Consider the following 288,358-nt stretch of genomic DNA (forward strand, 5'->3'; position numbering starts at 1 on the left):
CACTAGCTATCAGAGAGATGCAAATTAAAACCACAATGAGATACCATTTCACACCAGACAGAATGGCCTGGGTTTCAAAAGCAAGGGAAACAGTGCATGTCTATCACACCTGCAAATACGCCTCTGAAAATCTCCACTAGTAGTAAAAACAACTTGAACTTGAGAGGTTAACAAGTGGCGTTGGGGTGGCTGCATTACAAGTTTTTCATTTGGGGTAGAAAGTTTATTTTGCCAGAAAAAAATTGTCACCCATTGCAAAGAAGTCCGCAATCAGTAAACAGTGACATGGAGCACCCACAGAGAGAGCCTCCTCTTGGAAGAAGCACCTGATAAGGAGTTGGGAGAGAGTGCTTTTCGTGGCTCCTTCATCAATCACTTGTGTGATCTTGGCCTTGAGGGTGCCTTCCAGAGCTAATGTTCTCTGATATGAACACCTTCATTATTCATGATTTGGAACCAATGTGTACATGAAACTTTGTATAAGCAGTAAAGTGAGCAATAAAGACAGTTCTGGCTCTGGGCCTTGAGTTCATTATTATTAAAAGACAAGCTAGAACAAGGATATGCACAGGATGCTGGGAAATCAAGGTGGCTGTGCTCCAGTGACTGACTCCTTGTCCACTTCCCTGCATCCACACCCCTTGCATCTTAGTGCCTGGGGCCCTGAGCCTGCTTGCAAACCTCTCTGGACTAGCATAGTCAAGTCCAACCAGCTATGTTGGAACAATGACTCCTGAGCCATGTGCCCAAGTTTCCACCCCAGATCTCTGCTACCTCCCTCAGAAAGTTGACTATACTTTCATTCTGGGTCTACTTTACTCTTGGCCATCCAATGTCACCTGAGATGATGAATTTCAATACATGAAACCCATTGTTTGTCCCTGGTTTTGTTTAGGGGTTCCCACCCAGACCTGGGACATCAGGATGGAGGAAAGCACAGAGCTGTGCACTGTCCAGTGAATGGACATCGTGCAGGCCAGGATGTCCAGTCAGACATAATCTGACTCCAGATTAAGGCCACAGGGAATAGAGAGAAGAAAGGTTATTTTCTCCTGTTTTTCCTGGACTGAGTCTACTTCATTGATTTCACTGATCCTCAAGTTGTTAAATTAAATTAACAATCATAATAACAACAAAAATCTATTGTGTGGGGTTTTTGTGTGTGTGTGTGTGTGTGTGTGTGTGTGTGTGTAGCCTAAACTTTGTGGAGTATTGGTTTATGCAGTTAAGTGGATTAGCCACAAAATTCTTCCTCTCTCCTCATCAGGGGATTTGATACTCATCACGCTTAGCTATCTCTGCTTGATTATTTATGGGCCTGACCTCTGAATTGCAGTCTTTGAAGAAAGTTCACCCTTGCAAAAAACAGCTAGCAGAGGCCCTGGCCTGCAGGAGTGTTTTCTACTGTGGCCACAGTGACTGCTGAAAACCAAGGGATGATTTTTTTCTTGTTGTAAATGTGACTAATCAAGTTAGGGCTAGAAACACTGGCCTCTTTCATCACTTCAGATTCCCAGGATGCTAATCAACCAGAGTCATTCTATTTCCATGGCAAACCTGCCATGTAGTTAAGACTTAAAAGGGAAAATTCTAAATATAACCTATTGGTACTGAAGAAATTTCCCTTTTTATAGACCTATTCATTAATGAAGTTTTCATGCCTTGGAATATGTGTTAATTAGTCATAAACCAAAGAGATCATGCCTGTTAAATTAATGCTAGCTGCTGTAACACATAAACTCCAAAATATTAACAGCTTAACAAAATAGAAAGGTGCTTCTTGTACACTTGAAGTTCAAATAGGTGTTCCTACTTAGTGGTTGATTCTGTTCCAAGTAATAATTAAGCAACTCAAGTTCCTTCCATCTTAGAGCTTCTCTACCTTCCACATTGTAAGTTCCAAGATCACTGACTTGGGAGAAAGAGCACAGAGGATGGCAATGAGGTGTTTTTATGGGCCAGGCCTGCAAGCAGCTCAGGTAATTTCTGTTCACATTCCATTTGCAGCAACCCGGTCTTATAGCCACACTAACTTCAAGGGTGTCTGGGACATGTAATAAAACTGTGTCCAAGAAGAAGAAGAAGAAACAGGGTTGTTAAACACCGTGAAATGTCTACCATAGTCCCTAAAGTCACTGCATGTTAGTGATCTAAAACCAGGCAATTTGCAACATATTTGGAGATCTTCCAGGTTATATGGTCCTGTATAGCCTAGCTTGCCAAACATAATGATAACGGTGATGATTATGATAATGAGAGTAGAGTTGTTGATGCATCAAAATTCCTGATAAGTCAGTGAGCTCACAGCCAAAAACTTGTTCAGTTGTCTTGCCTTTTAAAATCTGTGCATGAGTGGGTATATAAATTGGCAAAATCCTCCTTTACCATTGAAATGCATTAATGGTAGCTGGTCATTAGCATGATCCTCATATTTTCACCCAGAATTACTACACTGAGAGTTAATCCATGAATTAAGCAATTCTTGGTCTAGAGAGGCAATATAGTGTAGTGGTTATAAACATGGCCTGGAATTATGCCTGGGTTCAATTTTTATCATGTACTAGCTGTATTAAGACTCTTTATTTGCAAGTAACAGAGATAAACTTCAGCTAGTTTTGCTAAAAAGGGGAATTTATTTGAAGGATATAGGGGTAACTCACAGAAATTAGCGGTAAGAATATAGCCAGAGTTCAAGAAAGGATGGAAATTAGGAGCTTGAAGGCTATCATGACTCTTTCTCATCTCTGCTTCTCTCTTCCCAAGAGCACTGTCCTCATTTCTCTGCTCTTACCCTTCTCCAACCATATTATTGGAATCTGCCCCTCAGCCTGTCAAGTCTATGTGTTCCAGTCAGAAATGTAGGCTTGTTGTTTCTGAATTGCAATTTCAAATTTCTAGGAAAGAGGATCTGATTGGCTCAGCTTAGATCATATGTTCATTGCTGTCCCAGGCAATAATGACAAGGGAAGCAAGAGTCTGTTCCAAAAATAACTTCCAGAGGCCAGCTCCTGTAGATGGAGGTTCAGTCCCTGGGGGTAGGTGGTGGGTGGAGAGGAGGAGACAGAGAGAAAGAATGAGAGAGAGAGAGAGAGAGAGAGAGAGAGAGAGAGAGAGAGAGAGAGACTTAGCTAAATGCCTTATGTTGCTGAACCTCAGATTCCTCATCTGTAAAATGCAGATAACACCACTACCCCCAAAGAGTTACTTTGAGGAGTAAATGAGACATGGTATGTAAAGTCTAGCTCATACTTTGAATGAAGAAGGTATTCAATAAATAATTAATGAGTGATGTCTATAAACAAACAACTATTTATCAGTGGCTGCATGCATCAAGAGATAAAATAGGTAGAAGTTCTAATACAAAGGTTATGGGTTTTGATTTTATATAACTACATTTTTCACACTTCAATTCTGAAAGCCTGAGATTGTTATGAATAAATAATTAAGATATTAAGATCTTGAACTCTATAGAGATTTACAGTCTCACCAAATTTTGCATCTGAGTTTTTAAACATGAATTTATGAAAGTGCAAATAAGCCTATTACAGTAGGAAACTGTTGCTAACTCACATGATTTAATGTGGCTCATGTGATTTACCAGGTCAAGCAGATGGAGGTTTTATAAAAACAATTTATTCCCAGGCTTCCCGCCTGTCACTAAGTTGCAAGTTCCTGCCCAGAGGCAGTTTTTATGGCAGTCTTTATTACTCTGATCTTCCATGCCAGCAAAAGAGAATTAGAGTTAAAAACTCCTCCAAACCTTATTTCGAACCCTATTTGGCTGACACTGTAAATGGCCGTGTTTCAATGCTGTCACCCCATATCCTCTTCCCACTCCACTGCCACAGACCAAGCTGCCCTCTGGAGAAAGAATAAACTTCGAACTCTTCAGCTTGACAGTTTTGGCCCTTTATAATCTGATTCCATAATATTTTCAAGTCTATTTCTCATTATTCCTCATTAAGTTCCAGTAGCCTCTTTTGCATTTTCTAAACATCCTTCAATGTTTGGACTTGATTTTCCTGCTCATGCTTAACTTTCTGACTGGAATAACCTACCTACTCCTCTCTGTTTATTGAAGTCCCATCCACCTCGTCCCGATTCCTCTCCTCATCTGTCCGGTACTTATTATCTGCTGTGGCATATCTTGTTTATGCCAGTGGTTTGTATTAGTTGTTAAACAATATATGACACTAAAAAGTCATTAAGGAAATGATAATTTCATCAAACATTCATTAGTTGGTTAATATTTAAACAAAATTCTGTATGCCAACAACAAAATCCTGGTATATTTTGTGAGGGGTACAAATCAGTAAGACTTGGGAACACTACTTCTAAAAGGGAATTGCAAAGCAAAGTTAGATAGGTGTTGGATTTTTCATTTGCAACACGTGGTAGTTAGTAGAACAATGTTCACTAAAAATTTAGATGAAATGATTATAATCTAAGAATCCTTCACTTATGAATGATGAGTACAAAAATTTTTTAGCCATGCATTGATTAAAAAGGTATACCACCTGTATCAACTCAACTTTTGGTTGGAGCTCATAGAAACTCAGCTCATCTATTTCCATATCCATCAATAAAGACCTTAGACATGGATCAATGATGTCATCAGACCCTGTTTCCCCATCTCTTGGCTTAGAAGCAGGAGGCCACCAGCTGCTTGAGACTCACATCCTATAAGTTTAAAAATCTTTGAATAGAAAGTGAGTCTCTCTGATGGATTGGAAGAAAGAGTCCAGGATTATTAGCGTTGTATGCCTTTTCATTGGAAGAAGAATTAGGTGAAGTCAGCCTTGCCCAAAACAATGAATGGATTTGCCACAGGAAAGTGGGGATCTGGAACTAGAGAAAGGGAAAAGTGATACTGAATAATATCACTTTATTATATACAATAATATAATTATACAGTGGTCCACTGTACAATTCAGGTACGATTACTAAGAAAATTACTGTAAAATATTCAAAACAAATGAATACCAAATAACACTAAGATAAAAATATCATGAAAAAAGAAATGGCAATAAACAATTGTTGTATTAAAATTTATAATTAATTTTTAGTAGGTCATGGTGAAATGTGATTGAGAACTAAGAGAAGGATCCTTGATAGAGAACAGATATCTATAAGAAAAAAACCTATTTGTGTCTTTAAAATAAATTATAATTTCTCTCAAGAAAATCTAACTTTTGAAGAGATAAGAGCTCATAAAGTGGCAAAATAGAAGTATATTCCCGGTTCATTTTCATTAGAATGAGGGGATGGGAGGAGGAAAACTAACGCACACAAACAACCTACTTTCATCTGGGACTATAAAATATATTTCATATCAATAAGGAAATGTGTGCTTAATGTGACTAAAACTACAAAGGTAACTTATCAGAAAAATATGTAGTGTAACTCCCATATTAAATAATAGAGAAAAAAAGAATTAAAAACTTCACCAAACTAGTAAGGAGAAGAAAACAGAGAAAGAGGAAGTGAAAACAAAATGTAATAAAAGGTATCTGTAACATATTATGGAAGAAACATAACTAAACATACCAATTAAACAATAAATGTAATAAATTTAGTGACAAAGAGTTATAAATTGGAGAAAAAAATCTGACTATTAAACTGTGTATAGGAAACCAAAGGAAACAAAAATGTTGAAGAAATGATTTGTAAAATACTTAAATAACATGAATGGGAGATAGCCAATTAGAATAGATGTTTTTATTATAAGTAACTGATATTGGTGCATCAGTGGGTATCAGCTTCCTGTTAGCCCTGTCAAAGAAACACTGAAAACTGTATAAGACATATGAAAACCAAGCAACAACAGGAGACAAAACTATTATCAAATAAAGTATATTTCACAGCAAAACACTCAGTAAGACAGAACAGGATATTTTGAATGATAGAAGGAACATGTAACTGCCACAAACCCTTATATGCCAAATAGAACAGCAGTGAACTGTGTAAGATAAAAATTCTTCAAAATAGAAGAAGAGTTTGGTAAAACCACAATCAACATCATTTTTGGGATCTTTCCAGTTTGGGGCTATTTGGTTATTATGAATAAACCCTCCATGAACATGAAAGTAAATATATTTGTAAACATATGCTTTTATTTATCATGGGTAAACACAGAGGAGAGGAACTGCTGGATCATGGGATAAGTGTACATTTAACTTTATCAGAAACTATCCAATGGTTTCCAAAGTGGTTGTACCATTTTGTATTTCCACTAAAAATATTGGAGTTCCGATACTTCATCAACACTTGGTATTGTCCATGGTTTTTTATTTTAGCCATATTCTAGTGGCTAATAATATGTAGTAATAACATTGGGTTTTCACAAAAATTGAGTGAGAGAATATTTAAATGTTTTTAGTTCAGTCTCTGGCAATGTAAGTATACAACAAATATTAGTTATCAGACCTATTATGTAACAGAAAAAGGGTTATTATAGGAGTACAATAAAAGGAATGGCTGTAAGTTTGAAGAAAAAGATAATTCAGAAAAAACATGAATTAATGAAACAAATAGTTTATAGAAAAAAATTATAAAAAGACAATAAGATATAAAAATATTCTCACCCTCACTAGTGGTGAGAAAAGTAAAGACAATAATTAAGTATTATTGTCTCCCATTTAATTTACAAAAATAGTGAGACTGCTAGAATCAGTGTTTTGTGAGTGTGGAAAGAGGGACATTTTTTAATATTATTGATGAGAATGTAAATTGCTATAACTTTGAGGAAAGTAACTGGGCAGTATCTGACAAAATTTTAAATGAATATATTTTAAATTGGCACTTCCACTTCTAGGATTTTTATCATTCATCAGTAAAAACACAAGAACACGATAATGTAGTTTACAACAAAAACAATGACAAATTTCCTAGACAGCCATTAATGGTAGAATGAAGGAATAAATTGCATCCAACCTTACTAAGGAATATTATGCAACTATGAAAGGAAAAAGGTAGGTCTTTATGTGTTGTCTGGAGAAATTTTACATATTTATGTATTGTTAAGCAAGTCACTGAACAATATTTATGGTATGATTTCATTAGCAGCGTGACTTTCATGGGCCACAAAATCAGATGTGCACAATATATATATAACTGCCTCTATTATTTTTATGGCTGAACTTAAGTTCTGTCTTAAATTCCCATTCAGTCTGATGACAAAAACCGAATCCTCTTCAATGCAACTTTTCTACCCCCTCTGCTCTTTTTCCTCTGGGGTGGATTTAGGGAGACACAAGACCTTGAAGTATGTGAGTGGGGCAAACATGGGACAATTGTCCTTGGTCTTCATCTGCTAGTGTCCCTAGTCTCTGAGATCTGCCAGCAGCTGGTGCCACATTGATTGTAGCACAAGGGTACACATTCTGTGCTCACCAAGGAACCCTAGGGGCATAACAACTATGCGTGTGCTGCAGTCCTGCTGCACGCTGCTTTTTCTTCTAGTTACTCATTCGCAAGCAGCGAGTGTGACCAAGGCAAGCACAAGGCAGCAGCTGAGCAGAGCTTTGACAGTCTTGTGGAAATAACCTTCAAAAATTAGAGTTTAGTGTTACCAAGTGCTATGACTGAACATCTGTGTCCTCCCCCAACCTCCGCCCAATTCCTATGTTGAACCCTAGTCCCCAGGGTGATGGTATTTGGTGCTGGGGCTTGTGGGAGTTCATGAGAATGGAGCCCTTTTGATGGAGTTAGTGCCTGCATAAGAAGAGATATGAGAGTTTGTGCCTTTCCTTCTTTCCATGAGACGACACAATGAGAAGACGACATTTGTTAGGCAGAAGAGGGCCCTCACCAAGAACTCAACCATGCTGGCACTTGAGCTTGGACTTCCAGCCTCCAGAAGCATGAGAAATAAATGTTTGTTGTTGCAGCCCCCTAGTCTGTAGTATACTTGCAGTAGAATCCCAAAGGGACTGAGAGACCAATCCACACAGAACTTGAGGGGCCAAGAACCTTAAGGGGAGAAAAGCGAAGAGAAGTGGGTCTGTGAGGCCTTTGCCAAGTCTTGAGTGGCCTGAAACAGAAGGCAGCTGGTAGGAGGTGAGAAGCCTAGAGTTCAGGGTCTGCTAAGGAGGACAGACGCTGGTAGATGGTCCAGCTCCTCAGCTGGTGCCCAAAGAGCTGTACTCCGGAAATGAGGGTAAGCTAGAAACAGCTCAGCTCTTTTTTAAAAGGATGACGTTAGAAACTCCTTGTCTTTTTGGCTTTCTTCTAGCCCAATAATTTGTATCTTTTCTGTTGTGGTCAAAATTCACTTTGAAAGTGTTCTTCCAAGGTTATTGTTCAGATGTTACAGACAAGAACCATATTCTTTTGGTTCTCTTTTCATTTCTGTTTAATAACCTTATACTTTGAATAACCAGTGTCAAAGGCAGGTTTGAAATTAAGAAAGACACCAGATTCAAAGAGGAAAAAATTAAATGCACAAAATATAAATCTATATACATTAACTGGAGAAGATAAAACTTCCTAGGCAGAACTGTTAGTGAAACAGAGATAACAAATGTGAGGTGTCTTAATGAGTGCCTAGTCCATAGTAGGACTTCAATAAATTATAACCCTTATAATTCTCTCTTTAAGGATTGTTTCTATGAGATTAAACTTAAGAGTATTCCTTCCAACCTCAACCAAGTATATGTTTGGAAAAGCAGGACACTATAGTAAACTCTAAAGTTTTCCCTTTAATAGCTACTATTTTTTACATTGTGGACAATCATCTATGATCACTGTTTTTCTGAAACCAGAACCTTTGAGGTTACAGTAGGGTTGAATACAGCTGAAGTTTAGTAAAAGAATCAGAAAGGCTTAGAATAGAGGTTCCTCATCCTCGCTTTAGCCTCCCCAGAACCTTAGGGGTTTTAGAAAGTAAAGCGGAGGGTTTAAAAGCTATTTTGGGCATTAAAGCTTTGCAGAAATTAAAAGTTTGTCACACCAGCAAAAATAAAGATAAGGCTTCCTCAGGCTGAAATAATACCAACAGTGTGTTAACATTGCTTAACTCATGCTCATCAGTGGCTTTCATCACTTGTTGATGACACCATTGGAATTTCTAGGATGGAATGAATGGGTGACATGTTTTTACAGAGACACATTTGGTGGCTTCAGTTCCAACAGAACATGTATAGAACAGGCATGACCCTGGACACAAGTATTTCCCGACAGCTAGTTTAGGGTACTAGCTGCTGAGTTCACTTTCCCCTCATTATTATAATTAGTGCCACAACCATAAGAATGACTCATGTAATTATGAAATTTATAATACTAAATAAAATTGACATTATTGATAGTTACACAAACTGTCCAAGCAAAGGGCACTGAATGAATACATAACTTTTTCTTAACAAATGCTGTTTTCTTGGGAGACACACTTTTCAAAACATGGAATTCATAGGTGGGAGATGTCTTGGGGGATCAAGATTTGGGAAATTGTCCACTTAACACACAGACCAAGACCTTAGCGATGGGCATCCTGGAAGGAAAGATGTGCTAGGCGACACTTGGAGGGTGAGGTGGCATATGAAGAAGTAGGCCCCGGACAATATATATGATTCAGATTTTGGTGAGTAGAAGTGCTCCTGGAGGAGGGAACTGTGTGAACAAAAGCAGGGAGGAGCGAGGGGGAGAACCCACGGGGAGAGCTAGAGCAGCAGTCCTCGGGCACCAAGTAGGAGAGGCTGCCTCCATGCATTCCTGGTGCTTCTGCCTCAGAGAAAAAAGCTCTATGAAGTTCATTTCTTAACATACCCTTTCTTGATGAATCTAAATTGCAGACGTCTTGAAAGGTAGTTAGGAGATTGTTAATGCCAAAGCCAATAAAGTAGTATATTTCTTATTCTGAATCTGACGTCTCTTTCTTAGGCATCTACTACTTTGGGCTGTTAGTAATAGTTATACCAACAAAAAATGAAATGAAAATATGTATACCCTTTTTGTATACTATTTTTCTTTCTCTCTCTTTCACACACACACACACACACACACACACACACAATTTGTTAGCTTTTAAACTCCCTGCCACAAGCACTGATATTTATATTTGTTCCAAAAAATAAACAAGCTCTAATTCCATCGCGATCAGTAGGCTTGGGTTAAACATACCCAGTGTTAAGATTTGGTTTTAGTCATTCTTCCTAAGCTTTGATACTACCCCAAAATCTGAGTAACTGTTTTAATCTCATAAAGAGGATCTTTTTTTGTCCACAATTTTTAAGCATAGAAAACCTGCACTTCATTTCCTAATGGCAACAAAATGGCTTAGAGTTAAGAGTTATTTTATGCTCATCTTTCTTGCTTTCCCAATCTTGGCATTTGGATGGTTTGTCCTGTTGGAACTCATCATGTACTGGTCCTGTGAGTCAGACGGGGTTCATGAGCACATCTACTTTAGGCTCCCTGAGAAACCAAGACTGTCTGGAAAGGGCTACGTGGTGCAGGATCCCAGACACTGGCAGGGCAGAGGCCCCAGGGTTTGCATACGTCTACAGAGTGTTGCACTAACAACAATAGTGAGTCAAGAGGATCCATGCGTGGCATGGATTACTGAAGGAGATTCACATGTGAGGCATACACACAGAAAAGCTTAACCCAAATCTATATTTCCTACACTAAATAATCTTTCTTATTGCCCTGCTAGCATGCTGTAGTATTAATATAATTAAGCCCAAATGACTTCCAAATTATATAATAGCATTCACTTTCTTCGTGAAGATTAAGAAATCACCCTAAGCCTTCCAGGGGCCACCTCTACACAATAGGAGACCCAAACAGGAAATTACAGAACTCTGGCTTTCTGGTTCAAATCTGTGATCTAATTAGGTAGCGTTCTTTGTTTTGGCTAAAATTTCCCATCAGAGAGATGATAATTGGCATGAGCTACACACTAGATAGATGACTGTGATCCAGAATTGCTTCATGCCTGAAATTTGTGTGGTATCCACTTCCTTCCGTTCTCCTTCTTCCAAAATTCTCTGTGTCCTCCCACCCCTTTCCCATTATGTCTGCAACCCTCATTTAGAGGGAGAGAGAAAGAATAAGTTTATTATACCAAAAATCAGAGAACAGTGGTAACTGGACAACTGACTTTTCCAGTTAATTTAGGATTAAATGGGCCTTTTTATGTTTTTACATCTTAATTAAAATGAATTAATCCACACATTTTTGTTTTTACCTTGAAATTTTTGAAAGTCATTAAACTGACGAGGGGCCCTCACCTTGCAGAGCTGTAACTGTTGGGTAGAAGGGAAAGGATAGTGGGCAGAATATTATTGAGTCCAGGCTTACCATGTAATTTTTTTCTTACGAGCTTTGATGTTTTCTGATTTTGTTGGTGTTTTCTTTTTCTAACAAGTCCAATACTGCAAAGTAGCTAAATGAGAGCTTCCGAGTGTTGCTCCTTCAGCTGACTGAATATTAATTAGGTCAGTGTCCCCCCTGGCTCACCAAAGAGCTCTGGCCTGTCCCAAAGTTCCTGTTAATGCAGCCCCAGAATGCCGGTTTATCGAATGTGTACATGATGCAGCACTGTAAGAGCTAACATTAGGATAATAGTCAACATTATAAAGACTGCAACAAGCTGATAACATCAGCTGAAATTAACAAAATTACTATTAAAAGGCATGAGAGAATGGAAAGGTATTCGGGTTAAAAATGGTCTGTAGTCTCAAAAAAGATCCATTGTTCAAGTCGATGGCCACCTCTGCAGCAAGAGCAGGTTTTCCTGGCTGCTTGTATGGGGACCAGACTTGGGTGAAGAGCTCCCAGACGGACCTCCTGTGGGCTTCTGCTCAGTTCCTGGCTGGAGTGGTAAACCCCATAGCTTCTTTTTGGTACAGCCCCTCCCCTTCAAGAATGTCCACTCATCCTGGCTGGTGTGAAAAGTAGGAGGTCACCCCCCCACCCCCGAATATGATCGCTCTCCAGTCAGCCTTTGGATGCAGATTTTCCCGCCTCTCAGAGTCATGGCTCAGGTCCCTCTGGCTGCCAAGGGGTGCTCTTCCTTAGTGGTCCCACTGAGATGGGCAGCTCGTTAACCACCTAACCAGAGACTGAGACACTCTCCTGCCCTCATCTGTGCTATTCATCTCCAGGTGTGGTCCCCTTGGAGGCTTCTTTCTACGTCTGCCAGCAATAACCAAGAAAAGAGTCCTGTGTTCTAGTCTTCTGCCAAGGGAGCAGTGAGCATCAGTGGATTTGTTTGTCTACTTCTGACAGCACCAGAGGCCACATTGATGGCTTCTTGGTTTCTTCATAGAATGCAGGGTACCACTTATTGTCCTTAGCTTGGGGCTTTAGCTAAAATCTTAAGAAAATAAGAAAAATCCCATTCAATATGTTGCCATACAACATATAGAACAGTAAGCAACACTTATGAAATACAAATATAGTATTCCAATTTGATAGCTTCTCTACTATTCTCATCTATTATCAATGATTTCTTATTCTGTCCAAGAGTTCCACAGAGCTAGTTAGGACTTGCAATTAGATCAAAAATCCCTGTCTTAGAGCCTTTTAATTGCCATGTACTTTCTCTCTATGCTAGCTGGCTCCAGTGCTAAGCATGTGAGTTATCTATCAGTGCAGTCTCTCACTTTCTTCTTATAAAGGAGAAAATGTCTTTCTGCAACATGAAACTTTATAAAAGCTGGAGAGTAAGAAAGGAAAAATATAAGGCTGCTGATTGTGATCATTATTATTTGATTATAAGGAATGGCTTTCTTCCTCAAAGGAGAGACTTGCCTTCATTTCATTAGAAATCCCACTACTAGCCCTGGCTGGTGTGGCCCAGTAGATTGAGCGCCGGTCTGAGAACCAAAGGGTCGCCAGTTCAATTCCCACTCAGGGCACATGCCTGGGTTGCAGGCCAGGTCCCCAGTAGGGGGCACATGAGAGGCAACCACACATTGATGTTTCTCTCCCTCTCTTCCTCCCTTCCTTCCCCTCTCTAAAAATAAATAGATAAAATCTTAAAAAAGAAAAGAAAGAAAGAAATCCCACCACTGCAGGGATGAGTGTCTTCAGGGAGCACAGTTTCAATTCTTGGCATTATCACTAATTTATTATAAAACTAGTTAATCTCTAAGGTCCCTTCCAGCAATAGAATTATGTAATTTCATGTACTATGTATTTACCAGGAGGTTCAGAAAACTCCCAAATCAACTTCAATACTGTTCCAGATTTGTGAGAAACTCCCATCCTCCCTTCACTTCTGTCATACACATCTTGTTCAAGGAAAGGTTTTTGAAGATCTGTGTCAGGGCATCTCGACCGAGTAAGAGCTCAGATTCGGACATGTCGGTTGAACTTCACGGCTTCTACTGGAGGTCCTATGTGTGCTCTAAACAGACAAATGGTTTAAATATCATAAGATGCTCAGGACATTTAAATCACTGTCTGGGCACATCGCTGATCTGCATGTGGCCTTGGAACCTCATAAAGAGGCACTGGAGCTTAACTACCACCAACTAATATATATATACCTGTTAAGCCTGGGAGCCTACTGAAGGTCAAGGGAAAATGCTTCTCCTCCAGAAAAGCAATATTAGACAAGGAATGTCTGTAGGATAGGCTAGAATTAGAGGATGGGACAGGAGAAAGCAGAGCTTCAGAGAACAGTACGAGGTTGTCCTGGAATCCACCTCGGCCCCACTCGCCCCTAGGAACATGTTTGCTCTGAGAAGGGGAGATGCATAGTAACTGAATCTGTATAGGCCCATGCCATTCTGCTGGGGACCTGCCCTCTTCCACCGGGGTGGTAAATCTGAAAGAACCGTGCTGAGAGGAATCCTAGACCCTCATCTCTACCCTCCTCTGCCACCACCAAGAGAGCTTGATTTCAGAGTCTCCAGTAGGAGAGAGAAAGTGGGAACCACAGCAATGCAGAGATAGGCACTGGGTTGTCTAAAAGGTCCATGTGTTTTTTTTCTGTAAAATAAAAGACATATCCTTCATTTCACCAATAATTTTATTGATTTGGATATTTTTGAGTATGTCAGGCTATCTCCTCTGTGGTATATATAGTGTTGCTTGTTCTCAATTAATGTCTTGATTTGATCTCTATGAACTTTAACTGGTCTACCCAACCATGGAGCAGCATCCAATGAGAAATCTCCAGCATGAAACTTCACAAACCACTTCTGACACATTTGATCAGTCACAGCACCTTCTCCATACACTGCACACATTTTTTTTGTGTTTCAGTTGCATTTTTACCATTCTTAAAATAATAAAGCATAATATGCCAAAAATGTTGCATATTTTCTTCCATCTTCAATATTAAAATGGCTACACAAAAATTCACCAATTTTGATGTTATTTTAATACACATTGATATGACAGCTCTCACAACACAATCTAACAAAATTTTTTCAAATGAACTTAAAGACAACTAAGTGCTACTAGAGCTATCTTACAGCAAAAACAACTAATGAACTTTTTGCCAACCCCACAGAAATAGCAAAGGGTTTCAAGCAGCACTGGCTGAGAAAGCAGCTACCCTGTGGGCTTCAGAAGTGACAGTGATTAGTGCCACTAAGTGGGGATGATAGCAGAGTTTCAGCCGAGCTGGGGACTGGAACAGGTGGCCACAGCCCCAATGAGCAGAAGGGAGTAGAGGAACCGAGGGTGAAGCTCAGATTATAAAACCTGCCTCTCTGCTAGGCAGACTCCTACATATGCACAAAGGTAGGGTGAGCTGAGGTCCCAGCATTTGCTAGGTGGAGGGAGATAGATCTAGCAAACCAAAAGCCAGTGGTGTACTTACTGGCAACATGAGATGGGGGTGGGGGCACACTCTGGGGACATTCACACAGCTCCTGTTTTAATACAGCCTGACACACTATCTAAAACATTCATACTGTGCAGGTGCAGGTGCACATATGTGTGTTCTACGGTAATTAATATATAGTTAAAGTTCTCCAAACATTCAGCCTCTACCATGGGCCGCCTTGGGGTTATACTAGCATTTCCCACTGACCCTCTGAAAGCCAGACCTTTGAAAATTCAGTTAAGTGCAATTTAACCATTGTTTAGTCAGCAATTATTTTGTACCCAGAATTGTTCGGTAGGAATATAGAGGAAGTATTGAAATGGTAATCATTACTATTTATTGAAGATTTGCTATGTACCTGGTATTTAATCCTCACAACCACTTTGTGAACTAAGTAGTACTGTTATCATCCTCATTTTATAGATAAGAAGACTGAGGTTCAGAAAGATCAAGTAGATCACCCAGGATCAAACAGCTAGTGAGTGACAAAGATGGGATTGAAACACAGATGTAGCTGACTGCAAAGAAAAAGCTCTTAGTTGCTCTGCAAAGAACTTGAAATTTATACAGGCAAAAATCTGAGACTACAACCAGAAATGGCGACGTTGATGTCTAGCCCTCATTTTACTGTGCCAATTAAAGTGTTAAATAACATGCTGATTCATGTCTGTAAAGAAAAAAAAAGATATATGCCTGAAGAGCAAAAAGTGTCTCTCTACTCTGTATCACTTAGATGCTGCTTATTTGGTCTCCACTTCTACCCTTTGTGAGCTGGTGGTTGGGATTTGAAACGAAGCTAAACTACCAACTAAATGCACCTGCCCTGAGGACCTAGCATATTCCGGATAACAAGGGGCCTGCAGGGAGGGTCGGTAGGACCTGGAGGGAGAAACACCTGCGTTTCCCAGCCCCCTGAATGCTTACTCTGTGGGCTGCCTGATGACAGATAACATCCAGTGCAATAAAACTACAAGCTGAAGCTCCAACCTGTGAATCCACAAAGGGTACAAATTACATCTCTTTGGGGGAAGGCTCAATGAATGGGGCAGCAGGATTTGAGGCTGAATATGAGCTGAGGGGAGGACCTGAGTTGTTAAATCTTGTGAGGAGGGGGAAAAACGAATTCAAGTGATAAAGAGCTGCAGAGAACCCAGGTTCACTAGGAATAGCCTGTCAATCTCACCAGTTATGCATATGGAAAAATACTTTTAAAACACCAGGAAGAAAGATAACCCAAGCTCTCCTGAGAGCTTCAGGATTTCTCCAGAAAGCTGAGGATTTTTGTTCCACTGAGAAATAAGAGTGTCAACAGGGAAAACCTTTTTTTTCTCCACCGTGGAGATGCATCAGGACTGCTGCAAAATCAATGAGGAAGTGAGAGGATATGCTCATTACAGTTGAACAACCTTGGAGCCCAAGGAGGGAAGGAGCTAGAGAGGCAAGGGTCAGGACCTGAGGGGAGGTTGGGGAGGGGTGGGGTGGGGCGATGCTGAATGGGCCAGATGGGCAAGTCACACTGTGGACAAAGAACCCTCCCCTTCCCCACAGAGCCACCCACCCTGACCTCCAAACAATGCCCAGGGCACAAATTTGTTCCCCCTTATCAGCTGCTTAGCTCAGCAGCTGCTGCCATGGATTTCTGTTTCCACGTCTTGCCTTTTTTCTAACAGTTGCCTTTTTGTCTAACTTTTGTGTGAGGAGGGAGGAGGTAGGAGGGAGGGCCACAAGCAGAATGGAGGATGGATTGATGGCTGTCAGAGAACTGAGTGCTTCAAGAGGGGCAGAAAATAGATTTTTAAAAAATAATAACCTCTGGGAAATCCGGAGGCCTAGAAAATACACGAGAAGAGCTGGTTATTCATTTTCTTCCTGGTCACTCTGATCAAGGACATTGTCTTCTTGGAATTCCTGTTGCAGGGTGGAAGTGGGGGCATGTATGAAACGGATTATAAATTATTGGTGCCTAAGCCAGCTATGAAAATAAGGGCCGGCTCGTAGGCCATGCCAGGAAGCCGGCCTGTTGAGGGTTAGTGCAAATCTAAATGAGAATCAGGCAGGGAGTCTGATGAGAGAGTAATGCAATACCTTGTATTCTTCTTTCTGGAAGCAATTATGTTTGGTACAACAACTACTTGAGCAGAGGACTGAATGAGTTTATAAACAAAGATTTCAAAGCGTTTTTGTGACAAGACTATGCAGGGATAACTGAGTCTATTAGAAATGTGGTTACTTCAAAGGTATGCTTTTCTTGTTTAAATTGAGTATAAAACTATGGCAACGCAACAGAAGAATAGAGAAGTAGAATGCTGTGCAATAGTAAAATAAGAAACATGATTTTTTTCTGCTGCCCAACAAAATGACTGCTTCATTTTTCCTTGTGGCATTTTCAGAATGCCAGAGAACTGTCTATTCCCGCTTAACTGGGTGAGGAGGGTGGCAGGGAAGTGGGACAAGGGGTATGAAGAGGTGGAAAACCTGTTGTCTCGGAAAGAGCTCTGAAGGAAGGGGGTCAAAGGGATCCAGTGCAGCGGCTCCGTGGCTCCAGTGACTCCTCCACATCCTTTTCTTACTCAGGTCCCTCAGGGCCACTTTGTCCTTCCCTATTCAGGTGAATCCAACTCAGTTCAGAGGCATTTATTGCGCATACCCCTATGCTAGGTGCCATGTAGGATGCAAGGCTGAGGAGTTGCAATGAGGATGGTGATTGAAGATCAGATAACCACTGTATATTTGTGGCTCACCTTGCACCAGGCCTGGCTAAGCACTTCCCAGATGCAAGCCCTCAGTGTCCTGATGACTACATGGCCACCAGAGCCTGGGTTTAAATCCCAGCCCACTTCAGATGAGTTTTTTGACTTCTCCAGGTTTTGTTTCTTATTTCTATAATAGGGATAATAATAGTACCAACCTATATCAGGTAGGGTCCAGTTAAGAAAACCAGACTGCATTAGGTATATTTCAACAAAAATAATTTAATAACAAGAACTGGTTTCGTGAGGGGCTGAATGGGAAGAGAGGGCTGAGGCAACCACAGATAGTAACCGTAGGAAGCAGTGCCCACCTCTAAGGCTAGAAGAACAAAGGGAAGAGGCTGGGACCATCAGATGCAGGACACGTGGAGGAAGAGACCCACTGCTAAGTTTGTGGAGCCTGGTGAGGCTGGTTCTAGAATGTGGAGAAAGCTGGAACCAATGGCTGATGGTGGGTGAAGGGCTGTGGCTGGGTTCAGGGGAATACAGAAAGCAAATAGTATCAAGCAAATAAAAAGGAATCTCCCCTTTCCAGGCCTCAATCTCCCTCTGGCACCCCCTTTTAGCAGAAATTAACTGGAAACCAGCTGCCAAAGAGCTGGTGTGCAGAGTCCAAGCTCCAGCCATACACCAGAGTCTAGCAAAGTGTATCTGGAGCTGAGAGAAATAGCCTAACAACCAGCTCAGTATTTCATAAAAGTGTTATGAGATTAAATGAGCAAATATTTATAACACTCTAGAATAATGCCTGGCATGTGGTAAGTGCATTATAATGAACTTTTTAAAAACAAATAAACACATTAATCCACCAAGAACCCATGTGGGAAGTAAATGGGAATCCCAGTTCTACCAATGAAGATAATGGGACTTCAAGAGGTCACATAAAATGTCCAAGGTCACACAAGCTCATCACTGGTGAAGTCGTGACTATCTGAGTCCAGAGCTGTTGTTTTAACCCCTGAGAACCCCTTTGAGGCTCCGGGGAAACAGGCATGTAAATAAATCACTGCACAGAGAGACAGACTGTGAAAATGCAATAGGGGAGGAACAAATCACAGAGTTTGGGAACATGTGGGAGGGAGGGCAGGCGAGGGAATCTGGAAAGACTTGCTGGAAGATGTGGTGTTTGAGTGGAGCTGTGAAGGGAGCACAGAGCTTCAACAGGCAGGAGCTGGGAGCAGAGGAAACATTGTGAGCAAAGGCCAGAGTGCAGGGTTCCGAGTGTGAGCACATGGATACGGAGGAAATAAATGTTCCTTACCACTCGCCTTTGGTGTAGACAAATAACAGATGTAAGTGTCTCCAAATATTACTAGCAGCAATGTGAATTAAAGAGTTATTTTAGGGCAGTCATGCATATAAACATTGTGTATAATATTATACATTTATGAAGCAATAGGATTAGCCAAAAATAATAAATTTTTAATACATCTCCATTTTCTTAACCTGTATGTATGGACATTAAAATATGCTTTCAGAAAACAAATAGTCCTGTTTGAAGATGGCTGACAACTAAAACTCTAACTTGAAGCTCCTTTGATACCCTTTTAACAAAGGACTGAATTTGGTTTCAATTAAGTCCACCCTTGGAAGGTTATCCTCAAATTTGATTCCTATCCATTTTATTTAATTCAACAAAATGAGTGCATTCCTGGTCCCAGGCACTGTCCCAGGTACTGGAGATGCATTGACTTGTATATGCTAGTTTTAGTCCCCAAGGGGCTCCATCTAGCAGGGCAACAGATAGATATGCAAATCTCTGTAATCGAAAAGCAAAGGTACCCATTGGACCAGAAATCTGGAAGCTCCCACCAAAGGAGAAGGCAATGGGATTCCTTTCCTGCCACCCCAAGAAGCAGTATTTTTTACTATGGTGGGAGAGTCAGTAAGTGGGACGTGAAGGAAGAGGGGCCAAGAGAATTACGGAGACTCATTAGCTGTACCTAGTGCTGGACCAGACCACAGGGCTGACTAGCTAAGCAAATTAAAGTTGTCTGGAGTTGGAAAAAGTTCTGGAACACTTTCATGGCTCTGAACCTCTCTGTAATCCTAAATTCTGCTCTAAAAGTAAGGAAGTTGCACTGAAACCAGAGAAAAACCACACGTGCCAATAATAATAGTTAAGAGTTTCTGAGTCTTCACTTCATGCCAAGCACTTTAATATAAAATGAACATTCTATCTAGACTTGTAGTTACTAGTCCCCAGGAACCATTCTCTTCTTCTTTTTAGTAGCAGGCTCCTCCTCTGAGCTTTAGTAAAGGACATGCATGCCTTTTCTTCTAGAGACAATATTGCTCAGGCTCCCTTGTAGCTTGATGTGACCCCGTGAATTAGTTTTCACCAACAGAATGTGAGTAGAAGTAAGAATGTGTGCTACTTCCACATCACTCCCCTAAAGGAGAGTTGCTTGCTCTCCCCTTCCACTTTTCCTTTTCCCAGTGGCTGGGATGCTGATGTGCTTGCTATTAGTGCTTCTGTGAAGTGGAGGACAACAGCCTGGAGAAAGAACCTGGGCCACTGGACAGCTCTGTAGAGCAGAGCAGTCACCGCCTCTTGCTCCTGCCTTCTGCAGCTGCACCTGAACTGCCTTTAGCACCTTTCCTTTACTGTGGCCAAAGGTGAGGATGCAGGCAACAGGTGGGGACATGCAAGAGACTTATATGTAAACTGTATGTGCTTTAGTGAATAGATGGTATAAAAATTATATTGGTTTGTTTGGGAAATTTTGTTGTTTGCATCCTGGTTTCTAGCTGAATTTTAAATGACTTAGGTTACCTATTAAATGTCCTCCAGGTGAGAGAGAGGTCATTGTATTGAGCCAAGGCAGACTCACTCAACAAAGAGTTCTTGACGATTTGCTCTGTGCCAGGTACCAAAGCTCTCACACACACACACACACACACACAGAATCTCTGTAGTCAGGATGTTTGTCAACTGGTAGGAAATGTGCAAATGTAAAAATAGTGTTGAGAGCAAAGTATTAGTTAATATCCTTGATTACAAGCAACCAAAAATCTGACTCAAACTGGCTTAAGAAAAAAAGATCATTTAAGGGCTTATGTAACCATACAGTCCAAGAGTAAACCTCACTTAGGCATTTAAACCCTACTAAGTTAGAATCTCCATGGAAAGACCTAGAAATCCGTATTTAGCCTCATCCCATCCCCGCACTAGGTAATTTTGATTCTGTTTTGGAAAGCACTATTTTATATAGATAATTAGAGCTGCAACTTGAAAACTGGACTGGAAAGGGGAGAGACTGTAGGAGGAGGCCACCCGTCCTGAGGGAGAGGAGGGGCTCTGGGCCCCAGGCAGGGGCAGCCCCGAGCACTGTGGCATCTGCTTTGTACTTAGACCAGGGCCAGAGAGCACACCCTGAAGGCTGCTTGCACCAGGCGGTTCGAAGGGAAGTCAGTAGGGAATGATGCCATCTGTCTGACACTGTTTGAGAATTTACATGCCCTGTGAAAGTGGCTGTCACTTCCTTTAATTCACCCAACAACTATTATTGTGTGACTATATACCAGACACTGAGCTGGGCAATGAGGGTACAGGGGTTTACAAGCAAAGAGCCTTTTCTCGTGAAGCTCACATTCTGGGGAGAAACAGACAAGAAACCATTAGAAAAATGAGTTAATACTGGATGTGCTAAGTTCTTTGAAGGGAAAAAAAACCCTTCACTATATAGTCCCTAATGGAGGCCAACACTGGATGAAGTGGAAGAAAGGCCTTCGAGTTGACAACTTAGTAGAGACCTGAGACAATGAGCATTCCACATAGAGGCAATAGCAACGGCAAAGGCCCTGAGTGGGGAGGGGGCTCAGTGGGTGGAAACGCAGGAAGGAGCAAGTGTGGCTAAAACTCAGTGAGAAGAGTGGAGTGAAATGAACCTCAAAAGCTGTCAGGAGCCATGGTATGGGATAACCTGTTGGCACCAAAAACTAGTGAGTTTTATTCCATACACAATGAAATGTTTGCTTTAAAATGAATCGTCTGGCCATGGTGTGTACAAAGTGTAAAATTAGATTCAGGAGCCCTGGCTGGCATAGCTCAGTGGATTGAGCGCCGGCTGTGAACCAGTGTCGCAGGTTCAATTCCCAGTCAGGGTACATGCCTGGGTTGCAGGCCACGGCCCCCAACAACCGCACATTGATGTTTCTCTCTCTCCCTCTTTCTCCTTCCCTTCCCTCTCTAAAAATAAATAAATAAAATCTTTAAAAAAATTAGATTCAGGACTAGATGGACACAAGGTCCCTGTCTGGCCTCAACGACCCATGGCAAGCTCCACGGGGTCCCTAGGAGCCTCTTAGCAGCTGTAGGCCCTGTATCAGTCAGCGAGGTCCTGTAGCACTTTCAGCAAAGATAGGCTGTTCCATACCTGTGCTCTCCAATCCCATAGCCACTATGTGCAAGTGGTTCTTGGGCATGTGAAACGTGGCTAGTGCGACTGAGGAACTGGATTTTTAATTTTATTCCACATAAATTTTTAGAGCCATGTGTGGCTAATGGCTGTTGTACTGGATGGCACAATGCAACGCTGAGCGCTGGGGGTCTGAGGATTTCTATTCCGAATCCCCGGGCCAGTGCCTTCCCCAAATAGTGGAAGCGTCAGAAGGTATGCTGGTCCCCCAGGCGTTCAGCTTAAGACTGAGTGGCTGAGGGGGGCGGCGTTCTGAGCTTCATTTCTTTTCTGGGGATGTATGCGCACACGGGTACGAGGAGCCCACGTGCATTCCCAGGGGAAGCTCCACACTGAGAACAAAAATTTCGGGGACCTCACTTTCTAGATTGCACCAGCCTCACCCTGTCGCAGCCGCGGGCGCGGTCCAGCCATTAGCAGGAGGGAAGCAAGGGCCCGCAGCGTCTCGCCCTGCCTGCCCCGCAGCGGGGCAGCGAATTCATCAGCTTGGGGGGCCGTGCAGGTGCGCTGGAGAAGGAGGGGATCGAGGCAAGCCATCGAGCTGGATTGCATGTTCAGGGATCCCTTGCTGCGCAGTCGCTTCTTCCCGGGGATGAGGGCGGGGGTGACGCGGCTGTCACCTGCACTGAATCTGCTTCCTGGGCTGGCTTTCGCTTTGCCCGGAGCTCTGCGAGGCCTGCGCACCGCAAGCCCGGAGAGCCGCGCAGGTGGACGCCGAGGAGGGGCGGGGCTGGCGCCTTGAACCCTTCCCGCACCCCTGGCCCTGTTCCGGAGGACTGGTCCCAGTTTCAGGCACGGAACCCTGCAGCGCGCATAGGGCCTGCCTGGCCGGAAAGCGCCCCTGACCTTGGTTTCTCCCCGGTGCCAGGTCTGCTCAAGGACCATGGGCGCCGCACTGGGCACGGGCCCGAGGCTGGCTCTCCTGCCCGGCCGGGCCTGCGGCACCATCGCACGTTTGGCGCCCTCCGCACCTGCCCGATGCAGCCACTCCAAGCCCGGCCCGGTGCGCCCCGTGCCCCTGAAGAAGAGAGGATACGATGTCACCAGGAACCCGCATCTCAACAAGGTAACGGTCCTCGAAGGTAGGATGGCACAAGCCGGGATCCCCTGGCGGCAGAGGGCGACGCCCCGCCTCCTGGGATCTTCCCAGGCGCCCTTCCAGCGATTTTCCATTTTTGCTTTGCAGGGGCTTGAGTTAACTCGGTTTGGCTCCCACCCCTACCCTCCAACCCCCTTCTGCTTAGAAAGGAACACGATATATACTGGGTTAAAGTGCTCGTGACCAGTCTGACCTGATGTCAGTCAGATCACCCCTTGATACGTACTAATTTGTTGATCTTGGGTAGTTCCTCTACCCTGTAACTGCAAGTTTCCTTATCTACATAAGCGAGACAATTGTTTCAGGATTGTCGTGGGATTTAAAGAGGAAATGGAGGTAGAGTTCTTTGCACAGTGTACCTAGCACCTAGTGAAAACAAATGTCAGTTGAAGTTATTATTCTGAGAAAAAGATTAATATGAAAGCAGGAACAGGAAAGTCTAGAACTATAGAATCTTTAGACTTTAAAGGGGCATCAGAGATTCTAATTCAAACCTCTCCTTTTGCAGATGAGAAAATAAGACAAACAGAACTTGCCCAAGGTCACCAACTAGTTAGTTCTGGCAGCCCTGCAAGTGGAATCCAGATTTGGATCTCTAGTGCTTTGGTCAAGTTCAGCCGACTGCTAATGTGGTGCTTAAAGGCACACACATTTGTTTCTGGGAATAGAGTTTAGTATCACTTGTTCAAAGGATTGAGCTGAGGAAAACAGAACCGTATTAAAACCCAGGAAGCACGAGGCCTGGATTCTGATGCCTGTCACCCTACACCTTCTCAAATTAAATTTGTCTGAGGTTCAGTTTTCTCCTTCCTGAATGGGATATTATGACAGACCCACCATTTCTAGCTCCTTCAGTTATTGTGACAATCAAATGAATTGCTGAATTTGATATAATATTTTAAATTAGATAAAGCCCTTGATAAGTAATTACTGCAAAATAAAATTTTTAATAACTTCTTTGCCTCAGGATTGTGAAATTCAAGTGAGGAAATGTGTGTGGAAAAGGTGTTTTTCAGAAATAGGAGCAGTTATGTAGATGCTAAGTATTGTGATTGTTTCCTGCAGATTTAATAGAAGATAAGAAAAAGTCTTTCTTCTAAACTCTACCTATCATACTATCCCCCTGCCTTCTCCCCAAAAAACCCTGCATCCTTTGCATATTCCTAGTTGGGAATATTTAAAGTGTTTTATGAATTTTAATTACTTTGGTAGCAAGCGTTAGTAAATAAATTAGCTTAAGCAAACAAAATGTGCCTTTTAACTAAAAATATTTAGAATGGGGTTGCAGGCAAGGCTTGATCCAGCAGTACAGATGGCATACCCAAGGATAAAGGTTTTCTTTGGCACTCTGCTCTGCTTCTACAGCTTCATCCTCAGGCCCTATCCAGTGGCGTCTTTCACCTCAGTGCTGCCATAGTCCCACATCTCCTATTCCATACCACCCAGGGACAGACAGACACTTTCTCCCAGTAGCTCTTATGGAAAAAACATTTTCTCTGAAGCTTCAGAAAAATAATCCTTCTGATTCATGGACTCTGATTATATTCCCTTCCCATTCCCAAACTAAGCACCCTATCTTAAGCCAGTCTGGGCCCACCACAGAGTTAAAAATAGAATTTAAAGTCCGGCCACCCACACCAACTGATTTAGAATAAAGGGGATGTGGTTCCCCTACAGTAAGACTGTGCTGTCATCAGAGGAAGGAAGAATGGACGCTGCAAGGCAAAACAATAAATTCCCACTATAGACTGCAATTGTTCTGACAGTAATTGCCTTAGAAGTACTGGCATATTACCAATCAGCACTTACTGTTTTGTGAAGAGTTAAACAAAATAAAGAAAGGTCTGAAGTGCCTGTTTTTTGTTTTGTTTTGTTTTTTAGCCTTAGGCTTATGGCTCTCTAAAAGCACTCTTGCCCTCATCCCTTTTTCCTTCTAAATAATATAAATGGGACATTGTCTATAAATCTAGGGGGCCTTACCTTTTCATGATGTTAATAAATTTCTGTATATCCCTGAAGTCAGTTGATGACAGTCTGGAGTGAGGAGGGTACCTAGGGTGATGCCAGCAGAGCCCAGTGGTGTCTCCATTCATCCTCAGGAGTGAGGGAAAACAATGGAGCAGCAGCCCTGCCTGGGAGCAGCTGCGAGTGCCCTGCACTCCCGCCAGAGTGCCGCCCTCTTGCTGTACTGCTGACCTCCAGCGCTGAGTCTCCAAGGAAGGCTTGAACCTTGGTGCTGACCACCAGCCATATGGAGAGACTTGTTGAATTAAACAGAACAACTGAGTTTATCATTGAGAAAGCAAGAGAAGGGCAGCTTTGAAAGGGTGCTGTGTTTAATGGGTGGATCTGTGGGTGGATTTTTTTCTGCAAGACTATGAACTCCTCCAGGGCAGGGGCTGGTTTCATGCATCTGTGTTCAGCAGGGGTAGTTCCTGAAGGATCTAGCAAGGGTATGGACATGAAAATTAACACTACATTCTTAGAATGTGTTCACTAGATTTGCATCCCACTTCTTTTTAAATCCTCACTGAAGGCATGTTCATTGACTTTAGAGAGAAGGGAAGGGAGAGAGAGAAAGAGGAAAAAAACATTGATGTGTCCTCATACACACACACAGCCATTGAGAACAAAAAATGCAACAATGACTTAAAACCCCATGTTATCTAAGAAGTTTTGTGGTCTTTAAATATATATGTATTTTTGACTAGATTGAGCATGGAGTAAAGTGAACTGACAGTTTATCTCTTTCTCTTTTGTACCTTTTGCTGGAGTGAAAAAATCTATAACAAAAGAAGGAGGGAAATCAAACTTAAGAATCTAGACATATTTTACACTAGACAATATGTCTTATAATTCTTTCTTCTGTTCAGTGCAAGTGCTACAAGATGACAAATGTGCATTTTAGGTAGATATATTTCATCATAAGGATGAAAAAGGCTATTTTTTCTATTTTCAATTTTTTTACTGCTACTGCATAATTGTGTAAGCTATTCAGGTACAGATTTACAAGATATATAAGTCTTAATGTAATCCAGGGGGACCAAGACTGATTCAAGTGCTCTAGTCAATTCTGGAATTTTCCCACTTGCCTTGTGTTTTAGCCATTTTAAGGAGCTTATCTCTTTCTAAGATGCCAGGGTCATTCCAATTTATTGTGCATAAATACCACATCCATTAACTAGATCCATTCCAAAATTCCTGACAAAAATTTTGAAAGATGAATAAAATATATACTTTAAAAATTAAAATAAAAAGAAACATTGATATGAAAGAGATGCATCGATCAGTTGCGCCTCATATGCATCCCAGACGGGTTCGAACCTGCAACCTAGGCATGTGCTCTGACCAGGAATCCAACTACAACCTTTTGGTTTATGGGATGATGCCCAGCCCACTGAGCCACACTGGTCAGGGCTGTATACTATCATTGACAGACCAGGAGAGACATTTGATTTGAAGCTTGAGGGCAGAGTGTCACCAGGAGGTGGGCTTCTCTGAAAGAGGAAGAGCCACTGAACAGGCCACACCTGGCTGATGTTGTACAATGACAGAGTCAGGTCCCAGTTTTGTCATACTCTCATCGTGTGATCTGTGACACATCTCCTGAGCTCCTCAGCCTGTGTCATCCTGCCGCTGGAAGGATCATGGGCGATAGCCCCTGTGGAATCATCATGAAAACTGTGAAATGCTAAATATTAGATGAGCATATGGACAACTCCCAGAACTGGAGTTGAAGGGGCCCTTAGACATGGCTCTCACCTGGAACTGTTCAGACTACAGGCCACAGACTGTGGGATGTAAACTTCATTTAGTGGATCTAACCAGCATTTTTATTTTAAAGAAATGGATTGGATAGAATAAAAACTAGTAAGTGTATTAAAGCTAATAAAAACAAGTATTGTTCCTGATCAGCAGGTGAAGTGATGATTTTCACCGTGGATTATAATAAAAATGTTTTTGAAAAATATTATTTCCATCCAACATCTTGTTTTCAAGTGAAGAGGCAGGCTGAGGAGGGCATGTGGCCCCACAGAGATTGTTGCGGCTGCAGGAGCGGGCAGAAGCAGCCTCCTCCGGACTCCAAGGCCGCCGGGGAGCAGTGGGGATCCTCGTTCACATCTGCCTGGGCTCACCGGGCGTGTTCCTGATGACGGAACTGAAACTAGGTGATTCCAAGTTCCCTTCAGGAGTCTCGATTCTCTGAATGATGCACATTTACCAATATATCAACTGCTGTTTCATTTTTTTACTAATGTTCTGCCTTTCTTCTAAAATGTATGTAATGACCTATTGCTCATATGGATTGTAGCAACAGAGTAAATCTTTGATTACATATTATAGGATATTAGCCATATCTTACCTATGTTAAACAGGCAATTATCAACCCCACTTTACAGGGGTATTTCTATAGGTTGGTATCATCCCCACTGTATTACTGCAGGAAGTGAGCCCTCGAAATGCCTCTGGCCCCAGTTTACCCATAGCCTCTTTTGGGAAGGGCTGTCCTGTTCCCCACTCCCCACGTTAGATGTGAGTCCCCTACTGTTTGTCTTTCCGCTTTGTGTTTGTTTCCTTCTGGCCCTGAACACCCTGCTGTAATGGCTGTTTAGTTCATCTTCCATACCAGACCCTGAGCATCTGCAGGACAGAGAAAATGTCTTGTCTGACTTGAGATGCTCAACAAATATTTGCTCTTTAATGATCTCAGTTTGTGACCCCTTTCCTCTGAACTTTATTAACCGTAATGCCACTCCTTGACAGTTAACCTAATGCTCTCATTGCCTAGAGAAATGATTACAAACGGCCCATTTGAAGGAAATGCAATTACTTGAATCACATCTTTCCAGACTTCAGGGCATTTCACTGAAGGGATGTGTGACTTCCCAGAGTGCATCAGCCTTCCCCTTTGACCCACACACAATAACAATTCTTGCCATGACATTCCACTGACTCTTCACTTGTAGTTTTTAAATCTCTTGGTCTTCATAAGTCATGGAAAACATGAATGAAGAGGGTGCTTAGTCAAGTCACTGTGATTAAGGACCCGCACATTTCATGCAGTGGAGACCCAGAAACTGCAAAGCACCATGGGTGACCACCTCCCCATGTGGACTTGATGTGTTTAGATCACTGACCCTGTAAGGCTTGGCAGCCAGCACTGCAGGGTTGGCTGCATCTCTGAGGCTACATAGGTTTCAGCTCAATCCCTGGTATATTTGGTGGTAATTTATTAGACTCCCACACAGCTAGGATTTGCCTTTTATTCAAGTATATGTTTTTGTTCGGTGCCAGCTTAGAACTTAATCTTGCCTCCTTTTGATGGGAGGACTCTGTCTTCACACACTTGACTCATTGATCAATCAGGACATGATGGCTGGGTTGTGCAGAGAATCAGAAACGTGTGGGTGATGCTGTTTTTTGCCCCAAAGGCAGATAACATAATATGTCCTCTTAAGATTTCTTTCTGATGTGGTGTTGAATTGAGCATCTGCTCGAAAGAGAAGCAGTGGATTATTAAGTAAACATTAGTTCCATAACCAGCAGTTCACTCCAGAGTTCAGCCTCTTACGCAGTGGCTCAGGGCATTGAAGCTCAAATACTGTTCAGATATTTTAAGAACAAACAAGCAGAGGCAGATGGACTTAAATCTTTTCCTGTCAAATATTGTCCTGGCTTCACAGAATTGGTAACATTTGGTGTTAGGCCTTTGTGCTTGGAACAGCTAAAATAATTTGTGTTAGTTAGGCTTAAAGTTCGGCAACTGTCACAACGTGAACATCAAACACAGAGGCTCAAAAAGACAGAAGCCTATTTCTGTCTTATAAACAAGTGTGAGTAGACAGTTACAGGTCGGTATGCGGCTGGGTTTTTTGCTTTGCCCTCCCTGCTGTGCATTTACATCTCATGGTTCAAGGTGGCTGCTCAAGCCCCTGCTGTTAATTCCCTACAAAAGCAAGTGGAAGGGAGAAATACCTGTGAAGGTCACAAAGTAGACATTGCAAATATCACTTCCACTCACATCCGATTGGCCAGAACTTGGTCATGTACTACACCTCACTGCAAGAAAACCTGGGAAACGTAACCTTTAGCAGGGTACCCATGTATTTAGCTAAAAATTCTACACATTAAAGAGAGAATGGATATTGAACTGCCTCAAAATATTTATGTGAAACTTTAATTTTTTACTGTCAATTTTACTCAACCTTTCAAACCCTCCAGTACTCCACATCCCTACCACTACCAGCTGTACTCGCTCCTTTATCATCTCACAGCTAGATTATGCAGGAACCTCTTCATTGGTTTCCTGTCTTCCAGTCCTGTTCTTTCAACCGCTGCTCTGGGTCTGTGAGCCACCTTGAGAGGCTAAAACCTTGCACACATACTTAACCAATCTCTTTCTTTCAGACCCCAAGTCTAATCCACCAGGTACTCCTGTTGCTCTATTTTCAGACTAGATCTGGAGTCCAAGCCCCGCTCACCATGGGTCTCACTCAGACCCGACTACAAACATTTCCCTGTGGGGTGACTGCAGCAGCCTCCAAGCTGGTGTCCTGGCTTCCACCAGTGCTCCTCTTGTGTATTCTCCACACAACAGGCAGCATGACTTTTTAAAAACTAAGTTCGATCACATCACTCTTCTGACCACAACACTGCGAAGTCAGAGTCCTAACAATACCTTGCATAATCTGACCCTCTCTGACCTCATCGTTGCGACTTGTGTTGGCTTCACTCGCTGTCCAAACCACTCTGGCCTGCTGGCTGTTCCTCGCACACTCTAAGCATACTCCTACCTATAGTCTTTGCACCGGCTGTTTCCTCATCCTACAACACATGTCCCCTAAACAGCCACGTGGTTAACTCCCTCACCTTCTTCCAGGCATCTCACTTTCTCAGTGAGACTTATTCTGCCCACCGCACATGAAGTTGTAAATAGACCTTTCAACCTTCTTGGTCATCCTTAATTCGGTGTGCTCTCCCCCCATAGTATTTGACACTTCCTAACATACTATTTAATTTCCTTACTTATTATGTCTCGTATTTATTGTTCGTATTGACCACTATACTGTAAGCTCCTTTTAGGCAGGGATTTTTGTCTTTTTGTTCACTGATGTAGCTGACATACTAAGAACAGTGGCTGACTCACAGTTGGTGCCGGGGTCCAGCCTCAGCAGGGTCTCAAGGTCCCTGAAGGATGCACAGCTAAGGCAAAGAGACTGAAGCGAGACACCGGGTGGGGTGCTGGAGGACAGCCAGGCTTTTTGGGCCCGACTGACTCACCGAGAAAAATCAATCTTTATTTTTATAGGGGAGGTTATACAACATTCAATGCATAGTATGATTATTAAAACAAAAACGGTTACCACAGAAACAATTTCTAAAAACACCGAAGATTTTACAAATCAGTCATGTTAAACAAAGAAATAACCGAAAAGTACAGGAAGTCCCACAGATCAACCATATTAAACAAAGGTTATTTTGACCAAAAGGGTCATTAATCAGATAGTCAATGAAGCTATATGAGCACAAACTTTCAAATGCTGATTATAATTAAATATCTACTAAGTTTCTATAGACTGGTCTAAATCAGAGGGGTATAAGGAGTGATTTAAAAATTAGTTATTATTTATAGAAATTAAATTATCTGAATTAGATAAATGATTTTTTGCCTAGATCTATTAACTATATATCTAGGGGGGCTATATTATATTTCCATGTACTGAGATTATTATATTCAAATTAAAACTCCTTCCTCCTCCGTTTACCTGGTCCCATTAATAACCGCTCCTGCGCAGAGCATGGGAAAGGCAATGAGTCTAATAAATCTTGAGCTTTTGAATGGTGACTCCCTAGACATTCCTAGCAACAGCCTCCTCCAGCATTCTGGCAGCTAGCCTGCCCATAGTTTAAATCTATCCTTAACTTTCCAGGTGGGGGGAGTGGGCAGCATTAGGATTATTAGGGGCTTCTAGTTAGTGGTCAGCAAATCATTTCACGCAGAATCAGAGGCATCGTGCAAGGTTTTTTGTTATAAAGCACAGGTGTCCAAAAATCTCACCACCTAATAGGGACAGGCATATGGGAAGAGATAGATAGGAGATCCGACCACAGTCGCCTCTGCCGTGCAGATGCGTCTCACCCAACCTGACTATGTCCAAGGTCAGCTGTTTGTTGGCTCCTGACAAGTTGGTGCTCTGTAAGTAGCTGTTGGATGAGTGAAGCGTTCAGAGAGACACCTGCTGGGGCTCCTTCCTCTCATCCCCCCACTTTGCCCCGGAACCTCTCCTTGCCCAGTTTCCCCCTCTGTGGTGCTGCATGCCCAGGATCACCTCTACCAGAGTGTGGATGAGCCTCATATCAGCCCTTTGTGTGCCCAGACACCCCCTGTGAGTGAATATTAGAGGAGCACAGCTCAGAGATGTTCACACTTCGTTATTTCCAGTTTTACCGGCATTAAGCCAAACCCAGGGAGAAAGAGGCCCTATTCAGAAGACACATGCAGTGACTTGGAACCAGAGATGGAAGAGGACATTCTTGAGGCACAAGAAAAAACAAAAGGGGGATATGTGGGGAGTGGACCAGAAGTAGGAGACCCCAACATCTCCAACTTCCTAGAACCCTTACCCTCTACTTTGAGTCCTTGGAAGCCCCATCCTTGCTCTGAGCACTCTGATTCCCCTGTCCTGAAACACCCCTACTAAAGACAAGGAAACCATTTTGTGGACTAAGTGTGCACCCCCCGCCACCCCCGGCCCCTGCATCTTTATGTTGAAGCCCCAACCCCAATGTGGTGGTATTTGGAGGTGGGCCTTTTGGAGGTAATTCAGTCATGAGGGTGGAGCCTCCATGGTGGGATTAGTGCCTTACTGGGGACAGGAGATAACTCCCATTCCCTGTTCCCTGTGGGCCACGGGAGAATATAGTGAGGAAATGGCCATCTGCAAGCCAGGAAGGTAGCCCTCACCAGGAACTGACTCCGCCAGCACCTTGATCTTGGACTTCCAGCCTCAACAATTTCCTGCACTTTAAGCTGCTCGGTTTGTGGTATTTTCTTACATCAGCCCAAATGGAAGACGACACCATGCCAGGAAGCGCTTTATCTCCCCAGGGTCAGAAAATTGAGGAGCGTAGGATGGGATGCCAGAAGCACTGAGGGAGATTTGCTTCTCCTGGAACCTGAGGTTGATACTCAGAGAGTATTTTCTCATAAACACGTTGTTTTGAATTGTTGAACTGATCTCCAAAGAAAGTATACTATGTGCGAGATTAGCATTTGTATGGTGATTATGAAGATTTCGGAAACACTGACTGATGTTTATGAATGTGTAATTCAAAATGCTAAATACTGAGTGAAATCTGTAACCATGAGTGTCACTGTAAACAGACGTAACTGTAAAAAGACTTGGAAGTAAGAGTGTGAATACGATTATGTTAGGGTAGTGGAATTATGGGAGATCTTTTCTCTTTATAGAATTTTCTTTAATGTCCCTTTATCTTCAATTTTAGGTTACAGTTTGTGTTGGAAATTAATTTTCTAGAGCCAAATAAATAAAATTCAGACCAACTTCTGGGATCTGATCCTTCTGTAACACAGGGGTGGCCTTCTCATCATGTGGAAATACCTCTAAAATAATCTTATTTCAAGGTGTGTCTGCACATAATTGATCTTGTAGAGGTGCTATGTTTAGACTCATGTAATGGAGCATTAACATAGGAATCAGCTGCCTGTTCCAAAAAGAATTGTCAACAACAACACCCAGGTGTATAAGCAGCAGCATGAAGGGCAGACCCCACAGAAATACGCGTTGTCCGACTCAGACTCGGGCCACTGGCACCTATGCCAGTCTGAGTGTGGGCTCTCTATGGAGTCTCTGTGGGTACTTTATCAGGTTCTTCTTCAGTCTCCCTGTTTCCAGTTTCTCTTGGTCTCCTTGGGCTTTTATAAGCTCTGGGGGTTATTGCTTCCTTTTACTTTGTATTTTTGTCATTTCTACCAAAGGTTTCTTTTATCATCTACCCTCTTCTTTGCAAGCATCAGTCTCATGGTGAGAGGGAGAGAAAGGCCTTCCGATTCATACAGACATTGCAAAGCGGTCACCAATGTGCAGCACTTTTGTTGGCAAACGCATGGATTGTAGTCAGCTTCCAAACCTTCACTTTGATGTGGAGAAAGCACATTGGGAAATCCTTTGGGGTGGTGTCTGACTGCCTCTCTGATGCAGAACACAAAAGATGTTCTATGATGCTGTGATGAAAATCTGAGGGCACAAGTGGAGATGCTGAGGTCAGTGGTTAAAAGCATGCATTCATTCTGTACCCAAATGGTTGCCTAGCAGCCTGGTTAAAACACAGCTCTGACCAAAAGGACACAATAAAGAGTAAAATGTACTTAGTCATTTGAGGAGAGGGATTTTTGATGGAAAGATCATCAGCTTTTGAGGAACTTGAATAAGAGAAAATCAAAGCTGCATTTGCTTTTAAAAGTGTTACTGAAAACTAGAGGGACCATAGGGGATAGAGTTGAATGATGAGCAACTTGAGAATATTATATTTTGGAAGGATTTTGTCTGAGTTCTGGATTGTTATTTGATAGTAGGACTACATGAAGCTCATTGCATATTTGAAACATACTCCCCCACAGTGCGGAACTCTGAAGAAGGCAGTCTCTGTTCCTTCATTTTGTTTTACTTGGTTCTTTCACAAAAGAGAGAGAGGGAGCCAACACCTGCACAAGGCGGCACCTCTTCTGAGTTCCTGAGCTGTCTGGTGACTTCCCCAACAGGACAAAGGCTGCCAGGTGCCCTCATGGCGAAGGTGGAGCTGGGTCTTCTCTCCTGGTACACATTCCCCTTCCTCTGCTATCTGAGTGAGGTGTTGAGGGTTCCAACCCAGATTCCTGTTATACTGGATTTCCTTCAGTGGCAGAATGCCTTATGGAGGCAATTCAAGTAATAATTATAAGAGCTAGCACTTTTTAGGACATACAGCATGCTAAGAATTGTTCTAAACAGTTTCTGTAATTTAACTAATTTCATACAATACCACAACTTCTTGAACTATATAATGTTAGGTTACAGATGAGAAAATCTGGGGCACAAGATTAGCTACTTGTCCGAAGTCATGCAGCTCATAGTGGCAGAGCTGGGCCTTGAACCTGGGCCATCTGGTCTTAGGGCCCACATCCTAAGCCCCTATGCACTGTTGTCACTCTCTGCATGCAAGTGCCCTCTGACTTGGTACTAGTGCATGGAGTCTGATGTTCTGGGGCCGTGCTAGGTACTAAGAGGGGCATTCCCTGCTGTGGCCCTCTGAGGGGCTATTATCCAGTCTGCTGACTCTGTTAGAATCAGAATCTGGGAGCTGGAGGAACCTTCAAAGATCACAGGATGCCTTCTTTTCACCCTTTAAATATATGTAATTTTTCCAAGACTCATTTGTTTATCAAATTTATTCAAAAGACATTTGCTGAGTACCTATCACACTTTAGGTATTGGAAACCAGAGGGTGAAAACAACACACCTTTTGCCTTCAAGGAGCTTACATTGTAAGAGGAGTGGAGGTGGGGGCTGGTTAGTAAGCAGGCGTTTCAGTTCAGTGGGTCGGCCTACGGAGAGGAGCACACACACAAGCGCTACGGGAGCGTGGGAGTGGGGTGCAGAAACACTCCCTATGCAGGGCTGTGGGCACCGACACAGGTGGGAGAGGAGGACTTGGCAGAGGAGGGCAGTGGAGAAGAAGCTGTCTAGATCAAACCATGAAGGACAATGGCTTTTTCTCTGAGAACAGCCACCTTTTGTGCTGGAATGTACAGGAATTGAGCAGTAGACCTGCACCTTATCAGGAGCCACATTTTCAGAGAACTAAATAATAGTATAAAACCTCTCATTCTATAGGCAGAGTTAATGATATAGTTCCAGTATTGTGACATGCTCTTTGATTTTCTTATTTTCTTTGCTTTTGTGTTGCACAACTCTAGGGGGCACTATTCACATTAGGCGCACGATAATTTTCAGCATGCTTGAGGGCTCAGCTCTCCAAGGACACCACCACACTGCCTTCCTTGATAATGCCACATGGAAGTGACTCATTCAGCCTCAACACTCCTTCGGCGTTTAGCTTGTGCAGATGCTCTCTTTTCCACATTTGGTCTCAGTGTACATTTACAGTGTGGACATGTGTCTCCATCTCAATGCTTTCCACGAGCCAGGACCCCCCATCTTAGGCACTACAGGGCCAGCACAATGCCTTCTTCAGAGCAAACCCTCAATAAAAATTAGTTACACAAATCCCTTTCACATTCCCTCCTGGACAGACCAGAAACCTCTGGTGAAGAGTGCTAGTACACCACCCCATCTGCTATCCCTTCTATTTTACATAAATCTCGGTTCTAGTTAGATCTCTCCATGGAGCTTGGAGAGTTTGAAAGCCAAGATACAGCTTTTATTTTGGTCATATACATTTCAGGAATTCATTTCTTTAAGAGAGTTTTCTGTTCTGATGCTGTACCACCCAGGTGCACTTAACCTAAAGAAAAGCACCTTTATGATGAGATCATTTATTCTCATCTTTGAGGCTACTTTAAAAACATTAGATTTAGACCTACTACAACTAGCAACAGGTTAAAGGATTTTGTAGATGACAGAAAGTATTCAGCTGGAATCAAATGTGTGACCCCCTCCACCCCCCAGGGGCACAGTCCATGCCCAGGTGTTGGGCAGCAGAGCACACTGGCTATGAGCTAGGGATTTGGAGTCAGAAAACCCCAAGTTCCAATTCCAGCTCTTCATTCACTAGACTGGGGATCTTTGGAAGGCCACTTCATTTCTCTAAGCCTCAGTTTCCTCATCTTTCCTCAATGATAATAAAATATACCTACTTCACAGAGTGCTACAACAATTGATGTATGTAAAGCACAGTGTAAGTGCTCGATTAATTCTCAGCTAGTACAGGTCTCTAAAGATTTTACCCCTTTCCTAACACCGTGGGAAGCCCTGTGTGGGTTGTAGAAGTCACAGACATGGAAGGTTGAGACCTGGTCCTTGCTCTCTTACAACATTCAGTCTGGAAGGAGTTGGGGAGGACCGAGGGATCCAAAGTCATCCCCCATGGGGTGAACACATCTGGTTTAGGCAGAGACTTGATAAAAGAGGACTGATTCGGGGAAGAAGCAGGTTAGCTGGAGCTTCAGTGATAATTTCTCCATAAGACAGAGTTTAAGGTTAATTTAGACTTCATCAGAAAGACACTTAAATAAAAATGTCACTAGCAGCAGAAAATTCAAGTGTCATTTGAAGAGCTGGTATTTTTGGAAATTGAAGCTGGTGTTGAAGGGAGTGGCTACCGATCATACCCTGCAGGAATCTCAGGGTTTTGGCACATTCTAAGCAAGGTTTTTTAAAGTAATGCTGAAAAACATATCCAAATTTAGCTGAATCTGTTTCTCTGTTTGTCTCTCTCTCTCTATCTCACCTCTCTCTCTGTGCCCCCCCACCCCCGTCATCTGTCTATCTATCTGTCATCACAATGACACTCCTAATTTCATGGTAGCAGAACAGCAAGACAAGAGAATGTCTACTATGGTAGTTTAGGATAAAAGTTAAAATGTTGCTATAAATTCAGGTAAATAGGGCATGGTGGGGCCTAGTTCATCCAGCAAGGAGCTTAAGATAGTCCTATAATCTTCATATATTCTGCCTTGGGTAATTAATAAATACTTGCATATACACATTTTAAATGAGCATGTCTGCTCTGTTAGAACTCAGAATAAGCATGCCCCAAGAGACCCTTATGGAATCATCTTGTCCAGCCTTTTGCCTTTGGGCAGATAATATCCTACATGTCACCCCTTTTTACAGATAAGGTTTCAGCAGCCCAGAGTGATTGAATGCTCTGCCCAGGAAGTAAGTTGTGGAGGCTGACGCTGGCCCATTTGGGGTGGTGTTCGTCTCTTAGACCCACTGCCTTTGGAAGGTAGCGCTTTGCTTGTCATCCTGAACGAATACCTGAGTCAGCCTCAGTCAACAAATGGAGGGCTTTTGAATGTCTCGTAGAAAGGATGTGCTTTAATACTGAACACTGCTGCATGTTGCAGACCCACACATCTGCTAGCTCAGCTCCTGCTGTCACTCCTGTGCGTCCATTTCTGATGAATGGCCATGCTCCTGACTCCCAGCTTTGGTTCAGCTTTTCTATTTTTTCTCTGCAGTAACATGATCTCGAAGATAGTCCACAAACCATTTGACAGCGAGCTTAGTCCTCACATCATACCCTCCCTTCTTATCTCTTTTATTTTTGGTTTCTTCTAGCCCATAATTACTTGTTTTGACTGGTGAAATCACTTCAGGTCCCAGGACACTGAATAGCAATGCAGTTGCCACCTGATAAAGCTGAAGTAAAGATAGGTGGTGTGGAGAAAAACCTATTAACAGCCATTTTTAGAAAGAGGCTTTGCAATCTGCCCGTCAGAGCTGAAAGATTTCCCCTGTTCTCACACTCCATGAGCTGGCAGCAGCTTCTCCTCCTGTCTGAGACGCCTCTGCCTCACCACGCCTGTGGGAGACGGTGGCATGGGAGCCGGTGGGGCAGCCTGCCAGGGGCTGTGGGGAGGGAGGACCTGCTGAGTAGAGGGAGAACCCTGCCTGCAGTGAGCAGCCTCGGCTGCAGGCTGCAGGCTCTCGGGTAGTCTCAGCTTTAGTTAACTGAGCTGTTCAATCTTCTGTGACCTTCCACCAGTCCACTGGACACAGAGTCAGCTGCCTCTGCTGGGGCACATAATTGCTAGAATAATATCATTAGAAATAACCATAAATACTTATATAATGCCTAACATGCCAGGTTCTCTTACATGAATTATTCCCAAGCAGAGAAACACTTGTGGAGAACGTAAACTCTGTCCACAGTTCTCTCACCTCTTGTTTCCATGGCCTCCTCTTCCTTATAGATATCTTCACAAGGTATCCTGAGGGTCTTTGTAGTAACCATAGGCTTCCTAGGGCTGCTAACCTCAGTGGGCCTTTTCACCTTACAGAGTTCTGCTTTCTGTCCTGGATCTCAGTTCTTCTTTACTTACTTCCTCACTGACTTCCTATCCATCCATCCATCCATCCATCCGTCAGTCTGTTCATTTACCCTCCATCCATCTAGCCATCAAATATTTACTGAGCATATGCATTTACCCGGCACTGTTAGGTGTTGGAAATAACATAGTATGCATGACAGCTACTATCCTTCTCCTTACTGAGTATATAATCTAGTGAGAAAGACAGTAAGTAAACAAAATTATACAGATGGCTATTAGTGGTGGAGAAGAAATACACAGTACAGTGTGAGAGAATAACAAAGGTTCTACTTCAGTGGTAAGGAAAGACCTCTTAAGAGGTGATACTTGAGAAGAGACCTAAAGAGAGAGGAGCCAGCCAGAAGAAAAGCCCTGTGAGAGTGGTTCTGGTAGAGAGAACAGCACATGTGGAACCTGGTTCTAAGCAAGGATGTGATCTGATATATGTTAATGGAAGATCTCTCTGGTTTCCATGTGAAGAACAGAGTGGAGGGGCGAGAGTGGAAGCAGGGAGACTAGTTAGAGGCTCCTGCAGCAATGGGCGTATGAGAAGGTGGTGGCTGGGGTGCAGAAAGTGTCAGGGCAGAGGAGAGAAGGGTTGGTTTGGACACAGAGTTTGAAGGCAGAATGTGTCTTTCTTCAGATTCACCAGGATTTCATCTGTGTTTCCCCCCGCCATGCCTTGTACCCTTCAAACAGGGACTGCCAGTATTTATTTTAATTAATCTCTTTCTTCAGCATACCTCATAGTAATAAGAAAACAGAATGTTTTGTTTTACCTGTGGCTCTCATGATGTGCATCCCAATTGGTCATCTGATTTGATCCCCACAAAAGCCTTGTGAAGCAGGCATCATTACCTTTGTTTTTGTGGGGGGATTCTAGGGCTTCCCTAGCAGTGAGGGGCAGCAGCAATACTCAATCCAGATTCCCTGGGACCATTCACTGGTTTATGCAACAAACATCTATTGAGCACCTACTGAATTCCAACTACTCTTCTAGGTTTGAAAAACAGAGTTGAATCAGTCATGGTCTCTGCTTACAAGGAAATTAAGAGTTCAGAGAAAGAGACAGACTTGCAAGATTATAAATGTAATACAGTAGAATAAGTTTTAATTATATTAAAACTTCATTATTAATAATGTCAAGTAAGTTTTTTCTTGGTGGAAAGGAAAAAAGGGTGAGATTTCTTAAAGCAGGTAACTATGATTCTTATATTAAATTGCATAATGTGTTGCACAAAGAAATAGGAAAATCTGCCCTGACTGGTGTGGCTCAGTGGACTGAGTGCTGGCCTGCTAACCAAAGGGTCACTGGTTTGATTCCCAGTCAGGGCACATGCCTGAGTTGTGGGCCAGGTCCCTAGTAGGGGGTGCATGAGAGGCAACCACACATTGCTGTTTCTCTCCCTCTCTTTCTCCCTCCCCTCCCTCTCTAAAAATAAATAAATAAAATTAAAAAAAAAAAGAAACAGGAAAATCTACTCTGACCTCTCTCCTGAGATGACCACTTATTTTCCTTGGTGTGTCAGTGCTAAGACCTAAAAGACATAGAAGGATTCCCTTAGCAGACACGTTGGGGAAAGCTGTCCCAAGCAAATGTAGCAAAATTGTATGGTATGTGAGAAACCCTGGGTGATTCTGAAGAAGGACAGAGTGTGTGGGGTGATGGGCTGAGGAGCGGGGCAGGGGTCAGATGTGGGTGGGAGTCTGGGGCTGCTCTTTGCCTGGGTGAAGAGTGTGACCTTAGTCCTAAAGGTGAAGGAGAACACTGGAAAGTGACACTGTGGGATTTGAGCTGTAGACAGACCACTCTGGCTCTGGGGAGAACAAGATCAGCTTCAGGGAAACTAGTTAAGAAGGAATTCAATTACTATAGGAGAGATTAGGAGAACTTGATAAGGCTGATGGTGCAGTGGGCACAGATGTGCTAAGTAAGCCAAAGATTGTGTCCTAGAATTCCTTGGGCCCTATAATAACAGCAATAGGAGTTCAGATTTATTGTCAATATTAAAAAAAACTTATACAGCCCTGGCTGGTGTAGCTCAGTGGATTGAGCACGCATTGCGAACCAAAGTGCCACAGGTTCGATTTCCAGTCAGGGTACATGCCTGGGTTGCAGGCCACGGCCCCCAGCAACCACTCATTGATGTTTCTCTCTCTCCCTCTCTCTCTCTCTCTCTCTCTTTCTCTCTCTCTCTCTCTCCCTCTCTTTCCCTCTCTTTCCCTCTCTCTCTCTCTCTCCCTTCCCTCTCTAAAAAATAAATAAATCTTAAAAAAAAGAGTAAAGCTTCAGTGCAAATGGTAGGAATATCTTTAAAAAAACTTATAGAAACCTTATATTTATCCATCATAAATTTACACAGCTTAACGAGGATGGTGAGTTCCTTTATCTTTGCCTAGAATTAAACAAAGTAAAACTATTAACACTATTTCTCTCATGCAGGTATCAGAAGTTCTTCTTGGAAGTTAGATGTGTCTTAAACATTGGGAAATAAATTAACAATTGCAAATGTAAGATTTTTAAAGACATGAAATTCCTTAAGGGGCACTTTGGGACTGGGGAAAATGTGAGGATTGGAGCTGTCTTTATTTTAAGTGTTCTATTGTGAATATTGGTGTCATTGGGCTTTATCTAACTAGCCATCCTTGTTGTGGTTCTGTTTGCACACTGGTACTAATCTTATCTCCCAGACTGGAGAAAAGGCACTGGTTCACTGAGAATGTGGTCATATTAGCTGGTGTTTTTGTCATAATGGGGGCATCCGTTGTGCAGCCTCCCATGCCATAACTGGCATCATTGCCCTCATGACAAAGCTGTAATGAGACTATTTTAACCTCTAGGAGCTCAAGGGACTTCCTTCTTCTATGTTCTTCCTCAGTTTCCTAGAAAAACAATAATTCTTTCCATTGGAAATAGGAAGAATGTTCATAATTTGGAAAGTATATTTTCTAGACGAGAATTTTCTCCCTTTGGTTCTTTTTTCTCCCTTTCCTTCCTCTCTTTTTATGAGAGGACTTAGTTGGAATAGTAACAAGGACTAGAAGTTCATGCAATGTGAATCTCTCATGAATTTGGCCTACCACATGCAAGTGCTGTCACTTTCTCCATTGGACTCAATTTTAGCTCGCCTTTCTCTTTGCTGAGTCCTGGCTTGTCCTGTGAAGCATGACTCCTGGAGAAGAAAAACAGAAACTCAGAGCTTGCAGGAATGATTTTCTTGGCCAATTCAATCCAGTATCAGTCACTTGTCTGGGTAGAAAGCTATTTAAATTTTTTTAAGGTGAAGTTTTAATAGAACCAGCAGCAAGAATGCCATAATAAGCATGTTCTTGTTTTTCATATATTTTTTGGTGTCATCTGGATAAGATCATCTGTCACATGATATATTCTAGTCATAAAGCTACTGACATCATAAAAAGTCTGATAATAAAAACAAATTTTCCAGAGTGCGAATTCTCAGGAAGCTAGGTCTTAGAGTTCTTACAGAATTGTGAAAAAATCTGGTTTTACACTGTGGGTTTCCCCAGTCTTTGATCTTACGTGATTTACTCTGTGTAGGAAAAGTGCAGTGGCCATCTTTGGTTACACCCTCTTCAAAAGAGTAAATTTTCATAATTCATTGTAACATTGTAAACATTTTACAATATTGAAGCTTCCAAGGATAGCTGTAAACACATTTGCAACCATTTAGCTGATGGTATATAGATCTAAGTGACCCTTAGGTATCTATAGTCCATGGGTGGGGGGAGCATTTATTTTATTGGCTTTGCCTCTGAAGTGCAGTTTCCATTAGCCCACTTAGAAAGTGCTACATTAGCATCTCTGGCCAAATAACCTTTTCTGAGGTGCTCTCCTTTGGCTCTTGTTTTTTAATTCTATCTGTCATAAATTGTTGTTACTTTTACTCTTGCTTTCTCATTTTTCTTACCAAGTGAGTGAGAAGACTTTTCTCCAACTCTCTTCTTTTCTACTTAGTGTCAGGACATGATATTTAGCCCATTAAAGTTGTATAAGGGTTACTAACACTTCTAATTCATTGGAATATATGTTATGCATTCATTCTTATGAGATGTACTAATATGTCCCTTTCATTGACCCCATTGAGACAGAGACAAGATTATGTGTGCTTAATTGGCTCCTCAATTGTTGAACGTGATGATGTTAGCCTCTTGGGGGTCACAAACACTTTCTTCCCCATTTCTTTCTATCAGGACTCACTGCCCAAGTCTGGGGGAGATGGGCAAAGGGCGATCTCCTAGAGATGAGATCCTGGGGCCTGAAAGGAAGGGATGATCCTTGGAATGTCAATGGTGGAACACCAAACCCAGGAGAGGAGAACAACTGAATGGGGAAATGGGCAGTGACGGGGATCAAGAAGAATTGGATTGTGTATCATGTTGGAGAATATAATTAAAGGTAAAACATGGCAGATAGGAAGGGAAGTGAAGAGAGAGAATTAAGATTCAGGTCTGCAAGAGATGAGGTGAGATCAATCAAGATCAGAATGAATGACAGAATTCTCCGTACCTATCGAGAATTACTGTTTTGGTAGGTCTTGGCACCTCTTAGAGAGGTAACTCAGCCCCTTAAGAAAACCCAACTGGGCTAGATGGCTGCAGCCTGCCCCGTCAGTGCCAGAGGCCTGTGTCCTTTGAGCACTTGGTAGTTACATGTTAAAGCTGTTGTCCCAAACATGGGGATCACAGACATTCACCTCTGCAGACCATGGCAATTACCCTATTTTGCTATAGCTTGAAGGATATCAGAGTCCCTGAGGTTCAATGAAATAGGACCCAGAGGCCCTCTAGCTTGGGAAACTCCTTACTGTATTTCCACATTGTGGTGGCCTTGAGTGCCAGAAGTTATTATACTCTGTGGATCTCTACCAAGCCTGAACTCCCTGCTGCAGGACCCAATGTACCAGAAGATGTCATGGTAGGAGTCTGGCCTGGGCATCCAAAGGATCACCATGCAGCCTTGATTTTGTTGTCTCTTCTTTCTATATCAGGGACTTCTAGAATGGCCACCACTTGGCCATACCCCTTTCTTACTAGCAGGGGAATGGTGTTAGCTGGTGGCTGAAGTTTGGCCTTGATGCCAAACGTCAGTTCTGACCTCATGTCCGCTCTCTCTTCCTCATAGTAAATGTTCAGGTCATATGCCCAGAGGTGGGTTCTGATTCCCATCAGCTCCACTAATTCAGTTCCCTCTCACCTCCCACTAAGCACACCTGCCCTCAGGCACTGCCCAGCATAGTTAGAGGACCATGTCCCAACTGTCTGCCCGTCTTAGAGGTCATATGACGTTTGGAGCAAAACTACATTTATAACTTAATTTGAAAGTATGTTCAGGTTTCTTTCACTTTGAAATTTTCTGCTTTAATATGGAGCTTCATTTTTATTCCACTGAGCATCTCAGTTTATAGAAAATAGAGGGTATTTCTGTTCAAGACATCATTGAGATCAGCAAAAATTAATTTATGGAGTCTTTTTTCCTTTAAGAGAATACTAGCTTTGAATGCAAACCCAAGAGGAAACTCAGGTCCAGGATTCTAGGACAGAAATCACCAGACAGGGGTGTCCTGCAAGCCCTTTTCATAGGAGTCATCCTTTACATACTGATATGGAAGCTAGGATAGATGCTTTGTGCCAGGAGGAATCAGTCATGGCAGTGCGTGGGGGAGATGTTTATCCTTGGGGTAAATATTTGGGTGGGAAATTTGTGTTTCAAGACACTGAGCATGAATTGTAAATAAAGCCATTCTGCTGTTATTTAATCACTTCTTATTTTCTTACGGGATCTCGTGGGAACAGATTGTGTACATTAGGGGGACTCAGCCCGTTCATTCTCATTGAGTAAATCTGCTAGAGGAAAAGATACTACTTCAGGTTTTCTTTAGACTCTGGTGAGAATAGAACCTTACTATTGGGACAAACAAACAAAAAAACAAGAACGATAAATTTTTACAGGAAACCACTAATGCCTGAGACAGGAAATCTTAGCCTGATATAGTGAAAAGAACATAGGACAGGGAGAGAGGAGATATCTCCTTAGAGATAGACTGAGTGGTCCTCATTCTCAGCTGTGGGACCTGGGGAAGTGATCCACACCCATCTCTGAGCTTCTGTATCTGGGGCATTGGAGTTGATGTCTTCCAAGGCTCCTTCCATCCTAACAGTCTCTGGATGTAAGAAATGTGTCCCTGGCTGGGTGGCTCAGTTGGTTGGAGGGTTGTCCCATACACCAAAAGGTTGTAGGTTCTATTACCAGTTAGGGCACATACCTAGGTTGCAGGTTTGATCTCTGGTCAGGGTGCACACAGGTGGCAACCCATCAATGTTTGTCTCTCATGTGGATGTTTTCATGTTTCTCTCCCCCCGCCTTCCTTTCTGTCTAAAATCAATGAACATGTCCTCAGGTGAGGATTTTTTTCTTTAAAAATGAAAGAAAGAAATGGGCACTGTGAGGGTGACTTCCTCAGGGGTTCTCAGCCAGCTCTGGAGGTGCAGCTGTTCACGTTCTGTTAGGAGACAAGCAAGGGAGTACAGGGGAAGGAGCTCAGGCTTTGGAAGTCAAGGGGTGTGTGTGGGTCTGCACCCTGTCCCTGCCACTTACTGGCTGTGTGATGTTGAGAAGGCTACTTGATCTTTCTTTTCTGCAGGCTCCTGTCTATGTACTGAGGATAACAATTCCAATCTCCAAGGTCATTTTGAGGAATAAACAGATAATATTTGTATGTCTAAAGTGCTTGCTTAACTAGGTGTTTGACATGGTAGGCAAGCAGTAAATGCCAGTTAGCTCCCTACCTTTATACCAGTGTTGACATTATGTCAGTAAGAGTTCCAGAAATTTGAAAAATAGTGTCATCCATCCTAGCCCTACCCTCCACAAGAACTTCTGTCTTTTTTCCAGTAAGAGCTTTTATTTTAACAAAGGCAGATTAAATATTACTTACATTTCCCTCAGTGAGTGCTGTGGGTTGTGATTTTTTTCATCTGTTTATAAAAATCAATCATGGACGCTGCTTTCCGTTTCCCTTGGTAGCTGTAAATGCCATGTTAATGTGATTGCAGAAACCCATGCAGCTGCCGGGCTGTCCATCTGCACGGCCCTGGGTGAGCTGTGTGTGTCCAAGCACGCAGCGCTCCCTGTGCGTACAGCGTTGGGGAGGAAGTTTCCAGTACCACAGCCTCACAGGCAGTATTTAATCACCTCAAACTCTGGTGTTTGAGGTTAGTCTGGAAATGAAAGGCCATTTGGGTTTACCACAGCGGAGAAGGAAGAGGATAGGGTATATTTGAGGTAACCCCAGGGGAGGCAGCCAGGCCTGGGGTTTCCTGTGAGAGCTGGAAGCCAGGTGAGATTCATGCTGAGGTGTGTCAGTAAAGGCAGAACCAGCTAGTTTAGTGTCTGTGCCTGTGCGTGTGCCTGTGTGTGCACCCATAGTTCAATATCGCATCTTTTCTCACCTGGTATTTCTGTAGCCTCTTTATTTCCTTATCTCCAATTTCTTCTACCTCCAGTCCAACTTCTACTCCAGCCTCCACCAGATGACATTTAAAAAATATGGACACTCCCCTTCTTAAAAAGCTTTGTGGCTTCCTTGCACCAATACCAAAAAATTCAGACTCCTTAGCACCAGGTCTAAGGCCCTTCTTGAGGGGATTCTCAGTGCATACCAGTGTCTCTCATTACAGGTCCAGTGCCTGCTACTCCTTCTTAGCTCTGACAGTTCCAATGTCACTTCCTCTGGAGATCCTCCCTGACAGCTCCAGACCAAATATAGGCTTTTTCCATTGTGTCTCCATGTGTATGCCACTGCCATGGTTCTTATCACACTGCTGTGATGGGTTTGTTTTTTTTACCTTACCTGCTGTAATAAGATCCTCCACAGACATCGTCTACTCTATCAGGTTTTGTAGCCTAAAGAGTCTGGCTTGGTGATGCTTGACAATATTTGTTGATTGAATGAGCTCATGCAGATACACTAAATGTGCATGAATAAACCTTAGTTATGGATAAGATGCAGGCACTGCTAGTCTTGAAATCCAAGACTGGATAAAGACACCATTTGTAATTTGCTCATTTGGATTTCATTTTATACACCTTTTATTCCTTATGTGGATACAAGAGCAAACATCAAATCCTTTGACACACAGAACCTTAGCTTCTCATTTCCTCCATCAATCCACTCCTGTGGTCTCATGGTGTCCGAAAGCCTTGATTTCGGACCCCACTCTGCTGCTTCCCAGCTGCTGTGTAACTATGAGCAAAGCACTTAAGGAAAATTGGAAACTAGCATTTTAGGAGGCACCTTCACATACTGTTCTCATTTAATCTCTACAACACCCTTTGAGGCAATCATTTACCAATTCTTTTATGTTTTAGGATGAAGAAACTGAGAATCTGAGAAGCTAAGTAACTTGCCCAAGATCACAGACACAACAAACAGAAAAGCCAGAGTCCAGCTCTGGTTCTCAGACTTGTGCATGTATGTTCTTTTTGACTGCTTTATTCTCCTGAATCTCAGTTCCCCCCTCTGCACTTGCACAGGATTGTTGGGGGTCACAGAACCAACGATGGCTGTGCAAGTGCTCAGCAGGTTGCCATGTGTCCCTGGGTGTGGGAGTGTTGTCGCTCCGGCCTGTCATCGGGATGATGTGCCCCTCCCCACCCCAAAACCAGTGCTGGCTCTGTGGTCAGGCGTCGCCCAGCAACTGCTCTCTGGCCCAGGCCCTGACCTTGGTCCCTGCCTTTGTGACTGTTAACTTTGTGCCAGGCAGCGTCCTAAAAGCACTTCACAGTCATTATCTCATTTAATGCTTCATAAAAACCCTAAGAAGCAAATACCATAAAACCATAATTAGTTCCATTTTATAGGTAAGAAAAACTAAGGTGCTGAGAATTTAATAGACATTCTTAAAGATTTATAGGGAATTAAACCCTGGAAGTCTCTGGGCAGACCTCCCTCAGTCTGCCTCCTCCACCAACACTCGTAACCAGTGCATGGAACTGCCTCCTCTTCCTTCTGCCCCCTCAGAAGCTCCAGGCTTCTGCAAGGGCCCAGGTTTCCTCTTTATGATCTTGGTGGGCTGAGAAGTGGTCTCTGCCATCACTTCCTGACACTGGGAACTTTTGCGCTCAGCCTTTCTGGGGCATGGGGACCAGGTTAAATAAAGCAGCCCCAGAAGATCCAGGGAGAGAAACAATCAAGTCAGAAGGCCAGGGTTCCAACCGGGCTCTGCCATTTAACTAGCTAATGTTGGTCCCTGGACCTCTGTGAGTGTTTCCTTTTCTGTAAAGTGGGGATAATGACTTCACTGAGTTGTTCTGGGAGTTGGCACAAGTTCTGTCCCAGCTGTGAAGTTCTTGTCTTAGTTAGCTCAAGCTGCCACAACGTAGAACAGGGGCTTAACCAATGGGCATTTATTTTTCACAGTTCTAGAGCTCGGAAGTTCAAGATCAGGGTGCCAGCATGACCAGGTTCTGGTGAGAGCCCTCTCCCTGGCTTGCAGGTGGCCTCCTTCTCACTGTGTGCTCATGGCCTTTCCTGGTACATGTACCTGTGGGGTGCGGGAGGTCTGCTGTCTCTTCCTCATCTTATAAGGGCACTAATTCCAGCATGAGGATCCCTTCCTCTTGACCTCATCTGCTTAATTATGTCCCAAAGACCCACCTCCAAATACCATCACACTGAGGCTTAGGGCTTCAACGTATGATTGTGGGGTGGTGGTGGTGGCGGGTTGGGGGAGGGGGACGGGCCACAAACATAACAGCCCTCAACCTGCACTATTCATCATCATGATGTTAATGAGGAGGAGGAAGGGAACTTTAGGACCAGTCTCCTGCCAGTTTGGGGGTCACCTGCAAAGCTCTCATGCCTCAAGTTCATGAGCAGTTCCCAGTTTTTAACAGTGCCTGGTGACATCCAGAATGGGACAAAGATACAATCTCACCCCTCAAGGATTGCCTTGGAGAATTCTGTGTAAATTAACTTTTATTGTTCCTTATCATCAATCGCAGGTTCAGTTTGTCCTAAGAGAGCAAGCCACGGATAGTGTTCAAAGGAACCTGCCAAAAGGTTTCCCAGAGAGACGACAATGGACAAACCAGCTGCTATCTATGCCTCTCATTTTTTTTTTCAGAATAAAAAACAAAGCAGACAAACACAAAACCTAGAGCCATTTTCTAGTTCATGAATGAGGTCCTCTCCAACCTGAGCCTTCATGTACAGTACTAGACAGTGTCCCATCTCAGGTATGAGACTAAAATGTTACCAGTCACCCTTTCTTGTTTGGATAACTTACTTTCAGAGGCACAATCCTTTATTTCACACCAAAAGCCATAGCTTTGGCTGAGAGACGTGTCAGCACTGGATCTGATTGTGAGCTAAGAAAACTGGGAAATCTAACGTTCAAGGGCCGAGCTGCTGATGAGCTGACAGGATGCAGGTGTGGAGCCTTGTAGCCACTCAGGCTGCTGGGGATTAAGATTCAGGAGGAGCCAGCCTGGCAGGTGAAGGTGACTCACATGTGATTCACATGTAGAGGCATGTGCCCCAGGCGCTGGCTCCTATGCTCCCTGGTTCATTTGCGGAGATTTAAATTAGGGCCTCCACTTATCACTGACCAGATAGAGACTTCCTGAACACTTCAGGTCTCCCACTTCCTTCCTCCCTCTTCTCTTGTTCCTCCTCCCTTTCATTCCTTCCAAAATATACCCCAAAGTATATAGGGGTATATTTTGGGTGGGATTTAGGGATTAAATTAATGGTGTGTGTCTGGGTCAATGGAGAATAAATGCGAGCAGGGAATTCTGGTTCCTTTTTGTTCCTCCACTTTGGACTCCAAAGACAGTGTGGTGGCAGTCTGCACAATGCTGGGTGCCCACAGCCCTGCTGTCATCTCAGCTCTGCCGCTGAAGGTGCGCCCATCGTTTGACTGTTAATTCCCAGGTGCCCATCTAAATGGTGGGATGCAACCGCACAGCATTGCCCTGATAACCCAGGGAGATGGCAAGTGAGCATGACTTGAAAGGCATAAAGTGTGGTTTATGTGAGCACTTACATTAGTTACAACCTCAACCACCAGTCACAGCACTTTCTGTGTGCCAAATACTGATCGCAGCATTTTGTATATATTAAGTCTTTTATGTCTCATAATAACTTTTGGAGGTAGGTACTGTTATTATTCCCATTTTACAGAATTTGAAACTGAGACACAGAGTTAAGCAACTTGCTAATGATCATGCAGCTTGTGACTGATGAGGCTGGGATTCAGATCAGAGCACTCTAGTTCCAGAGTTTCTGCTCTTAACCACTCTTTAGTCAACACTGGCCACAGTCGTACAAGAAGAGCCACGGGCCCTGGTACAGCAAACAGTGCCTCACTCCTGTCTGCACTATTCCTTGGCTTCCCTTTGTCCAGTGGCCCCAGTCTGTCTGCTGGGAGCCACCCAGCCTCCATGCAGCCCGTTTTATCTGCCACATCACTGAGATCTGCTCCATCTCCAAGATTCTAAATTGTCTCAGATGAAATTCACCTCCTGCCGGCTTCTTCCACCAGAAACACTGCATTAATGACTTCTGTCCCTTGCCCTCCCCATCACATGTCTCCTGTCCCAAAGTCCCATTGACTCTTCCTTCCCAGTGTAGCTCTCACTTTTGGGTTCCTGGCACCACTGCCCCAGTCCAGCTCTCCTTGCATGTTGCCAGTCTGCCGTAGAGCTCTCCCGTTGCTTGCTGCTTTTCCCCACTTTAGTTGGCCACATCCCCCGCCCCAGATAGCCTTTGAGGGCTTTGCTCCGTTGTGCACTGTCCTGTTTGGAAATATTCAGCAGCCCATTCCTTGCCTGACAAGTAAAACCCAACCTCCTTAGCCTGTCCTCTAAGGCCTCCTGTGATCAGACTTTTCCAGCCTGGCTCTTCTGTTACTTCCCCTCACACATGCTGTTGTAACCAAACATAGGGCTGGCTGCCTGCTGCTATTGAAAGCCAATACCAAGAGGCAGTAGCTGATGTAAAGGAAAGTGGTTTATTTTCAGGTGCTGGCCACCTGAAAGATGGGGGCTCATGTCTAAAAGCCCATCTCCTCATCTCATTGGAGGCAGAGGTTTTTACAAGGAGAGAGAGGGGAATAGAACAGAGATTAGGGGAGGGCGTTGGAAAGTTCCCTACATGCAGACAAGCACAGTCCATTCTGATAAGGCCAGTGATGGTTCGGTGTGCATCATCCTGGTTTACTCATCTTGACTTAGTTATCCTGGCTTTGTCAGCCAGCTTCATGTCATTCTGACTCCATAGTGAAAAATCAGCAAATCTGGAGCTGGAATGCCTGAAGGTCAGAATCCGTATGTTTTGAAGTTAGTTCCTAGGATTCATAAACAAACATGCTATTTATCTACAAGGCACATATTAAAGTCGCATCTACAAAAATGATGTCAAAAGAATGGTGGATGGGTTACAATTTCCCACTGTTACACTGTGACTCAAGAAAACACAACTCCTCACTCTTCCTGAAAGTGCCTTGGCTTTCCTGCTTTTTTGCCTTTGCGCAAGCCTCTCTGCCTCCAGAAGGGACCTCCTCTGACCACCTCCCATCTTCATTTGTGCCTAGGAACCCCTAAGGCCCATGGCAGACACTTCTTATGAAGCCATCCGTAATGCATCTGGCGGACATACTCTCTTCGCCCTCTGGGACCCCAGCACTGTTTTCTGTTGCCCTCTGGCAGGGGGCAGAGCATGTTTGGGTTTCGGATCAACCTGGACTTGTATCCCAGATACCTATACAAGTACCTTTCTTTTCCTCACTTCTGCCCTTCCCATAGCAGTGAAGTCTCAACACCCTTTCTGGTTCCCTTTTATTTGTCCTGCTACATTTCTCCTCCATGCCCTTACTTTCTAGCTATTTAATGTAAACTGTGGAACATGGCAGTTAACAGCAGGGCTCTAGAGCCAGCATTCTGTGGGTTCAAATTCCGGCTTTGCCCCCTGCTAACTGTGTGACTGGGCAAATTGTCTAAGCACGCTGTGTTTAGTAGCCTGACCTATCAAACAGAGTTAACAACAGTGCCCCTCCTGTGGCTGTTGTGAGAATGAAGTGATTTCACAGGAAACTCTCAGAAGCGTACCTGACACAGTATGGGTAACTGAATTTCAGTCTGTTCTTGGTCATATCTTTCCTGTGTGTCAAGAGCCAACTGGAGACCAGAAAACCACCTTATACTTTGTAGAGAGGAGTTTCTGTAGCCAAAAAGAAAAAAGAAACCAAACCCTCATCCAGGCCACACAATGCTCAGTGGTGACTCCGTGGTCATCACTGGAATGCATATCAGAGACCCACAGCACTCTTCTCTGGCAACCCGCAACATTCTGACTCTGCGTCCCTGGGCACTGGGGCTTGTGTGGTGCCCGGAAAGAGAGTGACTAAGTGTTGCCATTCGGTTGTGGTGACTGACTCATGAATGAGAGGGTTGAGGGATGGGGCCCTGCAAGCCCACAGCTCCTGGTTTGTTTGCCATCAGCGCATCTCATTCCCTGACCTGGGGCTTTCATGGAGGAGTGATGCCCAGAAGGGGTTTGTATGAGTGTACAACACCCTGGGTGCTGTACAGCCTGCCTTTGCAATCACTCATGCCCCCTGTGCCACCCATTTCTGCCCTTGATCTCCTCAGTTCCCCCTTTGCAGCATGTCTGCCAGTTGTCACAGAGAATCGATGCACGTGGTGCTGGAGGGAGCACAGGGAATGGGGCACAGGGCAGCTCCTCATTCTGCAAACACAGGGCCACATCCCAGGGGAAGCAGGATACTTAGCAGCAGTCAGAGCGGAACCCTGAGGACTGATTTCCAAGTCTGTGTTCTTTTCAGAAAACCTCAGCAAAGTGAATGGATGGATCTGCGTGACTGTGGTGTGAGGAATAGGCAGAGGCAGGTACAGGTGGGCACGTCTCAGGTACACAGCTTGGCAGAACCCACTCCACTCGGCTCTGCCAGGCTCTCTTCTTAGCTCCTTTATTTACTGTGCCCCCAGACAGCTGTGAGGCCCGGTGAAACAGCCCCCCAGAGTCTGCTCAGACTCTGCACCTCTGCCCCTTGTGTCTCTCAAACACATCTCCATTTGAAGTGTCCAGGTCACACCACCATGACCTTGGCATCAGACAGGCAGGAGCCAGAATTACAGCCACTGTGGGGCCCTGGCCAAGGTGCTTATCCTCCTGGAGCCTCTGCTTCTTCTTCTGCACTCTTCTACATTAAAGATCAAGTGAAACCATTTATAGGCAGCCCCGAGAACAGTGTGTAGTGTACAGCAGGCTTCTCACATGCAGTGCCTATTATTTTGCATCACCAGCTATTTCCAAGTCTTTCACTCAGATTGTCTTTATTGTGCCAGCCGTTCCGGTGAATCAGAATCACCTAAAAGGCTCTATAAATGACACAGCCTGGTTTGGTAGATCTGGGATGGGGCTGGGGACTTTTTAAAAAATACATTTTATTGATTATACTATTTTATTGATTATTTTATTTCTTTATTACAATTGTCTCCATTTTTCCTCCATTCCCCCCCTCCAGCCAGTACTGCCCATTCCCTCCAGCAACTCCTCACCCCCTTAGTTCATGTCCATGGATCATACATAAAAGTTCTTGCCCTGGCTGGCGTAGCTCAGTGGATTGAGTGTGGGCTGTGAACCAAAGCATCGCAGGTTTAATTCCCAGTCAGAGCACACACCTGGGTTGCAGGCCATGGCCCCCAGCAACCACACATGGCCGTTTCTTTCTCTCTCTCTTTCCCCTTCCCTTCCCTCTCTAAAAATAAATAAATAAAATCTTTAAAAAAAGTTCTTCATCTTCTCCACTTCCTATACTGTTCTTAACATCCCACTGTCTATTCTGAACCTACCAATTTGTACTTCTTAATCCCTGCACCTTTTCCCCCATTGTTCCCCCTCCTCCTCCCAACTGATTACCCTCTAAATGATCTTCATATCTGTGATTCTGTTTCTATTCTGCTTGTTTGCTTAGTTTGTTTTTTATTTTTTTAAGATTTTATTTATTTATTTTTATTTTTAGACAAGAATGGAGGGAGAAAAAGAGGGAGAGAAACACTGATGTGCAAGAGAAACACCAATGGGTTGCCTCTCACATGTCCCTAACTGGGGACCTAGCCCATAACCCAGGCATGTGCCCTGACTGGGAATTGAACTGGTGACCTTGTAGTTCACAGGTCAGCACTTAATACACTGAGCCACACCATCCAGGGCTGTTTTTTAGATTCAGTTGTCAATAGTTATGAATTTTCATGGTTTTAATGTTCATAGTTTTGATCTTCTTTTTCTTAAGTAAGTCCTTTTAACATTTCATATAATAATGGCTTAGTGATGATGAATGCCTTTAGCTTTACCTTATCTGGGAAGCACTTCATCTGCCCTTCCATTCTAAATGATAGTTTTGTTGGATAGAGTAATCTAAGTTGTATGTCCTTGCTTTTCATCCACTTTGAATACTTCTTGCCAGTCCCTTCTAGCCTGCAAAATTTCTTATGAAAAATCAGCTGACAGTCCTGTGAGAACTGGAGTTACCTACTCCTTTTTAGGTAACTCACTGCCTTTCTCTTGCTGCTTTTAAGATTCTCTCTTTATCTTTAACCTTCGGCATTTTAATTATAATGTGTCTTATTGCGGTCTTCTTTGTGTCCATCTTGTTTGGGGCTCTCTGTGCTTCCTGGACTTGCATGTCTATTTCCTTCACCAAATTAGAGGAGTTTTCTTTCATTATATTTTCAAATAAGTTTTCAATTTCTTGCTCTTTCTCTTCTCCTTCCAGCACCCCTATGATTTGAATGTTGGTATGTTTGAAGTTGTCCCAGACCCTCCTTACCCTATCCTCATTTTTTTGGATTCTTTTTTCTTCTTGCTGTTCTGATTGAATGTTTTTTCTTCCTTATGTTCCAAATTATTGATTTGATTCTCAGCTTCATCCACTCCATTGTTGTTTCTCTGTAGATTTTTCTTTATTTTACTTAGTGTAAGCTTCATTTCTGACTAGATCTTTTTTATGCTGTTGAAGTACCCAATGAGTTTCTTGAGCATCCTAATAACAAATGTTTTAAACTCTGCATCTGATAGATTGCTTATCTCCATTTTGTTTAGTTCTTTTTCTGGAGTTTTGTTCTGTCCTTTCATTTGGGCCATGTTTCTTTGTCTCCTCATTCTGGCAGCCTCCTGAGTTTGTTTCTCTGTATTAGGTAGAAGTGCTTTGACTTCCTGTCTTAGTACCATTGCCTTTTGTAGAAAAAGCACACTGATAAGTTTCATGGGGCAGAGCCTTCAGTAATCCCCAGGAGAGGGAAACCCGTGTGATCCTGGTTGATGGAGTCTCCAATATGGTGTTGCTGCCCTGCAGCTGTGTGTAGGGGAGGGCTCAGAAAAGGGACAATGATTGCTACCTGGCCTCTGGAGTTTTGTCCAGGAGGACACTGTCCCCCGGTACTTGCCCTAATTCCAGACACTTTAGTTTCTCCCTGTATGCCACTGGTGCCCTTCCAGCTACTGCCCTGGTGTTAAAGGGGGCTGGGGACTTTTCTCAAAATTCACCAAGGAGGTGCTGGTGTATATTTGATTTTAGGAGCACAGAGCCACCTCACTGCCCACAGTTTTCCTGTCATGAGTGTTGCTCTGGTTCTTTCACATTTTTTTCATCCCCTGAAAATCAAAGGCAGTTTTGTAGGTGGGCTGGCATTAGGTTTGGAAAACTAACTGAGATCTCTAATCTTTCTGTCTCTCTTAATGAGCTACTTCCCACCACCGATGAGCAGAGAAGGGGGTTCTGTTCTCTGAGGAGGCAGGTGAGCACAGCAATGGAAAACACTGGGTTTCCAAATGGGAAATCCTTGTGTTCAAATCCAAATTCTGGCTGGGTGACCTTGAGCAAGTTGCTTAATCTCCTCAAGCCAAGCCACCGTGTTGATCTGCTTGTTAAACATTTTGTTCTACCAGGCACTTGCAGTTCAGTACAGAGCATCCTTCCCTGCAACTCTTCCCCACCCCCAAATCAGCTGTCTCTGGCTTTCTATTTCCCAGGGCCTCAGTGACCTGGGCTGATTTGTGACTTAGTCTGTCCTCCTAACATCTTCCCCACGAATGCCCTTCCTGCCACCTCTGCCACCTCTGTTGGAAAGGAGGCATCCACGCGCATGTTCTAACCACTTGCAGCCTCTTGCTCTGCCTTCCCAGGTTCCTAGTAGCCAGAGAACAGTCCCCATCAGGGCTCCTGGTTAATGGTCACTTCTTGTCAAATGTCCCCTGCCTCCCCAGTGCCTCAAGACTTGTGCAGAACTGCAGAGGCACCTACCTTGGCCTGAAAAATACCAACTCGGGTTTCTAACGGATTACTCACACTTATTAGCATGATTATTCAAGAAATAACAACAGTTTCTGAGGAGGAATGCTAGACGTTAGTATTCTGAGAGGATGCCAAGAAGTGTGTTTTCTCCAAACCATAGGTCTGATTTGATCCAATCTTCTTCTTCATGTTGGTTTTTCTTGGCATTTGGACTTGTTTGAGGTAACCACTGCCAGAGATTTGGTTTGCACCTAAAACTGTAATGTTGCTTTTGGGCTTGAAAGCTTGTGTACAAAGCGGGGAGTTGCTGTTACAAGTCTTGTCTGTTTCACGGAAACTCAGAGAAGTACATCCATAGCATTATGAGGGTCACAGAAGAGTCACTGGGGACAAATCCATTCAGGTATCCAGCTCAGACATCCGGGGTGGAAGGCCGGGGCCTACAAATTCTGGTGCATTTGCAGGTCACTTCAAGTAAGTGTTCTCAGTCAGGGCTCAGGATCAGAAATCCATACCTGTGCTGCTTGCTCCTTTCCTCTATTAACAACAGGGGTGAGTCAAGGTGGTTCAAGCCCTCTGTTCATGTGCTATTAGCATGGCCTTGAACTATCTTTGTCAAAAGAACTCTTTTGGGAAAACCTGTTCAGAAACAGATAAAAGCAATGGAAGGTTCATCAGGGGATTTAGATCTTTATGCAGGTAAGTCATTGTTTGCAGAACCTTTGAAGTTCCCCAGGTTCTGGAGCTTTGGGACAAATGCCTGTGTGGGTGTTATTCAGTTTCCTCTTCTGTGTGTTTCATACAGCCTCATTGTCATGGTGCAGGTTTAGCAGAATTAAACCTTCATAGTTCAAATTTAGATTGTTATTCACATCCAACTTCAAACACAATTCCTCTCCCATCAAAGCTGGTTAGGGAGGCACCTGGCAGCAGCCAGTGACAACGGTAAGCCCAGCCAGCAGGGTAATTTCTGTCAGATGCCTTATTAGGTAAGAATGATTGCTTCACTCAAAACTACAGACACCCATGGCCTGTTCAGGTGGGCCACGTTTGACTTCTGGAGGCAACGCTGGAAATGCAGAGCTCAGCAGACACCAGGACACCATAAAGTGACATGAGGGCTGGAAGACAATGTAAATTAGTTGACAGTTTTTCTTGACATTTTTTTCTATCAGAGAGGAATACTAAGGCTTTAAGTGGTTTATTTTTATACAGTGTGTAAGGATCCAAGAGAGACGAAGGAAACTGTACTCAATATACTAGTTCCAGTAGGTAACAAGAAATCTGGTGATCTTTATCCTTTGGGAGGGAGGGATCTTGTCTAAAGCTTTACATTTGGTCGACCTCTTTCTTTAGCCTAAGAGAGTATCCCTCAGTTTTTAAAAACCATGGTAAAGTTAAGGTCTTCTTTAAGAAAACAAATAGATAAGTGCCAGCCCTGCATCTTTCTCCTGAAGAGCGCTTTGAAGCCCCATAGACAAAGCCATACCTCTGGGAAAAGTCCAGCTGCTCTCAATGTGATGACAAAGGAATACAAGTCCAGGGACATGAACCTGTGATGCTAGACGTTCTCATGACCCCTGTGAGGAAGATACTGGGTTTCCAGTTTCCAGGCCTGGGTCTTCTTTCTCTCAAAGACAAATCACCAGTCAGTTCCCATTGACTTCTCTGTGTCGCCAGTTAGCTTTCGCAGGAGCCAGAGGCCTGCATGTGGCTCACAGAGCTCCCTCTATGGAGACTGTTGAATTGGGTGTGTTAATGTAGGACCCTGGGGAAAAAAGTGCTTGGGGCTAATCAGATGACAACCATAGTCACTTTTGTTTGAGTTTTCTATTCCATATTTTCCAGTGGAAAATACCAGAGCTGGAGGCCTCTCTTCATGTGAAGTTTCCTCTATATTATTATGGATTTTTCTGTAAAAATATGAAACTGGGACTCAGAGGCCCCATCAGTTAATCAAGGCCCACACAGTGGAGGGTTTATATGGACTCCATCTGCGTTTCCACCTTCTGCTCTGATGACCTACCCCATTACCTAAAAAGGACATGCAACCCCGAGCAGGCAACCAGAATAGAATTATTATTAAAAGCTTCCAGGTAGGACTAATCTCTGGATCAAGGACTAGGTCCTATTGCCAAGTAGTCTACAAGGTCAAGGGCAGACCCATTGTAGGACACTGGTTCTCAATTTTGACTGCACTTTATAATTATTTGATGAATTCTTTTTTTAAGATTTTTTTATTTATTTTTAGAGAGGAAAGGGAGGGAGAAGGAGAGAGAGAGAGAAACATCAATGTGCGGTTGCTGGGGGTCATGGCCTGCAACCCAGGCATGTACCCTGACTGGGAATCGAACCTGCAACACTTTGGTTCGCAGCCCACGCTCAATCCACTGAGCTACACCAGCCAGGGCTTGATGAATTCTTAAAAATACTAATGACCGGTCTTACCTCCAGGTAGTCTGATAAAATATGTCTGGGGTATGACCTGGGCATGGGAATTTTTAAAAGCTTTCCAGGTGATTCAGATGTGCTGCCAAAATTGACCCACAGACAGAAATGGTATTTGGAAATGTGAGGCTAGAATTGCTTAAGTAGCCCTTGTGCCAAGGGCAGGACCCAGAAGGGCTTCTAGTGTTGGGAAAGGGCTGGACACATGGGTGGGCAGCAGAGCTCAGCCAAGGTGGGGAACCGAAGTGCCACACTAACTGCCCATGGCAATCATTGCAGGAGCCAAAGGGTTGACTCGATGTGCTGGCTCGTAATCATTTTGTGTACTTAATCTGAACTCGCCAAATGGACTATAAGCTCCCTTGGAGTTTGAGATGCCAGTACCCAAAGGACATCTACCTTCGTCCCCATTAAATGGTATGCTCTGGAGGTTCGGACCTATAGTTATTCTTTTTGATGATTCCAGGCTACAGAGCACAGGGCCCAGCATGTGGCGACTGGACACAGAGAGGATGGCGGGGGAACTCTAGCCAGAGGCGTGGCCATCCCTGGAAATGGTAACATTTCCACATCAATTCATCCTAGAGGTCATCTGCTTTCTTGTCTGATTGGGAATGTGCTTAGGCACCATGTAACAGAAGCCACCCTTTCCTTTTGAGTCCAGAGGCCTCCTGCCACAGGGACAGCCTCCTGCCCTTTATCTTTGATGCAGGTAACAAGGCTTCTGCTGCACAGTAAATGCAACACTGGTGAGAATGGCATTGGCAGAAAGCCTTGAGGAGATTCACTGGGTCTTGAGGGCTATGATTTTGAGGTTGATACTGAATCCTTCAGCTTGAGGAGAGGGGGAAAGACTTCACAAGTCAGCAGAAAAGCTTCCAAAGATGTGCTTGCCAAATGGCTGATTTGCCAAATATACATGATTCTCAGAACCTTGGTAATTTCACTCCATGTCTGATTGAAAAATCACACTTGTGGTCTTGGACAAGCAAGAATAAAAAATAATACACTTAATATTCATATGCATATGAGCAAAGAAATGTTCAGTTTGAAAAAGTCATCCTTCCAAAGTTGAAAACCACACAAGGCAAGCTGAATTGGTCACAGTTTTGTCCGAAATCTAGCAACAGTCCTTGTAGCTGTGACACAGACAGGGAACAGAAGTTGGAAATCGACATTTATTGTGCATCCACTTATACACGTTGTTCTGTAAAGGACGGATCGTTTCATACCTGCCGCACTGTATATTACCCTTGAAGATAGTTTCCTAATACAAACATGTGCCTATAACCCATCTGCTTCAGCCCCTCAGTGGCTTACTCTCAGAGCTCTTAGAATAGAAACCAGTCCTTGATGAGGTCTGCCAGGTCTTGCCTGTGTTGGCCCCTGGTTGCCCATGGCCTTTCTGCTCCGACCACAGCAGTTCTCCAGTGAGCCTGCTCCCTCCCCCTCACAGGGCACTCACACGTGTACGTACTTCCCTCTGCAGAGCACCCTCTCCCACCCCCACCCACTGCCTCTGGTTGCTCTGCCCAGCTGGTTCCAACTCTTCCCTTCAGATCCCAAAGGAAGTGTATCTGTCAGGGTCCAGGCAGGAAACTGAAACCACATCAGTTGTTTGAACCGAGGGGAAATAATATAACAAATTATTAAATAAGTGCAGTTATTAAGTAGATAGTGAAAGGAGTGGACAGAAAACTCTAAGCTGGGGTCTGAAACTGCAGTCCATGGACCAAATCCGGCTCATGGCCTGTTTTTGTATGACTGATGAGCTAAGAATGATTTTTATGTAAAAAGGGTTGTTGGGGGAAAGAAACCCAACAAAGATCGCCTGTGGTGCACAAAGTTTGAAATGTTTGCTCTCTGGCCGTTCACAGAAAAGCCTGCCATCTGCTCTGAGGCGTTGCAGCGGCAGCAAATGTAGGGCACAGCCACCATCTCTGTGGGAAAAGAAGTTGGAATTATTAAAACTTGGAAACTTAACAAAGAGTCCCAAGGGCCTGAGACCCAGACCCTGAGGTGGGGGGTGATGAAGCTGTCTCCGAAAATGGTAGAAAATCAGCACCCTCGACGGAGCTGCTGCTGCATGGGTGATGAAGCATTGCGTGTGCCACTCACGGGTAGGGGAGCCTACTGCCGTCTCCCAGGAAGTAGACAGGAAGGAGCGGGATCCTTCCCTCTCCCCAAGGCTTTCACTCTCCCTCCTTCGTACCCTCTTTAGAGCCCAACATGAAGGCAGTTTACAAAGCAAACATCTGTGTTGCCCCCACATCACAATGCAGACCGAAGCAGAGTGGGTTTGCAGCAAAGAGATAATGACACGGGAAGCTTTCCCTGAACTTGAACATGTGCTCAGTGCCCTCTGTCACATCTTTACTGTGCTTTGTTTCTTTTCTCCATAGCACTTCCTACAGTTAGTGATAATGATGGCAAGCATTAATACAGCACCTACTATGTGCCAACCCAGTGCTAAGTACTTTTCAAGATTTAATCTTCACAACAGCCCCTGTGCAGATAGACACTCATTTATCTCCATTTTACAGATCGTGAAACTGAGGCATAGAGAAGCAAAATAACTTACTCAAGGTTGTACTCAACATATAAGTAGAAAAACCAGACTTTGAATTTTAGTTTTGATCCAAGGACTGAGTTCTTTACCCTATGCTGCCCCTCAGTTTTAATTTTATGCTTGTGGATCTTGACTCAGTATGTGTCTCCCTCATCAGACAGGTTTCAGGAGGGCCAGCCCCAGGACTCTTTCTGCTGGCCACTGGACCCCCTGCGCCTGCTGCCAGGTCTGGCACACAGAATGGATGAATAAATGGACGAGGAGTCAGAGTTGCAAAAAGTCGAGCCAACAGTTAACTGTCAGAGCTGGAATTCAAACCCAGGTCTGTTGGAAGCCAGGCTCATATCCTTCCCATCAGGGACTGGCAGGAGAGGGCTTGCCAGCCAGTGATCCATGAGGTTCCTATGATGGCCTTGCAACACTGGAGATTCATCACTGTTATCTGTGTTTTGATCAAATGATAGTGTTCCTGTGGAGTTATCCAGAATGTGTGACCAGCTGTAATTCCCCATTCCCTGGTCATGCAGCCTGAGGGAAATCACTGTCCTCTGTAAGCCCAGTCAGCAAACCCAGGGAGCTGGGTCTTCTAGCAAAGCTTTCTCACACTCACGCCATGCTAACTAACTATAGTTATGTCTGGCGTGGAGTCTGGCAACGGGGTAGGGATTCCTGTACTTTTTATTCCATATACTATTCAAGTATTTGGATTTCTTTTACAATGAGCATACTAAAGAAAAATATTTTTTAAAAAATACTGAAAAAATAGTGTTTCTTATGGCAAATTTGAACAAACTGAATGGTGCCCATGACTTCAGGACAACATTTTTGCCCCTTAGCAGGTCATCTTCTAACTTCTGTCTGCCTCTCCGGCCTTGCCTTCTATCTACCCCACGTAGATACCCAGCCCCTGGCTCAAATACTTGCCAGGCTCTGCGTGCTGCATTTTCTGTTCTCTCTGCCTATTGTGTTCACTTGTGGTAAAGCCAACATCCCCATAATGGCACGTGAGACACTGCATGCTCTGGCCCTCAGTGCAGCCCGTTTGCCCCTCCTCTGTTCCTCTGTCTCATGCTGGAGTAGAAGCTCAGAGGAATCCGAGGGAACTAACAGAGAAAGGCAGAAGAACAGTAGGTTTTACAAACATTTATTTATTCAATTAACCATATGGGCTGTTTTAAAAGCAATGAAATCCAACTTAGTCAGTTTTCTGTGCTAGTTATCTTAGATATTCCTGTGACAGTAGCAGCTCCAGAAACTCAAATGTTAGGTGTGGCTTGGGGCAATAACCTGGTGGACAGGGAATCGGGAGGAGGGAAATAGAGAAATGGCCCCCAAGCTGTATTTGTATGGTAAGCATATGGCTTTTCAGTGATTTTGTGTTTATTTGGTTGAAAGGATCTGTCAGAGAATTCATAAATTTCATAGCTACTGCTAATGATAGTAGATGCCAGATCTCTGCTGGTTAAAACAGAAACCAGCTTGATCTAAATTAAGAAAAATAGAGAATAGAAGGTTAAAGGGGGGTCAGACAGACTCAGTCAGTGGAATTCAGGCAGGCCCTGGGGAGTACTGGAGCCAGGGGCTGGGAAGCCCTCAGAATACTCTAACTTCTCTGTTCTCTTATTGCCAATAAACCAACTTCCTCTGCTTTTCCATTTCTCATTGTGGGAAACATAGCTGCCCCAGAGCTCCCAAGTTCACATTAAACTTCCAACTTCAAAGAGAAACAAGCTCAGCCATCTCTTGGTCTCAATACTAGATTATGAGAGAAAGAATGGATTGGTCCAGCTTGACTCAGGTGACCACTCCTGGTCCAGTCAGTGGCAAGAAAGAAGGAGTCACGTTGTCACACGGTACATCATGGCTGCTGGAGGCTGCTGGCAGATGAGCAGGCACGTGCTTAGGGAGGAGGGTCATTCTGAGCTGGGCAGACATTCCAAAGGTGTCTACTGTATTAAGAAAAAAGACATTTGTAACCTGCAGAAGGGAAACATTTGGACACAGAGGGAATGCTTGATAAGTGCTTGCTGTTGAAGGGCCCATAGAGGGACCTGCGAAATGATCTATTGATTGGGTTGTGGATTAAGCTAGTACTTCTATTACAGTGTCTTAGTTATTTGACTCTTGACTCTCTGGAAGCCCCAAAACTATGAAACCAAAATTAATAATAGCAAAGACTTCCACAGCACCTTAATATGCCAGACCCTGTACTAAGAACTTGACTTTCTGTTAATTTATTTAAATTAATCTTCACAACAATGCCATGAGGTAAATACCATTATTGTTTCCATTTTACAGATGTGGCACAGAGGGGTGACATCATTCACCCCAGGTCACATTGTCGATAAGAGGTGGAGCCAGATTTTGAATTCAAAGAGTCTAGCTTCATGGTCTCTGCTTTCGGGGGAGTAGCTAGAAATAGCTGAAAGGCTCTGAAAACAAGGCTGGGATGTTCTGTGATGGATCATCTTGCCAAATGAAAAAGAGGGACTCTCTTCTGGTTGATGATGGCAGCCGGAACCAGGAGCAAGAGAAGCTGCACCAAAAAATAAGATGAGAGGCAAGAAAACATAAAAAATATGGATGGATGGAGTAAGAGACTACACAGAAAAGGTAGTATGAGGACAGTGTGAAATAGGAAAACCATAGAGCAGAACTTGCAGAAAGAAATACCACCTCAGTGTCTGTCATATTGTGGTCTGTAGACCACCTTTACTCATACTTAAAACGCAATTGCCTGGGCTCCTCGGAAATCTATTAGAGTTATCGGAAATCCACCTGTGTTAACAAACACTGTTAAGCATTGTCATTTTGTGAGAGCACTTAGCAGCAAACAGCCTTATGCAGCCCCACAACCCTGGAGGCATCACTGGGTACGGCAGTATCTTCCTTTAATCTCTATACTATTAGTTTGAGAAGTATGGGTACATTTTGTATTAACTTCCATTGATAGGAGGGTCTGAAATGAGAATCAAAAATGCTGTGCTTTAATTCTGGCTCTGTCACAAAATAGCAGTGTGACCATTAGCAGACAATTTCTGTGCAGTCTAAGATTCTCCTCTATTAAGGGGTTAGGGTAAATGGGATCAGGGAAAGGTAGCTGAAACATGTTCTTCCACCCACATCCTCCACGTGTCCTGCAGCCTTGCACATCCTCCCCTGTCCGTGGCAGACATTATTGATCAGTCATGACACTCCTCGAGGAGCTCTGATGTGGCTTTCCTGTATTTTCACCCAGCACTCCAAACATTCATTGTCAGTTGCTTAAAGTTGGCTTCCCATTGAAACTTACTTGCCATCTCTAACTGGATGACCCACAAAGCTCCTGTAAGCTCTGAAAATTCATAGCGCTCTACAGGATAAAAGCAATTTTATTATTTGCTTTAAAGAGTACATTTTCATTTATATAAAAATTAATTTAACTAATATTTTAATATTTAGTAGTTCAATAGTCTGATCTTTTAAGTCTCATATGGACCTTCTTTCTTCCAGTTATTCCAACTAGATTGTAATTATGATTTGAATGTTGCTTGTCCTGAAAACTCTCTAAGTCTTCATTATTAAATTATGCTAAGTGGTTAGACTAACTTGACCTTAAACTCATGTTTTAGGTCAGCTTGAACTTTCACAAATACAAGTTTAAAGTTCAGGAATTTTCTATTTTAAAATAAAAAGGAGGTGGGGGAGAGGAATGAGTTGTGAAGAAAGCCCTGAATGTAGAAGTACTTTAGGAAAAAATATAAATAAAAACTTTTTGATATGATGAAATCAGCCCTGGACTGTTGATTACTCAAAAGAAATTCTCATGCCAATTGTAAATAATTCTAAGTTCTGCATTTTTGTTTAAGAATTTTGAGAATCATGCTTACGAATTAGCTGAAAGTAAAGGGGAAAAAGATTTTAAAAATATGATGCAGTTGACCTTTATTGTTCTTAAGTCCCATGGGTTCTGTGCCAATGAAAACATAATTTTTCTTTCTGTTGTCACTGGGTTGAAATTGTTGAAAATGATGATTTCGCTTCATTTATTAACCTCAAAGAACATTGTGTCAGGATGGGAAATGAATATTTCAAGCAGGCAAACAATCTTCCCAAAGCAATTATGGAGAAATTTGAAATTGGCCCAGATAAGTGGATTCTGTTATTCTGATCTGGACTCAAAACAGAAATGTTTTGGTTCTGGACACTCTGTTGTGAGGCCTGGAAGGGCTCCCTCAACATTAACTGTACCCTGGATCCAAACCTTACTTCCGAGAAGGCCTAGCAGGAGCTTGGGCTGGGTTGCATTACTTAGCCAATCACAAGGCCTGAGAAATCTCGTGCTTTGATGGGAAAATGTACCAGACAAGCGGCCCTAGGTCAGACGGAGCGCATTAATGTAAAACCTCAGGAAATGGGACTGAGGCTCTAGAGGGCAGAGAGATCGGCTGAGCTGGCAAATTGTCTGAATTATAAAATATATGACCAGAAAAAGATGCATTATATTAAAATACACAAGTAGCTGGAACGAACTTCTCCAAATGTATTACCCGATGGAGGTGCGGGTAAGGTGACTCCTTTGTAAGGAGCAGAAGCAGTATGCAAATGAACGGTGTGATCTGCAGCAGCCAGAAAGAAGCTGCCCTTAGTCAGTACCATGGTTTTAACACCCAGTTTAACACTCCATTGTGCAGTTGCCATTGTGCAGTTTCCATTGTATTTAATAATTTTCATATGAGTAGTTTTCTCACCAACAAGATTGCAAATTCCTTAACATTGAAACAAGGTCACCAACGTGACCAGGTTGGTGCCGAGTGTGTTCACACTTAGCCTGAGTGAATATTTACTCATTGTCTCCTGTGTGCAATCTCCGTGCGAGGCATTTTCCACGTTATATCATTTATTTTTACATTGTCTCTCAAAGAATCTTGTGATGGAGATATGATTATCACAATTTTTGGAGTGAAGAAACAGAATCTGAGTCATCTATGTTAAATAATTTATGGTTCTACATTTCGTGGTGGATTGAAATTCAGGTCCTGGGTTTCAGAAGCGGGTGTGGAATAATGGGTCTTAGCGGTCCCATCCTTAGTCTTCTGCTGAAGTTAGTCTCATGTCATCTCAGAATAAGTTTTAGATTTGGGATTATTTATTTTCCTTTTGTAATTTGGACCCTAACTTGTAGATCAAGTTTCACATCTGTTCTACAGCTTAGCACCCAAAATAGAAATTTTATATGTGATAGAGCCAGAGTATATTTTTCTTTATCCTTTGGTTATTTTTTCTTTCCTACTCACATAGCTTGTGGTGAAATTATTTTCCTTAGACTTTCATACTAAAATAATTTGCCTTTGGGTGGAGGCCAAGCACAGACCATTTTCAATTCTGTAACAAGATTGTTTTTCTAAGCAATGCTAGTGAAAGAATTCCTGTATCTTACAATGGACATTTGTAAATTGATTATTTTAGGCAATTGATGCTAGAATGTAGTCTTTTTCAAAACCTGTATCTTCTATACCTACCCTTAGGAAAGAACCCAAAAACTACACAGAAAACAAGAGCTGTGACCCAAAAGCCCACATCAATTACTATTTCCAGATTCATATAACCGTTTGCTTCCTTTGCGTTGAGTATGAAATTTTAATGAGGCTATTTAATTTCCCATTTTTCACATAGCTGTGGATAAAAATTCCTTCTTACTTCACAGGAAAATAAGAATTGGAAAGAAGAACCCTCAAACTTCATAAAATAATCATATGGTTTACATCTGTCCATCACTCACCTTGCACAAGAAGTAACGTAAAGTGCTTTATCTGCATTATTATGGTTAAGACTTACAATCCTATGTGATAGATAATTGTCTTCATAAAAAGTAGAGGAACCAACACTCAAAGAAATAATTTGTCTAAGATCACTCAGCTACAATAAATTCCAGATCCAGGACTCAAAACCAAATCAGACTGGCTCCGGAACACTTGTTCTTCATCTTTTTAAAAATAACATTTTATTTTGGAATATTTTAACTTTTCAGAAAAGTTACAGAAATAGTACAGAGAGTTCATACATACACACCCTCACCCAGTTTCTCCCCATGTCACCACCTTACATCGCCACAGCACATTTGTCAGAACTAAGAAGCTGGTGTTGGTACGTTACTAAATATTAACTAAACTCCAGACTTTATGCAGATTTCACCAGTTTTTTCCTCTAAGGTCCCCTTTCTGTTCCAGGATCCAGTCCAGGGCACTGCACCAGATTTGTTACAATGTCTCCCCCACCCCCAATCTATCTAGTCTGTGGCAGTTTCTCAGTCTTTCCTTATTTTTTATGATGACTTAGACAGTCTTACGAAGCACCAGCCAGGCATCTTACCGAATGTCCTCCAGGTGGCTTTGTCAGGTGTTTTCTCATGGTGAGGCTGGGGCTCTGAGTTTTTTGAAAGAGTATCTATCACAAAGGTGGAACCCTCGTTGGTGACCACTGTGACAGTGTCACCTATATTATTGGTGGGCAGGGCATTTGTTTCTATTTACCGTTCTACCAAAGGATGGACTATAGCTCTAGTGTGAATTTGGGAGGAAAGTCATTTAAGAAAATAATATAATTTAAAATTTCATGATGACTTGCTTATTTTCATAGGGACAGTTGACAGTTTGATAGTTAATGTCAGCACTGAGAAGTTCCTAATGAAGTGATGTTTCAGGTGAAAAGAAATTCCAATATTTTCATGTTGAAAATATTTCCAAAAGAAGTGAGCCTAAATCTGGTGAACATTTTATTCAGAAAAATTTATTTGAGTGGTATTGATGATAATGAAATATTTTGAAATTAGCATAACTGCCTAACTACAGAGGAATGTTCACATAAATTACAGCACCTCTCCGTAATGGTATATTATACAACCTTTTAAAATTATGTTTGTGAAAGGAGGATAATAGTAGAGACAATATTTAGTGGAAAACGCAAACTACAACACTGCATGTTTTTTATAGTCACAGCTAACAATATACATATGCATTGTCCTAAACAACTAGAAGAAAATATACCCAAATGTCAACAGTGGTTATCTTTGGGTGGTGGGATTATGAGTAATTTTTACTTCTACTTTTTCATACACTCCGTGCAACTAAAGTGTTTGTTTTCTTGTGTTTAAAAAATGTTTTCAAAGGAGTATACTCTTAAACCACTACAAGAACATTTTGTGATTTTTAAGAGGTGATTACAGAAGAGCCTTTGAGAGCAAGACACATGAATCAGGCTTCCTTCTGTCACTAACGCCTAAGCCGTAGGTCAGGATGCTAACCTTCTCTGAGTGTGGGGAGCTCAGAAGAGGGAGGTACTCCACCACTTCCCACCACTCACCACCAGCAACACCTGCATATAAACACTCCCCGGCCTCAATGACCCTTCAAAGGCAAGGAGCACACCTGTAGCAACTTGCCTCTAGACTGAGACGGAAGAGGATACTTACCAGCTCTGTGATCTTAAGTCAAGAAATATTATAAAGAAGTGGTTAAGTGAAATACCACTGCCTGGATTTGAACCTGGGCAGGTTATTTAAATCTCTATGCTTCCGTTTCATCATCTGTTAAATGGGAACACTAGCAATATGTACTCTACGAGCTTTGGGGAGGACAAAATACGTTAATATATGCCTGGCATTTAGTAGGTACGCAGTGCATGCTATTGAATATGGTGGCTTATAACCAAATATTAATTTCTCTTCAGCAGGAATTTGAGAATCCTCTACTAAACAGTTTCTCAGGTAACCTCTAGCTCTAAAGTGTTTTGACTCCAGTTATCCGGGGGCTACATTTTTTCAGACAATGACTCTGAAAAATACATGTAGGGTTCGAATGCAGCCAGAATCTAACATCTATTCATGTGGAAAAATTGTGTATAATTTCCAGCTTTGGTTTCTGAAAGTCAGGAAAGCATGTCCCAAAAGGACTTCCATCTGAAGGCCATAACTCTTGATTTTTCAAGCTGGAGATATAAAAAAAGAATTTGGTTTTGCCACAGTGGCAGTATTCTTATAGCCAAAAACCCTAAACACTCTCTTTAGGCCACATGTGACATGATCGAACATTTTAGACATTTTATAAAGAAGTAACTCATTAATTCATTTGAAGAGGTAAGTGCTGTGGAACTGGGAGTGCCAAACCCTTAATATTTAATATAATATTAAGAAGAATAAGAGAAGTGTCTTGGCCTATTCATAGGTTAGTGGATACAGAGAAGCTATTGAAAAGCTTAATTTCCAGAACACTTAACTCAAGGAAGTACTTGGCAAGTGAAGTGAATATTTGGGTTTAAGGACTTAGCGTGGGGAGATTACAAAAAGCATCATTAGGCACGTGGTTGGTGACCATGCCAAGAAGCTGGAAGCCATGGAACCGAGGTCTAAGGTGAGAGCACCAACCTGGGATCTGGGAGACCAGGGTCTCCTAGGGAAGGTTGTTCTTGCCTTGATGAGCACCCAGGCCACTGAGGACCCAGACAGAGAGGAAAACAGGTCCCCAGTCTGCTCACATGGAGCAAAGGGGGTCTTGGATTCACAGCAAGGACACAATCCAGCCCCTGTGTTTTGGATTTAAATAATCTCAAATCAGATCAATTTAAGAGAGGATGTTTTAACCTAGTTGAGATTAGTTTATAACTTCTACATAAGTAGCAGAAATAAACTCTGGTGGTATAATTGTCAGTGGTGCTAGACACACCTGGGTTTCAATGCCGGATCCGAAATTTATTAGCTGTAAGACTAGAGAAAATTACTAAACTGTCTGTTCCCCAGTTGCTTTTTAGAGGTGCTGGGAAGCTTATGTGAGATTCTGTTTCAAAGTGCTGAGCACAGAGCTAGGCACATGGTGAACATCCAACCCATAGTAGCCATTGGTGTATTTATTGTCCTTGATCCTGATAGTGACCCTTTCAGGTGGTTCTGTTATGGCCCCTGTTTTAAAGATGAGGAAACTGAGGTTTAGAAAAGCTGAGTAGTTTGTCCAAGATCAGACATATAGGAACAGAAGAAGAACGAACATCCAACATTCAAAGCCTCATCTCCAAACTTAACTTCAAGGTTTTCTGATTGCATAAGACAATGCCTTCCTCTGAGTACAGCACCAGCTGGATATTTCTACCAGTCAAACAACAAGTGTATTTTGAGCAGCTACTTCTCTTCGAGTGTGCACTTGGGAAACCAAGGAGTAACAACTCTTGCCCCTGAGGCTCTGGCAAAGTGGTCCAGGCTCTGCATCTTGTCATCCCAGATCTGATCCAGACCACAAGCAGTTAAACCGCCAGTGAGAACAGGTTAGCTGTGTCAGGGCATGTGAGTCCCCAGAGGGTAGGGGAAGAGGCTGAGGCCCAAGTTCAGGACTATATCTGGGAAGTCTGCTTCTCTTGGTACAGTACCTGGAGTTTGGGGCAGTCCAGAACCAATGGCACAGCTGCCTGAAACTGGACAGTCTGAGGTCTTCCACTGTGCCCTGGATTTTCTGACCAACGGCTGGTTCCTGGTTCGGTTTTGTTCAGCAAAACACTTATCCCTCATTGTTGGCCAGTCGCAGTCTGGGTTTTGAGTTGCAGCAAGTCCCCTTCATTCCTCCCAAAACTCAAAAGCAGACAGACTATCAGTCATTATTCCTGCTTGTGACCACAGATTTCCACATCCCTGCCAATCTGCCTTAGAGTAGCAGACAAGCACCCATCTCCCATGCAGTCTGAAAGAACCACATGATACCTGCAGATGCAAGCACTCCCAGCAGCCCTGGCTACCCCGGGCAGAGAGACTCCAGTTCCCCAGCTCTACAGCCAGGAACAAAAAGCCAAGCAGATATGGGAGCTACCGAGTCTGGCGTGTGAATCCCTCAGGCTGGGCCTGCCAGGGGGTCCTTGGAAAGGAAAGGGCAATGGTTTTCTGACAGTGAGTTCCACTGCACCTCCCACGTTTGTGCACATACCATGATTCAGTATGCCCTCTGGTCTCCACACTTGCTAGTCCTACCCATAGTGTTTAGGTTCAATTTAAATGCCTCTTCTCTGCGCTATCAGGAGCAGTGTTTCTTTTTTGAGCCTTTTAGGTATTTGGTTTCTGCTTATTGATCACTTTCTTTTGTGAAGTATTTCAAACACAGAAAAAAATAAGTATAAAGAATATCTATGTACCAATCATCCAGCTTGAGAAATGAAATATTCTAAATACATTTATGTTCACTCTATTCTCCTTCTTGATCATGTTCCCTTCCCTTTTGCCGCCCTGATGTAATCATAATAAATTTGATATTTAATGATTCCTGTGCATAGTTTAATACCTTTAATACTAGAGATATATTCTTCAATGATATAAGCTTTTGTATATGTTTAAACATTAAAAATTTAGCAATTATATCAAGTGGAGGTATCCTTCTTCAGTTTCCTCATTTCTACGATGGGTTTGGTGACAGTACCTATGCCCAAGAGGTGGTTATGAGGACCGAGTTAATACATGCAAAACATGTAAAGTAGTGCCTGGTACTTAATGTGTTAAATAAATGTCAGCTATTACTTTTTCCACTTAATCATGTTATACATTTAGTTTCAGACCACTTATATTTTTAATTTTTACTTATTGATTCTAGAGACAGGGAGAGAGAAATATTAATTTGTTGTTCCACTTATTTATGCATTCATTAATTGACTCTTTTATGCGCCCTGACCAGGTATTAAGCCTGCAACTTTTGGCATATCAGGATGATGTTCTAACCAAATAGGGTACCCGTCCAGGGCGCTAGACAGCTTATTGTAATCACTATATATTTAGCATTCCATTGTATCAATAAACTTAACTGTACTTCTCCATGATTCTGTTGATGAACATTTTGTTGTTCCCAGGTTTGCTGTTAGAAACAATTTGGCAATCAACATTCTTGCACATGTCTTCTTGTACCTGGACAAGTTATTCTGAATCATATGAAGGGTGCGGAATTGCTAGTATGTATCTTCGATATATTTTAGGTCACTTCTGACTAGTATTATAATGGTCTGTGTGTGTGTGTGTGTGCACATTCATGAGCACAAATCTTTTATTGCTAGGAGATTGTAAAGTCTTAGAAGACAGGTCTAATGGCATTCAATCATTCATTGATTCGTGTAGCAAATATGTATTTAGCATGCAGAATAGGCAGCAGACTGATCTAGGTGACAGGATGCCACCTAGACATGGGTTGTCTCCCGTGGTCTCTACTTTGGAAGACATACTCAGGGCACCTGTAGTCAGATTAGTCCTCATTTCTGAGGGCAAGGTTTTCACAGAATATTCTAGATGAACCAGGCACTATATGTATACTTTCAGTCAAACCCTTCATTAACAGCACTGCTTGCTAACTGGGCGCTTGGGACTAGTGATTAATCTGGACTCTAGTTTCCTCTGATGGGAAAGCACTGTTTTGTTGTATTCAAGAGCATGGACCAGAGTACCAGGCCCAGTGTCACCACGTGTGAACTGCGTGAACTTGTACAAAGGATTTAACGTCTCTAAGTTCCTGCTTCCTCGTCTGGAAATGGTGCTAATAATAGTATCTACCTAAAATGGGCTATGAAGATTACATGAGAAAATGAATTAAAGTATTTAGCACAGTGCTTGGCCTGATATAAGTGCTCAACAATTGGTAGCTGTAATGATCATGTTCAATATGTCATCTCTTAACCAAAAGATACGTGCTGTTTAGAAATCAGCAAATGGGAAGTCTTTGAGGTATTTTTGCTTTCTTCATTGCACTGTGAACTGTCAGTCTGTTACCTAATTTTACATTTTGGAATATTACCAGTTACTACTTCTATATGAGCTTATATGTGTGATATGTTTAATCTCAGCCTTTCTTTAGAGAATGTAGGAACTTTCTTTTGTTTTCTATTTTTTTCCATCTGATAGATTGGGCTCTAATTAATGGAAAGAACTGATAATTCTATGTGTTCTTCACTCATCTCTGCACCCTGGGGTTGGCTTCCAACCACCAGCTCTGTTGACAGCTGCATACTTGAACTTCTAGGGGGAGCTCATTGGGTATTTGAGCCCGTTACTCTGCCTCTGGGCAAAACTGCCTTTGAAACATAACTCAAAGCATCACTGTTGTGAATGGATCCTCAGAGAAGAATTCCAGGATGATTTCCCAAAACAGATCCAGACACTGCCCAGACTGCTTGCTTCACATGCTTACTTTATTTTATTAGAGTTGGGTTTCATTTCAGAGTGGTCTCCAGCTCCCCACAGTGGCCCCTCCTAGGAATTTTTCCTAAATTAAGCAAGTGTGTGTGGACTCTGAGAGACACATAGGGCTTATCTATCGGCTGCCTCTTTGTCCCTCTGTGAGAAACAGGTATAATGTTTAACAAATAATGAGCTGTGGCTGAACTCTAACCTGCTCCATCCATTGCAGAATGTTTAGAACATTTCCTGTCTCTTTAAGAAATACCTTCTGTTATTTTTACTTTTCAGCATTTGTAACCTTATATTTAAGGGATGTACTGCTTCTGCTTGAATCTATCAATTCTGTATAAATGTATTTATATTTCTCCAAACAACAGCCTAGTGCGAAACACTTGGGAAATAACCTGATAGGTGTATTTGGCTTACAGGTTTGGTCATGGTACAGTCCTCTGCCTAGTATGTCAGAAAGAATGATTCTTGGACCCCCATTTCCTGGGGGACAGAGGGGAGATGAGAGCCCTCCTCAAGTATTGGAAGGGCCATTGGTAGAATGGGGAGTAGAGTTATTCTGCATCTCCAGAAGGCAGACTAAAGTCATTATAAATGGAGTTTATTGCAATAACAACTTTTGCTCAATGTAAAGAAAAACTTTTTGTAAAATATATTTTATTGATTATGCAATTACAGTTGTCCCATTTCCCTCCCTTTATTCCCCCAACACCCTGCGCACCCTCTCCCACCCGCATTCTTCCCCCCTTTAGTTCATGTCCATGGGTCATATATGTAAGTTCTTCAGCTTCTACATTTCCTATACTATTCTTAACCTCCCCTGTCTATCTTCTACCTACCATTTATGCTACTTATTCCCTGTAACTTTCCCCCTCTCTCCCCACCCACTCCCCCACTGATTACCCTCCATATGATCTCCATTTCTGTGATTCTGTTCCTGTTCTAGTTGTTTGTTACTTTGTTTTTGTTTTTGTTTTAAGTGTGCTTGTTAATAACTGTGAGTTTCTTGTCATTTTACTGTTCATATTTTTTATCTCCTTTTTCTTAGATAAATGCCTTTAACATTTCATTTAATAAGGGCTTGGTGATGATGAACTCCTTTAACTTGTCCTTATTTGGGAAGCACTTTAATCTGCCCTTCCATTCTAAATGACAGCTTTGCTGGATAGAGTAATCTTAGATGTAAGTCCTTGCCTTTCATGACTTTGAATACTTGTTTTCAGCCCCTTCTGGCCTGCAAGGTTTCTTTGGAGAAATCACCTGACAGTCTTATGGGAACTCCTTTGTAAGTAACTATCTACCTTTCCCTTGCTACTTTTAAGATTTTCTCCTTATCTTTAATGGTGGGTAATTTAATTATGATGTATCTTGGTGTGTTCCTCCTTGGGTCCTACTTGTTTGGGACTCTCTGAGCTTCCTGAACTTCCTAGAGGTCTATTTCCTTTGCCAGATTGGGGAAGTTCTTTTTCATTATTTGTCCAAATAAGTTTTCAATGTCTTGCTTTTTCTCTTCTCCTTCTGGTACCCCTATGATTCGGATGTTTGAATGTTTAAAGATGTCCTGGAGGTTCCTAAGCCTGTCCACATTTTTTTTAATTCTTGTTTCTTCATTCTTTTCTGGTTAAACATTTCTTTCTTCTTTCTGATCCACACCATTGATATGAGTCCTAGTTTCCTTCCCATCACTATTGGTTCTCTGTACATTTTCCTTTATTTCACTTAGCATAGCCTTCATTTTTTCGTCTATTTTTTTACCATATTCAACCAGTTCTGTGAGCATCCTGATTACTAGTGTTTTGAACCGTGCATCTGATAGGTTAGCTATCTCTTTGTCGATTAGCTGTATTTTTTCTGGAGCTTTGATTTGTTCTTTCATTTGGGCCATTTTTTTTTGTCTCAGTGTGCATGTTACATAGAGAAGGGCGGAGCCTTAGGTGTTCACAAGGGTGGGGCAACCCACGTTGCTGCCTTGTGACGCTACGTGTGGGGGAGGAGTTCAAGAGGGGACAGTGCCATTTCCTCTGCTTTCTGATGGTTTCAGTCATTTCCCCCGCTACTCACAATCAAATTGGGCCCTTCTGGTGCTTATTTCTGGGTGGGTGGGCTTGTGTACATTCTAGGACCCTGTGGGTCTCTCCAACGAACTCTCCTGTGAGGCTGGGAGTTTCTCCCACTACCGCCTCCACCCCCACAGGTGTTTTTAATCAGAGGTTTGAGGTTTATTTCCCCAAGCTGGAACCTTGGGTTATAGGTCTGTCTCGCTCCCCAGTTGTTCCTCCCAGTTTATCTGCACAAGAATGTGGGACCACCCAGTCTGCAATTCACTACCTTGCTGGGTCCACCAGCTGCTGCCTTGCCACGAGTCCTCTCTGCCCGGCTGCCCAACTCTGTCCCTCCTACCAGTCTGGATAACTGCTTCTTCTTTAACCCCCAGTTGTCAGACATCCACACAGTTCTATTTTCTGTCAGTTCTGGTTAGTTTTTGTTTTTAAATTTGGTGTTGTCCTTCTTTTGGTTGTGTGAGGAGGCACAGTGTGTCTACCTATGCCTCCATGTTGGCTGGAAGTCCAGAAAAACTTTTCAAAAAACAATGACCTCTCCTTGTCCAGAAGTATTTGATTGGAAATTAAAAAACATCTGTCAAGGATACTACAGAAGAGGGTGAGTCTCTTATGAAAGGACTTACTCTCCTTGTTGGCCTTTTTCTAATGATGGTGACTTGACTCTTTTGGGATATTTTTCTCCTGTAGTGAAAAACTGTATCTCCTAACTCCCTGGTGTTGTATACAGTGGAATCAGACATAAAAGGATGCCTAACAACGTGTATGGTGGGAAACAAAAGAGAAGGGATTAAGGAAGTTTTCACAGACCTTAGATCATTGAAGGATGAGAAGAGTTAGAGCAAGTTGGGGGATTCCAAGGCAAACATATGAGAAGATAAAAGGTCTTGGTTTATTCAAGACATGTTTTCTGGAATGGCTTGACTTAGTACCATAAGGGTAAGGGTTAATACTATAAGAAGTAGAGGTGATGGTCATAGGGGTGATGGTCAAAATATTTATTAATCTGTATGCCATGGATCTACAGCAATCAAAATGCAGGCCAGTCACTACACAGAGCTGCTATAATACCAAATAAATATCAGCCCATCCAATACATCTGGAATTTTGACCAGAATATTGCTTCAAAGAAGTAGCAAATCACATTTGCAGTTTAGAAAGATCACTTTGAGAGGAGGATGGATTGCTGAAAGTCTTAATGACTGTGAATAGGATGAGTTGAATAAGATGTATTCAGCAAGTTTCCAGAGGCAATGCTATATTAAACCATAAGCTCAGCTATGGAAAAATAAGCCTGCTTTTCAGTCCAGAACAGCAACAACAACAAAACCCACAATGTGCCAAAACGAAAATCAAACTGTTGGCTTACAAGAAATGTAACCCCATCTCTTCTTGTTGTTGGTGCCAGACTGGTTTTCAGGCAAAGCCTGGTTTGGCATTGGTTCCTGAGTGAATTTGCTGAAAACAGCAACCTCGTAAAGATGTTTACACATCTTTCTCCTGGTGACACATAGAGTAGAAAAAGAAGTAGAAAAAGAGTAGGGATGACTAAGACAGGGAAGGTAAGTGTCAGATAATTCAAAGCTAAACCAATGACTTCAAAATCAAAAGCTGTCAACCAACCAAAGACACCATGTCGCTCCACCAACACCCCACCACTTCCAAACAGGGAGAGGCATCAGCCCCGTGGAATACCAGTCAGTTCCCTGTGGGCAATGGCGGATGTTTCCATCATCCCCGTGTGACAACATGAGGCCTGAGTGCATCTGGTGAACATCGGTAACTGGGGTTGTCAGAGATATTTTGGGGCACTGTCAAGCTCACAGGGCACAGAGGGACGCCTCTGTAGTGGAATATGAGAGTGCTAAAAGGGCCCTGAAACGGCGTCACTAGAGGCCCTCCATGATTGATTCTTTAGGGTCAAGACCAGGGATTCATCTGAGTGGCACTTGTATGTGTGGCTAAAAGTGGCCAGAGGCATGTCCTTCCCTTTGCTATCTATAAAGAGAATCTTAATGAGGCATATCCCTGAGATATCTTCTGAACTTCAGCTCAACCAGTATGTCAAAGGCCTGAAGGGAATTGAGCCTCAGCCTCCTCACCTATAAATAAAGTCAACCCTCACTTAACTTACAGAATTGCTGTTACATTCTTATAAGATAAAAGACAAAAATGAATAAATTAATATTTGCTATGTAAGAGTCACATGACAGTGTTGTTATTGTTACTCTCAAATGAGCTCAGATAGCGTTGGGGAGGCAGGCGAGGTGCAGTCTTCTCCCTGCAGCACACAGTGGACTCCCAGATCCTTCTCTAGGAGGGGCACACGTGGGTGTCCAAAGCTCTTAGAAAATCAGTACAGTTGAGAAATTGTCAAATTCTTCTGGGCAGTTATGGGAGGCCCGTGGGTCAGGGATGGGAGGCAAACTCAGGGGAGAGAAAATCACTGAAAGAGTCTTGGAGGAAAAGATTTGAAATGAAAAAAACCCTGGGTTTGGAGCCATGCTGTCTGGGTTTGAACCCAGCCAGCTCCCTCCTGTCCGGCTGTATGACTCCAGAAAGTCACTCCTCTGTTCCCTCTGTAAAACAGGCATGATTTTTAGAAACGTATTTTAAAATGGTTAACACAAACATTTTAAATAATCTAGCTAAATAAAGCCTAAAATAATAAACATCAATGAATAATGACTATTAATTACTAAGGACCACTGACTTCAATGTAATTCAACAAAAAATGACATGCAAGTACATGCAAATACTACATGTATCACTTAAATGTAGAATCAAAAAATACAAATTGAACTCATAGAAATGGTAAATAAGTGGTTGCCAGAGGCCAGTGGTGGATGGGGGGCGCAGAATATAAGGGTACAAATCTTCAGTTATAAAATGAATTAAGGTCTCAGGATCTGCACTGCATAATTGAAATTTGCTGAGAGTATGAACTTGTGTTCTCATACACACAGACAAAAAATAAATAAATATGTGAGGGGAATCCTTTCACAGTGTTTACATATATCAAATCACCATCTTGAACATTTCAAACATGTTACAGTTTCATTTGTCCACTGCACCTCAATAAAGCTGAAAAAAGAACATGTTCACAGTGGAAATGCCAGCTCATAGACTGTCAGGGCTTGAAGGAACCTAATTAACAGATGAGGAAGCTGAGGCCCAGAGAGGCTGGCTTAGGGTCACACAGCTATTGGTGACAAAGTTGAGCCTTCAACAAATGTCTTCAAAAGTCAGAGTAATTTCCTCCCCATCATGCCCCTAAGATGCTTTCCAGAACCAATACTTGGTTATGCATCTCAGATCCTGTCACTCAGAAGCACAGGAGTTCATCACTACCAACCCCTGTGACTCAGAAGCACATCCAACTTCTGAGTGCTTGAGGAGCAGCATGTGCAGATGCTCCAAGGTGCGACAGAGGCTGGTGCAGAATAGAAACCAGGCTGGCATGGCCGGCCCTTGGGGTCTCATTCATCAGAGCTGAAACGCAGGCAGAAAAGTCAGATCATCGAGTCTCTTTTTGAAGATGGGGAGCCACTGGAGGATTGTAGAGGACAGAGTAACACAGTTGGACATGTGTTTAAGAAAACTCACTCTAGCAGTGCTATGAGGACACTATTTGGCTTTGCCCAGGAAAACACCACCAGTGCAGTGGATAAGTTTACAAAGTGCTTGTGGGGGCATGGGTAGACGTTGGAAGGGATGTGTGTATGTGAGAGACAGCCTTTGGAGTGAGGGAAAGCAAATATTTTCACCCCCATCCTGGAGATGAGGAAAACCGACAGGAAGAAGTTGTCTGAGCTTCACTGGCCATGATGAAGCTGGGCTCTGATTTCAGCACTATCCCCACTACACCACACTGGATTATGCATTGTCTACCCATGTCAGTAATAAAGGTTTTGTGTCTCGAATTAAATTAAAATACATTGAGAATGCAGAACAGAACATGCTTAATAAATGTTATTAACTTCTTTCTGCTACAAACCACAAAGTTTAATAACAAATTGCTATAACAAATTTTAATAAATGTAGTTTTTCCACAGCAAAAAAAGTTTCAAGGTTGCAAGACAATAGTTCTTAGAAATATTAAAACAAAATTTTTAAATATATTTTATTGATTATGCTATTATAGTTGTCCCATCTTTTTCTTCCCTTTATTCCTCTCCACCCTGCACCCCCTTCCCACCAGCATTCTCCACCTTAATTCATGTCCATGGCTCACACATACAAGTTCTTTGGCTCCTCCATTTCCCATACTATTCTTAACCTCCCCCTGTCTATTTTGTATCTACCAATCATGCTCCTTATTCCCTGTACCTTTTCTCTCATTGTCTCCCCACCCTCTTCCTGCTGATAACCCTCCATATGATCTCCATTTCTGTGATTCTGTTCCTGTTCTAGTTGTTTGCTTAGTGTGTTTTTGTTTTTGTTTTTTAGGTTCAGTTGTTGATAATTGTGAGTTTGGTGTCATTTTACTATTCATAGTTTTTGACCTTCTATTTCTTAGATAAGCCCCTTTAACATTTCATATAATAAGGGGTTGGTAGTGATGAACTCCTTTAACTTGACCTTATCTGGGAAGCACTTTATCTCCCCTTCCATTCTAAATAATAACTTTGCTGGATAGGGTAATCTAGGTTGTAGGTCCTTGGTTTTTATGACTTTGAATACTTCTTTCCAGCCCTTCCTTGCCTGCAAGGTTTCTTTGGAGAAATCACCTGACAGTCTTATGGGAACTCCTTTGTAGGTAACTGTCTCCTTTTCTCTTGCTGCTTTTAAGATTTTCTCCTTATCTTTAATGTTGGGTAATTTAATTATGATGTATCTTGGTGTGTTCCTCCTTGGGTTCAATTTCTTTGGGACTCTCTGAGCTTCCTGGACTTTCTGGAAGTCTGTTTCCTTCACCAGATTGGAGAAGTGTACCTTCATTATTTTTTCGAGTAAGTTTTCAATTTCTTGCTCTTTCTCTTCTCCTTCTGGCACCCCTATGATTTGGATGTTGAATGTTTAAAGAAGTCCTGGAGGTTCCTAAGTCTCTCTTCAATTTTTTTCGAATTCTTGTTTCTTCATTCTTTTCTGGTTGAGTGTTTATTTCTTCCTTATGCTCCAAATCGCTGATTTGGTCCTGGCTTCCTTCCCTTTACTGTTGGTTCCCTGTATATTTTTCTTCATTGCACTCTGCATAGCCTTCACTTTTTCCTCTATTTTGCTACCATACTCAGTCATTTTTGTGAACATCCTGATTACCAGTGTTTTGAACTCTGCATCTGATAGGCTGGCTCTCTCCTCATGACTTAGTTATTTTTCTGGAGTTTTGATCTGTTCTTCATTTGAGCCATAATTCTTTGTCTCAGCATACATGTTACATTGTAAGGAGTGGGGCCTTGGGTATTCACCAAGGCTGGGCAACCCAAGTAACTGTTCTGTGGCACCATATATGGCGGAGGGGTCAGAGAGTGAACAATGCTACTTACTTTGTTCTGTCCTCACTTTCAGTCACTTCCCCCGCTCCCCAGAAGAAAATTGGGCCCTTCTGGTGCTGGTTCCTGGGTGGGTGGGTCTGTGTACATTCTAGGATACCATGGATCTTTCCAGCAAACTCTCCTATGAGGCTGGCAGTTCTTCCTGCCGCCACAATCCCCACAAGTATTTACAGCCAGAGATTTTGAGGCTTTCTTTTCCCATGCTGGAAGATTGGGTTACGCGGTCTTTCCGCTCCCCATTTGTTCTTCCCAGCTTACCTGCATGTGAGTGTGGGATCACCTGGTCTGCAAGCTACTACCTCGCCTGCTGATCCACCACCTTGCCACTCATCCTTCTTGGCTGCAGCAGCCTGTCTCTGCCCTCCTACCAGTCTGGATAAATGTTTCCTCTTTAACTCCTTGGTAGTCAGATTTCCACACAGTTTGATTTTCTGGTGGTTCTGGTTATCTTTTGTTTTTAAATTTGTTATTGTCCTTCTTTTGGTTGTGTGAGGAAGCAAAGTATATCTACCTATGCTTCCATCTTGGTCCAAAACAAGCTTTTTAATAAGAAATGTCTATTCGTGTCAACTGTCTCTCAAATTACCCACACTTTGTGTGCCACAGTTTTTCATCTACAAAATGAGAGTAATAATATTTGCCTCATCCAATTCTTGAGAGTACTAAATGAGTTGAGATGCAAATCTACTTATATCTATGTAAATATATTTATGTCTATGTAAATCTGTTTACATTTACAGATTTTTACATTCATAGCATGTATAAATTCCATACTTTTATCCACTTTTCAATCATTTGTCAACAAAACAAGAATTTATAATATGCATAGAGCATTAGGGGTATTTTTATTTTTTAATTATATTTTATTACTTATGGTATTACAATCGTCCTGATTTTTCTGCCATTGCTTCCCTCCACCCAGCACCCCCCACTCCCTCAGCAATGTCCACACCATTGTTCATGTCCATGGATCATATGTATAAGTTCTTTGGCTACTCCATTTCCTATACTGTACTTTACATCCCCAGGGCTATTCTGTAACTACCTATTTGTACTTCTTAATCCCCTCACCTCTTCACCCATTCACCCACACACCCTCCCATCTGTCAACTATCAAAATGCTCTCTGCATCCATGATTCTGTCTCTGTCCTTCTTGTTGGCTTAGTTTGTTTTTTAGATTCAATGGTTGATATGTATGTATTTTTGCCATTTTATTGTTCATAGTTTTCATCTTCTTTTTCTTAAATAAATCCCTTTAACGATTCATATAATAATGGGTTGGTAGTGATGAACTCCTTTAGTTTTTTCTTGTCTGGGAAGCTCTTTATCTGCCCTTTGATTCTAAATGACATCTTGGCTTAGGACCCTGCTTTTCATGACTCTGAATATTTCTTGCCAATCCCTTCTAGCCTGCAAAGTTTCTTTTAAGAAATCAGCTGACAGTCTTATGGGACTCCCCTGTAGGTAACTAATGTCTTTTCTCCTAGAGATTTTAAGGTTCTTTCTTTATCTCTAACCTTTGGCATTTTAATTATGATGTGTCTTGGAGTGGACTTCTTTTCATCCATCTTGTTTGGGACTCTCTTGCTTCCCGGACTTGCATGTCTCTTTCATTCAGAAATAGGGAAGTTTTCTTTCATTATTTTTTTAAATAGATTTCCAATTTCTTGCTCTTTCTCTTCTCCATCTGACACCCCTATGATGCAAATGTTGGACCTCTTGAAGCTGTCCCAGAGGCTGCTTACACTATCTTCATTTTTTGTATTCTTTTTTCTTCTTGTTATTGTGATTGGTTGTTTTTTGTTTTGTATTCTTTTTTGTTTGTTTGTTTTTTGCTTTCTTATGTTCCAAGTCATTGATTTGATTCTCAGCTTCATTCACTCTATTGTTGTTTCCTTATAAATTGTTTATTTTAATTAGTGTGCCCTTCATTTCTGACTGGATCTTTTTTATGCTGCTGAGGTCCTCATCAAGTTCCTAGAGCATCCTTATAAGCAGTGTTTTGAGCTCTGAGTCTGACAGATTGCTTATCTCCATTTTGTTTAGCTCTGTTTCTGGAGTTTTGATCTGTTCTTTCATTTGAGCCATGTTTCTTTGTCTCCTCATTTTGGCAGCCTCCCTGTTTATTTCTATGTATTAGGTAGAGCTGCTTTGACTCCAAGTGTTGGAAGTGTGGCCTAATATAGTAGGTGTTCTGTAGGGTCCAGTGGCACATCCTCCCCTATCACCCATTGTGGGTACTCTAGGTGCACCCTTCATGTGGGCTGAATACACATTCCTCTTATAGTTGAACCTTGGTTGTTGTTGGCAGATGAATGGGAGGGTACCCAGGCTAGTCAGCTGCAAGGATTGGCTGTGACCACTGACCACCAACAGTGGAAGATCAGCTGTGCAGGGGTAGGGTGGTGGTGTTCCAAAGTTGTCTGTAGCTGTCCACAGGGTGCACGGGCCCTGGGGTTTCCCAGGTGATGGAGACCAAGGTCAGGCCCCACCTGTGTTTTTTGCAGGACCACCCTGCTTGGGCTATAAAGCAGTCTGAGATGGCTGATACTTGTACTGGGCTTGGAGATTCCCATGTGAAGCCAAGCTGTGAATCTAGGCTGGCTGCTGCTAGTGCTGGGCCTGGGGCTCACTGAGGCCAACTGTTGCTTGTTTGATAAGATTTAGGAAGTTGCGAATCATGAGCTAAGACCAGTCCTTCATACAGAAAAGCAGCTGGGGTGGGCCACAAGTTGGGAAGGGTACAATCTCGGTGATCTCCAAGGCGGGTCAAACAGTATTAGCCAGGTTGATGGAGTCTCGGATATGGTACCAGCTTGCTGGCTCTGTGGAGGGAGGATTTAGAAAAGGGACAATTGCCTCTGCTCACCTTGATGCCAGACAATTGAGTTTCTCCCACTATGCCACTGGTGCCCTTCAAGCTGCTACCCTCAGAGGGAGTGAGTTTAAGTAGGTGAGTCCATATGAGGGTATTTTAAGAGGAACTTATTGGATCTCCAAGTGTTTCTTCCACAACTCAATCCCCACTGGTTTTTGTAGCCAGAAGTTGTGGGGATTTATCTTCCTGGTACTGGAACCCTGGGCTGTTGGACCTAGTGTGGGCTGGGACTCCTCACTCCCAAGATATCCATCCTGAATTTTTATCCACCACAAGTAGGTGTGGGGCCAACCTGTTTAATGTCTGTGCCCCTCCTACCTGTTTGGGTGGGTGTGGTTTCTTTAATTCTGTAGTTGTCAGACTTTCATTCAACTCAATTTCTGACAGTTCTGAGTGATGGTTGTCCTATATTTTAGGTGTAATTTTTATGTGGTTGTGCAAAGAATAGAGCCATGTCTGCCTATACCACCATCTTGGCCAGAAGACACTGAGAGCATTGGTTTTATAGGGGGAACTTCTTTCCTCTTATTTTCTTCTAGACGCAGCTCCTTTGCAGCAGGGTATATACTCTCTTGCTCGAAGGCATTTTCCATGTAGGTATGAAATCCTCACATTGAAAGGTCATGCTGTGCTTGAGGCCACACATGTTCCACAGAGTATACTTCACAGAGTTGGGTAAGGGTGGACAAGAAGCTGGCTACAGGCCCATTCTCAATACACTTCCAGTGTTCCTCCCTCTCTCTCCAGTGGCAAGATGTGCGAGTACCGTTGTATGGTCTCCACTTCTCCTCACAATCCTTTGGCCAGAAATTGTCAGATAGTCCCATTCTAGCTGCAAGGGAACCTGGACAATATGCAGAAATAGAGGGACTATTGGGTCGGCTAATAATATTTCTACCACACTGGTCTGGGAGAATTTATGGATTTCTGGGCTAGCAGTTCATTGCTGATTCTGTCATGACCTTATAGAGTTGTTTTTTAGGACTGAATTCCATATTGTGATTCCAGTTCCACATGCTAGAACCCCAGTGATCACGTCCCTGCCTTGGTACTGTACCTCAGGTCTCATGAACTCAAATCCTGCCACTGAAAGGCAGTTCATGAATCTGGGTCTTTGCTGCCTGCTGCTTACCTAATATGCTTACTATATCTCTATGTACCTGATGTCAAATGTCCTGCCCTACACATACCACCTGTCTGTTTGGGCCTCTGCCTTCTGCTGGACTGGTTAGCCAGACTTTCTGGCTGCCTGTTGCCAGAACCTTCCCTCTGTTGCCTGTTGCTCTCTTGCTGTGGCTGTTCTCTACAACCTGAACCACTCTTGTCTGACCCTCCACCATTATCCAAGACCTGGTTGTGACAAGGATAACCATAAAGAGAAAGGAAGGAAGGTACCATAGAAGGAAGAAGAAGAGAAAAGTGATATAATGAATGAACATTACACCTGGAATGAGGTTCAAAACTAATCTCTGCCACTTCCTACCTACATGACCTCAGCCAAGTCACTGAATTTTTCTGAAACTTCAGTTTCCCTCATCTGTAACTGAAAAAGGTAGACCAGATGACTGTTAAGGTCCCCTCCAGTCCTGTCATCCTATGGTTTTACATGTAGGTAGGAAACCTTTTAAAGTTTCTTAGACTTTTGAGAGTAAGGAATGAGGAAGCTGAAGCATAAGCACTGACTAGGAGGTATTATGGACTGCATTTTGAGAACTACTTGGGAGTCTCCAGTCCTTCTAGTTAAACATTTTCCTGGGCTTTACTAAGTAAAGCCCAAAACCTGGACCTTGAAAATGGAGAATGGAGAATGGAGAATTGGCTTTAAATATATTTAATCTGGCTATGATGGAAGTATTAAAATTGCACAAGTAGGAAATTTATAGGGCACTTTACAGTCTGCTCATTTTTGCACTAGTTAGAAGAGACTGAAATTCAGTATGTTCTCAAATTAGCTAAAGAAACCCCTTGTCAAAGACCCCTGAGTCCATCTGGTTATCATTACTAAAGCATTATGGCTGTGTGTGCTTTTCATAGGAAAAAAGTGAATAATCCCTTCAAATATGTAATTTTATAGGTTTTGAAATATGAAGGCAACCAGTCAAGGAGCTATCAAAGCAGTCTGAGGTACAGTGTGAGTTGTTGGGGGAAATACAAGAGAATTTTCAATAACTGAAGGTTCAGCTGATCCTGATGCCAAGGCCTAGGATTGTTAGAATACTTCTGGAAACTCCTAAAGACTGCTGTTCATTGCAAGAAGGCATCTGAACCCAAAAGATAAATTCTGAACCACCTGGACCACATTAGCCCGTCTGGAGCTGAGGTGTAGAGAGGCCCACCCAGACGTGCCCTCCAACACAACTGCCCTCCCACAGCACAACACCACTGAGCGCTTCTGTTCCTCCAGCTGAGGCGTTTTGTTTCCAGAGCACTGTGCCTTGTGGCAGCCTTGCCTCTTAACACGTCAGCCCTAAGGAGAAAACATTTTTCCTTAAGCAAGACACTGTAGAAAGAGTGAGGAAGTCAGATGAACCTTGAGCCAGATCCAAGCTTCCAGCCCTCCCACTCATGCAGTTTGTGACCCTGAACCACCACAGTGCCTGGTTCATAGGAGACCCTTAGTAGGTCCCTCTTGACCTAAACCATTGAACAAGCTTGATTTGATCATCAGTTGCCTTCTTATAAGATAGCATTTAAGAGTACAGGCTTTAAAGGCATAACAACTGCGATCAGATCCTGACTTTACAAATATTTAACCTCTCTATGCCTCAGTTTCTTCATTTCACAAATGAAGCCAAAAGTGCTTAAAATAGTGCCTGATACATAGTAAGCACTATACATTCAGTGATTATAAAGAGAATATTCCAAAAATTTCTCATACATGATAAACACTCCAAAATATTATATAATATTTTATTTACTTATTTTTTATATTTCCATACCCACTATAAGCCCACCAAAGTCTTCAACACCTTACAAAGGCCTCCATGAAAAAGAACAAAACTCCCTTCAGATGACCAAGTGCTTTTGTGAAAGAACCTTGTTTGATCCTGACTTCAGCCCCCAGCCCTGCAGAGTCCCACTTTCCTGGCCTGCCCCGGCTAATCCCCCAAGGAGGATTGGCATTTGGCTGGAGAAACTTGCTACTGACTTGTCTCCCAGGCATATCAGGTCTTAAATGCTGAGGACACAGGTCTGTCATGAACATTGCCTGCTGCCTTCAAGGGCTACCTTCCAAAACATGAGAATTGATTCCACTGTTGCCATCCCTGATTTTGGTGGGGGATTGATTTCTCATTGGAGATAAGAACAACTTTGAAACTTGCCACTTGGATGATAGTATAAATGTCTCTTCAATTGACTTGTGTTTTGTTAGTTGGTGAATACATGGGGATAGAGATGAAAGGGGGAAAGTCCTTAAGGAATGCAATCTCCCCGTTAAATGTTATGAAATGAAAGAATTTGAACCATTACTGTCAGTGCTGGTGAGAATGAAGTAAGATGGCTACTGGTGGGGTTGTAAGTTGCTCCAGCTTTTTGGAAAGTGATATGGCTGCATCCCTAAAGAAACTTAAAATTGTTCATACAGTAATCCCCACTTCTCTGAAGTCTCGTTTTCCACAGTTTCAGTTATCTGCTGTCAACCACGATCCAAAAATATCATTAAGTGGAAAATTCCAGGCAAACAATTTGCAACTTTTAAATGGTGTGCCGTTCTGAGTAGCATGATGAAATCTCATGCCATCCCACCCGAGACGTGAATCATCCCTTTGCCCGGGGTATGAACACTGGGTTTGCTCCCCGCTCTTCAGTCACTCGGTCGCTATCTTGGATGTCAGATGGACTGTGCTGGTAACACAGTGCTTGTGTTCCAGTAACCCTTACTTTACTTAATAATGGCCTCAAAGTGCAAAAGTAGTGATGCTGGCAATTCGGATACGGCAAAGACAAGCCATAAAGTACTTCTTTTAACATAGTATATATAGGGTTTGGTACTATCCTTGACTCCAGGCATTCACTGGGGTCTTGGAGCATATTCCTCACAGATAAGGGGGGACTCATATAGTATGCTCCATGAAGGCTGGGGTATTTTGTTTGCTTTTAATTTTTTTGCTTATTACGGTATTACCAGTTTAAAATACTTCCAAGTACCTAGTGTATGTTCATTAAATATTTGTTGAATGAATAAAAGAGTCATCAGTCTCTTAAAGTCAACTTACAGTAGTTCACTCTAAAAAAAAGAAATGCAAACAAAGTTTTATGTGTGCTCATCATAGCATAATTTATAGTAGTGAAACAATTATGCAAAATGGGAATTATTAATTAGGTAGAATGTTTTTCAGTTTTTTAATGATATTTTAGATCGAAGTTTTAGTATGCGGGAAAATGTTTATTTTATAATTTTATACAGGAAAAAGAGAAGAGAATGAAATTTACATATAGTGTAATCTCAACTTTGTTTAAACAAAATTTTTAACATGGGAAAAATATTAGAAGAAAATAGGCCAAAATGATGCAGTGGTTATCTCTAAGTGATGAGAATAGGTATGATTTTTATTTAATTTTTTAAACTTTTCAGAGGGTATAATAAACACATACCACTTTTTGTTGTTGTTGTTCTGAATATTTTATTTATTACCAGCAAAGCAAATCTTACTTGGCCACCTAACAAATTTCATTTTGTTTCTTTTTTTCCTGTAAGATCTTCAGCAACTTTTCTTTTCTTTTTTTTTCCTTTGGTTTTATTTTGTATCAGTTTCAGGGGCACCGCCCAGGAGCCAGACAGCCATACATCCTACACAGTGTCCCTCACCATCACCGCCATCACCGGCACCCTGGCTGGCGCCACCCATGGCCATTCACACCACCCCTCACATGTTCCCTACACTTTACTTATCCCTGTAACTGTTCCGTAACTACCAGTTTGTACTTCCCACTCTCTTTACCACTTTCACCTTGTTCCCCAACACTCTTCCCCTTTGGTCCATAAACCTGTTTTAAGTTTGTTTGTTTATTTTGTTCTTCAGATTCCACATATAAGTGAAATCATATTGTAATTGTCTTTCTCTGACTGACATGCTTCACTGAGCATAATATCCTCTAGGTCCATCCATGCTGTCACAAAGGGTAAGATTTCTTTCCATCCTGTAAATGTACCACAGCTTTTTTATCCACTCATCTACTGATGGGCACTTGAGTTGCTTCTGTATCTTGGCTACTGTAAATAACGCTACAATAAATGTAGGGGTACATATATTCTTTTAAACTTAGGAAAAGGATGTATGTTATAAAATCCCTATTGAACTTAGAATCAGAGGGAGACCAGGCTTGTGACTGAGCTCTGCAACCTGCTGGTTGTGTGTTGACATTCCAAAGATTTTGTGGGACTCACACGATAAATGCAGAAGTGTGGTTTTTCAAACTTTAAGCATAAATCCGAACTATGGAATGGTAGCTGTTGTAGCAAGGTGTTGTAGTAGGGAGGCACTTTTTGAGAAAGATATCCAGAGCACCATAAGATCCTTTTGTAAGGGATGTTAAAATTCCCAGCAGGTTGGGAGTGACCTTGTCAGTTCCTGGAGTGGAGGACCTGTGTGTGGTTTGCATAGTAGATGCCTGGCATTTTGCAGGTGCTTGCTAACTTTTACTGCTTGAGTTGAGAAGGGTTAAGGAATTGCTGATCTGCTGCATTAATTTGTCAGAGTAACAGTGAACTGGAACACTGGGGTATGGAAGTGAGTCATTTTCCTGGCAGTGAGCCTAACCCATCATCATTATCATCTCCCCGCAGCTTCTCTGTTCCCTTTTTGTGCACAGTCACATCGAATCCTCCTAAAAACCTTGCGCAAAGGGGTCTATATTATGCATGGTTTATAGACGAGGAAGCTGGGGCCAAAGGAAGATTAAACGAATTGCCCAAGGTCACATACCTAAGTAACCATTGGAACCAGGGTTCAAACGCAGGGCTCTGGTTCCTACATGCTGTGCTCTCCCTTCTCGCTGGGTCTCTTTCCATGGGAGTGGCAGGCAGTACATTCTGTAATTCTTGCTGAATTTGATGGCTTCCTCAAATATTCCAGGCAATACTGTTCTAACCATTTCTGTTGTTGCTAGCCAGAAACAAAGAAAACTCTACATCTCCAAACTGGAATAGGAGTTGGGTAAAATACTCCTTTGTTTCTGGTTTCAGTGGGAACCCTTAAGTAAAGGCTTATCTTGGATGTGGAGACTGAGCAAGCTACATCCAACAATTGTCTGAAAACCATGACTTCCGATCGGTACCATGAGATTCCCTCTCTCTGCCCCATTAGGGCACAGGCCTCACTCTTCTTTCTCCGTGGATATAGTGATGAAGTAACCACAGCTGGGGCAGTGCTCCTTGACATCTCCAGCAACCTTTGCCTCTTGAAGATGGATATCATTTTATATTGTTCTTTCAAGTGGTATAAATGGTATATTCTCCCTCCCAACACTTAAGAAACCGGCTCTGAGCCCATGGTGATAGCTGGGCATTATAAGTTTTGTGAACCAATTGACTGGCTCCTTAGACAAAAGCAGCAGTCCACCGCTGGTAGTAACCCAGTGCCATTCTTGTCCAAGAGATTGAGTTCCCAGGACTCACATGCCTGTTCGTTGTCATGGCACCTGGGGCTGTAATAATGGAGTAGGCCCGTGAATAAGCTGGGCTGGCCAGAGAAATTTTTAAAAAGGGAACATGGTCCCAGTTCCCAGCCTTCGCTTATCCTGCCCAGGTGGGTCAGGCAGGCTTGGGGCAGGAAAGGTTTTGTTCACAGGAAGCATATTAGTCTATTCGGGTTGCCATAACAACACACCGCAAACAGGGTGGCTTAAACAACAGAAACTTATTTCCTCACAGTTCTGAAGGCTAGAAATCCAAGATCCAGGTGTCAACAGATTTGGTTTTTTCAGAGGCTTGCAGATGGCCGTACTCCCCCTGTGTCTTCGTCTAGTCTCTCTCTGTGTTGTCTGTGTCCTAACCTCCTCTTTTTAAGGACATCAGCCATAGTGGATTCAGATCCATGGTAATGACCCATTTTAACTTAATCATCTCTTTGAAAGCCCTAGCTCCAAATGCAGTCATATTATGAGCTACTGGGGGTTAGGATTTCAACATGTGACTTTTGGGGGACACAATTCAACACATAACAAAGGACATGGCGCGAATCAGAATAGAACAATCAGAACTGAACAATCACTTGCCATGGTACAGACCACGAGGGCTAATGTCAGCAGTTCCTCCCATGCTGGGGTTGGGGATAATCACCCCAGGAAAGGAAAAGCATCACAGAGATGGTGAAGACCCCACACAGATGCCTAAGCAGTGCTGAGGACAGAAACGGGGGCTGGCCCCAGCATCCCAGGCTTCAAATATCCAAAGCCTGTATATCTTCTGCCTTCCCCACATAGCTCAGTACACAAGCAGGCATCATGCCTTGCTTTTCCTCCCTCAGAAATGTACCTTGAAGCTATCCTTTCTCTTCCACCCTGTTGTGCCCTAAGAGACAGCATCTTTCTTCTTCACATGGATGGTGGTCACAGCCTATCACTGCCTCACAGTCTGCAGCCTCCACCCCTCCCCAGTCCTATACTCACCTGCCAACAGGCTCTTTAATGTGAAGGTTGGACAGTACCTGCCCACTTGACTACCTTCCCCAAAGCCTACAGAATAGGCCGAATGTGCTACATGAGCCCATGCTTCCAAACCTCAGTGGCTCCCCAGTGCCTCCAATGTAGTCTGATTAACTTGCGAGCCCATTCCAATGTGGTCAGCCCTCTCCTTCTCACCTGACTGCCTAATGTGGCCCTGCCTCTCAGCCCCTCCCTGATATGGTCTAGCACCCAAATCTCCGCCTCTTCCCTCAGGTGCTCCCTTCCTGTGCTGCTTGAAGGACTTTTCTGCCTCCAGGCTTGGAGAGTTGTTCAAAGTCAAGATCGAATGTAAATGTCACTTCTGTGAAGCCCTCTCTGCTGCTCTTCCTGACTCTCAGAGAGAAGTTTTCCCTCCCTATTCTGTAATCCTATAGCACTGGATACATTGCTGTGTCTGTGCTTAATATCTTGAGTTATTTCATTTTTTTAAACTTTGTCTCTAGAATGTGAGCTCTTTAACAAGAGAACTTTCTCTTATCCACCTTTGCATCTCCCCTGCTCCACACAGCCCCACATGAAGTAGGTGTTCAGTAGACAGGTGCTAGGTGAGTAAACAGATGAAGTTGTGGGAGTCTCTCCATATCCCTGCTGGTGGCCCATAGTGTGGGATTGTCAGCTTGTCTGATGATGCAATTTTCAGGCTTAAGTAAGGAACTCTTCCTTGGTAGTGTCCACGACCAACCCATGCACAGCAGCACATCTATCCTCTGTGGGCTGAGTCAACGTCTGGGACAGTCAGCAGAAGTGCTATGAAGTGCAGTGTAAGTTATATTAAAATTAGACATGAGAACGAACCAGGCATCGCAGGTTCGATTCCAAGTCAGGGCACATGCCTAGGTTGCAGGCCACGGCCCCCAGCAACCGCACGTTGATGTTTCTCTCTCTCTCTCTCTCTCTTTCTCTCTTTCTCCTTCCCTTCCCTCTCTAAAAATAAATAAATAAAATATTTTTAAAAAATAGGCATGAGAAAATAGACCTGGAGATAGAGGCTAAAAACACCACTTGCCTCACGACTCCCCGAACCCCATTTTGTGTGATAGGAGACAGCACACATGCAAGGACAGCCAGGACACCGGCAGGCGGGGCACGGCAGCTCCACCGTCCGAGCTCCGGCCCGAGTCAACACACCGTGGGTACTTGGCAAGTGAATTTCCTAATTCATGTTGCTCCTCCTGCAACCTCCCAAGAATAAGATGGAGGTGTTCTAAGAGCAATCAAAGCAGAAAAGATACAAGTACTCGCCCATCACAGAACACAGCAAAGCTGGAAGAGACCTAAAGATGGAAAACTCTAGCCAAACATTTTCCAAACAGTTCTCTTAGCCATAAAGCCTTGTATTCAAACAAAATCTCAAGGAAGCCTATCATGTAAGACCGATGAATATCATAAAAGCTGGGTTGAACTGTAGTGGAGGAAGCAAGATAGGCCCTACATTCCCATGACACTGCCCACTTGACACCTGTGTGGAATGAACCTCAGAGGGCCCAGTAGAGTCTCTAAAATCCAGATTGGCATTTCTAATGTAGTTGCCCAACCTCAGAGACCAAAATTCATTCATCTGTTCATTCATTCATTCACTTGTTCATTCATTCATAGTTTATCTCTGTTTCCATCTCTCTCTCCCTTTCTCCAAACATTTATTACACTTCTACCACAAGCCAAACACTAAGGTAAAAGTAAGTAAGATCCAGTACCTGCCATAAGGAAACCTTATTGTCTAAATGGGGGGAGCAACATGAACAAATATTTGCTCTAAAGAGGACAAATATTTTTAGAGCAGGTGACAGCGACATAACGAGAAAGGAGAGGGTAAATGATTTTCCAGTCCCTGACCAAAATAAAGTTGCCTGAATGCCCAAGCCAGTGATATTTATTCCCTACCCCACTGCTGCTAGCTGCTGCTACAGGAATAAAGGGGAAGCTTTGCTGCTAGGCGCCTCCACCCACGCCTCCCAGCTCAGCGTTATCCCCAGCAGAGCTGAGGGCACAGAGCAGGGAGGCCCTGGGAGGTGAGGGAGGGCAGGGGAGGAATCTCTCTGCAGTGCTCAGGGCTTGCAGCTGCTGCCCCACAAAAAGCAGGGCCAGCCCTGCAGCCCGATTCTTTTGTCCTAGACCACTGGGGAAAGCCTTTGTGCCCAGAGATCTTTAAATAACATTGTCACTCATGAGCAAACCCAAGCTTTCTTTCACCAGAAATGAATTGAGCCCATTACTGGAGGAAGAGCCCTCTCCCACCCTTCGTATTTTCATGGATGGAGGGCCCGTGGAGAGGGCCAGGCCCCCACACCCAGCAGCCACATTCCCAGCCCTCATTTGAGGCTGCCATTTTTGCCTCCACACAGACAGACTCTGGGACAATGCCTCACCCTGTAGTTTGGGGTGTTTCTGCACTTTCTGCACTACTGAACCAAAGGTTTTGAGTTTGAGATATGTGACTTGATGTGGTCATTTTCTACTGGGTCTTCTTTGACTTAGGAGCCTGGAGAAGACATGAATTTGGTCCCTCCATGGTTTCCTCAGTGCCCTATTTGTGCTTGTGCCGCCCAGAGAGCCCTGACAATTTCTGAAAGAAGTAATTAGTACATACTAGCAAACAGTCCTTGTTATATCACTTTGAAAGAAGTTCAGAAAGGCAGGGAACTAATGAATGCGTATTAAGGGTGCATTCTGAACCGTGCACCAGGCTTGGTGCCTGGCTCCCCAGATTACTATGCTGGCAATTATTGTGAGATCATTTGTATAATTCTCTCTCCTGCTTGCAGGCTCCAGAAAGGCAAGGACTGTACCTCTTTTGTGCACTGCCATAGTCCAACTGTTAGCGCAATGCCTGGCATGTAGCAGCGCACACAATAAATATGCTGCATGTGTACACGAATGGTCTTACATGATCTGTTGGCCTTGCGGAATTGGTAGTTAACCCATTTTATAGATTCATAAATTGAGCTTCTGAGAAGTTGAGTAACTTACCTAAGATCACACAGCCTGTCATTAACTGAGACATTGTTAACCCAGGGCTTTCCAACTGAATGATTTTTTATACTTGATTTTGAAGGCACTCCTTTTTTAAAAAAAATAATAAAACAGAAAGGAGAAGGAATCTTTCCAATGCTCTAAGAATAACTCTTGTTCTGCCTTCTTTCTAGGTGAGAGAGACAGGTTCATCTCTCATAATTACAATTTTACATCTTACAATGCTTGCTAACACAAATGGTGAATAGTGGCCTTTTCCACTGTCTTTTTGGGGGTATGATTCTGGTTACAAGAATAAAAACATTTGGGGAAAAGGAAGAAGGTATAGACTGAGTAGTCATGGGGGGCTTTATTGCAGGGCTAAGATTTGAGTTAGACCTTGTGGATGGGTAGCATTTCCCCAGAGGATTGAGGCAGAACTCTGCAGGGACAGTGTGAGCCACAGCATGGAGAGGGCAGTGTGGACAGAGACCCACTTTTCTAGAACAGAGACTATCAGGGACCATGCCTTGGCCCCACTTAAAACCCTACTGGTGCTCCCTAAGCCACAAGGCCCCTCATCTGGTCCCTGAAGCCCTCCATGACCTGGGTCCACCTGCCGTGTGCCGGTGTAAGCCCCTGGCCTCTCACCCACCACTGCTCTGCCCAGCAGCCCCACTGAAGCTTCACTGGCCTTTGGTTGCATGTTCCCAAGGCCTCTGCCTCTCTGTGCTACAGATCCTTCTAGCTGGCAGCCTTTGCCCATCAGCAGAAATTCTATGTAATGTCAGCTTAGACGTGACCTCCTTTGCAAAACCTGCCCCGCCACCTCCTTTGTAACCCCAAGCAGTTAGCCCCTTTCTTCACATTCACAACTCCTCCTTTACTTACATCTGTTTCTCTGTCAAATTTTCATGTATGTTCACCCTTGCCCCCAACCCAGCCATCCATTCTCACCCATATCCCACTTGGATTTCAGGAACAATGACCTTCCCTTATATTTTCAATCCCTTCTAGGACAGTCTCTCCAGCTCCACCTACTAACTCAATCCTACGTTACCATAAGTTGACTGCTTCTTCTAAACCTCTTATGTTTCTGTTTAAATTTCTGAGCCCTCCAAGTCAGGATATAGGTAGGTACCCTTTTATTCTGCAAGGCCACTTTTAGAACTCTCCCATCCTCTATTTTTAAATAAACTTTATGGCAACAAAATCTGCTTCTCTGCTCCTTTTCTAAGAGTTGTGCTATTTAGAGATACTGACCTTTTCTCCTTTTCATCACTGTCATTTAGCACCTTTCATTCTCTGAGGACTTGGGCACCAGCTCACAGACGTCCTCCACCCGAGTCCCGCCATCCTCTTGGATGACTTCAGCATCAATGAGCCTGGCTCTTCCAACATCCCGGCCTCTCCCCACTGGAATACTTTTCCTCTGCATTCCCCCTCAGCTACTCCTGGGGTCACATCCTGGGCCCTGGCATTGTGTGAAATTCCTTTCTGTGACTCACAGAAATCATAGAATCATAGAAATCAGTGATTCTAACACACTTTGACCAGGCACGCTGTTTGGTCAGCTATGTCCATCCATTCACCTACTCCAATCCAGTTTGGATTCCACGGTCCATCATTTCTACTCTTCCTTTCAGTAACCTCAACTTTTTGCTCCTGTGTCTTTTTATTGCATTCCTTTGAGATCGTTAACCCTGAATAAACCCAGTGTTGGCTCTCTCCATTCCTGTGGCAGGCTGCCAAGACACGTGGAGGAAAACATGCATGCAAGAGAAAAAAGTTCATAATCCTTTATGATCACCAACTTCACCTGAAGCCCATATCAATGCCCAGAAACCTGTGTTTCTGTGACCACCTTGCTCTCACACTCCCCACAACCTCCCTTTCAAACTTCTCTGCCCTGAGTCTCTGACCCTCACTCCCAGCAGATAACTTCCCCATCGAGCCTGTGAACACACAGCGCCTCCATGTGTTCACTGCTTCTTCCCTCCTGTGACAGCTGCGGAGGGCAAGGATGCCTCCTCCTTCTGTAGCCCATCCCCCACCCCCACCCCCACCCCCACCCGGGCCTCTGGCTCCCATTCTCTCCCTTCCTGAGGAATCTGTTGTATATTAGCATCAAAACATGCTCAAGTCTTTCTACCTTAAACCACTCCCCTTTTGTAGCCAAACTTCTTGGGAGAGTTGTATGCATTTGCTATTGATATTGTCCAACCTCTTGCTCTCTCTTCAAACCACTCTGGTCTAACTGTAGCAGACTGGCAGCAACCCTCCACTTGCTGAACCCAGTGGACAGTTTTCAGGCCTCAGATTGCTTGACCTTTCAGAGAAATTCAGCAGTGTTGATGACTCCTTCCTCCCTGAAACATCACACTCCTTGGGCATCTTGTAACAACCCATCTTCTGGTTCTCCTTCCCTTTCTCAGCTGCCGCTTCTCATTCTCCACTGTCTTGTCCTCCTTTATCTAGCCTTTAAAGGCTGGAGTTTCTCAAAGCTCAGGCCTAAACTCTTTCCCCACTCTAAATTTTCTCCATAGAGCTTCGGCTATTACGTTTTCACTCACAATTTTCAAATTCATTCTCTAGCCCCCTCTCTAAGACCCACACTTACAGATATTCAACTGCCTACTGACATCTTCAGAGGGATGTCTGAAAGGTTATCAGACTCACTGTGTGTAAAGCACAATTTGAGATGCAGTCCTCATTCCATCCCCTCCCCACAAAAATTCTGGTCTTCATTGTTTAGTGTCCCATCTCAGTGATGCTACCAGTCAACCATTTAGTTATGATGACAGTGATCCTTGACCCTCCCCCTCTCTCATTAAGTCCCCAAATCTCGTATGTCACCAGGTCCTGTGCATCGTATCTCCTCCATATACCTCTTGTCCTTCCACCCATCTCCACCTTCCCTCTGCCATCCTAGCCCAAGCTGCCAGTATGTTTTGAGTACAAAATAAAGTACGTATTGCAGGGAACTCCTAATGTATCGGCACATTCTTACTACCCTTCAAAAATTCCTCTCACTGTAGTCAAACCGAACTTTTGGGGAAAAGAAAAAAACACAACCAAGTGAATTACATCCTTACTGTCTAAAACCTTTCAGGGGGTTCCCATTGCCATGAGGCTGAAAACCTAAGTCCTTACAAAGTCACCCATGTGCAGCCCAGTCTTGATCCTACCTGTGCTCTTTCCCCTTCCCACGCTATAAACATGCCATTTCTTCTCCACCTAACGTTTCTCAGCTCAACTCCACCCTGGCACTTGGCCTAATTAACTCTATTTATCTTTCCTATCTTATCTTGAATGTCACTTCCTTGAGAAGGCTCTCCTAACCACCTTCCCCTCACCCCCTCCTTAGGAAACTACATCAGGACTCCCAGTTCATTCCACACTCTCATAGCATCCTCTGCTTTGTAACATTTCTTTATCATGAAATAATTACTTGGGTAATTATTTAATAATTGTCTTTCCTACTGGAACGTGAACTTTTTTTCACAGCTGTATCCCCACTCCCTAGCATATTGCCTTGCACAAAGGTAAGTGCTCAACAAATTTTTGTCAAATGAGTAACATTACCTTGTTTTATAATTTTGTAAGGAAAATAATTTTGTAGAATTTCTTATAGAATCTGTATTCATCTCTTCAATTGGAGTATGAGAGCTAGGCTTTCTCATCTCTCTTTCATTTGCACCTAGAATTGTGCATCTCACGCACTACCGCTAGTTGAATGAATGAACATAAATGAATGCTAGATTGAGAAGTTAGGGTGGGGCAGATGGTGGACATTTCAAAAGAGACAGCAGTGAGAAAAGCATTCTTAGATCCTTATTTCCAGCCTTGGGTTACCTGGTTTGCATTAACTTTCAGTCATAAAAATGTTTCAGAAATTTGTTCCCTATAAAAAGCCAATCTCTGATCTTGACTTCTAATCAAGGTTTAACTACCCCTAAAGCCCAGCTACTTAACTTGAAGCTTCTATTCTCCCACCTTTCCCTTTACTACCAAAAATAACAGAGAAATCTCTTTATTTTGGTCTCAGTGGAGACTACTCAGCTTGTCTTCTCCATAGGCGTGGCAGCTAACTTTCTCTGTCATACACTTACCCAGTGCCAGGACTCTCATCAAGGGTCTCCACCAGGGACAGCGAGAGATCTCTCACTGATGCTGATTAGTACCATCGTTGTGCTTTGGCAGGATGAACTCATAATTTGGGGCAGTAACATGAATAAATAATTATATTCAATATAATATTTTATAATATATATAATATATTATATATTTTATAATATATTTAATATAATATTAAAGTTTTTCTTTCATATCATTGCTGCTCATTGAAAGAGATATTTCTTGCTCTGATTGGTATGGATCAGTGGGTTGGGCATCATCCTGCAGACCGAAAGGTCACCGGTTCCATTCCCAGTCAGGGCACATGCCTGGGTGGTGGGCTGGGTTTCTGGCTGGCAGTGTGTGAGAAGCAACACACGAGAGGCAACCGATCAATGTTTCTTCAGACATTGATGTTTCTTTCCCTCACGTTCTCCCTTCCTTCACCTCTCTCTAAAAATAAATAAATGAATAAAAGCTTTAAAAAAAGAAATAAACCTTTACTAATAAGTCAACATCCACCCATTCCCCTCCTTAGGAAATTCTGCTAATTGAATTTCTATTGAGACATTTCCCAAAGAAAAGATACTCATCTTCAATCATGAATTTGTGTGTTATGGATTAGAGTTTCAGCAAAACTTTTATCTCTCCCATGATGCAGTTTCTCCTAATCACCAGGAGTGCCTCTGAAAAGCTCTGGCTCTGCTATGACCAACATTTACAGGTAGAGGCCTAGAACTTGAATTTTAAGCCAGAGATCTAGGTGCTCCTGATGTGCACTAGATTTTGAGAATCAGGGTACTTAACTGTAAGTTTAAGTCCATGACCTTTTCATCTTGGTGCACTGGACAAACTAGCAGACAGGCATAGAAGGGCATTCTCAGCAGAGGAACCAGCACGTGCACTTTCAGAGGCACTAAAACACCTGCTTCTGCTGGAAATGGAAAGGAGTTTGCTCTGCCGAAGGCTCCCTGGGGAGGCTGGCAGGAGATGAAGCCAAAAATGACGCACAGCTTATGAAAAGCCTTGCAGGCTTTGAGGATGTTTTACGTTAGGAAGTGAAATGATCAAATTTGGTTTTTGGATAATGTCAGTCTCCCAGAACTTCTGAAAGGTGTGTCCCAGAACCAAGACAATGAGAGTGTGGGGAGGGAGTGGTTAATACTAGTGTTCAGCTATTGCAGAACCTTTAGTTTATTAGCAGACCAGGGCTGATTTGGTATTGAAGAGAACAGAACAATGCGGATGAAGGAAATGGATAACAGGGGGAGCAATTAGGATTATTCAGCTGTTAAAAAATCAACTGGACTTAGCAATGACTGCATGTTTCAGTTGAGTTGTAAGGAATCCAGGACCTTATTAAGTTTCTACTGGACTAAAGCATGGCACCATTGTCAAGTAGAGAATGTAGGAGGGAGGTTTGGCAGGGAGATGAGTTTGGTTTGGGGCATGTGTGTTTTGATAGGCCTATGCGACATGTAGGTGGGGGATGCCCAGGGAGCAGATATACATATGCATCTGGGATTAAAATGATTCTGGGGACATACAAAACATTGCTTTTGCTTGCCACCAACTCATCACCCCAACTGCTTTATTGACTATAACAACAGCTGACGTTTTGCTAGTGAGTCCTTACTAAGCACCGGATACCCTGTTGCACATAACACACATTACGAAGTGGGTACTGTTGTCATCCCGTTTTACAGAGAGGAACCTGAAACTGAGAAGTTGGGTGATGTACCCAGAGTCAGAGCAGGGATCCAAGCTGGTAGTCTGACCCTATCACTCATAATTGTTATCCTATGTTGCAAGTGTTTCTCAAAACATTTGAACCACAACCTGCAGTTAAAGTTACACTTTACATCATAAGACACTACACCCAAATACACATTACACATGGGCACACACTCATACAGGCCATTGAGCAACAGTTTAGCAAAATGGTACTTACCCTTACTAATGTGATGCCGACTGATATTTCTTACTCAAGTCTATCTTATTTTTTAAATGTTGGTCTCTCCCTATTAAATTGATGCCACAGCCAGACTTTAACTGGGTTTGACAAACACTTCTGTGTTTTATTCTCCTGGTGAGAATATTTCATTTCTGTTCCCAGCCCTCGTCATTTCCCCAGCTTTGGGGAGAGAACACTGGATGTTGCTGCATGCTTTTCCCTTTTTCTTCTAGAGAAGATATTAAAGGTAAGAGGCTGGGGTAAAGTAAGATAAAGCCAGCCAGGAAATACTCCCTTCAGTGGACTGATCATATCTTATCTTTAATGTGGCTGACAGAGATGACTGGAGAGTGTTCAAAATCACAACAAAGAAAGCACTGCGAAACAGTGTGTGCAAAATAGCGGTTCCGGGTGTGGACTTCAGCCCCGTGCAGACCTGGGTTCATGCTTCAGCTCTACAACTTGTTAACTATATAATCATGGGCTGATACCTGACTTCAGATGGATGTTGTGGAAGGATAAAATTAAAATAGTACACTGGTTCATTCGCACCTACCACAAGCCTGCTCCTTAGTAGGCACTAGAGAAATAGTATTAATATCTTTATTAATTAAGGTAATAAAATATAGACTAATCTCCAAATTGACTGTTCAACTGCAAAGTAAAAGTTTTCAGACTATTCAATAATGACCCAATCTATCAGCCAATGATATATTTAGTTAATCAACATGAATTGCGAGTAAGCTGTTAGTAGGTCATTTAAAGGAAACTTTAAATATTGACTTTGTCAAAGGATATTGGCTTAGAAGAGCCTAGTAGCTGAATGTCACTAAATACAGCCTTAGGCATGGAGTCATTTATTTTGAGACATGTGAAGAGAGGTCACCGTGCAGGTCTCTGTGAATGTCAACATCACTTCCTTCAGGGAAGACACAATTGGAATTAGAGCAGCCAGGCCACATGTGCAGGAATTCCAGTGACCGTTCAGAAAATTATCAACAGAAAAGAGCTATTTGACTAAGTACATCTAGTTCTGACATGTATAAATCACAGAGCTAATCATGTTTATGAAATGAGAACATTTTTAGGAGACTCCCAAATTCATTAAGTGCCAGAATTAGATTTTATCTCAGGAAGGAATAAAGAAACAATTTAATGTTGATTATATAAACTAAGCACTTACAAAGAGAGAAGCTCCCATGGTTTGGCGTTCTACATTTTCCTTTCTTTTTTAATATACCGGTAAGTCAAACTTAAAAATGGAAATGCCATTCAAAAAGCATTCCTAGTACTTGGACTTTCAGTCCAGTCCCCTTTGAGTTTCTCTCATTAGTTTTAGATTTGTATTAGGTCTTCACTGACAGTTAAAATTTGGGGGGCGCTTACCTCCAAGTTCCAAGTAAATGGTGTCCCAACCATGAGTACCAAGGAAGATGAATAGAATGGATTGAGGATGGAGGTTAGAGAAGGAAGAATAAATAGAATGAGAAATTCTATGGACACTCTAGGCAGCTGCGTGTCTCAGGAGTATGAGGTTCATAAATCCTTGCGTTCTCCACTGTACCTCCATCTGGTAAGGACCTGGCCCAGCTATGCTCATTAAGTGCCCCAGATGTGCCAGCCACTATCTGGGCACACCACACAAGGGGTTTCAGTTATCACGGCAACCTTTTAAAATTGGTATTACTATCTTCATGCCATGGATGGGGAAACTGAGGATCAGAGAAGTTAAGGAAGTTGTCCAGGACCACACAACTGATGAGGGCAGAGTCACAATTTGAATCCAGGGCCAGCAACTTCAAAGCCTGATCTCCCTCCTCGGTGGCTTCTCATGGGGCAACTCTGTACCACATACCAGAACTCCAGCAAAAACACCACTGGTGTTATTTTGCTGAGCACCCCAGCCTGCAAGGCACTCAACTAGCATACATAATTCCAAAAGATAAAGGAATGGAAAGGACACTGGTTTGAATGAGAATATCACTGGACCAATAACTTCATGGAGGCAGGGGCCATATGCATTTGGTCTCTCAGTATATGTCCAGTGGTTAGTACACGGCTGGTTCTCAAAACATACTTATTAAATGAGTGATTATGTAAATAAACTAATGAACCAACAATTTGAACTGGAATTCCAGGTTTGAGTCCCATTTCTGCAACTTGCTAGGGCCTTGATTTTAGACAGACTATTAAATTCTCCCAGCCTGAGCATTACTGTCTACAAAGCAGCCACGACACTTTCACAGCCTCCTTCATAGGGCAGTGATTCCTAAACTTTGCTGTATCTTGTAATCAATTATGGACCTTTAAAACTCATCCAGGCTTCCATCCCCAGATGACTGGCATTTATTTATTCACTCCCTATGTGGTTCTAACAACTAGCAAAGTTTGGGAACAACTGTCATGAGGGTATTCTTTTCGTTTGGAGGGAACTGTCAAAAAAAAGAATAAAACTGCTTTGTAAAATGTAAAAAAAGCAGTAAAGTATAAATGGTTGTCATAAAATAAGCCCAAAGTGACTCTGAAGCTAGAACTCCTGTTTCCTGATGTCATGACAGAGGAGGAGACTGGTTATTCTTTTCTCCCATGTGCACATTGGTCATTCTGTCTCCAGGTCAAAATGACCTCCTTCCTGGTTCACCTGATCAGGTGGCAGAACTGAGGTCAAGGCCCAGGAGAAGGAGGATTTGGTTAACATCAGGGCTGGGACAGGTTGACAGTGATCTCCTGGACAATTGCCCTGTGGAATGAACGTGTCCTTAGTTAGTCTCCCAGCCAGTTCTGGCACCCCCACCCACTGATCTGCACGCACCAGGCATGCGTGTACAATTCCTATTCAGAGACCTTCCCAAATGTGTCTGTTTGTTTTATTCCTCATGGTCATAGTTCACTTTTTGACCCAATCCTCCCAGGCTGAGCCCATCAAAGACCTGTTGTGTTGTTGGAGGAAGGAAGAGGTACTCCCTTGTCCTCAGCAGCTCCCCTGCCCATCACCTTCCTCCGTCATTACCCTATTGAGGTTCAGCTGAATAGAAGGCCTTCACAGTGCCAAGAACAATATTATTTAATTTTTAAATAATAGTCTCTTGGGAAGAGAGGGTCATGAAGAATTCAAACCACCACAGGGAATTTTGCCAAGAGAATGACTCATCAGTCTTCCAACTATCCACCTCTGTTCTCTTGTTCGGTTGGGACAAAATCCTAGAGTTGCCAAGTATTTCAGGAAAAGATTCCTTCATTTCTCCTCCATGTTGGTCCTTACCCAGCAAATTGAAATAGTCATTATTCTCACATGGTTTCAAGTAGCACGCACTAGCCACATGCCCTCAGTATGTCATGGACCCATCTGAGTCTCTATTTCCTCTTCTATAAACAGGGACACCAGCCCTGTCTAGGATCAAATGACAGAAAACATATGAGACCATTTTAGAAACAATAAAGCAGTAAAAATAGGCAAGATGTACTAAGCAAAAGGGGCACGCAGTTCATTTAGACATAGTCCCTGCCCCCAAGGAACATGTTATCTTGAAGGGAAAAGAGACTAAAGGGAATCAATACTATAAAGTACAATTGCTAAATTGCACATAGTCCTTAACCTAGAGGGATAGAAGAGTGAGATAACATTTTTCTATACCTTTGATTTTACAACGAGATCTCAGTGTCCAGTCTTATTTGATTGACAACCACTAGGTGAAGGTGGCAGACTCAGAGAGGTGAAGTAACTTCCCCAGAACCACACAGCCTGAAAGTGGATGAACCAATGTATGTAGAGCTTCGTCTTCCAGTTTCCTTCTTGCTCCCCCATACTAGCGGTGTGAGTGCAGCACCTCCGTGTCCTGATCATCATCTCCTGAGAGGAAAATTGAACTGTGTCTCTCACTAGAACAAGAGTGTCTGTGTGCAACATAGCTGGAAAGATCAGAGACAACCTCTGTATTTTGTAGCCCACAGCACCAAAGCCCAGTCTTTGACCCCAAATCTGGTTTAGGGTTGGTTCTGGACAGTAATGGGCACGTGTCATCTACTGCCCTCTCGGGAATTTATGATGTGTTTCTGGATCTGTAATTTTGCACCTGATCACCAAAGTATGTCTGGAAGGAAGGTCGTTCTCAGGTCTGTGTCTGCTAAGACTTGTGTGTTCAAGGCCCCCATTTATCCATTGCAGGAGTGTGCTCAGGGACCCTTATAAACCTGAGGTTCGGTGAGAGAACAGCAGCCACAGTAATCCCACTTCCTGTCTCCAACCAAAGTCCACGTCACCCTAATTTATAAAAATCCCAGACTCATGAAGTGCTGTGCAAAAGGAGCAGGAAATGCCTTCCGGTCCCCTAACAGCTAATCAGCTTTAACTGTGCAGTTTTGGAGCTGATTGCTCCCAGCTCTGTCCCAGCTATGACTACTCTCAGTTGTTGCAGCTGATTGATGGAGAGAGCTGTTTACAGCATTACCAGTCGGCTCAGAGCATGACGTAATGATGGTGGAACAGAAAACCTTTACTTACGTGTGTGTCTGTTAATCCTTCCAGTAATGATGCTAGTCAGAGGAAGCACGGCTACATGGCTACGTGGCTACATGTTATGGACCATGTGTATAATTGCAGAGGTAAAAGCACACCTGTTTGCAGGTGGGCTGACAGATCTGGCACTAATACAGAGGATCACTCAGCAGTGACTAAACCATTAAGGTAATCAGCTCTATTTGGAGAAGCAGAATAACTTTATCTCTAATCAAATAAAAGCCAACTCAGTCAGCAACCTGTTTAATATGTTAATTCTCAAGAACAATTGATTAGCTCAGAGGAAAGAGTATGCATTTTGGAAGCATATGAACCTGGGTTCTACTGCTTCTTCCATCACCTTGCTGTGACCTTGGGCACATGTCTTAACCCTCTGTCCATAAAAGGGGATAATAATCATAGGACGATTAACTCAGGGTTGCTGTGAGGATTAGCGATGGCAGGTATAATGTGCCTGTCTCAGTGCCTGGCCCAGCCCAAGGGGTGCTCATTAAGAGGTAATGTTGCCATTATTATTGATGTTAATATTATTGTGTTACAACCCTGTGTAGCAGCTTCAAAGTGTCTGATATCCACTCCCCCAAGTTTACCACCTAGTAATGAATGCTCAAGAAATCAAACAGAAAATACATCTCGTGCTAAATTTTATGACACTATGGGATGGGGTGTCTCGGAGGAGGGGCTTTGACTGTGGACTGGAAGATGGTGGGGGGAAGTGCTCAGAGCACGGTGGTGGGGGTACTGATGTGAGTCCCAGCATGGCAGCCAGAAGAGTGTGTTTGGGGCGTGTGGAGAATGCACAGGGCTGCAGAGGCAGGAGCCTGCACAGCCACAGACCAGCAGTTACACTTGATGCGGTGATATCACTTCACCCTGTTCCTCTGACCCCTGCTCCCACACCAGCTCCTGACCACCCTTCAGGGCTTATCTCCAACATCTGCTAGAGAGCTCTCTCGTGCCTCCTTGCCCAGGATCACAACATAATAGTAATGAGGAGAACAGCTGATGTTCGCTGAGTACTTCCCATGTGCCAGTACCTGTGCTGAGCATTTCACATGCATCATTTCTTTTCATCCCACAACATGTGAAATGGGCAGCACTCCATTTTGTAGGTTGGAGAAGTGGCTTGTCTAAAGCAGAGGCCCAGGATCACCTTTATGTGTTAATCCACATATCTTGTCCAGTAGACTCATGAAGGTGGTAACCAGCACCTATTTCATTTAGGGACCTTCCAGTGCCTAATATAGTAGGCCTGGGACACAGTAGGAACTCATAAATACTTGTGAATGAATGAAAAGATATTGTCATGCGTGCCACAGGGCTGCGGATCCAGAGGCACCAGGCAGATCATCAAGTGGGATTGGGAGACTTCCCCTCAGCAAAGCTTAGTCATAAGGAACAGGGCGCTAGGAAACCTAGGTCTCTGAACAGCGGGCATCTGGGACAGGAGCTCAGCCTGGTGGACTTCCTGCCTCTGAGCCCTGCCACTTGGTGGTGGGATCTGTTCAGATATCTTCTCTCTAATGTCAGTAAGATTTGTGGTGAGAACTTGAGCAATGCTCAGCCTGCCGGTAGAGTTCAGTGGCTGGATGAGATGGTCACCCAGAGAAGGCAATGAAATAGGTTAAGTCAGGGGTGAGAGTTGAAAGATTAACAGTAGTACAGCATTGAAACAATTGAAACAGTCCCAGCCTTTCATGCAGGAGGAGGGTCTTGTGGCCACCCACTTTGCCAGACATTAACCCATTAGGTCAGGGGTGTCAAACTCATTTGCACGGCAGGGGGTGGGGGGGCCATCAGCCTCATGGCTGCCTTCAAAGGGACAAATGGAATTTTAGGACTGTATAAATGTAACTACTCCTTAACTAGGGGCAAGGAGTTTGGCGCTGCCACCAGGTAGAAACAAGGTACTGGACTGGACAAAACAAGGTGGAGGATTTGGCCCAAGGGCCTGGTTTTTGCCACCTGTGCATTAGGTGTTGGGTCTCTGGGGGAAGCCGGAGCTGGCTGAGAGGGACGTTTGGCTGGGGGAGTGGTCAGAGCAATGGTTCTGTAACAATTAAAACATTTCCAAAAGAGTAACAGCTGGTAGGTCCCTACTGGTGTGCTGTGAATACCACTAGGGTATGAGGTTGAAGTTTAACTAAGAGAATTAGCCATTTTTCAAAAGCCACTTGTCCTGCTTTGTGATCTTTGTTAAAACTGGATAATATATGAGCCTGTTTTTATTGTGTTTGTTTTAGATTCCACATATAAGTGAAACCATATTGTCTTTCTCTGCCTGACTTGTTTCACTTAGTATAATATCCTCCAGATCCATCCATGTTGTTGCAAACAGCAAGATTTCATTCTTTCGTTAGTTGTGTAATATTCCATTGTATATGTGTACCACATCTTCATTCATCTTTCAATGGACACCTAGGTTGCTCCCATATTTTGGCTATTGTAAGTATTGCTGCAATAAAAATAAGGGATGCATATATCTATTTGAATTAGTGTTTTCCAGAAGGAAAGGGGAATATAATCAATAATATTGTGATACATTTATGTGGTGACAGATGATTAACTAGAATTAGTGTGGTGATTAAATTGTAAGGTACAATATAAAAATGTTGAATAGTGATTCAACTACATTGTACACTTGAAACTAATGTGACCATCATAAGATTGTCTGACCAACTATACATAAATAAAAAATAAATTTAAAAAGTTAAAAATAAAGAAGTAGATAATATAATCCATAACCATTTAACCAGGCCCACAGAAACTAATTTCTCAATGTGGTGAGACTGAGTTAGGACCCCACTCTCAATTCCTGCATGTTGCATGGGCCCTCCTTTCACTTCAGGACTCTGGTATACCTGTGGGAATTAGGACTTTCTGACATACAGACCAAGAACCAGAGTGTCAATGAGCAAAGTTTTTTTCTTTTGTAATGTACGTTCTAACACTTTCCCCTTACACCCTACTGAACCTTCCTGTGCAGTTTTGTGGGCCATGGTTCAGCTACAGGGCCCACACTGCTGGTTTATAAACATGTAAATCCGAAGTAGCCTTAACATTAGCTTCAGGATGCAAAGCAGATGCTAGTATTGCAGTATTTTTTTCATCCCTGAAATTACCAGTTGCTAAATGCTCATACTTTTTCCTCAAATACAAAAGAAGTTGGTGGCAGTAGGCCAAGAGAAACGCTTAGCATTGTAGAGAGAAGTGGACTGCTATTAAAAGCCACAGTAGTTGTGAACAAAGATGATGTCATTATTAAATTCCTGGGCCTCCCTGGGAGCTCCAGGGCCAAGGGGACAGGTCACAGTCTTCACCAAGACAGTAAACAGTGACAGTCGCCTGCCTAATGGTGTCCGGTGACAGTGCCCCATGTCCAGGGAGAGCTGGTTTCCTGCCACAGGATCAGAGACACGGTTTGTTGCACCGTGTTTCCAACCTGGTGTTCCAGGCAGGGGACTTAAGAACTGGTGACTTTGGGCTTTGACGAAGAAAAAGGCCAGACCTTTATGCGTGCAGAGCACTTTGAGAAGTCTCTGTGAGTCAGACTTTCAAACAGAGTGGAGCCCATCTTCCAAGGACAGAGCTTTCTCACAGTTCCAGCAGTCCTTCTACGAAGAGGAACCATTCTTCAGATTTCCTTAAGCTGAGTCATCATTATTGTTTTACAAAACACAAGAGGAGCCTAGTATTCATAGTGTTAGAGACCCCCCAAGTTACAAAACAAAAGGGAAATTGGGAGTAGTCAAGGTACATAACTTTTATTCACTTTTTTCCCCTCCGTCTCTCTTTTTTCCCACTCCTCCCTCACCATCCCCTGTCCCAACTCACACCTTCTGAGGCCCATCTCACCAAGGTCCTGGCAGGGTACACACCACGGTCGCAGGAATGCAGCCTGTGATCAAATCCTGGTTCTGCCACTTACCTCCAGGAAAAAGAATTGATCACGCCAAATCTACTTGTTGATTATTAAATAACTAGCATCCTGATTTAAGAAACAATAAAATATGGGGAATAGCTTTGCAATTTCAGGAGCATTACCTAAGCTCCCTCGCTTAGCCTTTTCATCTGTAAGATGGAATATGTAAAATCTCCCACAGTGTGGGTGTAAGGAAGGTCGAGTACAATTGGATACTTATCCGACCCCCTTCCATAGAGCCGACCACAGCAACGGCCCTACGGTGGGGATGAGCAATATGTGGACTTGCTCTCCTTGTCATTATGTAACTCCCTGTAGAAGAGCTTGTAATTGGAGATTAGATAGTTTTCAGCTGGTGGAACAATGCGGTGGCATGCCCTCATGCTCCCTCCCCTCTCAAGCTTCCCCCTCCCAAGGATTCTGCGGGAAGGTAGCTTCCCATCAGCACAATGTAGGCCTCCCTTCTTACCTTCTAGGAGAACCTCAGATTACTTGGGGCTCATTAATCAGAGTTCCCTCAAGTGTCATCAACCTTGAACACAGTGGAGGTCATATTAACAGTGCTCATTTAGTTAGTTAGTTGATTGGTTGGTTGGTTAAAAACTGTTCTCAGCCCCCTACACAGTCCCCCCACAAGGACTACGGTCCCTTCCTTGTTCATTTCCACACCCATGGAGCCACTCAGGGGCTTACCACACCACCTCTGTCACCAGGGCCCTTCGTGAGAAAGAGGAGGGAGCTGAGGCAGTGCCAGACCACCCCTCAGTTCTGCAGAGCCAGCCTGAGTTCTACACAGAAAAGGATTCTTTTCACCATGGGTTGCCCCTTATTATTTTGGGATAACTGTGGGGCAGCTTGTGTCCCCACGTCTCACAGCATCCCTTATGAGGACAGTTCCTGCAGCTGCTGCCAGCAGACACTGTCTCCATGGGACTTACCCGGGCCGGGAAGCAGATTCCACGACATCCTATTTATTCCCCATCTCTCCTGCCAGTGCCCAAACCAGAAAATGCTGTTCTGTGAAAGACACTGGGGAGGGAAGAATGAGACAAGCCACATACTCAGAGAAACATTTGCCCAGCACACGTCTGATACAGGACTTGTATTGAAAACACGCAGAGGATTCTTTCAAGACAGTTTTATTGAGCTATAATTCACATGCCACACAATTCACCCATGTAAACTGTATAATTCAGTGGTTTTGAGTGCTAAATACATTATTACATTTTTTAGGTTGTAGTAAAGTACATATAATAAAATTTTTCATTTTAACCATTTTAAGTATATCATTAAGTGGCATTAAGCCTGTTCAGTGTTGTGTAGCCATCACCACCATCCATGTCCAAAATTTTTTCATCATCCCAAGCAGGAACCCTGTTGCCATTAAGCAATAACTTGCCAATCCTCCCACCCCCAGACTTCAGTAATCTCTAACCTACTCTCTGTCTCTATGAATTTGCCTATTCTAGTTATTTTATATAAGTTGAGTCATACAATATTTGTCCTTTCATATCTGGTTTATTTCATTACCATAACTTTTCAGAATTTATATATTAGGACTTCATTCCTTTTTGATGTTTGAATAAATTTTCATTGTACAGCCCTGGCTGGTGTGGCTCAGTGGATTGAGTGCCCACCTATGAGTCAAAGTGTTGCTGGTTTGATTCCTAGTCAGGGCACATGCCTGGGTTGTGGGCCAGGTCCTCAGTAGGGGGCGCATGAGAGGCAACCACACATTGATGTTTCTCTCCCTCTCTTTCTCCCTCCCTTCCACTCCGTCTAAACATAATAAATAAAATCTTTAAAAATTTTTTTCGTTGTACATATATGTTTTCTTTATCCAGTCATATGTGGGTGGACACCTGAGTTGATTCCACCTTTTGGCTGTTGTGAATAATGTTGCAATGAACAGTGACATCCAAGTGTCTGTTCAAGTGCTTGCTTTCAGTTCCCTGGGGTGTATCCCTAGGAGTAGGATTGCTGGGGTCATATGGTAAGTCTCTATTTAGCTTTTTGAGGAACCACTATAATGTTTTTACATGGAGGCTGTAACACTTTACATCCCTACTATCAATGTACCAGGGCTTCAATTCCTCCACATCATCACCAACACTTATGATTTGCGGGGGTTTTTTCTCAATTACAGCCATCCTAGTAGGTGTGAAATGGTATCTCAATGTAACTTTGATTTGCATTTCACAAATGACTAATGACACTGAGTGCTTTTTCATGTGCTAGCGGCCATTTGTGCATCTTCTTTGGAGAAGTGTTTATTTGAGTCGATGCCTGTTTGTAACTGGGTTGTTTCTCTTGCGTTGAGTTGTAGCAATTATTTATAGTTTCTGGATACTAAACCCTTGCCAAATATATGATTTCCAAATATTTTCTCCTTTTCTGTATGCTTTTTCACTTTCTTGATAGTGTCCTTTTATGCACAAAAGTTTTCAGATAAAATAGATCTATCTAATTTTTCCTGTGTACAGTAGCTGGTTCTTTTGGTGTCACATCTAAGAATGCTTTGCCAAATCCAAGGTCTTGAAGATGTACCCCTATGTTTTCTCCTAAGAGTTTTATGATTGTAGCTCTTATAGTTAGGACATTGATTAACTTTAAGTTAATTTTTGTATTCAATGTGAGTCGGGGTCCAACTTTACTTTTTTGCTTGTGGAAATCTAGCTCTCCCAGCACCATCTCTGAAATAAACTATCCTTCACCTTATGTGCTATTGCCAAATGAAAGAAGCGAATCTATATGATTCCAATTGTAGGACATTCTGGAAAAGGCGAAACTGTAGAGACAGTAAGGAAAACAAACAAACAAAAGACACAAACCTCATTATTTGCCAGAGGTGCCAGGAGAGGAAGGAGGGAAGGGTAGGTAAAGCACATGAGATTTTTAAAGCAGTAAAACTTTTTTGTATAGTACTGTAATGAAGGATACATGATATGATGCGCTTGTCAAAATTCATAGAGTTGTGGCCAGGTGCCTGGGTTAGTTTGAGCATCTTCCTATACACCAAAAGGTTGTGGGTTTGATTCCTGGTCAGGGTATACCTAGATTGTGAGCTTGATCCCCAGTTGGGGTGCTATAGGGGGCATGAATAGATGTTTTTCTCTCACTTCAATGTCTGTCTGTCTGTCTCTCTCTCTCCCCCTCCATCTCTAAAATGAGTAACTGTATCCTTGGGCAAGCATTAAAGAAAAAAAGCCTCATAGACTTTACAGTACAAAGACTGGACCTTAATGTATCCAGACTTTTAAAAATCATTTAATAGGTTGGAGGATCCCAGGAAAGAATGCAGACTGTGACCAGAGAATCTAACTGTGTTACAAATGTATGATACAGCCTCAGTGGGGCAGTGAAAGGAAAAGGGCTCACCTGAGCAACTTTGAAAATGAGTGGAGTGTGTAAGACTAAAGACAAAAGGAACTGCACATAAGCAAGGCACTCTAGTGGATAAAGCTGTCCCCCACTGTGGTACAGGTTAACAATTTTGGTACTGCTTTATCTGTATGTTGTAATTGAATAACTAAGTAAATGGACAGCAGCTCATTGGAGCTGAGTTTGTCACTGTTAGCATGAGAATTTACAGATTAGCATGTGAAGAGACCAGAATGATCCATGTGGTAATGGATTAGCATTAGAGACATTAGTATGACTTTGTCCAGCTTAATAGAGATTTGTTTTCTTGCCGTCAGCTGAGAGGAACTAGAAACAATGAAACCCCAGTAGTGAGAAGCACAGGTAATAAGTAGAGCCCAGATCTTGGTTTCTAACACCATGCTTCAAAAAAGAAATCAGGCCTCTTGGGAAAAAATGGCTGATTCTAGGACAGGGGCAGGCAGCACAAAACATGAGTCCAGAACATCTTTAGTAGCAGGAAGGAAGATGGAAGGGAGGGAGGAAGCGAGGGAAGGAGGGAGAGGAGGGAGGGAAAAAAAGAAAAGAAAGAAAGGGAGAAAGTGAAAAAAGAAAGGAATAAGAAAAAATTATGGAGTCCAGGACACTGGCGCCTACTGAAAGAGTTCCCAATGACCAATTGGATGAAACATTTTGAGCAAGAAAATAAATAAAGCACTATTGGATTATAACCCCAAGTATAAAATAAATACCCATGATATAAATAAATGGTTAAATAAATAAATGAATGGGGTAGAAGAGACCAATCTCCCATGCAGAAGAATTCCCAAAAAAGGCCTAACTTGACATTGGAGACACCTGACAGGCACTGATTCAGCCAAGTGAACAATAAATCAAGCTCATAGTACGTACCTTAATCTAGTACCATGGAAATGACACTTTACTTCTGTGGTCTCCCTCCAGAAAACACACTCGCACACATGCATACACACATACACACATAGCCCCAGCCTAGTCATGAAAAAAAATCAGGCAAATTCTAGTAGAGGGTATAAATCTCAAGGTCATCAGGAACAAGAAAAGTCTGAGAAACTGCCAAAGCCAAGAAGGGCCTAGGGAGACAAGGTGGGATCCTGGATTGGGTCCTGGAACAAAAAAAAGGATTTTAGGTAAAAACCAAGGTAATCTGAATGAGCCATGCAGTTTACTTAATAATAATAATGTATCACTATTGGTTCATTAACTCTAATCAATGTACCATACTTATGTAAATATTAATAACAGGGGAAACTGAGTGAGGGGGATCTAAGGCAACCCTCCATACTATTTTATCAATTTTTTCTGTAAATGTTAAGTGTTCAAAAAATAGATTTAAGACAGCAAAAACAAAAACAAGCCAAAAACCTGACACAGTAGGTATCTTCCCCATTTATCCAGGAGGAAGCTGCAGCTCAAAAGAGTCGAGGTAACCAGAGAGACATTTGGCTGCTTGAAGGGCAGAGGTGAGGTCTGAGCCCAGGCCCTTCCTGTTGAGTCACAGGGACTTTGCCTGACTGTGGATGGACCCTGTCCTGTTCCTGGGTTTCCTGCACACCCATTCATGTGTGTATATTTCTTTCCTGTTCTCCCCAGGGGATGGCCTTTACACTTGAAGAAAGGATACAGCTTGGAATCCACGGCTTAATCCCACCCTGCTTCCTGAGCCAGGACATCCAGCTCCTCCGGATCATGCGATACTACGAGAAGCAGCCGACTGACCTGGACAAGTCAGTGCCTGAAGGCTACTCTCTCCGCCTGAGCCCTGGGCTCCCTTTCCTGTGGCCCACACAGAGTGGGCCACAGCACCCACAGAGTGTATTTTGTATACTCTCCAGCTGGGAGAGGCTGAGAGCCTTTCCAAGAAATCCCAAACCCAGCCCTGCCTTCCAAAGGGGTGCTGATCTCCCCGAGAGACAGTTGACATGTTCTGGGAGGACTGGGAAAAGAAACTGAATTCCAATCAGTGAAACCTGGGGGGACCTCTGGGAAATGGTGGAGCCTGAGTCAGCCCCAGAGCACCACCAGTAGGGCTTAAGCAGACAGCAGTGGGTTCACAGATGGCACTTCACTCAGAGGAAGGAGTGGAGTAAAGATGTAGGGACAGGTATGTTAAGGAAATGGCACATGGCCCAGGTTCCTGGAACAAGGGGAGCATGGTAGAGAAGAGAGAAAATGGACGGGGATGACTTGGGAAGGACCTGAGATGTCATATGCTGAAGGCTCGTGTAAAGGGGAACAGTTAATAATCCTGCCTCCCCTCTTGATTTCTCCCCAGTGGGGACATAGACATGAAGAGCCAAGTGGGAAAGAAAGGGTCAGCTTTACTAAAGAAGGTGGTGACCCCCAGGTCACATGGCAAAGCCAGGTAACTGGCAGGTAACTGGCTCTAGAGTCTGCTTTTAACATCTCTGTTATGCCACAGCTAAGAGGCATCAGAGCTTAGTGGCTACAAGACTAGACTCTAATAACAGAATGAATTCAAGTCATCATTCTACCTCTGTCTTTTAAATATTTTATTTATTTATTTATTTTGAGAGAGATAGAAAGGGAGGGAGAAAAAAAGGAAGTGAAAAAAATCAATGCGTGAGAGAAGCATCGATTGGTTGCCTCTTGCACGCCTCTAACTGGCCCCTGGCCAGGAATCAAAGAGGTGACATTTCAGTTTGCAGGCCAGTGCTCAGTCCACTGAGCTACCCCAGCCAGGGCTTCATTCTAGCTCTCAATAGTGAAAGTTACTTAGTCTTTCTGGGTCATTCCCCCTCTGTACAATCAGCAGTGCCTAATTCAAAAGGTTGTAATGAGGGTTAAATGTATTAGTATTTGTGATGTGCTTAGAAGAGTGCCTGGCACATAGTAGGTACTATGTAAGAGCTTATTCAATAAGCATGTCACCTTGCTATGGACTCCAGCAGAAGTCTAGGGAGCAGATAGGGCTTCCCCTACTTATCCATAGAGCTCAATGGCCAAGATTTTGAATCGTTAAGAGTGGCCATCCCCCTAGGGTCAGAGCTCAGCAGCTTGTCAGGGCCATCCTGTGCCCATCGTCCTATGCTCCCTCCACACCACCCATTGCTTCTAAGCAATAGTGGATAACCCCCTCTACTCCTGAAGCACTAAACTCAGTGGATGTTACTCACAGTAACCCCAAGGCCATGCTGCAACACCAGCCAAGTATCCTCTTCCTTTGTTCACCCACTCAGACTGGGGTGAGCCATGTCATCCTGAGGAGCAAACCAGGAAGTACACAATAATCCAGTTAACAACCTGAGATGTGCCTAACTTTGAACAGTCTGGACCTCCTTTGCTTGTTAAATTTACAAAGAAGAATTAAGGTCTGAAGTGAAATCCTCTTTCCTAGAGATATTAAACTATAAAAATTAAAGTCAAAAATCCTTTTCTCCCCAGTTCTTTCCAGCTAGATGGGCATCATTTGTATGCCTGGGAAGACATGCCAGGCTGGGGGTGGGAACGTGTCTGATCCTGGGAGCTTCAGAGGGCTTGCTGCACGTGCTCTGTTGACTACTCTGACCCGCTCTTTCCCGGGGGCCCTCATGTCAGCAGGTGCTTGGGGAATGCTAAGGATGCTCCCAGCTTCTTTTGGATAAGGGCAGGGTAAATGTTTAATAACTGGCTCAGGGGCAGGGGGTGTGGAAGCCCTGATTTAGAGTATTTGCCCGTTTTCATGGTATAAATAATGCCACCATGACTGATTATCAGGTTGACAACTTGATATCCCTGACTAGAGAACTGGAAAGAGATGTGTGCAAATGACTACTGGTTAAGGCATTCTTACACTGCTAATGAGTTGGGATCCCGGCTACTCTAAGTATAAATCCTCCTTTCTTAAAAATACCTTCTAAAACACAACTTGCATTCTGGACCAGTACCTTTGGTGGGAAAGGAGGGGTTGAGGCCCCAAGATTTCATAAGACTTCCCCCAAGCTACACAGCTAGTAAACAGCAGAGCTGGAATTCAAACCCAGGACCCTGCCACCATGCCCAGGGGTCATTCCCCTATCGGAGGACCTTACCCCATTCCAGGCCAGGATCTCAAGTGCTTCCATACTCTCTCCCAAACTGTGGTCTGGAAAGGTTGTGATATCAGCCATCACTTATCCCTTATTGTGAATTTCAAGCCCTGAGGGTCTTTTTTCTCCCAGAGAGTTTTGTATTTTTAAGAGTGTAAATGAAAGCCTCTTTACCTGGCTTAGTGAATTCAGGCTTCAGGGAATAGATGAGAGAGATTTTGGAGGAACACACTTCCTGGGATCACTTGGTACTCAGCCACTTGTGAACACTGCTTGTGACAGAAACCAGCCCTGTGTGTAGGCGGGGCCAGTTCAGGAAGCACTGGTATGTCCTGGACCCTACTCCATCCTCAGAGGGTTACTCTTCCATTTCATTCATTAATAATAACATAACTAACCATCTTGCACAGTGGTTGGGAGCACAGTTCTGCAGTCTGACACCTTGGGAGAGTCACTTCATCTCTCTGTGCCTTGGTCTACTTTGTCTCTCAGATAGGAACTGCAGTGCCTACCTCACAAGTCGCTGTGAGTTTTAAATGAGTTCATGTAACATGCTTAGAACAGGACCTACACCGTGTATTATAACAAGCACCATAAGGCAGGTACCATTCTTCACAGTTCATAGATGAAGAGATCCACACCTGGGGAGATGGGTGGTTAGACTGTGAATGTGGCCGAGTGGGAGCCCTGGGTCTTTGCATGAGCAGCCTTTCCTGCTGCCACCTGTGCTGCTCATGTGAACAGCTTGGTTCTTGTCTCCCTTTCCAAGGTACATCATTCTCATGACACTCCAAGATCGGAATGAGAAGCTCTTCTACCGCGTGCTGACCTCGGACGTGGAGAAATTCATGCCCATCGTGTACACGCCCACCGTGGGGCTGGCCTGTCAGCAGTACGGCCTGACCTTCCGAAGGCCCCGGTGAGCCATCTGGGGCCCAGGGCTCAGGGAGAGGGTGTCTCGTTCAGGGAAATCAATTCTTCCTGCTGGCCTTGCTTATTGGGACTCTGAAGGCTACATTTTGATAGGGCCAGCAGCCCAACAGGGAAACATTTGATTTTAAGGCCTTGGAAAATGACCCCATCTGCAGAGATATGGGCACAGAGAGTGTAACAAGAGGATAGCAGAGCTTCTGCAGTGCAGAATAAATGTTTGATGTGTTATCCAGAGTTGGCCTTAGAGGCATTTCAGATTTTTTTCTCTCATTATCTACCTAACAGCACCCCCACTATCCCTACTTGTCTGGTCCTCCCCAAAGTACTGACAGCTCTATTGCCTGTTGGGGCCAGTGAAGAATGGAGTGTTGGAGAGCAGAGACTGAATTCTTTTGCTGACTCAAAAAACCAGCATTCCTTCCCTTGGGCTCGACTCAGATTCCACTGGAAATGTCATTCTATTAGGCCAAAGTTTGGCACTACATTTTCTTTGAGAGCCAAAGAATTTGGGGGCAATTTTCCAAAGAGATTGTTTGGGGATTTTCCCCCCATGGTGAGTTCAGAATGTAAATAAAAAGGGGGAAATGAGAGGATTTTCAAAAGGTCCTCAGTGCATGGTGCCTGGTAATTATCAATATACAATTCTAGTACTAGTGATACAAGAGCTACCTGGGTTTATTATATGTAATGGACATTGTTTTAGTCAGTATTAGAAAATGTAAGTATACTATGTGCTACACACAGATGCATAATTTACATTTATAGAGAGCTTATAAATCTGTTTATAAATTATGCACTATATGAGGAACATGTAATCATGGATCTAGAACATCTTTTGTTAATTTGGAAAAACAGCCCTCCAGTTCTGAAGCCAACATTTGGTATGAGCACTGCATGCCAATCACTGGCACCCCAGCTGGCTGCTCTCGTCCTCTCCTGGCCCCGCGGGTACCACTGGCACAGCACATCGTATCAGGCCGTGTCCTGATGGGGGTGTCCAGCTGTGGAAGCAGGCTCATCACTCAGAACAGCTGTGCTTGTGCAGTTCTACTGGAGGGGGATGGGGGAGGGGCACTGCCCAGGGCCCTGTAGCAGTTCTGGTGTTCAACCTGCCTCTTTCAACAGGAAACAGATGCCCATTCTTTTATTCTTATCCCCAAAATCAATACTGGCAGAGACATTGGGAGCTGACAGTACACATCTAAAGGATGCAAGACCCTATTTATTTCCCAGGTTCTACTCAGAAGCTGCTTCCACGTCCTCCCTCCTGCACAGTGCAGGTCAGCTCAGGTCATTCCCTCCTCCAAGGCCATCGGCAGCCCCCTAAAAGCCTTCAAGAAACAAGTCCAGTACTTTGTACAAAACTAAGCCTGTCATAGCCCAGCCCGTACTCAGAAATCCCATGTTCCAACTATACTCTGGATCTATTTTCCGTGCCCAAGAAGACCTGGTATTCTCCTCCTTCACGCCTTTGCACATGTGATCCCCTCTGCCTGAGGCTCCTGCATTCTCTCCTGTCTGCATTCTCTACCCATCAAAACTGAGGCGATCTTTCAAGTCCCACCCCAAGAGTCAGCTTCTCTTCGGAGCCCTCCCTGGTCCCCTCAGGCAAAACTTATCACTGCCTTCTCAGCCTCCCCACAATCAATTACACATGCTTCTAGTCCATAGTTTTATTTTTTGTATTTTATGTTTTTCATTATTTGTATAGCAATCTCCTCTATTGGAGCGCTCACTTCTTGAGGGGGCAGGAAACATGTCAGAGCCATTCGTGTCTTCGAGACCAGTGCTTGGCAAGAAATTGCCTCTCAGATGGGAAAGTAGCATTCTGTGCTGACTGGGAGTTCTAGTCCCCTTGACCTTGAGCAAGTTTCCTATCCTCTCTCAGCCTTAATTTCCACATTTATGAAATGGAGATAATAACACCATGTAGCTTAAATAATCATTGTGAGGGTAAGATGTGATTGCGGATAAGTATAAATGGTGTGAGTGTATGTGTCTGTTTTCCTTCAGTAACTACTATAGAAAGAAGGAAGCATTGAAAGATGGAGAGTCATATTATGCATATGCACTTTTATGTGTGTCCGAAGAAAACAGAGTCACTGCACATGTAATGAACTAACACATTTAACTACAGACATGATTTGGCTCTTCTGAAACCCAGTGTTACCTAAAGAGGTCCTTTAGCCCTTACGGCATGGCTCACTGCCTCCGCTGGTGTGCAGCTGAGACCCAGTGGAACCGCGAGGCCTTCCCACTCCCACTCCACTCCCAGGCCGTGTGGAAGCCCTCCTCCCACAGACTCTGTGCACTAGACTGTGGATTCTCTTGTTAGTTCCAGGAAAACCAGTATCAGGGTCAGAAACCTGCATATGGAATAGGCTCATAAAGGTAGAATATGACCCCAGAGCCCACTCCATAATCCAGGCAACACACAAGACTAAATTTGAATTAATGAACATTTATGGAGCAGCAACCAGGAGACACTGTAAAGCCACCCCACAGAACAAAATACAGTTTTTGACCTCAAACAATTTACCATCAGAGTGAGGGGGCAGGCAATAATAATATAAGTTAAATATAATAAAAGTTACAAGGAAATAGGATATTTAATGGGAACAAAGAATTACAGGGATACAAGGGAGAGGAAAATTTATTTTCTCTGTGGGCAGCAGGAATGCTCCGCAGAAGAGATGATATTTGAACTGGTCCTGGAAGGTTGACTAGGAATTCCATAAATAGAGAAGGAGGGCTTGGCTCTATAGGCTGTGTAGACACTGGGTTAGTCAGCTCACTTGGGTATCTTCCCATCTCCTGTGCCTGGATAGGAAGGTAAGGGGAGGGGAGCTATGTCTCCACACCCATTGGCTTATAGTGGAGCTTTCCAATGTCCCGTAAGGTTAGTTTGGTGATTGTATCTCCATTTTACAGGTGAGGATCTTCAGGTGGCCAGAGGATAGGAACTTGTCCAAGATTATAATTGGCAAGCAGTTGGTGAAACCAGAATTCTGACTGTGGGAACTGGGGAAAGCCACACCAAAGGGGTGGCATTTGAGCTGGGTCGTAAAAGATGAATACAGCGAATTGAGACAAAAAGTTTTCGTCTATAGCGATCCAAGCAAACTCACCTCCCTCTTGCTAGAATGCACGGTCTCCGGGGCCTCATGGCGGGTGGAACCGGAGAGTGGAGGATCTGTGTAGGAGAATCAACCAGGGGTTCTGCCCAAAAAAGAGCAAAAGTGTTGGTCTCCTTCCCACCACTTAGGGGTTGGATGAATGGGGAGCTATTTCAGGCTCAGGTCTAGGCCCCACTAGTGTTTTTCCAGTGGGTCGGGGATGGAGAGGAGTACGGCAGCAGAATGGGGGTCCATGTGAGTGTAAATGGAGCCCAGCCAGCCACTTGATCCCAGAGGGCCCGGTCAGCCCTGAGTAGGTGTAAAGAGGGTGCTGCAGAAGCTGGGCACCTAGCATGGGAAACAGGTGTTCAAATCCACATGGAACCTACAAGTGAGCTGTGACCAGGAGAAAAGCATACTGATAACTGCTTGCTAAAGGCCAAGTACTATCCTGAAATCTTTACATGTATTAACTTGTTTAATTATCACAACCCCCATAAGAGGCAGGTACTGTAATCATCCCATCTGTAGATGGGGAAACTCAGTTACAGAGAGTACCCTGCCCAAAGTCACAGAGCTCATAAGCTGCAAAGCCGGGACTCAAACCCAAGTAGTCTGAAACAGAGGGTGCACAGGTAACCACTGCACTTCACTGCCTCCTGCCTTTGGGGACTGTGCACATTCAGTGAGCACTCAGGGAAGGGTGTCCTTGCAACTCCAGGACCGTCTAATTGCCCAGGGCTCTAAGGTGGGGACTGCTGAATACCATTTCCAGCCTTTCCTTCGAGGGAGGGATGCAGCCAGGTCCCTGGGCCCCAGGCTGGGTGGGGCCGAAGCAGGCCGTCTTGAATTCGTCACTCTCGGCACAGACCTCCCGACTATGTTTTCCACCAACTCTCCTTCAGGTGATTACCCAATTAAGTTATTTGACATGTGACATTTTGAGCTGTTGCTCCGGGTTTTCATTTGGCTGCTTTCCAGGTGTTGATTCCACACCTGCCTTGCTCCTGAGGGAAATGAGAGTTTGGGCTCCACCCCAGCCTTGAGCTTCATTTGAGGCCTGGCTGAGAAGGGCTTTGCGGATTAGCATCTGAAGGGAGGACAGCTCCACAGCCAAACACGCCACAACGGAGTGAGCCAGTCCTTCTCAATTTCTGAACCGATAAACATTCCTGCCAGGTTCCTGGGAACAATGGAGTCCTCTGTGAAAGAGCCTGCGACCCCCAAAGCTAATTAGATCCAGCTGATGCTAAAATTGAACCTCCAACATGCCTGGGGCTCTGCATCGCCTCACAAGGAAGATACCAGAGTATGTCAGGGGTGCCTGAGTGTCCCTGGGCAGAAGAGACACGACAGAAGGTTCTGGGTTCTGTGAAGCCCCCTGCCAGGTCCTGCTTCTGTCCTGGCATACCGTCTGCATGTATCCTCAGGGGCCGGGCACCTGGCTAGCCTGGCTTGAAGGCATGCCCCCTGAAAGTCATAAGTGTGTGACTTAGAAGAGACGAAAGCCAGAGATGAGGCTGCATGAGAGGCCAGGACAGAATTTAACCAGGGATGTAGTTTGCTGTCCAGTGTGAGTGAAGACTCTCCCGGCCCCAGGCCTCCTGCCTCTTCACCAGCTGTGTCTTCACCCTCCTCATCCTCTGGGCCTCCCAGCAATGTGCACACACCCGCAGACTTAACATTTGCCAACCTCTGTGTGGAGCCCAAACTTTATGGGTGATGAGGGCTGGATTGCGGGTGGAGGAAGGAACACAGACTTTGAACCTGGACAGGCTTGGCCTTGAATCTCAGCTTCTGGTGACTTTTGACAATTAATTTAGTACCTCCTCAGCCTCCTCATGTGTAAAATGGGAATAACGCCCATCCAAGTGGCTGCTTGTGAGGATTTTGTGAGATTCCACATGAAGAGGCCCCAGCTCATCTAGGTGCCCCATGGCTGTGATCTGTGGGACCCAGCACCCCTAATATCTGCCCTGTAACTCAGTCACCCCACCCAAGAATCTAAACTGTAAACCAACAGGGCATGTGGGTCCCCCAAAATGCCCCCAAACATTCTGTTGTTTGATTCCCACTTTAAATGATTGGTCCTTTTGCTTAACCAGCAACCTGTGAGCACTTAGAGGCTGTGGAGAGTTAGGCAGGTGAGGGTGGGAAGTGGGGCTTGGTTTCACCAGCTGGAGGCTCTGGGGAAGACATCTGAAGACATATTTGGATTTGAGCAGAGCCAGCAGCCATTGGCCTTGAGCCAGGCTGTTCCCTCTGACCTGCAGACACGTGGGTGTCTGCGCACAGTCCCCCCAGGAGCACGCACACAGGAGATTAACAGCTACCTTTATTAAACACGGTGCTCACGGTGGGCCCTAGGCTACCAACTTCAGGTACTTTATCTCTGAGCCCTACAACATTCCCAGAAAGTACTCTACCCAGTCGAAACTAGGGCTGAATATCTAAGACTTTGCAGCCAACCCAGAGCCAATTTCCTGTGTCTTTACTGTGTTCACAGTTCAGTGTCTTGTGGCCCTGGTAACCATGACACCTCAGAAATAATACCCACCCTCTTGTCTTCACATCTACTCCCTCGGGGGACCTGTCTGCACATTTGAGGGGGGGCGTGCACACACACAGTATGCTGTGGTGGATGGAGCACTGGGAATGGAGTCCAGAGGCAGTGGGCCTGCTTCCCTATCAATAGCCATGTGGCCTGGAGCCTGGCTACCTCACCTCCCCAAGCCTGGACCACAGGCACCGCCTTCCGTGTGAAGTGGACGTGATGGTCACAGGAGCTAAGTGTGTGGCGAACGTGCTTTATCAATTATAGAGTTCCTCACCAGCTTGAAGGGGATTACTTTTCCTATCTCTTCTCCCTCACACTAACCCCATAAAAGGGTATGTTAAAGGCTCACACTCACTTCCCACTCACTAGATCTGGCAGCCTTTGCCTCGTTTTCTTCTTTGTATGTTTGTTTTACATTGGGACCCTTTTATCTTCACCCACCTCCACCCACATCAACACACACGGAGGGACTCCTGCGGCACAAGCCCCTGCTTCTTAAATGCCCACTAGAGCCATTTCTAGCTATTTACAGGACCAATGGGGGCCAACGCCTTGACCAAAGCCATTCAGAAAGACAAAGACCACCTTATCTCAGCCAATGCCAGAAGACCCCTGACACCCGGGCACAGTTCGCCCTCTGGACTCCAGCACAGCTGTCAGCCCGTCAGGAATGTGAACACACTCTCTCTCTCTCTTTCTCTCTCTCTCTCTCTCTCTCTCTCTCTCTCTCTCTCTCTCTCACACACACACACACACACACACTCCCAGCATAATTGGGAGACAGGCAGAAAGCAAAGATTAGCCTTATCAGCATCCTCCCCATCCTAAGGACACCAAAGTGCTGCTGCCTTTGGCCAAGCCTGCGCCACATCCAATTACGCCCAGGATCCTCTGCCAAACGGTTCCAGCTGTGCCTCTAGAAGGGCTTCCAGCGCAGAATAAGCACGAGGTCTGCTTAGTTCTTCAACTGACCCCTTCAGTCCTCCAGCCTGGGTGTTATGGACAGGGCACTGGGGCAAGAGTCAGGAGACGTGGGTTCGAGCCTTTGTCACCCGCTTTCTGACTGACTCTGTAGGTGAGTCAATTAACTCCTTAGTCTCAAATAACAATGAAAGGGTTGAATTGCAGGCTTCTGTGATCTCTTCTAGCTCTGGCTATTTATGATTAATAAATCAAACTCTAGTACCAAGTTAAGAATGAGATCTTTAAGTGAGCCCCAGTCACATTATGTAGCTGAGCCTATATTTCCCCACCAGTAAAATTACGAGGGTTGTGTTAGAGCAATTGTTAGAGCTTTGCATTAAAAGCATTTGGGGGCTTTAAATCAGAATCCCTGGGGTAGGGCCCAGGCAGCATTAGTTCTCCAAAGCTCCCCGGGGAGTCTCATGAGCAGCCGGGCTGAGAGCCACTGAGTTGGGTCATCTCTGAAGCACTTCCCAGGCATGGATATTCTGTGACTTTTAGGGAGTTGATCACCTGCAGCCCATGTTTTCAAGGCCATACAGCCCGGCAGTATATCGGAGAGTAGGGTCATGACAATATAACAGAACTTCCACCTCCAGTTCAACCCTCAGCAGGCCAAACTGCCAAACCCCACTGCCAAGTTCCCTCACATCTCATTCACAGGGTTGGGGGGCGGGTCTCACATATGCTTTCCTCCTCTCTCCTCCAGTTCCCTCCTGAAGCCCCTATTGCTGCACAGAAGTCACCCCTCACCCAAACTGCACACCCATCCTGTCAATAGTTGATTAGGTGGGAAAAAGCACCAGACCAAAGGTGACCCATCATTTGGATGAGCATGTGACCCATGCATTCTGGTTCAAATGATGAGCTGGTCCAGATGGAGTCCCTAGCAGGAATGTGAACTGAATGAGACATGGGAAAAGAAATATGGAAAAAATGTCCCATTAGGAAGGGAAAAAGCAAAAACGATGCAATGACTTAGACTTTAGTGTTGGGTCATGGTAGACCAAAGGCAAATGGCAGTTATGAAGGAACAAAAATAATAGTAGGAGGTGCAGGAACAGATTGTGTAGAGTGGAGAATGGGACAGACGGGAGAGAGCGAGGACGAAACAGGCAGAGCGGTGACGGTCCCTTGAGCTCTCAGTTCACGACAGCATTCCACTCCAGCTCCTGCTCACAGATTTACAATAAGCTCTTTTTCTTCACAGGTAACTTAAGTGAACTTCTGCCTTGGGTAACCAGAAAAGCCAAGCTGAAAAACAGTTGTGAAATTAGATGGGTCTGATTAGTAGTACTCTGATCCCCTTGCTAATCGGGTGGGTGGGGCTAACTTTAAAGTAGGGTGTCTCAAACTTTAGCATGCATTACAATCACCTGAAGGGCTTATTAAAGCATAGGTTGAGCAGGCCTGGGATGGGGCCAGAGAACTGACATATCCAGCAAGTTTCCCATGATGCTGATGCTGCTGGTGAGCAAACCATACTTTGTAAACTACTAGGTTAAAGGCTGGTGAAAGTAAAAAATGAATAGAGTCCATCTGAGGAAAATGGAAGGAGTAGATCCTCCCAGGCCCCACTGGGAGTCACGAGAGAGAGGTTCCTCTCCCAGTTTTATCGGTGTGACCTTCAGTCCATCCCTCCCCCTGTCTGGGCCTCCATTTCCTCCTCTATGAAATGAAAGGATTTTAGTAGGTGATCTTAGGGTCTCCTTCCAACCCTTACAGCCTGTAATTTTTTAGCAGATTAGAGCACTGTGCTGTACATTTGCCTCTCCGTTTGCTGACATTTGAGGGAGGAAAATTCAGAAGTAGATGAAAACATGAACTTTTCATTTTCTGCCAAGAATAAGCTCACAGGCTTATCTACAAAAGTGTTACTTTTGCTGAGAGCTCTGACTCACACATGGGCACCTTCCCAGACAGACCAGCTGGGCAGTCCAGGGTCTGTTAGGGAGTGCTCAGTGCCATGGCTTGGGAATTGATGCTGGAATCGACCTAAGGAAGGTGGTACGAGGAGTCCTTCCAAAGTGTGAGGTTGTTTGGCTCTTTGACACCAATGTAACAATGTTTTGTGAAGGAAGTTAAATTGTCTCTGGGCCCCACATCACTGACACACTTTGGAACAGAGAGAGGGAGGCGAGAAGGATCATTTATTTTTGCATCTGAATCACATGGGATTCAATCACTAAAGGAATTCATGTATTCTTTTTGAGATGAAGTTTTGAGATTTCCATACAGAAAAAAAAAATGAGTGAGTTTGTACTTAATTCATGTGACCTGCCTGGGACTTTAGCATCCAGAAGGAGCCATGTGGGGAGGACAGAGGACACGCCTCAGCCATCTGTGAGTGTAGAGGCTGAGAGTGAAGGTGAGAATGGGTAGAAACCCCACACGAATGCAAAGATTATATTTTCCTGCTCAAGCTGGAGGCAGAAGAGCTTCATTAACTAGAATGTTCTGAGTAGGACTTCCTTTAGCCAAAGGCAGATTTCCCCAGAAATTTAAGCAAACTGATTTGCTTAAATTTCTATTTTCTATTTTCTGTTTCTATTTGATCTGACTCTGTCCTTCTCTTCCTTTGCTCCTGGCAGTCCCAGCAGTGGTGATCAAAGGAATAGGTATGAGAAAATTTCCTTACTGGGAAGAAAATATATCCATATAAGCGGGAGTTGAGTAGACCTTTTCTTAAATAACCTTGATCTCCCATTAACCTGTAAAATACATGAAAGCTTGTGTTTGCTCACACCAAGTTTAGTCCAGAAAGAGTGGCTTCTTAAGAGATACTTCAAACAGTACAAATGTTTTGAAAGTTTCTGGACTAGAGGAAGAGTAAAGGATCATTGCTGTGGAATTTCTTGAAGAAAATCGAAGACCACCTTGCCAGAAAAGAACCCCACCACCAGCTGGCCGACCCCTACATTCCCATATTACATTCATGTCCTTATGTCAGGCCATTGCACCTACAGGAATGCCCTCGAATTTCCCATGAACCCTGGAGGATTAGCATTGTAAACCATATGCATGAACTGGTTTCTTAGAGACTCATCATAAACCAGCATTTCCCAAGACCATAGAGATTTTGGGACTTAGGAAGGATAGTTTTGTTTGTTTGTTTGCTTGTGTGCATGAGGGATGAGAAGAAACAGATCAAAAAGATCCCGTCTAAGGTGCTGGAGATGGAAACAAGGCTCAGCAGGGACCCCAGTGTGGCGTCAACATTGTCTGAAAGGTAACTGGAAGGAAGCAAGTAGAAAAGTTAAAGGAAAAAATGTAACGTGAATGTTGGAAGACGGACTTCTCCAACTTCACATGGTTTATCATAGGAACTTGTCTCTGGATCACAAGCTTCAGAGGAAACACAAAGTTCTTGTTCTTCCCTGAGTCTCCCATGGTGCCAAGCATGGTACCTTCAGACATCTACCAGAGAGGTCACTTAAAGACCAACTTCTGAATAGGCTCAACAAGCATTGATTAAGCACCATCTTTATGACTGACCATCATAAGTACGTGAAAGATCCAAATGGACTAGTCTCTTTATTTTCCTTGTTCTTGAGGAGTCTGCAGCCCAACTAAGGAGCAGATATAAGCCAGTCAATAAAGTGTGCATTGTCTAGTTTACTTTGAAACTATTGAGGTAATTCATTATGGTAAAAAAAGAAAATCTCTCCACTGAATTGTTGGTTCTTGATCAAAATCCTGAGAGAAAGATTTTGAATCACGTGGGAAAATGGCCCAGCATAGTCCCTGGCATACAAAGGTTTGATGGATGAGTTCAAGCACGAGGAACTGCATAAAGCAAACCATGTGGCTGGAACTAGCCAAGAATCACAGGCTCTCAGGACTAGGAGTAAGTAAGACAATGCTGATTGCCCCTTCCTCCTTCTTAACAAATCCCAGGTTTGGGGGATTTGTTAAGATTATTATTTTTCTCAGTTATCTTTCTTTTCCTAAATGACCATATGCTTTCAGCAAGACTTGGCCCTTCCCAGCACCAGGCAGTAGGTACTAATTTACTCCAGGCAACTATAGTATCCCCTTGCCAGTGACAATTCTGGCCGAAGAGATGTGACAGTGATTGGCCAAAGGTCTTCTGTGAGGGTTTTTCTTATTGAAAGAGCTCCTTCTTCCCTGGACATTTTCCCCTCTGCCCAGGATGCCTGAACTGTGATGATCATCCCGCAGGTGTGAGGGAAACAGCTCTAGGAACAAGCCTATCCTGCCCAGGGTGGCAATCTGGGGGAGCCTGAATCCTTGGTGACATTGTTGAGCCACTGAATAAACAATTCCTGGAGCTGTCTTCCCCTGGACTTCTTGTTTTGTGAAATAAATTTCCTCTTTCCGGCCCATTGAGTCAAAGTTTTCAGTTACCTACAGCTGAAAGCCATTTCCCTTCCTGATGGGCTGCTTGAATCACCCCGTCAGAAAACAATAGCTCCTGTTTATTTGTTCAGAGCTTCCAATGCACCAGGCAGTCTTTCCGTGCTTGACTCTTTAGGCCCCTCAACATCTCTTGTATGTAATACTACTTGGCCCATTTTCATGAAGAGGAAACTGGGGCACTGAGATTTATAGTAACCTGGAAAACATTACGTATCTATCACATGGTAGAGCCCCAGTTCACAGCCAGGCTCCAGAGCACTCACCTCACTGCTGCCTGCCATGGTCTTCCTGAGACTCTTCTCTCCGATCTGAGAAAGAGGGCTTGCAACCGCTTCGGCCAGCATGTGCAGGGTGTGTGTGGAGATCACTCCACTGACGAGGTGGGCAAGGTAACGTGAGGCCAAGTGAGGAGTCTGGATTGCGTTCATCGGGGATCATGGTTCACTTTTGAGAGGGGAGCTCACTGGGAACTGCTGTATTAACCAAGCCAGCCATAAGGAGAGAAGAACCTGACAGGGTCCTAAATGTGGAGAAAAGGGTGTGAACACAGAGCAGAGCGCTGAGGAAGAGGAGTCTGCAGCACAGTGTCACTAGTTCTATGTGAAGGTAAAAGTGAGAGGAAGACCTGTCAGATTTGAACTGCATTGTGGTGTAATGGCAGTCGTGGAAAGCTGAGCTTGCGCTCCAGAAATGGAATGGTGAGCTGGACTATAATAACTGCCACCACTTCCCGAGTGGCCAGTACCATGACAATCATGCTACCTTTATTGCCTTGGAGTCTCACTGCAGCCCCGAGAGCTCAGAGTGTATCGTTGTCCCCATGTCACAGAGGAGTGATTCAGAGATGATGGGAGACCTGCCTAGAGGCAAGTGGCCACTTCAAACCTGAGTCTGTCCTACTCCAAGGCCTTTCCTGCCCTCACACTGGAGCTCCCTTTAGTCCTGCAGTGCTGAAACTCAGCATCAGTTCTGAATTGCGTGTCCTCAGATGTGCCCCTCCAACACTACAACAAAACAAATGCAATCCTTAGACAATGGTATTAGCAGCAGATATGAGCAAGAGTCCTGTGTGCATTAGTCTCACCATGGAGCCCCTACGGGGAGATGGGGTGCCCCTCCTGTGTGAGGTGCCTGGTTAGAGTCTCAGGAACAGAGCCAGGGCCTGCGGTTTGGCAGGTCCTTCACACCTGCACAGGCAGAGTCTTTTAGGCACATAGCAAGGGCAGGCCAAGCCCTTCATGGCCTCTGCTCCCATGATATGCCCTTGATTTGGTGTCCAGATGTTTAATGTCCTCCAATTTTAAAAACACCCTGCGTATCCAACACAGATGTTGCCTGTGTGCCCCCTACAGCCCACTACCCACAACTGCCAGACAACTTCCCCGCTCAGCTACAAGACTGGCTGAGGCATTTCTCTCCTTAGACGACTTTGGAAACAGAGTTACAGGCCTCTTAGGTGGGACCCTGTCTATAAAGATGAAACTAATTAGCTTCTAAGAGCCCCTCAAGCTATGCATTTCTGTAGGTGTTCTGCACACAATGACAGGATCAAGGAGCTGTAAATCAACCGGTTCAAACTGAGGTCAAGAGGGGACCTGACACTGCCTCTGCCCGGGTACAAGTCAGAGGAAATGGCAGGACCTACAAGGGTGAACTCTCAGCATCTCTGGGCCACACTGGAAGCAAGAGTTATTTTGGGCCACACATTAAATATACAAACACTAATGAAACTGATGAGCAAAAAAAAGGTTTTAAGTAAATTTATGATTTTATGTTGGGCAGCATTCACAGCCATCCTGGGCCACATGCGGCCAGTGGGCTGTGAGTTGGGCACCCCTGCTAGAACTCGGGTTTCCTTCCACAGTGCAGAGAGGCAGGTGTTCCCCAGCCACGTTAATCAAACTTCATTCATAATTGTTACTTATATTTAGATTCTACTTTGAAGTTGTAGAGTGATTCAAATACAATCCTGCCAACCACTCTGTGACACAGACAGGGCAGCCCCTTTCACATGAGGAAATGGAGGATTCCAGAGGTTGAGTAAGTGACTCCCTGAGGCTGTACAAATAGTAAGAAATAGAACTGGACTAGAGTTTGGAACTTCCTGTTTGCATTTGCCATCCAGGACTCTTTCCACCGCTGGGCTGTGAACCTCTGATGGGCAGGAACCATATTGTTTAGTTCACTGTTGGATACCCAACACCCAGCACCCAGCACCCAGCAAAGAGCCTGGCACATGGTTCTTATGAGATGGAAGATGGATGGACAGATCAGTAGATAGAAGAATAGGATCAATGTATAGATTGGAGCTTATTTTCCTGATGACTTCTAATAGAACCTTAGAGTGAGCTTCTATTATTAATGGCCATTTACTTAAAGACTAAGACCTTTAACTCTATAACTCTGTTTAAACCACATTGCCTTAAAAATTTTTTAAATAGTAATGTAAAAACTGGTTTGATTTCTTTAAGAATCTACACCAGGAAAACTTGACAGGACCTGGGACACAGTAGACACTTAAAAGCATTTCTGAGATGTATTTGAATTTAAAAGCTAGGCTGAAGAGATGAAAGTAATTGCAAAGAGTTTCTATGTCACTGCAATAATTAAAAAACAGGCTTTTCCATTATTTGCAAAATAAGTTTATCCCCAGTTGCAGTCCTGTCAATTGAGAAGAAATCAATAGCTACAGTAGAATGAGATCATGACCTGCATTTCCAGAATCCTCAGTTCCAGAGGATTAATAACCATGTTGAATTGTCATCACAAATGAGGTTCACTGGGTCGCCTTTGCCTGCTGGTGCGGATGGGCCCTGTGTGAGCCATTCGGTGCTTCTCATGTGCAGCCAAGTGGAGGGACCCAGATGCGAAGTTGTCATGGTAACTCTACTGATTGGAAGAATAAATGAAGCTAGAATTAACCTCCTGAATCATATGGGGAGGGGAGTAACCAGTAGCAAGGAGCAGAGAAATTCTCCTAAACAAAGTGCAGGAAATTGGAATTCAAATAATAGTGAAACCAAACAAGGTAAGGCACTGTCTAGAATAGTTAAGATAAACAGGTAATTAAATGATTTTGATTGTCAAATTGGGAGAGCAGTGTTTGAGAGTAAACCTCTACCTAGGCCAGTGATTTTGAACTTTCCTAAGAGTCCAATTATTAAAAAGTACCGACTCCAATTCTCTTTCCCAAGATTCTGATTCACTGGGTCAGGAGTGGGGCCAAGATTCTCCATTTTAAAACTACCCAAAATTTATTTTTCTGCAGGAAGCTCATGAACTACCCCGGTTGCCCATGGACCATGTTTTCACAAGCTCTATTCTAGTAAGCACAAAGCATCAGAATCATACTCAGGCTGGGGCTGACTCAGCTATTCTTGCTGAATGGAAAATCCTAGGGAAAATAAAAGCCGTCTTCTACTGAATCCTAGTTTAAAAACAAGACAAAACACAAAAACATAGTTTAGTCAGTGATTGAAAACAGTAGAGTTTCCACAACATGTTACTTTAGTTCATACATTGTACTTTCTTTTAATCTTACATTCTACCAAATGCTTTACTAATTGATGAAAACCAATAGTTGTCCACTTTGCCTGCTAACCTTTCCTCACTTACCTATGTAACAGACTCCACTTCCCCATTCAAATCCATCCCAAATGTCTTCATCTCTGCCACCTCCTTAACCTCTGTCCTCCCTCCTTCACTTGCAGAATATTTACTTCCTCTTCTATGTCCTTCCATAGTAGTGTCTGCGAATACTCAGACAGAATTTACTGCATAATAATCCAGTAGGTACTTACAATCTGCCCTATTGGACAGGGAGCTTATCAGACAGCATGTCTTACTCATCTTTGTATCCTTGTCCTTTCCTTTCTTTAACCGCTAATATGATATTGACCATACACTAGAATTAATTAATTAATTGTCAGGGATTAATTAATTAAGGTCAGGGATTTTTATCTGTTCACTGAAATAAATATCCCAAGAGCCTAAATAAGTGCCCATTATATAGAGGGGTCTAATAAATAATTGTTGAAATAATGCATTAATGAGTGCTTTAGCATGCATAAGCTAATAGAAAAGAAACACTGGACCTGCTATGTTTCTCAGTGTAACAGTAGGAAATATCCAGTGTAGCACCCATATTATCTCAGTCTCTGAAACAGATTAAGACTGAGATCCTTAATTTGCTATTTCTGTCATATCATGGTCTGGGGTTTAGCTTGATAGACCCAAGGTGTTCTAATAGAGAAAAGGCAGTAATATTGCAAGCATTATAGCTCACACCTACATAATTCAGATCAAGTCAACTTTGTTTTAGCCTCACTCATTACATTCTACTAATGGCAAGTCTGGGATATGAAGGATTCTTTAGGATAACTTACATGGACTAGTAATAGTAAAAATAGCTTTCATTTATTAAGCACTCACTAAATGTGCTGGGTACTGCATCAACTATTTTCCACATATTATACATATTATCTCTTATCACATACAACTTTATTAGAAACATTTTATTATTCCTATTTTACAGACAAGGAAACTGAGGTTTAAATGCAGTCATTGGCCAAGGTCACTCAGCTGCTAACCGGAAGACCTGAGATTTGAGCCTGAGTCTGTCTGGGCCTCTGCTCTTGGGCATCACAGTGACACTGGTGTTTGAATTGAATGGGTCCCCTGGGACGTCTTTCTGACCAGAGAAGTCCCCAGCTACTTCAAAGCGAATACTTTCTTGGCCTTGAACAGTTTTGATCTTGAGTTTTCTGAGATTTCCCCCTTTAAGGAAATTTATAGTTTAGACCTAAACTCAGTCAAAATGACAAATTAAGTCAAATATGCTGCACACCCCTTTGCTTAGTTACACCTGATGAGCAGCCCTTCAGACGTTTGGTTCTAGGCACTTAGCTGTCTCTTACATTTGCCTCCTGTGTCCCTAAGGTTTACACATATGTTTTCCCAGTGAACTTTTGTCCTCTTTGAAAACTGCATTCTGTTCTTCTTTATTAAATTCCAGCTTTCATGACTAATATGCAATGATAAGCTCCAGAAATGTTTATATAATAAATTAAAGTGGGCAGAGTCTTCCGCTTACAAATTGCTTCAAGATACGACACAGATGCCTGCATGTGGAATTGTCTCATAAATGCTAGCATAAAACGGATTCAAGCTTTTACAGTCTCAGCTTGGCCTTGGCTTAGGGGCCTATTGTTTCAGTAACTCTCGATCGCATTCTGAGCTCCTAGCCTATTTCTCAGACTGATGCTATGAGATTTATAACTCAGTGGGAAAAAATAGGTATGACTATTTCTCAAACCTGCTTTGCAAAAACAAACAGATGTTTTCTCTCCTTACCTTGCACATAACTGTAAATAAGTGACTCATTGGCAGGGTCTGAGAGTCAGGGGTGTAGAGATTTCAGACTGGCAGCTTTGATGATTATTTGCTTTGGTATTTCAGAAGTTCGTGTTAGAACAGAGCCATGTTCCAAAATACGTATTGCCCAGAGACCCATATTAACTAGAGGCCCTCTAGACAGCAGGAAGGTGTTTGTTTATTTTACAAAGTGGAGGCCTGTGTGGGTCTGTGCTCTGTTCCCAGCCATAAAAGAAAGTAAAGAGTGTTAAGTGTGACTTTTCAAGGAAAGGGGGGCCTAAAGTCTCTGTGATTATTATTTTTGGAGAAGTAAATATGTCAGTAGAAAAAGAAACTCCTTTGTACCAACTCTCTCCGAGTTTTCTTGGCACATCTTAATATTTTCAAGTAACAGCTGAAACCGCAGCTGAAACCCTGTTCTAATTGGAAGCATCTGGGAGCTGCAAAATCAGAATTTTCAGATTCTGGAGTGGTTTGCTGTTTGGACAAGGGTGTCAATTTCAGCTGAAATTTCCATCTATGGGCACTTTTTTTCTTTTCTCGTGATTATAAATTGTTCAGTCAGTTAATGATGTGATGGAGATACAGGATACTCTTCATCAGCCTTTCCACGCACGCATGCTTTTTAAATGAAAACTGTACTCCTCCTTCGGCCATTTGTACACCTTATCAGGATTCCTCTTATCCAAAGAAAACAGATGGAGAAATTCCCCCAACCCTTGGAATTTAATTTGAATAATTTTCTCTAATGAAAAACAATATATGGTATTTGAAAATTCCAGGAAGAAAAGAATACTAAAGACAATTAGAAACCTATTCCAGTTTTTCTCTATATTAATAGAATCCAGTCTTCTAAAAAAGTCAGTGTTTTACAAATATTTTCTGAAATGTCTTCCAGATAGACAAGAAGACACAGTGGCTTCTAACCTGCTGCCACAACTGCTTTGGTTACTTCCAAAGTAACCACATTGAATGTTTTATCTGATCAAGACTTAGTATTCTCAGGTACAAATGAGAACGATACCTACCTCTGAGGCAATGAGTAAATGGTGTAGCATTTGCAAATCTTTCCAGTAGGAGCTATCTTAGTCTATTTGAGCTGTGATAACCAAATTTCACAGACTAGATGTCTTATAAACAACAGAAATTTATTTCTAAGAGCTCTGGAGTCTGGAAGCCTGGGGTCAGGGCACTGGCATGGTTGGGTGAGGGCTTTCTTCTGGGTGGAAGACTTCTTGTTGCATCCTCACACGGCAGAAGGAACTAGGGATCTCTCCAGGGCCTCTTTTATGAGGACACTAATCTCATTCATGAGGGCTCCATCCTCAGGACCTAATCACCTCCCAAAGGCCCCACTTCCAAATACCATCCTCTTGGGTATTAGGATTTCAGCACAAGAGTTGGGGTGGGAGGTAGTACAGAGTACATTCAGACTATAGCAGGAGCGAAATAAATGGTAGCTTCTTTCTTTTCTACTTTTTCTATATGGCAACTGAGAGAGCAGTAACATGACTTAACCTGAGGCCAAAGATCAGGCCCCTGGGGAGCCAGGACCAGGCCTGAGGTTTGTGGCCTCATGCCTGTAAGACTCCATCCTTTGTCTGGATTCAACACCAATGCTGCAGAGTTCGGCATAGAGTGGTTGCAGACTAGTCCAAAGGGCCATGGAGAGCAAACAACTATGGATGATAAGAGCCACTTCACAGATACTTTGTGGTGTTCGTAGGATTAAAATAAATGTCTACACAGGGAAAGTATTCCAAACGATGCCACCAAAAAGATGAGCTTGACTTTGCATACAGATACCTAATCAATGTTTGCGGTACTGAGTTGAATAGAGTGGACCTCAAGATCACTGAGTAGTTTAGAGAGAAAAGGAAAACAAATAATAATTTTGTCAAGACAGAGGTGAACCAGAATATTTAGTCACCATTCTGTGAACCCTGGCATGGAAGTCTGTGTGTGTCGGAAGGGAGCTGACAGTCATTCCTCTGACAAACATTTCTGAGGTTCCAACTTAAGATTTATGAGAGGCCTCTTTGCAACTGCATCATTGTATTGAATGCTTATACCAATACCAACTTAGTGGGATGGGTTTAACTATTAATTTAATTATTAAGTAGAGCTCCACTTTAGTATTAAGTAACTGAGACTCAGTGAGGTCAAATAATTTGCTGCGGTCGCACAGAGAATAAGGGTTAGATCTGGGATTTGAACTCAGGTCTGTCTAGCTCCAGGTTCAAGCTTTCGGAGTTATTCCACAGATACCTGCAGGTCTTGCTATATGATGTCATAGAATCATAGAGTTTCAAAGGTCATCTGATCTATATTTATCTGATGTGGAAAAAATCTCAGAGAGACCTTGTAACTTTCCCAAATCACACAGCCAGGTACAGTACAGTAAAACTTCTACTGCCCCTGTCCTAACTGCTCCATTCCCACATTCAGGAAAAGAGAGAAAGGAATAGACCTTCTGTTTATAAATATCTTTCTGAAGTGGATATGAGGTTTATAGGGCTGTATTAGGGGACCCATAGACATCAATGGAAGTAGAAGATATGGTTGGTCCCTGCCCTTCTGATACTTCAAGTCTACTTGGGAAAAATCGTCCCACAGCAGCAAGAGGGAGGGAGTGGGGAGGGGAGAGCCAAAAATCCCTAGAATAGCGGTTTCAGACCCAGCTCAGTACTTTCCCTCTCTGCCATTTATCCATCCTGGGTCTGTTCTGTGGTTCTTCCTCCCTGTCCTCCAGTAAGGTCTCCGTTATGCCCAATTATTCCGTATTTTTTCCTGGTCTACCTAGATCAGAAAACCTCCCTGGATCAGAGGCAAAAGTCTTGTTCATTCTGTTTCCTGTGTGCCCAGCACAGTGCCTGGCCCAAAGCAGGATGCATGAGGTCTGTGCTGGGAGCAGGGTCAAAGTTCACCTCAAACACAAGAAATCCAGGAAGCCCCACCCACCCCCAGGTGCATTGAGAGAGTCATAGGGACAGACATCACTCTCCACACCTTTACACCTCACTCCAAGACAGGAAAACTCCACATCACCTGTTACCTGGGAGGCTCAGGAGGAGAGGGGCCTCCACTGGGCATGGAGGGGACTCATACTGTTTTGTAGCATCCCACCTGAGCGGGAGACAGAATGGAGACAGGATGACTGTCAGATGTACAGGAAATTATCTGTGGTTGTTCAGTGGGTTGGAATAATCAATCAAAAGGTTCTTTGAGACAGAAACAATACCAGAGAACGATTGTAAGCAACCTGCTAACAACACACCTCCCACTTCAGTCCTACTCCTCTGACGACTTTTCACAGAACCAAGGAAGAAGGTGAATTTTAATTTCCTCCAAGGCCTGGACAGTTGCCTCTCTTCTCCTCAGCTCAGCCTCACCAGGTACTGGGACTCGGAGGCTCCGGGAGCCCTACAACCTTCTCTCCCCCGCTGTGCTGCTGACTCCGGGAGACTGCTGCGGGACTTTAAAAATAGCCCCTTGCGGGTGTTCAGAGGACAGGTTCCCTTTCTGCCAAAAATGTGTGGAATGGAGGTTCCGCGGCAACAGTGAGCCTTTGTTTCAGAGTTGAAAGTGCGCGTCTCCCTGGGCCCGGCCTCAGTGGCTTGCCTGATGTCACTGACCCTGCTTTAATTAAGTCCTCCTTTTTTGTTTGGACCTGGTGCCAAGAAGCCTAAATGAATGTTGTCTGTTTGAGTGAGTTTTGCTATTTTTTTCCAGTTCTATTTTAGGAAACTTCCAAGGGTCATTCCTCTGCAGGCCGAGATAAGGGTTAAGAGTTTTTTTCTTAAGAAACAACATTCTCCTAAGTGAACATTATCTCTGTTTTTTTTTTTTCTCTCTCTCTCGTGTAACTGAATTCTAAAATTCAAGAGGATTTTTCTGGCTCCTGATGGAAACTGGAGATAGTGATGTAATATACAGGCCTTTGTTGACGGAGGAAACTTCACCTGCACTTGCCCTTCAGGAATTCCAACAGACGGAGTGTTTAGAAATGTACAGAGAGGGGATTGTGATCCCCACTGCTCATGGCGACCACACCAAAATTGGATAGTTAGTACATTAGCTTCCTAGGGCTGCTGAAACGGAACACCACAAACGGGGTGACAGAAAACAACAGAATTTACTGTCTCAGCTCTGGAGGCTGGAAGTCTGAAATCCAGGTGTCCTCAGGGCCGAGGTTCGCCCTGCTGTCTGCAGCGGAGAACCCTTCCCTGCCTCTCCCAGCTTCTGTTTACTCGCAATCTTTGGTATTCCTTGGCTTGTAGAGCCACCGCTCCAGCCTCTGCCTCCATCCTCACAAGGTGACCTTCTCCCTGAGTGTTTCTGTCTTTGCCTCTTCTTATAAGGGCACCAGCCACATTTATTGAATTAGGGCCCTTTCCAATGACCTTGTCTTAACTGGATTTCATCTGTGAAGACCCTATTTCCAGTCACAGACACCCGGCGTTAGGATTTTAATGCATCTTTTGGAGGGCCACAATTCAACCCATAACAGTTGGCTTGGAATTTCTCTCTCACCCAGAAAGTGTCTGAATACATTATCACTTCCTAGCATAAGAAGTAAGTGACGCCAGCCAGCACTTGGGGTGCACTTACCACATGCCAAGCACTATGCCATGTGGCTGATACATATCACTTTATTTAATCCTCGCAGAAGCACCTTGAGGTAGGTCTTAGTATGTGCCCAGTTATAACAGGAAAAAGAGGCCCAGATCTGTTCCATTTCAGCACCATGTCCTGAACCACTCCGCATACCCAACGCCGAGGGCATGCCTGCTGGGTGTTTGGCGTCAGGCAAGGCCCTGGGGTGACCACAGTGAACCAAACTGATGGTGTCCTGCCCTCGTAGACGCAGAGTCTAGTAGGAGGGATTATGCATCATACACATTGTTTCCTGAGTACCACTAGCTGACTCGCAGTGCCTTAGCACCGGTTCCACTCGGGAATTCTCCTGCTCCGCTGTCATTGCCTGAGAGCTGTCGCCCTGCCCCCCGCCCGGAACAACTGCTGAGATGAAAAGCAGTGAGGAAACCCTCACAGGAGGGTGCCCCTGCTGCTTTCACCACAGTTTCGGTGTTTTGTTTTACATATTGGGCATCTCAGGGAGATTTTGTTGAAAGGAGTGACTAGGTTATGCTGAGGAACAGACAACCCTAGATCTCAATGCTAAGTGAAATTTCTTCTGTGCTTTCTGCATCCTGTCCCCTGTGGGTCAGCGGGAGGCTGTGCCCTGGGTCTTCCTCACTCTGGCACAGGCCACTGAAGTCACCTCATCTGGAACTGTACAGGTTACTGTAGCAAAGGAAAGAGAGAAGGTAGTGAATCACACACTGGCCCTTCAACACTCCCACCCCGAAGTGTAACGTCAACCCTGTTCCCGGATGAACACCCATAAAAAACATGACTTGCTGGCCAACGGAGTTAAGTGTGTGAAAGAACAGAGTAGGTGCTCTGTGCAGTTTTTGTGAAACGGGAATCTATTCCTTCCCTCTCCATGCACTCACGCCGAAGCTCCATACAGGAGGGGCTGCCCCACACCTCTGCCCACTCCTTCCCTGCTGTGCTCAGGGAACCCTGAAGACCATGCCCCAGCTCAGAAAGGCCTGTGTTCTGTTTCCAGAAACTGAAGTAGGAAAGTACAAACTTGCAAAAGCCATAAATCAGGGGGCAGCGGTTTAGGCTCCAGAAACATTCTCTGTAGGTTCCCTTCAAACCCAACTTCCCAGGTATATATACAATATAAATTTAGGTATAGATATTTTATTTACTCACAACTTTTCAGGAATATGCTGGTGTTATTTATAGCAGGACATGGATTCACTTAAGCCCGGATTCCACAGGCTGGCAGCTTGCCATATTCACTATATAGTCTTTTTCTCCCATCAAGTTCTAAAACTGTTTCTCTAGAGTAAACAGGAAAAACTTTAAAGTGATGAGTCGCTAAAACTAGTTTTGCTTTTTTCCTGTTCCAGTTAGTGGCTATTAAGAGTGAGAGACTCCCACGAGCGCCTCTGCCCCAGGTGCCCATCTTCTCAGTGCCGGGAACCCTGAAGGACGTTCTGTTCTAATTACTCAGAAGAGTCATTAGCCTTGACAAATGCTCTGGTTACATGAGCTCACTGCAGGATGTTCTGTGCCTTGGGATCCCCTGGGCAGCCTATAATTCACTCAAAAGCTGGAAGTGTTTTCTGCATCTCAGTGGAGCCAGGCCCAGGGCTTCCTGGAGCTTCCCACCTTCCTGCCTCCCTGTGCCCAGAGCGGACAACATCACCCCCACCGTCTAAGGCAGTGCCTCACAGGGTGTCACTCATGCTGAGGGCACTGACACCTTCTCAAAGAAAGGAGGTTGAAACAGACCCAGCTGTGGAATATAGAGAGCTACTTGACACCTAACATACTATGCCATGCATCCATAAAGGGCCATCAGGGAACCAGACAGAGGGACAGTCTTGCAGAGAGCCTCATTTTAACACCTCTTCCCCAAGGTCCCATTTGGGGCAAGGTCAGGCAAATATTCAGATCCACATGTCTACAGAGTTTTATAGTGTGCAGAGTTTTTGTGAACTTGCCTTGTTTGATCTTCACAGTTGTTCCATAATGGAGGAGGAGCCATTGCTCCCATTTTACTGATGAGACAACTAAGGCACAGGGAGGTGAAGTGTCTTACACCAAATCACATACTTAAAGGGGCCACATTTCTGGGAGCCAGGAGACCTGTGTTTGAATCTCACCTCTCCCTTCACATCTCTACCACTTAATCTCATCTGCAGAATGCTGATGGTGCCCACCTGATAGTGAGATAACATACATAAAGGGTACCCAAAACAGCCTATTGGGTGGGTGGGTGGGTGGATGGATGAATGGATGGATCGACGGATTGATGGATCAATGGATGAATAGGTGAATGAATAGGTGAATGAATGGGTGAGTAGTGAGTGAACGAATGAATTAAAAAATAATTTAGTGAATGAATGCTGCCTTTTTGTAACTTCCTTTCCCTCTCAGGTTGCCCTTGATCTTATTCTCATTGAATATTAACTCTTGCAGGAAACATGGAAAATGTGTAATCCCAGCTCCACATCACCAAAGACCCTTTTGTTTAGCCCCCTCTCAGTGTGCCCACAGTGAAGGATTTTCTACCGAACCTTATGACTGCATTCCTGTTTCACAAAAAGCATGTAGAACTGCCGATGATGGCTCCTGACAAACATGCACATAGACTTAGTATGATTCTCATTACAATATGAGTTAATTAACAATTAACATTTGCTGAGCATTTATCATGAGCCAGGTGCCTCAGTGGGCGTTTTGCCAGCATTCGAACTCAGGTGGTAGGACTCCAAAGCCCGGGCTTCACCACACCAACTCAGCACCACTAAAAGCTGCCATTTACTCAGTGCCAATAGACACCACAATAAATTCCTTTAGTATGCATTGTCTTAGTTAATCCTTACAACAAAGTGTGAAGCAGCTTGGGTCATGTTCTCTATTTTACAAATGAGGTAACTGACTTGAGGAAGGGGAATAACTTGACCATAGCCACATAGCTAGTGAGAAGCAGAGGCAGGCTTTGAGCGGGGAGGGAGGGGTGTTCTAGGGTTGCAAAGCACAGACGTATAGCAGAGACCCCCTAGTCTGTACTACCTTGCAGCAGCTTGCAGCCTCGTCACTTTCAGTGCTTTGCATTGCTGGAATTCACCTGACAAACCCATTCCAGCCTCAGGAATTCCCATGGGTCTGAGGTCTCAGGGTGAGACTGAGCAGGTGTAAGTAGGAGCATCTCTCTCGGCACCTGGAATTCTTCCTGAAAGCACTAAGAAGGAGTGCAGAAAGGTGTCAGCGTTTTTCACTTGAGCAGAACCTCATGGAAGCAGAGAAAAGAGGCAACCCCACCCCCAGATACTGCTACAGAAAACAGTATTTTGGGAGTGAAAAGTGGTGAAACCTGAAAACAGGTTGCTTAGGGCATTTAAGAGGTTTTCTTTCCTGATAGTATCTTCTTTCTGAGCTGGCATAGATGCAGTTCTGCCAGGAAAGGGGTGGAGGAGCAAAAGTATCCTGCTGGAACCTGTAATCCTTGTGTATATCATCATAATCCCTCCCTCCGCACATTTTACTTCCTCACCAACAAGCATCAAAGATAAAGATTTCATTAGTGGTCCCACGCACTCTGTGTGCGGCATTTCACTCTGCACCTGCAGCAGTTTGTGGGGACCTAGGTCCCCAGAGAGAACAGGCAGTCTAGGAGCACTGGGCTCAGGACCCTGGGTCCAGCAGGTTCTGCCGCTTACTAGCTGTGTAACCCGAGACCTATCACTTCACCTCTCTGGACTTCAATGTTCTCGTTTTTAAAATGAGGTCTTTGAACCAGCTGTCTCAAAATCCTCATCCAGGGCAATCCTTTTGGTATCATTTGTAACTGCAAGTTAGATAATAGATGGAAAAGCACTTTGCGTAGTGATTAAAATTTTAAATACATTTCCAAAGGTGCTATTTTTGCAGCATGATCTCTGCAGGGCATAAAATTATATATGCAAAAAGGAGAGAAAGGGGATCTTTTGAAATTTAACAGCTCAAATTAAATGTAAAAATATTTATCTTGAGCGTCCCTCCTCCCTCTCCTTATCTTTGACAAAGAGGGCCTATTTTAAGGTACCAGACCATTCCTGTAGTCACACTTTTCCTGTGTTTAGAATTAACCACATCAGAGCTTTCCAAGGTCTAAATAGTGCCTGGACCTCACCCTTTAATATTGTGAGCTTTTTGCTAAGTACTCCTAAGCCTCTGTCTGGTAAGGGGAATGTTGAGAACTGGAGTTGTTTAGGTGAGGGACTCCAGAATAGGCACTGTTAAGAGCTTCAGGAGGCTGGGAAGTTGTCATTGGGATAAATTAATGGTGGGTAAATGACTTCCCCAAGGTCACGTGGTGAGTCATCAGTGAACCTGGGGCTGGCACCCCTTCCTCCATTTCAAAAGAATTGGCTTCTTTGTTATCATTGTTGTTCCATGTGTCTATCTCTGGACGACCTGGGGGAAATTGCTTGTGGATATTAGAGCTGCAGCTGTGGAAAAACAGAAACTGGAGGAGATACACCCTTAACAAGAGCTCTTCAGGCTGTGTGCCTCAGAACAGCAGCTGGTTTGGAGGCAGAGAAGGTGTTTCTTTACAAGGTTCATAGGCTCTGCCCAAGTGACTGATTCACTGGGTTGGAGCATTGTCTCATAAACCAAAAGGTCGCGGGTTCGATTTCCGGTCAGGGCGTGTAGGCGTGTAGGCATGTAGGCAACCAATCGATGTTTTTCTCTCATATCAATGTTTCTCTTCCTCTCTCTCCCTCCCTTCCCCTCTCTCTAAAAAATCAATAAGCATGTCCTCAGGTGAGGAAAAATAAAACAAAATAAGACTTACAGTCTCAGTTTGGCCCATTTACCCTTTTACTGCCACCAAGGCAAGTAGCCCTATTTAAACTTCAGGAAACCTGCACGCGCCTGCTTTTCTCATCCAAGGCAGCCCTTGAAGTTCGTTATTACCCGCACAGTGTGATTTTCCAAACTTAAGTTGCCTAGGGATGGTCCTTAGAAACAAGTTCCAATGCTTAGTTTTGTCTTGGTTGATACACCGGAATGCCCCAGGGTCATTCCAAAATGGCATGGCAAATGCCTGGAACTTGTTCACAAACACTCTAAGTTGGTTCAGACACCCACATTGCCCCATTGGTGTGATTGTAACCAGAAAAGACACCGGTGTTCGGGCTGCCTGTCACTACCAAATCCAATAAACAATGACAGCGATTGAATCTTTTATGGGCGCTTTATTCAGATGGCCAGCGATCTGAGAAGATGGTGAGTTCATACCCTGACAGACCATCTTGCCTTCTCTTTCCTGGCCAGATCTTTTATAAGGGGGTGGGGGAGGACAAGCAAGGTGCAGTGAGGGCTTTCAAATTCAGGGAGGATTAGGTGAGCGAAGCAGCTGCAGCATTCCTGTTCTCCGCAGTTAGCTGTTCCCAAGGTGGGGGGGGGGGGGGGGTCACACAAAAGGCCCAGATGCCTCCAACTTCTCTCCAGGTGATAATCTCTAGCCAGTGCCCCAGGAGGTCAGCTGTTTTTCTCAGGAGCCAGAATGGGCCTTATCTGTAGTTTCTGAAACAAAAGCTCAACATACACATTACTTGCTAGACTTACAGCTTTCTACCTTAAGCTAAAATTTTCCAAGTCTTGAGTCCCCTATCAGGATGGAGGGAGCCCTGCACCTGCCAAGTCTAAGGCTCAGAGGTTTTCCTCTTCGCTGGTCTGTGCACCGGCCTTCATATGCGCACGTCCGCGTTCTAAGCCACAGGCCACAGCCCAGCCCAGCGATCCCTTGGGCTAGATACAGCTCAGCACACGTGAAAGTGCCTTCGCTCCAGCTTTATTCAGCACTTCCGGCCTCATCCCTCAACCCTCAACCAATATTATCCTAGTTCACTTATTCACTTGTCCACTTATTGAAAAATTAGGTGCTGAACATCTGTTATGGACTAAGGCTGGCCATTCAGTGGTGAATAACAACAGCAACAGAATAAACGTAGACCTTGCCCAGATGAGGCTTACAGTGTAACGGCGGGGGGCGGGGGTGGGGGAGGGTCAACCAAACAGTCACACAAATGAATGTAGTAAGTTTGTTTATGTAGGGAAGGGGTACTTTGAGAACATGTAACAAGGAGCTTTAGGTCTAAGTCAACAGAAGGATGAATAGGAAATAACCAAACAAGAGTGAGGAAAGGCAGGGAACTGTATGTGAACAGGCCCTGGGGCAAGAAACTCATGACACAGGGAAGAATGGGGAGAAGGCCAGTACGGCTGATGACTGGAGAGTGACTGAGAATGAAGCAAGGACGAAGTGAAGAAGCCGACTAGGGCCAGGCTCTGGTGAGCACGGGCTCCAGAGGGCACATCCCTAGGCCCCACAGACTCCTTGCTCCACGGAGACCACACAGCACCTTGTAGGTAGGCCATGTCAAGGACTTTGGGATTTATTCCAAGAGCCATGAAAAGATGTGACGGATGTTTAGCACAAGTAAGGGATAACACGGTAAGACTGATTTCAAGAACATCGATCTTTCTACTGTACAGAAAATAGACTGGAGAGAGACAAGAGGGGGTGTCACAAAGTTATCATGGTACTTTAAGGAGGGGATATCGGGAGGTTGGACCAGGGAGGTGGTGTTATGAATGAATGAAAGAAGTGTATGAACCAGGAGCTATTTAAGAAGTAGAATTGAGGGACTTGGCAATGGTTTGTAGAAGGGGAGAGTAAAGCGTCAAGGATGACTCCAGGGAATTGGGATTATCAAACTAGATGTGTGGGGATATCATTTACTGGGAAAGGGAATAGAATCAGGTTTGTCTTTGCTCTCCATTTCATCTCATCTTTGAGTCATAACGGTAGAAGATTAGGTCATAAATTTGGTTTTGAACATGTCAGGTTTGAAGTGCCTTCAAAAGGCACAGACTACTTGCCATCCTCTGCACTGCTCCGCCCTCCCAGGGACAGAGGTTTCTCACCCCTCATGTCAAGGTGGAAGACAGGTCCACATTCATGATCTAAACATTAAAAGTTCCAAATCAGAAATTAAATTGTTAAGTAAAATGTTCCAGCCTCCTGCCTTTACAAACACACCTGCATGATGGTCTGGAAGGCCAAGTTTGATTTAGGATTCTCAGACTCCAGTGGTACAGAGAAAGTGGGCTCATAGCCTGCAGCCCACCCCTCTTCCTATCCCCAGCACCATCCCCCACTGCAAGGGACCTCATGAACTTGGGCCTGGACTCCCCAGCCCACATGTCCGAGTTCCCATCAGGGAACCAACTTGCATTTTGTTTTTGCCTTCCTGTTTGGTTTTTATGTCATTACATTCTGCCATCCCTCTTAGCTGCTGTGTGTTTCCTACCATGAAGCTCTAATTTGGGATCCTTTTTTTTTCTCTCTTTGGAGCTATAAGACTATGTACACGTTCATTATATATAAAGAACTTATTCTCTGAAATGAAAAAAGAGTGTGCAGAAATAAGAGTTATCTGTGAGTTGATACTCAGGCAGAGTTGGTGCCCGGGCCTGTCACTCCACTGGAGTGTGGTCTGTATTTGGAAGGAAGGACCCAGAGAAGAGCCCAACACAGTCCCTGAAAGCAGCAGTGGGGCCCAGAATTCCAGGGTCCTGCGTTCCTGCTCTAGAGGGAGGACAAGAGGAAGTAGGCTCCAGTGAGCACGGGCTCCAGTGGGTGTGGGCTCCAGTGTGCACATCCCTCGGCCCTACAGACTCCTTGCCCTGCAGAGGGAAGAAATTGGAAGAGGACCAGAGCAGAGCCCTCTAAGCAGTTGGGGCTTTCGGCAGGGACCTTCCTTGCCCAGACCTATAGGCAAAATCCAGTGATACACAGTACTTGTGGTCTTTGCTCTGCTCCCGCTCTGACTGCCTGGTTTCTCTGTGTGTCTGTTTTGTTTCTCCTAGTGGGCTGTTCATCACCATTCACGACAAGGGGCACATTGCAACAATGCTGAACTCTTGGCCAGAAGACAATATTAAGGTATGATCCTGTTTTCTCTGTGGTTGCTCTATTGTTGGGTGAAGCCTTTCAGCCTGGACCAGAGTCATTCCCAGCTACAACATGAGCCATTTGCAACACTGAAGGCAAAACACGGCACTCCTATCCCAGGCCCAGACCATGGACCTGGCACAGCCAAGCATGAATGCACCACAGAGCAGAGGTTCACATTAACCAGGCACCCATGTGAAATTGTCCTTTATCATTATTTTAATGGGTTACTATTAATACATTATAATTAGTAATAATAACAGTAGTAACAATAGTCTGAAGATATGTTCAGCATGTATGGAGTACCTAGTAAATACACACTACCAGTGTCACAGTGGATACAGGAGAAAATCAGACACAGATCCTCTTCTCAAGTAGCTGACCTTTCATGAGGAAAATAAAATAGAGACACAAAAACACAAGGTGGAACTTGATTAGAGGTAACCAAGACACACAGAAGGAGCTGGCGGTGTTCGATGAGGCAGAGATTACTTTTAACTTGAGGGGAATCTAGGAAGACTTTGTGGGAGAGGTGACAGAATTGAGGAGTACATTTTGGACAGTTAGGCATCGGAGAGAGTAGGATGCAGGGTGGGGACATTCTGCAAGAAAAGAAAAAGCTTACGATGAGCAAAACTTCATGTCTGGTTGTAGGCAGCAGTCGGCAGGCAGAGGGAGTGGGAGGATGTCTGTGCAAAGTGGCAACATAGCCTGGCACTTCTTCCTGGAATGTCAACTTTACTCAAAAAATGTAGATGCTAAACAGAATGAAAAATTTATGTAATAAATGGAATGCAAAATTTGTGCTAATTTTAAAATGTGAAACACGGCTTTGTAGAAACTTGTTAGCCTCTGGTTCCATCCCCAGATCTCCTCCTGCTGGAGGGACATCTATGGAAGAGTTTGAAGGGCTCTGGCATCTAAGATCATTGTCACTTTTACCAACAAAATGGGTGAAGCAAAAATGCAAAGCATCTGTTGGCCGCTTGGTGAGGGCGTTTCCGGCACACCAGCTGGAGAGGGGCTGGGGCTGACCGAATGAGCCCTGTATGCTCTCCAATGCTGGCACCATCCCGCCCTGACTGGGAAGCTGGGAAAGTCCACAGTTTCCTCGCCAGGGCCTCCCGCCCTCTGTCCCTGCCAGTTCCCTGAGCTGCCCCACCTCTCTCCACCAGGCCCCATGTACAGCTTCTCTCTCCTTACCTCACTTTGGCCCTCTTGGGGGATGGTGGCATTCACAACCAGAGCAGGTAGGACAAGACCTTGGACTTCAGTCCCAACCCCCATGAAGAGCTGATTTCATCCGTCTCCGTCTGGCTGTGATTTCACCCTGTGCTCCTCCTTCCTGCGTATCTGCTTCGACTCCAGTTACACGCAGGCCTTGGCCCTGAAGGTTTTGGTCCCAGTCCCAGAAGAAGCAAGGTTCCAGGGCGTGCCTAGAGTGAATCTCTAATGAAACCTTGAGGACACTAAGCTCACTCAATGGGAAGTTAATTCCAGCCTGCCCTGCGGGGACATGCTGCTGAGGTCCCGAAAACAAATCTTTCTACCTTCCTGGACACTTCCTGTGGTAAACCTTGTGCATAGCAGGCACTCAGTAGATGCTTGCTGAAGTGAATGAACTCAGTTGATGAATTTGATGGGCATCTTTCATGAACCAGGCACTGTGCCAGGAATGGAAGGGTACGGTCTCTACCACCACATGCAACGCCTTTGTGCAAGTTAAAGGAATTAGAAAGAATGACACAAAGACACCTCCCCTTAACCAGTAAGAAAAAGGTACTCCTTCCTCCAGGTTGGGATAGGGATTTGTCCAGGGGCTCATGGGCTCAGTTTCAGGCTCCAGCACACACATTACAGGACTACACCCCGGGCCCTGCTGTGAGGAAGGCAGAACGAGAAAAACACAGCCTCTGACCCCAGGTTAATTCACTCCAGTTCAGAAATCAAGATATAAATCCAAAATAGAACCTTCACTGCTATCTGTTGGCTTCAACAAACATATTTCAAGAACCTTCTAAGTTCTGAGTGCTAATTGCTAGAGAGATGGAAACAGCAACTGATGTGATTTTAGAGGAAGAGAAAAGGGCTTCGGGCCACTTTGGAAGAGCGGGGACTCAAGCAGGCCTCAAATACTGAGAGACGCCCAGAGCCTCTAAGGAAAGGGAAGTTAATGAGTAGACCAGGGCCAGGGCATCTAATGCACTGGTAGTCGATGACCATTTAGTAAATATCCATTCTGTAGGAGCTCCCAAGGGGTTTGGGAATAAGGTGTACAGACCAACCCCGGGAGCTCAATATCTAGTTAGAGAGCATTATCTGGAAACAACTACCGTAGACTGTGTCTATGCTGCCAGAGACAGGAGCCTGGGAACAGGGAACAGATGGGACAACTGGCTGACCACTGGCCCTGCAGCACCCTGGAGTGGCTGAGTACATGCCTGAGGTGCCATTTGTCTGCTGTGTGTGCAGACAGCGTCTCTGATCTTTGTTTTTCTGTTGTGAGGATTAACTGCAATAAAGTCTGTGCAAGACTGAAGGACACTTGAATGGATGGTGTCACTGCTGGAGGAGGAAGAGGTGGCTGTGGCACACACAGCAGCTCAGGGAAGAGACCGTGGAGGCCGAAAGACAGCATGGACTGGGCTCCCTTGCCAGGGGATCATAGGCCACAAGTGGACGCCATCCAAGTTGGCCACTAGACATGTTTGATGTGATCCCCAGTGGTTTTGAAATGTTGAACTTGTAGACAACATTGTAAAATCAGGAGACTCCATTTAAAAACAAAACACTTAGATATCTTGCCTCCTTGGAAAAAGAAGTAACTCTGAATGTTAGGCCTATAGTTTGGCACGTGAAGAAGTTAATTAGAGCTGATTAGGCTGCTCCTAGTCACCCCAGTCCCCACCCTGCCCTGGCCACCAGTCGTTTACTGGAGGGCCTTTCCTCCTCACCCCAGAGCTGCTCTTTCAAAGGCTTAGAATGTTCCAAGCTGCGGTCTTTCTTGTTTACTGGTGTGTTTTCTCCAGTTGTCTCCAAAAGAGGAGAGGAAGGTTTCTCTTACTTAGGTTCATTATCCCTTTCATTACCCTGTCACTTTTGAGCTGATGCTGACTTCACCTTCAGTATTTCACTAATTCTCACAGTCACTGTGATAAGAGCAGAGTAAGGAGTGCTTCTGAAACCTATGAGGTGGGTCTGAAGGAGTAGCTAGGTGTGTCTGTGCTCAGAGGAGCAGGCGGATTTGCCCACAGTCACCTATGAATAACTGTCGCTGCCGTGCCGCCCGGGCCCAGCTGCAGAGCCGAGGTTTTCAAGGCACAACTATCTTTGGACCCTGATGTCCTTGGCAATTTGGCTGGAGGAAGGGGTGGTTCGGAGGAGCTTCTGAATCAACTTGGAAGATAAAAGATGACTTTTGGTGGCTTCCCAGCCAGAAAGCAGAGCTGCAAACTGAGACATAAGAGAAGGAGGCTGTGAGGGAAATGAGGCCACAGCCCAGGGCTGGGGGACATGAAGTTTTGTGGGCCCCTCTTGTTCAGGGAGGAGGGGCGGGCCAGGCCACCCAGAGCTGTCCAGCATAAATCACAGAGTGGGGAGCCGGTGAGAACTGCTTTTCTGACTCTTTCCCACAGTGGCCATTGCCTGAGCCGGGAGGAAAGCTCAGCTGAGAACAGCCCTCCTCCCCAACAGTTTTCCCAAGCCCCTAAATCTCTCTCTCCTCCTCGTCCCAACAGCTTTGGGAAGGAGGTGCTGAGTGGCGGCTGGTCAGTGGAACCAAGGGAGCATCCTCTGCCACTGGGCACCAGCCACTTAGGCATTTAAACTTGGACCAGATGCAAGTCTCTAGTGCCTCCCTGTCATGCTTGGGCTCGCTGTGTGTTAAACCCCACTCTACTCAGCGTCAGAAATTGGATTTCCTGGGAAACAGTTTGAGATGGAAAATTGGCATATTAGGAAGTACTTGTGGGGTTCACACCTCTAGAAAAGACAGGGGAAGGATAGAGAAGAGGGAGAAGGTAGATGGAGTGAGGTGTCAAGGAAGACACAACCGAGCCCACGAGGAGGCTCTGAAGCTGGAATGGCCTTTCTCTGTGAACTTTTTTCATCTCCACCAGGTTTGAACTCAGTCCCATGGAGAAGATCCTTTGCTGTCTCTGGTGGATCTATCGCACTGTCCACCATGTACTGAGTTCCTATCACACTGCAGGAAGCAAGCTAAGTGCTGCAGAATCAAAGATGACAAAACTTGTCACTTGCCCCAAAGAGCTTAGAGCTACTACGAAAGACAAGGAAGCAACTATAAGAAAGCAATTGGTGCCGTGGGAGAGGAAAATGCTATGAGAATTCAGAGGAGGGAATGATAACTTCTAGAAGGGAAGCTTCATGGCAGGAGGTGCCTTTTGAACTATTCCTTGAAACACGAAAGGATGGTGGGATTTGGGTGGTAGGAGATACAGGACTTGAGTGCAAATGGCATGTGGTCGAGAAAGTACAAACCTTATAATAGGTTGAAAATATTTCAGCGTGGATGAAGCATGGAGTGGGTAAAAGGGGAAACTCAAAGAGCAGGTTGGGAGTGGACCATGGAAAGCCTTAAATGCCAGTCTAAGATGTTTAAGTTTTATTTTAGAGACATCAGAAGCCACTGGAGGTTGGGGGGCAGGAAAGTGACAAACCTGGGTGTGCTTTGTCAAAATAAGATGCAATGGCATAGGGAGAATCGAAAGGCACAGAGACCCGTCAGGAGACCGCGGCAGGGGTCAGGTGAGAGAGGGATGGGCTGATCTGGGGCAGCAGAGGTGTGATTGAAGGTCATGGACCAGGGGGGAAAAACAGAGAGCAGGTCAGCCAGCAGAACTTGGTGACCAGTTTGCCATGGTGAACTGATGACAGAGGGGAGTCAAAGCAGACTGGGAGTAGGAGGTAAGAGAGGAAGAAAAAGAGCAGAAGTAAAAGGTTTTAAAGGCGTAAAATGGAAAAGCGAGCTCGCCTGGTTAAGGATTTGGGGAGTTGGGAAGGCCTGCCAGACATCCGAGCGTCAGTGTCCGGCAGACTGTTGTGAGCTGTGAGCATCCGCTTAGGGACGGCAGTGGAAGGCACTGGGATGGATGAAGGTGTCAAGGGTGGAACCCCGTTGAGCTTCATGTGGCCAGACTTCCTCGAAGCCACATTTGCCAAGGTCTCCCCTTTGTTTCACTTTCATTTACTCATTTAACAAGTCATTATTGCATGGTTTTTCTGTGGTAATACTAAACTAGAGAGAGATGAAACCACTAAAAATTCTAATATATAATCTTTGCCTCAATAATCAATATTATAACACTAAGAGCACTACCATTCACTCATCATTTACTATCTACAAGACACCCAGTTAAAACAAGGCATATATTAATTCATTTCATCTTTTCAGCAACCTAATGAGTTAGGTATTATTATTATTATTATTATTCCCACTTCATGGAAAACTGAAACTCAGAGAAGTTACCGGTTGACCCAAGATTACATACGTCAAAGCATCAAGGGGCCTGGGTTCTAATACTGGTTATAAGATTCCCAAACCCTGCCACTAACCTTTAGGCTATTTGGTGCGATAAAATCTGCATTATAAAAATGTTAAATAAGAACCCAGATACTATCACCATCTAATGCTTGAGTAGCAGATGTGGGGCTTGGCAAGCAGTGAGCACTTGGTAAATGTCCGTGGGAGGCAGGCAGGCAGGGTGAGCAGGCCTGCTGTGTGGCAGCCATAATAAGTGCTGGGAGGTATCACATTCACTTGCAACGGGCAGGATTTGCACTGCTATGGAGGACGAGCAGGGCCTTCTAGGGAATATGGAAGCTGAGAGGTAATAGATTATTGATGAATTCAGAGTGTGCCTGGCAGGAGTGAGGGGGCCGGTTTGGCTGGAGTAGGCAATTGTGTGCAGATGAATAGCAGGAGATATGTTTCAGAAGGTACGCTGGGTTCAAGTCATTAACCAGGTAAGCATTTTGAACTCTATTTTTAAGGTATTATTTATTTATTTTTAGAGAGGGAAGGGAGGGAGAAAGAGAGAGAGAGAGAGAGACATCAATGTGCGGTTGCTGGGGGCCATGGCCTGCAACCCAGGCATGTGCCCTGACTGGGAACCGAACCTGCGACACTTTGGTTCGCAGCCCACACTCAATCCACTGAGCTATGCCAGCCAGGTGAACTCTATTTTAAGGACAGCTAGAAGACACTAAAGGTCTTTGAGACTGGGCATGGCATAATGAAAGTGGACTTCTGCCCTGGCTGGCATAGCTCAGTGGATTGAACTCGGGCTGTAAACCAGGCATCGCAGGTTCGATTCCCAGTCAGGGCACGTGCCTGGGTTGCAGGCCATGGTCCCCAGCAACCACACATTGATGTTTCTCTCTCTCTTTCTCTCTCCCTTCCCTCTCTAAAAATAAATAGATAAAATTTTAAAAAATATATTTTAAAAAATACTAAATACTTTTAAAAAAGAAAGTAGATTTCTGAGACAATGACTCTGACATTGGTTGGCAGCAGAGATTGGAAGATATATGAGGGTCTGGTTGTGAAGCTGTTGCAATAATGTAACCATTAGCTCAGTAGGATTAAGAGTGGACGACAGGTGGAGGTGAGACAGTCCCTCAGAGGAAGTGGGATGCAGTAGAGTGTCCTGGGACATCCCAGCCTGGGAGGGTGTCACTGTGGCCCTGTTACCATTGTGAGAAACCCCAGAGTTGTAGAGTTAACACCATGAGTAGTAGGATGTAACTCCTTGTCATTCACTGGCCCTCAGCAGAAAGTAAGTGTAAAGGAATGGGAACCAGAGCAAGAAAGCTTCAACCTTCTAGGAGAGACGATAGAGAAATGACCAGAGTGTGGGCCCCGAGGGGCAGCGGGAGGGTACAGGTTCCACCAGAGAGCCGCCAGGAGGAGGTCAGAGGCAGGCTGCCGAGAGGGTGGCGCTAGGGCAGGCAGAACTGTGCCGAGAGCACAGGGGCTTTAACCCCACCCAGTGGGGTGGTAGAGGAGCCCTGAGGCAGGAACCCAAAGCCTGATTCAAGTCCCAACCGGCCAGATACACCAGCAAGGTGACCTTGGCAAGCCTCGCAAGGTTAGATATCTTTCTAAGATAACTGACAAGGAAACATCAAGTCCAGTGCCTGGCACGTGGCTGATTCTTAATCCTGTACAGAATATGAAGGTCTAAGAGCTTCAGTTTGCTCATCCATGAAATGCGGATAATAATCTCAGACCTGCCTACTTGCCAGGGCCAGGAAGGATCAGGTAGCTTGGGGGTTGTGAGCGCTCTCCATAGAGGCAGCAGACCAGTCTAAGGGGGTGGTCATCTTTGTAGGTTTGCACTCTCCAGAGACCCCCTTGCAGAAGCTGAAGAGTGTTTTTAAAGAATCTCTATACCTATTTCTATCAAAAGGCAGCAGAGCCCTTGTGTGTGCTCGCCCCTGGAAAGAGAGAGAAGTGAGCAGATGCCATGGACACTTTGGGTGCTGGACTGTACGCTCTTATAGGGCAAGGATGGGCCTTCATCTGTTCATCCCCAGTGCCCAGCACTGTACCTTCGTGGACTGAACTGGCCCCCACGGTGCCTATGGGCATCATGCCTGGGGCCAACCAGGACATCTGTAGCTCAGCACTGTTCCTGCAGCTGGCCCCAAACCATTTCCAATGAAGGGACAGGTGGCCTCTTAAACTTAACTCATCTAGGGATGGAGGGACCTCATAACAGTGAGCAGGCAGGGGTGGGGTGACCTATAAACAACTTCATTGTCGCCAGGAAGAGCTCTCCTTGGCCTGGCATTCAAGGCTCTTCACAGTTTGATTCTTGATTGACTTTGCATTCTTTTTTTCATGCCTCGCACCCCCTCCCCCCACACACAGCCTCTATCCCCCCATCTCTATGGTGGACCTTAGTTTCCTTTTGCATCAAATGCCTTTCTCCCAGCCACACCGCTAATGAACCAGCTCAGTCTCCACCTGTCCAGTGTCGGGTGTGCATGTCCCCTCATCCTTGGAGCAGCTTTCCCTTCTCTCAGTCTGTCACCCTGTCCTGCTCTGCTTCACTCACACTTTCCTCCCAGAATCATAATTATAAATATACATGTTCCATCTCTCTTTGGCACCTTAGTTCTTTAAGGGCTGGGCTCATGCACACTTATATTTACAGATGAGCAAACTGAAGCTCCTCCCCACCCCCCCCCACCCCCGCAGGATCTGGCACAGTGTCTATGCAAAGTAGGTGCTTCAGCAAGGTGTATTAAAGAACTGAATGAATGAATATCCATCCTCATAATATAATTATTTCTAACATCACCATCAGCTTAATCAGCATCTGTTAACTCACAGTAGGTAAGCCTTGAACTAGCATTATGTCTATTATCTAGGATGCTCTTGGCGAGTTTTTGTGGGGTTTTTTTTTTGCCAAAACACAAGGGTAATCCCAGGACAGACTGAGAGCCCTGCTGGTTTTATGTGACATAGTGGCCCCAGCAGACGCCACAGGGGCGCTGTCCTTTGCACACTGGGTTTATTATACTCAGGCGCAGGCCCGGGAGCAGGGTCTCTACACGCCAGGGTTGCAGCAGGAGCACACACATTCGTTTCTCATTATCTCCTTTGCTCGCGTCCTGCCCTCCATGCCCCCCAGTCTCAAGCTGGGAGTGTCTGCCTGGTTTCTCTGAGGGAGACTGACTAGGTGTGTTTTCCCTCCAGCTGTTTCTGTAGCCCCCACCTCGACCTCTGAATGCAAGACAGGTGTCTTTCTGTCATCTCACCTCAATGGGCTTTCTCACCAGCCTGCCAGAAAGTGGAGGGGTGGGAGAAGGCCTGGCCACCTGCAGCTGAACAAATCCTTCGGCTGCGTCATCCCAGATGTGCAGTTCCACTCCCCAGCAGAGGCAGTGGGCATCCAGGTGTCAGCCTGACGTGCCAGAGCTGTTTAGACTGGCCCTGTCACGGGAGGTGCCATTCGTGACTGACAGCATCCTGCTCTGTTTTTCAGGCCGTGGTGGTGACTGATGGGGAGCGCATCCTGGGCCTGGGAGACCTGGGCTGCTATGGCATGGGCATCCCTGTGGGCAAGCTGGCCCTGTACACCGCGTGCGGAGGGGTCAACCCGCAGCAGTGCCTCCCTGTCCTGCTGGACGTCGGCACCAACAACGAGGTAATGCACGTGCCTGCTCCAGGTGGTGGCTGTGGGGCCAGATGGTGGCATCTGGGATGTGGTGGGGGGCACTTTTGTGGGGCAATTGCATCTACAAAGCATCAGGCCATTGCTTTGCTGGGTCCCCTTCTCCAGGGCACTGTCTCTGCACAGCTGTAGAGTAGAAGCAGTTTCTCCTCCCTGCTTGCCCACCCCACCCCACCCTCCCCACACCTGTCTCTTCCCTCAGCCACTGCTGGGTCTCCTTGCCCCTCTACCTCCTGAGGCTTCCACAGTGATCCCTGCTCCAGCTTTCTCTGCTTCCTTGTTCCAGGACTCCAGGCAGCTTCCCTTTCCCTCGAGGGTTCTCTCCAGCCCACTAGTGCAGAGGGCCACTGATGAAAGTGGCTGCAGGGCTGTTGTTTTTCCCGGCATTTTAGAGACCAGCTGCCTCAGTGAAAGGAGTAACACTCAAAGCCCCAGGGCCAGGGGCTGACAGGTGTGGACGAGGCAACTGAGCGTCCCACAGCCCCAGGGAGAGGAACTGGCCCAAGCTGCAGGAGATCCACCTATAGGATTCCAGGTGGTTTGCGATCTAAACAGCTGCAGCTTCAGCCAGGAGTGTATCTGCTCTGAGGGCCACCTCCCTGGAACACAGGCTCCATGCATGCTGCTGGTCCCAGCTCTGAGGCCCTGCATCAGAGAACATGAAAAACATCCAACAGGGCCTTCTTAATGACATTTATCTCTGAGTTTAAAACAAGTGCATGTTCATGTTTTTAAGATTGAGAAAATCTAAAGAAGTTTTAAAACAAAATATCAATCACACAACCAACACCAATCCCTGTTTACTTTTGGTATATTTCCTTCCAACCATTTCTCCCCAAAGCATTTATGAAAACAAAATTGGGTTTTTATGGCATATACAGTTTTATGTCCTGCTGTTTTCCGATGTGATGTATGTTGTCAGTTTCCTCACAGGGCGTTAGCCATTCTTCCACAACGTCATTTTAACAGCTGCCAGCCACACGGTAACTGACATCAGAAACCCTCCGCTGTAGGACACTTAGGTGGCTCCCAGCACTCCTGCTGGTGCTGTTGCACTCTGACGCCCATTTCTGCAGATCATGATGATTTCCTAATGATAAACTCCGAGAAATGGAAATATTGAGGCAAAGGAAATGATCATTTTTAGATTCTTAATTCATACTGTCAAAAAGTCATATGCATTCTGCAGTGACCTCTCTCCAGAAAACTTGCCACTGCCTCCTCCCTAGACACCACACATCCCTGCTTCCAAATGGAATGAGCACTGCAGCCCCCAGGGAGGAATGATGCCTCCTCGGGCTTCATCCACAGATACGATCAGATGAGAGAGGACAGCAGGGCAGACCCTGCTTCAGAGCTGGGAAATTGTGGAGACGGGAGGTGGAACAGGGGAGGGGGAGAGGCACTGACCAGAAGAAGGGGTGCTGGGCTCAGTACCTAACAGCTAGGTGAGTCCCTGCTCCAGTCTAGACTTGATCCCCTTCCGCTACAATGAGGAACGGGGCCAGAAGTTTCTGCGTGTTCTTCTACCCCTAAAGCTCTTTCCATATGCTTCCCGCCAGCCTGGGAGACAGGAGGCTGGATGGTGGCACAAGACTTCGAGTGGCTTGTCAACAACAGTCTTCAAGGCTGGCGTCACATGGTGATTCCCTCCCCATAGCCACATGCCTGGGTTTAACTAAAATTGTCCCTCCACCACAGAGAAGACGTTTCGAGCCGTCGGTGCATGTAGCAAACTTTGTTTTAGTTATTATTCCCATCTGCAACCTCCTGCTGTGGGTTGGAGTTCAGTGAGACTCCAGCTGGATTTCATTGAGACCTTCATTCTCTTTGTCTCCTAAAAGCTAGCTCTCGGCAAGAAATGGGACGGCTTGAGTTTGATTCTGAGACCACTGCTTCCCCTGGAAGAGTACTGGTTGCCTCTAGCAGGTGCATTAAGTCCTTCCTTTGTCATGGAAGGTCCAACACCCAGCAATGATGTGCTGAAGTTTAGGGCTGGCCCCAACTTGTAACAAACTAACCAGGAAAGATGGCAGGAAACCATGAGTAATCGTGGCCGTGCCCTTTATGCAGATCACCCTGCTGAACCCTGACAATAACCCTGTGGGAACAGCATCCGTTGGTCCCCTCTGTGACAGGTGAGGAGGCTGAGGCCCAGGGGAGACCAGCTAGAAGTGGCAGGGCTGGGACCCTACCCCACACCGCACCATCTGCCCGGGTTCCTGTTGCTTCATAACTAAAGGTCATTTCTCGATTTCTAGAATTTTTGTTACCAAAGTAGCTTTAAAGCATCTTTTTAAATCTTTATTTTAAAAAAGGAAGTGGCATTTCTCCCACGATGCTACATTTGTGTTCTCTTCTAGTATCTGTCTGTGCACACACAGAGACATACTTATTACCTGGTTACGTGCCCATGATTTTATTCTAATTTTTTCAACGAAGATTATTTTGTGAACACTTTCTCTTTATTTATTTAACAAGTTAAACTTATTTATCGACACTGAAACTTATTTATCTATTAAATTTATTGATTGAGTGTTTAGTGGGTATCAGGCACTCTGCTAGGCAGGAGGGAGATGAATGAGAGGCAGGCGTGGGTGGCAGGCTGTCAGTGTTTCAGTGCCGGCACCTAATGGATCATCTTAATGGCTAATGTGTTACATCTACTCAGAGTGTCTGCTTCTCCCCTGCGGCTTCAAGCCTCTGAATCGCCTCTCCACCCTGGTTGTGGAAGGAGGAGGCTTCCACCAGCCTGCTCCCTCCTGTTAGGAAGGGCCAGAGAATCCCCCACTGAGAGTGGGAGCACAGCCTGAGGTGCCTTTACAGCATCGTGAGAGGCAGAGAAAGCAGTTCTCACCTGGGGCCTCTAAGACCCATACCAGCCCCTACAACGTGCCAGGTGCAGTTCTAGGGATTATATAGTTTCATCTCACTTAATTCTCACAAAAGCTATTGGGGGCATTGTTCTCCCCATTCTATAGATGAGAGAACTGAGACTGTAATGTATTAGCTGCTTACTTCAGGTCTCACAGCTCTAAGTGTCAGTGCTGGGATTTAAGCCCAGGTCTCCCTGGCTGCAGAGCTGCCTCGTCCTCCATGGCACATTGCCCTAAGAGGTCCAGGGTTTGTGTTACAGACTAGGTAAAAAAAGACTGAAAGAGTAGGTGTTTCACATCATCGGGATCAAATCCGGATGTACTGATGCTACTTCCATGGTCCCCCCACTTCAAAGAAAGGCGAACCCCCATCAGACCCTCTTCAAGAAACTCAGGACACAAAAATCCAAAGTCACGAAGCGGCTAATGCTGGGAAGACAGTGATTTACCTCTTTTCAAATGGATTCACTGTGTGACCTCGCTCACTATGGTTCTTTTTTAAAAAATTATTTTTCCCCTCGAAGTGTTGGGGCACATCTCCCCCTCAGAGCCTGCCAGAGCAATAGGACAGCCATGCAACCTCCATCTCCCGTGTCGCTGCAGGGAGGGTGCTGTGGTGACGGTTCTTAGTGTCAGAACTGCTAGGCCACCTGTGTGAATGTCTCTGTGAAAACTCTTGGGGCAACAGGAGCTTCGAGCCACAGAAAACATCCCCCAGGCTTCCTGCTGAAAGAAAGCATCTGCGGCCTGAGGCCCTGAAACTCTGAGTCACTTCTACCTGACACACAAAGGAGGTTTGGGAAAACAAATAATGGGAGGCAGTGACCCCATGAAGAGACACTCCACAACTACAGCCCAAAGGGGCAGGGAAGGAGCCCCTTCCAGCTAGGCAGTGCGCCTGCTCTCAGCTCCCCGGCCAGGCGTGGGTGTGTGCATTTTGTTGCATCCACACGGCAGAGCCACACACTGCCCATGTGAGAAGATACCTGACATACTTCTAGTTCAACCCCCTTCACCTCACATGGGAAGCAGGGTCCCAGAGCGGAAACGGCTTCCCCCAGGTCTTAGTCAACACCCAGTGCTCATCCCACTCACTCCATGCTAAGTATTCTGCAGGGCAACTTAGAGGTGTGGCTTTAAAATGGCCCCTGAGCCCTGGAGGGCTTCTCCTGGCAGAAGTCTTGAGCCTTGGGGGATTCACCTCCCGAGATGCTAAGTGAATCTGTGGAATCAACTGATGGGGGGGGTGGGAGCGGGGGGGGGAGTCAGGTCGTGTCAGCCAGCGGGGAGAAAACCCGAGGAGCAGACAATCAGCAGAGCCTGGTGAGCAGTGCTTTGGGTGTTCCGGAATCACTGAGAAAGCAAGGATCGCCATCTCAGCTGGGTGTGGAAGGGTTTCCTCACCTCTTGAGGTTGTCCTTTTGTCGCCAATAAATCATCAGCATTGACCACATGGTGCCAGCAGAAGCAGGTGCACACTCCCGGTACATAGGTGACCAGTGAGGGTGCCCTCCCCAGGATCTGGGTCTCTCACCCTTGGGCTCAACTGAGCTTCCAAAGAAATGTGTGGTTGTCATAACTGCCACCCTGAGGGGCACACTGAACTGTGTCTGCAGTGTGAACCAATGCCACGACCTCCCCAGACCCCCTGAGGCACTCTGAGTGACATCGGGTGCCTGTTGCTGTACACGATAAATATTTTCCCAGACTAGAAGGTTCGTCTCTCTTCTCCCTGAAATCCAGTGCTCAGCGATAGGGCGAGGAAAGAGGAGGAAACCATTTTTTTTTCCTTGACATTTCATCTCCGAGGAGAACCTTAGGAAGTCAGAACAGTGCAGACAGCCTCAGAGGGCATATTCAACTCCCACAGCAGAGGAGTGGGTTCTGACTCACCTGCCTTGGATAAAGGCCTTAACCTGAAGCTACTGTTCTAGACTTATTTAGTTCCAAACCTTGGTAACTGTCTAACAGAGGGGAAGCAACCAGGCTTGGAGGTGAGTAAGCTGGTCCCACTTGGGAAGACCTCTGATCTAGAACCTGTCCTTTCCACCCTGCTGATTCCACCAAATTTGCTTTGTGACCTTGGACAGCTCACTTAACCTTGGGCCTCAGAAACTCATTTGGCGGAAGCTAAACCAAGGGATTTCTAAGACCTTCGTAGTTCTTAATTCAGCATCTCCTTAGCCCAGCTCTAGAATTCATGCAACTCACAGCAGTAAATACTTCCTAAGGGCCTGCTGTGTGCAAACTCACTGGGGAGATGCAGGTGAGCAGAGCACCGGCTCCCAGGAGAGCTGGCATTACACAGCAGAGATCATCATCCCCAACTGACAGAAGAACATTGAGGCAGGGAGAAGTTAAATACCTTGCCCAAAGTCACAGAGCTCATTAAGTGACAGAGCCTAAATTCCAACCCAGGTCCACCTGTTTCAAAGCCAGAGCCCCTTCTGATTCTAAAGCCAGGCCACACTGAGGTTGCTCACGGGGGATGTCCTGAGCAGGGCACCGGGCCCAGCAGCATCCTCTCCTCTTCAGTGTGCTGCCTGCCAGCTCTAAGATTCTTTCTGCCCCTCTTGATAGGGTTACCAGATTTAGCAAAGAGAAATATAGAACAGTGATTAAATTTAAATGTTCGATAACTAGCTAATCATATTTTAGCATAAATACATTCCATGCAATACTTGGGGCATATTTAAACTAAAAAAAAATTGCCCAGCTAAAATTTAAGTCTAACTGGCCATCCTGTATTTCATCTGGCAATACTACCTGCTGAAAACTTCTCTTCTTAACAAGCATCTGAGGAGGCACAGGATAGAGGAGAGTTGCAAGGAGAGGATCCAGGCCTGTTAACAGTTCGGCACCCTGGGGCAGTCTCCTTAGAGACACTGCTCAGTGGGACACGGGCAGAGTGTGGACTTCTTCCATGCCAAGCCAAGACACCCATGGGAGTGCCACCTTTTGCCGCTTTGGAGAAGCTGTTTTCCCTCCTGCCAGAGATCAGCTCTCTGGGGCTGTGCACATGGTCTTTCTCCTTTCTGGCTGTCACTGTTCCCCAGCCTGGTCTGCGGGATGACAGCCTAGACCTTCCCAGCCACTACTGAACTCCTTCTTGGGAGGACCAGGCAGAAGGTGAAGAGCCACGCCAGATTCCCTAGTCACCACAACATCAAATGAGGGACAGAAAGGGCACTGTCATGAGACCCAGACGAAGCAAGTCTAGTTTCAGCTTAGCTGCTTTCTGATTCTGTGAGCTTGGGAAATTTACTTAAACCCTTGATGCCCTGGCTGGTGCGGCTCAGTGAGTTGAGTGCAGGCCTGCAAACTAAAGGGTCTCCCCTTTGATTCCCAGTCAGGGCACATGCCTGGGCTGCGGGCCAGGTCCCCAGGTGTGGGTGTATGAGAGGCAACCAGTCGATGTGTCTCTCACATGTCAATGTTTCTCTCCCTTCCCTTCCCAAATCTCTAAAAATAAATAAATAAAACCTTTTAAAAAAGAAAACCTTGAGCTCCACCCCCCTCATCTGTAAAATGGGAATGAGAATATGTAAGACAAAAGGATCAAATTACTTTTGATTAAGGAGTGAGTCACTTGAAAGTTCTATATAAATACAAGAAGCTATTGTTTAGTATCATTTCCAAACAGAAACTTTCCAATATTTTTGAGTTTAGTGTTGAAGTATTTCAGGCACAAAGACATCTTATAAAAATAAATATAAGGACTTTTTGCCCTGGCTGGCGTAGCTCAGTGGATTGAGCGTGGGCTGGGAACCAAAGTGTCCCAGGTTCGATTCCCAGCCAGGGTACATTCCTGGGTTGCAGGCCATAACCCCCAGCAACCGCACATTGATGTTTCTCTCTCTCTCTCTCTCTCTCTCTCTCTCTCTCTCTCTCTCTCCCCCCTCTTCCCTCACTAAAAATAAATAAATAAAATCTTAAAAAATAAATAAATATAAGGACTTTTTAAAGCTTTGTATAGTCACCTTTATAGTTCAGTGGTACCTCATCATAATTGACCTTGCATCTTAAATGCAGGTATGCTGAAAACTTTTTGAAAAATCCTAAAATTCTTCAGGAGCACTGGAGAATTTCACTCACCCCAGAAACTGCATGTGCAGTACTGATAAATTCACTCTTTACTGCCTGATCCACCACCAGTCACGTCTGTGACTTGGCAGTGTTTCAACTTACAGGTTAACACAGACCGTTTCATCTCTATAAGAACTAAAGAGTGAATGTTTTCTACAAATGCCAAGCATTATACTATTTTCATCATTCCTGTGCATGCTTTTCCAGGCTGTTGTGTATGCATGTTTTGGACAATTGAAATTTAGGATATCTTCCTAAGAACACTGAAACACCAATACAAAAGAACCTTTGCACCCCGATGTTCATAGCAGCACAATTTACAATAGCTAGGTGCTGGAAGCAACCTAGATGCCCATGAGTAAATGAATAGATCAAAAAACTATGGTACATTTACACAATGGAATTCTATGCAGCAGAAAGAAAGAAGGAGCTCCTATCCTTTGCAACAGCATGGATGGAACTGGAAAGCATTATGCTAAGCAAAACAAGCCAGGCAGTGAAAGACAAATACCACATGATATCACCTTTAACAGGAATCTAAACAACAAAACAAAAAAAACTAGCAAAATATAACCAAAGACACTGAAATAGGGGATAGTCTGACAGTGACCAGAGGGGAGAGAAGAGGGAATTTCAGGGGGGAATGGGTAGGGTTTACAGGAACAAATTTGGAGGACACATGGACAAAAACTAGGGGTGGGGGGTAATGGGGGGGAAGGGGGAGGGTTCGGTGGGTGGGCTGGAATGGGAGTAGGGGGAGAAAACTGTACTTGAACAATGATCAAAATAAAAAAAAGAAAGAAAGAAAGAAATTTAGGATATCTGTGCAACTTTGCACACTGCTTTTTTCACTTTAAATAATCTCATGAACGTCTGTCTATATGACTGCAGAGTCTTAAAATCCAGCAATTTTAATGACTGTCTAGCTGTCCATCGAGTCGTATACCACCATTTACTTTATTGTTTGCTCTTGGCTGAATGTTTGCTGCCTTTAAGTGGCTTTTAGATGGTTATTTTGAAAGTGACAGGGAATGGTAGGCACCATATATGTCCCACTCTCATTCTTTAGTCCCAGACACACAGACACACACATGTGCACACCTGCCAGAGCAGACCATAAACAATCTCAAGGATGTGTAATGTAGGCAGTGAGGAGGTTAAGAAGGGAAGATAAGGACTCACCACCTTTCTAATGTGTCCTGTGGTGCCTTGGAGAAAGCATTAAACTGACCTCAGATTATGTTGGACCCAGAATTGGGGGTGAGGGGCTAGGAAGGCAGATATTCCTATTTTTTTTTCTGTCCCCTGCACCTTTGCCTAACCACAGCCTATAGCACCATCAAGACAGCATGGATCTAGAGCAGCGTCTTTAAGAAAAAATAAGTCAATATGGGTTGGTGTGCAATAGAGCCACCTAAGCAGCTTGGAGGTTAAGCTGATGAACTCTGGAACCAGGCAGCCTGGGTTTGAATCCTTGCTCTTTCACTTATAGCCTAAGGTCCAGGCAGATTATTTAGTTTCTCTGTGTCTTGTTGTTTCATTGTTATAAAATGGGGAAAATAACCACAACTATCTCTGTGTCCACTCACATCCTCCAGGAAACAGGTGTGAAAGGTGTATAGAAAGAAACACCTGTGAAGAATAAAGGGTGGGAGCAGAAGTAGTTGGTGGGTGGGTGGGGCCTTCAGACAATGACACTGATGTGACATCTGTAAAAGGAGAGAAGGCAGGAGGGAGACAGTAAGAAGAGCTATCTGCAACCCAGTCCTGGGAAAGTCTCAAGCCAATGGGAGTCCCTGAGTAAAGATGGTCTGAGAGGAGCCTCAGCACCCTAGCACCTAGGACTGGCCCGCCCTAGCACCCACTGTGCCCAGTCATGAGCTGGGAGCGAGACGGAGAGAATATGGTTGCTGAAAGCCGTCTACCAGCTACCCTTCCTCAGCAGGTTCTCTTAAGGGAGTTCTGAGCTGCACATCTCCGTTGCCACACCTTGTAGGGGAGGTTCAAGACTTAGGGTGTTTCCCAGTATGCGGCACATGGGAAGCACTGTGAAACTAAAGCTACTGCTATTACTTTTTAGTGGGTTATAGTTCCCAAAGCTCTTTCACATATATGACTTCATTTACTCATCACAATCACTCTTTGCTATTGGTAGTTTATCCCCATGTGACAGGTGAGAAGAAGGCTCGAGAGGTCTTATGATTTGCCTGAGGTCACACAGCTAGTCAGTGGTGGAGGTGAGACTTGACTCTTAGCCCTTGGTGGGCTCAGCCCAAGGCACCCTCATCTCTGAGTCCTGCAGCAGCAGTTCAGATGGAGATGACGATTACAGAAACCTGGTCCTCAAGGAGCTGGCACTTTTGTGAGATGGAACTTTTGTGAGATGGACACAAAATTAGATAACTCCTGGAGACCAACACATGGAACTACTTTCTATTTCCTAAACACATAGGATACTTTTCCTCCTCCTACTCCAGCCCCCAATCTTTCTTTGTGCTGACTTCTCAGCCTGGAGGGCCCAGCACACCCATCAAAATTTGCCTATCTTTTAATGCCTAGCCATTTTCTCTGTGACAGAACCCAACCATCCCCAGTGGGAAGTACTCCACTCCTTCTCTGTGCTGCCACATGCCACACTTTGCTCCAAAGCACTGTTACTCTGCCCTGTAGTAGAGTTGATAGTTTGCTCATCAGCCAGCCACCTGCAACAGACTGAGCAGCCTGAAGCCAGCAACCATGTATCACCCATCTACAAATCCCCGTGAGGCCCAGTGTCAGTGACAGGCGATCAGTAAATGTGTCGTGCACAAATGAATCCACTAACTCTGTGGAGGGCTGTGGGGGTATAGAGGAGGGGAGAAGTCAGCCAGTGGGCGTGGTCATCACACCAATGCAGGCACAGAAGATACCCAAATACTGTGTGAATAGCCTGGCAAAGACCTACAAGAGGTGGAATGGGGGTTGCCTAACACAGGCTAGCACTAAGGTGGGCCTCTTTCTTAAACTGAAATTTCTGGTTGTATCATTCTCTCCTTGTATTAGACAACCAGGCACATGGTATATATTTGGTAAGATTTTGTGGAAGGGAGGGAATGGGGGAGGAAGGAAGGAAGGAAGGGTTTTTTAAATTTAAGTACAGGTCAGTAGCTTTGGATGACACCCAATACTTCAATCCAGGTGCTGCCTATGACAATTTTGCCCCCAAGATGACATTTGGCAACGTCTACAGACATTTTTTATTGTCACATCTGGGAGTGCTACTGACTTATAATGGCCAGAGATCAGAGACCAGTGCTAAATATCCTCCAATACGCAGGTCAGCCTTCACGTCACAGAATCATGTAAGCAAAGTGTCAGTAGCACCACTGCTACCAAACAAAGCTGTTCGGCTGCCTGCCACCATACACACGTGTAACACAATAATTGGCCAGGACGGAGAAAGGTTTTTATTAAAACACTGCCCAATTTGGGGGAGTGGAAACTCCCTGGCTTCAAGCCATTTTCAAGCAAAACATAGAAAGAAGCCAGACACCCCCAGGACCAGAATCAGCGTCCAGATATCCTGCTCCATCCCTTTCTGTCCTCCTGGGGCCCAGGGCCCTTACGTGAACCATCTCCATCTCTCCGTCTCCAGGCCCTCTCCCTCTCAGGAGTGCGCACCTGTGGGGCTGCCATCTCCATTGCCTCACTGCAGCTCCCTCCCTCTCCCAGGGCCAGGGCACACTGCACGGTCACTGCAGTTGCTTGTGTGAGGGGCTCCATCTGTGGGGCCCTGGTGTCCAAGGCTGCTTTTCACCCCTGGGGCCAGGGAGCACTCCTGACCCGTGTGTCTGTGTGCTGCTTCAGAGCAAGAGAATGGCAGTGGTCCAGGACCTGTTCTATGCAGTATGCAGCTACAGTGTCCCACAGGCTACTGCTGGCAAGGCACACATCCCATGCAAACCTGCTCCTCACCAGGCAAGCAAGGGCAAGGCAAGAGCTACAAGTGGGGCCCAGTTCCACCAGGTACAGAAAATGCTCTGCCCACCCCCATCCAGGCAGTTGAGGAGAATGTAAAAAGCACTGATACTCTGTGTTTTCCATTTAAATATTCTACCACCCCCAAATCCTGCATGCTGTGGCAGCGTCTGCTTGCCAGGCGGTTTAGGTTAACGTCCATCTCGTGTGTCAGCCTGCACAGCATCTCTGCCCCACCTCCTCCTCCCACCATGACCCGGAAGTGGGTAGGAGGGTTTCTAGCCTCCTGTGCATAGGGCACAGTGTCTCTGCCCAGGGCAGGGCATTGCTGTTTCACCTGCATAATACATGTGTGTTGTGACCTTTTCAGCCCATGCAAGCTCTGTGCAAGCTGTGTCATGAGCTGCACTTGCTGTTTACCCCCCCTGGGGGTATGGAAATCTGTCACACAGTTCTGGTTGTGATTTCAGTCCTGCCACCTTCAGCACTTCCTGACCCCTCCTGGGGGTCTCTCCCCTTTGCCCAGCAATCTGGCCAGATCTCCCCTGTTACATCACTGCTGAGAAACCCTGAAATAAATCCACAGCCACAGTCAGAGGCTGGAAGACTGTGTCTGGGAGAGGCTTGCCTGTTCAAGTATCCTTGGTTTCTAAAGTGGGGACCACCTGGGAGCCCACTCCCAGTCAGGGGCTTGCCTTCAGATCCTTCTAAAGATGATACCTGGGGATCTTTCTCCCCCACTTCCCCCCTCTCACCCTCTGGTCCTTCCTGCTAAACCAGGACACTTGAGGACACGAATGCTATCTGTTCCAGGAGCTGCTCAAAGACCCTCTGTACATCGGCCTGAAACACCAGCGTGTGCGTGGGAAGGAATACGATGACTTGCTGGATGAGTTCATGCAGGCTGTGACAGACAAGTAAGTGGGTCAGTCTCTCCCTTTCAAAAAAGGACTATTAAGAGGTAGTATGACTGAAATCAACACAGGTTTTGGCAGATACACAAACAAGAGACAGTAGATGCGTGCTTTTCCAGGTGGTCTGAAAATTCCTACTAGACCCCATGTACTTGAAAGCCTCAAAGCCAAATGGGCTTGTTGTTTGGGAGAATGTTTGGGAGCAGAGAGGGGAGGGGCAAAGGCTGATGGCTGAAGGTCTGTGTTCTGGACATAGTTAAGTGTCCGATATTTCAGGAAGAAAACATCCTTAGCCTAAGCTGCTCTACGTTCTCGGCATAAATAGGAACATTGTGAGTGGTGGAGGAAAGAAATGTGCCCTTCTAACAAAATGGCTTTGGAAGGCAGCCTGCCAGGTTATTTGTCACTTTCCACCTCTACATGAGGACCAGGCGGCATTAATAAAGTATCGTGGGCTGAGCCTGTGAGGTTTATGAGGTGTTATCTCGGCACTGGGGTTCATGATTTGGTGCTTCTGCCCACTCTTTCCTGCCTCATCTGTCTGCCATCACAGCCCCCTGCTCACCCTGCCATAGCTGGCCTGCTGCTGGCCCGGAGCTCTGGAAACAGCCTCTCCATCCACCCACATTCAGTCTGACAAGCAAGTCAGTCAATTCAGAGTTTCAGCAGCCCAGCAGCAGGTCCCAGCAGACCCAGAAGGTCCCGTTCTCACTTGAAAACCTGCAGCCAGCCTTTTTTGCTGGCCCTGGAGTGACCAGGTATGGCAGAGCTGGCCTGGACATCTCTTGAACCTGGACAGCCGCTCGAACCAAACAGTGGCCGGAGAGAGCTGCTCCAGCCTCTGCAGCCCGTGAAGTCTCATTTGGGTGGACCTTTGCAGTAGGAAAACTGATCCTCCCCCTCCTTCTAGGTGTGTGACCTTGGGCCAGTTACTGAACTTTTAGTTCTCTTTATCTGAGGATAAGAAGAAAGCACTTTGTTGTTTTTGTGGCTTTTGATTTTGTTTCTTAAGATGAGAAAAATGATATTGAAGTTATATAGGATGGGAATGATCTTGTAGAAAAAATGGAAATTAGGCCCTGGCCAGATGGCTCAGTTGGTTGGAGCATTGTCCCATACTCCAAAAAAAGTTGCAGGTTCAATCCCCAGTCAGGGCATGTACAGAAGGCAATCAATCAATTTTTCTCTCACATTGATGTTTTCCCTCTCTCTCTCTCTGCCCCTCTCTCTTCCTGTCTCTCCCTTCCCTCTCTCTAAAATCAATGCACATATTCTCCAGTGAGGATTTTTTTAAAAGAAGAAAATTAGTAATGGAGTGTGGGGTGTGGGGACAAAAGTTCCTTAAGAAGTAAGAGGGCAAGGTTCTAGAGTCTGGTCTTAGCTGGGAGCACAGAAGCCCACCTGCAGGGACAGAGGGAGGGCAGAGGTGGGCAGATGTGGTGGGGGGGGGTGTGGGGTCCCCTCTGGATGAAGGCAAGGTCATCTGCTGAGAGTGAAATGGGGATGGAGGTGATGAAGGTTTAAGGATGGAGGCAGTATGACCTGGAATGTCCAAACTGGGGGACTAGAGGATGACTACTGGGCAGCTCCATGGGCCCCCTTGAGGTTACTCTTCATGAAGTCAACTTAGGACAATTATCTTATTTCTGTGATTTTTGCTAGCCAGTTTCAACTGTCTGGGTGATGTGTAGGAAGAGACAGAGAGTAGGATTTAATCAGCATTGGGATTTTACCAGGCAAGAGAGAAAAAGAGAGAGAGAGGAGTTGGGAATAGATTCAAGGGCATGATTATGATGTTGTGTCATGAGATCTAGGCTGGGTCAGAAGGCACAGGAGGACACGGTGGAGGAGAGTGGTAAGGGGCAATACTATGATCAGTGTGGATGGTGAGTCCTGGTGATGCCTAAGAGTTATTGAGCTGGGTGCTAGGTAGAATGAGCTGGACAGAAAGGACTTGGTAATTGGAACATTAGGTGTTTAAAGTTCAGATTATGGATGAAGTGCTGCCATCAAGATGTGACCACCAAAGCAGCTAAAGCAAGGGTCAGCCACGTCAATAGGGGCATATCAGCTAGAACAAGGGAGGTGAACATGATGAACATCCCAGTTCACTCTCCTCCTTTCAGACCATCCTGAATTCCACACTTGGTTCTGGACAGGATGCTTTGAGGGTCATAGATTCCCAAAAGTGCCTTTGGAGAACAATAATCATGATGATGGGGTAGCTAAAGGCTTAGCCTCGTGGGAGAAGACTTAGGCGCTCCTTTGTACATCAAGGGCACAGGACTCCCTCCAGATATCTGAAAGATATTCTTCCAGAAGGGGATTAAACTTGTTTCTGTATACTCAAATGGGAAAAAAATGGTAAAATTCCAGAAAACGCAGTTTACAGCTCAAAATAAATCTGAGCTATCTCACAGTGCTCTGGACCTTCTGTGAGAATGAGTTCCCTGTCACAGGAAGAATTCAAGAATAGGTTGCATGGCTTATTGTTGCTGCTCTTATAGAAGGAAATTTAAGTTTTAGGTAGTCTGTGAGATGCCTTTCCACCTCAGCATTCCATAGGACCTCTCAAGATCCCTGGCTGGCAGGATAGATATTATTATTCCCATTTTATAGAAGAGGAAACTGAGGCCTTAAGAGGCCAAGGAGCCTGTCTCAGGTCACACAGTGTCTGGCAGGACTGAAAGTTGAACCTGGGCCTGCTGACTCTGAGGCCAGAGTGCTTTCTACCATGCTGAGCTGCCTGGGGGTGGCTAGAGAAGGGGGTGAAATGGGCTTTGAGAGCCTGGTTTTTGCTTCCTGTTTCCAGGACTCCATGCTTATCCAATGAGTCAGTTGTTCTGTGATTTCCCACAGGGAAGTCTTGCTATTCGTGTGAGAAGGTTACATAAATGAAGATGTAAGAGGCTCTTCAAATTATCATTAAACTCAATTCATAGTCTAACAGGCATACAAGCAGACCAGGGGGAAACCCTTGGGGAGAGCTGTGCGTCAGCCAAGAGGAATGTGTCATGTGTCACGTGTCCTGAAGGGGAAAAGATGTTGGGTTGTTTTGAGACTCTAATAACCTAACGCAGATGTTTGTGGATACTCTAGGTAGGAAGGAACTGGTCTCCCCAGGCACTCTGGGGAATATAGTTGCCCCAGGATGGAATGTCCAGCCTGGGAGTGAGTCAGCAGCCCTAAAGCCAAACACAATATATTTTAAGAAAGAATCTTGGGAAACACCGACTCCTGGAAAAAAAATTCTTGTCTCTTTCCAAACATCCTACTAATGAAAATCTCCATCTTATTGCCCCTACCCACTCATCGGGATGTATCATAAGATTTTGGGGGCCTGAAAAAGAGGCATCATGGCCCAGTTACTCTCCTGGAGTTTGACCACAGAGGAGGACCCATCGGGACAGAAGACATCTCCGTGTAAAGCTGTGAGCCACAGCAATAGGTAACTGGGAGTGTCCCACTCAAGACCAAGACAATGCTTGCTGTTTCCGTGGCAAAGACTAGTCATTCTGTTCTTCCTGCTCTTTCCCTGCAATACGGTGGGACCTGGAACGTTGCAACCAAGAGGCCAGTTTTCCCCCTGGGTTCCCACTTACATCGTGCATTTCTGTTTCTTACAGTAGGACAGGTGGGAATGGTCTGTTTTAAGTTTGCACCTGGAGCCCAGGCTCTGTCTGATATTTGGCCTGCGTTGGACAGAAGTTTGATGTCAGCAGCAGCGGCAACCTTTAGGCAGACCAGGAAAGGAAACCACCCCCTTTCTCCCTAGCTCCCCAAACCCTAAAGATAGAGATTGCTAAGCTGCTGAGGTAAAAGTGATAAAGAAGAAGGGAAATGATAGTTTTTTGTTTGTTTGTTTGTTTTTAAACTGACTTTTTTTTAGTCAATCTGCATTTTAACTCCAGGAAAAAGTCTTCTTTTTGAGTTTCTTCTTTCTATCTCTGGCTGAATTATCTCTCCTGTGCCCTGATCAGATGGACAGGGAGCATGGCTATCAGTACTTGTCAGGACTTCGTACAAAGCAGAGCTCCAAAGCTCAAAGCTGGAAACCAGGAGGTGAGTTTCCAAGACTGCCCACTGGCCCCAGGTCTGTCGTGTCAAAGCGCACCCCCTGCTTCAGTTATCTACTGCTGTCTAGCAAGCCAGTTGTGACTTAACACACTTATTTGCTCTTGATTCTTGCAAGCTGAGCTGGCTTAGCTGGGGGCAGTTCTGCTGGTTTTGCCAGTGGGGCTGCTTTCAGCTGGCAGATTAGCTGGCAGCTGGGCTCCTCTCTCCACCGAGTTTCAGGGTCTCTCCCTCTTCACGTGATCTCTCCATATGGTCTCTTCTCTCAACAAGGTAGCTGAACTTGAATCTTGACAGTCTAGGGCTTCCAAGACACAAAAAATGAAATTTTCCAGCCTTCTTAAGGCTGAGGCTTGAAACAGGCACAGTGTAACGTCCACCACATTCTCCTGGCTAGAGCAAATCGCAGGTCCATACTGGATTCCAAGGGAGAAGATAACGCAAGGATATAAATACCGAGGGGAACGATTCATTGGAGAGTCACCACTGGAAAGACTGCCACACCCCATCCAGCCTGGGAAGCACAAGGAATGGTGCAGCCAGTGTTACGGGAGGTTGTGCTCTGCAAATGCAAGGAAAGCAAGAGAGGAATAACACAGATACTCATAAAGCAGGGAAATGTATCATAAAAAAAATCGATATGAGGGGCACCACGGCAGTGATAGTGGGGCTCTTGGCTGTGGCTGGAGGAAGTGAATGGTTTTACCCAGAGGGCCCTGCGCCACCTTTCTCGGCTGGCCAGGGTGTTCATGCTCTCGGCCTTCTGCTACACGCTGGTGCTGCTGCTCACCGCTCGTCTTCTTCACCATCTGGCACAGTATAGTACAGATGAGCTAAAGACTGATTACAAGAATCCTATAGACCAGTGTAATACCTTGAGTCCTCTTGTACTTCCATCCACCCTTTCTTCTGGGTCATGTTTCTTTGTGCAGCAGAGTGGCTTCCACTGCTCTCATTGTGCGCCTCTTAGCATATCATATTTGGAGGTATGTGAGTTGACCAGTGATGAGTGGACTTGGACTCCGTGGCGCTGCAGCCATCATGAATGCAGACATTCTAGCATATTGTCAGACTGAAAGACATTTAGCAAATTAGCTCTTTATCTTCCAGACTTTGTTTTACTACCTATACTGCATTATGTTTTGGTCAGCTCTTAGAACAATGCACAACCCTGTCTGGTATGGCTCAGTTGCCTGGAATGTCTTCATGTTGACAGAAAGGTTGCAGGTTTGATTCTTGGTCATAGCACGTACCTAGATTGTGGGCTTCATCACCAATCTGGAGGCATAGAATCCCTGGTTCAGGCACATACGGGAGACAACTAGTCAATGTTTCTCTTTTAAATTGATATCTATCTATCTATCTCTCTCCCCCCCTCCCTCCCCCTTCCCTTACTTCTCTTTCTCTAAAACAATAAAAAAATGTCATCAGGTGAGGATTTTTTTTTTTGAAAAAGAAACAGCCCTGGCTGGTGTGACTCAGTGGATTGAGCTCTGGCTTGCAAATTGAAAGTTTGCTGGTTTGATTCCCGGTCAGGACACACGCCTGGGTTGCGGGGCAGATTCCTAGCTGAGGACATGTGAGAGGCAACCAATTAATGAATCTCTCACACATCAGTGTTTCTCTCCCTCTCTTCCCTTCTCTCTAAAAATAAATAGAAATAAAATCTTTTTAAAAAGGAACAGCACACAGAAAAATTGGTCCAGTTAAGTGTGTGAAAAAGGAAACCAAATGAAGGGGTTCTATCCATCAAGATCTTGTTTCCCAGAGTAGCCTATGGAATCTGACCAGTTACTTTAAAATATGACTCATGCCCAACACTCTATTAGGCACCATAATGAGATTGAAAAGAAATAAAAGACATGGCCTGTGTCCTCAAGAATCTTATAGACCTTCCAAAAGGACAAAAAAAAGTGAAGTGGAGGTAATTAAAGAAGAGTTAAGGCCTCAACTGTTTGGTGTTGACCATCAGCTCAATGGGAATTTAGAAAAGGAGCAATCAGAGATGATTGGGAAGAGATGGAAACTATACAAATTCAGGTTCAAGTATGAATAAGCAACGGGAAAAAGAACACATTTCATATAGATGATACATCGAGAGAAAAGCAAGAACACAGGAAAGGCAAGGAGTACGCAGAAGACTCGAGAAGATTCGCCCAGCTAGAGATGAATGCACACTGGTTTAAAATAAGGGTAAGTCAGAATGGAGCAGGCTACGATAGGCTTTAAATCCCAGGCAGAGGGTCACAATTATCAGAGTGCAAAAACACAAAGGGTTTCAGCCACCTGAACCAGTGGTTTTTAAGCCAAGCTTCCCTGAGCCCCAGGCATTTGCAGAGGTGCATCAGGTGAGCTAGAAATAGAATGCTTCCCAGCTACCACATAAGATTCAAAACCCAGGAAATGTGCCCTGACCAGCCTGGCTTGGGAATTCTTTCCTGGTTTGCAATCATAGAGTAACTTACTGATTGTATAATTCATTTGTTAATAAATGATGCTCTTCATTGTGACATCTCTTCTATAATTGTCTAGAGCTTTTCTTTAAAGTTTTTTTGGCCTTTCATTTGTCACAGAGCAGAGATTAGGCAGAGATGTGCCTGGACTGTTGCAGAGAGGTCCAAGTATCACGCAATCAAAGTATGGACTTTGAGAATCATTTTTCCTCAGGTCCTATGATTCTGTAACGTCTCTACCTGACTGGTACTTCCTGGGGGTGGGTGGTGCAGGGAGCATGACTTATTCATGGTGGGCCTGTGGTTAGGTGAGGGTGGGAGCTGGGTGGGTGGTTGATTGGCTGGTTGAAGGATTAAAAGCCTTCACCAGGCTAGCTATCATTTAGAATGGACTGAAGGTTATGAATGTGACCACATCTGAGGAAGCTCAAAAGGAATTTTGGGATTCATTCTAAATTCTCTGACCTCTGAAGAAGGAGGACATTTTTCCAGTCTCAGCTTCACGTGGTTAATTGTTAACAGTCCAGTTCCTACTCATTCCCATCAGAATAGGAGCCGGATGTATCACGATTATAAGACTCTCCTGCCTGCAAGGAGTCTGTCTGGGGTCCCAAAAGGGACTGGAGGGCTGTAGCAAAATGCAAAACAGCACTCAGCTCCTTAGAACCTGTTCATTTCCTCCATGGCCAAGCAGCCTGAACAACAGAGAGAGTGTGCAGTTCATTAGTCAAGGTTCAGCCTCAGGGCGGAGGCCAGAATGTGCCTCGGGAAGTTCACTGACTGGGGAGATGGAGTCAGTGATGCCGGATGGCTGCTTCCTTTTCATTTCCCCTCAACAGCCCGATTTTATCTCCTGCCATCAAGAACAGGAACAAAATCATGCCCAGACCTGAAAGTTTCAGATTATAGCAGGGAAGGTGAAAGAATAGAAGGGTTTTTTTCTCCTGATTTCCCTCAGTGGATTAATAATGATAATAACTGTATTTTACTTAATTTGTTACTATGTATAGACTTTGATATAAGCACTTGATACACTATTCATTTAATTCTCATAGCAATGCTGAGGGTAGGTACTGTTATTAACACCATTTTAAAGGATAAGGAAACTGAAGTGTAAGTACCTCACCTAAGAAAGGGGACCCTATTAAGACCCCACCCATTAACAACAGTGGTAAAAAGGACAAACTCTTGGGCTGGACTGTCTCCAACCTCTCACCTGCCACTTACTAACAGGCTACCGATATTTCATTTAAGTATGCCCAGAGTTCCTCATTCTTAGAATGTTTTTTTTAAACTTAACTTGTAGAGTTGCTTATGTTGGATAACTAAGACGATCCATGTAAAATGCTAAATATTATACCTGGATAATAGTAAACACTTAAATAGTGTTTGCTATTATTATTATTAATTTAGGCAATTTTCAAAGCTACTCTCCTTCTGGCAGTGCTTCAGTGGGCCCACTGCATTCGTGCTGGAGCTCAGTTATCCCCTAATACATCCATCACCTCCTTCCCTAGTCCCCACTCGTCCATCCCCCTGATGCCAATGCTACTTTCCTGCTCTTCTCCGATTCTTCTTCCCCAGTGCTGACCCTAAGTGGGGGTGAGGGACAAAAACTAAACAGCCCTGGAAACACTGGGTGTCACTGATCTCCATTTCAGGTCCCCAGGAAGTGCAGTTAGTAAACACCTGGTCTTGGGGTGGTGAGCACACAATACAATGTACAGATGATATATTGTAGAATTGTACACATTGAACCTATATAATTTTGTTAGCCCATGTCACAATAAATTCAATTAAAAAAACACTTGGTCTTCAACCCCTAAACCTAATCAGTTTAACTTTGCTCACACCCTTCCACCAGGTGGAGATATCTGTGTGTACCTGTCCAAGTGAAATCTCATGTTTTCTGCAGTTGTTTCAGTTGAATGTTGTTTGGACCTTATGGCCCCGCCATTCTGAGAGTACTGTCTCCTTGCATAACCAAACAGCTTTTTATGCAACACAGTAATGAAAAGCAGAAACTTTCCCAAGGACAGAAAAGTATCAAATCGCTGCACGATCAACCGGCTGATATTGACAATAATTATTAAGAGGTTACACATACAGACCCTCACACTTCGCTCCTGGAGCTGGAAGGAGAGTTGGATGACTTCACCCTCCCACCCTCTCCTCAATGCCTGTGCGCAAGCCACACAGCCTTCTAGCTGCTCCTTCAACTCGTCATTTTCGTCAGAGCTGCAGAGCCTTCCTACCCCAGCCTTGAAGGTTCTTTCACTTTCGTGGACGTTTCCTTCTCATCATCCAGGCTTGGAAATGGGTCTACAGCCAGGCAGGGTCTAGTGCTGAGGCTTCTACAAGGCAGGAATTGAGAGCTGCAGAAAACGGGGAGCTCCAATGGCTGCCCCCGCCGTGAAGAAGAAAAAGGCTCTGCTCCCCAACATCACTAGGGAAATGACAAGGAACTTGGAGTGGGAGGAATGTTTCTTGGAGGAAAAACCAAAACACCAAATCTTCACCACATGCAAATCTAGAGACATTTACAATATACACACAGTGCAAAAATTCCCAAGAAATGAGTGTGTCCCCTCCCAGTGATATGGCTGGAGAGCCCAGCAGATGGAAAAGTAAAACTTCCCTGTAGAGACACTCCCACACTCATGCTGTGGGAAATTCCTTGAGGGAAAAATCAGTGCTCCAATGAAAATAAATTCATGAGTCATAATAACCCACACGGAAACAATTCACACGTGGGAAAATCAGATATGCAACTAGTAGAACAATTAGAACCCCAAGAAAAATGAGTAATCTGAGAAAGATTATAAAGCAGCTCTACTTAAAGGTATAAAAGAATTAAGTAATAAGGAAAGTACCCACGCTGACTAGTGTGGCTTAGTGGATTGAGTGCCGGCCTGTGAACCAAGGGGTCACTGGTTCAATTCCCAGTCAGGGCACATGCCTGGGTTGTGGGCCAGGTCCCAGTTGGGGTCACATGAGAGGCAACCACACATTGATGTTTCTCTCCCTCTCTTTCTCTCACTCTTCCCCTCTCTCTTAAAATAAACAAATAAAATCTTTTTTTAAAAAAAGGAAAGTACCCAACACTGAAAAAAAAATGTCAGGCAGATTTCTAAAAGAACCAAATAAAACTGCTGAATTGAAAAAGCAGTCATGGAAACCCAGCAGCACGCACTAGTGGTAGGGCAAGGCACTGTCAGAAAACCCTAATCCTCAGAAACCACTGCCCCCCATCCCCATTCCTGACTGTCCAGGAGGGAACTGGGACACCAAGATGTTTTTTCCAGAAAGATCCTCCTAAACTGCTGTTGATGAAAGAGAGCACTGTATGAGGGAAGAAGAGGATGAGTAGGACTGGGATCCCCAAGCCCCAGCTTTGTGGTCCAGGCTGGGCATTGAGGGTGTGGCATGTTCGCCCTCCTTCTCTCTCAACCCTCCATGTGGTCTGCTCATTGAAACTCACACATACACGGTCTCATCTTTTTCTGCATTCACTTTATTAGGCTTAACCAGACTGTTTTTTTAATAGTCCTCACCAAATAAATTTTTTCATTACTTTTAAAGAGAGAGGAAGGGGGAAGGACAGAGAGAGAGAAACATTGATGTGAGAGAGAAACATCAGTCAGTTGCCTTTTCATACGTCTTCCGATGTGGGGTCAAACCCAAAATCTGAGTATATGCCCTGACCAGGAGCTGAACCTGCAGCCTTTCTGTCTATGTGTCCATGCTGCAACCAACCAAGCCACACTGGAACAGGGCTTTTTTTTTTTTTAAAATCCTCACCTGAGGACATTTTCCCATTGCTTTTAGAGAAAGAGAAAGAAACATCAATGTGAGAGAGAAACATCCTTTAGTTGTGTCCCACACATGCCTGGACTGGGGATGGTAAGCACCCAGACCAGGAATTGAACTCACAACCTAGGTGTGTGCCCTGACCAGAATTGAACCTGCAACCCTTTGGTGATGGGACGACACTCCAACCAACTAAGCCACACTAGCCAGGGCCAGGTTGTTTTTCAATAAAGTTGGATAACTGGGTGGAAAAGTCCTAAAACCAAATGATTCCATCAAGATGAGTTATAAGAGAAGTACCTGGATGCATATACACCAAACTGTTAGCTGTGGTCACAGTTGGGGCATGAGATTTTCAGGGATGTTTGCTTGCTGAGCCATTCATTTCTATCCTGTTACATTGTTTGTGAGCAGGCATTTTCTTTGGTAATTAGAAAAAATATTGGATTTTTAATGAGTTAAGCAGCAATTCTTTCCTAAAGACAGTGCCCTGCATTAAAAAATAAGAGTAAAGAAATAAATAAGCAAGCATCCCACCCTTTACTCTCTGGTGAATTGAGTGCTGTGCTAGCCTCAGCTCCTATGAACAACAAAGCAGCTCACCATACCGACTCATTTAACACAACAGTCCTATTAAGTAAGTACGATAACTGTCCTATCCCACCAAATTAGAAGTTCTGGGGAGGGATCTCTGTCTCTGTTGCTCACTGCTGCTTCATCTCAAGCACTCAGAGCAGTGCCTACAGTGTGGATTCTCAACAAACACTTGCTGAAGGAATGCACACTTTACAGATGAAGAAACTGTGCCTCTCTGAGGCACAGAGAGGTTAGGGAACTTGTCCAAGGTCACACCTTTAGTAAATGGTGGAGCCAAGTTGTGGGCCCAGGTGCTCCAACTCCAGAACCCACCCTCCAACTTGGATTCACTCTCTTCCATTCTTTTCACATGAAAGGAACTCCAGACACCTGCTTGACAAATGGGAAGGTCTTACGGAAACTCTCCTACTTGGCATACTCATATCTCCACCCTCCAGTTTGTTCTAGGGCAGGGTTAGTGCCCCACCCTGCCTCACCATAAGGGCTGGGGGGTTCTGGAGGGAACAGCCATCAACCCCCATTTTCAAAACTCTAGCTATTGACAGCAAGGAAAGCATCCTCTTTTTTTATTCTTTATTCTTTATTTTTATTACAATGTAATTGACATTCAACATTGTGTAAGTTTCAGGTATACACATATTGATTTGATACATTAATATGTTGCAGTATGAGTACCATCATAGTGTTAGCTGACACCTCTACCATGTCATATAATTATTATTTCTTATTTGTGGTGGAAAAATTCACCAGCATCTAGGTCAGTTTTCTGGCACTTCCCGGTTCCTTCTTCTTAACCACCCAAAGCCAGTGGTCCCTTGACGTTCCATTCACCAGAGCTAGGCACCCCTTGCTAGTCTCTCTACAAACGACAACTCCCCAATCCCCCCACCCCCACCCTGTACAACCTGCTCCCAGGAGGGGGTGAGGGAAGAAGCCGAGAGGCTCTTTGGCTTCAAGCTTCTTCTGGTACATTTAAAATTATATAAACAAAGGAAAACCCCCAAGCTTATGGCATCCAGACTACAAAGAAAGTTTCAAGATTTTACTTTAAGTTTAGAAGATAGTAAGAAGCATAGCTGTCAGCTCTAAGTCCTGATTACAGCGTTTCAAGGGAGCGTTCACATTCTGAGTTCTTCCCAGCAGAAGCGGTCACTGGTCAGTGTTTCATGTGCACCGAATATCTTCTGTAGCTCAATCTGCATCTCACCTCGAGCTCCACCTGGTCCTCCCCAGGCAGGTTTTTGCATAGTCTTAAAACACCTGAGCAAGAAACACCTGCCCGTTTGATCCAATCCTCTCACTTTAGAGGTAAAGAAACCTAGACAGAGAGAAAATTATCTCCCCACAGTCAGATAATAATAAAAGCATCAGGAAATGAGGGGGGACCTATCCAGTCATTTGCTCTAATTCATGAAACCTTTTCCAAGTTTCCATTCGGCACACATTTACCATGTGCTTTCCCTGTGCAGCCATCGTGTGTCCGGTGCAAAAGAAGAGACCTGGCCTAAAGAACTCGGTTCTTCCTGTGATTGTAATACAAGCACATAAAATCATCATAAAGCAGTTTAAGGTATCCTTGAGTTATTTATTGAACATAGCGATAAGTCAGAAATAAACTTTGTTCTCAAGGAGCTTATAGTCAACTGGAGCAAACATGAGATACACTCTAAGACGTACGCTGGCCTTGCGTGGATTGAACATGGGCCTAGCTAACGGCCCTGCCTGCAGTGTCTGTCAGTCATGGCTGAGAGCCAGAATCCATAGAGGGCCTGGGACGTTGGGTTGGGTTTAAAAGTGATGGCCTTCTGCCTGGGAAAGAGCTAGCAGCTGACTTTTACAGAGCACCTACTCTGTGTCGGACACTTTACATTTTATCATCACAGCAACCCTTAGAGATCAAGAACTGAGGCTCAGAAAGGTTAAGTAACTTGTCCAAAATCACCCAGCTAGAAATTGAAAAGAGTTCAAACTCACCAGAAACCCATCTGACTTCAAAACCTGAGGCTTGTTTTTACCACACACCCCCTGCTGCCTGCTCTTCCCGCCTGGCTAGGAAGGCCCCCCACCTCAGCCCCCTCCATGGTAACTTGAATCCTAAAGGAAGCGGCCTGGGCTGTTGTGATAGAAAAAGGTGCTTTGCCGCTGTGGCCTCTACCAAAGGAGAGGGAGGCTCCGAGGGGAGCTGGTGATGCCATGTGGGATATGTGCCACCGGCCACACCTCAGGTGGGACTCTTCTCTGCCACATGATTCCATTTGTTCAGCGATATTCACAGAGCCAGGCACACAGCAGCATGCCTGCTTGGTCTTTAACACAGCGGTCTGAAGCTGATTTGTCCCCAGGGCAGGAAAGGGGGTCAGTTAAAGCTCCTTCGTCAGGTGTCCTGCCCTACAGTGGTGAGTGAGACATCTGCCCCCCACCCCAGGATGCTGCCTGCTTTGATCTAGTCTGTCACCTAACCTGACCTAGTCCTCCCTTTTCTTCCCCTCCCAGACCTTGGCTCACTTTGGTCCCCAAAGCCCACAAACACAGACTGGGTTTTCCAACTTTATTGTCTTCCACCCCTAGCTGACTATCACAATTCAAGCTAGAATTTGGCCAGTTATATGAGCAAGGGGCAGTCTAGACTCTGAGGAGGTTGACACATGATTGTATGACAGACTGTGTGGTCCAGGGACTATGGTAGTTCACCTGAGTGAAGACATCAAAATGGGCCAAACTAACCAGAGAAGCTTCCTGAAGGACACCAGTGGCCTTGTGACAACTCAAATGCTGATGCTCCCCAACCAGCTAGTGGGTCGGTAGCTGGGAAAGGTGCACAGGCTTTCTGAGCAGAAAGTTGAGGAGTGAGTTTCTGTGCTCTACAGGAAAAACTGAGTGCTGGCCTGTGACCTTGGAGAGGTCAAGAGGTCGGCACATAGCCACCATCACCTTCCCGGCACTGGGGTTTCTGGCGCCATTTGCGTGCTTGCCCAGGAACTCAGACAAACAGGGAAATTGAGGAGGAAATCCACACTGTTCCTGAAGTGTTTTCTGGCCTGGGACTGCCGTCAGAACAGTGACTGAGCGGCCACATTATTCTGGGGTTTTTTCTTAGAAGTCACTGCTTCCTGTGACTGTCTCGTTACTTGACGGGAGTTTCCCCCTCTGGGCCAGAATGCCAGCCACAGGAGCCCGCCAGTCTGGCTGCAGGGCCGGGCTCACCGGGGCAATCTCCCAGTGAGGGACCTGAGAAGGGAAGGGCCTCAGGGGTCCACCCTCACCCCCTCCCCTGCGCTGCCTGCTGGAATCCCTCCCTCAGCTTCTTTGCCAAGTGGAGCTCCAGCAACCACAGAATCACTTCCAGGAACTGGCAGCCTCTTACCACCCAGTGTTTGAAATCTCTGCCTTCAATGGCTCTGAAATTTGTGTCCTTCTGACTTACACCTGTTGGCTCTGTTTTTTCCAAGGCCACATAAACAGAACAGTCCTTCATCTTTTTAAAGATAATCATTATGCTTCATTCCACTTGGCTCCCTCCTTTTCAGGCTCAGTATTCCCGCTTTCTCCAATCCATGGTTTCCCGTGTTCCCACCTACAGAGCAGTTCTCCCACCACCCTTGTGGCTCATTTCCGGCCCCTGCCCCCGACAGAGTGACCACTCCACACACAAAGCCGTGGAGCTGTGGTGTGAGGGCTCCACATCCGTCCCCTCCCCGAGGCTGTGCAGTCCCAGAGAGAGGGACCATGTCTTCTTCACATGCCACCCGGCCTCTGGCTCCCACCACCTTGCATCTCCTCAGGATCTCCCCCTCATTACTCCTCTTGTCTCTCTCCATACTGGCTCCTTTATCTCACGTGCATACTTTCACCTCAAAAATGAATCTATCCTTCTGTCCCACAGTGGCTGTCACCCTCCCTCTACTTCATAGTCATGCTTCTTGACATTCATAATCAATGACATTTCCTCCCCTTCCATTTACCTTCTAACACCCTGCAGAATGGCTCCCTCCCCACCACTGCACTTCTAAGGGCCAACTCCCACAGACACTTTGAGATCCCTGTTTCTTAGGACACCTCAGCAGCAACTGACACTTCTGCTCTGCCGGCCCCCCTCCCACCTGCCTGGCTCCCCTGCTCATTTTTCTTTGCTGGACTCCTCCTCTGCCCCTCTGCTCTTTGGACAGAGGTGTCCTTAACTCAGCTCCCTGCTCACTGCACACGGTCCCCCTGAAGACCTCATCCCGTCCCATGACCTGGACTGTTCACGATGCCCTGCACTCCACGTTCCTCTCTGCTGAGCCCCATGTTGAGTCTGCTGCTCAGGGACACGTCCCCTCGGGTATCTCAGCTCCTCAGACTCAGCCAAGCCTGCCCTTGATGACCACCACCTCCGTGGGCCCTTGCCACATGGTGTTGCAGCTGCTGCTGTATTTCCTCGTGTCCCCATCAGACAGTGAGTCTCATGTTCTCCTCTGTAATCTGGCAGGAAAGGCAGTACCTGCTTCACAGGGGACACTCAGAAGTGTTTGCTGAATTGAAGTTTTATATCGTGCCTAAGATAGTTCCTGACACAAAGAGGATCCCCTGCAGTATATATCTCTTACACGTTTCTTTAATAAGTAAAACAGAAATATCAATAAATAATTGCAATGCAGGACGATATATGTGACGATAGAGATGTGTCCAAAACACCACAACCACCCAGGGGCAAGAACTGCTGCTGCCCTGACGGCAGAGACAGCGGTGGGTCAGAGAAAACTGGAAGAGATGACGTGTCAGCTGGCACTCGCCGTCTGAGAGGGAGTTTAGGCACTGGACTGAACTCCTGGAGCTGTGCGACAAGGGCCCACATGGGTGGGGAAGCAGCAGCAGCTGCCAAGGACGTGGGGAGCATTCAGGCTGCAGCCAAAGTGAACACCACCTAAGGAGTCTGAGCATATGCCGGAGGAAGTGGGAGCCCTGTTAGGACAGTCAGAATACAAGTGGCATGCACAGGTCTGTGTTTAGAAAGACAGGGAAGCTGGATGAGGGAGGGGGGTAAACCTGAAGGAGGTGAGATCTGCTACTATAACATCCTGGCCAGAAGGGCCATTGCAGCCTTTCCCGGGAGGGCCTTACCCTGCATCCACCCGGCCCACCTGGTCAAGTTCTTCTGCAGAGGGTTGGTTGTGTCTCTCAAGGTGTGCTGCACCGCAGGCGGGAGAGCGGGCAATGCAGCAGGGAAGGTCTCTGTCAAATCAGTTGAGAAACCACTGGGTTAAACAGGTTTCTCAATGCAGAACTTCTTGGAACTTCCATACTGTACATTGCCTGTATTGTATGTGACATTCAGAGTTTCCCAAATGGGGCTAGCCACGGAAACTCTTCCTGAGAACCTCTGAAGGGGCTCGAGTTTAATGGAATATGGACAACAGAAACAAAGACCCAGAGCTTCCATGAGTTCTGTCAGCTCTTGTTCCTGGAAGGAAAGCATAAATAAAGGAAATAACTTTGCATCAGGTGACAACTGATAGTGTCACTGAGCACTCTGCTGTGGGAGACTTGTTGTGAGTGTTTCGTTGTGGGAACAGAGTGGGGTCCCGGGGAAATAGGAGTGGTGGTTTTTAGTCATTCTGTTTGGAGAGAGGCTGAGCAAATTCACCTGCTCCTCCCAGGTCCCTCGTCTTTGTTCAGGCCGGAAAGAGGTCGGAGCCAGGTGTTTGAAAGAATGGCAGGTCCTGACCTATGGAAAGAGAAGCCAGGCCGGCAGCTGCTGGAATATTTTGCTCTTGCCCACGTCCCACACGCAGCATTCAGTTGGCTTGCTGGGAACACAGGGTGGAACAGCCACCTCAGAATCTCCTTACCCTTGGGAAGCTGCATTCCAGGTGGCAGGTATCCAGCACAAATGGTCCTGGCCTGGGTCTTGTCACATTGTCACACACAGCCCACTAGGGTTCCCAGGCACAGGTCGCCATTTGCAGGCTTCCTCTTGCCTCAGTGCTAGGGGAAAACAAGGTAAACATCCAGTCCCCCGCCCCCCTCCTCCCATCAGCCCTTTGTCTTTAAGTGAGCCCTAGCCTTGAAATGCCTTCTCTGGCTGCTCCAAGGCCATTTCCCAGCTGAGTCCCCAAACTGGAGAAATCTGGGCAGCTCTATGGTGGTTTAGGGAGGTGCTGCTCTCTCCATCACAGGAATTCTCCCCTGGAGAAACCTCAGATGTTCCTCAGCCCCTGCCAGGGCTTCAGGGTGAAGAGTTCAAAAGTGCAGAAGGGGACAGATAAGCAGCCGCCTCCCCGGTGAGCAGTGAATGGTTTCTGGCAGGCAGGAATGTCAGCAATATACTGCCAGTGCTAAAATCGGGAACTTGCCCCAGCTCTGAGGAGGGGGCCTGGGCAGGGACCGCCCTCCCCCTCCAGGGGCTCCTGCTGCTGCTCCGCTGTTCCATCGGAGGGGGCTGCCTCGGTCCTACACACTCAGCTGCTCTGTGTTTCCGCCCAGAAAGGACCTCAACCACTGACTCCCGAGTTGTTCCTGCCCCGAGTTGCTCTTGCTCAGGATCGTCGGACCTCCCTGCTTCGGACGTGTTGAAATATCTGAGTGAAGCTCCTAGTGTACCTACTCCAACCCTACGTTAGGTAGCCCGCACCAGTCCTCCGACATGCTCAGAGCAGGAAACGGGCCCAGAGAGAGGGGACTCGGAGCTCATGTCAGAGGCAGAGAGAGAACACGGCTGTCCTGTCTCCCAGGGCAGCGTTTTCTCCACCACACAGCACTTCCTTTCTCCTTGGACAAAGAAACCCAACTTTACCGTCTACTTAGTTTTCTTTTACAAATTCCTATCGCCGTGAAATCTAAACTAAGGGAAGTTCTGCCGTCAGGCTCCAGCCCCGCCGCTCTCCACCTGCAGCGGAATAAGCAGCAGCTGGGCCAGGAACCCCTGCAGCGCAGGGCTCCTCCGGCAGCCAGTGGGACGACTGGAGGGAATAGGTGGAGAGCTCAGGGAGATGCCCAGCAGATAGGAAACACTCAACAAAGTTCAGCTGTTTTTGTTACTGCTGTTATTAGTAGTAGCTTGTTAATGAAGACATGTAAGGCAATTATAATTAACATTTAAATTGGCATCATGCTGAAAGCTCATTACCTGTATTTGGATATCCATGGAGGAATTGAGAACATTTTTTTTCACCTAAGCCATTTAAATTTCCACTTTGAAATCTTTGTTCTTGGTTGACTTTCAATTAGTTTCACAAGGTGGCAGGCAAACTCACAACACTAAATTTTCACCAGCTCCCTTATACAGGCCTTTTCCTAAAGCATCAATACATGCTTTTGGGTGGGTGGATAGATAGATGGGTGGACCGACGGATGGACTGGTGGGTGGATGGATGATGCTAAGAGAGCAATTGAAGTAACCACCCTTGCTTCAGCCTGGCTAGTGGTCTGAGTTCATAAAAAGCCTTAAAGGAGGGGCCAAGGAACTGGGAGAAAATGGTGATGGAGCCGAAGGTCTCGGTCTCGGTGGGGACAAAGACCAGGTGTAGTGGAGGTGAGGGAGGTGGAAGGGGAGGCTAAGGTCAGAGACGGAAATGAGCGGTGGGAGATTCCAGGGGAGGGCTGGTTTCTGGTGAGCAAAGGTCCAGGAAGCATCCATGGGGGCGGGGGGGGGGGGGGGTGTCTCCAGTGGATGTGGTTCTGGAGGTCCTTAAGTCCGAGGAAGTCTAGGAATGCTGAGTCTAGGTTAGTGGAAAGGCGATTCACAAAGCCTTTTATTCAAACCCAAGCAACCTGAATTAATGGGTTTCTCAGCATATTGCTCCCTGGGGAGGTTCTCTTATTATAAAACTGAATAAAATATGAAACAGTAATACCGCACTGAACAAAAGTGCTTATTTATAACTCTTGCCTTATTTTTGCCTCAGAGTGGTGTGGTTTAAAGGTCACGTGTGTGTGTATAAGAGAGAGAGAGACTCAGAAAGAAAAAGGAGACCGTGTATCACATTCTTTTGCTGTCTGACCTTTTTGGCATTTTCACTCCAGGCCAGCTGTGCGGCCACACTGGGAGTCTTGTGAGCATTATATGTAGCAAAATGTCACCAGCTACCAAAGACGTTCTGTTCCCCCTCCCAACCCAAATACTTGAAATTCACACCCTCAACAAAAATTCACAGTAAATTTTGTCTTGGTGAGCTTAGTATTATATGTGTACACAGGAAGTTTTATATATCGTTTCTTTTCATTATACAAGGAGAAGGGGGCTGGGTGGTGGGTCAGAAGACACAGTGAGCACCTCCCCTAACCCCATCAGCTCCGTGACTGTGAATAAGAATTGTGGCCAGGATGACATGTGTGTTCAGCACTTTACAATTTAAAAGCCACCCTCAGCATTTAGTCCTCATCCTCAAAACTGCCCACAGAAGTTGGCCAGGCAGATATTATTGTGCCCACTGACAGATGGGGAAACCGAGGCAGAACAAGGACGTGAAATGACTTGTGCAAGATCACTCAATTATATGTGGCAGAGCCAGGCCAAGTCCACAAGCCTGCAGACCTTAGCCCGGAACTCTTAGCCCTGGCATTTGATAAGTTACTGCCTTTCCATTTCTGCCCCTATAACATGAACCCACCTCCAGGTCCCCCACCAACGGCCCTACTCACCAGAGTTCTAGAAAGACCAGAGTAGAAGCATTTATTTGCCTTCCTCCTGGCATTTCTACCGTACAGGGTAAGTCATGCACAAAATTATGAGGTTGGATGAAAATGCTTTCTGGGCCATTTCAGTGCTCCTCACCCTCACACAGCTGCCAGCCTCATCAGAGACAGATGCCCCCCAGAGCACAGGGAGCCCACACAGAAGTGTGCACCCCACCTACCTTTTCAGCAAGGTCATAAATCCTTCCCACAGCTGGTCCCAAGCCTCTAGGTCACACCTGGTTGGGAATGGCAGACAGAGCATACCTCTTACCACACGCCCCTGACACTCCATGATCAGTCAGGGCATTTTCTTCTCAACGAACGTGACCTCAGGTACCATCAGTCAGAAATTGACTCATGAGATGAAAGCTTTTTTTGTCCATGGATTAAGTGATTTTTAACAATTCATATCACTCTTACTTCCGGAAACACAATACAACAAAACTGTCAAACTGGGATCAAAGAGCAAGAATGGAGGGAGCGAGGGGAAGTTGTGTGCAGCAGGGCCAGGCAGAGGGAGCCTCCAGCCGGAGAGCAGACTCCTAGTTCTCACCTTTCTCACAGACAATGTTAACAGCAAAAGCAGGTTATAAATTTTGTCATTTTTCAAGAACTATGAACTCTATCCTGACCTGGAAATCTAGGAGGTGGCTCTAGCATACGAGATTGTAAATAAGGCACCTCAGGCCGCTTCCTGAGCATGTCCTCACCCCCAAAAGCAGCGTTCACAGAGCTTCTCTAGGCTGTCAGACCCGCCTCTCCGCCCGGTGCTTGCTGAAAACGCAAGTTCCAGTGTAGTGTGGGGACCATGGCTAATGGTCAGTACTGTATCGGATACTTGGTGCTTGCTAGGAGAGATTTTAAATGTCCCCCCCCAAACAAAAGGGTAACTATGTGAGGTGATGGACATGTCAGTTAGTTCGATTGAGGTGGTCATTTCACGAGGGATAGGTACCGTAGTTTGCTGTGTATAGCGCGCACCCACGGTGTTGCGCACATGATTCACGGGATTATTATACCCATTATTATACCCATGGTACATAATCATTATATCCATGTATAATTCCCATCCTTATTTTTCCCTCAGAAATTTGGACAAAACACTGTTCACTATACGTGACAAAATATGGGTATCTTAAAACATTACATTGTACACCTGAAGTATATGCTATTTCTATTTGTCAATTATACCTCAGTAAAGCTGGAGGGGGGAATGCAGTTTTCTGAGTGCCACCCCAGCTCACTGAGGGAGGTGGGCCCGTGCTCTGCCTTTTAGACTGATTCTCTGTGCCTACAAGAGGGAGAACACCTCCCTAAGGTGCAAGTACATGACAGTAGCTAAAAGTAGTGAGTGGCCTTTCCCAGCCTTCTTTGTATCTTCTCAAGAAACAATGCCTGACCCCAGAAGACTCCCTAGTGGAGGAACTTGAGGCCTCAAGATCCACCCACGGAGACACAGGGAGGCTGCAGAGGCTCCCCAGGCCTCAGTGCTGGAGAAGCGGGGCTCTCTGCATGCACTTGGGTTTAGAGTGGGATTTCTGCTGGGATGTCAGATGGCCACAGGCCACAGGCCACAGAGAGAGTAGGCCCCATCTCAGCCCTGCCACAGCTCACATTAGAAAACGTGGTGGGGGCTCTACTGACCACCAAGCCCAGTGCCCCTACTCTCTCCCTTCCCCATCCTCATCCATAATGAGACAGGTGGAGCCAGGAGTCCAGGAGCCAGCTGGGTGGTAAGAACCCCAGTGACTGAGCCATGCCACGCCTCCTGGCCTGCTGACCTGAGCTTCCCTATGCCCAGAGCAGGCTGGGGTCTGCTGGGGATCAGCCTCAGGAGGTAATCACCCGTTCTTTTCTCTCCCTCCCCACAGGTTTGGAATAAGCTGCCTCATCCAGTTTGAAGATTTTGCCAATGCCAATGCCTTCCGCCTGCTCAACAAATACCGAAATAAGTACTGCATGTTCAACGATGACATCCAAGGTAGGTTTCCACCCCACCCAACAATACCATCAAGGACTGATGCCTTTTAGAGCATCCTTGGACACAAGGCCCACATGGGTGCCCAGGAGGAGGCCTCTCCTAACTGGTTTGCTACCAACAACTATTGAAGAAAGAGCATTAAACTTGTATTCAACTCCCATGTGGCTAAATCTTAGCTCTCGAACAAGTCTCTCAACTTTGTTAAGCCTCAGTTTCCTCATCATAAAATAGAGATCATTACTAGTTCAGAAGAAAGTAAAAATTATATGAGTTAATATATGAAATAAATAGTAAGCAACACTGTCATTTTCTAGCTAGTTGAACTTGGACAGATGAAGTCTCTGAACCACAGTTTCACTGTATATTCAGTGGGGGTAATAACTGCCTTGGAAGATTATTGTGAAAACTTAAAGAGCTAATATATGGAAAATACTAGCATATAAGACTCTTAGACCAAAGCATCTGTTGTCATAAAAATGGCCTTCCCCAGCCACAATAACTTGCTTTTGGATTTTCGAAACATAAGCTGTATCCCTGTCAGGGAATGAGAACAATCCCTTCTCTTAACGTGGCTGGAATGTATACTACTCAGAAGGATACTCCTGAAAGACATTGGCAAAAGGCCCCCAGAATGCTCCAAAAGCCAACGGAGGCATCTTCTAGTTCAGGGTCAACTTGGTTACCTGTTCTATGGACCCAAAATAGCTGAAGGCCCTTGCTTCTCGCTGCAGAGATGCCAGCATGTGAAGCTGGAGTGGAAGACACGGTCCCTTATGGGGACTGTCTCTCCTGCCCCAAGCACTGTCAGCGAGGGGCTTCGTGAGCTCTTCCTAGTTCTTTATGAAGTCTAATGACATGTGGGTTATTATTTAACAAATGAAGTTTGGCAGGCAAAATCCTTTAAAACCAAGGAAGCATGTGAGGCAAAAAGACCAAGTTAATGGGGCCAGGTGTTGACCTTTGGCAGTACAAGATTGGCCAGGCCCCCATTTTGCAGATGAGTCCAAAGAGGTCACAACTTTTCATCACATGAGCTAAGAGGATTCAACCCCAGGTAATAATAACTGAGGTTTAGAGTTGCATATTTATTATCCATCAGGCACCGTTGTAATTCTCACATGAGGATTAAAAGCACGCTACACATGTACTCCTATAAGAAGTTATCATTTCTGTATTATAAATGAAGAAAGCGAGGTTTAGAGAGAGTAACTTACATAGCCAGTAAGCAGAAAGTTGCATTTGGACTTAAAATTCCAAGTTCATTATCACTTGCCATACTGTTCCCAGTTCTGATGCTCCTACTGCAATACCAAATGCCTCTTTCTTTCCAGTGGTCCACATTAAGGGCTAAAGAAATGTGATAAGTAGTTTGTTTGTCTTGTATTGGTTGTAAATTTTCAAGAGAATGAATAGCACAGGTAAGCAAATTTTAGATAATCGAGATAAAAATGTATGACTTCATCCATTCAGCCCTGACCATGGCCCGCTGGTTGGAGTTTCATCCCATAACCAAAGGCTGCTGTGCGGGTTCAATCCTGGTCCAGGAGTGTAGGACCCACAGTCCAGACATGTACGGAGGCAACCAATCACTGCTTCTCTCTCACATCAGTGTTTCTCTGTCTCCTCCCTCGATCTCTGAAAGCAATAATCACACACACAAGAAAATGTCCTCAGGTGAGGATTAAAAAAAAAAAAAGAAAATACACAATTTCAGTACCTGAAGAGTGGGTGCCCAGAGAGGGAGACCTGGGGAGGAAAAGCTGACACATGGCAACGTCCAAGCCTGTCACCATTCTGTTCCCTCAGCCCTGATGCAGGGGCCTGGGGCTGGCATCAGAGTCCAGGGGCACTGGCTGGGGGAGGAGGCATTCGCTCACTGCACCCTGGAGGAAACACCTGCCAGCTAGCCCCTGACCGGCTGCTCCATCATGACACTCGCCCATGAGTCAGCAGCAGGACAGCCACCCCCCTGAGCCCACTGGGCTGCCAAGGCCGGAGGGCGGAGGTGGAAAACAAGGCCCTGTGGGCAGCACACCTGGTGCACAGACTCCAGATGTGCAGACACAGGCATGAGTTTATACTCATAAACACAGGCAGGGGACGCATCCAGGTCCTGCAGTCCATCTGCCCCCACACCGCTGCCAAACACACCATGAAGACGGAGCTGTGGATGTCGACCCCCTCTTTGTGAGAAAGTTCTCACTCCCATGCTGGATGTATGAGGCCTGCTCGTGCCCCGCTCCACCCCCACTAATTCTCTCTCAGTCCTCTGGCCCCCAGCCCGGTCAGTTCTCTCTGCAGGTGAAAGTTCTGCTCCTCAGCTTGAGACACGTTCCGCATCACCTTTGCCCAAGAAACTAACTCCTACTCACCCTCAAAGACCCAGCTCAAAGGTTTCCCATCCCAGGGAAGGCCTCACCTCAGCCCCCACTTCCCCAGTCTGGTTTGGATGCCCACCAGATGCTGCAGCCCCCTGTGCTCCCATCAGTTTTCTTACCTCATTGTCCCCCAAATTCCTCATTGGGTTGTTGGTCTCCCCAAGAGATGATAAGCTTTCAGAGGCAGGAGCCATGTCTCATTCTCATTCTCCCAGCTCCCAGCACAGTGCCCAGTGCATTGTAGATGCCTCATAAATGTCTGAAGAATGAATGAATGAGGTCTACACATGCAAACTGACATTCTCATAAGCACCCCACCCTTTCGTGTGTGTCAATCCCACAGGCACTTCATGATAAGATCCTGAACACGCCGCATGTCTCAGAATCTCCTTCCCAGGGAACCAAGTGGAGTGGTACCAAATGAGAACATTTTGTACACATGTAGAACTCCAGGTTTGAAAAGTGTTTTCATTCACCTGGTCTCATAACTTCCTTGTAAAACCCACTCCCCCTTGTGGGAGGACAGATATTGCTGTCTTGTGTCACTGATGAGGAAACTGAGGTTCAAGGTTAAGTTTTGCTCCAGGTCACATAGCCAGACAGGCACAAAGCTGGGACTAGCTACTTCTGGTTAATAATAACTGGGACCTAGTTATTTCTGACTGTGAACTCTCCATGACATCAGGTTGCCTCTTCTCCTTTGTGGATGGGGTGGTATGGTGAGTCTTCTTACTGAGGGTTAAACTGCAGACCCCATGTGAGTTGGGGGGGGCGGTCCCTGCCCTCCAGTATCCTACTGCTTCCTACCTTTCTCACTGCCTTCTCTAACTCCCAGAATTACAGACCCAAAGATAAAGCCTAGGGCAGGAAGGGTCTCACCACGTCACCAGCTGGTTAGCGATGGCTCCAGGACCAGAAGCCAGCGATGGGCATTCTCATTGCTAAGTGGGCAATTAGAAGACTGGTGAGGAGTTCCAGGGCTAAGGGGCAACATGGAAGATTAAGCTCATGCTAGAATTACCTCCCAATACAAAGTACACAGAAATGAAATGTAAGATTACACAGCCTTGCTCAGAAATGGAAAAGGCAGGCCTGTGCGCACAGCACTGGAGAGGGTTGGGGGGAAGGGAGAGAGCATTCACAGTGGTGAGCAGAAACAAAAACCACACCACATGTGGCAGCTGGGGACACCCCAGCAGGACCAGTGGTCAGAATCCCACAAAGGTGGGGGGCTGGAATCAGGCTGCCCAACTGAAAATGAGACTGGGCTGTACTGCCTGCCCTGAACATCAGCCCCCTTCATGTCCTCAGTCAAACAAGGAAAGACATGACTAAAGGCCTCAGGACCCCACCAGACTGAGCCCCATGAGAGCAGGCCATGCCTGGGCCAAACGGGAGCTCGGGCACACAATTTGAAGTGTCCCTCAGCCGGTCCGTCTATAACACACACACACTCCTGGGGATCACCGATCCCACAGGGCCTGCCAAGGGCAGGGCCTCTGGAACCCCAGCCAGAAGGGTGACCACGTGCCCCTTGAGGCTGCCCACGGTCTCCTGCCCCCCCAGCTCACACTCATGGAGAGCTTCTGCACCCCAGACTGGTTCTCGGCGAACTGGCGGGCTACACTGACTCATCGCTGGCAGCCTCTGCAGGAATTTTGGAAAAGGCAGAGGCTCAGGTGACTTTGTTGTTTCAGCTGGGACCACAGAAGCCTCCCTGCTCTTAGGGGAGGGGAGAGACCTGGAGGGGGAAGGGCAATGGCAATGGCCATGCTGGAGGCCGGGTCTGCCATGTCCTTCCAGAGGAGCAGGTCCAGGACACTGCTGGCCTATTAACCATGGGTCCCCGGCCTCCCCTCATAGCTGCCCTCAAGGGAGCAGCTGGAAGACCAGCTGGCTTGTCCACTCCAGAGCTTCCTCCTACCCTGCCAACCTTCCCCAGACCTGCATTGCCAGGAGTCCTACCACATCTCTAGGGGCAGATGGCCCCTCAGAGTGCCTGTGCGGTATGTCAGGCCATTGTCACGCCCTCACACTCTTAGGTTTTCAAGTTTTCATTTGTGAGTCATAGAGCTTAACAGCCAGACATTAGATTGAGATATGCCTAGGTCTGAATTCCCATTTTTCTGCTTGTGGCTTTAGCCAAATGGCTTAAATCCTCACAGCCTTCCTCCCTTTATCTGTAAAGTGGATATGGGAATGGCAGCTACAACTGCTCATCAGCCGGCACTGCCGGCACGACCAGGATGCTTTTATGAAGACATTCTCTGTGCTGGTTGCTGTGGCCTGTGCCACTTCATGGTTAAGTGTTCCTGTTGTATCATTGCCCTTGTTTGTGGCATCCAGGTTGTTGTAAGGACTGTAGTGATGTGTAGGCAGGGACAGGCACAGAATGGGACTCAGCACTGGTACCGAACACTAGGACCTCTCGTGCATAGTGGATTCCTGACAATAGGCCTGGAAAGGAGGAAGGGAGGAGAGCTAAGACAGAGAGGTTGTGGGGGAGGTTTGGACGGGGCCCAGTGTGAGCACAGGACCGGGGCAGCCTGAGGAGGAAGGAGTCTGGGCTCTACCTCTGCTCTTTCCAATTCCAACATACACCCTTGCAGCCCAGGGAATTACTCACATTACTGTGAATTCTTGGCCAGTGCTGTGATTTTAGATGTGCTGGTCCATCTGCCTAGAACTCTTTTCTGCTCTTGGCTAATTTCTCTTTGTCATTAAAGACTCAAGCCTCACCTCCTCCCATGTTCTGCACCTAGGGCCAAGGCTGTCCCCACCTTTCCCCAAGGCCCCAAAAAAAGTGACACTGGGCCATGGTCACCCACTTTGCAGAATACTTCAAAGCACCCCGGGGCTCAGATGCCCCAGTAGGAAGGGGGCAGAAGGGGAGAATGGCCCATATCTGAAGACTTTGTTCATCAGTTTGTCCTGTTTGTGAGAGGTTGGGGTTATTTCTGGCTGTTGGGGGTCTGCTGCCCCCTTTCCCACCCCCCACCACACAAGCTGAGCAGCAGTTCCTGGACATTCCATTCTCTCTTCCCCACACCAAAACTACTGCTGGTGTCTTCACCCTGATCTCTCTCCACTCCCCCAAATCTTCCTTTTCCCCAAGTCCTGTGTTCTGAGGCTGCCCCAGCCCCGAGGGTCTCGTGGGCTTGTGCATCTGATCCTGGCTCCTCTGCGACAAAAGCCCCTTCACCCATGAAGCCTGCTGATTCCATTAATCCCCTAAGCAAAGAAGGTGGTAATTCCCTCTGGTTCCTTCCAAACTGTGGCAAAATAGGCCTAACCCCACCTTTGCCATGGCCAGAAATGCATTCTAGAGGGTCCAAGGGCTCTAGAAAATTCCCTTCAAGACGCAGAAATAGGGTTGAAGCAGTCAAAGAAGGCCTTTGCATTATATCCAATCAGGAGAACCTGAGTTTTCTGAACACTTATGCTGTGAACTCCCTGTGAACAAAACCGATTCCTTCATCTTTATGTTATGCGCACAGGCCTAGCGGGCAAGGCCCCAGAACCGGCACTCACTTGCTAATGAACAAACGAATGGTGCTAATTCTGTGGCTTGTGGGAGTGCATCTGGCCTTGCAGGAGAGGACGCCCAGCTCCCCATGGTCCCAGGCCTCCAAAGCCACCTCAGCCAGACACCCCCATGAAGCCTAACTCCCTATCCTTCTCACAGCCTGGCCTCACCTGATAAATGGCTCCTTCTTTCCCTTTTCTCCAGTAATCTGTTTAGCATGGAAACTCCTTTAACTTTGTCAGGTGTGACTACTAAAAGCAGGAGAGAAACCACATTTTCAGCTTGTCCTTTTGTGCATTTCCCAAGCCTACAACCTGCACAGGATATGTAATTATGGAAAGCTCTCTCTGAAAAGGAAAATTTGTTTTTCTTTTGTCATGAATAAGGAAGAACCAGTCATGCTCTCTGCTGCCTGTAGCCTTTATGGGCACAGCCCTGTTCTAACATCCTTGGACCCCTGGGCTATTCTGGGGGCGGTGGGGGCAAGGGGTAGTTTCCTCCAAAAAATGAAGCAGCTTCCTTCCTCTCCATTTTTAAATTCCTAACATGTTACCCAAGAGTCCCCCAGAATGAAACTTAGTGATGGACATAACTTTTTGGCCATACTTTATTATATGGGGTTTAAGAACTGCTGTGTATCCCCTTGAGTTCTGGTCAGTATTAGAACAACCTGACTTCAGAGGAAGATCCAGAAAGTTGATCATGAAGAAGTAGCCAGTGAGTGTGGGGTTCCAGAAGCCAAATGCCAAGAGTTTCCCAAATGAAAAGTGAGCAAGAGTATCAAATGCCGCTGAGAGGTCAAGGACGAGGAGGGCTGAGGCCTGACCACTAAATTTGGCAAGGTGGAGGTGCCGGTGACTTGACAAGAGGTGGTGACAGTCACTTGATTGGATTAGAGTTCAGGAAGCCCAAGAGGAAAGGAAACAGAGGCAATGAATAGATTCAGCTCTTTAAAAGAGTTTGGCTCTAAAGGGAAGTGGGAAATAGGGTGGGAACTACATAGCCTCAAGAGAAGGCTTTTTTAGGATAGGAGTTTTGGGACACATTTGTATGCTGATGGCAGTGATCCAGCAGAGAGGGAGGAGTTGAGGATGCAGAAAAAAAGGGGAGAGAACTGCAAGACAAATCCCTTGAGTGGGCAGAAATGACAGGGCCCAGCCTTACACACCTGAGGGCAGCTTAGCCAGGGGCAGGGACGGTGCCCCAGCTGTGAGAGGGGGAAAAGCAAGGGTGCGCATGTGGACTGGGGGCAGAGGGCGCACAGACTCGGTGGTGAGAGGGCTCACAAGTGCTCTCCTGGTCATTTCCTTCTTCTTTGAACCTCACTTTCCACTTCAAAAGGGGGAACACAGGGAGACAATAGCATCTGCTTCACAATTGCTGTGAATGTTCAGTGAACACACGCAGGTGAGCACACACAGCCCAGAGCCACGGCCACAGTGAGAATGACCATTGAATGGCAGTTGCCCTATATCCTTACTGAAATTTTCAACTCTTTTCTATCAGAGTTCCCATTGGTTTGTGTTCTCCATTTCTTCCAGAGGCACCACTGAAAATGTACAACTACTGCCTAAATCCACTTCCCTCTGCCTCCACTACCACCTGCCCCTCCATTCTCCCCTGGGAAATCCCATAAATGCCGCTCCTGCCACCTTCATCTTTAGAGTCGGAAAAGGCCATCTGAGCTGCATAGGCAGTGGAATGCTAGAAGCAGCACCTGGGGTTCCCTGCTTCGCTTCCAACTGGGTGATGGACAGGGGCAAGCCACTGCTCCCTCTGACCCCAGTTTCCTTTTCTGTGCAATCGTTGGGTGTCATGCTCTCCAATCCCTTCCAGCACTGAATTTCAGCACCAAATTATTAACCTTCCCTTAATAGACCATTCCTGTATTTCACAGGTAAGCCATTATTCAACCTGCAGGTTCTAACCACGAAGATATTTCACACCCAAACCAGAAAAGAAACATCGAGTACAATGCCTTTGGTAGCTACACTGATGAAATATCTTTGGCGCCATCTGATGGCAGATGCTTTGTACAGCTCCTCCTCTCAGGAGGGAGAAAGCGGTCCTAAAATAGAATCCGATGAACAGAAAACTCCCTCTCTTGTCCAATGGAAGGAATCTAATACTTCACCTAGAGAAGCCATCTCCTTCAGTAGGTCTCAAACTTAAATGGGCATATAATTCATCTGGAGATCTTTTGGATGGCATACGCTGACTTGGTAGAACATGTGAAAATGGGTTTTTAGATGCAAAGAGATGGGTGAGGTTGTTTTGGGGGAGATGGAAAAATGGGGAATAGCCACCACAATAAGTGGACTTTGAGAAAATGATGGACAAAAAGGGTATTTGGGGGTTTGGGAGGAGGGCCACACCATACAAATCTCACCACCTCTGTTGTTAATTTAAGTGACTATTTAAACTGCTTTTTGATGCTTTCTTGGTTGTCAGGTTGGTGTTCCTTTTTTTTTTAATCCTCACCCAAGGATGTGTTTATTGATTTTTAAAGAGGGAGGAAGGGAGAGAGGAAGATAGAGGAAAACATCAATGGTAGAGGGAAGCATTGATCAGTCGCCTTCCATATCTGCCCCGACCGGGAATTGAACCTACACACTTTTGGTGTACAGGACAGTGCTGCAATCAGTTAAGCCAACCAGCCAGGGCAAGTTGGTGTTACATTTAAATGCAGTACAGAGATGAGCCTGGCCATGACGGAGCCTGGCTTTATTCAGGTTAGACAAAAAGTAGATTCAGGAAGAAAGAGTGCCTGGGGAAAGTAGAGAATGCATGGCAGAGGAGATCATTTGGGCTGAATCATGAGGAATAAATAATGGACCGTTGAAGGTCCTATGGATGGTGGGAACGGCCGGGGCAAAATACAGATGTGGAAAATAAAAGTGGCCTCCTGGGGAACGGTGACAACTGATGCACAGAGTACACGCAGAGTAACGAAGCTGCAAAGGCAGGTTGACACTGACAGTAAACTTTTCTACGTGTAAACTAACAAAAAGAGCATCATGAACAACTTCTTTATGACAGTCATCACACACCCGTAATCATTTCATAGCTTCTTTCTTTCCGAAGCAGGAATGAACCCATTTTGTTACCAATGATATCCTCAGTACCCCAGAGGCTGCTGCATAACCGATCCTAAGTAAATAAATGAATGAATGCAATGGTTTTGAAAAAATGACCTCTAGCTAATGATTATGCTATTGTAATTTGTGCCCCAGCCTTGGCAAACTGGAGTTTTCTGAGTACAGGGACCGTGTTTGATTCACCCCTGTTGTCTGCAGTGCCCAGCATGGTGCTTTTACCCGTAGGCCCTCAGCGAGTGCATACTGGGCCCCTTAGGGACCCTCAGGCAATCCTAGGAAGCCTCAGTGGTCCTCAGCCCCGGCCCTGGGACCCTGCTGACATTTCAGCAGTCCCTCCAGGTCACAGCTGTGCGAAGGCTGGAGAGCCTGCACCTCATCTTCTGAGGAGTATGTTCCTGCATTCTGATGGCCACAGCCTCAGAAGGTATATTTACTAGGCTCTAACCATTTGCTGAGCTGCCTATCTCAGCCTACCACATAGCCTCTAAGTTAGGAGCAAATCCCACCCATGTTCTGGGAAAAGGTCTCACCGCAGAGCTATCAAAAAACAATCCCCCTGGAAAACAGAAAATTCACTCACATTTACACCCTGCAACCCTTAGTATTTTGTAGTTCCTTCCAGATTTTCTGTGTGTATCCTTTTTATAATTAGAATCATGATGTGTAATCTATCCTCCTTCCTACTAACCCAGTGAAGCATAGTTCAGGGATTAAGAGCACAAGCCCTAAAGCACAGGTGGCAAACACAAGACCCACGGGACGAATCCGGCCCCCCACCTTGTTTTATCCATCCCAGCACCTTGTTGCTACTGGGCAGCAGTGCTGAGCTCTCACTTAACTGTTAAGGAGTAGTTACATGTATACAGTCCTAAAGTTACATTCGTGAGGCAACCGTGAGACTGATGTGGCCCCTGGTGAATATGAGTTTGACACCCCTGCCCTAGAGCCTGCTGCCCTAGGTTCAATGCCTCATTCTGCGTGTGATCCTGGACAATTCAGCAAACTGTTCTGTATCTCATTTTCCCAGTCTGTAAAAGGGGACAATAATAGGATTAGCTAAATGTCTGTACATTAAGATTTATAAAGGGGGCTCACGGTCAGGAGCCAAGAAGACAGATGTGGCAAGCATATCCTTGAGGAGCCCGCTCCCGGCCTCAGCCTTGGTGGCACCTGCCCGCAGGCCTGCCCAGGGGCCCCCAACAGCTTCAGCCGCAGCTCTTGGACTCAAGAAATTTGCCATATACCTTTGGGACCCAGACAAGACTGGAGATAAACTTCATGAGCAAACTTATGAAATTGATTTGAATAAAAACGGTCCTATGGTGTTGGATGCTTTCATCAAGAGTAAGAATGAAACTGATTCTGCCCTGACCTTCGAAAGGCCATGCAGAGAAGGCGTCTGTGGCTCCTGTGCAATGACATCAGCGGAGGCAACACTCTGGCTTGCACCGAAGGACAGACACCAACTTCAACAAAGTCTCAAAAACCTACCCTCCTCCACATATGCATGCGATAAATGATCTTGTTCCTGATTTAAGCAACGTCTATGCTCAGTCCAAATCCATTAAGCTTTATTTGAAGAAGATGCATGCCAGGAAGGCAAACAGCAGTGTCTGCAGTCCATAGAAGATCGGGAGAAACTGGATGGGCTGAGCAAGTGTGTCCTCTGTGCCCCCTGCAGCACCAGCGGCCCCAGCTGCTGGTGGGATGGAGGCAAATATTTGGGGCCTGCGGTACTTACGCAGGCCTGTCACTGGATGATTGACTCCAGAGCCCACTTCACGGAGGAGCTCCTGGCCGAGCCACAAGACCCCTGCTCTCTGTATCGCTGCCACACCAACATGAACTGCACAAGGACCTGACTCAAGAGGGCTGAATCCAGGGAAAGCTATTGCCAAAATCAAGAAAATGATGGCAACCTATTAATACAAGGGAAAGACAACTTCAGCTTAATTGTTCTCATGCTAAACATGACTTGTAACCAGCTCAGCTGAACATGATTTACTTCTAATTTGAGTTCCTCCCAAGGTCTTCATTTTCCATAAATATAGCATGTATAATAAAAATTTTAAGAAATAAAAAAGACATAAAACAGAACAATATACTAACTTCAAAGCATTTTCTAAGTAGCTGCACCATCTTTATAATGATCATTTTTAGTGGCTGCAGTATGGTCTACTGAGTGTCTACTCTAGCTCATTTACTTAACCATTACTCCTTTTTTACATATTTATTTCCAGGCACTCTGTGTTATAAATAACAATGTTATAAATATCCTAAGACATACATTTTGGATTTTTTCCATACATAGATTCCCAGAAGTAGAAGCATGAGGTCAAAGGGCAGAAACATTTTGTGCCTTTGGTCTCTATTGGGAAGAAATAGTTTTCCAAAAAGGGTTGTAGCTCTTTAAAATGCAACGTATCCTGGAACATTTTACTTTTCTCTGCTTCTTCACCAGCCTTAGAGAACACAATTTCTTTGATTCATGCAAGTTTAATGAACCACATACAGTCTCACTTTAATTCCCTTTTCTTGGACCATCATAGAGGCCTGTCACTGCCAGTTTCAATTACTTTACTGTGAACCGCATCGGGCAAGGTCTACACCAGTTGCTTCAACAGAGAAAATTTAATATAAAGAATTGTGAATGACACATTAAAGAATTGAAATGCCAAAAAGAAACCATGAGGATCTGCTACCACCCCTGAGGCTGGGGGAGCAAAGGGAAGATGAGGAGGCTGCTGACTAGTGTTCATGCCTCTGAGGGGCACCTGTGGGGCCAGTTCTACAAGCGATGGCCAAACGGCAAACTGGACTCAGCTGCTGCTTCTGGAACAAACTGCTGCCATAGAGGGGAAAAACCAAGGCTGTGGGGTTGCCAGATTTAGCAAAAACAACACTGCAGATACCTAGTTTAATTTGAATTTCAGATAATGAATCATTTTTTAGAATATTTGTTCCATCATATGCGACATACACTAAAAAATTTTTTGTTCTTTATATAAAATTTAAATTTAACTTAATGTCATACTTTTAACCCAGCAATCTGACAAGGCAAAGATGATGCTGAAAAAAAATATTCCTTTCCCCTATCCAGCCTGTCAGTCGCCTTCTGGCGCCCCCTTTTGGCAGGTTCAAGCATAGAGTTGGCCGAGCTGGAGTGATGTGTAGACAAAGCAGAGCAAGGAAAGGTGGGTTTGAAGCTGGGAAACAATTCCTCAGTAATTGGCACACTCCATCCTTTCAGCTATTCAGCATCCATACACATTGTTCTGTAAACTGGTACTTTCAGACAACAACAAAACAACTCCTACAAAATGCCTAGTGAAAGCAACTATTCTTCCAACAAATGAAGACATTTTCACCTTCTCCCTGAAATGGGGAGAGGCAGTCTCAAAAGTCATTTTCTTCATCTCTGGAAGATAGTCACGCTACCCATCTCTGGGCAGGATTAAGTACTCTTACAACTCAGTCACAATCACGTTTGAAAATTCTGTTACACAAAGACTAAATTATAGAATTAACCACCAACAAAACTCATAAAAATAATAAGAGGAAGGAGAAGGGGGAATAAATTAACTAATATATACCATTATGTATAATCATATAACAATAAAAGAAAAAACATGCATGACTGCTATGCCCATCATTTCTGTAACCAGTCATGAAGCCATAGTTGACGTTTATAAATTTCTTCAAGTTCCCATTCCATGTTTTCTTGTCCTCAGATGAGACCTCAGCTTGCCAGGGTTCTTTACCTAGCAGGTGACCCAAACCTTCATTTCTGGAGGATCTCAGTCCTGGTGGTTCTGCATCTCTTTAGTTGTGGTAGTATATTAACATTTACTATTGGGCATAGAAGTACTAAGAAACACCCCAGAGAATCTCCTGGGCTCAGATATGGTCCTCCCCACCCCCAGTTGCCCTCAGTCATCAGGCTGAATCACCACAGCAGCAAAGTAACCCTCTTTTTTGCCCACCGGTTTTCTGGTAAAAAGAGCACCAAATGGCCAGGTGGAGTCTCAACTCCCAGTTCAATAGAACCATGTTGTGAACTCTGATGGAAGCATTCATCTCCTGGGAACCTTGGGAACCAAGACCGTCAGTCTCGAGAGCACAGAATTGAAGAGATAGGAAGCAATAATTCTGCAAGCAAGTTATTACATGAAATTGTGAGAGGAGCCACTCCCACTTCAACCCCTTGGTTTCCAGAACCAAGCATTCTGGCTGTAAGAGAAGATGCATAATATATTGTTTGCTAAGTCAAATCATATATTGCATTCTATAATATAGAACCTCACCATCTCCATAGAGTCTTAAGTCTTCAGTAACCCATTCTACTGATGCATTAGACAAGCTGCTCTGTGGTGATAGAGCACATGTGAAGACCACTGAGTCTGTGGACATGAGACCATTGCTGTGCTTCTATTACTTTGAAATGAACTCCTTGATTAGAAGCCTTATTGTCTAGAATATATCAGGATGATGAATAGGCAACCCAAACATCCAGATGATGGCACTGACAGAGCATTACAGACAAGGAAGGAAAATCCATATCCAAAATATAGGTTTGTTCCACTGAGGACAAATCTCTTTCCTGTCCATAAGGGAAGAGGTCCAACACAATCACCCTGATGCCAGCTGGATGGTCCTCCCAGGGAATGGTGCCATATCAGGAGCTCAGTGCTGCTCTCTGCCACTGACAGGCTAATCATTTGGTGCTAACAGTAGCAGCCTTGCTGAGAGAAGTCCATGCATAGCTTCCATCCTTGTCTCCATGGCTGATTCATACATAAACTCATTGAACAAACTCTTAGTGACTGGGGAAAGATGCTGACTGACATACATAGGGCATGCCATGCTGTCCTCCTGATTATTAAGAACTTATTTTCATTATGCCTTACAGTGAACTTTCGTATGGGGCACAAATATCTTTATACACTGTACCTGTTCCAAGAGGTCCCTCCATACACCCTTCACCAGACTTCCTCATCATTGATCTTACTATTTTTTTAAGTCCATGACCATCCAGCGAAGTCATTAGCAACTGCCCATGAACCAGTGAAGATCTAGCAATCCCTTGGACCAAAGTGGACAACCAAATTTGCAATCTGAACTCATGACCATTGGAAAAATTTCCTTCACTGCCATCGTTAGGGCTACCTTTATACTTGGGCTGGCAAGCTACGAACATGCACTTCTAGTTGAGGGCAGCATATCATGAAGAATAATCTATAAACCAAGTCCAAGTTTTCTCCTTGGTCAGCTGGTCATGAGGAGTTCCCATTGAGGCCTTAGGTATGGATTGAGGGAGAGGAAGTAGCAGCAGGAGTAGGTGTCAAACCAACCTGAGTCACCTGCTCATGTAACTTGTACCTCCCAGACTTTCAATGATGGTATGCTTCTGGGCACAGCCAACCTTATCACTTGGTGGATAAGGTAGGCATCTCAAATTACATGGTTAGTCTATGGCCCAATTTTAATATTTTGTATTCACTTATCCCTTAAACAAAGAATTTCTATGAGGAGTACACTTTGTTTTGGATTCCGTTATATTTATAAATGATGGTGGTAGCAGCACCGGACTCTCTGATCCTCTCTCCCAGGGTTGAGTAACAATCCAGGAGCTATTTCTCAAAATAACAGTTATCTGCAAAAAAGGGTATGGATTTGCTCTAAAAACCTTCATGCCTTGAGGCTTGACTTCCATAAGGGCTAAGGAAAGTGGCTTGTTCCACCACAGGTTCTAGGCAGAGCTCTGCCAAGGGTCTTCTCTTGGGGGTTGGGACCCAGTGGCCCGAGGCTGATCTCAGTCCACTCTGTTGCAGGCACAGCCTCCGTTGCTGTGGCAGGGATCCTGGCTGCTCTGAGAATCACCAAGAACAAGCTCTCCAATCATGTGTTTGTTTTCCAAGGTGCAGGTGAGGTAGGTGCCATCAGGGGCTCTCTACAGTTGTTCCAGTAGGAGAATAAGAATGGGTGGAGGGGTGTCAAGGCGGGGAGGTGTTCTGGGGTTCTGAGAGGAGTAAGAAGCATGGGTGCATTGTGATCATCACAGCAGCCTGAGTCCCAACATTGGGTAACTCAAGGCAAGGATTTAACTGGGTCTCCTGGAAGTAGGGAGAAAGGAGAGAGGATCTTGGTGAAGCATCTGATTGTCCTGTGTCTGAACATTTGCCACATGTTACCTCCCAGGCAGCCATGGGCATCGCCCACCTCCTTGTCATGGCCCTACAGAAAGAAGGCGTACCCAAGGCAGAGGCCACGAGGAAGATCTGGATGGTGGATTCCAAGGGACTCATTGTCAAGGTACTGTCAGTGTGGAGACCCGGAGGTTTCCTGACACCTTCAGTTATTGGAAGTGGACAGGATGAGGTCTCCAAGGGGTTGAACTATTCAAACAGAACAGAGGGAAAAAGGCAGGCAATGCCCTAACCACCAAAGCAAAAGATCCATCACAGAGTAGCCTTAATTGCTTTTGACCAATGCTTTGAATGTGTATGCAGGCATGTGTATCCCTTCCAGCCTTATCTCCTACCATTTCCTGCCTTGTACTAACCTCCAGCCATAACAAATCATAGTTGTCCAAAAGTAATATACACCCTGTCCTCCACATTTCTGTGCATTTTGTTCCTCTGCCTAAAATGCCCTTTTCTCACACACCCATGATCACTCCCACATGCCCCATCTATTTCCTCCTTAATCTTCTGATTCAGCTCAAATGTTACTTCCTCCAAAAGCTTTCTCTGAACATCTAAGTCTCAATTTACTACATCTATGTTCAGGTAGCCTGCGCCCCATAAATTGCACTTACCACATTGTAGGGCATTACCCCTTTACTAGTTTAGACCCCCACTATGCTATATGTATTCTTGATGTCATATGGTAGGTGCATAACTAATGTTTGAGGTATGAGTGGAAGCATGAATGAGAGTGAAACAGCCCAGCTTCTGTCTGGAAGGTGGCTCGGGGCACAACTGGATGAACTCCTCCCTTAGGACTTCACTCAGAGCTCGGTTTTGATTCCCAGAATTTCACTAACATAAAATGTCAGGGGGGAGATTTAAAAAAAGAAAAGACATAAGAGACAGGAACAGGGTGAGTATGTGGGACCACCAACAAAGAGTAGCAGAGACCCCTCCACATGAACTGACCTGCCTGTTGTTCCATGGAGAGCCAGATTTCTGCCGGCAGCGACTGAGGCCTGGAGACTCCTCCTTCCACCCCAGGTCACTCCAGAGCAAAATCCAGACACAGGCAGAGGCTGCTGCCCTTACCCCTTGCCCATCTTTCCATATCATTCTGTTAATCCCATTGAGCCCACTCCCACTAAAAGATCTCTCAAAGCTGATGTCTTCCCTCTGGTTCTCATGAGGACAGCTCATCTAAAGGAGTCATCAGGAACCTTTGTACCCATCTACCAGATTGTTGTCTTCCGACTCCTGTTTGATGAAACGGAAGGAATCTGGTACAGCACAGCCAGCCCCTATAAGCCTGTTCTGGAGCTCAGCCTGGTATTGTTCACAGGGAGGTTAATGGCTCTTATGAAATGCATTCAGATTAGCTCCCTGACCCTAGGTGGCTCAGGCCCCATCCCTCAACTGGACTTGGGTGCTGGATGCCTTGGGACCAGGGGTCTTGGTCAGACTCAGGCATTTCCTGAGGGCCTCCCTGTTCTGGTCCAGGAACCATGACCCCAACAGCTCAAAGAAAGGCTTTGTAGATTCTCCATATATGGTTTGGGTTCAATAAACACATCACACATGCACGCACACTAAAAATCCTTAGGTTCTACCAGGAAATCTGATCAAGAGGACAAGTCTCAAGGCTTCTGAGAGCTCAGACCAAAGCATGGGGCTCAGCAGGAGATGCTCTCAGAGTCTCCAAATGGACCCAGGCCCCTGCCTCACGGTTCTCACCACTACAGCTGCTCTGTGTTCTTCCTTTTGCTTCAGGGGAGAAGCAACCTGAACCATGAAAAGGAAATATTTGCACAGGACCATCCTGAAGTGAACTCGCTGGAGGAGGTGGTGAGGCTGGTGAAGCCCACAGCCATCATAGGTAGGAGGCAGGAGGCAGCCCACTGCCCAGCCCAGCTAATCCTCTTGACTTGCAGGTGAAGACTGAGGCTCAGCAAGGAGGCATAAGTAGCCCATGGAAACACAGCTCTTTCCCCTAACCCCTGTCCAATTTAATGCCAAAAACTTTAATTGCATGACTATTATATAAAAACCATAGAACTAAGGCACCAAGTTGGGGCTTAATGATGCAGACTTATACAGTGCAGTGGAAGAATGCAGGGCTGGTCTCTCTAACCAGGAAGAAATGAGTGTTCCTCCCCCGAAGCAGGGACCCTGACATCCCTCCCTGTACTGGCAGAATAGCCCACAATGAAGGACAATGCCCAGAATGCCTTCATAGGTGCAGCTTAACTGGGCATGAACTTGAAGTGGACCCCTGGTCCCTTAGAGATCAACAGGAGGTCTCCACCAGCTCATACAGAAAGGCCCTTCTTTACTGCTCCCTCTGTCCCTGTGCCAGATGCCATCCCTAAGACCCCTGAGTCTCTCATGTTGCACCTAGTTCCCCCACCACCACCACCAGAAGGATGGACTGTTCATAAAGAGTAGGCATCCCCACTACCCACCTTTTCCCTGTAGGTGTTGCTGCCATCGCAGGAGCCTTCACGGAGCAGATTCTGAGGGACATGGCCTCCTTCCACGAGCGCCCTATCATCTTTGCCCTGAGCAACCCCACCAGCAAGGCCGAGTGCACGGCTGAGAAGTGCTACCAGGTCACCGAGGTCAGCGAGGAGTCCTTCCTTCCCCAGGCTGAGAGGACATAGTACCAGTGACTATGAGTAACCCTATGAGAGTGAAAAAACATCCTCACTTTGCTGATGAGCAGGCTGAGGTTCAGAAAGGTGAAGTAACTTGCCCAAGGGCACAGAGCTAGCAAGGAGTGGAGCTGGCCTTCAAATCCAGGTCTGACTCCAAAGCCCAAGTTCTTACCATTGTTCATACTGCTCAAGGTTCTTCTAATAACATGGAGCTTTGACCAGAACTCAAGGCCCTCGCAGATTCCAGGCCACATACAGACCTGTCATGTCTTGGATTGACCCTCCCAGGAGGTGACAGGTAAAAAAAGGCATACTTTCACCTTCTGGCAGTTTCTTGGCTACCGAGTGACTCACTGGGCTAAGCTTTCTGGTCAAACGAACAAGCACAGTGTGCTCGGCACAAAGCTGAGTATGTGGGAGAGGGTGAAGAAGGGTCCAACATTTGGGACATAAAAGTAGGCCACTGCCGCTGCCTGAAACCCATCTCCAAGCTTCATCTCTGATTTTCTTCCTGCCTCCAGGGCCGAGGGATCTTTGCCAGTGGGAGTCCTTTTAAGAGCGTGACTCTGGAAGATGGCAGGACCTTCATTCCGGGGCAGGGAAACAACGCCTACGTGTTCCCTGGAGTGGCTCTGGGTGTCATTGCCGGCGGGATCCGGCACATCCCCGAGGAGATCTTCCTCCTGACGGCAGAGGTATTGCTGTCCCTGCTCCCTCACAAACCCCCAACAGGGCCTGTGATCCCCCGCAGATCCTACACTGGTCCCCCAGAGATGCCTTCTCTTGTCTCCTCTACCCACCTGCCCCCAACCCTGGCAATGGATCCCCAAAGTACTTGAACTTCAAGCTTCTCTCAAAGTCACTTTGAGGCTTGGACTTCTCTCAGAACACACACAAGGTGTTTAAGGAAGCACAGGAAACAGCGGGAGGGGTGTTCACGGGGCACCCTGCTCCCCGCCTCCCAGCAGTGCATCCAGATGCCTGGAACCGGGGAGAGGCCACCAGACACTTTTGAAACTCTGGACCTGTGAACACGACAGGCCATGGATCCCTCTGGCCATGGGCCTTGGCCACATGACTGGGGTCACTGCCGGCAGAATAAGCCCACTAGAGCATCTTTTCTGTAAGGAAGGGGATGGGTTGCACTGTCTGGTTTGCCAGCTCTGAGTACCTGGATCTTGAACACAGATATGGAGGTGTGGGATGCCCCTGTTCCCGGCATCTCACGAGAGAAGCTCCCAAAAAGGATCTTTATTAGACACAATGAAAATGATGAAAGAATCATTAAGAATGACAGCCCTGTTCATAATAACAGTGAATAATAACAGTTACAGTTATTATTACAGTTGCAGCTGATGTTTATCAAGTGCCTGCTAACTGTCAGGCATGTTGCACGTAGTCAACTTCACTCTGAGGCATAGAAATGTCTTTGTCGGGAGGTTAAACTAATCGAAGCTGTGTACAAACACTAAGTATACATATCCCCAAAGAACTCCAAAGGCTCTGCTGTGATCTCCAACATCCATTTGCATGTCCCCCTCACTGTGGAACAGGTGAGTGCCCAGAACAAACAAGACACGAGAATGGCTTCCACGCAGCCCTGTTCAGCCCCACGTAGATGAGTCCCATGAAGGACCACCAGGCTTTTTCTTACTATAGCTTGGTCTTTGAGTGCCAGCTCTGCACAGCCATGCGAGTCTCCCGGACATTTCCCAGCCTCCCCCATACTATGTGCACACTAGCTATGGCTTTGTGCTGTGGTTCTCTGTCCCTGTTGTCTAAGTATTCTGTGTTTGTATTTGTTCTCATTGCTGTGGTCAGTGGTGGTGGTGGCTGCCCTGTGGCTGTGGGCAGAGCTGTTTGAAACTCCCTTTGGCTAGGAAGAGTCACTTCCTGCTTGTAGTCACCTGAAAGCAGATTCCCCCCATTGGGCAGGAACACGGTTGCTAGAGCCTTTCTGTGTCATTCCCAAAGATAGCTGCACCCTCTTGCCCCACCCCACCTCCATGCTCTGGGACAGTGCAGCTCCATAGTTTCATGAACAGTGCCCATCGGTCACACAGGAACATCTCCTCAATCTACTCGGTAATCACCTGCTGTCAGCAGGACAAGGCCCCTCCCCTCTAGGAGCTGCTGACAGTCTGGTCTTCAAAGGTCTGACAAGTTATATTTCTGAAAAGGGTGCTTTTAATTAAGACAATTTAAGTTGAATCTGTTTTTCCTATGAAAAAGTAATGTCTTAGGAGACTTCCATGCACTAACGCATTTCGCCCTGACAACTCTGTAACATAAGTACAGTGATTATCCCTCTTATAGACAAGGAAAGGGAGGCACACAGACTTTAAGTAACTTACTCAAGGTCACTGGGCATGTGAGTGACTACGTGGGGATGACCCCAGGCAATGTGACTCCAAGCAGCAGCACAGCATTCCCAGGACCCAGCATCTCAGGAGCGACCACACATATGTGACATAGCTCTTCACTCTGCAATGTAACCTTCCCGGACGCAGATCCAGCCTCAGAGACCCTGCTCTCTCATCAGTCCATCTTCTTTTCCTCCACAAGGAGAATCCTTCCAAACCTAAAGCAGGCCGCGTCTCTGTCCTCTCCTCGGACCTCTGTGTGGCTCCTCGGTGCTCACAGGATAAAGTCCACATTCCTTCACACAGCTCCTTGTAGGGCACTTTGTCACCAGGCCTTCCTTTCCTTTTCAGCCTCACTCTTAGCCTCGTTTTACCATCTACCGGTCCAGGTACCATCTACCTACCTCACCCTCTTGCTCTCTCTTGCTCCTTCTTCTCTCCCACCTCTAAGAATTTGCATGTGCTGGTCCCTTCATATTTGGTCCTTGGTCTTAACTTCTGTCACTACTTCTGGGAAGCCTCTCCGATACATGGAAAACTGGGCCCAGCCTCCTCTATGTATATATGTCCCTCTCCTTGTCTTCACCTCATTACAATTGTTATAACTTTATTAATTGCCCACTGACACCAGTCTCCAGTAGGCAAAAGACTCTATGGCTTCTGCACCATGGAGCCTCAGCCCCGAGCACAGAGCCTGGCACATCGTAGAGCTCTGTGAGCTTTTGACTGAATGGAAAGGAGAGATAGGAATGTGAGAATGAGGGAGTGTCTGCCACACTCTGAGGTGAGGCCAAATCTTCTGCCTTGCCCATTCTGGGACACGCAGTTTTCAGAAGGCACCATGGCTTTTCTACATTTAATCTGACACAAGATCTTGTGGGAGTAGAATCAGAGCCACCACATTACAGCGGCTCTTCGGCAAAGCTGGCTGGGCACCAGTGTCCCAGGCTGGAGGATGAGCCTCCAGGGGGAGAACTGGCCCTCAGATACAGCTCTGAATGAAAGACAAAGTATGGAAGCTGTGGGCGGTGCTGTTTCCAGGATGATGTGCTTAGGGCATTTATTCAGATAAAGCATAAGGCCCACTTGTGGTGTCACTCACTGGGGAGGAAGCCGTTCCCCAGTCTCAGACCAGGGCAGGAAAGGAGAGCTCAAGGAGCCCTGAATAAAGAGAAGCAAGATGGCCTAGTCAGATGGGCACCCAGGATGTTACTAAGCACATGGGAGAGGCTGGAACTCAGGAAATGAGGGACTCAGGGATCCCTAGGCAACAGGCTCAACCAGCCAAGGGGAGATCCCAGAGTCTGTTTTGCAAGCCATTAGTTTATTCATCTTAGCCTTAGTGGTTTTCCTTTCGAATTCAGAGAGCCTTGGGTTGTTTTAAGCCCCAGCCAGTCTCACAGCACAGAAAGGATGTGGCCTTGCCTGAGGCCAAGCATTAAGCTCCTACTGGGGCCATGTGGTGGCAGGGACAACAGTGGGAGACAACACAGAGACCAGCCACCTAGGAGGGGTGAGGGAAGTCTTCGGAGTAATGGGTTTGACTTGTTCTGGGACAGCAGAAACTGAGCTTATTCCTCTTGGTTCTCTCCCCCTAGAAAATTGCCCAGGAGGTCTCTGAGCAGCACCTGTCCCAGGGGAGGCTGTATCCACCACTCAGCACCATCCGAGACGTATCTCTGAGAATCGCGATTGAAGTAAGGAAAATCCTACCCCCTGAAATATGGGTAGTGAGGCTCACCAACTCACTCTGTAACTTTAGGAGGGCTAAGGGGGTGGCAACTGTGACGACATCCTGAGCAACTCGAGCTGTACTGCATGCAACCCAGGGGCTCAGTGACAAACTGCTACGGGTAGCTCAAGCCCTACCCCCAACACCCACACAGGCCAGTTCTGGGAATGATCCTGACTTTCCCTTCAAACACCAGGCACAAAGGTCATCAAAGTCCACAGTTTTGTGGACCGGAATGTGGGTGGAATTTTTCTGAAATGAATCATAAGTGCCCATTTATACAGAAAGGTCAGCTTATATAGCATCGTGGAAAAAGAGCTCAAGTGTGGGGTCCCAGCTCTGCCACTCAGCGGCTGAGTCACCTGGGGCCAGTCAGTTCACTTCCCCGAGTCTCAGTTTCCTCCTGTCCCAAAGGGGCCAGTAATTCCTCTCTCCCAGAGTTCTGGACAAGTTGAAAAGAGAACAGTGAGAAAGCTCCACACTCAGTGCCCTTCTGACCAGAGTAAATGCTCATTCCTCTGCTTTCTCTCAGAAGGACTGGGAGATGGGCTAAACAGGTTCGTGGAACTTTCCAAGGAAAAATCCCACCCTAGAAACCATGCAGAGATGATAGGTTTTCAAAGAATCAGAACATGGTACAATCAAGACTGGGTCAACATTGAAAATTGTTGCATCTGGATGATGAATATATGAGGACTATTATACTATTACTTCTCTTAGTATATATTTTACATTTTCTATAATCAGCTTTTAAAATAATTTTAGAAAATGCACTGCACAACAGCACTCACTTCACATGAGTTGTCCATTGAAGGATCCAGAATCAACCCTCAGGACCAATACTCCAGTTCAGAGTCTAGCTCCCCCTTGTCCAGTACCTTCTTTGGGGGGATATTTGGATTAACAACGCTCCTCTAAAGCCAAATCTAATACCGAGACAACAACGTCCAGGCTGTTCTTCCAATTCAGTGCATTTGGAGCTGGGAGTATTAAGCACTGAATACTTTTCCTGTTACCTAACTCTATCTTCATACCACTCTAGAGAAAGGTCTCATTGCCCCCACTTTACAGAAGAGACTGAGGCTCCACAAGAATAATGTCAGTACCGAGGACCCACAGGCAGCTACAAGCAGAGGCAGACTTTAGTCTGAGACCTCTTGCCCCTGGCCCAGTGTTTATGCCACTATGTCACAGCTTCCTATCTGGGCAGAAGGCTCAACATCCTTCCTATCCATCCTTGATGGGCCACAGCTCCAGAGAGGCACACAGCTGGTTCTTCAGGGTATATTCCCTTCCATAGGCTACCAAATGAGGGTCCTTAGGCAGGGTTCTCCTTAGATCCAGTTCCTCAGCCAAACATGTTTTTCCCTAGGTTCTTGACTTCGCGTACAAAAACAACCTGGCCTCCTACTACCCAGAGCCCAAGGACAAAGAGGCTTTTGTAAGATCCCTGGTCTACACTCCAGACTATGACTCCTTTACACTGGACAGCTACACTTGGCCCGAGGAAGCCATGAGTGTTCAGACGGTCTGATGCAGTCCCAGAGGCTGGTGTGGGGCTAGATAAAGCCCAGAGTAAAGTCACACTGACAATATAAATGGATTCCAACATGGCCATCCTTGTCACTGTGTTTTTCCTTTGAACCTTCGTGGTGTGAGGGGAGATGCCCAGGCATACAGTGAAAGCCTTGTCCCTGAATGCCCTCATTCACTTTTCTGTAACCCTGCTCTGACTTCCTTCTGAAGAATTTCCTTATCTATTAATTGTCATTATTGGCTAATCCTCATGAGAAATCTAGAATTTTGGCTAGAGCTCTGCCTTTCAGAGCTCAGGGTCTAGTGGAAGAGATGATATATGGACACAATTCATTTTGCCACAAATCAGAAAGTGGTATGTCCGTGACACAAGTGTAAATAAAGGTCAAGGGTACTCAAAAAAGGGAGAGGGTACTTCCTAGGGAGACATTAAGAAAAGGCTTTGGGGGGAGCAGTGTTTGCACTGAGTCCCAAGAGTGAAGGAGAGGTAGGAGTCACTGGTAAATGAAGAATGTGAGGGCAGCCACTGGCCAGAAAGTGTGGTCCACCCACCAGAGAGTTGAATCTCTGTAGGAGGAACACATGCCCTTCAAGTCTCAGATGGGTGCGGGAACTGACTGGCTGGGGGCAGCTCACTAACCAGTCAGAAATGGCCACTGCCCTGTGGGTTGCTATTAGACATTCCTTTTTGGTTATTACGAAGAGGAAAATGAGAGTGTGGGTGGGAAGGGTCAGCAAGCCAGGAAGGAGCAAGAGGAAGAAGAGAGGTACTGAGGGGAAGAGCACCACGGGGAGTTCTGGGAAAGACTTGATTTCATTTTCTTGGCCTTGGAACACTCTTCCACCCTTCACTCTCTTAAATAATTCAGCAAACCAAGTAGTATTCTTATAGAATGGTGTCAGTCTGTCCTATGTGCTTCCTAGATCAAATTCAACCATAGCCTTCACCTTCCTCATGTGCATCAGGATTTACCATGGGCTGGCCAGGGCCGGGGGGTGCCAAATGAGCCCATAGCCCCTGTAATCAAAGACTGCTAAATTGCTAAAACCTATTGGGATGGAACTTTCAACCCCCAGCTTCACTGTAGAACTAAGGAAACAATAAATCACGCTTAGAGATCCACCGCTGCCTACCCCTGCTGGCAGCTCAGCCTCAAGATCCCCACTGCCCACAGTGAATATATTGTTCCTATATAGCCACCTTGCAGTGACAGGCTAGGTAGACTTAGATTCCTAGAAGACTAACTAGCAGAGACACCAGTCACCGGTTGCCCGGGCCTTATCCTTCTGACATCCGATTCCTTGGTGCTAGTGCCCAGCTAAGAGGATCCTCAGAAAACACTCCTATTCTATAATCTCTGGGCTCATACAGAATGAGAAAATTCAGAGGAGGGTTGCAAGAGTGGAGTTGAAATTTGAATACCAGAGAACTTTTTATACTCCCTTCTACATCTCAATGTATAAAGGAAAGAAAAGAAAAGTAGTAGAGAAAATTGATGAAGCAAAACAGGTTCTTTGAAAAAAATTAACAAACTTTAGCTATGCAAACGAAAATAAAAAGAAGATTCAAATTATATTTCCCTTGTTCCAACCCCACTGAACATCTTTCTGGGATTAAACACAGGTACTCAGGCTTGCACCCTTATACATGCTTGGTCTCCACCTGGAAACTCCTTCCCTCTGCTTCCCTGCCCCTTATCAATTACATTTCAGTTCACCCCAGCTTTCCATCTGGAGACATCATTCATCTTTGGAGTTCAAATGCAATTGACTCCATAAAGTCTTCTTGGACAGAATTCATTAAATTAGAAGTCAACAACATGAAAAATGAGGTATGTCCAACTATTTCGTAATTAAAGATTACATTTTAAATAACCCATGGTTCAAAGAAGAATTCACAAAGTTAATTACATATATTGAATTGAATGAAAAATATCTGAATTAATGAGTTGTAACTGAAGTAGTGCTTATAGGGAAATTTTATAGTGCCTATATCAGGAAAAAAAAAGGAAGGTCTCAAAGCAATAACGCAAACTTTCTCAAAAACTTTTTTAAAAGAGAAAAGCAAACAAAATCCAAAGGAGGCAAAGCTATAGCAGAAATCAGCAGGCCCATAAAAGGTAAAGAAACTGAATTAGTAATTAAAAATCCTCCCACCAAGAAAAGCTCAAGCTCAGATTGGTGAATTTTATTAAATATTTAAAGTAGAAATAATACCAACCCTTCATAAGCTCTTTTATAAAATAGAAGAGGAAACTGTTCCCAAATTGTTCTATGATACTGGTTTTACCTGATCAGAACCGGATAAAGACAACATGAGAAAACGGCAGACCAATATCCTTCATGAATATAGAGGCAAAATCTTAAGCAAAGTATTAGCAAACCAAATCCATGGACATAAAATAGTCACACACAATGAACAAGTGGGATCGACCCCAGGAATGCAGTTGTTTTAATGTCCAAAAATTGATCAGTGCTGTACATGATATTAATAGAGTGGACAAAAACCACAAGATCGTGTCAATGGATGTAGAAAAAGCATTTGAAAAAATACAACACCTGTTTATGATAAAACTTTTAACAAACTAGGAGTAGAGGAGAAATTCTCACCTGATGAAGAACCAGAGTCTAATATCACACTTAATAGTGAAAGAATAGACACTTTCTCCCTAAGAACTGTAACAAGGCAAGCATGTTGTTTTTACCAGTTCTGGTCAACATGGAGAATCTACCCAGTTTAATAAACAAAAAAAATGAAAGGCATCCAGATTAGAAAGGAAGAGTAAAACTGCTTTTATTCACAGATGACATAGTCCTGTACATAGAAAATGCCAAAGAATAGAACAGTACCTGCCTCCCTCTCCCAATCTCTCTCCCTCCTTTTTCCTCCCCCTCCAATAAATGAGTTTAGAAAGGTCATGGGATGCAAGGTCAATATATAAAAATCAACTGAATTTCCATATGCTGGCAGCAAATAATCTAGAAATAAAATTAAGAAAACAATTCTAAGGCCCTGGCTGGCGTAGCTCAGTGGACTGAGCGCAGGCTGCAAACCAAAGTGTCATAGGTTCAATTCCTAGTCAGGGCACATGCCTGGGTTGCAGGCCATGACCCCCAGCAACCACACATTGATGTTTCTCTCTCTCTCTCTTTCTCTCTTTCTCTTTCTCCCTACCTTCCCTCTCTAAAAAATAAATAAATAAAATTTTTAAAAAATTTAAAAAAAGAAAACAATTCTATTCACAATAGTGTCCCAAAAATACTTAGATATTTAAGAAGTGCAAGCCTTATACACTGAAAACTATAAAACATTGCTGATAGAACTTAAAGAAGATCTAAATAAATGGGGAATGTTCCATACTCGAGGATTTGAAGACTCAACATTGTCAAGGCTGCAATTCTCTACCCACTTATCTATAAATTCAACACTACAACTACCAAACTCCTGCAGACTCTTTTTGTAGAAATTGATAGGCTGATACTAAAATTTATATAGACAATGAAAAGGACCTAGAATTGCCAATTTTAAAAAAAGAATAAAGCACATTACCCAATTTCAAAACCTACTATAAAATCTACAATGATCAATACAGTTGTGGTCATGCATAGATATATGGAACAAAATTGAGAATTCACAAATAAGTCCTTTCATTCACAGTAAATTGATTTTTCAACAAAGATAACAAAATAAATCAATGAGGTAAAGGGTGGTCTTTTGAACAAATGAAGCTGAGACAATTGGATATCTCCATGTTAAAAAAAAAAAAAAAGCCCATTCATTGTGGCTCAGTGAATTGAATGCCCACCTGTGAACTGCAAGGTCTCCAGTTTGATTCCTGCTCAAGGCACATGCCTGGGTTATGGGCCAGGTCCCCAGATAGGGGGTTGCAAGAGGCAACTGGTCAATGTGTTACTCCTACATCAATATTTCTTTCCCCCTTTCTCCCTCCCTTCCTTCTGATTAAAATTAAGTAAATAGGAGGACTTCTAAAAATGACGGCAAAGGTAAATTCACCTCACTTCCTCGCACAACCACATCAAAATTACAACTAAAATATAGAACAACCAGCACTCAAAACCATCAGAAATTGAGTTAAATGCAAATCTGACAACTGGAATTAAAAAAAAAACATCCATCCATACTGGTAGGATAGGTGGAGACACCGAACAGGCTGACTCCACATCCATGCGTGGAGGATAAAAATTCAGGATGGATATCTTGGGAGCAAGGAGTCCCAGTCCCACACCAGGCTCCTAGCCCAGGGCTCCCATGCCAGAGAAATAAACTCCCAAAAGTTCTGGCTGCAAAAACTAGTGGAAATTGAGTAAGTGGAAGAAACTGCTGGAGTTCCAAGCAGTTTCCCTTAACGAATCCACACATGGATTTACTCAGATTCACTTCCTCTGAGCTCTAGCACTGGGGTAGCAGCTTAAAAGGCATCAGTGGCACACAGGGAGGACCCGAACTGTGTGGCATCAAGGAGGGAGCTGGAGGACAGTTTTGTCTCAGACAGAAAGGCTGGCAGAGGCCATTGTCCCTATTCTGAACCTTCCCCCAACAGAGCCACAGAGCTGGCAGACAGGTAGCATATCTGAGACTGCATCAACCTGGCTAATACTGTTTGCCCTGCCTTGGAGATCCCCTGACACTCCGTCCCACCCAACTTATGGGCCCACCCAAACTGTTAACTAACTTTTCCATATGAATGACTGGTCTTGGCTCATGATTCACAACTTCTTAAATCCCATCAAACAAGCAAGCAACAGCTGGCCTCAGAAAGCCCCTAGCGCCCACAGTTCTTGCTAAGTGGCCCTAGGCCCTGCACTAGGAGCACCCAGCTTAGATTCACACCTTGTCTTCACCAGGGAATTCCAAACCCATAATTAGTAGCAGCCAACTCAGACTGCTTTATAGCTCATGCAGGGTGGCCATGGGCAGAACACAGGTGAGGCTGAGCTTGGCCTATACCACCCAGAAAACTCCAGAGCCTGTGCACCTGGTGGACAGCTACAGACCGCATTGGAGCACCACCACCCTGCCCCACATAGCTGATCCTCCACAGAGGGCAGAGGTTAGTGGTCAACAGCCAGTCCTTGCAGCTGACTGGCTTAGGTACCTCTCTCCTATTGACTACCAAGAGCAATCAAGACTCAACTACAAGAGAAGGGTGTACTCAGCCCACACAAAGGGCACATCTCAAGTACTCAGCTTGGGTGATAGGAGAGGCTGTGCCACTGGAGTGTACAGGACACCTACTACATTAGGCCATACCACCAAAACAGGGAGTCATAGCAGCTCTACCTAATACATAGAAGCAAACACAGGGAGCTGCCAAAATGATGAGACAAAGATACATGGCCAAGATGAAAGAATAGATCAAAACTCCAGAAAAAGAACAAATAGAGGTAAGCAATCTAGCAGATGCAGAGTTCAAAACACTGGTTGTAAGTATGCTCAAGGAAATTAGTTAGGACTTCAACAGCATAAAAAATATCCAGTCAGAAATGAAGGATACACTAATTGAAATAAAGAACAATTTACAGGGAATCAACAGTAGACTGGATGAAGTCAAGGATCAGATCAATGATTGGGAACATAAGCAAGTAAAAAACAACCAAGCAGAACAACAAGAACAAAAAAGAATAAAAAAAAAATGAGCATAGTGTAAGCAGCCTCTGGGCCAACTTCAAACATACCAACATTCACATCATAGGGGTGCCAGAAGGAGAAGAGAAAGAGCAAGAAATTGGAAATCTATTTGAAAAAATAATGAAAGAAAACACCTGTTATTTGGTGAAGGAAATAGACATGTAAGACATGCTCAGGAAGCACAGAGAGCCCCAAAAAGTATGGATGCAAAGAGACCCAGTTCAAGACACATTGTAATTAAAATCCCAAAGGTTAAGGATAAAGAGAGAACCTTAAATACTTCAAGAAAAAGCAGTTAACTACCTACAGGGGAATTCCCATAAGACTCTCAGCCAATTTCTAAAAAGAAATTTTGCAAGCTAGAAGGGGTTGGCAAGAAATATTCAGAGTCATGAAAGGCAGAATCCTACAGCCAAGATTGCTCTACCCAGCAAAGATATCTTTTACAATAGAAGATCAGAGAAAGAGTTTCCCAAAGAAGAAAAAACTAAGGAGTTCATTATCACCAAACCATTATTATATGAAATGTTAAAGGGACTTATCTCATAAAAAGAAGATCAAGACTATGAACAATAAAATGGCAATAAATATTACCTGTCAAAAAATAAATCTAAAAAGCAAAAATAAAATAAAACTAATCAAGCAAGAACAACAAAGACAGAATCATGGATACAGAGATGTTTTGATGGATACCAGATGGAAGGGGGCTATGGGGGAATGGAGGTACAAATTGGTAGTTACAGCATAGCCATGGGATTATAAAGCAGAATTTAAGAAACAGGATAGCCAAATAACTTATACGCATGAGCCATGGACATAAATAATGATGTGGGGATTGGCTGAGGGAGTTGAGGGTGCTGGGTAGAGAGGGACTAGGGGAAAAATCAGGGCAAGTGTAAAAGCATAATCAATTAAATTAAATAAGTAAATAAATAAATAAATAAAATATTTAAAGACAAAGAATTTAGATATTTACCTTACACCATACACAAAAATTAACTCAAAATGGATCACTGGCCTAAATGTAAGAGCTAAAACCATAAAATTTCAAAAGAAAATACAGCAGAAAAATCTTTGTGACTGATTGAGGAACAGTCTTAAATACAATTTATATACATGATTCATGAAAGAAAAAACTATTTTTATTCCACAAATTTAATTTTTTTTTACTTTGAAACACACCATTAAGAGGGAGAAAAGACAAGCAATAGACTGGGAGAAAATATTTGCAAATTATATATCTGAAAATCCAACTAAAATATTGGGGAAAATATTTGAATTGACATGTTAATAAAAAAGATGTGTGAATGGCTAAAAGGCACTGGAGAATATGCTTAACATCATTAATCATATGAAAATTAAAACCACAATGAAATCTCACTTCATATTCACAAGAATAGCTATAATATTTTTAAAGATAGAAAATAAGTTGGTAATGATTGAAACCTTTATATCTAGCAGGACTTTGTCTCCTAAGCACAAAGAGATTAAGGGGGATTTCCATTTGTTTTTTAAGCCCTCAGTCTAACTCCCCAGCCTCTCACATAGCCCCAGAACTCAGCAAGTGACATTTAGAATAGTGGATGCTGTGGCTGCACCACTCAGGTCCTTCTTCAGGTCTGAAACACTCATTACACCAGCTTCCAGCATTAGCAGTTGAAGGCTCACAGGTGCATCCTCCCTCCCTGGTAATTGCACTTGACTAAAGGAAGATGATTCATCCAAGCTTACACCCCCATCCCCAGGGGTAGCCTGCATGCAATGACTAGTTGATTTGAGTCCAAAGAACCAATCCCCTTACCTCAAGTGGGGGCATCTCTAAAAAGCCATCCCAGTTTCAGAGCCCCCTGCAAGGTTGGCTGAGGACACAGTTGCAACTATATGTGTCACCACTCAACTTCTGGTTGTCACCACATCCTGGTTCTATTGCTCCCACACATGTGGTGTTGAGATGACTCCCCAGTAAACCTCCAAATGCAAATCTCAGATTCAGTATCTGTTTTCTGGGGAACTCAACTTACAACATATTGAGGAAACTGGACAAACTTCTCAATTTTCCAATCTGTTGCACCACCCCCACATGACCACCAAAAGCCTTGCTGGGTTTCTCTTTCCCTCAGTAAGACCCTCTCCACTGACCAAGCCCGATCCTTAGTCCAAGTCCAGAATCAATAAATGCTGCCTGCGAACAAAATGGCCACTTACCTCAAGAGAGCTCCAACCTCTCTGGAGTTCCTATTCACCTAGCCCTTGTGGTTTTCACAGCTCTCACAGGTCTTTACACATATGACTTTTAAAATATATCTGTATTTTTCTGTTGTAGCCGCGTGGGAGTTGGGTTTCCTTGACCTACTACATCCTATCTAGAAATGGAATTCTCTAAATTTTAAAAATTCCAAATGTATGGATATTAACTTTCTTCCTAACTTAATTGTAGTCAGAAAAGTTCACTATATTATCCAAATAGTTTAAAATTTTCTGAAATTTTTATGGTTATCTATATAGTCAAATTCAATAAAATATTTCATGTACTCTTGAAAAGAACATGGACCCTCACTATCGAGTGCAATACCCCTTATGTGTTCATGGGATCAAGGTTGTTGTTTTGTCAAATTTATATTCTTACTGATTTCTGAAAGAAGATTAAAATTTCCCACTACTATGGTAAACTTGCCAATTTTCCTTGTAGCCTCTCCATATTTGCTTTATGTATTTTGAACTAATGTTGTTTGATGCATAAAGTTTAGAATTATTGTAACTTTCTGGTGAATTAAAACTTTAATGATTATTTTATCTTTAGTAATGCTTTTGCTTCTACTTTTATTAATATCAATACTTCTATACCATCTTACTTAGATTAAGTCTCTCTCCTGCATTTCATTATTTATTTAGATGGTTAATGCTTTCGTACCAGCTGGTGAATGATGAACACTGACAAATTCATTCTCCTGCAGAACTGTATTCCCAGGCAGAATGAATATATGGTTAAACTAACATTAAATATGTTACCACTTTATCAGTTATATAATAAAACAAAGTAGTGATTACCCAAATATTACATTACACAGTTCAAAATGCCTGTAAAATATCTGACCGATTTACTGATAGTTTCCTACCAGTTGGAAAATGAGAAAAAATATCACATTTAAAAAAAAATGATAGTTAATAAACAACTTCTAATAGGAATGGCAAAAAATTACAAGATTTTAAAAAACGTTATCATTAAAATTATTTTAACTGCAAAGCATCTCTACTTTAAAAAACATTCACTAAATAAAAGGACTTATTTTATACATCCTGCCCAAGACCAAAGCAACATTTTACTAGAAATATTTCACAGCCACCCCATCGTGTCTTCAGACCTTCCCCTCCGAGTTGCATGCCAGTTATAAACATTGAGGCTTTCTTGTCCTCACACACATGTGCCACTGCACAGTGTGCATTTTACATGAACTTTCAACCAGAAATTTGTGATTTTTTCCAAAATGGAGGTTTCCACAGGAGCACAAAATGAGATTTACAGTAAGACATTAAATAATCACTGTAAGCCTTGGTAAGAATTCAACAAAACCAGTCTGATGCACACTGGTACACATGTGGGGTGGTAAACATGAAGGAGCAGGCATATAATTATATAGGCACTACTTACAATGTTTGAAGCGAATGAAGGAATAAACCACATACGGTTTACAGCGCTGTCCATAATTCTAAGAATTTTAATTCTGAATGATACTAAAAATATACAAGTATTGTGCTGGGTACTTTGGCACCTAATCCCTCCATTTCTTATGTATTGTTTCTGGCATGGGAATAGTAGCAATTGGTAAGTTGCAATTCTGTCAAACTTGTGGCTTTTCGATATTCCAATGGAAGTTTCACTAGAATTGTCATTGTTTAAGCCAACATGTTGGCTAACATGTGCAATAAATTAAGGACTGTCTCATGTTCTACTTCCAAGGCAACAGCATCAGGCAGCCACAGTTTACTGAATGCAGCAATTATTTCTCGGACCTCTGGGGTCTTTGAAGCACAGTCGCATTTTAGAATGGTATTTCTCCAAATATGAAAGTTGCTTGCTGTTAAAAGCTCCACGCCTCTTTTGCCTAATAAACTGCACTGCATCTTCATTTTTCATTCCACTTTCAATTAATGCTAGGGCAACAAGCACTGGAGTTCTCCCCAGACCTGCAACGCAGTGAACAGCAATACAACAACCAGGTTCTTCACGAAATTGAATGTTTACAAGACTTAACCAGTCATCAACGATCTGGTTAGATGGTGAGGAACCATCATCAAAAGGCCAGTCTAGGACCTGGATGCCTTCTTTCTTCACAAGAGCAGTGTCGTAAGTCGCTTCACATACTCTTACCATTGTGGTAACGCCATGTTCCTTAAGTTCCTCCACAAATTTGTTTAATGTTGCACTGGTTGGGTTGTGTGTAATAAGAAATCTCATGTTCCTGTATGTGACTTCCACTGGAGCTGGGAAGTTCATTGAAGCCATGTTAATTAACACTCAATATGGTTATGAAAAAAATTATAAAGTTTTTTAATACAGAAATGATGAAAGAACTGAAGTCTATTCCAATATATACTCCACTCAAAATTCCCAACGCTCTGAAATTCAGAGTAACAGGAAATGAAATGAACCTCCTAACAAGAAGCAATCCTTCACTTCAATAATGCTAAGTCAATGGAAAGGGAGTGCACAGAGGTTTACCCATCCAGGTCAGAATCTTGTAAAAAGCTCTGATGATTTCAATTCTACACGTTTGTGTCCAGGATAACCGCTCTTACCGGTGCTTCTCCGTGGAGCAGCAATAAATTTCTTCAGTTCATCTGCCTTCATAAAAGTTGTGCTGCGCCTGGCAGTAATCTCTGGGGCCTTTCAGAAACTCCATAAATGGGTGATCAAGAGCACGACAGAAAGGAATTTGTTTACTCATCAAAGATTCTGGCCTAATCATACAGGCCAGCCGGCAGTGGTGGCAGCTGCTGAGCAACTGGTCTTCGTGGAGATGCGCAGATGCCCCAGCGGCACCAACACTCGACTGTACCGTGCACCAGCTTCAAAGGAGCCAATGTGCATGTGCTGAGGCTTTCTTGCGTCACAAGCCCTCCCTTTCATAAATGGTGATGTCTGGGCCTCCCCACCAATCGCAGAGGGGTGGACCAAGAACCTGAGAGTAAAGGCATGAGACCCCCCCCCCCCCCCAATAGATGTAACCACGGCCAAATCTGGTGTAAACCGGTTGGTGAAGGGAGAAGCTCTGGGAACCTGATCATTCCGGCCTGCCTTAGAGAAAAGGGGCGCAGAGGGACACAGGAGTGCGGTGGTGAGGGGCAAGACCCTGAAGAGAGACGTGGGGGTGGACTAAGGCAAGGAGGGGAAAGGCAGGTAGTGGAAGAAGACGCCTACCCATTGACTCTGACATCTTTTTCCATAAGCTTCAAGTTTTAGCTATATCTTTTGAGAAATGTATTGTTAGGCTTTATTTCAATCCAGTCTGACAAACTTTGGCTTTTAACAGAAGAACTTAGACCATTTACATTATTTTATTACATTATATTACTTTATTCTTTTATATCACGTTGTGTTAATTTATTGCTATATTTGTATCTGTTTATGCTCTTATGTGATATTTGACATATTTCTGGGGTTTTTTTCCTATCCTTTCTTGATTTCTTTTGGATTAAGTTTTGTCCTCCTGTAAATTCTTGTTTTCCCCCTACTGTTTTGGAAGTTTGTGGGTAAAGCTTCTTAGCAGTTATTACAGTTTAGATACTGTTTTAAATCTAATGGTTTTACATAAATTCATCTGATACAGCCCTATGAATTAGATACTGACATTATTTCTATTGTTCTGATGGAAAAAAAAAAAAAAACAGGGCACGGAAAGGTCATTGGCCAAGGTCACACAGCTAGTAAATAGCAGGGCTCAGATTTCAGTTCTGAAATCCTGGCTCTCAAGTCTACCTCTCCAACATATATGTCCTATTATAAACCTTATGTCTATTCTTGTAGTACTTAAGTAGCAGAGAAAAAGTCAAACATTCAAAAAATGTTCCCATCTCTTGAAGGAACTCAACAAGCTTTAACTATTAATGTTGTCAAGCATATTTTAACCCACAAATCACATTGCTTATAAAAATATGCCATCAATTTATTTGCTCACTATTCTTTCTTATTCAGTATTCTTTCATCTGCATCTTCTGGAAGTTTCTTTAGTTCCTAGTATATGATAAACTTTCACAAATTTTACAACCTCAAAACTATGCATTCTCTCATTGTTGAAAAATGCATATCTTATTATTGGCAGACTCCTCCCCCCCCTTGGGTTTTTTAATGAGCTTTTTTTTCTAAAAAATATTTTATTTTGCTTTCACTCTTAATATCTTTGCTAGGTATACAATTCTACATTTACATTTATTTTCTCAGTCCTTTGACGATATTCCTTGTCTTTAGGTTTCTTCTTTAATAGCTATAGAATATTCTAAAATGTGTAGAGTTCGTTTCTTCTTCTGTGTGTCTTCCTTCCTTCCACTTCCTTCCTTCATTTTTCCTTCCTTCTTTAATAACTCAGCCCACTAGATGAGGCAGAGGAAGGTAATTATCTGTGCAGTAGGATCATATGCAGAAGATACCAGAATTTGGAGCTGAGGAGTGGAGTTAAGGGCACTCAAGTAGAGAGGACAGCAGTCCTGATCAGAGATTACATAAGGGTTTATCCAATAATACATTGAGGATAATGGAAATTAAGTTCCTCACTGCCAGGAGTTACAAAAGAAAAGGGAGAAAAGTAGAATTAACTCTAGGATTTTAGATTGGAATTGGTTGTATTAGTGTGAACTCAATTTTCAATTATTATATAGAAATAGTATAGCTACATAAAGGTGTGTGTTTGTATGAATTCCCTAGTTTCATCTGCAGAGAGCAGAGAATGCCTTAAGCAAGGACATTCCAATAGCAATGAGAACAACTGGCCCTCAGATCATGGTTTCTTAACACTGTTCTCCATTAAAAGGAACCAAGTCTCTTTGAAGATATGGGTGATTCCAGAGCTGGGGCAATAAAAGTACAAGAGTAGCCTGCAACATCTTGTTATGACAGAAAGTAAGGAAGAGTTCAAAGAATGATAGTAGTAGACAAAGGCACATGGAACACAAACCAAAGGAGACTAAAGAGGCCTGACATCTAAGTATAACTTGGTATCCTGGATAGGATCTTAGAACAGACAAAGGACAATAGACTTCTGGCCAAGATGGAGGTGTAGGTAGACACACTTTGACTCCATGCAAAACCATATGAAGGATCACAGCTAACCTTAAAACAAAAAGCAAGAATTGCCAGAAAACTGAATTGCATGGAAGTCTGACAACCAAGGGTTTAAAGAAGAAATGTTCATCCAGACCAGTAAGAGACACAGAGATGGGGAGCTGAGAAAGAGAGAATGTGGTGTGGTGGCACTGAGGCAGGGGCAGTGGCTCGTGGAACAGGTAGTTCCATGTTGACATGTGGCAATAAAAACTGGGAGGGACACCTGGGGAGTGAGTGATCCCAGCCCCAGGCCAGACCATGCAGCCCACAGTTTCAGCACCAGAAATAAAGCCTCATAACTTCTGGTTGTAAAAAACAGTTGAGGGAGGTGGGGAAGAAACTGCTATTCTCTTGAGAGAGTCCATTAAAGGACCCACACAGTCCTAGAATGCGTGCAAACCTGCCCACTGAGATTCGGCAGCTAGAGGGCACCAGTCACACAGGGAAGTGGCTGGAAACGGGGTAAGAGGCAAGCAAGTGGTATTGTCCCCTCTCCAATCCCTCCCCCACAAAGCAGTGAAGTGGGCTGCCCCACCCTAGTGAATACCTAAGGCTCTGCCCCTTACAACAAAATAGGTGCACCAAAACAGGGAGCCAAAGCAACTCTACCTAATACATAGAAACAAACACAGGGAGGCTGCCAAATTGAGCAAAGAAATATGGCCCAAATGAAAGAACAGATCAAAACTCCAGAAAAAGAACTAAGTGAAACGGAAATAGCCAACTTGCCAGTTGGAGAATTCACAACACTGGTGATAAGGATGATTGGAGAACTCAGCAAGTACTGCAAACACATAAGGGAATAAATGAAGGCTACACCGACTGAAATAAAGCAAAACTAACACTGAAGGGAAGGAAGCTGGGGTTCACATCAACTATTTGGAACATTAGGTAGAAATATATAGTCAACCAGTATAGAATGAAGAAACAAGAATTCAAAATATTGAGGAGAGAATATAAAGACTCTGGGACATCTCCAAATATGCCAATATCCAAATCATAGGGGTGCCAGATGAAGAGGAAGAGCAGGAAATTGAAAACTTACTTGAAAAATAATGGAGAACCCCTAATTTGGTGAACAAAATAGACATACAAGTCCAGGAATTACAGAGAGTCCCAAACAAGTTGGACTCAAAGAGGGCCACACTAAGACACATCGTAATTAAAATGCCAAAGGTTAAAGGTAGAGAATCTTAAAAGGAACAAGAAAAAAAGTTACCTACAAAGGCATTCCCATAAGACCATCAGCTGATTTCTCAAAAGAAACTCTGCAGGCAAGAAGGGACTGGCAAAATGTATTCAAAGTGATGAAAAGCAAGAACCTACAATGAAGATTACTCTATCCAGCAAAGCTATCATTTATAAGGGAAGGGCAGATAAAGTACTTCCCAGACAAGATAAAGCTAAAGGAGTTTATCTGCACCAAGCTCTTATTACATGAAATGTTAAAGGGACTTATCTAAGAAAAAGAAGACCAAAACTATGAACATTAAAATAACAACAAACTCACAAGTATCAACAACTAAATCTAAAAAAAAAAAAGTAAACAAAAGACTAGAACAGGAACAGAATCATAGAAATGGAGATCACATGGAGGGTAATCAATGGGGAGGGGGAAGGGGGAGAATGGGGGAAAAGGTACAGGGATTAAGAAGCATAATTGGTAGGTACAAAATAGGGATGGTAAGGATAATATAAGAAATGGAGAAGCCAAAGAACTTACATGCATGACCCAGGGACATGAACTAAGGGGGTGGGATTGCTGGAGGGAAGAGGTGCAGAAGCAAGCAAAGGTGAAAAAAATTGGAACAACTGTAATAGCATAATCAATAAAATATACTTTTAAAAAGACAATAGGGAAAAGCTAGTGAAATCTGAATAAAGTGTGAAGTTTAGTTAATGGTAAAGTACCAATGTTAGTTTCTTAGTTGTGGCAAATGTATCGTGAAAATGTAAGATATTAACAATGGGGGAAACTGGGTAAAGCATGTACAGAGAACTCTCTAAAACCATTCTAAGATTCTTTTTTATTAGTGATAGCAAAATAACTAACAGATACCAGATTGAAGGACTCCCACTGGCCATGAATTTTATATCAATGATAGGAATGGATTATAATTTATTGAATAAAATATAATCCTTAAATATATACTAATAAAATTAATATATAGGGGGGATCAAGTACTTTACCTTATAGTAGAATGCCAGCCAACAAATAAATGTAGCAGGAATGGTGGAATTAGAAAAACTGTATTGAGCAATCATCACAATTATTCATCTAGCAAAGAAACATCAATAGATGCTAAAACTATTGGGTAAAAGTTGATGAGGAATGGGATATATATTTAGTTTCAAAAGTACCTACCACAAAAAAATCACAATTACACAAAATAAAAAAAACAGTAACTTTATATTGGTAAACCTGCAGGCATCACTCAATTAAATGACTAAAGTTTACATTACCAGTTATGGAACAAACTGAATTGAGTACCAGCTGATAGGATGGAACACAAGAAATGTAGTATTGAATCTGTGATATTTCTACCAAAAAATACATTACTAGAATTTTATCATGAAAGAAAAAGCAGGCAAATCTGAACGGAAGGATGGAAATCTTCAAAAGGATCATCCATGAGAGACAAGTAAAGGCTGAGGACTCTTCCAGGTTGAAGGAGTTGGAGAAGCATTAGGAAATAATGGCAACTAAATGTAGCATGCTCGTCACCTGGATCCCTTTGCTAAGAGAACATTGTTGGGACAAGCGGCAAAATTTGAATTGAGACTTTTGATTATATGATCATGAATCAATGGATAGTTTATATTTTGATGATTATTTTGTGGCTTTATGTGATAATACCCTTATCTTAAGGCATTATAGTCTAAGTATTCAGAAGAGATAGGAGATATGTCAGTAACTTGCTCTGAGTTCCTGGGAGGATTGGGGGATGAGGTAGGGAGAGGAGGTATTTTTTACTACCCTTGAATCTCCCTAAGTTTTAAATTATTTCAAAATAAATTGTTTTTAGCATTAATGTAAAAGGCCTAGATCATAAGTAATTAGCTGATTCTTGCTTCTCTGGATTCTGTCTCTCGTTTTGTGTTGCCTCGGGAGACTTCTCTTGAGGCTTTACATTTTTAAAAGGTTTTTTAAGTGTTTTAGCCAGCATTATGAGGTATTTTGTAGCTCCTCCTTTCAAAATTTTAGGATATGGCAGTTGATTGTCCACTATGATCCATGTCTCCCATGTTTAATACTAGAAGTCCCTGAGTATTTCACTAGACACATGGCCATTGAGCTAGAAACCACCTCCCAAGCTCCCATGCAGCATGGAATGGCCATGGGATTAAATTCTGGCCAGTGGGACATAGGCAAAAATAATGGTGCCACTATCAGCATTACACTAAAAAAAAGCAGAGTTGCTCTCCTGCCCTTTTCTTCCTATTTGTTCATTGAGAAATGATGAGAACTGGAGTGGTTGCCTTGCCCCAGTGGTAGAAACCACAGAGCAAGCTAGTAGAACTACCCTACCATCTTGGACCTTTAGACAGCTTCTTGAGAGAAAAATGTAATTCTGTCTTGGTTAAGCCACTGTTACTTGGTCTCTGTTAAAGCCCTACCCTAACTAATAAAACTCAAATGAATGGACTAAAGTCCCCCCTGATTTGGGTGAAAAATGAAAGAAAGAAGAATAAAGACTTAAAACCACAATAATAGACTTCTGGTGTTGGTCAAGATGGAGAAAAGCCCACAAGAGCATTTCTCTCTAACTGACCAGGAAATAAAAAGCTAATACCTGAGGATTCTGAAGAGTAAGCAGTAGCAAGAAATCTGTGTAAGGAAGTCAAACTTAAAGAACGACCAGCATAGCAATGAATTTACTGGTGAATTTACTCCTCTTCTGGTTTTGACCTGAAGACAATGTGAGATCCAGAACAACTCAGCATAAATTTGAGAGAAATCCACTCTCTAGTGGGAGAACCAGGAGAAGAGCCTCCCTGGTGTGCCCCGAGACCAGCCACAGTCCTGAACCCACGCAGCAGAGCAGCAGGGTGGTGGTGGCATTGTAAGCACCGCAGACACTGAGAGATCCTCTCTTCCTGGCCAGAGGAACATGAAAAAGGGACCCCTGTGGTCAGAGAGTGTGGGAGGAGTCCCTTTTATTTTGTTTCTGTCTTGTCTCTCATTGCTTTGCCCTGAGGTCAGCGCATCATGTAGAACTGTAAGAGAGTGAAGGGAGCCAAAACTGAGACAAATCCTGGCTTTACAGCCAGAGAGGCTTGGGAATGGGAGACTGGAGAGTACAGGAAAAATTCCAGAGAGGAGAGAGCTAAAGAAAGAAATCCTCTAATTCTGTGTATGAATGAAGTCTCATGTTTACTCCCATGCTGCACATGAAAAACAGACCCAAAGAAGCAGAGGCCTAGAGAGTTGAACTGACATCATAACTACAACCCACAGAATAGGAGATAGAATTTATATTCTAAACTTCAAGACTTTGCTTGTTAACAAAAATAAACATTCGCTAGAGGGTTTTAGCAGGCCCCTGAGTTTTACAACATAGTAGTTAAAATGTCTAAGACACAATACAAAATTAATCAACATAAGATTATGTAAATTATTATCAATGGAAAAGATGCCAAATACCCAAGATGACCTTGATATTAGAATTCTCAGATGAAGACCTTAAAGCAAATATTATAACTATATCCCATAGGATAAAAGTAAACACTATGAAATGAATGAAAAGATAGACATACTCAGGAGAGAAATAGAAACTATTTTTTTAAAAGGAAGCAAGTTGAAATTTTCCCTGGTTGGTGTAGTTCAGGGGATTGAGCACCAGCCTGTGAACCAAAGGGTCACCAGTTTGATTCCCAGTCAGGGCACATGCCTGGGTTGCAAGCCAGGTCCTCATTTGGGGACAAACAAGAGGCAACTGATCAATGTATTTCTCTCCCTCTCTTTCTCCCTTCCCATCTCTCTAAAAATAAATAAAATCTTTAAATTTAAGATATTCCTGTGTTAACTTGGTTTTAAAAACTGAGTTCTAAGACAATTTAATGCTGAAAGTTAAGGGAGGTCATGAAATGACATTATGGCACAAAAATAATAGCAATCTGCCTTTAGTACTTTATATCTCAAAGAACTTCTGTTATCAAATATTTTATGTTCCTAACAATTTATTTTGGGAGAAAAATGTTTTTCCTTCAAAGTATCCTCTTTTATCTCTATCTCTGTCTCTATCTCAACTATGTTCACTAGAGACAACCACACATTAATGTTTCTCTCCCGCTCTTTCTCCTTCCCTTCCCCTCTCTCTAAAAATAAATAAATAAAATCTTTTTTTAAAAAAGGAAGCAAATTGAAATTTTAGAACAAGAAATATATAATGCAAACTTCACTGGATGGGTTCATAACAAAAACATAGATGATGGAGGAAAGAACCAGTAAATTTGAAAATAGATTAATAAAAAATATCCTATCTGAAAAATGGAGGAAAAAGTATGAATACAATAATGAATAAAGCCTCAGAGACCCATGGGACTATATCAAAGGTTTAACATGCATTTCACTGAAGTCCCAAAAGGAGAAGAGAGAGCTACTGGTGCAGACCAAATATTTGAATAGTGCCCCCAACCTTCCCATATTTGGTGAAAGATACAAATTTAAAGATTCAAGAAATTCAGTAAGCCCTAAAAATAATAAATCAAAAACAGTCCCCATTAAAGATACATCATAATCAAATTGCTGAAAGCCAAAAATAAAAAAGAAAATCTTGAAAGCAGCCAAATAAAAATGACACATTACATATGGGGACACAATGATTCAAATGACTGAATTTTTCATCAGCAACCATGGAACCAAAAAAATAAAATGAAAACCAAATAGAAACCATGGAACAAACAACAATGGAATAATACCTTTATAGTACTGAAGGAAAAGAACTGTCCATTCAGAATGCTATTTCCAGTAAAAATGCCCTTCAGGAATAAAGGCAAAATAAAAGCATTCTCAGATGAATACTAAAAATGACCCTGTTGCCTTTGTTATGGGCCAAATTGTAGTCCCTCAAAGTTCCTGGGTTGAAGTCCTAATCCCCAATACCTGAAAATGTGACTGTAGGTCTTTAAAGAATTAAAGTCGCAATGAGGTCATAGGGTGGGCCAATCCAATATAAATGATGTCTTTATCACAGACACAAATTCTAAGCAAGCAAAGGCAAGAAAATAACAGAAATCAATCACAATGAGAAAAATATGAATAGAGAAAACTAATGGAACCAGCAGCTGGTTCTTTAAAAAGACCAATACATATTTTTTAAAAAACTTTTAACCAGACCCAGGAAGAGACAAAAAAAAGCTAATATTGAGAATCAAAAAGGGTATTCCACTATGACCCAACAGACATTAAAAGAATAAAAGGAAATTCGACTAACAATTGTAGGCCCATAAGTTCAACAGTAGTTGAAATTCTTTGATGCACCCTACCGAAATTGAATTCATCCTTTAACACCTCTCAAGCAAGAGGACTCCAGGCCTGGATGGTTTCATTAGTGAATTCTACCAAGTATTCAAGAAAAAACAATACTAATTCTACACAACCTCTTCCCAATAAATGGAAGAAAAGGAAACATTTCCCAACTCATGTTATGAGGTCATCATCACTGATATCAAAACTCGATGAATACTCTACAAAAAATAACATTACAAAACATTACAAGGACATTACAAAAAAACCATAAGCCTTTATTTAATACGTGAATTGTCAAATGTCCTTCCTTATCCACCTCATATCCCTCCATAATCCTGCAAAACCAAACCCAACTAAACCCACCCCACTCCCTACACACACACACACCACACACACACACACACACACACACGCCCTCAGACACATCTGTGCAGCTAAGACCCAAAGAAGAATGCCCGCAGCTTCAGGTCTCCTACTACTTGCCCTCTGCTGAAGGGTTGGACGAGTGGAGTGGAACTTGGGCTGAATTTTAGATCCCATTCACCTGTGGTAGCTGAATTATGGTCCAGATCCTAATCCCTGGAACCTGCAGATGTTATCTCATACAGCAAAGAATGTTCTGCAAATGAGATTAAGGATCTTGAGATGGGGAAATTATCCAGTGGCCCTTAAATCACAACTGATTTTATAAAACAGATGCAAAGGGAGATTTGACGGGAGTAGGAGAGAAGGCAGAGTGACAACCGAAGCAGAAAGCGAAGGTGCTGCAGTGCTAGCTTTAAGATGGAGGAAGGGGCCGTGAGCCAAGGAATGTAAAGACTGTCTCTGGAAGCTGGGAAAGGGCGAAGACAAGGATTCTCAACACCTGGACTTTAGCCCAGTGAAATTTTTGGATTTCTGAAACTAAATTTCTGGCCTCCAGAAATGCGAGAATAAATTTACGTTGTTTTAAGCAGCTAGGTTTGTGGTAATTCGTTAAGCGGCAATAGGAAGCTGGGAGCTGAGTGCCTGTGTATAGAGCCAATCTGCACGCTGTTCAAGCAGCTCTGGGTGTAATCCACTCCTTCTGCCCACAAACGAGTAAATTAAGACATAGGCTGCACCTGGTTAGCATTTCTTTGGATTTCCCAGGCCTCTCCCAGCCTGTAGCCTGGGCACTCGGGCACGTTTTCACTTTTTCTATCTACAGCTCCTTTCTGTCTGGTCCTCATATGTACTGGAAGTAGAAGTTCTGAGACTTAGCTTTGGGAGGGGGAGCAAATAGCGACCTGCTTTTCCTGGGATACCTCAAAGGAAGGAGGTCTGGTTATAGCAAGCCAGGACCTAATCAGGACCTGTCAGTCTTGTAGCTGAATACCATTACAACACAATGTTAACTGCTAATGAATCCCAGCAAACTACAAATGAGAGCATAGCAGAAGGGAGAATTAGATTAAAACTGTGTTTATAAAACTAAAAATTGCCTATTTACATTTGTGGATTATTAAGTCAATTTTGTTCAGTCTAATCTCAATTTTTCATGAAATAAAATAAAATAGAAAATATCAGAATGCATTGCAGACAGCTGGGGTAAGTATAACTAAAAATTTTACTTCAGTTATATGTGTGAGCATAGATTTTGTGTTGCAATATGAAATGTTGCAACACAAAATGTTGTATTTCTTTTACTGACATTTAAAAAGTTTGAAAAATACCGGAGTATGGGCTTTCAAATAGCCATTCCAACTCTCACCCAACTATGCTTATGAAGATTCAAAGAGGAAGACGAAAGGATTATAGTTCTCTGGAACTGAAAGGGCATTTTCAAAAGCAAAGTCATTCACTTTGCTCACTTGTGATAGCTTAAGCTTGTAATAGAGCGAAGGAAAGCTACCTAAAGCAGGTGTCCTTAACCTGTGGTTCAGGTGGTCTAGGAAACTTTGAATTGCATACAAAATGTTGTATATGAAAATGTACACATTTTAGAAAGGGCACATATTTTCCATCAGACTCTCAAAGGAGCCCAGGACTTTCCAAAACATTAAAAACCACTGAAATAGAAAATCTTTTGATACACTAAGCTAGCCTGGAGTACCATAGTTCCAGAAATGACAGAATCTGATGATAATTCAAATTGATTTACAAAAAAAAATTCTAATTTGAGTCTAATACAAAGATTAGCAGTTACAATTAAGATCGGTGAAGAAGATACCAAATTATGAAAACTTGTTTAAAAAAAAGGATGTTCATTCTTTATTGTATGAAATCAGCTGTTTTAATGGACTATAATAAAGTTGGAATCTTAAAATGGTTAAATGGTAAAAACTGTATTAGGTTTCATAACCTCACTCACATAACCAGGTCTTCATCTCAGCCTTGACGGAGAGAGGCACAGGGCCTTGACATCGCTTGCCATGACCCCTTGTTACTCTTCACCTATTTCCTATTGATCCTTAAAAATTCAGCTGAGGCCTCATCTCCTCCAAACACTCTCCCTCTCCATGCCAGGTGAAACTGGCTGCAAGAGCTCCACTATGCTCTTCCATAACATCAATGCTGTTAGCTATTTACCATGTTCAGTGGAGATTTCCTAGTCACATCTCCCCTCTGCACTACACAGTAAGTGCTCCGAAGGCAGGCAGGAACTGAGGACATCCTAATCTCCAGGTCACCCAGAATGAGCTTGGTACTAGGCACACATTAAGAGTCAGCAATACTACCAATGATGATAAATTTTAAGTGCAGTTCTTACAAGAGAAAATATATACAAAGTTAAACCTTTTCACTGAAACATATCAGAATTGCTTGAAGTCTTTCTTCTTTAATAAGGAGGTCTACTTCAAAAAAATTTTTTTTAATTATTACATCCTGGCTGGTGTGGCTCAGTGGATTGAGTGCCAGCCTGCGAACCAAAGGGTCGCTGGTTGGATTCCCAGTCAGGGCACATGCCTGGGTTGCAGGCCAAGTCCCCAGTGTGGGGTGCATGAGAGGCAACCACACATTGATGTTTATCTCCCTCTTTCTCCCTCCCTCCCCCTCTGTCATAAATTAAATAAATAAATATCAATGCACTGCTCTTTCAGTAATTTATTGTATATGAGAGACAAAAAAATACTCCGAGAGTACAGCAGGCATGGACGCATCCTTGGTTGGTGATCACTGAACGTGCGTGGGGTGATCTCCTGAGGACATGGAAGGAAGTAGCAGTGTTGGAAGCTTGGAGGGAAAGGGTCCAGACAATTCCAGTCATCAGCGAGCAAACTTACATAGAAAAAGAGAACATTAGCAACAAAATTTGTCCAATATCAATTTGAGTAAATACCTTCCCCTTAACTGTCTAGAGCTCAAAATATTCCTATTTTGCACTTGTAGTAAGAAAAACAATGTTTCAGAAGTCTCCCCACATATACTTTCGCATTTTCTAAGAAAAATGTGGCAGACAGAAAGCAAATAGTAAAAGGGGCTTCCTAGTTTTTGTATTTCAGAAATCTAAGACTTCACTCTACCTTGTTCATTGTTTTACCTGAGGTGGTTAGGATGGGCAGAGAGAAAAGCTAAAAAGTGAAGATAAAAACTTTGAAAAAAGGTTTTGGTTGCCAACACCCATGCCATCCCTCAAAATCAGTCCTTGAAACAGGAAGAGAGTCCTCTATCCCAGCGCACACAGTTTAAGAACGGTGCAAGTGAAGCCATGAGAGAAGGTGGCAGCGGGCAGGCCAGCCAGACGCCCCTTGCAGTACCACTCACCCCAACAATAAACCTACAATTGTGGTGCAGAAACGGCTGGACAATGGAACGCTAACCAGAAGGTCCAAGGGAATATTGTCCCCTGAGGTCCCAACAATATCCCAGGTGTGTCATCAACCAGAAAACCCAGGAAGCATACTCTGATCACCTGAGGGGAATAGCCTAACCTACCTCTGGGATGTTCACACACACCCAGTCCTCTGGAAAAATCTAGGGCTGGAAGGAGGAGTGGTAAAATTTACCAATATGAATTGTTATACACAGTCAGGCAGGTAGAAGATATTTATTATGACATTATTCATTACAGATGAAGAAAGGTTACAGGTTTTTACACAAAGTCACAGAGGGAGCGGCCGGGCTGGATCAGCAGCACCGCCATGGCCGGAGTGAAGCTGGGTCCCACCTCCAGCTCCCGTGGCAGCAGAATTCTAGGAGGTTGGGAGGAAGGCAGGAGGGGAGCCCTGTCTATGTGATTTCCACAAGCAGTTAAAAGCAAGCTACTCCTGAAAGCACCAACACTGCACGACATATTTTTTCAAACTTTAAAAACAAAAACGTCTGCCAGGAAACGCAGGTCCAAACTTCGGGTTTTACACAAACAACCGGGAGCCGCACAGGTGCTTGTTCACGGGCCACAGGTTGCTGTGGCCTGTGTTGGAGGTGCTGCGCTGGCACTGCCTGCAGCGCCGATACTGCTCACACTGGTCCAGGAGGAAGAGCTTGTTTGAGGCCCTGAGGAGAGGGGAGCAGAAGCAGCCATTAGCAGGTGGTCCCTGCATTCTTGCTGGGAGCTAGCTAGGAAGCCGGTGCAGTGGAAGGGATACAAAAGGAAAGTAACCCCTGCCTCCTGCCCTCCAGGAGCCTACCACCTGCCTGTCATCTCCCACCTGCAGTCTTTCCCCCTCCATGCAGCTACCTGCAGCTCATCCCAGCCTGGCATTTCCTGCTTCCAAACCTCTGACACCTCCTCATTCCCCAGTGAATAAAGGGTTTGGACTCGGTGCTTTCACAGCATGGACCCAGCCCCCCTACCCAGCCACACCCACCGAAAGCCTCAGAGAACACAAAACAGGCTCCAAAGATTCTGTGTTTGCTGCTTTGCCATGTGGATGTGCCTTTTCCTGGCAGGCTCCCGAGAGACCATTTGAGAGGGAGATCAGGCCACCAAAGTGCTGGTTAACAGTTAACACCCCAGCAGACAGTTAAGACTTCAGTAAAAGTCTCAGGAGGCCAGAGGCCTCTGGAGAGTTATGAGAAGGCGAAGGGAATGGAGACAGAGGGAGAGGACAAGGGAGGCTCGAAACAGAGAGGAAGGGATGGAAGTGACCCGTTTTCCACTTCAATAATTTTTCTGATTATGCAGGACAGTGCCTGCTACCCCAGCAAAATTCTACATGGGTGGAATTCTGTAAAAAGCAGCATCAAAGACAGCCTCAAAGTGAGGAAGAACAATCTCAGCAGTAGGTATGGGAAGACCTACCTGGCTCGCCTAGGCAATAGTGTGGAGAATCGTGTGCTAACTGCAGACATCTGAACCTTGTTTTTGCTTTTGCTTTGTTTTCTCTTTAAAACCCACCAATTCCTTCTACCTGTCCACTGCCTGCTGGAGTCCCTGCCCACAACTTGGCCTAGGTCCTCAGGGAACAGATCTGCTCGGCCGTGGCCTTGGAGAAGTTGTGTTATCCTGCCCCACCAGGTTAGATCCTGTGTCCCCTCTCTCCTCAGTCTCCATGTTGGCCAAGCATTCTTCCAAAATCCAGCTAAAACCCTCCTGTCACTAATCTCACTGCCTTTTATCTGCTTTCCACCGACACTGAGAAAATGGCTTGAAATCTCAGACTCCCTTTTCCCATCCACTTCCAAACAACCTAACAATCACACTTCCCCTTCGGAACCTATTTTCCACATCATCCCTTCGGCTCTCCTTGTCACAACATATAGATTCTACCCATTACAAAGACATCCAAAAAAATGCCTTAAAAGAAAATCTAAAAGGAAAGGGAGAGTTACAGATCAAGATCCATTAGAACAAATTTTACCTGTGGTAGAAATTAGTTAATAATTGAAAATTAAAATATTATTTTGGTATATTCAGGTTTTTATAACATTTGATTGCATAGGCTTGGTCTGTTTTTGCAGGTGTTTAACAGTCTAAGAAATCATACCTTACATTTGCAAAGTGTTTTGATTTTTTTGAGTTGTACTTTTTCACCTCCTTATGTGATCCCCCAAGCTCCAGTGTTAGCTAACTCAGGCAAATGTTTACTTTCCCCACCTCACAAATGAGAGAATCTTAGCTGCCTCTCCAAAGTCAGGGTCAGTTTTCAAAGCCATGAGTAGATTCTCTGACTCTAGATTGCAAAAAGACCACTGCAGAGAGGGAACAGGGATATCATAATACACTCCAGGAAGATGTGCTCTGTTGGTTCCATAATGGACGGGTTTCTCACTTTTCCAGTTGCCAATCTTACCAACAACCCCTTGACTCTGCTCTTAAATAAGCATTCTGTAAGCCTTGGATGTGTTCAGATGGAAATTCAGTCTCCCTGTCTCCAACTAGTTATTGCCACAGAGAATTCCCACTCTCCTCCCCCAATGCCTCCCCACCCTCCATAAAAAGGAAAATAAAGCCACCCTATGCAGAGGCAAGATTAGGGCAGAGATGGCAACTATATAAAATACAACGCAATATTCTCCAATCCCATATTCATAACAGACATCAGAGTAGTTTTTCCCACTGAACCCAGAATTCTTTTCTCCACAAAGTTCTCTAGGCAGCCACTAGTAATCCACTGGAGGGGGCACGCAAAGCCAATTTGCCACCCCACGATTAGAGGAAAGTAAACAAGGAGCAGAGGGGAATTTCTTTGTAAACATAGAACTTCTGGATCCAATCAGGTATTACCGCTCGAAAGCCTTCTCCTCCAGGTCCCGTTGCCTCTTCATTTTAGCACTCTGCTCCCAGTCCTCCTGTAAGCTTTGGTTCATTCTGTTCACTCGCTCCAGCTCAGCATTTCTGTCTGCCCAGTGCCTGGGGAGCACAGAAGAGTTGGATTCCATTCACAACACTGGGAAGGGCGTGCATCAACCTTGGGAGCCCCATTCCTTTTATGGTAAATTAAACAAAAACTTTCTGGTTTTGTTTGCTACTCTTTGAAATGTACTAAAAGGCATAACACTATAAAAAGTTTTTTTTTCAAGAAACATAGTGAAACTCCTATCTCTCAAATAATTTATGAGTTTAGGGTCTTTCATCTTCAATCCTGTTTTAAGATAGCAGGATTGAAACCTTTTTTCCAATTAGCAAATTCAGCCTTTAAAGCTATTCATTTCCTTTGAGGCTAATTTAACTGCTCTGAAATACCATCTTAAATGGATTTCAGACATTTTATGTTTTTTTCCCTTTATTCCAATCTCTCAGCTATCAGTAACCAGCCTGCCAGTTGCTATCGGCATCTTCCAAGACAAAGTAGACAGGTGTACAAAGGAGACAAGTGACTAGGCAAAAGAAAATGGAATTGTGAAAATATCTAGTATTGTAAAGAAGGTAAAACAAAAAACGGGGTGTTTGATGAAGGTCACATCTTTAAAGAAGTGGCTGCTGTATAATATCTCTTCAAGGACAATGTTTCAATATTTCCAGTGTTAAGTGCTTCCATTTCTGGTCTCCAAAGGCAAAGTCACTGCTGTTGTGAATCACCCCCGAAACCTGGTTCAAGTTATTTATGTGTGCCTATTTCTCACCCAGCTGAAACCCTTACCATCAGTCCCAACGAAGTCCAGGAGGGACTTCACCCTTTGTGACCCTCAATTTAGCCTGCTCTGAAGGGCTGTGTGTCTCAGGTAGCAACCATCACTAGGGGTCAGGACCCTCCAATAAAAATCAGTAATGTGCTCTGTGCTGGTTCACTTTTCCTAACAGCATGGCCACATTTGCCTCTAACAAGCATCAGTCCAAGCAGTCCTTATAAACATTAAATGAAATAATAACAGAAAGTGCCAATGCCTTTCACATAATGGGAGTTCAATGACTGAATGGTACTTATTTTATATATATATAAATAATATATATATATTATAATATATAATATATATAATATATAATATATTATTATATATAATAAATAATATAAATTATAAATATAATATATTTATAATATATATAAATAATATAAATATAAATAAAATTTATAATTTTATAATATAAATTATAAAATTATATGATATAATAATAATATAAATAATAAATAATAAAAAATATACCTTTTTTCCTTTTCATAGTTTAATTGTAGTAAAAAAACACATAACAAAATTGAGCATCTTACCCACTTCCAAGTGTACAGATATATAGGGCTAAGTATATTGACACTGTTGTACAACCACCGCCAGAACTCTTCTCACCTTATAAAAATGAAACAACACACTCACTGAACACCTCCCCATTTCTCCCTCCTGCTGGCCCCTGGCAACCACAGCTCTACTTTTTTTCCATGAATCTGACTCCTCTAAATACCACATACAAGTGAAATCTTGTCGTGTCTGTCTTTTTGTGACTGGCTTATTTCACTTAGCCCCAGTGTCCTCAAGGTTTATCCATGTTGTAGCATGTGTCAGAACTTCCTTCTTTTTAAAGGCTGAATAATATTCCATTGTGGGTGTATACCACATTCTATTCATCTATTCACCTGTGGTCGAACATTTGAGTGGCTTTCATTGCTCAGCTATTGTGAATAATGCTGATATGAACATGAGTGTGCAAATATCTCTTCAAGATCCTGCTTTCAATTCTTCTGAGTATGCATCCAGAAGTAAAATTACTAAATCATATTGGAATTCTATTCTTAATTTTTTAAGGAACCATCAGACTGTTCTCCATGGTGGCTGTGCCATTTTTAGTTCCCACAACAATGCAACAGGTTCCTATTTTTTCACACCCTTGCCAACACTTATTATTTACTGGTTTCTTTCATAGTAGCCATCCTAATGGTTGGCTACTGTGGGTGTGAGATAGCATGTTTCTCTCTCTCTCTCTCTCTTTCTCTCTGTATCTATATCTATCTACCTCTCTCTCTCTCTCCCCTTGTCTTATTTTTCTTTATTTTTCCCCTTTACATATTTGCATTGTAATGGTTTTGTCTACCACTAAATAGATAATTTTCTTCCTTTCTCATCTTTTGAATAATTTAAAAGAAGTACTTGTTAAATCTTTCATGGTGTGTGTGGTTGTAGGAAAAATCTATAATTGTTCTTGATTTGCATATTCCACAAGGCAATCAAACCACAGATATTATAATTCAAGATAAAGAGTAAAACATTTTATCTTTGCATTTGTAAAAAGTTATTATACAGTTTAGCAAATAGATAAATGTTTTCTTTCATAAAGCCCTAGGAAAAATAAGATAGCCATCTTATATGTATACATTACCCTGATATACATATGTATCTTAAATAGAAGAAGACTTTGTACATCTGCATAAGTGAGTTGCAGGGGAAAACATGAGCAATTTGCTCACTGCTTATTCCATTCAGACCTCCATAGAGTTGACACTCCTAGATAGCTATATGATTAAAATTAAATTTTTAAATAATATAAAACACATATTTTAAATCTCACCTTCTTACCTTGCCATCTTTAGTTACTGGAGTGAAGAATTGCTGTATCTTAGGTTCCCATAAGTTAAGTATTCAATAAAACATGAAATATCTCTTATTTGGGAAAAGCAGAAATATAGTTAAATGCTAAATGACCTCTATTTGAAACAGAACAAATGACATTGGTTGGTGGTTGGGTGAGACTCACTGCAGGCCCTTCACAGAACACGGAAACCGTTTGTTATGGAGCAGCCACCTCAATGCAGTTTTGATTTGCATTTTCCTAATGATTGGTGACGTTGAAAATCTTTTCAGTATGCTTTCTGGCCATTATTATACCATCTTTGAAAAGATGGGCTAAAAAGCCAAATTAATTTAAAGGCCTAGAGAATGAGAAAATGAAGTAGGGTTAGAGGGGAGGCAGCCAGTGTTCTCATGAAACTGCTGGTGGAAGCAGCTGCTGCCCTTTTTAGAAAGCAAACGGTCAGCACCTCGTGATACTTAAAGCCTTCCATATGCTTGACCTAGAAGTCTCATTTTCAGGAATGTATCCAACACAAACCAAACAACAAGTATAGATTTTATATATATATGGTATATATTTAAAATGCTTAATACAAAGATTGTTACAGCAAAATATCTGGAAACAAGTGTTTATTAATAGTGAAAAAGTTAATTTATAGTAATTTACATTATAGATATTATTCTGTTATTAAATTATAAGAATGAATTTCATATATATGCACTGACATAAATATAACTTAATGACACATTATAAGATTAAAGAAAGACTGGGTTGTAATATATAAGAGCTCATAGGCCACATTTTCATTTACAAAAATGGAGGGGAAAATATATGTACATACTGTTTTAATATATTTGTAAGAAATAGGAAAAAGTATAAAAGTTTATATATTAACCTTATACTGGCTACTTAGACAAGGGGATTATTGATCTCCTCTTTAATGTCTATACCAATTGACATTTTAATTAGCATGAGTTGTTATATTTTTAAACAAAAAGAGAAGAGTTTGTTTAAAAAACAATAAAACAAGTAAAAAATACTGTAGCAGGCCTGATTACACAGACTAAGTTATCCTCTCTGAAAGAAAATGGCCTTCTTTTTGTCGTACAAAGACCTAAGAGCACATCTGGAGAAGGACCAGAGTGCAGGGAGTTAGAAAAGATGAGAGAGGTGGGAGAATCTGGAATAACCAGTGAAGGATACAGAAAAGGAAAACAAGGCTCTGACCTGTACAGAAAACAAAGTCTAAACAGCTGTGGTCCTAGAGGTAACCAAATAAAGACCACAGTTCGTATTTGTTCAGAACTTTGCAGTTTCCAAAAATGCTCCCACAACAAAATCTCTTTGAATTCTCATAGTAAATGTAGGTAGGGCAGGGATGATTATCCTTATTTTTCACATGAGGAAAAGAGGGCTCAAAGAACTCCTGTGTGGTTTGGCTCGGGTCATACAGCCTGAAAGTGACAGAGCTTAGTCTCCTAATTCCAAGTTTAGGAGATGAACCAGAGAAGCCAAGCAGAGCAGGCAGCTGCAGTAATCTCTGCAACAAATGCAAAGGGCCTCAGGGACAGGCTATGACAGCATGGGGAAAAGGGGGACAAGAGAAGGCTGTTAGCTGTAAAATGAAGCTATTTACAAAAAGTATTTCATTTAACCCTCAAACTCCCTGGAGATAGATATTAGTGTTATCCCTAATGACTAATAAGGAAGCCCATGGCCACACAGGTGTGTAACATGCCCAATATCCCACTAGTGAAATGGCAGAACCATATCACCTGATCAGAATGGACACTGGAAGGGGTCTTGGAGACTCCAGGTACTCATCTATGAGGGGAAAGACCATGGAGAGGGGAAGGGGGATCCCAGGGAGGAGCTAGGGCAGCCTGGGCAGCAGGGTGGGGTACTTGTGGGGCTCAAGGCAACAGGCCCTTTTTAAGAAATATAAAAATATTTCAATATATTTGAAGATAGTATAGACACACAAATATGTATTGCCCTGGGTAGATGCAAGACTATCCAATTCTGCCTTGACTCTAAAAGCCGTGCATTTAACGACTCTTACCTCTCCCAACTAACAACCCAGCCTCACCGTTGTCACAGTGCACTGCATCTTCAACCTACTGTTCTACTCATGTTTTCACACCTGAGCCTACCTGGCATGGGACATAACAGGTCTTTGCACCATCCCCCTGACCATTTATAAAATTTTAATAAAATAACTTTTTTTTCTCTAAGTACAGCTGCCTTCTAAAAAGAGGAGATTCCTTTGAAGAAAAGCCCCTTTGGAACTCCGGAGCACTTTAATAATTTTATAAAATTCCCATTGGTGGAGTGCCTAATTAGGCCTTTTCGGAAACTAGGTTTCTGGTGTTTGAATTTAAAGGTACTTGCATTCATATGGCATGGAGTCCTCCTCTGCCTACCTGTCAACTTCACCCCCACCCCCAGCTATCCTCAGTACAGCTCACTGCACATGCAGCTCTTTGAAGGAAGGGGGCTTAGTGAAGGTTGAGAAAGGACCCAAGTCTCACACCTGTGTCTACTTGAGTACCACAGCACGCCTGTGGCTCACAATGCATTTCCAAAGGATCGTGCTGGTATGGACAACTCTTTTAAGATATTGTACTGACAAGGGAGGGGAAAATATGAAGAGGTCACTGGAGAGAGAAATGGTATCAAGAGAATTTAAGGTTTTTTTACTTTCATAACTTTTCTTCATAGGGTGAATTATGAGGATGAAACAAGGTGAAGCATATATTAAGCTTAAAACAATATTCTGCACATAGTAACTCCTCAATGTACCCACTATTGTTATTGCTTCTCTGCTGCAATATGAGGACAGAGAGACGAGGGAATAGGGGAGAGAAGGTAGGGAGGAGGTGGAGGAGGAAGAATGGCATGGGGTCTCTTACTCTTTTTGTGTCTTCTGAAGCCTCTGCAGATCCCGCTTTTGGTCGACCAGTTGGTTTAGGATGGCCTTCCTCTTGCGACTGGCAGCTGCCTCCAGCTGGTGCTTCATGTAATTCTGTTCTCGCTCTCGCCTTTCCCTTGCCAGCGCATCCTCATTATTGCCAAAGATGGGCTCAGAAGAGTCTGGCTCAAATAGGGGCAGCTGGGGGAATCTGTTCTTTATCTGAAATAGGGTCATACATAATGTGGGTTACAGTTATACCAGGGAACCAACTATGCACAAGGCTGAGGCACAGTAAAATACCAATACCTAATAGGAAGGAACGGGGGGCTCAAAACCACCAAATGGATAACACATTACAGTATTTATTCGTATTTTTAGAATGCTATTGAAGCAGTGCACAATTTTTAAATTAATAATTGTTCCCTTACCTGCGCATTCAAAGCTCTCTTGTAACACTCTGTTTCTTCCATCTTATCTTGTATATACTTGGCTCTTTGTGCAGCAAGTCTGGCAGTTAAGAGTAAGAGAAGGTGGGGCCAAAGTTTGTTGCTGAGTCTTTAATAATGCAGATTAACATTATCAAACCATGTCTAATAAGTATTAATAGGAACAAAAGCCTTGTAAATAAAAAGTGATATTCTTTCCCGGAGCTTTCACTTTAAGAAAGAAAATAGTTATTCAAATCCACAGGCTAGTGGACAATGTATTGAACACAGGACAGATAGGACAGGAATAAGCAGGTGACCAAGCATACTGTACAAAAGCACTGCTGCCAAGACGGGCAGTCTTCCTTCCTTCGTGCTTTAAAAAAAAATCTAGACAGGAAAGCGGGAGGTGTCTATTCATTTTAGAAAATGACACATCATAACATTCCTCTTAAAGAAAAGGGATCTTTCCTATTATGCATTATGATTCACCTCCAGGGAACCCACTGAGCTGTAAAATGAGTACAATGGGACATATACAGTTCATAGAAATACAACTGTTTGGTCACAGAAACTGGCTTTATTTGTTTAGAAGTCTCTCTCTCACACTGCAGTAGCCTTCTTAATTGCCCTCCTAACCTGGGTAGCAGAGCATGGCCCCTAAGACATGCTTGAACTCTGTGGCCCTGAGCCTGTCCTGTGCCCCCAATGGCCCAAACAGGACCAGGCAGATTCTTTTCCCTGAAACTTTGGAATTGAGACTAACACACATTCATGTTTGAGCTGGAATAAAGATAATTAAGACAATATCATTTAAGGAGCTGTGGGCATGAGCAGAGAGAAAGCTTCTATTTCGTGGTCTTTTAGTCCCCATACATTCCTGCCCTCAGATTCCACAGGACATCCCTATATACTCATCATAAAACCTCAGATTTGCCTTGAGATCGATGGGAATCGCTAGGAATGATGCCCTGCTCAAGACAAGTCCCTTCCAGCATTGGTGATCAGGAAACAACACAAAATGAGAATCTCTAATGAAAGCAATTGTAGATTGGCAATCATTACTGTAATGATAATTATAATGGGTTTTTCACTTTTCTAATGAAATCTTATGCTGTGGTGCTGGTTGCTAGCTGGGTTAGTTTGCTCAGCTGGTTACAGGTGTGGGAAACTACCAATGCTGATTCAATCCCACATGAAAAGCTTCACATGAAAATTCCAATCCCGTTTTCCTGGTGTCTAGCTAGACTCACTCCTCTGTGAGCTGCACTTGTTCTAGGCGTTCCATCAACTCTTTGTTTTCTCTTTGGTTTAGTTCCTTTTTCCGTCTACTCTCCATTTGTTTCAGGAGGCTTTGGAGATATTCCTCTTGCCTTAAAGCCTTAATCTCAGGACTGAGTGGCCGTTTATCAAATAGGAAGGATTTCTAGAATGAAAGATAAGCAATTTATTTATTGTAGAATACCAAAAAGCAACAAAGAATAAAGGTAATCATTCAGAAGACCAAAATCATCAGCAAGTATTTATGAATTTATAATATTTGTAAATCTTCAACACAGTGACCAGCTAGTATCGAGGTAACCCACAGAATACTACGGACACGCTCAAGATTAAACCCGAGCAGAACTGACGAGAGCCCACTCTCTGAGAGAGAGGTGAGGGAGGACTTCATGGAGGAGGCCCTGAGTGAGTACACACAATACACAGGCGGAAGGAAGAAGGGATTCTGAGTGAGTGCAAAGCATGAGCAAGGACAGAGAAGAGGTGGGGAGAGGGAGAACTGAACACTCACCCTGGACCTGGCCATTCTAGACACCGATGATTCAGCAGTGGCCAAGCAGAGACAGCCTTGCTGTCACTGAGCTGCACTCTGGTGCAGGAGACAGACAGTGAACAAGTAAACAATACATCAATAATCCAAGGAAGTGATGACTGCCATGCAGCCCTTATCAGAGCAAGTGACTGGGTGGGAGTATGGTTAAATTGGTTGGTTATTAGGGAAAGCTTTTCGGTGGAAATGACTGAATCACCACCATTGCAAATATCAGGAGACGTGTGTCCCATACAGTAGAAAAAGCAAATGCAAAGACACTGGATGAAAGTAAGCTAGGCGTGTTTTAATGAGCAGACGGAAGTGGCTGAGGCATAGTGGGCATGGGGAAAGTAGAAGTAGAGGAGCCCAAAGAGGGGCCATATCATGCAGGACCAAATAGGTCAAGGTAAGGTTAAATTTTATTTTAATTCAGTGGGAGGCCATTAGATAAATTTTGGTTAGTCATCATGAAAGGCTGCTGTGTGGAAAATAGGCTGTAGAAGGACAAGAAGGCTAACAGCAAGCCTAATTAGGGAGGGTATTGCAGAAGTTCAGCCTTATAATGTGGCTGGGACTAGGATGGTAATGTTGAAGATGAAGAGATGTTAGATACATTGTGAGTAAAGGCAACCAGGCTTGCAGAAGGCTGGATATGGGGGAAGAGGAAAAGGAATCCGGAATCAAGTGGGTGCAACTCTTCACCTGGTGATGCCACTTACTAAAATGGGAAAGCAGACAGAACAGGTTGGGGAACAGGTCTGTTTTGGTCGTTTTCTATTTAAAATGTCTACAGATGTATCAACAAGGAAACACTAAGTGAGCAGTATTAAATATAACCTGGAACTTGTATATAAGAGGAAAGAGAGATCATGCCTCAACCTCAAAAGCACAGCACTCTCTCTATTCCTTTCCTTCCCTGCAGCCCCTGCCTGGTAATTTCCTCTTCCATTCAAGTCTTTTCCTAACTTCCATATACCAGAAGGTCTTTCCAGATCTCCGGTCTGGGTTAAGTAACTCTCCTCTCTACTCACGTAGTGCTATATGCAAAGGCTTGCCATAGCACTTAGTATACCACACTCTTGCCTCATTAAATCTGCACCCCACCCCACTATCTTCTCTAGACCTCTTCAGAAAGGAGAATTGTCTTATTTATCTTTGTATTCCTAGCCCCTAGTACAGTGGTAAGCACATGGAAAGTCAGTAATAAATGTTAGATGATGACTAAAGAAAATATATTGTGTTAGATTTATGTCCAGAATGTCAAGCTACCACCTTAGGCAGCGGGTGAAAGGAGAAATTCAGGCAGAAGTAAAGGCAGGCCCATAATGATTGAAAATATTACATCAATGACAAAGCAAGTGGCTCACCTCCATCTGAAGTTTCATTTCTCAAACTTGAATGCTCCCACAGATCACCTAAGTATCTTATTCAAATGTGCATTCCCATTCCAGAGGTCTGTGGTGGGACCCTAGATTCTGCATTTCTGGCAAGCTCCCAGGTGACACTGGTTATTTATTTAGATCACCTGTTCCTGGGGCAGGACTTCAGTACACTGTCCCCTGCCACCTACCCCAGCTCCTGGTTGAGAATTTCTATCAATAGCGATCACCATAGTGACTGATAGGAACTATATCATGAATGTGAGTAGTGCAGAGGCTGACACTGGACCACTCCTGCCCTAGAAGGAAGAAGGGAGCTTCAACCTCGCACAACCCCCTTTTCACCTCTGCCCGTTAAAAACCGGCACAATCTGCAATGCGGGGTGAAAGGAAAAGGGGCCATGTACTGAACCTGATGAGCTCAGAGGAACCATGTCATGGCCTGACAAACTCAGTGACCAAACGTAACCACACAGGGTGGTCTGATCACAAACTCCTAACGAGGCAGGTCAGAGAGGTAGTCAGGATCCAGACTGATTGCGTCCTTAGCAAAGGTCAACCTTCACCTTAAGGGAGCTCTGTCCATTGTTCTTATGCACCTAGGATAGCACACCTTTAAATTTTCAGAGTAATTTTCTTTCCTTACCCCTTGAAAGTACAAGCACTGGTACCGGAGCATAAAACCATTAAATCCTGCAGTGTCGTCTTGCTCCCCGCCTACCATCTGTATGTACTGTCAGTGTTAACTACCTTGTACCAATGTAAAAGAAGCTTGCGTTTCTCCATTTTGCTTTTTAACTAGTCCTAGAGATTTCCCCACTATGCTTTCTCGCACCTCCTTAATCTACCACCAATGGCTTTTATATAATCTTCCTTATGTTCTCTCCTTTGATTCTAATTTATAAAATAAACTGTGAAATTGCCCTTCTCCAAAGCATTTTCTCAGTCTTTTCTGATTTTGTTCCTAGGCATGTCCTCACAATTTTGGCTCTAATAAACTCTTACAAAACTTTTCTATAAGCTGGACATTCTTTTGTTGACAACAGAGAGTGGACCCAAAATTCACAGGTGGGGCAAGTATTCACAACAGAAATTCTGAAAAGACCCTTACATAAAAGTCAGGTTTCTCATTCTTGTGGATTCTCATAGCTTCAGCAACTCCAAGGTTATAGGCAGCGTTTTTTTGATTCTGTTCTCTATTAGCCAGACTTCTCAACTTTAGGGCACAAAAAAATTATAACACATTAGAATACAATCTTTAAAAAATTTAATTCTAATACGTTAAAATAATCCAACCAAAGTAAAATCTATGATGTCTTCATAGATTTACAAAAGTGGGTTGGGAAAGGCTTTTTATTTCCAGTACTTGGGCTTCAGGCAACACCCCTACAGGGACCACAGGGATAATGGAAGATTTCCTAAGTGGTTACCTGACATCACAAACACAGGAAAGAGCAATAGTATCAATTATTAGGAACCACAGACCAATTATTGGTAGCGCAAATGCAAAGGTGCCAGCCTGTCTTTGCTTCTTGGCATAGGCCGTGAATATGAAGAAAAAAGCCATGAACCAGTACTATATTTTACCAAAAATCAAAAAATAAAGCCATATAAATTCAGGAATTCTACACCTTTAAAACTCAATCCTTAGCTTACTTAAATATTCATCTCAGTATTGTTTATTATTAATAAATTCAAGTTTTAGTCCTATAGTAGTACATAAGTGATTAAATATGTTACCATATAGTATGGTACCACATATGTTACCATATGTTACCATACCTATGCCTATAGGATAGAACTTTCTTTTTAAGATTTTATTTATTTTTACAGAGAGGAGAAAGGAGGGAGAAAGAGAGGAAGAAAAATACTGATTTGTAAGAGAAACATTGATGTACAAGAGAAACATCAATCTCACACCCCCAACTGGGGACCTGACCTGCAACCCAGGCACGTGCCCTGACTGGGAATGGAACCAGCAACCTTTTGGTTTGTGGGACAAGGCCCAGCCCACTGAGCCACACTATTCAGGGCTGAGAGAGCATTTTAAATGGCATTTTATAATTATGTTCTACTGTCCATTGCTAAGTACTCTTTAATTAAGGTGTTGAATTGCCTGATGTTTGAAGAAAGTCTCTTGATCTTTCCACATTTGATATTGTTGTATGAGTCGCTCATCTTCCATGTCTTTCTTCTTCCTCTCCTCATTGTAGTACAATGGGAAATTTCGTTGTGCTCGTTGCAAACACACATAACACATCTCCTACAATACCAAATTTTAGGACAGATTAAGTTTTACCTTTTACTTTTTTACTTTCACAAGCTCTCCAAAGGTTGGATATATCAAAAAAGACGATGTTATAAAAGGATACATTAATGATAACTAGCAAGATGAGATTTGCAGAGTGAGTCCCACAAATATGCACCAGGATTTACTGAATTTTCATTTGATCAGAAGTATCTATAGCAACTAAAAATTAGTAAGAGATTTCCCACCCCTGTTTCTGTTAACAAGTCGATTTTGACTAGTAGATAGATTTATCACAGTCCAATTTCAGGCCCTGAATGCTGGAGCCATAGCCTTATATTAAAGAGATTCTCAGCACTCTCCCTGAGAAACAGAGGTCAGAGGAAGATTCTGGTGAAGTTTTGTTTGTTTGAAGACACTGTACCTGTCCTGCCCTATTGTGATCCTGGCAAGTAGTGGCTGGAGAAATTGTAGCTTTCATTTCATTGCCATTTTTCAGACACCTTGAAGGAGATAAGCTATAAAAACAATGCAACATTAATTAACATTTAATACAATGTGACATCTAGAGCAATGATAATTTTAGAGCAAGTGTAAATATAAAAGAATATGTTGGTGGTTTTCTTCAAAGCATCTATATGTATAGAAATTAAGAGCCTATGTTTTGTGTCAGATAAGCGTGGGTTTGACAAGATTTTTTGCTTACAGGCTGACTGGCATTACACAAGCTGGGTAGTTTTGCAAAGTCTCACTTACCAATTCTGGGAAATGGGGGTAAAACTTATTCGTTCTACAACAATTTATTGAGTGTTTACTATGTACATTGTGCTCAACATGGGAGATACAGTGAAGAAAAAAAACACACACACATAAAAAGTCCCTGTCCTCCTGGAATTAACTTTCTGATGGGGATGGACAGACAGCCAATAAACAAGAAAAATAAGTGAACTACATAGTATTTTCAATGGTGATAAGCGCCACGCAGTGCTGGAGGAATGGCATCCTAGGCAGAGTGAATGAGTGCTAAGTACTTGAAGTGGGAGCATGCCTGTGTTCAGTGTGACCAGGGGAGGCCAGAGATGAGGCAGGATCTTGCAGGCCATAAAAATGCCTTTGGCTTTTGCCCCAGGTGAGAATGGGAAGTGACTGAGGGTAAAATGTCCAGTATTAGCAAAGCTGTAGGGGAGGGAGCCATCCTCATATTATTGCTTCTAAGAAGGTAATTTGGCACAGCTTTATTGAGGAAGATTGGTAATGTGCAGCAAAGGCATACAAAAATGGTCTTGTCCCTTATCTCTGAAATTTCACTTTAAAGTTTTTATCCTATACAATATTCAGGTGTGCACACAGAATTGTGTGTAATTATATTTATTACGACATTATTTTAAAAACTAAAACTCATCTAAATATCCAATAGGAGAGTGGTTAAACAAAAGGTTTAACTAATGAAATGATGTTCTGGAACAGTGAAAACCATGAGGAGCTTAACCTCTTATTGCTAAGTGTAACAAAGGTTCAGGTGATCTCAGTTTTATTTAAAATGGGTGTTTATGTTACAAATATAAATCTATTTATATGTTGTATATGCATTGAAATGGAGAATATACACAGTAATATTAACAAAGATTCCTCTATTTAGTGAGATCATGGGTCATTTTTTATATCGCTCTCTTTTCTCATTGTTTTCAAACTTTCTTTGATAAACATGTATCACTTTAGTAATCAGCACAAAAAACATTTTTGGTCAACTTCTATAGGAAACCTTCACTGACAATCCCTAAGGATTACTTTCCCCCCCCTTGAGCCCCTTTTGTTGCCTCCATCATATACATTATTGCTTTAGCGTCAGTCCCCTACAGGATGATAAATATCATTAGAGTAGATTTATATGTCTTTTATATGTCTTATAGCTCTGTGTAGTCCATATCTATAAAGTGCCTGGCACACGGTGGTGCTCAGTGTTTGTTAGATTGAACTAAATTACAAAGTACTAGGCATTAAACTCTCAATTATATTTCATAACAGTGAGATCTAAAACAAACATGCTTAGGGTTTACACAAGACTTAGTAATCCAGAGAATATATAAATTGCACACATGATAGCTGATGCATTGTGACACATAATAAATTGAAAGCTGACAGCACAGTAAAAGGTACATAAAGCCACTCAATAAATACTTAAGTATAGTTGACGGACTTAAAGTCTTAAAAAGTATCCTACTCAAAGGGAGAAAGAGAACATAGAAATTTTTGACATTATAAGAAAAAGACACAGCTATCATAAGTTGCAATGTATTCACAGAACATTTCGTGAGTCCAGCCATGTATGGCAAAACTGCTTTCTGATTTGATCTAAACATGAAACTGTGTCACATCATGATATCCAAGCCCTTAGAAAATAACAAGGGAAAATTTTCCAAATCCACAAGGAAAACCTCCCTCCTCTATGCCACTTGGTTTCCACCTGTGCCATAACATTCAACCTATTACATTTATTGTTTTATGTATTTCTGTCTTTCCCACTGGATTATTAACTCTTATTATGTCTATCATTCCCACCACCTAGTACATAGAATGTACTCAAGAATACCAGATGAAGGAATGAATAAACATGTACTTAAATTCTCTGAATCAAGAAATAACTCAAAAATGTAGTTAGTAAAGTGTAACAGAAAAAGTACCAACACATCACCTTTCTGGGTTCACACTCTTCTGCTGTCTCCCACTCTGCTCAAATTTGTTCGGCAAGTTGGCGCCTCTCACTTTGCCAGGGGAGGCAGCTTTTCTATCTGGAAGTTTCTTGGGTGATAAGATCTCTGTAGGATGATTAAAAGTGAGTTTCCTTTCAACTTTAAATAGGTATTTTGTACTTAACACAGATTTTTAAACTCATAATTTTACCAGGGAGAATTTTCACATAAGATACACTTTCTTATCTTTAACTTATTGTCCTTCACCCTAGTAGTGGTTTAAAAATGCAGAATGGGGCAAAAGTAGGTTTACAGTTGTGAATAACAAAACACAGAGTTTATTCTTTCATTATCATTAATTATTGTATTATTTTCCTTAAGAACAACTGTAAACCTACTTTTACCCCAACCTTTGTGTGTTTTTGCTGTATAGTAATTACCTGCAAAGCACAGACAGGGCACTTTAGAAAATACTAAGGGTCAAGTCTTCACCTTTAAAGATCTTTCAGTAGATATAGTTGGAGACAAAAAAATAAGATATGAACAAAGGACATGAGAACTTTCACTTGTGGAGATCTCACTGCATGCCAACAGTGCTAAATACTTTACATGCATTGCCTAAATAACAACTCAGGACAATAATGCATAATGTTTACATACCAAACAAGTAGCGTAGCATTTAAGGGTCTGATGTGTTCAGGGAAGAGAGGAGCTACTTCAGAATCCAGCGATGAAAGAAGTGCTCAGGGAGGAAAAGGGTCATGAAAAGATGCAAAGAGGTGAGTAGGGCTGGGACAGACTATAAGGAAAGGAAGGGCACTCCAGGCAAAGGAAAAAAGTGAACAAAAGCATGAGATCAGGGAAGGGGAAAGCATGTTAGAAGAACATGAATAGACAATTTTACTCAAAGGAGTCTATAGGGAACTAATGACAGATGAGGCCAAGGAAATGAAAGCATGTGACTCTCAGGCCAAAAGTGCATATGTAACACTGTAGGCCAAGTTACAAAACCACCGTCTGCAAACCAATGTCCACTCATTGATGAGTTTTGTTTGGTCCAATCAGCCTTTCTGGCTCAAGGTCAATTAGTTGTCAACATTTAAAATCAATAGATTCTAGGATCTCTGCTTCTCTTGACAAATCAGAAAAATTGGCTCACATTTTCACAAATCAACAATCTGATCAAAGAAGTCTTCAACCGGTAGCCTGGCAACCCCTGCAATGGATCCCTAGGACCCTTTTGAAGTGTCTTTGAAGTTCTAGTTTTTTTCACATGCTTCATCCAAGACAACGAATCACAACAGATGCGATGAAAACACAGATATGAGAGTCCACTACCTTCTATTAAGCCAGATATCAAAGATGTAAGATTACTACTCTTCATTTTTCATAAAGATGATTATTTATGCTAACATGTCTCCCTATCACATTATGCCCAACCCATTTTACACATTTATGTTACCTGCCTGGACCCTGGAAGCATCTGAGTTTTGAGCCTTTTAAGCAGTGGGGAGGCAGCAAAGAGATCACAGTCTAGGAGCCTGAGAGTCATAAAGTGGTTAAGGTAAGATACAGACTCTAGGAATAGGAGATGTTTGAGCGAAGAATGTATGATTACTCATGAATCTAACTTTATTTACTTTGGGCATAAGAGTTCCTAAGCAATATGGCTAGGCTCACTGAGCAGTCGAGAGTGACAGATTACACCATTGGCATACCTCTGACACCTTCTTTGTCTGTCCCGTCTTTTAACTTGCACTTCCTTGGTTTATTCTTCCCACCTTCTTCTACAATGGTCTCCATAGGTGGTTTGCTCTCCATCTCCTTAAGCTCAATCCTAGGAATGAACCAAGGTATTTGTCCATCTGTGCCTGAATAGGTGACTGTGAACTCTCAGTTCTGACAAACAACCCACTTAGCTTGCTGAGTCTGAAATAAGCCCACTTCTCTCAAGGGGGTGAGTGTTTTGGTTTGCTGAATACGAATCACCAACTCACTCACTCCCTTTGAGGCTAAGTCTGGGAGCTGACCAAAACCTTCCCCCTCTACACTGAGGGCTCAAAAGCAGTTCCTATATAAATTGCTTTGAAGGCCTGGACTTAAGAGTTTGATTTTAGTTTCAGTTTGAATCTGCCTGTCCTTATCAGTTCTGTAACCAGATGCCATAGGGATGGTACAGTAAAACATGGTTGTTGGGTAGCTTAAAGGCAAGGATTCATAGCCTGATAGGCAGCGTGTGACCAGAAATAACCATTACACCCCTCCTTCCTCCTTCTCCCCACTTCTCCATCCTTTCTCCAGGCAAAACTGAGGGGCTTGCAGAGGCCCAGGGGGAGAAGGGGTCTGTTTAGTCTGTGTGTGTAATTTAGGTTTTCTTTGGTCTCCGGTATGGAGTGTTGGGTTAACGTTTGGGGGCGAGGGAGCTTCCAGTACATTCAGGGGCCAAGCTTCAAATCAATAAAACACTTACAACTTTTTTCAGTATTTGAGTCCTTGTGTCCATTTCTAGGATTTCTAATTTTCCTTGACTCACTGTAATTATTTCCCTCCTGGAGTATAATCCAAAACACATTCAAGGGGACAACCAAATTTGCCTCCAAAAATATAATCATAAAATTATTTTGGATCCATTGATTTATTTTTAATGAGGAGGGAGACATGGTGCAATGGAGAGAACACGGGGAAGGTCAGGAGCCAGGGCTTGCTTTCTGGCCTGGCCACTAATCAGCTGTGTGGCCATTTCATCTGCAACATGAGGGGTTTGACTAATCTCTGAGGCCTGTTCAGGCCCTCACATGGATTTTGCTGAGGAATGTGTCTTACAGGCCTGCCAAGAGGAAGCTGCTCCAACCCAACAAACATAAGATGTCATAGCCTCAAAACAAAATGAGAAAATAATATTCCACGAAGTTGACTGTTATTCTCTAAACTTCCTCCACCTGAAATGCACAATAGTTAATGGCACAGAAATTAAGAACATGATTAAGAACACACAATGAGTGAGTGTTGGCCAAAATGGAAATAAAACCCAAGTCTCCTGACTCTTAGTCCAGTGTTAATATTTCACCACGTTGCTGTATTTGTTTAAAAAATTAAAATTATAATTAACTTTCTATCTCTATAAAATGGATCAAATTATAATACATATATGAAATGGTTATAGTGAAGATTAAGTACAATAATATTTAGAAAGCACTTAATAGTACCTAACTTCATAGATGATAACTAGTAGTATTATTCATTATCATTATTATAATCAGTCAGCATCAACCACCAGTAACACCCACCCCCACTGCACCCTTGGGGTAAGGCTATTTACTAAAAAGACCATGAGCTACAAAAGGTTGAGAAACACTGCCCAATGAGATAAACAGAGCAGCAAGGGTTGCTGGTACCTGGAGGAGACTATTGACCAAAACACTGACCTTGGAAATGCAAGCACATTGTTAGTCTGCTCCTTGAAGTTCTCTGTGCTAGATAACACGGAGTCCACTGTGCCAGGCCTCTGAGGGACAGAGACAGAGAAGGATGATACCCGAGTTGTGGTCCAGGACACAGATAAATCAAAGCTACAGGGTATCTCAGAGCAAGGCCACTAAGGTCATCTTTATTATTTTTATTTAGAGCTTAAAGTTTAGAGCTTAAAATCCAATGAGGCATGATCTCAGTTATCAAAATAGTCACCCTGGGCAGTCACATAACAATTGCTGCTTTTCCTCAAACCATTCCCTCTTTGGAAATTGCCTTCAGAGTTTGATACATCTTTAAGAGGATAGCCAACCTATTGAAACTATCAGGAAAATGAGCAAAATGATGAATCCACTCTTTACCCAAAGAACTCTAAAATTGGGCTTTGGATTTGAAAAGAAGGGCTTGGATCCAGGTGGACTCATGTTCAAATCCCCACACTGCTAACAGCTAGGGTCTAATAATAATAATAATAGGGGATAATAATAGGGTCCAATTTATAGGATTTTTATGAGATACTCTATGGAAGCAGCCAGCACATAGTAAGCACTCAAAAATAGCAGTTATTATAATTATCATTATATTATAAAATAATCACACTATTACATTATACTAAAATGGAATAATATATAAAATTAGCTTTTATAGACTAATGATATAACTCCCAAAAGGCTTTGAAGGGAATTCCTAGAACAAGGTTTTAAAACTGTTGTGCACAAAAGCAGCTGAAATAAGCAGACAGCTTCCCAGTGGAAGTACTCTGCAGGTCAGCACTCGGGTTAAACAACAGGACATGATTGGGGGAAAAAGACAGCCACTCTCAACACTTCACAGCAGCTTCCCAAAACATGTTTTAGTGATGTTACCAAGTGCTGGGTTAACCTCAAGTCCCATGATTAAATACATTCAGTCAGTTCAAGTAGCATCTTTGCAGCCATACTTCTCACACCCCTCAACATGCCTGGCCCATGAGGGTGATGCGGGCAGCCAGCTCCCCATCTGCTTTCACCTCCAACCCCAACTTTCAGAGAATGTCTCTCAGAACTAGTTCTTTTAGGAAATGCCCCTTTAAAATTACTCTTAAAGTGCAGCAGGCCAATTAAAACATCATCCTCTCTTAAACACATCTCAAAGCTACAAAGTTCTATAGAATCCCTGAAGGTTAGAGAGGGGTCAGTGCTTTGGCCTTGCCTCTGATATTGCAGGTCTTGCCTTGCATTTTTATGGAAAAGAGAGGGTTATAGCTGTGTGTGTCTCCACTTGCCACACACAGGCTTGGCATCCCTCTTATCAAGCCTGTACGAAGCCAGATTGTGGAGAAAACACTGCAGTCCCATTATGTCCAACTCCAGCTCCTAAATATGTGCCATGAAAGGAGCAGTTAGAGGGTAGATTTTAAACCATATCTATAGCCTTTTGTTTTATCGATTTTTTCATTTCAAAGTCGGGCTTTTGCTCTAGGGGGACACAGGATTACTTATCATTTGTGATAATCCAATTCATTCACACCAACTCTGTTAGTTCCCAAAGGTGCAAAGAAAGCACACTATTCAATTATTCCTGTTGATTGACTATTTCATTGACTCTTTAAACTGTATTTACAACTTAACATGAAGGCTGCACTAGCTACTTGATGGTTAACAATGATGGGTCAATTATAAAATTTTTTTCACCAACATGGCAAATTAAAAGCTAAAGATCCATCTCCAAGACTTGAATACAATTTTATTGTGGACTTCATTAAAATAAAATAGTATAACCAGAAAAAAAGAGTGGTTAAAAACTCTGGGCTTGAACTTCAGTTTCACCGCTTCTCAGCACCCTTCCTTCAGGTTTCCCAAGAGACCTTGCTGAGCTCCTGTTTTTCTTATTTGAAAGTCAGGATGATGATAAATGCTTGCTTTATTTTCATTTGAGTTTTGAGACTCAAATGAAATAATATATGTGGAATAACTTTTTAAGCTTGTAAGGTACTATAAAATGTTCACAGTTATAACAGTTTCTATTACAACTTACGTTTTTCTGTTGTATTGACTCAAAACTTATTTTAAAGTTCATTTTCCTTTCTAAACGTTTTGACCAAGAGTTACCATCTGTACATAAGCACTTATTTGCACTTGGGGTAACTGCCATTTAAAATTTGTCAACCTGAATTTTCCTTAATAAAGACACACTTACAGACGATTCAGAGCTCTAATGGGGAGAGGGGTTAGGAGAAGAAAAACAGTCATTTACATTTGCTAGGGCTTTTGCCAAAGCCCCACTTCCATCTATCTTGAAAAGGAAGTCCTTCAAAAATCTCATCTTCACCCTGCCATCTCTGATCACAAGGACTCCGATTCCTTTGAATATAAACTCCACATTTTTTTTTATGGAAATGGATCGTGATAAAAAAAGCAGTGTCTCCTTCACACATCCTTCTACCGTATCCCTGTTAAATGAACCCTCCAGGGATATCATGGCAAAATTAAGCGGAACAACTGGGATATCACCTAGAGGAGAAAAAGACAGTGAGATGGGGGGAGAGAAATGGGAATTACAACAAATCACATCCACTTACAAATGCTCATGTGATTCTCAATACTCAAAAATAGAATTGTCAATATGAAGCCTTTTGTTGTACCCAATGTAACCGACAACTGATTATCAATAGATATTAATCAGTACAGTTTTCATAAAAATGTAGTGTTTTTTGCTAAAAATAAGAACAATTGATTTTCTAAACTATACTCAGTATATTTGAGTATGTTTGAGTATACTTAGTATGTTTCTCTTGGATACATTGTACTGAGGTGGCCAAAAACTCCGTTACATTTTTTCCATAAAATAAAAGACACATTTTCATTTTCACTAATATCTTTATTGATTTAGATGTTTTGAGTATGTTGGCTATCTCCCATATGGTAGAATGTTGATTGTTCTCAATTAATGTCTCGATTTGATCGCTATCAACTTCAACTTGTCCACCTCCCCATGTAACATTGTCTAGCAAGAAATCTCCAGCATGAAACTTCACAAACCACTTTTGACATATTCAGTCAGTCACAGCACCTTCCCCACACACTGCACAGATCTTTTTTTGCATTTCAGTTGCATTTTTACCTTTCTGGAAATAATAAAACATAATATGCCAAAAATGTCACATATTTCTTCCATCTTTAATATTTAAATGGCTGCACAAAAACTCACCAATTTTGCCCTGGATGGCATAGCTCAGTGGATTGAGCGCGGGCTGCAAACCAAAGTGTCGCAGGTTCGATTCCCAATCAGGGTACATGCCTGGGTTGCAGGCCATGACCCCCAGCAACCGCACATTGATGTTTCTCTCTCTCTCTCTCTCTCTAACTCTCCCTCCTTTCCCTCTCTAAAAATAAATAATAAAATCTTTAAAAAAAAACAAAAACAAAAAAACTCACCAATTTTGATGTTTCTTCAAGTGCATGCTGATATGGCAGCTGTCAAAATACAATCTAACAAAATTGTTCTGAATGAAGCTAAATACAACTAAGCAGTACTAGAGCCATCTTATGGAAAAAACACAATGAACTTTTTGGCCAACCCAGTAAGAAATGCTTCTCTTCACCAGAGGGTTTTCTGAAATTTTCAGCCCCCTTATATCTTAGGACATGCCACCACAATTTTTGTCTCCCTTTTCCAGTTATCATACAATTTTCAAATGATTACAAATATCTACAAACACTAAGTGTTTTGAAAAGATAGTCATCTTCACTAGAAGTTACCTTTCAAATGAAATTGGATCTTATCAGAGGATAACCTGCAGAAAGCTTTTCGTCTCTAATGAGTCCAAAAATGCCATTGCAAAGGAATATGAGCATATCTGGCTTGAAGGAAGCGAAGGGTCTACTCAGGTAGAACAGTTATAGAGCTATGCAAGGTCCACAAGTCAAAAAAGGGGTAAATAGCAAGATCAACATGATAAGTCCAAACGGAGGCAGTAAACAAGGCCCCCTGATAAAGGGACAAGATCACATTCTAAACAATCATTCAGCAAGCATTAATGTCCAATGTGCTGGATAATGACGATTAACAACTCTGTAAGACACATGTTTCCCTCTACTGGTCCACTGGCCCCTGCACAGCTCATGGTGATTCTATACCATCTCTCTCCATTTCATTTTTAAAAATAAATTCCTTAAAAGAGAAAGCTATATTATCTGCCTCTAGATTCTCTGCTCCCATTTACCCAATGCCTCTCTGCAATCTGCCTCCTGGAGTACTTGTCTAGGGGGCGGGCGGGGGCGGAGGCGGTGGGCACTGTCATCTCATGATGAACACACCAATGGATCCGCCGTGAATCTCACTGTCATGCCCTCACTTCAATTCCTGTTAACTGTGGTCTCTCTTCTCCAGTGTCTATAGTGCCTCTCTTGATTCTCCTTTTTCTTCTCCTTGGTCTCCTTTGCTGGCTCCCTTCCTCTTCCATTCCTTATAAGATGGTGGTTTGCTTATTTTGCAGGATTTTGTCCTTTTCTTTCTCCTTTAAATTCTCTCATGGGTAAACTTATCCAAATCTTGATCTCTAGTCTCCACCCTTTTCCTGAGCTCTGGAATCATTTCTACCTAAATAACTGTATAGAAATCTCAAATTGCCCAAAAGCAAACTCATTACTATATTTGCCACCAATACCTGCCTTTCCCCTTTCATTCCCTATGGCAGTTAATGGCATGAGTTTTCATCTATTCTCCAAGAAACCTGAGTCATCCTAAATACCTTCCTTCCTCTTGCTACCCAATACTTTGATTGGCAACCGAACCCCATCAGTTCTACATCTGAAATGTCTTGTGAGTAGGTTCCTTCATCTTCCCTGTGAGTGCCGCTGCCTTCATCAGGCTTGTACCATGTTGTACCAAACTCCTGTAATTTTAAGAGTTATCTTCCTAAATTAAAAACTGGACCAATACAGGTAACCCCCTGCCCAAAAACTGTCAGTGCCTCCTCAGTGCCTACAGGATGAATTCCAAAGCCTTTATCACACCACTTAAGGCCTCTACCAACCATTTTTGTTTTACCTCCCTCCACTTGCCTGCATGATCATATGCCCTGGACATAACAGACATCCTTGAAAGCCTTCACTTTCACCTGAATAAGGACTTTGGAATTGTCCATACTGTTCCTGAACTATCTCCCCCAGCTTCTCTATCAGCAAAGTCCTGTCATCCTTTAAGACCTCCTCACAGATCATCATCCCAAACCTCCCCAAGCAGGCTTAGGCAGTCCTAGCCTTGGATCCAGTTCTGATCAAAGCTGCTCTTATAGCACTTAACCATTTGGTATCATTTGCTTATATATCTATCTCCCATGCTAGATTCTGAGTTATTCAAAGCACAGACTATGTCAGTAATGTTTGATTAGAAACCTAGTTAATTAATGATGAAGAATCATAACCCCAAAGCTAAACTGTGGATACAACTTTTTGTGAACTAATTCGGTCATACATATTTAATTCTGAAATTTCCTCAACCTTGTGAAAAAAATTATTATAGCTCTCCACTACTTTTTTGAACTACATTGCAAGATACAAGACCAAAAATAAGCTCTACTTTTAAGGCACAAATATTTTTGCCAAAAAATAGGCTTATATTTATTTCATATTATAGATTTTTGATGAATTAGGATATTTCTTCTGTCATAAAACTATAAGCAAAAATGGCTGAAAAGTCCATCAAACACATTGTACTAATACATGTATAATGAATTCTAAGTATAGTTTGTATTTTTTTTCAATATATAATTTTGCTGGTGGAAAGTTACCCCAAAATTTTTCAGGCAACTTAACAGAAAGTTGAGTTTCAGTGTTTTTGCCTGCTGGCATTGCGGGTAGACTATCTCTCTTCATCTATGTATGAGTCTGATGCAGAAGGGGATGATAAGAAAGATCAAAACAAAGAAAGCCAGAAATAAGGGAGGAAAGCTTCCTTATATAAAATAAGGAAGGTAAGTGTCCTGTTTTTCAGCATCATGTCTACTTGTTTACCACTGTGTCTCAGCACCTGGACCTAGGCCTGACACAAAGGTGGTCCTCAGTAAATGTTAACAGAAGGAAGAGAGGAAGAAAGGAAGGAAGGGTGAGAAAGAGGGAAGGAGGGAGGAAGGAAGGAAGATTTTAGGGTGTGAGAAGTATACAAGTTATTCATTAACTCTTTATAGAATTATTAACCTTCTAACTTTTAAATTTTAGTATTTTAGATTATACATATGATAGATACACAGTTAGTGAAACTGACACTGACTGTAATTCTCCCAACCAGAGACACTAATTAGCCTTCTCTACTTTATAACTATGTTTAATTCCTTAGGGTCTGAAATAGGAGTAAAGTCTGTACAACACTGTGACATGGCTTTTACATAAACTTGCTTTGATGCCACATCAGGTCTTCTCAAGCCTGCCTCTTAAGCTACAGAGGTTTGCAATGGCCTGCGGGAAGACTGCGTTCAGTTCCGGCCGCAGCCCCTCCCTCTGCCAAAGGCACCACGTGGAAAATAAACCCCAATGGGCCGAGTTTCGCCTGCTGTTCTCAATACCAGGCCAGTCGCCCTCTGGGAAAATCTTAAATGTTAAGTATATTTACCAGGAGTGTGTACTTTGTTTTGTTTCAGTCCATGGAGCTGTACTAACTTCTCCGCCATGACAAATACGGGCCTCTGAAACAGAAGAAACTTGTTGTTCCCCACCTCAAGTTTTTGTCTCATGAAAGTAAAAGTTCCAAGTCCTGGGATCTGAACCCCCTGAAAGGAAAAAATAGCAATTTACTGAAGGGATAAAGAAAAAACAATCCTTAGTACTGTTTGTTATCCAGAAAAACATGAAGAGAATTAACCTTAGCTCTTACACATTCAATAACCCTACAATGCTTTACAACCACGGCCACAGTAAGTTTAGTATAAAATGAAATATATCAATCCATGATGCTTGTCTGACATCAGATCTCTCATCTCCACATCATCCCAAGGCTGTAAGGACTAAGAAAACTTGTATGGATGCCATAACTGCTCTAAAGCTATCTCTAAGTCCTAAATTGTGGCACACTTTAAATTTTAACCATTTGCCATTGGAGGGAGAGAATTTAAAGGGTCATGAAAATCTCTGCTTTCTCATTCCTTCTTTTAAACTTTATGTCCCTTACCTAATATCAGACAACCCAGGGCCAAGGCATATGCTGCAGTGCAGTGATCTTGGCTGGTGGAAAGAAACAAATGCTTTGGCCTCTCAAACTGGGTCCCTGTCTCCTTGGAAATGTCACACATCAAGGTTTACAAACTCAACTGCCTACAGGGACCAAGAAAGGACGCAAGCGAGTGGGTGAAGGTATGCAGTCCGGGAAGGTGGCAGCTAACAAGTGCGTGCCCATGGAAAGAGGAGAGCCCATTGCCAGCTGCAGCCCAGTGTCACACACAGAAATGAAAAACGACCACTGTTAAACCTGATTTTTGAGAAAAAAAAAACCCAAAACTTTATATAAACTCTCCGAATTTTAAGTGGTCATGATTAATTCAAATGATCAGACCAGACAAAACTAGTTTGAAGGAGGAATTTAGCCTAAGGGCTGTCACATAGGGACCTCTGGGTAGGGTATAAAAGTTTCACAATCTTCCAGCTCCCTTCAAATTCCCCAAATCTCTGTCAGGAGGAAATAGTCCATCCTGAGAAAAGTTTCTCTCATTTTTGGCAAGTTGAGTTTGTCCCTGTCTTCTTATATATCAATTAAAATCTATTCCCTATGAGGAGACAACACAAAAAGTATTATCATATCCTTCTAGAGTTAAGCCAGTGCTATCCAATCGCAGATAAACAGAATTTACCTAGCTCCTCTCCACACACACAGGCTGGTCAGTGACATATTTTTGTATCACTAGAAGAGCAGAATTTACAAATATTGACAAGTCCTAAGTGTGATCATCATAAAGTCATAAGACAGAAAGTTAAACTGGGTGGCTCTAAAGCCTGCTGTCCTGCTCCCACCAAAATTATATGAGACTAAGGTGAAAATATTCTCTGGACTCCTACATTAAAATTAAAGTATAGTCTTGGCTGGTGTGACTCAGCAGATTGAGCCCTGGCTTGCAGGCCAAAGGGTAGCCAGTCCAATTCCCAGGCAGGGCACATGCCTGGGTTATGGGCCAGGTCCCAAGTAGCGGGCACAGAAGAGGCAACCACACATTGATGTTTCTCTCCCTCTCTTTTCTTCCTCCCTTCCCCTTTGTCTAAAAATAAATTAATAAAATCTTTAAAAATTTAAAGTATAAATCCTACCTTGTGTACAAATAGCTGTCGTTCCACAAATTCTGATACATGCTCCCAAATAGTAGAGACTTCTGTAGTTCAAAACAAACCAAGAATAATTTACTTCAGTACCCATGTGGTAGTATCTTAGTGATAATAAATAAAAATGTAGATATTACAGAATCCCAATTAATTTAGAATTAACAGAAAATAAGGGCATTCTCCAAAAGTAATTTTCCAAGTAACTAATGCTTACTCCTTTAATTTCCAAAAATGTGATTTAAAACATAACAACTATAGCCCTGGCCAGGTGCTTCAGTTGGTGGAGCATCATCCTGTACACCAAAAGGTTGTGGTTCAATTCCCAGTCGGGACACATACAGGAGACAACAGATCAATGTTTTTCTATCACATCAATGCTTCTTTCTCTCTCATTCTCAAATCAATAAAAACATATCCTCTGGCAAGGATTAAATATATATATATAAGGAATAATTACAATTAATTTTTGAAGAAAATCTTTATAGAATAAAGGGAACTGTCACAAATATCCCATTAAGCTATAAAGTTAACCAAGCATAATCTACCCTTTTCTTTTTTTTTAATATATTTTATTGATTATGCTATTACAGTTGTCCCATTTCCCCCCTTCTCTCCCCTCCACCCTGTACCCCCCTCCCACCCACGTTCCCCCCTTTAGTTCATGTCCATGTGTCATACTTATGAGTTCTTTAGTTTCTACATTTCCCGTACTATTCTTGCCCTCCCCCTATCTATTTTCAACCTACATTCTATGCTACTTATTCTCTATACCTTTTCCCCCTCTCTCCTCCTCCCACCCCCCTGCTGCTAACCCTCCATGTGCCCTCCATTTCTGTGGTTCTGTTCCTGTTCTAATTGTTTACTTAGTTTCTTTTGGTTTTGCTTTAGGTGTGGTTGTTCATAATTGTGAGTTTGCTGTCCTTTTACTATACATGTCTTTTCTTTATCTTCTTTTCTTAGATAAGTCCCTTTAGCATTTCATAAAATAAGGGCTTGGTGGTGATGAACTCCTTTAACTTGACCTTATCTGAGAAGCACTTTATCTGCCCTTCCATTCTAAATGAGAGCTTTGCTGGATAGAGCAATCTGGGATGTAGGTCCTTGTCTTTCATGACTTGGAATACTTCTTTCCAGCCCCTTCTTGCCTGTAAGGTCTCTTTTGAGAAATCAGCTGACAGTCTGATGGGAACTCCTTTGTAGGTGACTGTCCCCTTACCTCTTGCTGCTTCTAGGATTCTCTCCTTCGTTTTTACCTTGGCTAATGTAATTATGATGTGCCTTGGTGTGTTTCTTCTTGGGTCCAACTTCTTTGGGGCTCTCTGAGCTTCTTGGATTTCTTGGAAGACTGTTCCCTTTGCCAGATTGGGGAAGTTCTCCTTTATTATTTGTTCAAATACGTGCTCAATCTGTTGCTTTTCCCCTTCCAATTCTGGTACCCCTATAATTCGGATATTGGAACGTTTAAAGGTGTCTTAGATGCTCTTAATCTTTTCCTCAATTTTTTGAATTCTTATTTCATCATGCTTTCCTGCTTGGTTGATTCTATCTTCCTTCTGGTCCACTGTATCGTTTTGAGACTCATATTCCTTCCTTTCACTATTGGCTCTCCTCCACGTGTCTTCCTGTATCTGTTTTATGGTAATCTGCATTCTTTCATCTAAATTTCATCCAAAATCAACCAGTTCCGTGAGCTTTCTGATCACCAGTGTTTTGAACTGTGCATCTGATAGATTGGCTAATTCTTGGTCGCTCAAAAGGATGAGTCCTGGGGGACTGATCTGCTCTGTTGAAAACATATTTTATTTTTCCCCCTGTCTCTCCTTTTTTTTTTTTTCCGGTCTGGTTGCTCTTGTTACAGTGGGGGGCGGAGCCTTAGGTGCTCACCGGGGCTGGGCACCCCAGTTGCTAGATTGTGACGTTATATGTGGGGGTGGGGCGGGAGCGGGAGCAGGGCGGGAGAAAACAATGGCGGTAGTTCCATTTTCCTGGACTCAGACCCTTCTCTGGGATCCTGGGCTGCGAGCTCTGCCCTGGTCCACAATCACTACCCCTCTGGGTCTGCCAGCCGCAGCTTGCGTACTCAGAGATCACTGCTGCCTTCTTGCACCCCCGGATGGCTTTTGAGCCGATTTCACGCCAAACCTTCCCCCAACCTCCACGCGCCGCCGACCCATGCCAGCCCCGCGCCCGCCCGGCTGGTCTTCTCCTACCAGTCCGGATGAACGTGTCTACTTCAACTTCTTGGCTGCCCGACTTCCATTCAGATAAATCCTCTGCCGGATCTGGGTGTTATTCTGATAGTAAATTATTGTTGTAAATTATTGGTTTTCTAATCTTGGTTGTACGAGGAGGTACGGTGCGTCCACCTATTCCTCCATCTTGCCAGAAGTCCTTTGACAGAGTTCTACCCTTTTCTTAATGACCCAGTCAGCGAACAACTAAGTGTCTTCTCTGTGCCATCTGATCAATGTGAACATCATTCTTATACTATTCTAGAACACAGGGATAAAGCCAAGGGCCACTAAGACATGACAGGCTGTTGTCTGTACATTAACTGTCTCCATGCTTTTATTTTTGATTAGCCTTGACTCGCCTCTTCATTCTCACTTGTTGGTGTTAGATGGCCAGCTGTCATTTTCTCTACTACCAGTTCTCTGCAGGCCCTCTACCCAGTCCTAATTCACTGTTTCTGATCTGCTGTGTTCTTGATTTCAACAAATATACTATTATATGGCTAAAAATAATAAATTTTAATTTATATTATATTGATTATGCTGTTCCAATTGTCCCAGTTTTCCCCCTAGTATCCCCTACTCCCTCAGCCAATCCCCACACTATTGTTCATGTCCATGGGTCATGAATATGAGTTCTTTGGCCACTCCATTTCCTATACTGTACTGTACATCCCCACAGCTATTCTGTAACTACCTATTTGTACTGCTTAATCCTCTCTCCTCTTCACCCATTCCCCAAACCCACCTCCCCTCTGGCACCCATCAAAATGCTCTCCATATCCATGATTCACTCAAACTATTTTCTTAGTTTGTTTGGTTTTATTCAATTATTGATAGGTATGTGTTTATTACCATTTTATTGTTTACAGTTTTGATCTTCTTTTTCTTAGATAAGTCCCCTTAACATGTCATATCATAACGGTTTGCTGATGATGAACTCCTTTAGTTTTTTCATGTCTGGGAGCTCTTTCTTTGGCCTTTGGTTCTAAATAATAGCTTTGCTGAATAGCGTAATCTTGGCTATAGGTCCCTGCTTTTCGTGATTTTGAATATTCCTTGCCAATCCCTTCTAGCCTGCAAAGTTTCATTTGAGAAATCTACTGATAAACTTATGGGGACTCCCCTGTATGTAATTAACTGCTTTTCTCTTGCCACTTTTAAGAAACTCTCTTTATCTTTAACCTTTGGGGTTTTAATTATGACATGTCTTGGAATGGGCCTCTTTGCATCCATATTGTTTGGGGCTCTCTCTGCTTCCTGGACTTGCATGTCTATTTCCTTCACCGAATTACAGATATTTTCTTTCATTATTGTTTCAAATAGATTTCCACATTCTTGTTCTTTCTCTTCTCCTTCTGGCACCACTATGATACGAATGTTGGATCATTTGAAGTCCCAGAGGCTGCTTACACTGTCCTCATTTTTTTTGTATTTTTTTCTCTTGTTGCTCTGATTGGTTATTTTTTGTTTTCTTACATTCCATATCATTGATTTGATCCTTGACTTCATCCACACTACTGTTGATTCTCTGTAAATTGTTCTCTATTTTAATTAGTGTATCCTTCATTTCTGACTGGATCTCTTTTATAAAGAGATAAAGTCCTACTTTTAGAGCTGTGGAGTCCTATGTACATTGAGCATCCTTATAACCAGTGTTTGAACTCTGTATCTGATAGATTGCTCATCTCTGTTTTCTTTAGCTTTTTTTCTGGAGTTTTCACCTATTCTTTTATTGGGGCCATGTTTCTTTGTCTCCTCATTTTGGCAGCCTCCCTGTGTTTGTTTCTACATATTAGGTAGAACTACTATGACTCCCTATCTTGGTAACATGGCCTTATGTAGTAGGTGTCCTGTAGTAGGTGTCCAGTGGCACAGCCTTCCCCATCACCCAAGCAGGGTGCTCAAAGTGCATCCTTTGGATGGGCTGAGTACACCCTTCTCTTGCAGTTGAACCTTGACTGCTGTTGGCAGACCAATGGGAGGGCTTTACTCAGGCCAGTCAGGGGCAAGACCTGGCTATGACCCCTGACCACCAATCACCGCTCTCTGTAGAGGAGCAGCTGTGCAGGGGCAGGGTGGTGGTGCTCTGATGTGGTCTGTAGCTGTCCACTGGGTAGGCAAACTCAGGTTTCCCAGATAATGTAATCCAGGGTCAGCCACTACCTGCCTGAGGCCACCCAGCATAAGCTACCAAGCAATTTGCAGATGGCTGCTGCTAGTGCTGGGCCTGTGGCCACTTAGCCAGAGGTACAGGAGCTGGGAGCTCACTAAGGCTGGCTGTTGCTTGTTTGAGAGGATATAGGAAGATGTCTAAAATGATCATTTTTAAAAACAGATGTTTGGAAAGTGATCTTTAGGGGCTTTAGCTTTACACAAATCAGTGCATAGACTTTGCACTCTCTACTTTGAATGATTGAAGGAGGCCTTCTAATTCATTTTCTTGTTCTGAGTTGTGTTTACAGTGATAGAGAAATGAGTTGTTGCCAATAACTAAAGTGTTGAAGTGTGATATAAAGGTATACCCCAGGTATAACTAATATTTAGAATATAGAAAATTATGTGTGTGTTGACATCTCCATTCCAAGCCTTACTGTGTGTATTAAAGATACTTTTCAGTCAGAAACTCTGCACATCAAAAGAGTTTGATTTCATTCTCAGATTAAAGATCTAGAACAGTAACATTTATCAGGTTACCATTGTAGGACATAGATGACACTGGTAACAAAAGACCAATTGTTTCCCCACTTTGAGAACTGCTTGATTTATTGTATAACTTTTTCTGATAATTTAAATCATATCTAAAGCAGGGAAATTGCAGTCTTTTAATTCCAGTACATCAGGTTTATAAGTATTTTTATTCATGTGACAAGGATGAAACAAGTTAGGAAATGAGAAATAACTTTCATGGGCATCTGGGAACCACTCAGGTGATGGAAACTCATTCACTCATCAAGAAATTGAGGACTACATGGTACAGTGAGCCAAATGTCAAGATTCTGCCCTTCACTCTGAATCATGGATACACAGTTTACACAGTGCCACTCTTCTTCCCATCCTATCATCTTCCCCACTCCTCCCCGCCCCCACAGACAAGAGAATTCTACTGCTGGCTGCTAAGAACTAAGGTCTTTACCCAGTCCCAAGTGTACACTGAATTAAAATCATTATAACCAAAAATCTCATTAATTCATTAATAATCCAAAATCTCAGTATCCAGATTTAAGTGGAGACCTTTCAAAGTAAGGTCAAAACTATTAAGTCTTTCACCTGGACTCCTGATATCCAGTTCAAATTCCAGAAAAATAATCTATACCAAAAGGACATTATTTGATTAGGGTCAGGAGAAACTATATAGCCTGCGACCAAACCCTAGTCAAAAGACTTGAAGGAGCTTAACTGGAAATTTGAGGATAGCCTTTCTTCATGTGGATGACACATTCAAGTCCACTGTGTTGCTTTTCTATAAAACTAATAGGCAATGTTATATAAGAGCAAAGTTTATTATTCTAAGCTGAAGTTTGCTATTTAGAATAGATTTGGAAATTTTATACACTGGGAGTTCTAACTTTGATTTTTCTGACATCCCAAAGGATCATAGAAGTTGTCACTAAATCTCTAAACAAAAATAATTTTAATCCACTCTAAAAAGCAAATTAAATATATGCTACTCTATTATTTTAAGGAAAATGATGTTACGTTAATCAAACACTGAAATACCAAGAATCACTATTATAAGGAAACAATGTCTATATTCAGTTCTAAAGTTTGTGCACTCAAAACTATATTTTAAACACAGTACCAAGTAGCAAGAATACTGTATCTCATACGTAATCATTATAGAAAAGAACTAAGTGCCCATTGTGTGAAGTATAGAATAATACATATGTGTGAAATACATGTTAACATCAAAAATGAAAAATAAGTTTCCCAACTTTATGAAAGATCTTATAAAATTAAAATACAAACAGATCTTATAAAATAATTTAATATACAAACAGAACAAATTATTACTGAGCAATTTGGAAAATAAAATGTTCCCAGAGCATAATGCAGTGAGGAGGTCAGTGTGCTGCATGTCTATAGGCCTTCCTGCCTCCACAGTCTTCAGGAGTTTCACCCAGTGCGCGTCTGTGAAATGATGATGGGGCCTTCTGCATACTAGAATCACGTAACACAAACTTTGGTACAACACACCGAAGCAGCAGGACTTCACATAGACATGATGAAAAGTTAGCTTATGTGTTTTGCTGACATTGGGAGTTCACCCTCATCTCCTTAACAATGGGTCATTGGCAAAAGTTAATAAGTAGTAATTTGATTTCTGCTTCTGTCATTCAAGCAACAAAGCTCTTGCTGAAGTCACCAGTGGTCTCCTTGTCAATAAAATCAATAGACATGTTTTTCACCTCTGACCCCTCAGTCATCTCCAATACTGGTGACCAGTTATTAAGTGTGAATTTATATTAATTTCTGTACTTGGTTAATGTGTATCTTTCCCCAGGAGATTGTAAATTCCAAGGTCTTTGCTCACCATCAATTCTCGAGTGCCCAAGAGGCACATAGACATTCTAAAAATTACTTGAGCAAATATATTATACAGAAATATATAAATATGGCAAATATTTTTTAAATCCATAAAACCATTGTCTTTGATGCTTCTTTTTGAATTATTTTAACAGGGAAAAATAGGACTGATGCAGAGGAAAGAGAAAGAAGATGCATCTACTCATTTATTTGTCTCCCCGAGGGCTTTAGGGGAGGCAAAAGCCCCAGCAACATCTCTGGGTTACCATGGCTGGATAGTAACAGCAGCTTCCGTTTCTGGAGCACCTTTCTTCCCAAGGGCTCCTGTCTCGTGTCTCAGTGCTCGATTTCAGTGTCATGCAGGGGTGACTCTTCTAAGAAACTATGCTTTTAACCAAGCCTAGTAAGTTTTCTATGAAAAGCTGTTAGGTCTTCCTCTACGCACCCAGTTCTTTTTATGATCATTTCACTTTCTTAACATAACCCCAAGATATCAAGGGCAATGAAAGTAGCTGTGTTTTTGCCTGAACTCTGAGAAGGAGCCATTTGGGGGTTGTAGCTAACATTTATTGAGCATTTACTTTGTGCTAGTCCTGGAGCTAAGTGCTATGTATACATTATCTTTTTTAATCAAAACCCTCAGCTGGCCCCTGCCCCTTATTAAGGCAGTCAGTAAAATGGGCTCCGGGCATCCAGCCTGAGCTTGATGTGATTACCAACTGGTTGACAAGGTGACATGGCCACCCAAGGGGACAGAGAAAGGCCTTCCACTTCAGCCCTCAAGCAGATAGAGTTTCAGCCCCAGGGCCCCCACCTCAAGTAGCTTACCCTCCTGGCTCAGCAAGGGCAGTGTGGGCAATACATTCCTGCCCAGGTCCTGTAGGGAAGGGAGGATGGTGTCCAACATCTCCAGGCCTCAACTGGTCCTCAACTGGTCCTCAGCTGGGTCCTCAGTGGGTCTATTTTCTTCCTTCTTTATATGGAGCTCATGCAAAAGTGATTTTTTCCCACCCTCCAGTCCCCTCTCCTCGGAGATCTGGATGATCCTTAAATAAGAGGATCCTTAAAAATTACCAAATATTGAATTTTTTGTTTCTTAAACGTTTGACTCGCTGTCCCTCTCCCTGCTCTGGCTCTCCCTGGCGGCTTGCACCACAGGAAACCCGAGAGCTGAAAGGCACCAGAAGCAGCGTTCGTCCAAGCACCCGCACCACTGAGAGACCCAGTGAAAGAGTGAGTCCCAGCTAGGAGGAGACGAGGGGAGGGGAGGCCAGCTGCGGGAGGGAGAGACGCGTTGCTAAGACGCAACAAAGGGTTGCTCCGTTGCTAGGGCCTTGGTCCCGCCCCCTAAGATGGGCCACAGGTTGTCCCTGTGATTTTGTGAGCTCAGACAATGACGTTGGTTGGGAAGTAATTTAAATGTTTGTTTGTTTGTTTGTTTGTCCCTCCCCCTCTTTCCCTGGGCAGCAAGAAGACTCGGACACTCTTGTGAGCACCTTATACAGATCTGGAAATACCTTTTGCCCCAGCCATGGGCATTTGAATCTCTGGATCTGTTTGAAGGATTAAGTTTGAGCCAGAGTCTGTTTCTCAGGTTTGGTTTTTCCTGGGCTCCTCTCCTAGGAAATGGAGGGCTGGAGAACTAGAGAGGGGACTAACTTTTTAAACACTGCATTCACTTTTTTCGCTTCCTATACACTTCATGAATCTCATCCTGCAGAATGGTTTTCTTACTCTCCCTCTGCTGACAATGAATTATCACAAAATGAACACACATGTAAACCCCACCCAGTCAAGACCTGGGATTCTCTCAGTACCGCAGAAACACATCTCAGTCCCTTCTCCAGGCGTTATGCCAAATACTATAAACTCATTTTGCCTGTGTTTGAACTTTTAGAATTATATACTATGTATAATTTTGTGTGTGGCTCTGTCACTCAACATTATGTTTGTGAGAGTCCCCTGTGGTTTCTGTAGTAACAGTTTGTTCATATGCACTGTTTCATGTTATTCCTCTGTATGACTATGCCACATTTTTTTAACCCATTCTATTGTTGAGGAGACATTTGAATTGTTTCCACTTGGGGCTATGAAGAATAATTTCGCTCCCTGGCTGAGTGGCTCAGTTGGTGTATCATCATCCCATACACCAAAATGTTCGATCCCCAGTCAGGGCACATACAGGAGTCAAGCCACTGATATCTTCCTCTTTCTCCCTCTCTCTCTCTTTCTCTCCTGCCCACTGTCACCCATCTCTAAAATCCATAAAAACACATACTCAGGTAATGATAAAAAAGTTCCTACATTCTTTTTTGTTGAATTTATTGGGATTATATTGGTTAACAATATGATATATGTTCCAAGTGGAAAATTCTATAACACATCATCTGTATATTGTATTCACCATCCTAAGTCTAGTCTCCTTCCATCACCCATTTATCCACCATTTACCCTGTTCTACCTGCCCCCACTCCTCTTTACCTCTGGTAATAACCAGGCTGGTATCTGTGTCTGTGAGGGTATTTGTTTGTTTTGGGGTTTTTTGCTTAATCCCTTTACCTATCTCACCCAGCCTTCTAGCTCCCCTCCCTTCTGACATCTGTCAGTCTGTTCTCTGTACCTATGAATCTGTTTCTATCTTGTTTATTTTGTTCATTAGGTTCCACATATAAATAAAATCATATGGTATTTGCCTTTCACTAACTGGCTTATTTCACTTAGCTTAATACCCTCTAGGTCTCATCCATGCTGTCCCAAAAGGTAAGATTCCCTTCTTTTTTATGGATGAGTGGTATTCATTGATAAATGTACCACAGCTTTTTTATCCACTCATCTACTGATGGGCACTTGGGTTGTTTCCAAATCTTAGCTACTGTCAATAGTGCTGCACTGGGTTTACATAGGGGAGCACATATTCTTTCAAATCAGTGTTTCAGGTTTCTTCAGATATATTCCCAGAAGTGAAATCACTGGGACATAAGGCAGTTCCATTTTTAATTTTCTGAGGAAACACCACATTGTTTTTTCCATGGTGGCTGCACCAGTCTGCATTCCCACGAACAGTGCACGAGGGTTCTTTTTTCTCCACGTCCTCACCAGCACTTGGTGTTTGTTGATTTATGGATGATAGCCATTCTGACAGGTGTCAGGTGATATCTCACTGTGGTTTTAATTTGCATTGCTCTGCAAATATTCTTGAACAAAAGTTTTGATGCATATATATACTCATTTCTGATGTATATATAACTGGAATTAGATTACTGGTCATAGGAAATGCTGATTTTAACAGATAATGCCAAGCACTTTTCCAAAGTGCTTAGTGGTCATGTAACAGGGTGCAGCCAAGGAGGGGGGTGCAAATAGGGATTTGGAATGGGGTCCAGAACTCAAGGTGTCTAGGAAATATTAGGAAGACATATAAGATGTCTTCACCACTTTCCCCCACAGGTGTGGGGGAAACATGGAACAGGAACATGCAGGGCTGTTTTGTACAGCCTCAGTTTTGCAGCTAATCCATGGCATGGTGATTTAGCATATCTATAACCTTTAACTGGTTGCAGAGGTATGTTGAATAACTGTGGCCATGCTTTGAGCCAGAGAGAAGGGAGGGACTTCCTCCCAAGATGTAACAGGGGGGCAGAGCCCCCGAGTTACAGCGCCTATGTGAGAGCTTGAAGAAGATTGGCTCCTGCCATGGGGCCACCCCTGCTCAGACTCACTGTGGCAGCCCAATAAAGCTGGAAGGATGTGAGAGTGCTAGCAAGTGTAGCCAATTGTGGGAGGAGTTGGAAATGGGGCTGCAGAGGAGGATTGTCTCGGGGATTTAAACCCAGATGAGGCAGCCATGTGAGGAGAGCACTGAGCTTCTGGCAGAGTGGGGACCCCCACAGCTTGTGTAGAGAGAATCACCATGCGGCTTTAGCAGAGAACTGCCACTCAGCTTTGGCAGAGTGACAACCCCCTTCCTCCCCTCAGCTTTGGTAGAGAGAAGAACCATGTGATTTGGGCCAGAGTGGGGACCCCTGCAGCTTTAATAGAAGAGGAACCACGAGGCTTTGGGGTGCTCCCTTTGGCCATGGGGCCTGGGAAGCAGGAGAGACTTTGCCTGGAAGGAGAGTGAAAGAACTCTTGCCAGTAGGCCATGAGAAGGTGCCACATGCTTTGGATTAATTAGAGATCCTGCCTGCACAGTGACACAGCCAGTGGCCTGAAACACGGACGTTTGCTTCTTTTTCTGAGTTAACGGTACCTCGAAGTGGGACAGGGGGAAAAGGAAGCACTGTGGGCATCGGAGGGTATCCAAAAAGGACTTTGATATTTTAATGAAGATGTTAGGTCACTACTTTAAGTTTGTATAGCATTAAATAAACATTTCCTTTCCTTTTCACAAATCTCTGGCCTTGAGAGATATCTTTCCTATAAGGCGGGGGACAATCGAACCTAGTGGGGTTCCTTTCGGTTATAGTATATCGTGCCCCCCATGTGTGCCTGTTCTGTAACAGTTTTTGACATCCCTGGGTGGGCCAATAATTGCTCCCCGCCCCCATCTGTTCTGTAACAGTCACAGTGGTGGTGAGAGGGACGAACTGCTGGTACTTGTGTGAACAGGAACAAGGAGTGCTCAGCAGCCCGCAGTGTTCAGGAAAGTTCTGCACAGCGAAGGTTATTGCACATTTTGCACCATTTTTCACATCTCATCGGGCTTCCATTAAGAAAAAATAACTGCTTATAAGCCTAGAATAAAGTCCACTTTATGTATAAATACAAAGAAGTTTTTGCTCAATTTAATATCATTTCATTTCCTAAGAATTCAATTCCAAGTAAATTGGGGCAAGATTACATTTTTTTAAAGAATTTAAGAAACTGTGTCATCACAATCAGTGAGGCTGGTGGCAGCGCAGCAGCCAGCACACCTGACTCAGGCTGCATTCACTGTGATTCTTCCTATAAGTACGTGGCAACTGCATTCACCTTCCAGCACAGTCATGCCCAGGCATGTACATATTAAAATACGTATTATTTCACTTACCTATAATTTCTCTACTATGCCAGACTTGTGAGTTTATATTCATTTTTATATAGTATAGGTAGGTACGCCATATTATCCATAAACTCAGTTCAGGATAGTAACAAGGTATTACGAAATATTTCTTATATAAAACAACTTCATTGTGTCTAATAGGACTGAGACCCTCTGTGTTAGAACATGGCAAGCTCTATAACTCAGCCTCTTTCTCTATCTTGTCTGCTAGCAGGGTCAGAAATAAGTTTTGGGCCTTCCTTAAACTAGTTGCTTGGAAAAATAATTTCCTCCCACTCCCCCTTTTACTGCCTGCCTTTGGTCCTGTATTCTGTTGATGGTGTTTAGTTTTGAAGCGCTTGTGCTTGCAGAGAAGGCTGTCTCAGATCCTTCGGGGAAACAGGCAGAAAATAAATATTGTTGCACGGATCAGCAGCAAGCAGTGGGCAACTGCTGCCGAACCAGCTAAGTTTTAGTGGCAATATTAGTATGATTGTTCTATCTTATGATAATCACAGAATTGTAAAACTATATTAGTTTCTTAGATTAAATTTTGAGTTAAATATAGCAATGACCCTTTTAGTCTCTACAAAAGCTGTCTTGAGTTTCAAAAGGTTATGGATGACTGCTAATTACCATGAAACGTAGATGGCAAAAGGAGGATCTACTGACAATAAAGACAAAGATCTTTCTTTCAAAGTCGTCTTTTCCTTTTGTCAAAGGTCGCTCAACAACAGAGGCTGTGGAGATAATGTGATCTGGTGTTTACTAGCAACTTCCAATGAACTATAAACATTATATATCCTGAAAACACATACCCTTCAGTTGATAACAAAGCTCAGGGAAACCATGCAATTCCCCTGCTAAGCATTTGCTCTTCAGATATACCTGCATGATATGTACAAAGATATACATATATGCAACATTGTTTATAATTCTAAATCTTAGAACCTAGGATACTCCTCAAAGAGAAGTAGTTAAATTGTAAATCCATACTCTGGAATACATATTGAAGAGTTTGCTTAAAAGAAAGCTGTATGTTTATGTGCTGACTTTTTTAAATTTTTATTTATTTTTAGAGATGGAGAGAAACATCGATGTGTGAGAGAAATATCAAACATCGACTGGTTGCCTCTTGGGTGCCCCCAACTGGGGACCTGGCCTGAAACCCAGGCATGTGCCCTGACCAGGGATCTACCCAGTGACCCTTCGGTTCATAGGCCAATGCTCAATCCACTGAGCCACACCAGCCAGGGTTTGTGGACTGATATTTTAAAAGTTTCAAAATATGTTAAGTGAAAGCATGTTGCAGAATGAGATTAATATGATCCTATTTGTTTCAAATATTTATATGGAATATACATTCATATTCGTGTATGTTTGTAAATACATAGAATATTGTGGAAAGATACACAAAAATGTTAGCAGTGGCTATTTTTGGAGAGTGTGAGTGTGAAATTATGAGTGGAGGTGGAAGAGTTCAGAGAACTTTCCTGTTCACTTTTCTCCTTTATCTACTGTTTACCAAGAGCATGTATTACTTTCATAATGTTCTAATGATAATTTACCAAAGACAGAGAGAGAGAGGCATAAGCAGAGTGCAGGGATTTATGCAAGTACTGAAAGGAACAAGTTGGGCCAAAGTTTTCTTAAATACCTCAATGTACATATGCTTTTCTACAAGTTCTAACTCGCCTTGCAAAACCCACAGTGAATGAGCAGTCACTTTACTAGGCCCCAAAGTGTACCTAGTGGCTCATCATAAGGGCACTTAGAAGCCAGAATAAATATTTGCAATAAATATTTTAACCCACATCTATTAAGGATCTCATTTATGTCAAGCACTTTACTATTTGCTAAGAGAAAACTTTCACACATGAGAACCACCCAATTCATTCACCATTTTAACAAATATTTATTGAAGAAAGTTCTAAAACCAGGATTGAGTTCCAAAGTCAAAGTGTAAACTGAAAATTGGATTTGGGAAAAATTACTGTAGAAATAAATATTTTCTTAGAAAGACACCGTGTTGGAGACCCACATACTATCTCTTGGTTCAGTGGCCCGAAGCAGCCAGTCTTTCCCTCCCGCGTTGGATCAGATAGTTTTCTGCAGGTGAGCATGTAATGAAGCATTTGGCTTGTGATTAAGAAAGGAGTCTTACTAGAAAAATTCAACCAAATGGTAGAATTGCACTCCGCACTGTGAGAGGTACTTGGGAACTGAGAGAGACTGAAAAATGTACCAAATGCATATCTTCCATCCCATGTTTGCTTACTCAAGGGCTTATGCAGAAGTAGACTTGTAGTTTTGTTCCATGTCAACTCAGCTAAGATAGAACTGCATTTCCCAGAATTCCATTCCCTGTATGATTCTAGATTCCGGTTCAAAGAGAAATGTGCATGAGATTTGGAAGGCAGAATTAGCAGAAGACATTTTTATGCTCTGAAAATCACTATAGGGTCAGACACTGGTCTGCTGGCTCATGGTGTAGGCAAGAGCCCGAAGCCAGGCCCACAGCTCGCTTCTCCGGCTCCCGCCAGATCTCCTTCAGCTGCTCTGAATCCTCTACTGGGTGTGTGTCCAACACAGTGGCCAAAGGCACAACCTTATCCGGAAAGTCACTCATATCACTGAGGTTGGCAGTAGTGAGAAACAGAAGCAGGTTCTAATTTGTCCTCACAGGTTCTGGTTTGTCCTTGCGGATTCCAGCTTGTCCTCACCAGTTCCAATCTTTCCTTAATCTCCCCCATGTTGTAACCACCTTTCTTTCCTGACTGTTGACCCAGCTGACTTTAAGCCCAACACCAGACATGGAGTGCTTAACCAGCTCCTACAGTTAGGCAAGTGCTAATGCCCATAATAAATCCAGTATTTTCTATCATTTATAGGGTTCTGATTCTCTGAACCCCGATACAGGACTGGTGGTTAAAATTATTCTCTTGCAGCTATACTTAAACTTGAATTCACATAAATCAAGTGCTTGTACACTGCAACTCTTGCAGCAATATATTAACTCATGTTAGAGGCATGAAGACAATGTAATGGGAGTACAACGGAAAAAAGGTTACTTCTGAAATGACTGGTATGAAGGCTAAGCAAAGAAGTTCAGGCTCTATTTGGAAGGGGTAGATGGTTTCTAAAGGTCTACGAGGATGGAATATGAGGATGACCAGATCACTTACAGATTATTGCACTCTATTGAATTAAAATGAAGTTTATAACTCATTACATGGTATAAAGAATTCATGTGTTAGATGGCAATTATAATCAGACACATTTCTGAGAGACATGAGGTGAAGCTACTGAATAACTAAAAGGATAAGTGCTGGCTATTGGAAGGCTGGCCATGATGAATGGCATTAGGAGTGACATCTGTTTATAAACCCTTTTTTAAAGATTTTATTTATTTATTTTTAAACTGAGGGGAAGGGAGGGAGAAAGAGAGGGATAGAAACAACAATGTGTGGTTGCCTCTTGTGTGCCCCCCACCGGGGACCTGGCCTGCAACCCAGGCATGTGCCCTAGACTGGGAATTGAACCAGTGACCTTTAGATTCGCAGGCCAGCACTCATCCGCTCGCTGAGCCTCACCAGCCAGGCTGTTTATAAACTTTTGATGGAAGAAACAGAAAAGATGCAACACAACTGAAGAAAAGTAACTTAACTAATGTGACACATGAAAATACTTTGAGACTAAGCTATGGAATGATCTCCCAAGGAAGAAATATAAGAAAACTCATCAAATCAGACTATTTAAACATATTTAAACATAAACCATTTCAAGTAATAGCACAATGTCACCGTTTTTCCTGGACTACCTGTAGAAGTCACACAATAGGACTTTTCCATGTTTAATAGATGTGACCTCAAAAATAATAAATATAATAATGATACCATGTATGTAACATTATCTATTTATGAATAGAAAGTTACTATTGATGCCATATTCGCCTGATGTGCCCCTTTCCTAAACATTTTGCCCCTTTATTCGATTTCACATATGCTAAAAAGACAAACTTGGCCTGTGAAGACCTGAGTTCAGACCTGATATCAGCATAGTGTGTATGATTGAAATAATGAATATTTCTGAGTCTTAATTTTTATTGATAAGAGGAATAATGTTAATAAATGTTAATAGAGGAAATTCCAGTTTACTTAAAGAAACAATGGGAAAAGCTAAAATAAAATTTTGGGGGCTTCCAAAAATTCTAAACCTGCAGTTACCCAGTTTTACCATTATATTGTATTATACCATTCCTCATAGGCAAAACAAAATGTATATTCAACAGAAAAAGGAATACCTCTTGATTATTTTGTTAACTGGAGTCTACTGATAAACATACTCCACACAACTGAAATGTAGGTGACTTGAGGCAGTATATGATAAAATGGTCAACCGACTTGCCTCACACAATACACGAAGATTAACTTAAAATGAATCATAGATCTAAATCTAAAAGTAAAAACTAAAACTTCTAGAATAAAACATAAGAGAAAAAAATCTTGTGATCCTGGGGTTAAGCAAATATTTCTTAGGGGACAAAAAGCATAAAAGTTAAAAATTTGATAAATGAGACTATCAAAATCTAAAATTTTCACTCTTAAAATGACACCATTAAGAGATGAAAAGAAGCCCTGGCTGGTGTGGCTCAGTGGATTGAGTGCTGGCCTAGGAACCAAAGGGTCACTGGTTTGCTTCCCAGTCACTGGGCTGCGGGCCAAGTCCCCAGTAGCGGGTACACGAGAAGCAACCACACATTGATGTTTCTCTCCCTCTCCCCATCCCTTCCCCTCTGTCTAAAAATAAATACATAAAATCATTAAAAAACAAAAGAGAGATGAAAAGGAGCCCTGGCTGGGTGGCTCAATTTGTTGGAATGTCATTTCATACACCAAAATGTTGTGGGTTCAATTCCCAATCACATAGAGCATACACAGGAGGCAACTGATTGATGTTTCTCTCTCACATATATGTTTCTCTCTCTCTCTCTCAAATCAATAAACATATCCTCAGGTGAGAGTTTAAAAAAATGAAATGAAAATGAATGACACTTAACAGAAAAATATTCACAATACCAGTATCTGACAACTGGTATACAAAATACGTATTTTTTAAATCTTATAAAGCTAAATATACATCTACAATACTATAAGACCCACCCACTCCAGTTCTAAGCATTCAACTGAGAAAAATAAAATGTTCACACAAAGTGTTACACACAAATATTCACAGCACTTTATTCACAACAGCCAAAAATGCAAAAGACCCATGTATATCCACACAGTGCAACACTATCAGTAATGGGAAGGGATGCACTTACCAGTACAGGCAATGACAGGGATGAACCTGCATATCATTATATTGACTGAGAGAAACCAAACACAAAGAAGCATAGTATGTGACTCTGTTTATACAAAATTCTAGAAAATGAAAACCAATTTTGAGTGACTCAAGTAAATCAATGATTGGCTGGGCTCAAGATCCAAAGAAGAGATAAATGGCAAAGGGGAATGAGACATCTTTTGGGGATCAGGGAAATATTCTGTATCTTGAGTGTGGTGGTAATTTCACAGGTTATACCATAGTCAAAACTCATCAAATATACTCTTTAAATGGATTCAGTGTGTTGTACATAAAATCTATCTTAATGAGAACTTTTAAAAAGAAGTAACCCAGAATTCTGGGGGAAGTAAGCTTAAATAAATAGTTCATAAGTAAACTAAAAAATAAGCCATTAAGACCAGGATTTTAAGACTAGGCTGCAAACAGCATATGTCAGGACTAATTGACTTGAAGAAATTATCCAAACTGAACCTGAAAAAGGAGAAGGGGTAAAAAGAACCTAACAGAGCAAGAGCAATATGAGACAAACGAAGTTCTGGGAACAGAGCAAAGAGAGAATAAGATGCAGTCATTTAAGAAACAATGGCTGAAAAGTTACCAAACTGATGGAAACATTAACCATAGTCACATACTCTGAATATTTAAAAAAGGCTAAAACTAAAGGCATGACAAAAAGTATACTATGCTAACACCAATTAAGAGAGAACTGGAGTGGTTACATTAATATCAGACAAATTAGATTTCAGAGCAAAGAATGTTCCCAAGATAAAGAGGGTCATTTCAAAGTGATAAAGGTTCAACTCATGAAGAGGACATAAAAATCCTAGTTATTCTACTATGACATTTATATTCTTAATAGCAAAATACAGAAGCAAAAACTGATAGGTTGGGGTTCACCGGTATTCAATTCTTTTTCATGTAAAGACATACATTGCTTATATTTTATGTAAACTTTTAATTCATCACTTAAGATACAATAATACATAATTTCAAAAATACAAAATGTATCATAACCAACAGGGTTTATTCCAGGAATAAAAGGATAGTTTCAAATGTAAAAATTCCTACACTATAATTCACAACATTACCAGAATAAAGAAATGGGAGCAAGCATACTCATTTCAATAGGTAAAGGGCACAATAAAATATGCATTCTCAATTTAAGAAAATAAATCTCGACTTCCAGTCAAGATGGAGGTGTAGGTAAACACAGTTCACCTCCTCAATAACCACATCAAAATTACAACTAAACTATAGAACAACCATTACTCAAAACCATCAGAAAACTAATTAAATGGAAGGCCAACAACTATGGAATTAAACAAACCACATCCATGCAGACTGGTAGGAGGGGCAAAGATGTGGACACTCAAAGATGCAGAACAGGCTTGTCCCACACTCACATGTAATGGATAAAAGGAGGGATATCTTGGGAGCAAGGGCTCCCAACCCCACACCAGGCCTCCCAGCCCAGGGTCCCAGTGCCAAGAAGAAAAGTCCCCAGGACTTCTGGCTGTAAAAACCTGTGGGATTGAGTCTGTGAAAGAAACTGCAGGATTCCCAAGCAGTTCCTCTTAAAGGGTCCACACACAGACTTATTAAGAATCACTTCCTCTGAGTTCCAGCACTGCCGTAGCAGTTTGAAAGGCACCAGTGGCATACGGGGAGGAACTGAAGTGTCTGGCATCAAGGCGAGAGCTGTGGGGCAGCTTTCTCCCAGACAGAACTGCAGAAGACCACTGTTCCTGATCTGAACCCTCACCACACAGAGCCACAGAGCTGACAGGAAGGTATTATATCTGAGACTCCATCAGACTCCCTAGCTCACACTGCCCTTGTGATTACCAGAGGTTCTGCCCCACCCAAATTATGGACCCATCCCTGCTGTTAACAATGGGTGTTCCCTATGAATGGCTTGTCTTGACTCATGTTTTTGATCTCCCTAAATCAAACAAACAACAGCTGGCCTCAACAAGCCCCCACCAGCATACATCTTGCTAAGTGGCCCCAGGCCTGGCACTAGTAGCAGCCAGGCTGGGTTCACAGCCTGGGCTCACTTGGGCACGCCCAGGCCCAGCACAAGTAGCAGCCATCTGCAAATCACTTCATCACTTATGCCAAGTGCCCCCAGACAGAACACTGCCAAGGTTAGGCAGTAGCTAACCTTGGCCTGCACCACCCAGGAAACCCTAGAGCCTCCACAACCAGTGGAGAGTTACAGACCATGTCAGATCACTACCACTCAACCACCTCCACAAATGACATGGTCAAGGGACAAACTCAGAAGACTCCAGAGCCCTACTGACATTAAGTCCTCCTCTGTGGAGTGGGCCCCTGCACTGCTGATCCTCCATGGAAGGCAAAGGTTGGTGGCTAGTGGACACAGTCAGTCTTTGCAGCTGACTGACCTGGGTTAATCCCTCCCATTGACCTGACAATAGCAATCAAGGGTCAAGTACAAGAGGAGGGTGTACTCAGCCCACAGGGAAGGCATACCTTGAGTACCCAGCTTAGGTGAGAGGTGAGGCTGTGCCACTGTATCCTACAGGACACTTAACTACCATATTTTGTTGTATATAATGTGCTCCCATGTGTAATGTGCACTCATGTTTTTGTGCTCATTATACACGAGATTATTATACCTGTTTTTATACCCTTGTTATATGATCATTATACCCATGTATAATATGCATCCTTATTTTTCCCAAAAAAAATTTGGGCAAAAAAGTGAGTATTAGACATGGCAAAATATGGTATATTAGGCCATGCTACAAAGACAGGGAGTCATAGCAGCTCTACCTAATACACAGAGAAAAAAACAAGGAGGCTGCCAAAATGAGGAGACAAAGAAACATGGCCCCAATGAAAGAACAAGTCAAAACTCCAGAAAAAGAACTAAATAAATGGAGATAAGCAATCTACTAGATGCAAAGTTCAAAACACTAGTAATAAAGAAGCTCAAGGAACTAAATGAGTACCTCAACAGCATAAAAAAGATCTAGTTACAAATGAAGGTTACACTAATGGAAATAAAGAACAACTTACAGGGAATCAACAGCAGAGTAGTTGAAGCTGAGAATCAAATGAATGATTTGGAACATAAGAAAGCAGAAACAATCAATCAGATCAGCAAGAAGAAAACAGAATCCAAAAAAACAAGGATAGTGTAAGGATTCTCTGGGGCAGCTTCAAGTGTATCAACATTTATATCATAGGGGTGCCAGGAGAAGGGAAAGAACAAGAAATTGGAAATCTATTTGAAACAATAATGAAAGAATATATCCCTAATTTGATGAAGGAAATAGACATGCAAGTCCAGGAACCACAGAGAACTCCAACTATGATGTACCCAAAGAGCCCCCCCACCAAGACACATAATAATTAAAATGCCAAAGATTAAAGATAAAGAGAGAATCTTAAAAGCAGCAAGAGAAAAGCAGTTAGCTACCTATAGGGGAATTCCTATTAAGACTGTCAGCTGATTTGTCAAAAGAAACTTTGCAGGCTAGAAGGGATTGGCAAGAAACATTCAAAATCATGAAAAGCAGGAACTTACAGCCAAGATTGCTCTACCCAGCAAAGTTTCCATTCTATCATTTAGAATAGAAGGGCAAGTAAAGAGCTTCCCAATCAAGAAAAAAGTAAAGGAGTTCATCATCACCAAACTGTTATTATATGAAATGTTAAAGTGACTTATTTAAGGAAAAGAAGATCAAAACTATCAATGATAAAAAGGCAATGAATATATATATCTAAATTGAATTTTAAAAAATAAACTAAACACCCAGCCAGGGTACATTCCTGGGTTGCAGGCCAGAACCCCCAGCAACCGCACATTGATGTTTCTCTCTCTCTCTCTCTCTCCCTTCCTTCCCTCTCTAAAAATAAATAAACAAAATCTTTAAAAAAAAATAAAATAAAATAAAATAAAATAAATAAACTAAACAAAGAAGAAGAACAGAAACAGAATCATGAATATGAAGAGTATTTTGATGGGTGCCAGATGGGGTGGGGAGTGTAATTCCTCCCCCACCAGATGGGGGGCAGATTACAACTCCCACCCCATGGGTGAGGAAGTGAGGGGATTAAGTACAAATAGGTAGTTTCAGAATAGCCATAGGGATGTAAAGTACAGTATAGGAAATGGAGCAGCCAAAGAACTTATACACATAACCCATGGACATGAACAATGGTGGGGATTGCCTGAGGAAGTGGGGGGTGCTGGGTGGAGGAGGCAAAAGGGGAAAAATTAAGACAACTATAATAGTACAATCAAAACAATATAATTTAAAAAATTTAAAAGACCCTAAAGCTGAAAAAAAAATCAAGTCTAAATGGAAGAAAAGTTCCTTGATCTAAAAGAGGTTATCTAGTAATGCAATCCTACAGCTACATCTCAATGGTAAAATAGTCAGCAGTAAAATAGTCACAGCTTTTTCCCCAAGGTTGAAAAACCAAATAAGGATTCCACTACCAGTTTTATCCACCACTGTACTAGAGGCCCTAGATGGTGCTGTAAGACTAGAAACAGAAATAAAAGGTATAAGATGGGAAATAAAAAGCAAAACAATTTTTATTTAAATATTACTTGACTATAAAAACATAAAATTTAATAACTATTGAATCAACAAGTGAACTTAGCAAAAAGGTCTAGATAAAAGGACAACATATTTTAGAAATCATATTTCTATATACTAGCAAGAAATGATCAGAAAATAAAAATTTTTTAAACACCACTTATCTTAGAATCAAAAAAATCATATATCTAGGAACAAATTTAAGAAAAGTTCCATAAGGTTAATATTGAAAGCTACAAAACATCATGAGTTTGTATTATAAAGAGAAAATAAAGATGACCTAAAGAAATGGAAAGATATATCATGTTTATGAATCAAGATACTCAATATTGATAAAATGTCAGTTTCCCTCAATTTGATGTGTAAATTTTGATGCGAACCTACTCAAACACTCAGCAGGAATATATGGTGGTTATTGATAGGTTAAACCTTAAATTTATACAGAAATGTAATGAACCTAAATAGTCAAGAAAAGTTTAAAGAAGAATAAATTTGGAAGATTTATACTATCAGGGTTCAAGACTCACTATGAAACTACAGTAACTAAGACAGAGGGGTACTGGTGTAAGGATACACAAGTAGAACAACATAACAAAACAGAGTCCAGAAATACACCGCTACTTATAGACTCACTTGGCTTACGACAAAAGTATCCCTACAGTCCAGCAGGGAAACAGTTCTTCGACAACTGCATATTCATAAGGGAAAAACAATAAGCTCTACCTCACAGCAAACTCAAAAATTAATTCAAGATGGATCATAGACCTCAATGTGAAAGTTACAATATAAAGTTCTAGAAGAAAACACAAGAGTAACTTCATAACTCTGGGGTAGGCAAAGATTTCTTAAATGTGACAGGAAAAAGCACTAACCTTAAAAGACAAAGCTGACAAATTTGACTTTATTAAAATTGAGAAATTCTATTATCAAAGACATCAGTACCAAACTGAATAGGCAAATCACAAACTGGGAGAATATATTTGCAATACATGTATCTGCTATTTCTGATAAAGGATTGTATCCATAACACATAAAGAACTCTACAGATCAGTAAGAAAGCTTTTAAAATGGGCAAAATGCCTGAATGGACACTTCTCAAAAAAAGGGAAGCTAACCATACGTCTGCCTTATGACGCAGCAATTCCACTCCTAAGTATATCCTCCTCTAAATAACATACCAAGTGCATGTGTCTGTGAAAACTCACACAAGAATGTTTATAGTGGCTTTGTTCCTCACAGCCAGAAACTGGCAGCAGCCTGAACACCCAGGAACAGGTGAATGGATAACAAGTTATGGTAGATTGATACAGTGGAATGTGGCATGACAATAAAAAAGAAAGAAGCTACTGATACACACAACACAGATAAATCTCCAAAATGTTATAAGCAAAAGAAAAGAAATGTCAAAGGTACAAACTATAAAAAATATTTCTATAAAGCTGAAGAAATGGCAAGTTAATTTATGGGATAGAAGTAGGAAAATTTACCTCTGAAAGATGGAATATCAACAGGGAGGTAATACAAATAGTTTCCTTGAAGGCTAAAAATGTTCTATATCTTGACCTAGGTGGTGGTTATGTAAGACATGCATCTGTAATATATATATATACATGCTTCAGATCTATTTTACTCTATGTGTGAACCAGTCATGCACATATTATTTGGCATACTGCATGCAGAGGCTTTGTGCAGCATACTCTTTGGTATCAGGACATTTAAAAATTAAACCTTCTTAATCCTATCTGGGGACACAATATAGCACAGTGGCAAAGAATCTGGGTTTGAGAGTTAATCCTTTGACAAAATTTGCTGAGCTACTTAATATGTGCCAGGCTATGTTCTGCACAGTGGGATAATGAACAGCCAAGAGCTCACTCTCCAGAGACATAGCCTCGTGGGAGACACAACCAAATATAAACAGTGTAACAGTAAACACTGAAGATAAAAATAAGGCACATACAGAGCCAGGAGGCTACTCTACAGAGGCTTCTCTGAGACTACATTTGAACAGAGACTGAATGATGTAAAGAAGCCAACCATGGAAAACTAAGCCCTAGGTCTTTAATTTTCTATTCTGGAAACCTTGGACAAGCAACTTAATTTATCTGGATCTTAAGTTTCATCACTAGTAAAATAGAGATCATAGTAACTCCAAGTTGTATTAAGGACTGAATGAAATAACATGTAAAGTGCTAACAGTCTCTGAAATATCATAAGAATACAATAACAATTGCTTAAACCATAGAACAAAATGCAAACAGGATGAATACATCAGTTCTACAGGGTACGGACTTTTTCTTATTCTATATATACAGCGTAGGTGTTCCATAAACATGTGGGGTTCAGAGTATTTGGGTATGACACCTGTTTGCAACGAGTCCTTCAATACTGCTCTAGCACAGAAAAACAAAGGACAAAATAATGGGGAAGCTGAAGAACAAGAATTGGCTACAGAAAACAGTGAGAATTCCAGCAGATAGGATCAGAGTAGTTATTCTAAACATACAGCTTATTTTTCCAAGTCCAGGTAATAGAAGGCAAAATTCAGATGAACTAGATAACAAACTAAATAAATAGCCATAGTTGAATCTAAACTTATGCATACATATTTCACACCTTTTGCTCATCCTATTTCCTCCACTTAGAATATTCTCCACATTTCCATTTCCAAACTACCACCTGCAATTCCAAAAAGACACTGTGCTTTCCTCAAGCCTCTCTACCTCTTTGATGGTTCTTTAAGCTGGAATCCCCTTTCTAACTTACTATCATGTCCTTGTGCCCAAACCTCAGCTGTTATTAGGAAAGCTTGCTCTCCCTACCTGTACAGGGAGGTTAGTTGTCCCTCACCTGGCACACATTTCTCATCTCCAATAAAGGCTCATTATTTCCTGAGTGATTGTTATGCAAAAGCACTTTGTAAAGAGCAGGAGCTTGGCAACTTCCCCAGGATCCCAGTCACACTGTACCTTAAAGCACCATCTGGTGGTGAAAGAGGATGACTACTTCTAAGTCACCAAGATGAGCTTTTA

At 43.6% G+C, this 288,358-nt stretch overlaps 3 protein-coding genes, 1 long non-coding RNA gene and 1 pseudogene across 6 annotated transcripts; 3 read left to right on the forward strand and 2 right to left on the reverse strand.

Annotated features, from left to right (window-relative positions):
* Positions 1-22,285: 22,285 nt before the first annotated feature.
* ME3 (malic enzyme 3) lies at positions 22,286-217,254 on the forward strand. 3 transcript variants are annotated; one of them, XM_036028708.1, is made up of 15 exons: positions 22,286-22,481; positions 22,822-23,019; positions 113,191-113,324; positions 116,395-116,544; positions 145,455-145,530; positions 154,554-154,715; positions 166,475-166,578; positions 188,036-188,145; positions 202,979-203,076; positions 203,346-203,459; positions 205,106-205,211; positions 205,811-205,953; positions 206,511-206,684; positions 209,951-210,049; positions 211,457-217,254. In XM_036028708.1, exons 2-15 carry the CDS (start codon positions 22,837-22,839, stop codon positions 211,616-211,618), a joined length of 1,815 nt encoding a protein of 604 aa, XP_035884601.1. In that variant the 5' UTR covers positions 22,286-22,481; positions 22,822-22,836; the 3' UTR covers positions 211,619-217,254. The 3 variants fall into 3 exon arrangements, with proteins under 3 accessions (XP_035884601.1, XP_028372378.1, XP_035884602.1); XM_028516577.2 differs by having other exon boundaries at positions 22,286-22,455; XM_036028709.1 differs by lacking the exons at positions 22,286-22,481; positions 22,822-23,019 and adding an exon at positions 108,128-108,135.
* Positions 53,371-66,689, forward strand: LOC118501241. The gene is made up of 3 exons (XR_004903855.1): positions 53,371-53,382; positions 56,845-56,849; positions 59,693-66,689. It is a non-coding gene; the product is annotated as an uncharacterized LOC118501241 (long non-coding RNA).
* Positions 196,746-200,049, forward strand: LOC114500933 (annotated as a pseudogene).
* A 3,712-nt stretch (positions 217,255-220,966) lies between the features above and the next one.
* Positions 220,967-223,440, reverse strand: LOC114500013 (protein tyrosine phosphatase type IVA 1-like). Its single transcript, XM_036028710.1, is given in 2 exon segments — positions 220,967-221,368; positions 221,370-223,440. Coding segments are annotated over 2 exon segments (609 nt in total). The 5' UTR covers positions 221,775-223,440; the 3' UTR covers positions 220,967-221,164.
* An 11,614-nt stretch (positions 223,441-235,054) lies between these two features.
* On the reverse strand, positions 235,055-271,656 carry CCDC81 (coiled-coil domain containing 81). The gene is made up of 15 exons (XM_028517018.2): positions 271,212-271,656; positions 263,614-263,675; positions 261,932-262,088; positions 257,576-257,832; positions 255,298-255,377; positions 253,591-253,709; positions 251,875-251,998; positions 249,607-249,700; positions 249,051-249,197; positions 248,046-248,150; positions 244,996-245,168; positions 243,746-243,824; positions 243,316-243,536; positions 237,692-237,817; positions 235,055-235,518 (listed from the first exon to the last, which is right to left on the reverse strand). The coding sequence occupies exons 1-15, from the start codon at positions 271,288-271,290 to the stop codon at positions 235,377-235,379; spliced, it is 1,965 nt and encodes a 654-aa protein (XP_028372819.1). The 5' UTR covers positions 271,291-271,656; the 3' UTR covers positions 235,055-235,376.
* Positions 271,657-288,358: the final 16,702 nt, after the last annotated feature.

This window comes from Phyllostomus discolor, chromosome 6 (genome assembly GCF_004126475.2).
Source record: "Phyllostomus discolor isolate MPI-MPIP mPhyDis1 chromosome 6, mPhyDis1.pri.v3, whole genome shotgun sequence".
Lineage (NCBI taxonomy): Eukaryota > Metazoa > Chordata > Mammalia > Chiroptera > Phyllostomidae > Phyllostomus > Phyllostomus discolor.

Coding starts and splice junctions, on each gene's coding strand:
- ME3 (XM_036028708.1), top strand. CDS start 22,837: ATGGGCGCCGCACTGGGCACGGGCCCGAGGCTGGCTCTCCTGCCCGGC. Junction 113,325..116,394: donor CAGCCGACTGACCTGGACAA/GTCAGTGCCTGA, acceptor TCCCTTTCCAAG/GTACATCATTCTCATGACAC. Junction 154,716..166,474: donor ACGTCGGCACCAACAACGAG/GTAATGCACGTG, acceptor TATCTGTTCCAG/GAGCTGCTCAAAGACCCTCT.
- CCDC81 (XM_028517018.2), bottom strand. CDS start 271,290: ATGTTGGACACCATCCTCCCTTCCCTACAGGACCTGGGCAGGAATGTA. Junction 248,151..249,050: donor AGACTTTCTTCAAACATCAG/GCAATTCAACAC, acceptor TGTGCCCTAAAG/TTGAGAAGTCTGGCTAATAG. Junction 243,825..244,995: donor CAAGTGCAGCTCACAGAGGA/GTGAGTCTAGCT, acceptor CTTAACTGCCAG/ACTTGCTGCACAAAGAGCCA.